This window comes from Dryobates pubescens, chromosome 3 (genome assembly GCF_014839835.1).
Source record: "Dryobates pubescens isolate bDryPub1 chromosome 3, bDryPub1.pri, whole genome shotgun sequence".
Lineage (NCBI taxonomy): Eukaryota > Metazoa > Chordata > Aves > Piciformes > Picidae > Dryobates > Dryobates pubescens.
In genome coordinates this window covers 2,003,999-2,249,382 of record NC_071614.1, presented here as the reverse complement: position 1 = coordinate 2,249,382, position 245,384 = coordinate 2,003,999, and the positions used below count along the sequence as shown (strand labels likewise).

The following is a 245,384-nucleotide window of genomic DNA, read 5'->3' as shown; positions in this document are numbered from 1 at the left end:
GGTCTTTCTGAGTGTCCTCTGGATCCTAAAGGTCTTTTCCAACCAGAATTATAGAATCAATAAGGCTGGAAAAGACCTCAGAGATCATCGAGTCCAACCTAGCACCCAGCACCTCTTGACAGCTAAGCCATGGCTCCAAGTGCCACATCCAATCCCCTCTTGAACACCTCCAGGGCTGGTGACTCCACCACCTCCCTGGGCAGCACATCCCAATGACCAATTACTCTTTCTGGGAGGAACTTTCTCTTCACCTCCAGCCTAAACCTCCCCTGGCACAGCTTGAGACTGTGACCTCTTGTTCTGGTGCTGGGTGCCTGTGAGAAGAGACCAACCCCCACCTGGCTACAACCTCCCTTCAGGTAGTTGTAGACAGCAATGAGGTCTCCCCTGAGCCTCCTCTTCTCCAGGCTAAGCAACCCCAGCTCCCTCAGCCTCTCCTCACAGGGCTGTGCTCCAGACCTCTCCCCAGCCTCATTGCCCTTCTCTGGACAAGAGTCTCAATGTCCTTCTTAAACTGAGGAGCCCAGAACTGGACACAGGACTCAAGGTGGTTCTGAGCTTCATGTACCTCTCCCCAGTCCTTCACAGAACAGGCAGAGGCAGATGAAGCATCACTTCCCTTCATGCACTATCATCTCCTTCCCTTATCAGCTCTTCTCAGATAGGAAGATAAGCAACTGATGCAGGATATCTGCAGTGAGCCAGGTGAAAAGAAAGCAGCTATAATATCACGATGCTGCATAAATAATGTCATGTTTGCAAACTTACCAGAAGGGAAGGAGCTGGAATATGAATTTTTTACCATGTTTTTAAACTTTGAAGAAGGCCTCACACGTGGTGACTGTCAAATACCACTCAGGAAGCAGAGGGAAGCTGCAGAGAAATGAGGCTGTCACCTCTGGGGCCAGGCACCTTGGTAGGAGGCAGGGCCAGAGGAGTGCTGCATGGGGCATCTCCTCACCTCTGACTGCAGGGGGCTTGAACTAGATGGCCTTTGGAGGTCCCTCCCAACCCAAACCACTCTATCACTCTGTGATAGCAATAAACTGGCACTGTTACAGCTCAGTGCTGCTACCAGCCACAAACATCCTCTGGGCTCCTGAAGTCTTCTCCATTCCCACAGCACTAGCAAAGTGCAGCCTGATTTGATGTTTCTTCTCTGCACCTGCTTATTTCCCTGACAGGCAGCAGGGGATAGGAGTGAGAAATGATCCTCCTTGCTGTTTGAGAGCAGAGTCCCCCAGCAAGAGAATTAGTTGCTAAACACTGGCACATTTACCTGAATGAGAAGCATTTTCCCCTCAGTTGCCAGTTTCAGAGCCTATAAACACTGAAATTTTCCCATCAAACGTGGGGCAATAACTATCACACAGCTCCTGCAGCCCCTCATGGCTTTCATTGCTCCCATCATCTACAGAAGGGGTTTTGTTACCTGCCTGAGAGAAAACAGTGACTCATGGCTCCAGATGTGTGTGAGAGGGAGAGGAAATGGAGCAAGCAAATAGCTGAAAAGAGAGGAATAAGGAATTGAGGCTTGTGAGAGAGATCATTTTCTTGAAACTGAGAATGGTTTACAGTGGGGAGAAGAGGACTGGCTGGGGGCAGACCTCACTCTCTGCATCTCCCTGAAAGGAGGCTGGAGCCAGCTGGGGGTTGGTCTCTTCTCCCTAGTGACAGGCTAAGAGAAAACAGCCTCAAGCTGCACCAGGGGAGGTTTAGGGTGGACATGAGGAACAATTTCTTCCCTGCAAGGGTTCTCAACCACTGGCTGCCCAGGGGGGTGGTTGAATCCCCATCCCTGGAGGTGTTGAAAAGATGCAGAGATGTGGTGCTGAGGGCCAGGGTTTAGAATGGTTGGGCTGGATGAAATGAAAGGTCTTTTCCCACCAAAATGAGCTAATTCTGCAGAGAATCTGCTGTGTCCATCTGCAGGTGAGCTACATCAAGACATTTTTGCCCAGCCCCTGAAAAATGAATCTTTGCCTTCACCTGCCTTGGGTCACTGCATGGATGTAACAGCAGCAGCCTTGCTCTCTGCTTTCATGCTGAGGAGCTGCTTGTTTTCATCAGGAAGGTTTCACTGCTGCTCAGTCTCTTCCCTCACACTGACTCAGTTGCTGCTGGAATGTGGCTTGGCAAATGTGAGCAGCTGTGAGCAGAAGGTTCCCCCCTTGCTTGTCCATGCAAGTGCTGACAAGTTTTAATGACATGTGTTTGTGTATCAGCTCTCATAGTGCTCCTCTGCTACATCCCTAGAGCCCCTTGGTGCCCCCTGATCAATCTTTGAGAGGGTTTAATGATTGCAGAGGGTAGAGTGTAGCAATGGCTGGAGCACACCATGGCCTGCGCTCAGCATTTCCAGGCTGGAACACCAAGGCTCTGCTTCTGCCTTCTTACAGGTCTAGAGCTCAGCAGTGAGGCTTTTCCCTGGCTCCCAGTGCAGGCTGCATGAGATCAGGAGGCTGCAGTGTGGATCAGGTAGGACAAAGCTCTAGGTGATGCAGCCAGTAAGCAGAAGATGAGCCTGGCTTTACCTGGGTGGGAGGGGAGCTCCAGAGCCTTGTCTCACAGACAGCATCCCTCAGCTGTCCTTGGAGAAGGAATTGTGATCAGTCTGGGGCACTGCCACAGTGTCCTCTGTGTCCACAGAGCAACAGCCTCCTCTTTCTTGTCTCAGCATTATCTTTTGCCTCTTTCTCATATACTTCATTGTCAGGCTTGTTTCTTCTATGAATTACTCCTGCCTTGCTCTTCCCAACTGCTGTCTCATTCACCTGCACCACATTCAGGTTCTGTCTCATGCAGGGACTTAGGATCCCAGATGTTGAGGCATTTATGGACAGAAAGAGCTCAGTTTAAAGTTAGTTCACAGATTCATAGAATGATTTTGGTTGGAAGGGACCTTAAAGATCATCCAGTTCCAATGCTCTGCCATGGGCAGGGATTCCTTCCAGTGGACCAAGCTGCTCAATGCCTCATCCAACCTGGCCTTGAACACCTGCAGGGAGAGGACATCAATGACCTCCCTGGGCAACCTGTGCCATCTCACCAAGCCTCACTGTAAAGAACTTCTTTCTCATCTCCAGTCTAAATCTGCTCTCCTCAAGCATCAGTCCCTTGCCTCTCATCCTATCACCACAAGCCCTTGTCTAAAGTCCCTTCCTGGCTCTCTCATAGCCCCCTTCAGGTGCTGGGAGGCTGCTCTAAGGTCGCTCTGGAGCCTTCTCTTCTCCAGGCTGCAGCTGAGCTTCCCTAGTTAAGGTCCCTCTCCCCAAAGCAATTCTGTATGAACAGCTAACAACGTGGCAGTGCTGACCCCCAAACACAGTGGAGAGAGAAGCCTGATGACCAACAGATCTCTTCTACCTCTAACTTCTGTTAATGAGCCCTCCCAGAAGGCACCACTCATTAAGTCTAAATGCTTAATGATGGTTTAGTGCCACTACCCAGAGGATGTGTGTGCTCCATCTGGGTTATCACAGGATGCAAGACAAAGGCTGCACAAATTCTGTGTTCAATTCACTCTCTTCTTCAGCACAATGCAGTGAAATTAAAAGCAATGATGGATTGTTTGAGGGAACATTATCATCAGGGCTGGATCCCCAAACAATGCACCAGATGAAGAGCTGCTTAATCACATCCTTTGCTCTCCCTGTCTGTCAGCTGAGCATCAGCCAATGAAATGCAATTTCTCTTATTCCATTTGTTCCCCGTTGACTTGTTCCTGCCACTTCAGGAGCCTTTGATTTTCCTGTGGAAGCCTCTCAGTTTAAGCCAATGGGCAAAAATATTTGAGACTGTTTGAGAAACATCTGGCACCTTGGCAAGGTTGTAGCAGTGGCTTAGCTGGGCTTAGTGCAGTGCAGAGCAGCTGGCTTCCTACAGCCCCAGGTCAGGGCAATCCTAGGTGTCAGTCCAGGCTTGGGGGTGATGTCCAGAGCAGCCCTGCAGAAAAGGACTCGGGGGTGCTGCTGGGTGAGAAGCTGGGCAGGAGCCAGCAGTGGGCACTTGTGGCCCAGAAGGCCTGTGGCAGCCTGGGCTGCATCCAGAGCAGCTTGGGCAGCATTTTCACCCCAAATTCTTTCTACTTATCATTTCCCAGTGCCCTTCCACAGCATTCTTTTCACATGCTTCTATTCCTTCAGCTCCTCTCCATCAGCTCCATGTCCCTCTTGTGCTGGGGGTCCCAGAGCAGGACACACTCCAGGTGAGGTCTCAGCAGAATCACCTCTCTCAACCTGCTGCCTCTGCTGCTTTTGATGCAGCCCAGGATGTGATTTGCCTTTGGGGCTGCCAGTGTGCCTTGCTGGCTCACATCCACCAGCACCCCCATGTCCTTTTCTGCAGGGCTGCTCTCGTCACCCCCCAGCCTGGTTACATCTTTGAGGTAATCAAGAGGTAGCAGTTTGGACCAATTTCAGACACTTCTCAGGTGCCCAGGTACAATAGAGAGCTGTGTGAGCAAAGGAGGCTGCAGAGTTCTCTTTCCTGAGTGCAGAATTTCCTTCTCAGGCTGGAAGAGGGGATGAGCAGAATTGGTGGTTTCCTCCTTGACTGCAGCAAGAGCACCTTGAACTCTCCCTGTGTCTCCTGAAGCCAGAGTCACCAGCAGCATGGGCAAAGACACAGAGGACACAACTCCTCATCAGTTCTTGTCAGCAAATTCCTGTGGGCAGGTGTGACAGTTCCCTAACAGGATTTTACAAGCACAGAGAATGCTGCTCAGCTCTGCCACGCTGCAGCCTGGTTGTCTGCAGGTCACAGCACTTAGCTGCCTGCAAGAGAGAGCCCCTGAATCCCACACCATGGTCACTGAGACAATGAGGTCACCTGCAGTAGGATTTCTCCCTCTTTCCCTAGTGCTGGTCACCTCCAGAAGCAGTGCAACAGGAAGAGCCACACAGCCAGCCAGGGCACCACTTGCTCAGAGCAGAAGTAGCCTGCAGGTCTCTGCACTCACTCCTGCCCTGTTTTTCTGGCCTTTTTAAAGGAGAGATCCAGGCTCAGGTTTGTGCCAACAAATAAGGCCCCCTGGGACAGTGAAGAGAGCCAGAGATCAGGGATGAGCTGCTACACTCCTGTTCCAGGCAGTGAGCCACGAGCTGCCAGGAGAGCAGTGGCACAGGCCCTGCTCTGACACTTCTCTGCAGTAATTGGCTCCCCCAGCTCCAGAGCTGCTTTGTGTCTGCTCACAGTGCTCCCCAGCTGCACCACTGAGCTGCCTTTGGCCTCCACAGCTCTTCACAAAAGCTGCTCTGCTGATGGCACTGCTGCTGCCTTTTAAACTCTCTATTTACTCCTCCAGCCCTCATTACCAGTGAACACTCCCACCACTGTCACAGTCTGGTTTTTCACTGCCTTGGCCAAGCCTCCTGCTCAGTGGAGCTTGAGCTGCTTTGGTGCTGTCAGCAGAGGCAGGAGTCAGCTTGGAAGAGCTTCACATGATTTTGTGACCTTAAAAAATTACTGAACATTCTTCCCTGGGTGAAGCCCCTGCAGATCACAGAGTGGAGGGCTTGTTGGAAGCCTCATGGCTTGGACCACCATGAGAGAGGGTGGGAAATAAACTGCAACAAAGGATGGAAATATTATTCCCCCTCCTGCCTGGTGAGCAGGTCTCTGGCACCCTCTTCTTGCCCCATGTAATGCATAACCAAGGTGAGGTTGGAGAGGGCTCTGTGCAGCCTGATCTAGTTAGGGATGTCCCTGATTAGTGCAGGGCACTGACCTTGAAAGGTCCCTTCCAACCAGTGAGCTCCAAGATGGGATGCTTTAACTGCTGCCAGAAAGAGCAGCCCTGCCCTTCCCCTGTCCCCAAGTGCTGCTGCTTGGCCCTCACTTGCTCCCTGCCTGCTGCCAGTGGAAGTATCCACATGGCCAAGCAATGAGGTTGGGCCCACTTCAGAGTTCACTTGAAAGAAGAAAGAGCCAGGATTAGTTTTAATCCAGATTAATTCAGGCTGCTTTGCTGCTCAGCAGTGAGAGTGCTTTTGGCAGCCTCAAGGAGAGGGCAGCTGGGTGGGCAGCAGTTTGTGTGCAGAGGCAGGTGAAGGGCAAGGCTGCCACTCTGGGGTTACACTGCTTGTAGAGATGTGGTGTAAGCATGATCCTGTTCTCAAATGCCCTTCAAATGACTCTGATGCTCTGTTCTTAGAACAGAATAGAATGGAATTAACCAGCTTGGAAGAGACCTTTGAGATCATTGTGTCCAACCTATCACCCAACACCATCTGAGTAACTAAACCAAGGCACCAAGTGCCTCATCCAGGCTCTTCCTAAACACCTCCAGGGATGGTGACTCCACCACCTCCCTGGGCAGCACATCCCAATGGCCAATAACTCTCTCTATGAAGAACTTCTTCCTAACATCCAGCCAGAACTTCTTCCTAACATCTTGCTGCTCCTTGTCTCAGTCCCCACTTGAAGGCTTGCTACAAGCATCCATCAAGGTGTTTTTTCTTAGCCCTTATCATCTAAGCTTAGCCTGGAGTACAAAGCTCCTTTCTTCCACAGAATCCCAGCATGGTGGGGTTGGAAGGGACCCCTGCAGATCCTCCAGTCCAACCCCCTGCCAAAGAGAGGCACCCACAGCAGCTTGCCCAGGATCCCAGTGCCCACGTGGGCTTGGAATCTCTGCAGCTTCTCTCTTACCACTTCCTTAATAACTCTGTTCCCTGCCAGAAAGGAGCTGATCCAGCCTGGTAGCACCTTTGCATAACAGCAAACATTTCATCTTGCATTAGAGGTTTCTGTCAGGTTTCAAGATCTGCTGTAACATTTGAGGCACAAGAGTTGCCTCACAGCCAAAACCCAGCAGAGCTGCACGTCACAAGCCCCTCTGCCTCCTCAGCCTGGCTCCTTTTGCCTCCCTGCTCCTTGGGGCTAACTCCACCCTGCACAGGCACAAAGCACTGAACCACAGGTAGGTCAAATTCATCTCCAGTAGTTCACTGCAGTTTCATTATGGTATTGGTGAGTTGCATGTTCTGCTGCAGAGGTGACATTTGCTACTGAATGGTGACATTTGAAAGCGGGAAAGGAACATTCCTGCCTTTCTTGTGAGAGATTTGATTCCCCCAACAAGTGACAGAGGTGGAGTGACAGAAGGGGAGATTGCTGCTTCCACTGGCTTGGCAGCAATGCTAGGCAAATTATTGCCTCCCAAGTTTTAAAGCTCTTTCTTGGCCTTCAAGCAGGTGGATACATAAGAAAAGCCGAGGTGTGAGCTGGGTACAGCACAACAGCTTTTCTGAAGTGTAGGGCTTTATGTTTAGCATGGAAACATTCTCTGAGGCATTAATTCTGAGCCAAACAGGGCTTACTTAGAGGATGTCATGGGTCAGGGCTGGGCTGCCACCAGAGGAGGGCCAGAGGCTCTCCAGGAACACTTCTGCCTTCCCAAAAGGAAGAGAAGGAGACAGAGGGAAAGAAACTAACCCAGCTGGGATGGAAAGAAGAACAATGCCATGGGATAGAGACACAAACCAATGTGGAGCCCAACCCCTGATGGCAGTGAGGGTTGCCACAGAGCGCAGCACAAGCTGTGGCAGTGTCCTTGGTGTGCCCAGGAGCAAGTCTGAGGCAGAGGCTTTGTGCAGCCCAGCCCTTGGCAGGAGCTGTCCCCATCAGCTTCTGCCTGCTAGCAGCAGCCCCTGGCTGAGCAGAGCTGCCCTGAACTTCATAGAGTGCCTCAGAGAGCAGAGGCTGAGCTGGGGAGGGACAGCAGTGAGCAGAATCAGTTTGGGTCTGGTTCACAGCAGGACAGCAGAGCAGTCTCTGCCATGCAGTTTTATACCAATACATCAAGGTTTATGTGAACATCTTGAGCCCTAACAGAAACCTTCCCTAAGGCTCAAAAGCAGACTCTGATAGTAGACCTGCAGACACAAACATGATTTCAAGCTCTGTATGAAAATGCTCCAGAAAAGGCCATTCTGGACACTGTCCCTCAGCAGTTGGACACTGTCACAGCCCCAGCAGTCACTGGGTCTCTGCACAGCTTTGTTAACCACGGCCTTAAACCCAAACTGGGGCTGCAGCTTGCAGTCACAGGGCTGGAAGTGTCTCGTGGTGCATTGGAGAATCTGGCCCAGCCTGTGTCACAGTTGTTTAATTCATCTGAGGTTGGCAGGGTCTCTTTTTCACTTCAATATATTCACACCCATGCAAGCTGTCAGGCTGGGATTACACTGCAGGGCTTAGGCCCAGCTGCAGCAGCCATGGGGGCAGGGAGAGGGGGGCTTGCTCCACTCCCTCCCCTGCTGCCTGCCACTAAAATGGATCTTGTCCCCAGCTTTGGCCTGCTCCTGTCTTCCCTGAGTGTTGATGAAAGGTCTGCTTGAGCAGGCTGTTGTCTGGACTTTACATTTCATGTCCTCATTTGTCACTTAGGGGCAAGGTTTCACATGGCAATGGGTAAGAAGCAGGTCTGGAAGAGAACCTTGCAGCTTTAAACACCCCAGATGCCATCTATCATCCCAGCCCTGTCCTGCCTGCTGCCAGAGCAAACTCTCTTCATTAGTGCTGGGAAGAGTAGTTGCAGCAGAGCATTTATTGAGGGAATTTAGCCTTTTACTTGGGTTTGGTGGTTTTTTTTCTCCTCTTTTCTCATGGTAATTTATCTGCAGTCTGATTTTTATGTGCTGGGCTATTACTCAGTGAGTTCTTTATGCAGCTGTATTACAGTTTATGCACTGCTCCTGAATTGCTCACTCTGGCCATTTCTCCTAAGCATGAGCCATAATTTCCTGTTTGTTCAGGGGAACACTCAAATAACTTTCCTAATGTTGCTTTATTTTCTTCTGAGCATCCTGGAGGACTGCATCCTTTGCTTAGAGGCCTCCATGTTCTCCACAGCCTTCCCAGTCACCCACACTCAGATGAAGCAGTTACTCATGAAATGGTTTGGGTTGGAAGGGACCTTCAAGATCATCCAGTTCCAACCCCCCTGCCATGGGCAGGGACACCTCCTACCAGCACAGCTTGCTCAAAGCTTCATCCAGCCTGGCCTTGAACACCTCCAGGGAGGAGGCAGCCACAGCCTCCCTGGGCAACCTGTGCCAGTGTCTCACCAACCTCACTGGCAAGAATTTCTTCCTAGTCCCCATTCTAAGTCTGCCCTCCTCAAACTTCAGCCCCTTCCCTCTCATCCTGTCACTCCCAACCCTTGCCAAAAGTCCCTCCTCAGCTGTCTTGTGGCCCACTTCAGGTACTGGAAGGCTGCTTTAAGGTCTCCCAGGCTGAACAGCCCCAACTCTCCCAGCCTGCCCAGAGGGGAGGCTCTCCAGCCCTCTGATCATCGTGGGTTAGATGTTTGGGTGGTGTTGGATTGGTTGATGGGTTGGACATGATGATCTTGAAGGTCTCTTCCAACCTGGTTTATTCTATGTATTCTATGGCCTCTTCTGAACCCTCTCCCTTCTTGTGCTGGGGGTACCAGAGCTGGAGGCAGTGCTGCAGGTGGGGGGTCTTAAAAAAAGAAAAGGCACCAAATTCAATAAAAGATTAGGAGCTTGAGTTCCCCACACTGAAAACAATAAAAACACCTTGATAGGGAGGAAAAAAGAATTCTCTGTGGTTCTCTGGGAGATTAGAGCAGAAAGTGCCTCTCCCCTTCCTCCTTCCCCCCAGCTCCTGGGGAAGGTTCATTTCACAACCAGCACCAGAACATGAGGACACAGTCTCAAGCTGTGCCAGGGGAGGTTTAGGTTGGAGGTGAGGAGAAAGTTCTTCCCAGAGAGAGTTGTTGAATGTGCTGCCCAGGGTGGGGTGGTGGAGTCACCATCCCTGGAGGTGTTCAAGAGGGGATTGGATGTGGCACTTGATGCCATGGTTTAGTTTGTCATGAGGTGTTGGGTGACAGCTTGGACTGGATGATCCATGAGGTCTCTTCCAACCTTATTGGTTCTATGAGATCAAAGTCTGCTCACACCACACAGGTAATCCACAAAGCCTACCCAAGGAGCCCCTGTGTAAGCCCCCAGGGCAGTGGAACACCCTCCTGTTGGTATGAGCTCAGAGGCTCAGTTGTGTCCCAGTGAACTCAGCCATGGCAATTGGCAAGTGCAAATGTATTTGTTTGGGAGTGACACCTCATTATGTACTTCTGGTTTGCCCTGTCTGCCTCAGACTCCTTTATGCAAATCTCATTTTCCAGGCTTCTCTGTCTGGAGCAGAATGAGATGAGCCCTTCAATAGCTGCTCCAATCTAATTATGGCATGATTGTGTGTGTGCAGAGCGTGGAGGCAAGATCCAGATGTTAATTAGTTAAATCAGGTTGACTTAGCAAACAGACATTTGTTTCAGCTGGAAATAAACAAGAGAATGAAAGCAGAGACAATTGCTTCCTAGAAAGCTGTTGTCAGGACCGTGAGCTCCTTGAAAGGGGAAAAGGGAAGGTGGCCTAAAGGCCTTCCAGAACAACAGAAGGCACCAATGAAGTCATCTAAGCAGGAATTCCTTGCTCCCAGGATCCAGTCTGCTGGCTTTGCATGGAAAGGCATCAGATGTTTGCCTTGTCTGTGGATGGAGTCATGATACAGCAGCTTCCTCTAGGCAGCCCTTCCACTTGTGTGCCACCTGACCAGTACTCAGCTGAGGGCAGATTGCATCACTGAGGCTGGAAAAGAACTTTAAGATCAAGTCCAACCATTAACCCAACACTACCAAGTCCATCACCAAACCCACATCCATCTCCACAGCTTTGAAACCCCTTCCAGGGATGAGAAATCAACTACTGCCCTGGGCAGCCTCCCACCACCCCCCTTTCATCTTCCCAAAGCAGCTCCTGCTCCCTCTGCCCCATCCTCCCCCTGCCTAAACAGCTTCTGCTCCACCACCACCATTCCTGCAGCCATCCCAGAGCCAGGGGCAAGACCCTCACCAGCCAAGACACCCCTCAGAGGAGCTCAGCCCCAGAGGAGCTCAGCCCCAGAGGAGCTCAGCCCCAGAGGAGCTCAGCCCCAGGCAGCAGCCCCAGGCAGCAGCCCCAGGCAGCACCCGTGGAGGGGATTGGAGGAGTCATCAATGTTAGCCCTAACAACCGGGGGGCCAGCAGGCCCCCCGGCCTTTGGAGTCACCACCACCAGCACCCAGTGTGCACCAGGGGCACTCACCAGGGATGAGAGGAGGATCCTCAGCCCAGATGGGCTCAGCTTGGGGCTGCTGCCCTTCCTGGGGCTGATTAAATAGGGGAGTGGGTGGGGAGGGCAAAGTGGCCACAGCTGGGGTGGGAGGAGACTGCAGCAGAGCCCAGGTGCCCTGGGTTTGAGGGGGGAAGGGGAAAATGGGGTGGAAAAGGGGCAGATAGGATGGGGAAGGGGAGGTGGTGATGATGATGATGATGATGAAAGAAGGGGGGTTCAAAATAACTTTGTTTTCCCCAAATCTTTCCTAGTGCACAACTGCAGTTCCTGGTCCCCCTGTAAAGGCTTCCTACCCTCAGGCAAATCAGCACCAACTTGCTGTCACCTGCAAGCACTAAGGGTGCCCTCAACTCCCTTGTCCCTATCATGGGTAAAGATACTAAGGAGAAGAGGCTCCAGTACTGAGCCCTGGGGAACACCCCTGGGCCATCAGGTGCAGATCCCATTCCTTAACCCTTCTTGTGAGCTGGCTCTAGAGGGTTCAATCTCCAGCTGAGCAGCGTGCAGGTCCCCCTGACCCACACCTCCCCCAGCACATCTCCTTGGGGGGATGCTGTTTGTGGGCTTCAGCCAAACTCCAGCCTGGCACTCTGGGGAAAGAAAGCTTGAGCTGAAACATTTCAGCTTTGTAGACATAACAAAAGAAGGCTGTTGGGTTGGGGGGGGTTAACTACAAATATAATAACTGTAATTTAGGTAAATTTTGTTATTTGCCATCAAGTGAAAAAGTCAGCCTTGCCTTTCTTTTGCAGAGCTGACATTTGATGCCTGAAAATGGCTGGGAGCTGAATGGGAATTACTCAGATGAAAATATTGCCTCTGCTAAAGCCTACCACAGAACTCCCCACCAGCTGCGTGGGACAAGCTGCCAGCTCGGCCCAGCAGCCCTCCTCAGGCCTGAGCAGTGTGGTCACTGCCTCCCAGCCATTCCTGCAGGAGCTCTGCACACATCCAGAGCAGGAGGCACTGCTCCCCTCCCAGCCTCCCAGCCATTCCTGCAGGAGCTCTGCACACATCCAGAGCAGGAGGCACTGCTCACCTCCCAGCCTCCCAGCCATTCCTGCAGGAGCTCTGCACACATCCAGAGCAGGAGGCACTGCTCCCCTCCCAGCCTCCCAGCCATTCCTGCAGGAGCTCTGCACACATCCAGAGCAGGAGGCACTGCTCACCTCCCAGCCTCCCAGCCATTCCTGCAGGAGCTCTGCACACATCCAGAGCAGGAGGCACTGCTCCCCTCCCAGCCTCCCAGCCATTCCTGCAGGAGCTCTGCACACATCCAGAGCAGGAGGCACTAGAGCAGGAGGCACTGCTCACCTCCCAGCCTCCCAGCCATTCCTGCAGGAGCTCTGCACACATCCAGAGCAGGAGGCACTGCTCCCCTCCCAGCCTCCCAGCCATTCCTGCAGGAGCTCTGCACACATCCAGAGCAGGAGGCACTGCTCACCTCCCAGCCTCCCAGCCATTCCTGCAGGAGCTCTGCACACATCCAGAGCAGGAGGCACTGCTCCCCTCCCAGCCTCCCAGCCATTCCTGCAGGAGCTCTGCACACATCCAGAGCAGGAGGCACTAGAGCAGGAGGCACTGCTCACCTCCCAGCCTCCCAGCCATTCCTGCAGGAGCTCTGCACACATCCAGAGCAGGAGGCACTGCTCACCTCACCTCTCTGTGGCACAGCCTGTGCTGTGGCCTCGGAGGGTTTCTCTCTGTCCCCCAGGGATCAGTGCTGGGCCCCATCCTCTTTAACATCTTCATTGATGATCTGGATGAGGGGGTTGAGTCAGTCATCAGCAAGTTTGCAGATGACACCAAGTTGGGAGCAGATGTTAGTCAGTTAGAGGGTAGAAAGGCTCTGCAGAGGGACCTTGACCGACTGGACAGATGGGCAGAGTCCAATGGGATGGCATTTAACAAGTCCAAGTGCCAGGGGCTGCACTTTGGCCACGGCAACCCCATGCAGAACTACAGGCTGGGGTCAGAGTGGCTGAGAGCTGCCAAACAGAGAGGGACCTGGGGGTGCTGATTGACAGCTGCCTAAACATGAGCCAGCAGTGTGCCCAGGTGGCCAAGAGGGCCAAGGGCATCCTGGCCTGCATCAGGAATAGTGTGGCCAGCAGGAGCAGGGAGGTCATTGTGCCCCTGCACTCTGCACTGGTTAGGCCACACCTAGAGTCCTGTGTCCAGTTCTGGGCCCCTCAGCTTAGGAAGGACATTGAGACACTTGAAGGAGAGTTGTTAGCCATTGGGATGTGCTGCCCAGGGAGGTGGTGGAGTCCCCATCCCTGGAGGTGTTCAAGAGGGGATTGGACGTGGCACTTGGTGCCATGGTTTAGTCATGAGGTCTGTGGTGACAGGTTGGACTCGATGATCCTCGAGGTCTCTTCCAACCTTGGTGATACTGTGAGACTGTGAGACTGTGATCCCCAGGTCCACAACGTCCTTCAGCAGGTCACAAAAGCTGGGCAGAGCCTGAGTGCAGTCTCACAGGAACATTTCAGACCATCCCAGCATCCAAGCCCTGCAGCTCTGAGCTGGTACCACCATGGATGATCTTTTCTGAGATGATGATCTTTCCAGGCCCCTTCCAACCCCTGATGTTCTGTGATCTTTAACACCAGAGCCTCCCCCTTTCACTGCCTGCTTGCAACCTGCTTTGTTTTCAACTCCTCCTTGTAAACTCCACTGTACTCAGGCTTCTCCATGTTAAAGCTGGGGATTGCAGCAATGTTTATGTACATGGAGTGGTTCAAAATGAATCACTTGCTGACCTGCAAACAAGAAGAAAGCTTCAATATTCATCAGCTCTTTGCTCCTGTAGTTAATATCAGAGTGCTGGCAGACCAGAATGAGTTATAGGGTACTTAAAGCACTCAGGTTTGCAAAGCTACTTTCATATTGTCAGGGGCCCAGGGGCACCAGCAGCCCTGCCTGTCCCTGCCTACCCCCTTGGGGCTCCCACCACCCTGCCCAGGTTTCTGGCTCAGGAACTCATTTCAGCTGGGGTGGAGCAGCACAGGCTGAGGGAGCTGGGGTTGTTCAGCCTGGAGAAGAGAAGGCTCCAGGGAGGCCTTAAAGCAGCCTTCCAGTGCCTGAAGAGGGCTCCAGGAAGGCTGCAGAGGGACTGTTTGCAAAGGCCTGCAGGGACAGGACAAGAGACAATGGTTTGAAAACAGAGGAGATTCAGATTGGCTGTGAGGAAGAAGTTCTGCACCAGGAGGCTGCTGGAACACTGCAACAGGTTGCCCAGGGAGGTGGTTGAGGCTCCATCCCTGGAGATACCAACGGTCAGGCTGGACAAGGCCCTGAGCAAGCTGCTCTAGGGGAGGATGTCCCTGCTGGCTGCAGGAGGCTTGGACTGCATGCCCTTTGGAGGTCCCTTCCAAGCCAAACCATTCCATGATCCATAGGCTGATGTCCTGTCCTGGCATCACCCTGTCCTGTGGGTCTGCCCAGCCACGGAGGGCTGTGCCTGATCCTGGTTCCCCACACTGAGCCAGGTCTCTTAAAGCTCTGCTTTTAAGATCAGGCCCATCATTCACACTGACCCACGGTGTCCCTTCCATCCTGCACTTCCACTGTCAGGAAGACTACAGTTTCCTAGCAGGAGGTGTTAATATCCAGATGAAGAATTGAGATCATTAGGTTGTGGATCTGCTTTCAGAAGGATAAATTGCAAATAGGCTCTACTGAAAACTCTGCTAATATCTTGAGGCCCTCGTTTGTCTTTAAAGGTAGATTACATTTCACAGGCTTTCTGCTTTGCCTGAGATATTTCAGGGCTGCTCAGGGAACACACAGTGCAGTGGTTTTCTAAGCTGTTCCAGCTGTGTGTCTGCCTGAAGTGTGACCTGTTGGTAGCTACATGGAGGTGTCTTTTGATCCCTGTATCCTCCCTCATGCTGGAAAAGCTGAAAAAGCAATCACAAAGCATTAAGTGCCCAAACTAAAGGTGACATCTGAGGCCAGGGGAATCTCCTCTTCTTAGGGTCTGGTTCTGCAGACCCTGAAGGTACTTCCAGCTCTGCCCTGAAGATGCCATCCATGGGCTGCAGTCCCTTGCTGGGCACTTGAGAGTTTCCTGTCCTGGCTGCTCCTCCCCACAGCTGCCACCTCTGCCTTGCTGCCCCCCAAGGTGTGGCACAAGCTGTGGCAGTGCCCTTGGTGTGCCCAGGAGCAAGTCTGAGGCAGAGGCTTTGTGCAGCCCAGCCCTTGGCAGGAGCTGTCCCCATCAGCTTCTGCCTGCTAGCAGCAGCCCCTGGCTGAGCAGAGCTGCCCTGAACTTCACAGAAACCTACAGAATCCAGTCCTTCCTTTTGGCTTTGTGCAGTGTATTATCCTTCCATGGCATTCAGTGATGTGTCCAATGCCTTCTCACAATCACACTTCATCTTTAACCTCCTCCTGATCCAGGTTCTCTCTCCTGTGCCTTGTGAAGAGCTTTGTTTATCTTCACCTACATCTTCAGACAGTTGTGCCTCGAAGAACATGAGTTAGTATCAGCTGCTGCCCTAGCACGGGAAGGTATCTGCTTTCTTGTAAGGATTTAGCTACTCCTCAGAAGAGAACTACCTCTGGGGAAAAATAGAGGGGAAAGAATTATGTCCTTCATCCCCCTGATGTACAAGCAGGGGCTGAATGTGGTGAGTGCAAGTAAAATCTCTTCAGCACTCTTGTCATTTCGTTTATCTGGCTCCTTACTCACCCTGCAAGTCCTATTATTAATCTCTGTGCTGTTGGGTTGAACTACAAAGCATCTGGAAGTGTATTAAATACCTCAGTGAGGTCCAGGCAGATGATGCCTGCTGTAAGCCCTCTGTACAGAAAACCAATTACCCATTAAATTCCCCAGCTCAGGCTGGCACAATGGATTTCTCCTGGGGGGGACATACAACTATCACCCTCTCAATTCACTCCCCTATCTTCAAGTATTCATCCTTCAGAGTAAATACCTTCTGAGGGCACATAACTTCAGTATGAAGCTTAGCCATAGGTAGAATTTTATCTGGAAAGCCATAGATGGAAATATGTTTCCTTGTGTATTGTGCGGGGTGGGTTATATCTGGCACTCCTCTCACACTTTCCTAGTCTGGCTGAGCAGAATCAGAGTCCTACAGGATGGCATTCAACAAGTCCAAGTGCTGGGTGCTGCACTTTGGCCACAACAACCCCATGCAGTGCCACAGGCTGGGGGCAGAGGGCCTGAGAGCGGCCAGGCAGAGAGAGACCTGGGGGTACTGGTTGATGGTAGGCTGAACATGAGCCAGCAGTGTGCAGGTGGCCAAGAAGGCCAAGGGCATCCTGGCCTGGATCAGGAAGAGTGTGGCCAGCAGGAGCAGGGAGGTCATTGTGCCCTGTGCTCAAGGCCACACCTTGAGTCCTGTGTCCAGTTCTGGGCTCCTCAGTTTAAGAAAGATGTTGAGATGCTGGAAGGTGTCCAGAGAAGGGCAACAAAGCTGGGGAGGGGTCTGGAGCACAGCCCTGGGAGGAGAGGCTGAGGGAGCTGGGGTTGCTTAGCCTGGAGAAGAGGAGGCTCAGGGGAGACCTTATTGCTGTCTACAACTACCTGAAGGGAGGCTGTAGCCAGGTGGGGGTTGGTCTCTTCTCCCAGCCAAGCAGCACCAGAACAAGAGGACACAGTCTCAAGCTGTGCCAGGGGAAATTTAGGCTGGAGGTGAGGAGAAAGTTCTTCACAGAGAGAGAGATTGGCCATTGGAATGTGCTGCCCAGGGAGGTGGTGGAGTCCCCATCCCTGGAGGTGTTCAAGAGGGGATTGGATGTGGCACTTGGTGCCATGGTTTAGTAGTCCTGAGGTGTTGGGCGACAGCTTGGACTTGATGATCTTTGAGGTCTCTTCCAACCTCATTGATTCTATGATTTCATATATATATATGTGTGTATATATAAACCTACCTTGATGCTTCCCTACTTGAAAGGGAAGTGGTAAGAGAAAGCAAACCCCAACAACCCACAAACAAAAAGCAGCTTTCCAACTCTAGCCTGAGCAGCTCTTTCTGCAGTAGTTTGGTAGTTCTTTGGCGATTGTAACTGCTCAGTTAGAAGTTGTATGCAGTTTGTATCCACACAACGCTGTGGATTTCACAGAGGCATTGATTAAATCTCTGGCTAAAAAGCCTTGCGGAAGGTAGGGTTGGTTTGGGGTTGGGATTTTGGGGGGGGTTTGTTTCTTTCTTTCCTCAGGGCAAGCTTCAGTGTTCCTCGGCAGAAGGCAGCGGATCAGGGAGCAGCAGCTGGTAACAGGCTGCAGGAAAGCAGTGTCTGGTGAGTGGAATGTGCCTTAATGCTTGCAAAAAACCCCTGATTTATCCATTCTCCTGTTGGAAAGAGAGAGAAATAAAGGTGGCTGACACTTCATCCACGTGTGGCAGTATTTGTGCGAGGGTGTGCGTGTCCGTTACTCCTCCCCACAGCGGTACACGTCTAGGGACAGAGGGCAGATGCAAGTGTGGGGACCACATTATCTCCCCCGATCCTGCGTCTCCCAGCTGCCCTCGGAGGAGTCCCTGCAGAGCTGTGGTCGTTCACCATTCTCCTCGCACACAGCAATTCCCTGCCGCTCTTGGAGCCCATTCACCTCTGCCAAGAGCGATTAGTGCCGGGGCCCTTCCCGGCTCACACCCGGCAGCTCTCTTGGCACCGTGACGTTGCCAGGGAGGGAAACTCTGCCAGCACCCAGGAGGGGATTAAACAACCCGGGCTCTGCCCGAGGAACAGGGACCCGGCTGCTTTCCCAGCGACCCTGAGACCTCCCTTGGCACAGCACAGGCGGCGAACAATGGCCCCCGGGCTGCCCCGGGGCCGCCCCCTCCTCAGCCGCCCCAAGTCCCTTCAACTTTCCCCCGGGCTCGCAACAAGCGAGCCGCACGGCTCCCTGCCCTCGGAGCCCCCCAGATCCCCACACCCCCCCCCACCCGCGGACCCTCCGCCGCTGTCCCCTTCACACCTCCCCGCAGCCCGCCCACCCGCGGCAGCCCCCCGCCTCTCCCCGCACACGTTCCCTCTGCCCACCCCCGCTCCGCACACGCCCATCGCCGGCCCCTGCCCCTTCCCCGCAGCCAGACCCGCTCGGCGCTGGGCTGAGCCCCGGCTGCTGCCGCCGCCGCCTCCAGCTGCTCTCGGCGGGGCTGCGCTGCCCTCCGCCGAGCAGAAACCCCCTGAACAAAGGCGGGGGAGCAGCGAGGCGGGGCACAGGCACACACCCGGCCCCGCCGAGCCCGGCCGCTCCGTCCGGATGCGGTGAGCCCCCCGCTTCGCCTCCGGGGGGCGGCGGCAGCGCGGGAGGGGGAGAAGCGGAGGAGGAAGCGGCGGCTCCCCGCCACCATGGGCTGCTGCTCGGGTCGCTGCACGCTGATCTTCCTCTGCTCGCTGCAGCTGGTGAGTGCCCGCTCGGCCGCCCCGGGCCACGCTGCGGCTCCGCGGGGGAAGGGGCGGGCAGGGGCGGGCGTGCTCCACACCCCCGCTCCCCATCACCGCGGCCCCGGGAGCTGTCCGCGCCGTCTTGCGAGTGCGAGCGGCCGGCCCGGCTCTGCCCGCTGCTCGCCCGCGAACCCCGGCTCCTAAGTTTGTCCGGACGCGGCGAGGAAGCTCCGTGGTGGGGAAGGGGGCAGGCGGCAGGGAGCGGGGGCTGCCCCAGGGAGCGCCGCCAGCCCCAGGGACAGCGGAGCGCCGGGGCCGGGCAAGGGGCTTCACCACTCTGTCCGAAGTAGAGGATGGAGAGAAGAAAGAGGACGGAGCCGCCGGGTCCCCGGGCCGGGCACTGCTGGGCGCTGCCGACCGCCCACCGCCCGTGTCAGCGCCGTGGGGAGGGGTGCGGGGAACAAACGCTCTCTCCCTGCTCTGTATTATCTTAACCTTTGGAAAAGCGGCGGCTCCGGTGACTTTTCTCGGGATCCCTTCCCTCCGAGCCGGTAATTCCTCAGCGGAGACAGCGGAACGCTGCATCTTCTCCTCTTTGTTTGCTGAACTTGACGTGCTTGTTGGGAAGAGAGGAGTTGTTGAGACAAAACCCCTGCCCAAGGACAAGAGCGATCCTCCCTGGGGCTCGTTAGCCGGGTGTTAGGATGGTGTTCTTCCCTTAGCAGCAGTCCCAGGTCCCAAGGGTGTTCTAAAAGATTTTTCTCTTCCCTAGTGACTCAGAGTCATCATTTTGCCACATGATCTCTCCGAAGATGAGTGCTCTGCCTTGTGTGTGTGTCTGGAAGGAGGAAAACTGGGATGCATTCAACTCTTGGCTTGGGTTTTTCCTGTAATCCTTCTCCCATCTCTCTCTACTTTTCTGTTGGAGCACTTTGAGAACGCTCAGTTTCAGGGGCAGTGCACTTAAACGCAACAGGGACGTTTCACTGGAGCATCCCCAAGCTTTGTGCCCCATTCACAGCCTGTGCAAACTGGTGTGCAGCTCCATTGTTCCCAGGGCCAGCCTGGACCTCAGTCAGACCTCCTTTGGTGGGAGGTAGAAATGCTTCAACGGCACAACCTTGCCAGAAGGCAGGGAAGATGTGTGATTTGTACTTCCACTGTGAGCAGAGCTTTGGTTGTACACTTCTGGCCTTTTTATCTTGGAGCCAGGCTCTGCTGGGTGGTGCCCAATGACAGGACAAGGGGCAGTGGGGGCAAGCTGAGGCATAGGAAGTTCCATGGAAACAGGAGGAAGATTTCACTGTGAGGGTGACGGAGCCCTGGAGCAGGCTGCCCAGGGGCGTTGTGGAGTCTCCCTCTCTGGAGATATCCAAGACCCAGCTGGCTGAGTTCCTGTGTGACCTGCCCTGGGTGATCCTGCTCTGGCAGGGGGGTTGGACTGGATGATCTCTTGAGGTCACTTCCAACCCCTACCATTCTGTAATTCAGTGGTTCTTTTGCATCAGTTTTGCAGGCACTGTCCTACTGGCTGCAGCAGAATCACTCCTGATTTACTCCAGTGCATGTGGGAGGGAAAACAACCTCTTTTTCCTTCAGCCCTATCTCTCTGCCAGTCGTGAAGGTTATAATAACTGTGTTTGCTATTCTCTGGAATTACTTGGAGGCTATAAAAACTGAAGCCAAGTGGGACTAGCCACCATAATCTACAGCAAAATGCATAGAAAGACTTGCAGGGAGAGATTTGTGTTTTATCAAAGACCTCTCAGATGATAGAAAGACTTTCAAAAATGCCTTTAAATCACTTTTCTTTGGTTCCCCCCCCTGCTGTAATTACCTGGTTTATAATAATGCTCCATTGCCAGACCCACATCTCTCATGCCTTGATCAATGGCTGGGGGGAAAAAAGCTTCCAGTTCAGTTTCATATTATCACAGAAAGGGTTTTGTTGGAAGAGAGAAAGGGACCTTAGAGATCATCCAGTTCCAACCCTCCTGCCATGGGCAGGGACACCTTCCACCAGCCCAGGTTGCTCAAGACCTCATCCAGCCTGGCCTTGAACACCTCCAGGCAGGAGGCAGCCATAACCTCCCTGGGCAACCTGTGCCAGTGTCTCCCCACCCTCACTGGAAAGAATTTCTTCCTAATCTCCAGTCTCAATCTGCCCTGTTCCAGCTCAAAGCCATTGCTCCTTGTCCTGTCACTCCAAGCCCTTTGAAAAAGTCCCTCCCCAACTTTCTGTAGGCTCCTTCAGGTACTGGGAGGCTGCTTTAAGGTCTCCCTGGAGCCTTCTCTTCTCCAGGCTGAACAACCCCAGCTCCCTCATCCTGTCCTCACAGCAGAGGGGTTCCATCATGTGTTACTGTGGGTGGTGGCAGTTCAGCAGTGATGTGGGGAGGTCGTCTCTTCCATGCAAAGATTTTCACCTCCTATTAATCTACTCTGTAAAGCTGGAGCTGATTTTGGTTCTGGGTGCTAGAACTGATAGGTGGCAGTTCCTCAGTCACCAGCTGGGTTAATGGTTGGACTCTGTGATCTGAAAGGTCTCTTCCAGCCTAAGCGATGGACTGAAGCAGTTTTCCCCTCCTCTCTCACCAGCAGTTTAATAGATACCTTCCTAAAAGGCATGCCAGCAGGTTTGGGATCATCCACTGCTCCACTTAGCAAGACCAGCAGTTCCTTGACAGCAGTGCCAGCAGCACTGTGACAGGTTTCAGCCTGCCAGGGGCTTTTCTGTCCCATGTGTGACCACTGAACTCTTCATAACCCAGCTGGGGAGCTGTGCCTTTGGTAGGTCTGCAAGAGCCAGTGCTAAGCTGGATTTAATCACTGCTCTCTGATCTCGGGGACATCCAAAGTGCCCAAGACCCTGGTAATAAAGAGGCAGTAAAAGATTTTATTGTGGTCCTTCTACTTTTTACTCCACTTCCTTATCTTGTCTGTCTTCAGCTGCTGCCATGGCTTGCATCTCAGCTCAGCTTGGATGGATTTTATGATGCTGTGGTGATGTGGGACTTGTTCTTACGAGCTGCTGAGTGCCCTCCAGCTCTCAGCAGAGCTGCTGAAAGTCACTGTTTTACATATAGGCTCTGGATGGTGATATGTTCAAGGTAAAGCAGCAGTGAAGCCTTTCCACCTCGAGAATGGCAGAACAGCAGCAAAAGGACAGGAAAAACAAGAAGTCTTCTACTTAGTGCAACAACCAATTGTTTGGCCAGGTGATCCTTTGTGGAAAGCAGCAGCATGAAGTCATGCTGGATACGAGTAGACACAAAAATCCTTCCCAGGTTTGTGCATCCCTACAAAAGAAAGGGAAAAAGAACCCCAAAAAACCCCAATTAAATGCAGATTTTTAAATGCATTGAAAGGAGTTCACAGGATGGCTACATGAGTTTTGGAAACAGGATTCTCTTCTGGGACAGTTGGGGCTGCTCAGCCTGGAGAAGAGAAGGCTTCAGGGACACCTTGGAGCAGCCTTCCAGTACCTGAAGGGGGCTGCAGGGGAGCTGGGGAGCTTCCAGTTGGAGACCTTAGAGCAGCTTTCCAGTACCTGAAGGGGGCTGCAGGGGAGCTGAGGAGCTTCCAGTTGCAGATCTTAGAGCAGCTTTCCAGTACCTGAAGGGGGCTGCAGGGGAGCTGAGGAGCTTCCAGTTGCAGACCTTAGAGCAGCTTTCCAGTACCTGAAGGGGGCTGCAGGGGAGCTGAGGAGCTTCCAGTTGCAGATCTTAGAGCAGCTTTCCAGTACCTGAAGGGGGCTGCAGGAGAGCTGGGGAGCTTCCAGTTAATTCAGGCTGGTTCCCTACTTGATGCTTCTTCATGATCCCTGCATACAGTCACCAGAGTTCCTGGCTTGTGCTGACCACTGTGAGCTCACATTCCCATTTCATGGTCAAGTTCTCTGTTTTCAGGGGGGCTCAGATGTGTGGAGGACACATCTCTGCTTCATTCTGTAGCCTTTGCAAAGTGGTTCAGAGCTGCTAAAATTCCTTATGAAGGCAGAAAGCTCTCTCTGTTTGAGGAGGGATGTGGTAACTCTGGCTTCTCTTTTGGAAGGATTATTTCCAGCTGTTGCTAGATTTGAGTTGATCCTGACAGGATTACATACATAGAATACATACATACATAGAATAAACCAGGTTGGAAGAGACCTTCAAGATCATCGTGTCCAACCCATCAACCAATCCAACACCACCCAAACAACTAACCCACGGCACCAAGCACCCCAGCAAGTCTCCTCCTGAACACCTCCAGTGATGGCAACTCCACCACCTCCCCAGGCAGCCCATTCCAATGTGCAATCACTCTTTCTGTATAGAACTTTTTCCTAACATCCAGCCTGAACCTCCCCTGGTGCAGCCTGAGACTGTGTCCTCTTGTTCTGGTACTGGCTGCCTGGGAGAAGAGACCAACATCCGTCTGTCTACAACCTCCCTTCAGGTAGTTGTAGAGAGTAATAAGGTCACCCCTGAGTCTCCTCTTCTCCAGGCTAAGCAACCCCAGCTCCCTCAGCCTCTCCTCGTAGGGCTTATGTTCCAAACCCCTCACCAACTTTGTTGCTCTTCTCTGGACTCGTTCCAGCAAGTCAACCTCCTTCCTAAACTGAGGGGCCCAGAACTGGACACAGGACTCGAGGTGTGGCCTAACCAGTGCAGTGTACAGGGGCAGAATGACCTCCCTGCTCCTGCTGGCCACACTGTTCCTGATGCAGGCCAGGATGCCATTGGCCCTCTTGGCTGCCTGGGTACACTGCAGGCTCATGTTCAGTCTACCGTCAACCAGCACCCCCAGGTCCCTCTCAGCCTGACTGCTCTCCAGCCACTCTGACCCCAGCCTGTAGCTCTGCATGGGGTTGCTGTGGCCAATGTGCAGAACCCGGCACTTGGATGTGTTCAATCTCATGCCCTTGGACTCTGCCCATCTGCCCAGCCTGTCGAGGTCCCTCTGCAGAGCCTCTTTACCCTCCAGCAGATCAACTCCTGCCCCCAGCTTGGTGTCGTCAGCAAATTTACTGATGATGGACTCGATGCCCTCGTCCAGATCATCAATAAAGATGTTAGCTCTCCTGTAGGATGAGACTTGCAAATACTGTCCTCAACATGAGGAGAAACCTCTTTGGTGTGAGGGTGATGGAGCTCTGGAGCAGGCTGCCCAGAGAGGTTGTGGAGTCTCCTTCTCTGGAGACTTTCAAGACTCATCTGGATGCCTTCCTGTGTGCCCTGCCCCAGGTGATCCTCCTTTGGCAGGGCCATTGGACTGGATGGTCTTTGCAGGTCCCTTCCAGCCTCCCCCATTCTATGCCTGATGAATACCTGCACTTGCACTGACTGCAGGCTCAGCTGGGGATGCCCCCTCCTGTTCTCACCCCTGGACACAGGCCCTTGGAGAAAGCAAAGGCTAGTCTGTTATGGCTGTTGTGGAGAATGGGAAGATGACCAAGTGTACCCCAAGTGACCATCTTCACCCAGGGGAGGGATGATTTCGAGTCAGGGAAGAGTTCTGTTTTCTTTCTGCTGAGAGAGGCACTGTTTGATTTCATTGTGCTGTTGCTTTGTCAATCCATTTGCTCAATTCTTGGCAGCTGGAGTTGGCTAAGAAGTGACAGAACAGTCACTGCAACAGGAAGAAGAACTCCTGATCTCTTGGGAGGAGGCAAACCTTAGATTTAGATTGGATTTTAGGGAAAAAGTCTTTCCTGCAAGAGTGGTCAGGGATTGGAGCAGGCTGCCCAGGGAGGTGCCCCATCCCTGGAGGGGTTCAAGAACCCTGTGGCCATGGCACCTGAGGCCATGGTGGTGTTGGGTTGCTGGTTGGACTGGGTGATCTTGAAGGTCTTTTCCAGCCAGAACAATTCTGTGATTCATTTCTGCCTGCTTCTTCCTGTGAATGACAGATGCACATCTGACAGTGAATCCCAACTAGGGAGGCAGAGTAATTTCCAAAGCAGCTAACCCTCACCCTCTAAAAGCAAAGCAGTAAATTCTGCTGGTGTTGCAGGGCTAGCCTGTGTGACTTTAGAGAACATCAACTACCAGAGGCATGCCAGTCTGACTGTGCCAAGTGCTGAGTACCTCCACGGGCATGGGGACCCTCATCTCCCACTGGGAACAGCGGGAGGTAGGGATGCTTGTGTCAAAGCTGCTCTGGCAGTTGGACTAGATGATCTCCAGAGGTCCCTTCCAACCCCTGCAATTCTGTGATCCTGTGGCCTTCCACCCAGGGACTGCGCCTGAGGCAGCTGTGGCCCTGGCTGGGCTCAGGAGTTGCAGGCACTCTTGGAAGGTGCCATTAGATGAAGTCATCGAACAATTAGGAAGGCTGCAGAAAGAAAGTGAGTCCCCTCTTGTCATCTGAAAACTGTTGTGGTTGAGAATATCCCCACTGGAGACCCTCAGGGGAAGGTTAGCTTCACACACAGTGACTCATTCACCAGCACAGGACTTAGCTCCCTGACACTCCACGGATCCCTGCTTCACACCCAGCAGCGCTGCCCATCTATTATTAATCTCCTCACAGCTTTTGCTGGACTAAAAGTATCTTTGTGTCCATTTTCCTGTGAAATCCTGCCATCCCTTTAAGATGCTTTCAAGGTCTGTTCTGCTCTCATTTTATTAGTTGGGAACAAAGGCTTTTATTTATTTTTTTCCCCCTCCTGAATGTCAGAAGCTAATAGATGCTGATCTCTGGAGAAGCAAGAAAGTACCTCAGGTTTTGAGGGCATTCCATGGCTTAATGATGCCTTTCAGTGTCAGGCAGTTGTTTGGGGGTTCTTTATTAAATCCTTTCATTTTCCCCTATTTGAATTCCTCCCTGTATGCAGCTCACAGGGTTTGCATTGCACATACTGGCTGCATGCAAGGGGAGAAGCTTTCTCCTGTCATCACCCCCAGGTGTTCTCTGGCACATCCAGAATTCAAGCAGCTCTGAAGTCAGAGAATCACAGAATTGGTTTGCTTGGAAAAGACCTCTAAGGTCAAGTCCAACCATCAACCCAGCACCTCCATGGCCATTAGACCACGTCCCCAAGTGCCACGGCCACACATTTCTGGAACACCTCCTGGGATGCCAGGAAGGGGTTGGTCTCTTCTCCCAGGCACCCAGCCCCAGAACAAGAGGACACGGTCTCAAGCTGCACCAGGGGAAGTTTAGGCTGGAGGTGAGGAGAAAGTTCTTCCCAGAGAGAGTTGTTAGCCATTGGGATGTGCTGCCCAGGGAGGTGGTGGAGTCACCATCCCTGGAGGTGTTCAAGAGGGGATTGGATGTGGCACTTGGTGCCATGGTTTAGTAGTCCTGAGGTGTTGGGTGACAGGTTGGACTTGATGAGCTCTGAGGTCTCTTCCAACCTCATTGATTCTATGGTGACTCCACCACCTCCCTGGGCAGCCTGTCCCTGACCACTCCTTCACTTTTTTTCCTCATCCTCACCCTAACCCTCCCCTGGCACAATTTCAGGCCCTTTGCTCCCATCCTAGCACCTGATACTAAGGAGAAGGGAGTTAACACTGTTTGCTTACACAGGTTGGAGGCAGTTGTGTGCTCATTTTGCTTCGAGGTGGCCAGGGGCAAGCCAGTTTGCAGCTGAGGTCCCTTCCAACCTGAGCCATTCTGTGATACTAAGGAATTCCCAGTTCTGACCCTCACCTGGTTTATCAGGCTTCAGACCCCCAGCCCCAAACCACTCCAGGCTTAACATTTACTTGTAGCTGCTCCTCACCCTGTCTCTGAGCACTGCTTGAAGAGCCTGGCCTCATCCTCTTGCCCCCCAGCCTTTAGCTCTTGCTGAGCCCCTCTGGGGCTGCCCTTCTCCAGGCTCAACAGCCCCAGGGCTCACAGAGACGCTCCATAAACTCAACACAATTAACCAAATACACTCCTAATGATTTTGCTGACGACTTTCTGATGCCTTTTGGACCTTCAGCTTTGCTTTCCCTGTTTTTCTTGTGGCACCAATCTGTATTTTCCCAGGAAGGGATCGGTGAGCAAACTGTGGATGCGACACAAGGGGCTAAACAGTAAAAACCACTCTGTACTTCATGTGCCAATCCCCTCATAAATTGTCTGGAATTGTCTGGTGTCTGCAGGGGGGAGAAAAAAAATGACAGGAGGCACCAAAGAAGCTGGCAACTGCAATTGGGGATTTATAGATGCAAATAAAAGCTAAGTAAGTGCTGGGACACTGTGTTGTGTGATAAATGCTGCTGGAGGCTTCCTCTCCTTGCTGCAAAGGGATTAATTTATAAGTGTATATATATATATATATGAAGGAAAAAAATAAAGGACCTTTTTTGTGGGGTGTGTTTGAGCTCATGAACAATTTGTCCTGCACCTCTTATTCCTTGATGTTTTCTTTAGGACTTGCAAGCTTTTGATTTTTCAGAGGTGTTGCAGCTTCTTCTCTCCTGTGCGTGGCTCATTTCCTCCTGCCTGCTGTTAAACGGCAGGTGGAAGGTCAGGCTCTCAGGTTGCAGCAGCAGCAGCAGCAGCAGCAGCAAGGGGCTGTGCTTCAGGCAGTGCTGGGGGGAGCTGCTGGCTGGGAGTCTGATTTAGTTTGCTTTCATCCATCCCCATGAAATAACTCCTGCCAGCTGTGTGCTCAACCCAGCCTCCCCTGCTCCCATAAACCTGCGACTTGGCTGTTTGCTCTCCCCTGAACAACGAACCTGGGTGAACTCTTGCTCAGAAGGTGTGCTCTAAACGTGGCAGGAGCATCTTCTCAGGGGTCAGCTGGCTCTAGGTGCTGTCCCTGCTGACAGATGGAGAAGGTATCTCTGCAGCTGTTGTCCTTCTTGGGACAGCACCAGTAGTGATATGCCTCATAGAATCATACAACTGTCAGGGCTGGAAGGGACCTTGAGGTTCATCCAGTTCCAACCCCCCTGCCGTGGGCAGGGACACCTCACACCACAGCAGGTTGCCCAGAGGCACGCCCAGCCTGGCTGCAAACACCTCCAGGGATGGTATGGTGCTGGTGTGAGATGTGCTGGCAGCAGCACATCCCCTCTCCCCTTCAAATCCACCCTGACCAAACCTTCTGCTTTTGCTGGGACAAACCTGAGCCACCCAGGGGCTGCAGGCCAGTAGCAGCTTGGAGTCAGGTAGGGCAGCTGCTTATAGCCCTGCTGTTGTCAGTCACATAACCACAGAATTGGTTTAGTTGGAAAGGACCTCAAAGACTGAGTCCAGCTGTTGCCCTGACACCAGCATGGCCAGTCAGCCAGATCCCAAAGGAACACCTCCAGGCATGGTGGAGTTCTGTAGTAACACCACCATAAACATGGCTCAGTTAGAATGGTGCTAGAGAGTCCTTGTGGAGCTGCTGGATCGAAAAGCACCAGAGAACAGGCTACAAATAGAGTATTTCAGTGCTTTGTACGTCATGGAACACCTCTCTGCACCATCTCTCTGACTTGGCAGTGTTGGCTTGCTGACTGGAGTCTGATCCTGAAGTCCTTTTCCAAGCTTTGTGGCTGGATCCTGCACATTGGTCAACTGGAAAGCGTGGAAATTCAGAGTCTTTATGGCCTGTAGGCTGGCTGGCCAAGCTTCAGGCTCTGCAGCAGCTGTCAGGACTGCTGGATTCACAGCTTGCTGGAGTTGGAAGTGCTTTGGGGTGAGCATCCCTCCAGGCATCGCCTGAAACCACAGAAGTACTGGTTCCTAGTCAAGAAGATGCCCCAATAAGATGGCAATGAATGAGAACTGTTGGCTTTTCTGAGGCTATTGTGTGTTTACATGCCCTGAATCTTCTGTGCTCCACCAATTACAGCTTTTTATTGCTTCCTATCAGCTTTGTATGACTTAGGCAGAAAGCAGTTGATGATGCATGAGAGAAAATGGTATCTGCTAGGCTGGTTTTTCCCCTCTCTTGGTGTGAACATGCTGCATATGGATGTCTGCAGTGTCCTGTTTTATGCATTTTTACTATCAGTGCAGAGGAGTGGAACAAATGTGAGCAAGAACAGATTCCATTTGCTATTCCACTGCCATTATCCTGTTAGTACTTTATTACCTACTGAAAACCTAGCTTGAAGTAATGGTGTGGTGCTGCTTAAGAGCAAAGATGTGATTAATGGCAAGGTTTTGATCTTTCTTCTGTTGTAATGGGGGGGTTGGAGTGGTGGTGGTGGTGGGGGGATGTGGACTTAAAGCAGAAGTTATATCATTTGCCTTACTCACTGGGAGTTTAATGTGAGCAGTGTGGAAGATGCCTGCTGTTTGCAGCAGAGCTGATGACATTGCTCATTAGCCAGCTTCCCTTCCAGTGGATGGAGGTAATTCTGCACGTGGAGAGCCCAGTTTTGACATCCAGGCATCGTTCAGGATCATCACAGAGTCACTAGGGTTGGAAAAGAGCTTTAGGATCATCACAGAGTCACTAGGGTTGGAAAAGAGCTTTAGGATCATCAAGTCCAACAATTACCTAGCTCTACCAGGGCCACTGCTGCACCATATCCCTGAGCACCTTGCCTAAATGTGTGATTGAGCATCTCTTGTGGATGCATTTCAGGCTCTTGGATGTCTGGAAACCACTCACAGAGGTTGTTCCAGGTGTCAGAGCTACATGATGGACCAGATGGAACAAAATAGATGGAACAAATGGAACAAAACTAGAAGTGGGGAGATTCAGATTGGATGTGAGGAAGAAATTCTTCCCCATGAGGGTGGTGAGAGCCTGGCACAGGTTGCCCAGGGAGGTGGTGGAAGCCTCCTGCCTGGAGGTGTTTGCAGCCAGGCTGGAGGTGGCTGTGAGCAACCTGCTGTGGTGTGAGGTGTCCCTGCCCATGGCAGGGGGGTTGGAACTGGATGAGCCTTGAGGTCCCTTCCAGCCCTGACAATTCTCTGATCTCTCTATGATTCTGTGATTGAGCTGCCTCAATGTGGCTTAATTCCTGCAGTTTATCTGATGATTTCCACTGATGCAGACCAAGGTTTATTGATCATTGTGCTGCTCTGAGGGAGTCATTACTGACTTTCCTGCAAGGTGCCTGTAACCTTTTGAGAACTGACCTCCAGTTAGATGAATTGCCACCTTTTTGATGTCTGAAGAGCCATGAGAGGATTAGAGGTGACAGGGACATGGTGCTTCTTTAATGAACAGCTTTGCTTGGAGCTGAAGTGCATGGGGATGTGCTTTTAATTATGCAAGGTAAACTTCAAAAATGCAGAAGTGAAAAAGGAAGGAGGGAACCTGAAGAAGCTACTGATGACCCAAAAGCAAAACCAAAACCAGAGCATGTGAAGGAGAAAAGAAGGGTTGGGGTCCCATACTACAAGAAGGACATTGAGGTGCTGAAAAGCACCCAGAGAAGAGGCACTTCCCACCTGCCCAGGTTGCTCAAGGTCTCATCCAGCCTGGCCTTGAACCCCACATTGGAATGTGCTGCCCAGGGAGGTGGTGTAGTGACCAGCACTGGAGATGTTTAAGAGGAGACTGGCTGAGGCACTTGGTGCCATGGTTTAGTTGATCAGATGGTGCTGGGTGAGAGGTTGGAATTGATGATCTCAAAGGTCTTTTCCAACCTGGTAAATTCTATCCTATTCCTATTCCTATTCCTATTCCTATTCCTATTCCTATTCCTATTCCTATTCCTATTCTAATTCTATTCTGTTCTATTCCATGGTGCCATGGGTTAGTTGTTTAGGTGGGTTGGACTGGTTGAGGGGTTGGACACGATGATCTTGAAGGTCTCTTCCAACCCAGTCTATTCTATTCTATTCTATTCTATTCTATTCTATTCTATTCTATCCATTCCACTCCATTCTATTCCATTCCATTCCACCTCCAGGGAGGGGACATCCACAAGCTCCCTGGGCAACCTGTTCCAGTCCCTCCCCACCCTCACTGTAGAGAATTTCTTCCTAATCTCCAGTCTGAATCTGCCCTCTTCCAGCTGAGCTTCTGTTGAACTATAGATCCTGAGAGAGAGCCACACTTTGGCAGCATTAAACACCACACAATCCCTGCAGCAAGAGGCTCACCTGGGTATTTTCATACAGAGTGAGCCCCTGAAATGTATTCCTTCCAGATGCTTTATTCTTTAATTTATGTTTTTTGGGTACAGAATACATTACAAAGACAAAAAAGCCCCAGGAGGAGGGGGCTGAGCTGGCTGGCAATGAGACCTGCACAAGCAGGCTGTATTTCAAGGCTCTGGTGATAACCTGAGCAAATTAGAAGGCAAAAGATCTACTCACATTAGCAAGTGTGTCCAGTTTTATTGTGCTGAGGCAGAGGTAATTCAGCACTTTTGCACATTTCATTTTAATTGTCACAGAATTAGTCATCAAAGGGCTGCAGTGGCTTCCAAAGGAAATGGTAAATCAACAACTGGGGAGGGGGCTGGGGGGGAAGGCATTTGAATACATTTCCCCAACAAATACTCATCACTTTTATTATGAAGCTGTAGCCTGGGGCATCCTGAAAATATGGCTACATGCAAATGAATCCCAGGATCCCAGCATGGCAGGGGTTGGAAAGGACCTCTGGAGATCATCCTGTACAACCCCTCTGCTAAAGCAGGGCACCCACAGCAGCTTGCCCAGCAGCACAATGGCCAGGGGGGGTTGGAAGCTCTCCAGAGAAGGAGACTCCACAACCTCTCTGGGCAGCCTGCTCCAGGGCTCCAGCACCCTCACAACAAAGTTTCTCCTCCTGTTCAGGTGGAACCTCCTGGGTTCCAGTTTGTGGTCATTGTCCCTTGTCCTGTCCCTGGGCACCACTGACAAGAGTCTGGCCCCAGCCTCTTGCTCCCCCATCCTTTATCTCTTGCTGAGCATTGCTCAGATGCCCTCTGGGGCTGCTCTTCTCCAGGCTCAACAGCCCCAGGGCTCTCAGCCTTTCCTCATCTCTCCCATCCCCTGATAATGTTGGCTTTGGGTTGGCTTTGGGCTCTTTGCTGTTACCAGAGGGCTGGATCCAGCGACCCATCAAGTCCCTTTTGGCTTCCTGTGCTGCTGCTTTAAATGCTGAGAGTGTTTTAACCCCAAAGTGAAGACAAAGCATTTGTGAATCCTTGTGGTCTTTAATACAGTGTTTTCCCAAGCAGTATTTTGAATGGATAACCTGCAGAGAGTGGGGGAACAGGAACACTTCTGATGCTTTCCTCATTCTTCCTTAACTCAGTCTTCCTGGAGAGAACTATCAAGTGATAATATTCAACTGATTCATTACTTTCCCTTCCCTTCCTGCTCATTCTTCACCCTCTTGCCTGGTAGAAAAATGCACATCCAGCTTTCAGGCTGCTTTGGAGGAGACTCTGCAGCTTGTACTTGAGAGACAGCAAGCTTCAGGGAGTGATCCATAAAAAACAAGAGGAGCATCCAGCTTTGGAATAATAGATGGAATGTTGCAGGCTGCTGCTGTTGCCTGGAGCTCAGTGTCTGTCTGTCTGTATTGATTGAACTCCTTTTGCATTCTGCCTCTGTTGCAATCCTGCAATTCTGAGGGAGAGAATATTCTAATCAAATTATTAGATATCTTTTTTAAGGGATTAATCATCTTTTTTTAAAGGGATCAATCAATTTCTTTGGAAGGGAATCATTTAACAATGCACAGATTGGTGTGGTTCCCTGGGACTGTGAGACTCCCAGCAAGCAAAGCACAGGGTGGTCTCTGTCACACAGCCCTGCTCAGACAGACTATCACACGGTGACTCAGAAGGTGACTCCTAAACAACAGAGACCAAACGAGCCCTAAGGGGTGGGTTAAGGAGATAGATTGCATTTGTGGCTGAGAAGGGCATTGAATCACAGCTCACAGGATGTGAGGAGTTGGAAGGGACCTCCAGAGGTCATTGAGTCCAACCCCCCCTGCCAGAGCAGGAGCACAGAGTCCACCACAGGTCACACAGGAATGCATCCAGATAGGGCTTGAAAGTCTCCAGAGAAGGAGACTCCACAACCTCCCTGGGCAGCCTGCTCCAGGGCTCTGTGAGCCTCACAGTGAAGAAGTTCCTCCTCGTGTTGAGGTGGAACCTCCTGTGCTGGAGTTTATATCCATTACCCTTTGTCCTATCCCAGGGTGCAAGTGTGATGCAAACAATGAAGGGAGAGAAAGAAACAAGCTGTGATTACAAACAAAAGAGGGAGAGAAACAAACAGGCTGTGATTACAAACAAGAGGAAGCAAAAGCATAACCCTCCCAGCTGGAAGGGAGGAGGGCACCAAAAGGGGTGAGAGGGGCACCGTGAGAAGAGGAAGTTATCATAGTATCAGTCAGGGTTGGAAGGGACCACAAGGATCATCTAGTTCCAAGCCCCCTGCCCTGGGCAGGGACAAGTTTGCAGCTCTGAGATCAGAGCAATCAGAAGAGAAGGTGAGGAAGAGGCTTTCCAGGATTATGGTTTTGCAAACCACCTCTCCCTTTTTGTTCAGAGGTGGAGAGGCTAAAAATGGGAAGTGGCATGGTGGAGTTGTTGGGGTTGGAAAAGTCCTCTAAGATCACTGAGTCCCACCAGCAACCCAACACCACCATGGCCATGAAACCAAGTGCCAAAGAGCCAGGGCAGCCTTCTGTAAGCTGAGTTGGAATCCTCTTTTCTTACTAAACACAGAGGCTCTGCTCTCAGTACCCAGAGCAGTCTGAGTGCCAGCAAGGAGCTGTCACTTGGAAGCAGTTGTATGAGGCAGAGATGTGCCTGGCTCTAAGCAGTCACCAATGCCACCTGCAGCTCTGGTGAGGCATTTTTCTGAGTTAGTCTGGCCAAATACAAGTAAAAGCCACAGACCTTCCTCCTAGGTCCAGACTGAAGGCAAATCACCAACCCCACCTCATTAGCCTTTCACCAGCAGTGCACAGCTTGCTTCCCCTGACACTGGACACAGCTGATGGCCGTTTACCACTGAGTTTCCCGGACCAGCAGCCTGCCAGGACCCCCAGGCTCATTATCCTGAGGAGCTGCAGCTGGGGGGCTCAGCCTCAGACACCCAGAACCTTCCCTGAGCTGAGCTCATTATCCTGAGGGGTTGCAGCTGGGGGGCTCAGCCTCAGACACCCAGAACCTTCTCTGAGCTGAGCCCTGTGGGCTTTGCTGAGCACTGTCTCCTGGATAGTCTGCAGCCAGGCCAGTGAGCTGAGGCACTTTTCTTCTTGTTCTTCTGTTTGGAGCTTCTGCATTTCAGCACCAAGGTAGGAACTCCTCTGTGAGAGCAGCAAAGCCTTGCCAAGTGTGGGGCTTGGGCTTAGCAGGGAAAGAGAGGGCTCACTTGTTCTGGTAACTCATCTGACTGCCTTGTGTTTAGGGTGCAGCAAAGAGAGTTGCACAAACGAGCTGTTTGTTACCTTTTAGTAATGTCTCTGGGATCCCATGGTGCTGTGTTACTGTCCAGGTACTACCCTGTGATCCAGCATCTTGTGCAAGGAGCAGCTCAGCTGCAGGGTTTTAGGGGTAAGCTCTGATCAGCGTAGTTTCACTGAGGAAATCTGCACTAACTTGAGTTCTATCAGCTGGGCAGCCTGTGGAGTTTCTAGAGGACCTTCTGTGTGTTTGTGGCCTTTATCCATGTGCCACAGGGAGATCCTGGTTCTAGCTTGCACTTCAGGTGAGGCTCAGGTCACTGACTCATCACATTTATGGGTCACAGAATCAACCAGGTTGGAAGAGAGTCGATGTGCAGCATCCTGTCTGAACCAAGCACACTTGCTGCTTGCTAAAGAAATAATACTGTGCCAGGGGAGTCTGAGGAGGCTTCAAAAGCCAGCAGGCAGGTGGTCAGGCAGAGCAGGTTGTGAGCCCTCCCGCAGTGTGTGTTCAGCGAGCACCAGAAGCTTTGCAGGGGAGCGGCAGGACGTGCAGCAGTGCCCTGCCGGTGAAGGTGCTGCTGGCTGCAGCGCAGCTCTGCCGGCTGTGGCTGGGGGTATTGGGCAGTGCCTGTGTCCTGAGCTGGCCCACAGGCACTGCAGCAGGAGCTAATTCCTCTTCTGCAGGCTGAGCTATCCTGCAAACAAATTGGAGCAGACGGTGGAAAAGGTTTCGTGTGGAAATATTTATTTGCAGGCAAGGGGGGTGTGGAAATACCGATCCCTGGACAGCCTCTCCCTGCCGTCTCCCCACGGAGGGTGCAGCAGGCAGTTCCTTGCTGTGCTGCCCTCGGTCAGAGGCAGTGCTCCGTGTGGCTCTGCAGCACGGCGCTAACGATCTCGTCACAAGCTGCATCTGACACCGGGGGCAGCTGGCTCTGCGCCGGCAAGGGTTTTGCTCCTCTTGCTGAGTGAGTTGTAGCAGTAACTCGGCTGAAATCGAGCAGGTAGCAGCCTGCAGGAAATGAGCTATCGGCTCAGAGCCTGGGGTCCCCGAATCCGCCACTTGCAAAACAATTAACTTAACAAAGACTTTTCCTACCGGTTCCATCCTGGATGTGGTAGCTGCTCGTCGCCTGTCCCTTCATGCCGGTTTATTCCAGTCTCCTGCTCGCCAGCTGCACCCCCGAGCCTGCATTCGCTGGAAGAGTTACATGGCATTGAATGCAGGTAGCTGGGGAAGAGCCAGTGGACAAACCTCTTACTAGCCTAATGCAATCTGTGGACTCACAGCATGAGTTTTAGCACATCCAAGTGCCAGGCTCTACACATTGGCCACAGCAACCCCATGCAGTGCCACAGGCTGGGGTCAGAGTGGCTGAGAGCAGCCAGGCAGAGAGGGACCTGGGGGTACTGACTGACAGCAGCTGAACATGAGCCTGCAGTGTGCCCAGGCAGCCAAGAAGGCCAAGAGCATCCTGGCCTGGATCAGGAACAGTGTGGCCAGCAGGAGCAGGGAGGTCATTGTGCCCTGTACTCAGCACTGGTTAGGGCACACCTTGAGTCCTGTGTCCAGTTCTGGGCCCCTCAGTTTAAGAAAGATGTTGAGCTGCTGGAAGGTGTCCAGAGAAGGGCAACAAAGCTGGGGAGGGGTCTGGAGCACAGCCCTGGGAGGAGAGGCTGAGGGAGCTGGGGTTGCTTAGCCTGGAGAAGAGGAGGCTCAGGGGAGACCTTCTTGCTCTCTACAACTCCCTGAAGGGAGGTTGTAGCCAGGAGGGGGTTGGGCTCTTCTCCCAGGCAAGCAGCACTAGAACAAGAGGACACAGTCTCAAGCTGTGCCAGGGGAAGTTTAGGCTGGATATTAGGAAGAAATTCTTCATGGAGAGATTTGCCATTGGAATGTGCTGCCCAGGGAGGAGGTGGAGTCCCCATCCCTGGAGGTGTTTAGGAGGAGATTGATGGGGTGCTTGGTGCCATGGTTTAGTTGATGAGATGGTGTTGAGTGATAGGTTGGACTGGATGATCTTGAAGGTCTCTTCCAACCTGGTTTATTCTATTCTAAGCTCAATGTTGTCTTCCATGGGATTCTCAAAGCCTGTGACAGGAGGTGCTGCTCAGTGGCTGCTGAACCTTCTACAGTCCTGGTCTGTTTGCTTCATGGACCCATGGCTTCAGACACTGTTTTGTTTCTACAGAAGCTTAGCTGTTTAAAATGGTCACAAACAAGCAGCAAATCTCCTTGGGAGCAGGAGGAGTTTTACAGTGACTCTATTAGCAGTGTCAGCTTAGCTCTTGTTGCTCTGAGCAAGGCAGCCATGCAGTCAGGCTCTGCTGCTGAGGACCAGCATAGCAGGCAGTCAGTAAGGTCCACTTGAGAGGTGGTAGGACCTCTCCTGAGTGTGAGCTGTCCATGCAACACCGATGCTCTTCCTTCACAACTGAGCTTTTCATTCTCTCTGTGTGTTCAGGGGAGTGGTTGAATCATCCTCCCTAGAGGGATTCACAAGATGGGTAGCTGTGGTGCTTAGTTTAGTTTAGTCTCTGCTTTAAAGCCATCACCCTTTGTCCTGTCCACCCCACAGCTTAGAATCATAGAATTGTCAGGGCTGGAAGGGCCCTCAAGGCTCAGCCAGCTCCAACCCCCTGCCATGGGCAGGGACACCTCACACTGCAGCAGGTTGCTCACAGCCACATCCAGCCTGGCTGCAAACACCTCCAGGGCTGAGGCTTCCACCACCTCCCTGGGCAACCTGTGCCAGGCTCTCACCACCCTCATGGGGAGGAACTTCTTCCTCCCATCCAATCTGAATCTCCCCATGTCTAGTTTTGCTCCATTCTTGTGGAACAGCCTTTCCTGATGAGCCTGAGCAGAAGGCTGAGCCCAAGGTGACCTCTAAGCTCAGCCAAAGCACAGCCCATCCTCCCATCTTCCTATCTTGCTGAACTTTCAGAAGTTGCAGTTCTGAAGCCTGTTGTTGGGACTAATTAATATGCTGCCTTATTTTTCCCTTCTGGATGCTCCAAAGGCCTGGAGCTGGTAGCTTGATAATTAGCCCATGGCTTGCATCTAGACACCAACTGGAGATGATTAGAAAAGCTGAGGAGCCATGCAGGTCAAGTGTGCACCATAATTTCAGCTGTTTAATGCTTTTTAATGGCAGCTGATAAGGTGCAAAGTGCTTTGTAATTGGGATGGAGAGAGGGCTGGGGTCTGTTGGGGCTTTTTTTCCCTCCATTAACTCTGTAGGCACAAATAGATTTATAATGTTCTTCTACTTCAGTGGAAAGAAACTGAAAGCCCTCATCTGCTGCTACAAGGATTTACTGACTTCTGCTGACAGCAACATCTCCTCCTGCCCAGGTGTGTCATGCTGTTGAGGAAGGAGTTGTCTTGTCCTGCTTTGTGCTGGGGTGGAAAAGAAAGGTGGTTTTGAGCCTTGCTGAATGGCTGTGCAGGAAGCTCAGCTTGTTAGCTTTCAGGGGCTTGAGTGGAGCTGCCTTCATCTGCTGCTGCCTGCCTTCTATGCCAGCTTCACTGGCTGCCAAGAGGCAGGCAGCCCTGTCAAGAAGAGCTTTGATGTGATGTCCTGTCCAATAGGAGCGAGAGGATGGACATGTTCTGAAGGAATGAGAGCAACAGGAACTTTGAAACCTATCAAGAAACATTTCAGAACAATTTGTGCTCTCTGCTCCAGACTTGGCTCTTTCAAGTTCTGGGCATTCATTCCTTGCTTTTCCCCCTCCTCCTCTTTGATGAAGCTCTGAGCCAGCACGGTGCCTTTGTGGCTAAGAAAGCAAATGGTCCCCTGGGGAGCATTAAGAAGAGTGTGGCCAGCAGGTCAAGGGAGGTTTTCTTCCCCTTCTACTCTGCCCTAGTGAGGCCACATCTGGAGTGCTGGGTCCAGTTCTCAAGACAGGGAACTACTGGAGAGAGTCCAGTGGAGGCTCCAAAGATGCTGAGGGGTCTGGAGCATGTCTGTGAGGAGCAAAGGTTGAGAGCCATGGGGCTGAGAGCCTGGAGAAGAGCAGCCCCAGAGGGGATCTGAGCAATGCTCAGCAAGAGATAAAGGGCTGGGGGACAAGAGGACACCCAGTGGCAGGGTAAAAGGTGCAAACTGGAACCCAGGAGGTTCCATCTGAACAGGAGGAGAAAATTCTTTGGTGTGAGGGTGCTGGAGGCCTGGAGCAGGCTGCCCAGAGAGGCTGTGGAGTCTCCTACTCTGGGGAGCTTCCAACCCCCCCTGGCCATTGTGCTGCTGGGCAAGCTGCTGTGGGTGCCCTGCTTTAGCAGAGGGTTGGACTGGATGATCTCCAGAGATCCTTTCCACCCTCACCCTGCTGGGATTCTGTAAGTCCCCTCTGTTTGGTGCTGTGTGGATTTTGTAGGTGGCTTGGGGCTGTGAAGGAGTCACTGTGACCCCCGGGGGGGCAGCTCTGACAGGTTGTTTTCCACCACTGCTGCCTCTCTCCTCCCTGCACGTACCAACTGAAGATGCTTTTCCTGTCTAAACAGAAAGAAACATCCCTGGAGTCAGGCATCCCTGGTGCATCCAGCCATGTGTTTAACCAGCTTCTCTCTTGCTGCTTTTCAGCCCAAGTGAGGCAGCAGAAAGCGTCCAGTGATGTAGCTCATGTGGAGCTGGTGCCTGCAGGGTGGGTGTCTCGCCATCCTCCTCAGGTTGAGAGGGGATTGTGTTGCCTTTCTGCCCTGCACACCTCTTCCTCTCACCTGGGCACACCCTCCTCGCCTAAGCCCAGGGCTGAGCACAGAAATGGGTTGGTGACCCCGAGATATGCTGTGCTTTATTCCCACAGGGTGAGGGCATTAAAACAAATTAGAGCATTACTTAATGTGGTGTAAAATTGTTACCATATGAGCAGTCAATTAACAAGATAAAATTTGCAGTTGTGCCTTAAAGGTGAAATCTGGGAGCTCTTCCTGACAAAAAGGAAAAGGACATTAAAATGGGAGGGGGAAGAAAAAAATCCTTCCTGGTCCTCAAATGATTATCAGAGTTTACAGACAAATAACCATGACAAGAACATTTTATTACAGCTGCCTTCAAGATCTTTCCCCTCCTTACAGCTTTATCAAGGCTTAATTGGGTGCCCATCCCTATGCAGAGCTGATAAAGCTTATGCAGGGAAGGCAGCTCCAAGGAAGGCAAACCCAGAGGAGAGCACCATGCCTGGGTGCAAAGCTTACCTCCCTTCTTTGGTCACCAGAAATGGTCTCCTTTTCCTTGTGCTGTATGCCCAGAGAGGTGGTGGAGAGATTCCAGATCCGCCTGGAGGTTCTCCTCCCCTTCTACGCTGCCCTAGTATTGTGTGCTGTTCTGGACCCCCCAGTTCAAGAGGGACAGGGAAGTACTAGAGAGTGCTGAAGGGACTGGAACTGTCTGTCTGATGAGGAGAGGCTGAGACCTGGGGCTGGTGAGCCTGGAGAAGAGCAGCCTGAGAGGAGATCTTAATCTGCACAAATATCTGAAGCTTGGGCATCAAGAAGGAAGGGGCCAGGCTCTTGCCACCGGTGCCCTGTGATAGGATGAGAGGCAGCAGGCACAAACTGGAACCCAGAAGGTTTCATCTGAACAGGAGGAGAAACTTCTTTGGTGGGAGGGTGCTGGAGCCCTGGAGCAGGCTGTGCAGAGAGCTTGTGGAGTCTCCTCTGGAGACTGATTGCAGAATCCAGCTCCTCAATCCAGTTTCCATCTGCCATGGAGTCCAGTCTGGGACTTGCCCAGTGCCTGCCCCAGCAGCAGTGGTGCCAGTGGTGCCCTCACTGCTATCAGGGGTTGGGTTCCACATTGGTTTGTGTCTCTGTGTCTCTGTTCCATGGCATTGTTCTTCTTTCCACCCCAGCTGGGTTAGTTTCTTTCCCACCCCATCAGTCTCTCTCCCTTCTTCCCTCTGGGAAGGCAGAGGGGTTCCTGGAGAGCCTCTGGCACTCCTCTAGTGGCCAGCCTACCCTTGCCCATGGACAAGCTGCTTCTGCCCAAGCCTCAGTGAAGGGAGAGGGTGAAGGTGTAGTGCTAGCAGCATGTGTGTGGTTGCAGGGATAACTGCAAAGAATCTGCTCCAAAACTGGACAGATTTCTCCTGGTATTGATGAGAATTGTCCCAGTACCTGGCACTGTGCCTTCCCTCTTGAGAGGGAGGCTGCAAATTAAAACTGCACCTCCCAGACTGACAAGCAAAGTGCATCCTGATCCTGAGACTCGCCACCAGTAGTGTGTGGCTGCTGTGCCACAGGCAATCAACAGGATCTGCCTGTGGAGGGGAAGGATCTGGAGCATGAGGCACATTTCTTTAGTTCATCTGTGGTGTTTTGAACCTCTCCCCTGCTGTGGCAGCGATGGGTGCAGCGCTGCCTGCCCCTAAGCCCATTTGCAGCTGTTATTGGAGGTGCTTTGTGGAATGCCTGGGCTGATGCAGCGTGCTGCTCCTCACAGGTGTCTCTGAAGGCTTTGATTGAGTGAGTTGTCATATCAGCAACCTCAGGAAGTCAATTTGTTACGCTGATATTCCTGTAAAACACACAGGGGCTGAGCCAGGAGCTGCTGCCTTCCGAGAGCTCTGTGAGCAGCCCTGCCTGATAAACGAGAGGGAATTGCATTCAGGAAGTGCTGGAGCTTGGATTTCCTTCCACTCTGCCTTGAGCTGAAGGCAGGGTTGTATGAACTCCCACCACAAACTGCACGGCTTGGGGGCTGAGAGAATGGAAAGCAAAGAGGCAGAGGAGGATTTGTCTGATCATGATCAGCTGTGCACCTTTTGCTCCTGTGCAGAGGGCATAAGGCTGAAGCCTCAAGACAACTGCCCCAGGAATATTAGGAGCAATTAGAATGTCCACAATCATCAGTAGAAACAGCAGTGCCAAGAGAAACATACCTTAATTTTTTGGTGGTCCTGATGCTGTGAGACTCCTACCCAGCTCTGCTTTGGGATGCAAAGATGATTGCACTGGGGAAACCTTTTGCCTTTCCAGCAAGCACAAGCTGCAAGAGAGCTGGGGAGGGGCTTCTTACAAGGGCTTGGAGTGAGAGGATGAGAGGGAATGGATTGAAGCTTGAGGAGGGCAGATTGGGACTGGAGATTAGGAAGAAAGTCTTTCCAGTGAGGGTGGGGAGACAGTGGCACAGGTTGCCCAGGGAGGCTGTGGATGCTCCCTCCCTGCTTCAGGGCCAGGCTGGATGAGGCCTTGAGTGACCTGGGCTGGTGGGAGGTTGGAACTGGATGATCTTTAAGGTTCCTTCCAGCCTAAACCATTCCCTGAATCTCTGCCAGGTGTTTAGCAGCAGTGATGTGGGGAGGCAGCCAGACCTTCCCTCTTCTTGCTTTCATTTCTGAATGGCTTTGGGAAGAATTCTGCTTGCTTGAACAAGATGAAGTTGACTGTTTCTGAAGTGTGTTGAAGGTATCTTCTCTGAGTGAGAGGCAAACAAAGATGTTCTCAGAGGGTGTTGAGCAAATGTAGACAGCTTGCTAATGTAGGCAGGCAGAATCCATTCCCTGTCAATGAAGCTAAGCCAGTCTGTGCCAGCTGAATTCCTGGTGTCAACATATTTGGTGTGTTTATCTCCATTTTCTCTTGATCATAGAAGGAATCAAATCATCAAGCCTGCATTTTTGATGCCACACAGGAGGGCCCAGCCCAGCTTTTCTCAGTGCATTTGTACCTTCCCTGCTGATTGCCCAAAGATCTTTGCAAGGCAAAGCAGTTTTGCCCTTCTGCAGCCATTCAGCCCAGGAGGATTTACAGCAAGGCTGCCAGGTGGGAATTAGAGGTTTTCTTTCTGTAAAGAATCAAGCAAACACCATTACCTCAGCACCAGATCATCAAACAGCTGCCATGGAGAAGGTACCCTGGGCTCTTACTGTCTTGTGTCACTGCACTTTAATGACCCAAAATGGTTTGTTTGCCTATAAAGCCACTCAGCATCTCCTCGTTGCTTTTCAGCTCTGCTGAATGAAATCATGGGCCATGTGGAGAGCTCATCTCTATTTGGAGCTCATCTCTGTTGACCAGGTAGCTGTCCCCAGGCAGCTGCTGTTCGTGAAACTGCAGTGAGATAAACGGGACCTGGGCTCAGAAGCCGCAGCCCCGGGGGTGCGGTGTGAGAGGTTTGTTGGCAGGATGTGCTGCTGCCTGGGTGGGCAGGTTGGCAGGAATCTGCAAGGGAATTGCCCTGGTTCCTTGGGCCAGCTACCCAGGCACCTGCACTGAAGAGGAAGTCTTCCTTAGGGATCATCCTTTAGATTGGAAACAGATCCAAAACCACTCGTGTGACAGAATGGTTGCTGGAGAGGCAGGAACAGAGCTGCTCCAGGGCAGCAAAGTCAGAGATGAATCACTTCAGTTGTGCCCAAGCCAGGGAGGGCAGTGAAGCTTTTGATTGAGCTTTCCCTGTGGAATTGCTGTTGAGTGAAGGTGCCTGAGCACAGCCAGGAGCTCATTTTCAGTGTCTTCTGGCTGTGCAGCGTTTGGAGGAGCTCAGAGGACACCACAGCTCCTTACACCGCAGGCTGTCCTTGGCATCCCTCACCTGCAGAGCCACAGTCCTCAAACAGCAATGGCAACAGGGCTGCAGGAGCTGTAGGTTCCTTCATTGCATGCAGGGTGGGATTCTAATTAGCACTCAGATCAGTCCCTGTGCTCTCACCCTTGGCATCATGAAGGGCTTGCTTACAAAGTGTATTTTCAGGGCAGTGCTAAGCTGGGGGTTGTCAATACAGCCCTGGAGGCTTGAATCCCTGCTTTGCATTTGCAGCCTTTGTTGCACAGTGCATTGGTTAGCAGCTTGTGAGGAAGTGGTGCTGTAGGATGAACCCTTTGGAGGCAGATACCATCCTTGAGAATCACCTCTCCCACAGTTTTAGACACAAGGGGAGAGCCTTCCAAAAGATGAGATGAAATTAATTAGCTCCAGCTCCGTAGCACTGCTCCCATCTCACTGAGCTGACAGCTGGAGTGAGAGGCAAGCTCAGGCTCCAAAGTGCTGTTAACATCATTCTGCACCTCTGGAAAGAGTCTCAAGGGTCAAAGAATATCTGCTGTCAAAGGAGGGTGGAAAAACCCACCCCAACAGGCAGAGCTTGCTGCTTTCTGAGAGGCCCTAAAGCCTTTTTGCACTTGGACCCAGGAAATGAGGATTACTGGCAGGCTGTGGAGGGATCCAGGCTTAGCTGTATTCCACTGCAGATTTAACATCATTGCTGCCCTCATGCAGCTAATAAGCAAAGCTGTGGGAATCAGGGCACTGTTGCAGCCAGCATCTTGCTAAGTGGCTTCTGCAGGCTGCTTCTGTCAGCTGAAATGGCCAGGTCCTGCCCGCCCACTCTGGTTTAATTGGTGTCTGCTGCCTTCAGGACTGGAGGGGGAGAAGTTGCCACTGCTTATAACAAGTTACAGGTTAAAAAGCTGTCTCAGCCAGGGCTCTGAATGCCATAGAATCATGGAATGGGTTGGGTTGGAAGGAACCTTAGAGATCATCTAGCTCCAACCCCCTTGCCATGGGCAGGAACATCTTGCACAGGTTGCTCAAAGCCACATCCAGCCCAGCCTTGAACACCTCCCAGGAGGAGGCAGCCACAGCCTCCCTGGGCAGCCTGTGCCAGCATCTCCCCACCCTCACTGTCAAGAGGTTCTTCCTACTCTCCAGTCTCAATCTGTACTAAAGAGTGAGCAGGGCTGTGACTGGGGATGGCTGTGTGAACTCAGTTCCAAGTCCAGCTGCTTTTGTCCCGTGGGAGTGATGCTGGCTGCCTGCTCAGTCAGCCTGGGCTTGTCCCTCCCCACGTGCTTCTGTTTGGTGTAGCTCTGTGTGTTCAGCTCCTTGGGGCTCAACTCCATCTTCTAGACCATTCTTTGTGCCACAGGGGCTGAAGTGGTTCCTTTTTGTTTTCCCTGTAGCAAAACAAACCAGAATTCTAATGAGAAAGTTAATGTGTTGGAAAATGAGCCCAAATGGAATAAAAATCACATTTTGCTAACTAATTGCATTTTATTTTTCATCCTTTAGCATAAGAAAATCAAACAACTTCCAGAACCCACTACTCCATTGCTCTCAAGGCCTTTGGGGCATGCCTTGGCATTCACTCTCTGTCTTACTTGCTCTCCATTCAAGATTGCCTCAAGGATCCTTGTAGAGCTTTTTCTTTTGCCTGGCTGCTTTGTGTTAAGGACTTTACCTGTCCTTTGCAGTCTGTGGCACTTGGTGACATGGTTTAATAGTCAGGAGGTCTGTGCTGACAGGTTGGACTTGATGATCTTTCAGGTCTCTTCCAACCTGATTGATTCTATGACTTCTTATTCCACTGTTAGATGATGTGAAATCAGTCAGCTGCTAAGCAGTTCATGTGAGTTTTCTCTGATCTGAAGGTTTTGTGTTGAGGGGGATCCAGAAGAGCCCAGCACTCCTGTTGCATGTATTACAGCTGACATTAGTTTGGGCTTCATCCTGTAGCTTTCTGCTTGGAGAAATAACATGGGATAAGAGGCCCATCAAGGGACTCAGGATTGCCTTCAGCCTATCACAGCATGGTGGGGGTTGGAAGGGATGGAAAGAACCTCTGGAGATAGCATAGAATTAACCAGGTTGGAAAAGACCTTTGAGATCATTGAGTCCAACCTATCACCCAACACCATCTCATCAACTAAACCATGGCACCAAGTGCCTCAGCCAGGCTCTTCCTAAACACCTCCAGGGATGATGACTCCACCACCTCCCTGGGCAGCACATCCCAATGGCCAATCTCTCTTGCTGGGAAGAATTTCTTCCTAACATCCAGCCTAAACTTCCCCTGGCACAGCTTGAGACTGTGTCCTCTTGTTCTGGTGCTGCTTGCCTGGGAGAAGAGACCAACCCCCACCTGGCTACAACCTCCCTTCAGGTAGTTGTAGACAGCAATAAGGTCTCCCCTGAGCCTCCTCTTCTCCAAGGTAAGCAGTCCAGTCATCATCCAGTGCAATCCCTGCAGGGCACCCACAGCAGCTTGCCCAGGGTCACAATGGCCTGGGGGGGGGTTGGAAGTTCTGCAGAGAAAGAGACTCCACAACCTCTCTGGGCAGCCTGCTCCAGGTGATGGTGGAGTTGAAATGAGCTGGCCCAGCACCCTGTCAAGCTGAGTCTTAAAACTGACCAGTGCAGGGGAATCCACTGCTTCCCCTGGGAGATGATTCCTTTACTCACTGCTTCTGGAATCAACATGCACCCCAGACTCAGGAAGTGTAAGACTAAAAGTAGCTGAAGTTACTTCCCTGGGAATCCTTTCATTCAGCTGCACTTCTGCGTGCTTGCTGTAACCACCTTCCCTTGCATGGAGTGAGCTGAAGGTCCTTATGGCAATGGACTGAATATTTGAAGCATTTTGTAGTATGTCTGGTTCCAGAGGACTGTGAAATAAGGGCCCAGAGTTCCTCCCATTTCACAGGCTCTCAGCTAATGGATTTATATTGCTCTGGGATCTGAGCTCCCAGCTCTGCTTGGTTCCCCACTGAGCCATCTCCTAACATCCAGCCAGTCACACTAAGCACCTAGCTGAGGAGCTTCAGCCAGGAAAGGCTAATCTTACCCTCAGTCAATGGATAATTAGGGACCTCTGTGTGGTACAATTTATTACACTTAAGGTGTGAGCTGCCTAAATGCAAATTAATGTTCTGTACTTACTGCCATTGATTGCAGAGGGAAGCTGTCCTCTTCCCTCAGATTTAGCCACGCCAAGCACCTGGATGGCCTCAGCAAGTAGTCCAAAAGCAGCCAGGAAGCTGGTGAGGAGCACAGGATGACAGCCAGCCATGGGCTAGAGCTATTAGTATGAGCCCTTTGCCCTTGTTTTCTGATACAGCTTTTGTGTGGTGTAAATATAAGGAGTCTCTAGACCAGCACTGCAAAACAGATCTGTCTGAAGAACCAGGGAAGAAATAAATCCCTCTGACCCCAACCTACTTCTCCAGGCTCCAGAGGCTCTTTGATTAAGTAAAACTGTCACCTAGCAGTGTTATCTCTTCACTTTCACTTTGCTCATTAATCTCCAGCACTGCTAACAATGAGATGTATTTAATGGCTACGTGGAGTCACTTGTAGCCCTTTATCTCTAGATTGTTGGCTCCCCTCCAGCTGCTATAAAAGTGATTAAAACATCTTATCTCCTGGCTGCTCACTAGCTCAGACAGTCCAAGTCCTCTGCCTGAATCATAGAATTGTCAGGGTTGGAAGGGACCTCAAGGATCAGCCAGTTCCTACCCCCCTGCCATGGGCAGGGACACCTCACACTACAGCAGGTTGCTCACAGCCACATCCAGCCTGGCTGCAAACACCTCCAGGGATGAGGCTTCCACCACCTCCCTGGGCAACCTGTGCCAGGCTCTCACCACCCTCATGGGGAAGAGCTTCCTAACATCCAGTCTGAATCTCCCCATGTCTAGTTTTGCTCCATTCCCCCACATCAGCTTGGCTCAGGACCCAATCCAGCAGAGTCTGGCTGCAGTATGGGATTGGGTCAATGATGCTGCATGCACCAAGCCCTGTCCCCATTTCTGCCCTGAGAGAAGCTCTTTGCTCTTCAAGGCTACCAGTCAAGGACTTTCTAAGACCTGAAGGATACTTAATGATGATTTTTTTTTGCCATTCATAGAATGGTTCAGGTTGGAAGGGACCTTGAAGATCATTCAGTTCCAACTCCCCTGCCATGGGTAGGAACTTCTTATGCTAGCCCAGGTTTGAAGTGGCCTTGAACACCTCCAGGGAGGAGACATCTGCAAACTCCCTGGGCAGCCTGTTCCAGTGTCTCCCCACCCTCACTGGAGAGAATTTCTCCCTAATCTCCAGTCTCAATCTCTCCTCCTCAAGCTTCAATCCATTTTCCTTCATCCTATCACTATAAGCCCCTGCAAAAAGTCCCATCCTGGCTTTCTTGTAGGCTCCCTTCAGGTGCTAGAAGGCTGCTCCAAGGTCTTCAGGGCATGAAGAGCTTTGAACCCTCTTGCTGCTGCTGAAATGCCAGAGATGTCTATTAGCTAGCACCACACTGTGCCACTGAGCCCTGATGGCCACCACCACCTCTGCTGAAGGGCTGATGGAGCACCTGCAGCTGGGCCTGCAGTGAAAGGATGATACTTTGCTGCAGGTTCTGATCCTCAGTGGTGGTTTGGAGTCCTGGCTCATTTGCCTTTCTCATTTCTAACAGCAGACAGCTTCCCTGTTATTTCTGTTTCACCTTCTTGGGGCTAAGCCTTCCACGTGCCATGTCAGGAGCTCTCTCCCTTCTGCATTGCAGGGGCTTCAATTATGTTCTGAGCAAGGCATATACCTTGAATTACAATGGAAGAGCATTGGGCAGGGACTGAATGTTTTTACAGCACGTTCTGAAGCTTGCACCAAACTGTAGAAAGCCTGACAGGGCTTAATCCTTCAGTAACCATCTCTGAGCTGCACTGAATTCAAAGGACAAGGCTGGATGCTCATCACAGTTTAAGCAGGTAGGAGTCTGAAATAACTCTTCTGCCAGTGGTGTGGTGGAGAACTGAATATGGATTTTGGACCTAAATCCCTTCACCTCTCACTTTAAATTTGAAAGCAATTTACCTGAGCCTTTTGCTCTCCCACTTCTTAAGTCTGGACAGCTCATGTTAAGTGCTTGATCCATTTGAGTGACAGCAGGCAGAAAGCCTGGCAACTAGAGAGTAAGTTTGCAGATGTGGTCTGTAGTAACTTAATTCATGGTGGAGCCTTCTCTGAACACACCTTGACTCCTCCTGACTCACCACAATATTCCTTCCCAGTACAGTGAACCACCTTCACTTTAGGTCGTTACCATTTTAGGTCACTTTGGGTCGTGCTCATCATCATTTTAGGTCACTTTAGGTCATTACCATTTTAGGTCACTTTGGGTCGTGCACATCATCATTTTGGGTCACATGCATCATCATTTTAGATCACTTTAGGTCATGTGAATCATCATTTTAGGTCATGGACATCATTTTAGATGTTGCCTTCCATAACAAACCACAGGCTGCTGGTTGTTAACAGGGTAGATGGTGATGCATTGATTATTGGTTTGACCTAATTAACTCCCTGGTGTTAAACAAGAGGCAGCAGTAGCACCAGCTCACCAGCATGTCTTTATTAAAGAGGGTCATTGATTTCAGATCCTGTAAAACTGGTGCTGTGCATTTGCCACTGCAGTCCTTGGGAACTTGTCCCAGTTCACCTTTGAACCTGAGGAGCTTCCTTGCACTGCTGGCATGAGGATAGACCTCTCTTGAGACACAAGCCCTAAAGTTTCCTCTTTGCCTTGTAACAGCAGAAATACTCTTCCAGCATCCAAGAGGACAGGCTGGGTGATGCTGTGAGGAGCAGAGCTGCTCCTGGCCTTGCCTCCTGCGTTGCATGCTGTGCCATGTCGCTGCAGGCGTACCGCAGACCCTGCAGCCGTGCAGGAGAGAGAAGAGAGGATTTGTTTGAGCAAACTCACCCCTCTCACTGAGCCAAGCACTTTGCTTCTGAGGAAGCAGGAAGACCTCAGTGTGGCTGTTGAGCTGCCTCAGCCCAGGCAAGCCTGGCAGGATGATTTTGTAAGCAAAGCAAGAAAGCTACTTGTGTAAAAGCACTTCGTGTTCAGGTGGAACCTCCTGGGTTCCAGGTTGTGCCCATTGCCCCTTGTCCTGTCCCTGGGCACCACTGGCAAGAGTCTGGCCCCAGCCTCTTGCTCCCTGCCCTTTAGCTCTTGCTGAGCCTTGCTCACAGCATGCTGCACAAGAGGTCAGGCAAGGAGCAGCTCTGCTCCTTACAGCATCGCTGTCCTCTTGGATGCTTTGTTACAAGGCAAAGAGAGAACTTTAGGGCTTGTGTCTCAAGAGAAGGCTATCCTCGTGCCTCTTGGCTCTGCCTCCCCCAGGCTTAACAGCCCCAGGGCTCTCAGCCTTTTCTGCCAGAGATGCTCCAGCCTCAGCATCTTCATAGCCTTCCCTGGGCCGTCTCTTACCTACAGCCTGTCTGAGTTCTTGTGGTGTTTATTTCCAGACAAGGTTTCACCTGCCTCTTCCTGCTTTCTTCCCCACCTTTAAGCCCTGTCTTCATAAATCATCTGGCAAGGGACAATGCCTTCACTTTATCACCTCGGCTCAGCTGAAATCCAATGTACTCTACCTGGGGACAAAAATCCATCAGAGCTGATCCTGTCAGGTACACATCACCCCTTCCCAGAACAGAGTTAATGAAGTAAGGGTTCATTAAGAAGTAGTAAGGCAATTAGGAAAAGAATTATCTGTGGCTCCTGAAGGAAGTTTCTGAGCTTTCTCCTTTGCTCTTTCCAGATTCAGGAGTGCTATAGAAATGAAATCATTTTCTGCCTGGGAACATGATGCTGCTTTCATTAATAAACATGTGCCTTCCATTGCTGCCCAAGCTGTGCTTTATTAAGGGTGGATAAAAAAGTAATCCTGCCTAATTGTCTACTTCATCTTGAGCAGAAGCCCCAGAATCATTTGCAGCAACGACTGTGTGTGGCGGAAAGTGAAGGGCAGGGGAGGTTAAAGACCTGAATTTTCCAGGCGTGGAGCACTCCACTTGAAGTCAGGGTAAGATGTGAGAGCTCAGCACCTCTGAAGCTTGCCCAAGCAGTCAGCCAGGCTGGGAGTGGGTGTCACAGGACAGACAAGGCAGGGGCACCAGAGCCAGCAGGCAGGGCCAGCCGTGGGGCTCCCCTGGGCTGATCTCCCGGTAGGTGCCGGTGCCGCAAGCGTCGACCACGTCCTGAAGCCAGAGGTGGACTTGTTGGGTTTGTGGTGTGCTGGGGGACCCTGACTGGTCTGCATCCTGTTCAGGGGGGATGGCACTGTGGACCCACTGTGCTCCTGCTCACAGAGAGGGGAGGAGGGTTAGAGAGCCTTCCTCTGAGCCCCAGGGGACAGCACAAAGCAGCCCTGCCCGGGAGCGTTCAGGACTGCTCCTGAGCAGCCGAGGACGCCAAGGCACCCAGGGCTGACCCCTGAGGGGGCCTGGCTCCTGTCCTGGACGGCTCCTGTCCACCTCCCCTCTGTCTCCAGCACAGCCTCTTGTGTGTGCTGAGTCCCTCAGACTGTGCCTACGTGCAGATCTATCTTTAATTACTAAGATAATTACAAATCCACACGGTAATTGGTTTTCATTCTCTTTGATGTGGATGGTGCAGAATGATGGGGAGGTGCCAAGTGCCTTGGGAGGTCAGGGATGGTCTCCTGGGGTGGTCACCATGGCAACACTGAGGGATGCAGAGTTTCCCAGCCATGGGTATACAAAGGAGAGGGGGAAAGAGGACTTGGTGTGTGTGATGCAGGGAATGCAGATGGCATGCTGCTGGAAGTTTCTAGGGAGAACTTCTTGAGCGTGGAAGTGTCAAATTCTTGACAGTTAGGGTGGTGAGACACTGGAATGGGCTGCCCAGGGAGGTCATGGATGCCCCCATGGATGCTCAAGACCTTGAGCAACCTGGTTTAGAAAGAAGTGTCTCTGTCCATGACAGGGAGCTTGCAACTAGATCTTTAAGGTTCCTTCCAACCCAACCCATTCTATGATTATTACATTGCACAGCATAAGAATGATGCCCTAAAAGCTATGGATGCTGAGCAAGTGGCCAAGTCTTCAAGTGGCCACTTAGGTCCTGCTGTGAAGCTTCACCCTTGTTTAGAGATGGACAGGAACTTCTGGGCAAAATCTTGGTCCTCAGAGGCAGCAGTGTATTGAAGCCCAATACTTACATGACTTAAAAGGGTCTCAGCAAAGCAGAAGCATGAGAACTCTCTGAGTTTTCCAGGAATTCTCCAGGTCAGTGATTTCAAGGCTTGCAGCCTGCTTCCTGTCAGCTGGGAAGTGGAAACCTGGGAGAGCCTGAGCTCCAGGAAGGAATTCTGTAGAGTCAGCTCTTGAATCTTCTGCATTCAGCAGGAAGCTCTAAATTCCTCCCCCCTGAGAGAGGTCTTGGGGCTCTCAGGTTACTGATGATGCAGCTCTGGAGCTGGAGGACTTGAGAAGCATCAGTAATGCTGCTTGGGGTGGGTCATAGTTCCCAGAGCTGCTGGGGTCCTGCTGGTTGATCAGGGAGCTGCAGAATCTGGCAGTTTCCCCTGTTATTTACATACTGTAGCTGGATTAAAATTAACCTGTTGGGGCTTTTTTCTCTTGGCTGGTTGTTTTGTGGTTTTCTTCTGCCCTGGGGAGTTCCCCAAAGTCCAGTTTCCCTTTGGTGTCAGGACAGATTGTGTGCACCCTGGTTAATTCTGTCTTCTATTCTGTGTCACAGCTCTGCATGCAGGTCTCCCATTTCCCTCCGAGCGAGAGGTCTTTGTTCTGCTTTCCATGCTGGGAGGGAAAGGGAGAGGAGGAAGGAAAGGAGGAGAGCAGTAGCTTCATCTTTAAGCAGGGAACTCCTGGATGGCACTGAGATGCAGCTCTAAAAGGGAGCAGAGCAGGGAAATAATGGGGAGCAGAGCAGGGAAATAATGGGGAGCAAAGCAAGGAAATAGGAAACCAAGGAAACGGGGAGAAAACCAAGCAAATGGGGAGGGTGGAAGGGGTTGGATTTGCAGTTTGTGTGTGCTGAAGTGCAAGCCCCAGCCACGAAGTGTAAGGACAAACTGACCCCAGGACGTGTGCTGAGCTTTCCCTTTCCTTATTTGCTCATTCCTTGCTAGGTGTAGCTCTTGTTACTGTAAATCTGAATGGTGCCCATAAGGTTTTCTTCCTTGGTTTCTTTTTGCTCCTCCTGCTTTTCGACTTCAGTGAGAACTGAATCTTTTAATCTCCAGCCAAAAACTGTTTATCTGAGCTCCCCTATGATAAGGCTAATGTGCAGTCTTAAAAGTGTGCTGTACTTAGAAATATTTGGGCCGGTGATTACCCACACATTAAAGTCGTAAAAGAGGAGAATTAAGGGAGGAACTCAGCAGGAGGTGTATAAATGGCTACTTAAAGGCTTAAAAAACGCTTCTCCCTGCTTTCATATTCATGTTTCTTAGCGCTCCATAACTTAACAGCTGGCCAAAGGGTTGTCACAGCATGTTTGGGCAAGAGTTAAACCCATCTGACCCTCTGACCAAGCCTCCTGAGCTAGTAATCATCCTGTCCTTAGCATAACAGGCAGGGGAAAGACTTTACTGGGGGTTTTGTGTTGGGTTTTGTTGGCCTCTGTGCACAGAGCTGTGGCTTCTGTTTGCCTTTCTGCCTGTCCTGTCTTCTCTGAAACTTAAATTTGTTCCATGACCTTTATATCAGTTATTGGTTTTGGTGGGAGCTTGGGGTACCACATCAGCCGAGTGCCCTAAGCCTGGGTCTAATCCGCTGTATCCCGCTGTGAGCTGGGATGTGAGTGCTGGAGGACAGGGTCGCTGTCGCCTCAGCTGCTTTGTGGAGGAGGCAAACTGTTGGTCTTGGAAATGGCTGCTACAGAGGCTTGGATATTGAACCCCAGATGAGTTTACAGAGTCATAAACAGGACAAGAAGGGATTGCTAAGGCTTCATCCACTCTGTCCTTTGGGTGTGATCCCAGACCAGGTGGGCTTACTCTGTTCTTGACAAGTATTTGCCTGGTGTGCTCTGGAGGCATCCCAGGGTGGTGATTGTGTGACACATTCATGCAGCCTGACCGTCCTTGCCGCTGGGAGGTTGTGTTTCCTCCTTAAGCCTGCTTGTCCCCTGCTGCTTCTTAAGCCATGACTTCCCTGTCCAACCTCGGGGTGGACAGGGAGGTTAAAATGTTAACCTTTCTTCTTACTGCTGCTTTGTGTATACATCTGGAGACCGTTCTCCTGCCTGAGCCGAGCCCTGCCTTCTCTCCATCTTTTGATCAGGTTTTCTAGATTTGATCACTCATGTTTGTTTGCTCCCTGGTAGCTTGGGGTAGGTCCACATCCTTCCTGACAACGCAGGGGTGAGCAGCGGATTGATCAGCTCCGAGCATCTCGCAGCTGCTGTTCCTCTTATGCACTCCAGGCAGTCTGAAGCTGTTGGCAGCAGGAGAAGGGAAAGAGGAGTTTCTAAAGGGCAAGTGCCTTCCACCTTCCCTGAAGGAATGGTCTATCAGACAGTGTTGGGCTAATCAGAGTAAGACATGGAGGAGTCTGACTTCAATAAATTCTATCACCTTGTGTCATCTCAGCGGTTTAAAATACATTGAGGGGAGCTTTAATGCCTTTTTTTCCCCCCTCTCTCTTTCCCCTATCTGATTTTGGTTTAATGCAGTTCCACATCTGGCTAAGTGGAGATAAGCAGGCTGCTTATTTCCAAGTTTCCAAAGTTGCTAGGTCAGTGTTTTGCAGCCAGGGCTTCCTAATAATCGTCACGGGGCTGTCACAAAGTGGAAGATGCAGCTGCAGTCCCCAGGGGGGGAGCTCTGCATTAGCATCTCTGCATTGCTAATTCCAACAATGGGAATGGACTTCCAGTTGATAAGGGTTTCATTAATGCAGCAAGGGCCCCTGTCCTAGTTTCACATTGCTTTAATATTAATGGCAACATGCCTGAGACTAGATCCCATTTAAATGTCAGTGGAATGGGTGGGTGGACCAGGAGGAGGATAAATTATTCATCTCCAAACAAGTGCATTAATGATTTTTAGTTGTGGGGTTGGCTTTGGGGGTTGTGTTGGGCTTTTTTTTTTTTGCTGTAAGACTCTTCACTTTTGGGGCTGGCACTTGTGGACCTGACAAGAAGCACTAAATACGTCTGGCAGCAGAGGAGTGCAGTGTGGCTGCTTTCTGCTGCCAGTCTGCAGGAGGAACAGATGTCTGCTCAGCTTCCTTTATGTAAAGGAATAATTTAAGTCTAACCTCAGCTCTGTAAATATCAAAGTTATTTTAAACAAGCCAGGCTGCTTTTTATAGATTTTTATATTCATTTTTCTCTTCTTCTTCTTTTTTTTTTGGTGTTATCATTTCAGGGAAAGGTCCCCAATAAATATTTCATTGGTTCAAATTCATTAATTCCAATTACACATAGATTGGATCTAATCCAATCACTTCTCCTCCCTCCACCCCCCACCCCACTCCCCTGCTTTCAGCTACAATTAAAATGGGCTGAAGCCACTCTGGGATATTCCAAGCCAACAATTACTAAAGTCTTGCTTCAAATGAGTTTGGCTTTGCAGTGTGGCTGTTTGCATGAAATGCATGGGAATTAATAAGGGCAGGTCAATTTAATTCCTGCTCAGCCTTGCTAGGCTTGTGAAGATGTCTTTGGCCTGAATATCAAATTTGCCTCAGTTTGTTCCCCTCCCCTCCACCCCTTCCCCCAGTTCTTTTGATGCCATGACACACTACACCCAAAGAGCAAAGCAAAAGAGGGCTGCAAAGATTTTTTCCCCTCTGCTGGAAGATGTAGCAGTGAAGCTGAAACTCAGCTGAAGAGCTGTGAATGAAAGACACGAGGGGTTGCTGTCTTGTACTCCTCCCTGCCCCCTCTAACTGTGGGGTGTTTTGTCTGAATGAGTTATTAGTTTCTCCCTGAGTTCCCTTCATCTGGCTGACACTCTGCATGTATAAGACAGCAGGGATGTGAAGCACAAAGTGTAGAATTAGCCTCTCAGAATCAGATGCCTCTGTTCAGTTGGGTGGGTTTGGGTTTGTTTGGGGGTTTTTTCCCCCCGCCTCCCATGTTCAGATTTCATGTTCAGATTTTCCTCAGCCTGGCTGTCAGGTGCAGCTGTCACTGAACTGTCACTTGCCACTGCCTGGATGAGCCTTTTCATTAACTCTCTGTGCCCAAGAAAGTGGAACTTTCACTTATTACCCCTTTGAGAGGGCCAGCCCTGGGCTGCAGATCCATCCCCAAGGGGCTCAGCTGGGGGGAAGGATTGAGCTAAGAGCTCAAACAAAGAGGATGTCTGTTTCCAAAGGTATAAAATACAAACCCTATTTTCTTCATGTGTGGCTCCCAACTGTACTGCAGAGCAGGTGGGGTTAGGAAAGCAGGATGGAAAAAGGCATTGCAGTCAGAGGATCACAGAATGGTTTGGGTTGGAAAGGACCTTTAAAGGTCATCCAGCCCAACTCCCTGCAGCCAGCAGGGCCATCTGCAACTAGAGCAGGTTGCCCACAGCCCCAGACAACCTGGCCTGGAATGGTTCCAGGGGCTGGGCAACCTGGGCCAGTGTCTCACCACCCCCAGTGTCAAACATTTCTTCTGTCTTTCCAGTCTGAACCTCCCTCTTTTAGTTTCAAACCACCACCACCCTTGTCCTGTCACAACAGGTCCTGCTCAAATGCCTGTCCCCAGCTTTCTTCTTGGCCCACTTTAAGCACTGAAAGGTCTCCCTGGAGCCCTCTCTTCTCCAGGCTGAACAAACCCAACCCTCTCAGCCTAGAATTGCAGCAGAGGGTTTCCAGCCCTCCAATCATTCTGTGGCCTCCTCTGGCCCCACTCCAACAGGTCCATGTCCTTGTGCTGACAGCTCCAGAGCTGGCCATGGTACTCCAAGTGAGGTCCCACCAGAGTGTGGTAGAGGGGCAGGATTCCCTTCTTTTATTGCCAAGCCCTGAGCTGTCAGTGTCTTCCTGTACTCCATGCCTTGGCTGCTACCTTCAGAGGAGCTTAAGAGGACACAGTCTCAAGCTGTGCCAGGGGAGGTTTAGGCTGGATGTTAGGAAGAAGTTCTTCCCAGCAAGAGAGATTGGCCATTGGGGTGTGCTGCCCAGGGAGGTGGTGGAGTCACCATCACTGGAGGTGTTTAGGAAGAGCCTGGCTGAGGCACTTAGTGCCATGGTTTAGTTGATCAGATGGTGTTGGGTGATAGCTTGGGCTTGATGATCTCCTAGGTCTTTTCCAACCTGGTTAGTTCTAATCTGCTCTGATCTGCTCCTATCCTATCCTATCCTATCCTATCCTATCCTATCCTATCCTACCCTATCCTAGAGAATGGTAGCAGCCTCAGGGCTCTCTTCTAGCTCAAGGTGCTGATCAGTCACCCATCACTGTAGGAAGACAGCCACAGGTGTGTGTGGTGGTTGTGACAATCTGGGGACAATTTCTCAGGAGAATGTTTGCTTTGTAGATATATTTCTTTTCATTTCAATTCTTTCCCAGTCTTTCTGAGTTGGATGAAGGCCCAGGAGTGATGCAAAGGAGAGGGGGAGGGGAAGGGAGAAAAAGAAAACAACCGCAAGTCAGTTCATCCACTTCAATACCTGAATATCAGCTTTGGGTTCAGCCAGCAAAGTGTAGAAAGTGAAGATGCAGGATGGTAGGAGAAGGAAATTAGATTGTAAAAAAAAATCAGGTTTCACATTTCAGAATGAGATTAGCCTAGGGAAGAAGGCTTTTAAACATGATTATGAAGGAGCTGCTCGTGTTCCTCACTTGATTTCTGGATGTTGAGAAGAGGAGAATGTGAGATCCATCTGCAGTATCACATAAGTGCTGGGGAGGGAGTGGAGGTAGTGATGGCACTATTGATTGTGCTGCAGAACGGAGCAACCTGGGCTTTAGCCAGCCTGAGAGGCTAAAAACCTGCTTGGCACAGCTTACAGCCCCTGCAATTCATTTGGTGAAGTAGTTGCATTAAAAGGAGGCTGAGCTGAGAGCCGCTCAGCCCTCAGCCTAAATGCAGCAGGAGCTGCTCCTCACAGCGGCGATTTGAGCAGCCCTGAAAGATTTCCCATTGGTGCTTTTATTGCTTTATTTATTTATTTTCAATTTAAACACTCCCTGCTGTAGTGGAAAAGATGCTGAGGTCTCTGTTGCATCCCTTGGGTCTGCAAGGCTGATGTCTACGCCGTGTGTTGGGCTACAAACGCAGCCCAGCAGGGTATTTGCCCTTAGTTCTGGAGGCAGCAGCGCTTCAGCTCGTTAGAACTGTTAATTGCTTCGGTTAGCAGCATAGATTTAAGACTAATTACTCTGGGCTGAAAACAAAATGATCCTAGCAGTGACCATAACAAGAAAATTCCATTCCCTTCAACGTGGAGGTGTTCAGGAGGGGTTTGGATGTGGCACTGGGTGCCATGGTTTAGGCATGAGGTTCTGTGGTGACAGGTTGGACTCGATGAGCTTTGAGGTCTCTTCCAACCTGGGGGATTCTGTGATGCTGTGGAGTTGTGGACACCAGCAAACCAAACCCAGTTCTCTTCCTAGGCTGACATTTGGTCAGAACATAGGATCACAGAATTGTCAGGGGTGGAAGGGACCTCAAGGCTCAGCCAGTTCCAGCCCCTCTGCCATGGGCAGGGACACCTCACACTGCAGCAGGTTGCTCACAGCCACATCCAGCCTGGCTGCAAACACCTCCAGGAATGAGGCTGCCACCACCTCCCTGGGCAGCCTGTGCCAGGCTCTCACCACCCTCATGGGGAAGAACTTCCTAATATCCCATCTGAATCTACTCCTAGTTTTGCTCCATCCCCCCCAGTCCTATCACTCCCTGACACCCTCAAAAGTCCCTGCCCAGCTTTCTTGTAGCCCCCTGCAGATACTGGAAGGCCACAGTTGCAGATAGAAGCTGCTCTGCTGGGGGACTCAGGTTGATTTTTAGGTGATGGTACAAACATCTGCTGACCAGTTAGGGAAAATCAGCAGCAGCACAGCAGTGGCAGTCTCCATGGTGATAGGAGAGCAGCTCTTTAAAAGGGAGAATGCTGCTTTTTGCTGCTTTTAAGAGCAATGAGTGTCTCTGTGACAGTTTGAAGAGTCTGGAATCTCTGTTGATTCACCTTTGGTGAACTAAGGCTGTGTGACAGCAGTACTCTTAGTTCTCTTTCTTTTTTTCCCCACCCCCTTTCCTACATCTCCTCCTCCTCTGTGGTTCTGTCTCCAGAGCCTGTCTGGCAGCCTGCTTGGTGCACTTGCAGAGCACAATTCACTGCTGGCTTTCAAACCAGCAATTAAAAGTCTTGAAGTGGTTTCTAATTTGAGGAGGAAGTTCTGTAGGAAAACTAAACCCCACCAAACACTTAGTGTGTAGTTGAATGCTTGTGGAGAAAGTGAGAGAGCTTGGAATCACAGAATCAGCCAGGTTGGAAAAGACCTCAGAGACCATCAAGTCCAACCCATGATCTAATACCCAACACCTCCTGACAACTAAACCATGGCTCCAAGTGCCACATCCAAGCCTGTTTTGAACACCTCCAGGGATGGGGACTCCAGCACCTCCCTGGGCAGCAGGGTGGCAAACTTGGAGGCTTAAAAATCACTGCTTAAATCCATCCTGAACCACATCAAGTATTAGAAAGTCTTTCTGTCATGGCCTAATGCCACACATCTGCCCAGGGGAAGTTTAGGCTTGAGGTGAGGAGAGAGTTCTTCACTGAGAGAGTTGTTAGCCATTGGGATGTGCTGCCCAGGGAGGTGGTGGAGTCCCCATCCCTGGAGGTGTTCAAGAGGGGATTGGATGTGGCACTTGGTGCCATGGTTTAGTAGTCATGAGGTGTTGGGTGACAGGTTGGACTTGATGATCTTTGAGGTCTTTTCCAACCTTATTGATCCTATGATTCTATGATGCTATGATTCTATGACATTTTCCACCTCTCTTTTGGAAGCCAGGCACACTGAGAGCAGCTTTCTGGTTAAACCCAGGAGCTCTTACTTAGCATCACATACCCTCTGCTGGAGTCCATGAGCTTGCTGTTGCTCCTGTGTAAGGGACAGGAACCCCAGCAGCTGGGATGCAGGAGCTCACATTCTTCTCTCAGAGGTATCAAAGAGGGGTTGTTTATTTTTGGAAGGTGTCTGATGTCTGCCTGTGTTCATCCCCTCCATGGTCTTGTATCTGAAATCATTATTTGCTTGTGTTGTATTGATCTGGGTTTGCTCTGGTTTGTTGTGTGCTTTTTTTTTCCTTGCTCAGCCACAATATTTTATGTATTCAGGTAAGCTGACACTAGAATCTCATCTGTTCTCAGCTAACTGTTGGTGGTGATTTGCTCTGAAGCCTGCCAGCAGCAGTGGCTTAGAGCTCTGCTTATCTTGGTTTTATTTGAAACAACTTTAATAAAACAGCCTGAATTAACTTCTTCTTTCCTCCCCCCCCTCCCCCTTCTTTTTTCCTTGCTGCAAAGCACAACCTTTCTGATTACAGTTGACAAGTAATTTACTTAGATAATACAGGAAGCTTCAATACTTCTGTGGAGCTCTAGGAACAAACAGAAGCAGATGAGCAAGTACAAATGGTTTTCTTAGTGACAAACACCATGTGGTGGGGAGATTTAATTCAACTCTCTGTGTCTTGCCTTGGAACAGAGAGACTTTGAGTGCTGTTGGGAGGGGGGGATTTAATCAGTTTTGGAAGACCCCAGACACTTCTCATGAGAAACCAAAGGCACAGCAGGTCCAGAGGCTAATCACAGTATGTTCTTTGGGCACAGAATTCTTTTGGTTGGGAAAGCCCTCAAGGATGACTGAGTCCAAGCTTCAACTCAGCCCCACCATGGCCACTAGACCCCCCATGCCCCCAGGTGCCGTGGCCACACGTTTCCCAACACCTCCAGGGATGGGGACTCCACCACCTCCCTGGGCAGCCTGCTCCAATCCCTGACCAATCTCCAACCTGAGCCTCCCCTGGCACAATTCCAGTCCATTCCCTCTCCTATCACCTGAGACTAGGGAGAAGAAACCAAGCCTCACCTCACTGCAACCTCCTTTCAGGGAGCTGTAGAGAGCTCTCTCCTCATCCTCTTCTTCCCCAGGCTAAACAACCTCAGTTCCCTCAGCTGTTCCTCACCAGCCCTGATCTCCAGCCCCTTCTCCAGCTTGGTTGTCCTTCTCTGGACACACTCCAGCAGCTGACCAGGATGTGTGAGGAGCTTAGGCATTCACAAAGAGTGTCCCTCAGCTCTCTGACAACCCAGTGTCCAGCTGAGAACATTCTTCTTGCTTTCAGCTGTGACTTTCCTTCTGAGAAGACCTTGCCTCTGTGTGAGTCTCTGCCCAAGCCAGCAGAACTTGAAGAGGACTTTTTCCAAGCATGTGTCTGACCAGGCTTTGCTTTCCTACATCTCCACACAGAGTTTTAATGAACTGCCTCTGTGTCAAAAAGGAGATGATGCCATGCCTTTTAATTTGGTGACCCAGAAAGCTCTGTGATGTTGATGTGACCCAGGGGCCTGTGCATTAAAATTAATCTGTGACAGACACTGCATATTAACATGGTACTTGATGCCTTGTCATGCCAGTGTTAGACTTCAGATTTGCCAGGCTGTCTCTGATCCTCTCTGGAGGGCAGAGTCCGTGGCTGGGAGCAGCACCCTTAAAGGCAATGCAAGTTGGCAGCAGGCTTGCTGCATGCCTAGAGAAAAAGGCTTTGATTTTCTGTGAGAGCTCCTGTTTGTGGTTGCTGCCATCACAGAATGTTCCATTCTAAAGGTGGAGGAGTGTCAGCTCCAGGTGACTGACTGTCTCCTGAAGCTTAGTGCTCAGTGGGACACAGCAGGATGCTGGCTGTCAAGCTGGAGCCTGGAGCAGGCTGCCCAGGGCAGTGGTGGAGAGCCCTATCCCTGGAGGTGTTTGAAAGCTAGGTAGATGTGGTGCTGAGGGATGTGGTTCAGTGGTGAGCTGGCAGTTCTAGGATGATGGCTGGGCTGGTTGAAGGTTTCCTCCCATCAAAACATCCTGTAGACCTATTTACTTTACATTGACCTTTGTTGCCAGCTGGACACGAGGAGGTAGCAGCTTAGGCTCCGGGGTCAAAGGCAGTGGTTGCAGCTCCTCTTGCACCCATGGCCCAGGGTTCAGATGCACAGCTGAAGCAGGTGAGGTGCAGCCTTCGCTGCTCCCCCCTTGGAGGCAAGCTGAGCGAGCAGCTGGAGGCACTGCCCCTGGGAGGGTGGTTGGTGTGTGGCCACTGTGCTCTAGCTCACAATCCACACCTCCAGGCTTTGCTTCTCAGCATTCTGTGAGCTTGTGAAGGTTGTGGCTCAGGTGCCTTACAGGCTGCTCTGTGATGCTGATCTTTGTGCAGCAAGGATCTCTCTCCACCTCTGTGACACCATCACCTGTCCCCTTTGCAGGCAAGTGAAATCCATTCTCATCATTTAACCTCTCAAGTCGTTGTTTCCATGATCCATTAGCACTGGGAACTGTAAATCTATAATGCATGGATGACATTGGCTTTTAAGGGGGGGGGGGGGGGGGGGGGAATAAACCAGCTTATTTTTGGAAGGCAGAGCCTAATAACTTAGAGAATTAAGGGAACAAATCAGGCCCTGGGAAGCTGAGATGGCAGCATCAAACAATCTAATGAACAGAGCAATCATTTGAGGAACAACAGAAGAAGAGATAAGAGTGAGGCTTAGCTTTGCCCTGAGGGGAGCACTGCCTGTTTTCACTGCTGAGGGGGGGGAAACCCAACCACATTGTCAGGGAAGGGAAGGGAAAGCTGGTTTTAGATTAAGCTTCCTGAGCCCCCCCTCCAAAAAATCACAAAATGTAGCTCAAGTTCAGCAGGAAGTGGATTTTTTTTTCCCCTTTTCTGTGCAGTCTTTATTTCTGTTAAAGTGCTGCTGACACTGAGCTTCAGCACCTCCAGGCAGGGAGCATCCACAGCCTCCCTGGGCACCCTGTGCCAGTGTCTCCCCACCCTCACTGCTGAGGATTTCTTCCTAATCCCCAGTCTCAGTCTCCCCTCCTCAAGCTTCAAGCCATTCCCTCTCATCCTATCACTCCAAGCCCTTCCCTTCCCTTCTCCCTTCCCCTGACTAGTAACACATTTGCTCACCTACCTGAGCCCTAGCACCACCAGCAAGCTACAGCAGGTATCTCACCAGCAGACCATGTCTAAACACCACAATTAAATCAACATTAAACAGCCAAACCGGCTCCTGAAAGTGCTCCTCTGGCTATGTTTCAACAATCATCATTCAGGAGAGTGGTTTCCTCTTAAGTTGTGTTTGATCTAATTTGCTTTCATTAATTATTGTGTAATTAGTACATGAAGAAATGTGAAGTTCCTGCCTCCAGCATCTCCCAGTCAAAAGGCTTGCCCAGTTCTCACTCAAGTGAGTGGAGAGGCTAATGCTGGGTTGTGATTAAATCTGCTGTAGGGTTTTAAGGCCCCGTTTCTGGGATGGCTGGAATGGATTGGTAGTGGAATGGAGGGCTTGGCAGGCTCCTCAGGCTTCTGAAGAGGCAAGAGGATGGCTGTGCCAAGAGCAAACAAATGGCAGGAGTGAGACAGGATTCTCCAGTGCCAGGCTGGGTGAGGCCTGGCATTTTTATCAGTGAGCTTCCTGATACTGATCCCACTGCTAACATTGTTTTCTTCCTTGGGCTTTGAAACATGCCCAGGCTGATAGGAGATAACTTCATCTGCTATCTCCCTACAAGATAACAGCAACCTTCACTGCATGCCTGCACAGAATTAGTTACAAGAAAAGCACATTTAACTCCCTCAAATGCTTCTCCTGGCTTTGTTTCCCTTCCTCTTGTCTGTGATTCTCAGCTGGGGCTGTGAACACCTCGGTGTTGAGATCCTCCTCTGATTTATCTCTCTGGACTCAGCACTGGTGAGGCTGCACCTCAAATACCGAGGGTGGTTTTGGGCCCCTCTCCCAAGAGGGACATTGGGTGGCTGGAGCAGGTCCACAGAAGGGCAACAAAGCTGGGGAAGGGTCTGGAGGACAGGGCTGGGGAGGAGCAGCTGAAGGAGCTGGGGGGTGGTTCAGTCTGGAGAAAAGGAGGTGGAGGGGAAGACCTTCTGGCTCTCTACAGTTCCCTGAGAGGAGGTTGGAGCCAGGTGGGGATAGGTCTCCTCTGCTTGCTAACAAGTGACAGGACAAGAGGAAACAGCCTCAAGTTGTGCCAGGAGAGGTTTAGGCTGGGCATCAGGAAAAATGCCTTCAGAGAAAGAGTGGTTACACCCTGGCCCAGGCTGCCCAGGGGTCCCCATCCCTGGAGGGGTCTCAAAGCTGTGTAGATGTGGTGCTGAGGGCCATGGGTTAGTGGTGACCTGGCAGTGCTGGGGTAAGGGTTGGACTTGATGATCTGAAAGGTCTCTTCCAACCAAAACGACTCTAAGTAGACTGAAATGGAGCCTGGCTTACATCTGTGCCTGCAGGCACTGCAGTAAGAGCTTGCTGCTTGAATCCCTGCCTTTACCCAGCGAGAGCTGAGGATGGGAACCACATCCAGGTGTTCTCCTTGGATATTTCTATACATGGAATGGATTTGACTAGTTTCTGTGAGTGTCCCAAGCCCACACTCAGTCAATGCTCATGAATTTTTGACTGGGTGAAGAGTCATTTGAATGGATTAAAATATTAATGAGCATTGACTAAGTTAACAAGGAAGCAGGAAGAACCTTTCATAAATGAAGAGACACTCATTTCTCTGTGGGCGCTCATTTGCCTGCCCAGGAGCTCCAGTGTGGATCACAGTGGCTGTGGGTGGTCATCTGGCTCTAAGCCTGCTCTGGATGTGGCTGGGAGAAGACCCTGTAAGGATAGGATAGGATAGGATAGGATAGGATAGGGTAGGGTAGGGTAGGATAGGATGGAATAGAATTAACCAGGCTGGAAAAGACCTTTGAGATCATCCAGTCCAACCTACCACCCAGCACCATCTAATCAACTAAACCGTGGCACCAAGTGCCTCATCCAGGCTCTTCCTAAACACCTCCAGGGATAGTGACTCCACCACCTCCCTGGGCAGCACATTCCCATGGCCAATCTCTCTTTCTATGAAGAACTTTCTCTTCACCTCCAGCCTAAATTTCCCCTAGCACAGCTTGAGACTGTGTCCTCTTGTTCTGGTGCTGGTTGCCTGGGAGAAGAGACCAACCCCTACCTGGCTACAACCTCCCTTCAGGTAGTTGTAGACAGCAATAAGGTCTGCCCCGAGCCTCCTTTTCTTCAGGCTAAACAATCCCAGCTCCCTCAGCCTCTCCTCCTAGGGAAGAGATCATCAAGTCCAGCCTGTCACAACACTTTTCCTAAGCTCCCTACAGCAATCCTAGCAAGCCCAGCTCCCTCAGCCTCTCCTCACAGGGCTGTGCTCCAGACCCCTCCCCAGAAAACTCAGTTTGTGTTTTTGCAGGGAGTTTCATTTTCATCAGCTTTAGCTGCTTCCTGGAAAAGTCTCTTCCTGAGACACCTTCCTCACCTCAAGCCCCTTGAATCCTGCAGGAGCTGAAATGGTCCTGCAAAGCAGGCTGGTGGATGCCCTAGCAGTAATAGATGGGCTTTTGTCTGAGGAGCGCTCTGCAGAGGTTTAGCAGGCGGTGGGATGTGACCCCAGCCAGTGACACCAACTCTAATTGCTTTGTGTTCCCTTTGTGCTGCCCCAAAGGTTTTGGGGAGGCCTCCATCAGCTGCTCCCCAAGCTGCAGCTGGGTTGTCACCACCTTGGGGCAGCGATCACCTTCTCCCCACGTGTGTGCTGTGCTGTACAGCAGAGGGCTAAGCAAGCCCCAGTGGTGGCTTCCACATGCATCATGAATAATTCAGCCCCAACAGGAGAAAGGATTTTCTGCTGGGGCCAGGAGGAGCCTGGTTGCAGCAGCACTGCAGGAGCTGTTCCTTTCCCCCCTCTCTCCAGTTCATTAGGAGCATGGCTCCTGTCTCAGATGTGCAAAGTGATTCAGTGACTTGCAGCTATTTATACAGTGAGCCAGGGAGAAAGCAGGAGAAGTCAAAAGTAGGTTCCTCTGTTCCCAGGGCAGCGCCTTTACACCACCTATCTGCCTCATCGCTGCCCTCCTCCGTGAGATGCTCTTCCCCTCACGCAGCTCAGCTCAGCCCAGCTGCCCTTTCCCCTCTGCTGTTTCACAGGGATGTGGCACCTCTTAAAACTGGAAAGGAGGCACAGCAATGTCTGAACTCCTCCTGTTTTGACCTCATGCTGCTGGTCATGGGATGTTTCAGAGGGAACAGACTGCTCTTTTGCCACCCCAAAGCTGCAGTGATTGCCTGGGCTTGAGGGTGGCTCACGTTGGAGAGTCAGAGTGGTCTACTACTCAAAGTGGCTTCTGACTCTCTCATTACAGTTTGATTGTCTCTCTCCTCCTCCATGCTTTGCTTTAGACCTTCTTAAAGCCCTGAGTTTATTTGGTGTTTTGCCCAGGTTTTGCTCTCATGGGAAAATAAGAAGAATATTTCTTCTTCTCTACTTTGAGCTGCTGCTGGAGCCTTGAGGTGGGTTTGGTCAAGAGATCAGTGCTGTTGGTAGTTAATATATCCATAACTTATCCATCCATGGATAAGTGGATTTGTCCACATCAAATGGTCATATATCCAGCTGGCCACTGCTTTGTGTGGTCAGAAAGGACAAGCCTACACTTTGCAGGTTGCTCAGGGAGGTGGCTGAGGCCCCATCTCTGGAGGTATTCAAGGTGAGGCTCAACAGAGCTCTGGGCAACCTGATCTAGTTGAGGATGCTCCTGCTGACTGCAGAGGGGGTGGGCTGGATGACCTTTAGAGATCCCTTCCAACCCAGACCATCCTGTGATTGTACAGATGCTCTTCAGTAGCCATGCTCATGACTAAAGCCCAGCTCTTCTCTAGAACTGACTTTAAGCAGGGCAGAGACCAAATTCTCTTCTGGCTTGTTGCAGCCTCTTTTCCCCCACAGCTCCATCTCAGGCCAGGCTGCTTAGATGCCAAGAGGGAGAGCTTGTAGGGCTGTGCACAGCAGTGCCCTGTGGGGAATGTCACCTACATCCTGGCTTCAGAGTTGTCATGAAACCAGGTTTTAAGTTCTTGGCTCACTTCTTTTCCAGAGCAGCTAAGCCTGGTTTGTGGTCCTGCTAACAGCTGCCTTCAAGATGTGGTGTTCATAGCAAACTGTTACCAGAAGTCAAATTAGTGAATACCTGAGCCAAAGTTTTTGCTGCTGTCACTCTTTGCCATGCTTCACTTGCAACCTTTGTGTCACAGGAGGGGTTTTTAGTATTCAGCAGGAGAGACAAGGACAAACAAGAGTTGGATCAAATGAGAATCTCTTCCTGCAGGGATTTGGTGTTTTATTTTACTAACCATGTGCAAAGTCAGCTCCTGTGGTGACAGCACAGCCAAGACATCTGACCCTGGGCTATTCTGGGACAAGGTTTTTCATGGCAGCAAGGCACAACTTCTCTTTAAGTAGCAGGAACTTCCAAAGAGTGACAAGAAGGCTTTGAGAGGTGGGAGAGTGTTTTGGAGCTTTTATGAGAGGTGATGCACCTGCAAACCAGATCCAGAGATGCCTCAAGGGAAGTGTAGCCAGGAGGTCAAGAGAGGTGATTCTCCCTCTCTGCACTGCTCTCATGAGACCTCACCTGGAGCACTGTGTCCAGGTCTGGAGCCTCTGTTACAGGAATGATCTGGAGGTGCTGGAAGGTGTCCAGAGAAGGGCCACAAGGATGAGCAGAGGGCTGGAGCTGCTCTGCTTTGAGGACAGACTGAGGGAGTTGGAATTCAGTCTGGAGAGGAGAAGGCTCCAAGGAGACCTTCTTGTGGTCTTCCAGTATCTGAAGGGGGCTACAAGAATGCTGGGGAGGGACTTTTGAGGGTGTCAGGGGATGATAGGACTGGGGAGGATGGAGCAAAACTAGAAGTGGGTAGATTCAGATTGGATGTGAGGAAGAAGTTGTTCCCCATGAGAGTGGTGAGAGACTGGCACAGGTTGCCCAGGGAGGTGGTGGAAGCCTCTTCCCTGGAGGTGTTTGCAGCCAGGCTGGAGGTGGCTGTGAGCAACCTGTAGTGTGAGGTGTCCCTGCCAATGGCAGGGGGGCTGGAACTGACTGAGCCTTGAGGTCCCTTCCAGCCCTGACCATGCTGTGATGCTGTGTTGATAGCCCAGAGTGCCAAGCCATGCTGCTTTGTTCTGAGAAGACAGGCTTGGTTTTGCTCTGGCACTAGGAATGAAAGCTGCAGATGAGATGCAGGCTGAGAGCTGGGTTTGTTTTACTGCTTGGTTGGGCTGGTTTGGTTGGGGTTTTTTTACATGAAAAGGAAAATTAAATTCTTAATACAATTTGCAGAGTGAGTAATAAAGTGACATGGGAAGCAGAGACCAAGGAACTGTCATGTGAAAGGAAATGTTATTTAGGCAGGCTGTGATCTAATTTTTGGTTGCATCTAATCAATAATGACAAAATCCCTGAGGACAGGCAAGAAGATGCAAATCTCCTTTGCTGTTGGGATTGTGACTGCCTGCAGGCACGGTGACTCCACTGGGCAGCCTGTTCCAGGGCTTAAGCAGTCTTGCACTCAAGAAATGCTTCCTAATATCCAACCTAAACCTCCCCTGGTGAAATCTGAGGCTTCTTCCTCTGATGCTAAGGAGGAATCCTGGATGTGTAACAGGAACTGGGGAAGTTACTGGAAGAACTTTGGATGGATGTGGGGTTTTTAAGTCTTGCTTTTGCCTTCACTGACAGACTCCCTTCAAATATCAAAGAATGACAGACCTGTCAGGGTTGGAAGGGACCTCAAGGCTCATCCAGTTCCAACCCCCCTGCCATGGGCAGGGACACCTCACACTACAGCAGGTTGCTCACAGCCACATCCAGCCTGGCTGCAAACACCTCCAGGGCTGAGGCTTCCACCACCTCTCTGGGCAACCTGTGCCAGGCTCTCACCACCCTCGTGGGCAACAACTTAGAATCATAGAATTGTTAGCAATCAATAGCAAAACAACTGTTTCTCAGCATCTCAGAGGAAAATGATTGCAATTTGTTCTGGACCTAGTCTAAATGGATAAGGAAATAGGCTTTGTGGCATTACCATTGCAAATCAAGTAGTTCAAGGACTCAGCTCTGTCAGACTCAGGAATCCTGCTGGAATTCAATACAGTGGATGTCAGGAACAAGTTCTTCACCATGAGGGTAGTGGAACACTGGAACAGGTCGCCCAGGGAGGTGGTTGGGGCTCCATCCTTGGAGATATTCAAGGTGAGGCTCAGCAGGGCTCTGGGCAACCTGACCTAGTGGAGGATGTCCTGCTGACTGCAGAGGGGGTTGGGCTGGATGAGCTTTGGAGGCCCCTTCCAACCCTTCTGTGATTCTATGAACTATATGCAGTTTGAGGCAGTGGAAATACTGAATGCAAAGCTGCAAAGGCATAAAGGAATCATCTGTATAAGCTGTCAGAGGAGGAATGCATGTGGTGCAAATGCTTTGCTGTTTGTCATGACTGAAGGAAAGCACAGAAGATGTCAAGGCAGCCTTCTGGAGATGTGGATGGTTTTTAAGGGCAGGATGCATGAGCTCTGACTCATGCAGTGGGTAGCAAAAAGAGGAGAATCTTTCACCTCAAAGCCCTTCATTCAAATCCCAGTCCAGGCTGCTGTAGATGCTATCACCTGGAGACTGCTGGGGATCTTTTCATCCTGGTGCTAAAGACCAGGGTGAGGTACTTAAAGCAGGGAGATAAGCACTGGGTAGATGCAGAGGCTTTGTGGCTTTCTGATGTCCTGCAGTAAGCTACAGCTCATTGAGCATCACACTGCTGCCTCTTTGATACATGGCCTGCTTGTCCAGCCTCTTTTATGCCTCGATTTCTACATCATCATCTTCAGCTCTGTCACCATGAGGCCAGAGGTCATCCATAACTGTGAGTTATTAGTGCCATGGGAGACAGACAGCTTCCACCCAGTGCAGGTCATCTGCAGCCAAACTCTTGCACAGACTTGCTGCTTTTCCTTTCCCTCCCACAAAGAAGATTGCCATGAGCAGAACTCAGGTTTCTTTTCTGCCATCCACGGATGGGTCTGAAGCTTCCCCAAAGTCCAGCTGAAGGAAGGAAGACCAAAACTCTCTTCATTGCTCTCCACAGCTCCCTGAAAGGAGGTTGCAGTGAGGTGGGGGTTGGGCTCTTCTCCCTGAGGAGATGGAAGGAGAGGAAATGGCCTGAAATTGTGCCAGGGGAGGCTTAGGTTGGAGATGAGGAACAATTTCTTTGCTGCAGGAGTGGTCAGGGATTGGCACAGGCTGCCCAGGGAGGTGGTGGAGTCCCCATGGCTGGAAGGGTTCAAGAAAGCTGTGGCCATAGCACTGTGGGACGTGGTTTGATGGCCATGGTGGTGGTGAGTTGCTGGTTGGACTGGATGAGCTTAGAGGGTTTCTCCAGCTGAAACAGTTCTGTGATTGATTTATTCCCCACCCAAAACTTGCAGTTTGCTGAGGATGCTTCTGTCCTCCTGAGCTGCTGCTTTAGTCAACATGCTGTAGTCTGGTCTCATTCCATGTTAGACCTGAAGCAGTAACAAATGGGGAGGGAGTGAAATATTGATAGGCTATAAGGCACTGCGAACATCAAAATGATCTATCCCACCCATGTGGCTCTACACTGTGCCTTTTAGGGCAGCATTTGCAGCTTGTTAGCTAGAGCCAGAGCTGTTGTTGTGTTGTATTTCACTGAAGTCAACATAAACTTTGGGATGTACTTTTCCCAGCCCCAGGCCTCCCTTACTTGCTTTTGGCTAGTGCAGGCTGGGTTCCAAAAGAGAGAGAGGGAGAGATTTACTGCATGGCCTAATGAGGGACTGGAAAGGATGGAACTGGAAAGCAAAGCTCTAAATCCCTCCACTCATTTGGCTCTCACTGTTTCTGTACCTTGCTGAGCCGTTTGTGCGAGCCGCAATGTTTTGATTGAACTGAAGAGGAGAGAGCAAGGCAGCCCCAGGTTAGAAAACTTCCGTTCGGCCCTGAAGGAAACTCATTAATGTCCCCAGCAGGTGGTCCTCTCACGCTAGGACTGCCACCTGTCAGCAGCTTAGCCTTGAAAGCTTTGACTACGAGACACGTGTGGGAGGCTCTGTGTATAAACTGCGGAATAAACCAGAGCGCTGCTGGCCCCAGGGAAGAAGTGGAGAATATCTGAATCCAAATGTGGGGTTTAAGGTTCCCCCTTCCCCCCTCCTCCCCCCAGTATCCACTTAAAGCATAGTTAGAATGTTGCAGCTTTTTATTTCCCTTCTCTGCAGTCTCTTCCTGTGCTCTGTCTTTGGACTAAAAGTTGCCTGGAGTTTAGAAAGCAGGGGAGGGGAAAAAAAAAGACAACAAACCAAAACCAGTGGCTTAAAGTGTGTAAGAATCTAATAATGAAGGCTGGAGAAGAATGAAAGAGGGCTGCAGTAAGCCCCAGCAAGCTGGGGAGCTCCCCTATTAATAAATCAGAAGAGCAAGGGATTTGATCAGTGCATCAAGCCCCACTTCCTGTGTCGTCTCTAATAAGACCCTGCTTGGAGGCAGGAGGTTTGCAGCAGGAGCTGTTGGTAATGAAGAAGGCTCTGTGTGGCCGCTGGGATATGGGTTTTTTTCCTTCTTAACAGTGGCTGGCACTGGATTTTCTGGGGAGTTTGCTCCATTCCTAACAAAGCAGCAGACTGAAGCTGCTGTGGGAACCTGCAGGCTCAGGTTTTGGCTGCTGTTGTGTTTGCAATTCCCCTCCTCAAAGCAAAAGGTCAAAGGATAAACATTTGACTTGAGTCGACCTCCTGTGGGTCCACAGTGGAAGCTGCAGCTTCTTACTGTCCCAGAAATGGCTCCAGGGAGCTCCTTCAGCGCTCCTGGAGCTGGCAGAATGCAGGTGTGGAGCTGCAGTAGGTGAGGAGGATGCTGTGGGTGTCTTGGAGTAGGAGTTTGCATGGGCAGGGTTCAGCTCCTAGGTCAGAAAGAGAGATTGGCCATGGGAATGTGCTGCCCAGGGTGGTGGTGGAGTCACCATCCCTGGAGGTGTTTAGGAAGAGCCTGGATGAGGCACTTGGTGCCATGGTTTAGTTGATGAAACGGTGTTGGGTGGTAGGTTGGACTTGATGATCTCAAAGGTCTTTTCCAGCCTGGTTAATTCTATCCTATCCTATCCTATCCTATCCTATCCTATCCTATCCTATCCTTACAGGGTCTTCTCCCAGCCATATCCAGAGCAGGCTTAGAGCCAGATGACTACCCACAGCCACTGTGATCCACACTGTGCCAGGGGAGGTTTAGACTGGATGTTAGGAAGAAATTCTTCATAGAGAGAGTGATTGGCCGTTGGAATGTGCTGCCCAGGGAGGTGGTGGAGTCACCAGCACTGGAGGTGTTTAGGAAGAGCCTGGCTGAGGCACTTGGTGCCATGGTTTAGTTGATTAGATGATGCTGGGTGATAGGTTGGACTTGATGATCTCAAAGGTCTTTTCCAACCTGGTTTATCCTGTCCTGTCCTACCTTGGCTCTTTCTGCTGGTGGCCTTCTCACTTCATTGTTACCTGAGGAGGTGTGAACTGATCAGACATGAGAACTGGAAGGAAGGCAGGCAGCCACAGTCAGTCCTTTTGTCTCTCACAAAGCCTCTCCTCAGGTTTTTACTTTTAATTCACTGGAAGTTTGGGGTTGGAAGGGTGAAAGAAAATAAAGGTTTAATTTAGATTGAAGAAAACAAAACAGACAGAAAACCAACACCAACAAAACCCCAACCAAACTGTGCACAACCATCAACACTGTGTGGAAAGGCAGCCCTGGCTCTCAGCCAGCTTTGTTCTGAGTAAATATTCCTCCTTTGTGGTACAATCATAGAATCAGTCAGGGTTGGAAGGGACCACAAGGATCAGCTAGTTCCAGCCCCCCTGCCATGGGCAGGGCCACCCCACACTAGATCAGCCTGGCCACAGCCTCATCCAGCCTGGGCTTAAACACCTCCAGGGATGGGGCCCCAACCACCTCCCTGGACAACCCATTCCAGGGCTTCACCACTCTCATGGGGAAGAACTTCCTCCTCACCTCCAGCCTGAATCTCCCCACCTCCAGCTTCATTCCATTCCCCCTAGTCCTATCACTCCCTGAGATCCTGAGAAGTCCCTCCCCAGCCTTCTTGTAGGACCCCTTCAGCCTCTCCCTAGTTTTGGGACGTTGCAGGTAAAATTCAATCCCTTAGCTGAGGTAAATGACTTGAGGGCTATCCCAGAAGGTCCAAATCAAAGCCTGTTGTGTCTGGTTGAGAGCCTCTTTCATTCCATTCATTCACTCCACTGAATCCTGCCCTTCAAGCAGGGGAAAAAAACCCAAATAAAGGATGGAGGAAGCTGCTGCTTTCCTTGTGCCTCCTTTGTTTTGGGGGGGATGGACTGGGCTCTAAATCTGTGGCACAGAACCATCTGAAGAAGGAGAAAAGATTGCTCAGACACTTCCTCTCCTTTTATTTTCTGGGTTTTTCCCTTTTGTTTTTCATTCCTGTTTGATTGTTGAGGTTTTGGTGCTTGTTTGTTTGTTTTCTTACAAGGAATTTTCCCCTTTCAGTCCCTTTTGTCCGACCTGGAAGGAGGAGCGTGGCAGTTGATTAACTTCATGGCATTTCTTGGCCTGGTTTATCAAATCTGAAGAGGAGAGATCTTTTTAATCATGTAATTTAGCTGCCATTACCTCCCAGATTTATCTGAGGATGAGGTGCAGTGTGCCTTCATATTTCAGCATCACATAACCAACAGCTCCCTCTGTGATGATTATTTAGGAACAGATTCTTCCATTAGGAGAAGATTCTTCTTCTTCACTCAGTTGGATGCTGCTGAACAGCAGCCCCATTCAGGGGAATATCTCATCCTGTTGAAAGGAATAAGATATTCTCCTTTTCTTCCTGAATCAATCTTATTCCCCTCATTAGGGGGATATTATTTAGGAGAAAAGGAATTTAGCTGCTTCTAACTGAGCTGGTCTGGCTAAAAGTTAATGCCTGGGGGGGGAAAACTTCAACCCACCACAGGAAGGTAACCCAAAGTAATTGTGGAGGGAGCCATTAAGGCCAGAGTCACAGCACTGCTGTGCCAGTAGCTTGTTAGGAAGATTTATTTGCCAGCACATAGATTCTGTGATTCTGTCTTGGTTGGAGGAGACCTCAAAGCTCATCCAGTCCAACCCTTGACCCAGCACTGCAGGGCCAGCAGTAAAACACAGTCCAACCCTTGACCCAGCACTGCAGGGCCAGCAATAAACCACGTCCCTAAGTACCAGGTCCACAGACTGCTTGAACACCCTCAGGGCTGGTGACTCCTCTGCTGCCCAGGGCAGCCCATTCCAGTGTTTGGGAACCCTGTCAGTGAAGAAATATTTCCTGACATCCAGCCTGTTCCTCCCCTGCTGCAGCTTGGAACCATTTGCTGTGAGGTTTGGCTGAGCTGGAGTTGGTTCTCCTCCCAGCAGCTTTCCTGGTGCTGTGTCTTGCAGTGATGTAGTCAATGCAGTTGGGTGTTCAACACCACGTGGAGCTGGCACTTAGGGACATGGTTTAGGGACACTGAAGAGTGCTGGGTCAGGGGTTGGACTTGGATGATCTTTGAGGTCTCTTCCAAACAGATGTGTTCTGTGATTCTGTAACACAGCCCTGTTTTGGCTGCTGCTGAGCACCAAGGCTGGTGCCCCTGTTGGGCACCACACTATGCTCCTGTCCCTCTTAACCTGGGGACCCCCAGAACTGGACACAGTACTCCAGATGTGGTCTCACTAGGGCTGAGTAGGGGGGATAGGAGAACCTTCTTGATCTGCTGGCCACACTCTTCTTAATGCCCCCCCCAGGAGGCTCTCTTGGCCACAAGGGCACATTGCTGTCCCATGGGTAACTTACTGTCCACCAGCACTCCAAGGCCTTTCTCCATGGAGCTGCTTTCCAGCAGCTGAACCCCTAACCTGCACTGGTGCAGGGGGTTGCTCCTTCACCAGATTTGCTTCCAGCAGCAAGCACAGACATCGCTTCTGAGCTGTGCCAGCAGCTTCCCCAAGTCCTGCTGAGCCCAGGGCCATGAGCACTGCATCCCAGGCTCTGGGGCTCGCAGCACTGGGAGGCTCTTTCCTCCCCACGTTCCGCTGTGCCAGCTGAATCCTGCACCAAGCCTCCCAGGTCTTGCACACCCACAACCCTTACCTTTGCCTTGATCAGGGAGTCGATGCCAAACTTGTTCTTTCCCCATGGCTGATTACCTCAAGAGCTTGTAAGGCATTAACCACGTGGAGCAGCCTATAAAACACCCTCCAGCCAATTAATCCTCATTTCAGCACTCCAAACCCCCTCGGCTGGCCACCTCTCTGAGATGTGTGTACCCTTACCTGTCAATACCATTTATTACTGCTGCTGTTTAATTCCTCTTTAGATTCCAATTAAATCCCTCCCAGCCATTCCAAACCCGAATGGATGTTGCCTCTCCCTGCGATTGCCACGGCAGTTAATTAGCTCTTGGCGTGCCTGAGTGTCTCAAGGAATGGGGGAGGGGGGAGGGCAATGATTGGTAATTGTTCTCTGAAGTACAAAAGGGGCACTTGAACATAAATCAAGGCCCATCAAGGCAGCGGGGCTGGGTGTGTATTTCAAGCTGATTTAGGTGAAAGTTTGGGGTGTTTGTTTTTTTTTATCAGCAAACAGCAACAAAAAAAAAGGTTTGAAGCTAATTTGTTTTCTATGCAAGCTCTGTGCTCCCCTCCTCTGCCTCTACCTGAGCTTGGGGAGGTTATAAAATGCAATAAAGAAAAGAGGGGGGAGAGGGAGTTTTATAGAAGCAAACTGCATTATGAAGGTTTTAAAGAGCTCCTCTGCCATCAAATTGATTCTTGGTGGTGGTTTCTGGACTGGAGGTGTTTGGGTATCATAGCAGCTGGGACCTTGAGAGCTGTGAAAGTCTAAGCTCCCTGACCACGCTTGCAGCACAGAGATTGTTTCTCACCTCCAGCCTAACCCTCCCCTGGCACAGTTTCAGGCCAGTGGCTCTCCTCCTCTCACCTGATGCTAGGGAGCTCAGCATGGACTCTTTCACCATTAAAGGGAATTTTCACCAAGGACAAGATGCCTTTAAATGGTCCCTGATGCATCCTGGGATTCTGTGACACTGACGCCTTACACAGCTTTTATTCCTGACCTTAATCCCTGCCCCCTATGCAAAGCCTTCAAACTCTGCAGCACCTTTGGCAGGCTGAAGGAACTTTGAGTCCAAAGCCCTCTCCCTTTAGCTGAGTCCACAGCTCTTCCAGAGCAGCTGGACACTGCTGTAAGTCCATCTGTACAACTCACTTCTGCCCAACTCGCTGCAGAATATCTGCTGGGCAGTTCCTGAGGTGGTTTATGGTACAAGGGAGAGCAGATGGTGACCACAGAGAGTCCACCAGCCCCTGTGCTCAGCACTGGTTAGGGCACACCTTGAGTCCTGTGTCCAGTTCTGGGCCCCTCAGGTTAGGAAAGATGTTGAGCTGCTGGAAGGTGTCCAGAGAAGGGCAACAAAGCTGGGGAGGGGTCTGGAGCACAGCCCTGGGAAGAGAGGCTGAGGGGGCTGGGGTTGCTTAGCCTGGAGAAGAGGAGGCTCAGGGCAGACCTCATTGCTCTCTACAACTCCCTGAAGGGAGGTTGTAGCCAGTGGGGGTTGGTCTCTTCTCCCAGGCAACCAGCACCAGAACAAGAGGACACAGTCTCAAGCTGTGCCAGGGAAGGTTTAGGTTGGAGGTGAAAGAGAGATTGGCCACTGGGATGTGCTGCCCAGGGAGGTGGTGGAGTCACCATCTCTGGAGGTATTCAAGAGGAGACTGGATGAGGCACTTGGTTTAGTTGATGAGATGGTGCTGGGTGATAGGTTGGGCTTGATGATCTCAAAGGTCTTTTCCAACCTGGTTAATTCTAATTCTATTCAAAAGAGGAATGCATGTTGAAAGGTCTGAGGCATCAGCAAAGGTTCATGAAGGACATTTGTGAAGAAGCAGAGGGATGAGCAGCGAGGGCTGCTGAAGCCTCTGTGTGTGTTTGCAGTAATCCAGAACTGTTAGAGTTGGCAGAGAGCCATGGAAATCAGAGGGTATAATCTTATAACTAGGAAATTAGGAACTATAAAATGCTTTAAGCACACACCAGGGAATAAACATGTGTAGTAAATTAGTGTTCAAATGAGGAGCACTGGCAAAGCAGCTCCCAAGCAAAGGAGCTGGCTCTCTGAGGAGGCAAGGCTGAGAGCCCTGGGGCTGTTGAGCCTGCAGAAGAGCAGCCCCAGAGGGGAGCTGAGCAATGCTCAGCAAGAGATAAAGGGCAGGGGGCAAGAGGCTGGGGCCAGACTCTTGTCAGTGGTGCCCAGGGATGGGACAAGGGGCACTGGGCACAAACTGGAACCCAGGAGGTTCCATCTGAGCAGGAGGAGAAACTTCTTTGGTGTGAGGCTGCTGGAGGCCTGGAGCAGGCTGCCCAGAGAGGTTGTGGAGTCTCCTCTGGAGAGCTTCCAACCCCCCCTGGCCACTGTGCACCTGGACAAGCTGCTGTGGGTGCCCTGCTTTAAGCAGGGGGTTGGACTGGGTGATCTCCAGAGGTCCCTTCCCACCCCCCCATGCTGGGATCCTGGGATTCCTGAGTTTGTCTGCATGTGTGCACCAGCAGAGTGTCAAAACCTGCCTAAACCCCAGCAGCCCAGACAGCATGAGAGCAGAAGGGGGGTTTTAAAGCTGCCAAAATGCATCTTTAACTCTATCCCAGTGCTTGATTTACTTTTTTATCCTCTGCATGTTTTTGCAACATGTTCTGGAACCATTTCTGTTCCTTGCAGTTTGGGTGGGGTTTTTTTTACTAGAAACATCTATCAAAGTCCCAGTTTGGCAGCAGATGCTTTGCCTTTGCACATGCCTTTCACAGAATCAACCAGGCTGGAAAACACCTCAGGGGTCATCAAGTCCAACCTATCACCTAAGAAGAAACCATTTGCTGCTGCCTTTAGTCCATCAGCTGCAGGAAGGCTTTTCCTCTTATTCCAAGGCATCTTTCTTTTTCTGGCAGCTCTTCCTGGGGGTCTTTCTGAGTGTCCTCTGGATCCTAAAGGTCTTTTCCAACCAGAATTATAGAATCAATAAGGTTGGAAAGGACCTCAGAGATCATCGAGTCCAACCTAGCACCCAGCACCTCCTGACAGCTGACCCATGGCTCCAAGTGTCACATCCAATCCCTTTTTGAACACCTCCAGGGCTGGTGACTCCACCACCTCCCTGGGCAGCACATTCCAATGACCAATCTCTCTTGCTGGGAAGAACTTTCTCCTCACCTCCAGCCTAAACCTCCCCTGGCACAGCTGGAGACTGTGTCCTCTTGTTCTGTTGGTGGTTGCCTGGGAGAAGAGACCAAGCCCCACCTGGCTACAGCCTCCCTTCAGGCAGTTGTAGAGAGCAAGAAGGTCTCCCGAGCCTCCTCTTCTCCAGGCTGAACACCCCCAGCTCCCTCAGCCTCTCCTCACAGGGCTTGTGTGGGGTTGAGAGTTGTTTGTTTGGCTTTAAAAAGGTTACTCAGGACAACTCTTCTCCAGACTTCAGAGTGTGTTGCTGTGTGACCTCTCTGATCCATCCCAGTAGAACTCAAGCCGTGAATAGCAAGCAGGGAGTGTGGGCTCACAACCTGGTTTGATCCACTTAGCCATGAAACAAAGCAAAAAGAAGAAAGGCATAACCACCCAATCCTGCACAGCTCTGAAAGCATGGAAATCCCCTGGCCTAGGTGCCACAGACAAAAGGCAGGTTAAGCTTCTCTAATAACTTAATCACTCTGAGCTATTTGCTGCAGCCTGCTCACTGTGTTCCTGCTGGGATTTTGGGTTGCCTGGAACATGCTCCCTCTTTAATGTGTTGTGGCAGTTGGCTTAGGTCTCTTGGAAGAAGTCAAACAAAAACCCCTACCCCATTGGTATTTATTTCTATCCTGGCTTCTAAACAGGCAGCAAGAAGCTGCCCAAAGCAGCTTTGCTCTCCTGTGAGGAACTGAAACCCTAATGAGGAGGGCAGCCAGTGCTGGCTTGGCTTTGCTCAGTTCAGTGGGACAGGGGAGTGGGGGAGTCAGAGTCCTGCTGGAGTGGTTTATGGATAAAGAAATGATGATTTCACAGGCTTGGGACCTCCCCAGAGAGGCAGGGGGCATTCTACAGGTGAACCAACTGAAGCTGCACACAGTGCAGGGTGAAGGGATGGAGCTTTGCTCTAGAAGAGGGGAAGCAGAGCGTTCTTGATGGGTTCTAACGCTCCAGCCAAAGGTCAGATATATAATCTCTGTCCAGTGTCAGAAGAGTTTTGAGCAGAAGATGCTCTAAGAGGTGCCAATGCAGAGCAGATGCATCACATAGCACCCAGAGAGGAGCTCAGAAGAGCTGCTCAGGGTCCCAAGGCGTGAAACCTTTGATTGATTGTGTTTGCTGGTGTTCATCACAGCTCAGCTTCGGGGGGAGCCAGGCAGAGCTGTCTGTGCTGAGTGGCTGCATCTGAGCTGTGAAGGGGAGAGAAAGATGAGGTTCTGTAGGGCAGGGGGGCAGAGTGAAATCTGATCTCCTTCACTGCAGTTAGGAAGTGGTGGCCAGTCCAAGGAATAATGACTAGCTACTGCACAGTAATTGCAATGAAGCAGTAGTGAGGCAGAAAGTAGCAGCTCGTGCTGATAGCAGGCAGCACTCCCAGAGGCTGGGAATCATAGCACCACAGACTGGTTCTGGCTGGAAGGGACCTCTCAAAGTCATCTAGACTGGCACCCCCAGCCAGCAGAGACATCTGCAACCAGGGCAGGTTGCTCAGAGCCCCGAAGAACCTGACCTGGAATGGTTCCAGGGATGTGGCATCCCCCACCTCTCTGGGGCTGGGTTTCACCACCCTCAGTGTAAAAGCTTTCTTCTTCTCTCCAGTCCAAATCAGTTTCTTCCAATTTAAACCATTACCCATTGTCCTGTCACTAGGGGCCCTGCTAGGAAGTCTGTCCCCAGCTTTCTGAGAGCCTCCAGCCTAGTAAGATGGATCAGCCTGGCCAGGGCTGGGATCAGCCTAATCAGCACCCACAGCCTCTGAACTATTTGTTTCCCTGGACGTTTATTTAAGCCTTACTCCTTTATTTGAACCTTAGTCCTAGGCAGCAGTGGCTCAGAGATCTCAGGGCTGCAGCACTGGTCCATGCTGCCTCTGTCCCCTGCAGGAGCCTGGCACTGCTCCCTGAATCCCCCTCCCCACCTTCCCCATGGCTCCCCCTTTCTTGCTGCCCATCCCTGGCAGCCAGCACAGCCTGCTCACATCTGGGGTGGAGCTGCAGCCCTTCCCCTCCTCAGCCTGCCGCAGCTGCTGCTTCTAAGTGGGAGCTGGCCAAGCAACTGCTCCTAATGATTCCCCTGACAGCTCTTTTCCACTCACTGCTCCAGCTTCCCCATTCACCACCTGCTTGAGTTCCCTTCCCCAAACACCCTGGCTGCCGCAACCCGCGCTCCGGATCCTTGGCTCCCAGCAGCCTGCTCCCTAAAGATGTGCTAATGCTCTTCTCTGGGCACCTCCAGCTCAGCAGCTACTGCTGCTAGCATCCTTGGGGATAGAATAGTAAACCAATGGAGGAAACATGAGTTCTCTTGCTCCCTGTTTCGCTGCATGTTGAGTCGGGTTGTATGCTGTCAAGGGTCAGGGCTGGGCTGGCCACCTGACGAGTGCCAGAGGCTCTCCATGGTGATAATTGATGTCTAGATCCAGAATAGAGTCCAGAGGAGGCCACAAAGATGAGCAGAGAGCTGGAGCACCTCTGCTGTGGCAACAGCCTGAGAGAGCTGGGCTTGTTCAACCTGGAGAAGAAAAGGCTCCAGGGAAACCTTAGAGCAACCTCCCAGTACTTGAAGTGCTACAGGAATGCTGGAGAGGGACTTTGACAGAGGCATGGAGTGACAGGACAAGGGCTGATGACTTCCAAGTGGAAGAAGCTGGCTTTAGATTGGACATTAGGGAGAAATTCTTCCCCATGAGGGTGGGGAGGCACTGCAACAAGTTGCCCAGGGAAGCTGGGAAGGTTCCAAGCCTGGAAGTGTTCAAAGGCCCCAGGTTGGATGTCACCTTGAGTAGTAGGAGACATCCCTGCCTGTGTCAGGATGGTCAGAACTAGATGATCTTTAAGCCCACTTCCAACCCTGTGATCCTGTGAACACACCAGGCTGAACCTGATAGCCTCCTACAGCCATCTGAGCAGTGCAGAAGGAGCTCCAGCACTGCTGGAGGGGTCAGTCCTTGGCTCAGAAGCTGTGGCAGAGGATGAAGTAGGGACACAGGCATTCTGTGCATGGAGAGTGTAGAGCAGGGGATACTCTGTGGAAAAATAGAGCAGGGGGGACCAGGATGGTTTTCTTTAAGGCAGCCTTTGTTGATGCTGTCACACATGACTCTCATGGGCAGAGCTAATCCTGACATCTCCTGCTTTGCAGTTCTGCTCCCTTCCTGTCATCTGGGGGGAGAAATTAGTTTCATAGCAGGGCAGGTTTCAATTTTCTTTCCCTCATTCCCACCAGCCTAATGATTCTTTGCCATCTTAATAAAGCACCATGAGCATGCTCCACTAATGGCCAGGGGCATTAGAGAGTAATGCCAGCTCTGAAAACTCTTAATACATCTCACAATTAAGAAGGCATCGATTCAAGGCCTTTTTTCAAATAGGAGACCCCCCCTTCTCCCCCCAGGTAATTTCCCTGGTGGCATTTCCAGCCCTGGGAGGAGTGGGTATTGTAGGAAAGGCTCTTTGATTTTCCTCCTGTGTTGGTTCATTTGGATAAATCAGCTTTGCCTGAGCCCAGATCCTGGCTGCAGTGCTCCTCTGCAAGAGGCAAAGGGCTGACCTGTGTCAGGATTTCATTCCACATGTTGGATTCCAACTCAAGATTAGAATAGAATACAGTGGAATGGAATGGAATAGGATGGGATAGGATAGGATAGGATAGGATAGGATAGGATAGGATAGGATAGGATAGGATAGGATAGGATAGGATTAACCAGGTTGGAAAAGACCTTTGAGATCATGAAGTCCAACCTATCCCCCAGCACCATCTAATCAACTAAACCATGGCTCCAAGTGCCTCATCCAGGCTCTTCCTAAACACCTCCAGTGATGGTGACTCCACCACCTCCCTGGGCAGCACATCCCAGTGGCCAATCTCTCTTGCTGGGAAGAACTTCTTCCTCACATCCAGCCTGAATTTCCCCTGGTGCAGTTTTAGGCTGTGTCCTCTCCTGTCACAGGTTGAGACTGTGTCTTCTTGTTCTGATGCTGGTTGCCTGGGAGAAGAGACCAACCCCCACTGGCTACAACCTCCCTTCAGGGAGTTGTAGAGAGCAAGAAGGTCTCCCCTGAGCCTCCTCTTCTCCAGGCTAAGCAACCCCAGCTCCCTCAGCCTCTCCTCACAGGGCTGTGCTCCAGACCCCTCCCCAGCTTTGTTGCCCTTCTCTGGACACCTTCCAGCAGCTCAACCTCTTTCCTAAACTGAGGGGCCCAGAACTGGACACAATAATAGTTAGATAATTAGAGGTGGAGGGGAAAAAACCCCAAGTGTAATTGGAAGTGCTTGTGCTTTCACACTTGTACCTGTGGGCTGCTGCCTGCATGAGCTGTGATCACAGCAGGCTCCATCCTCCTCTGCAAAACACAATCCCTGCAGGCTCTGTGCATGCTGTGCAGGCCTGGGCAATGCAGGAGATTGGTTCTCCAAGGTGTGGTGCAGGCACAGCATCCCCCACTGTGGCTAGCACAGAGGAAGAGTTTAATTAATCTCTCATTATTTCCTGTCATGGTTGAGGAGTGATAGCATCAGGAAGATGGATAACTTCTGATTTATGTGATGAGAAAGACCAACATTTACTAATGTGGGGCATCACTCACAGCACCAGACCATTTCCCTCTGTCAACAGCTGAGATAAAACCCAGCCAGCTGGAATACTCTTGGCCAACCCTCTTTAAGCTCATTAGCAAGGCAGGACCCAGTGCTGATGGCTTCCCCCTTCCCTTTTCCATGTGCTTTATGCTGACAGCGTGCAGTGGGTTAGGCTGTGCTGTACATGGCTGAGCTCCATTTGTGATGGGCTGGAATGAGAAGGGCACAAGACAGTTCTGCTTTCTTTTTTCATGGTTAGCAGGGATTAAATTCATTATTTACTGAGACTTCTAGAGAGTGAAGTGAATGGCTCATTACACACCAGAAAAAAAAAGAGCTTTCTTGCCAAAAGCTAACAAGAGAGTTGGGGAGAAGAGAAGGCTCTGGGGAGACTTTAGAGCAGCCTTTCAGTACCTGAAGGGGGCTGCAGGAGAGCTGGGGAGGGACTTTTGACAAGGGCTTGGAGTGGTAAATAGTTATCCATGCTGTGAGACTCCTACCCAGCTCTGCTTTGGGATGCAAAGATGATTGCACTGGGGAAACCTTTTGCCTTTCCAGCAAGCACAAGCTGCAAGAGAGCTGGGGAGGGGCTTCTTACAAGGGCTTGGAGTGAGAGGATGAGAGGGAATGGATTGAAGCTTGAGGAGGGCAGATTGGGACTGGAGATTAAGAAGAAAGTCTTTCCAGTGAGGGTGAGGACACAGTGGCACAGGTTGCCCAGGGAGGCTGTGGATCCATCCTCCTTGGAGGTGTTCAAGGCCAGGCTGGATGAGGCCTTGAGTGACCTGTGCTGGTGGGAGCTGTCCCTGCCCATGGCAGGAGGGCTGGAACTGGATGATCTTGAAGGTCCCTTCCAACCTAACCCATTCTATGCATCTATGAATAACTGCCTCATCTGAGCATGATTCAAGTCATGACTCTGAGAAGATTCAAGTTCTGATGAATGATTTTATGAAAGCAGTAAAAAGGAAAAAAAAAAAGAAAGATATATTCTCTAACTAAATAAAAATAAATGGGTTCAGGTGGGTAATTAATATAGCTTGGGAAGCACATTAATATGATTGAAGAGGAGAGTTAATACAGTTGAGGAAGACAATGGCCATTCCTCAAAGGGATATATTTGCAAAGGAATTGATTTATTGATGAATTAATTGAATGAAGTTCCTCTGTAAGAATTCCTTGTGGCTGCTGCTTGGGTTTGTTCAGTTGGTTTTGGGGTGAGTGCCACACTCAGCTTTTAGGGCTTCTGTCCTTTGGGAGCATAGAAGCATAGAATGGAATCATAGAATCATAGAATCAGTAAGGCTGGAAAAGACCTCAGAGTTCATCAAGTCCAACCTGTCACCCAGCACCTCAGGACTAGACCATGGCATCAAGTGCCACATCCAGTTCCCTCTTGAACACCCCCAGGGATGGTGACTCCACCACCCCCCTGGGCAGCACATTCCAGTGGCTAACAACTCTCTCTGTGAAGAACTTTCTCCTCACCTCCAGCCTGAACTTCCCCTGGCACAACTTGAGACTGTGTCCATGGACACATGGAGATGATGTTGTCCTTACCATGGTAGGATTGCTGTAGGGAGCTTAGGAAAAGTGTTGTGACAGGTTGGACTTGATGATCTCTTCCCTAGGAGGAGAGGATGAGGGAGCTGGGATTGTTTAGCCTGAAGAAGAGAAGGCTCAGGGGTGACCTCATTGCCCTCTACAGCTACCTGAAGGGAGGTTGTAGCCAGGAGGGGGTTGGTCTCTTCTCTCAAGCAACCAGCACCAGAACAAGAGGACACAGTCTCAAGCTGTGCCAGGGGAAGTTTAGGCTGGAGGTGAGGAGAAAGTTCTTCACTGAGAGAGTCATTCACCATTGGGATGTGCTGCCCAGGGAGGTGGTGGAGTCCCCATCCCTGGAGGTGTTCAAGAGGAGACTGGACGTGGCACTTGGTGCCATGGTTTAGTCATGAGGTCTGTGGTGACAGGTTGGACTTGATGATCTCTGAGGTCTCTTCTAACCTTGGTGATTCTGTGATCCCCATGAGCTCAGAGAGAGTGTGGTGAACCATGTTCAAGGTTGTGGGCATAGTACAGAGAGCTCGGAAAAAACTCCAGAGTGCTTGAGTTCAGGTTTAAGATCTCATCAGTGGGACCAATACTTCTTTTCCTGCTTGATGGACATCTCTGCTTTCTGGATTCCTTCTGCCTCCTTCCCTCCTGTTATATCATTTCTGGACTCTAATGTCCTCATTTAAACTCCTAACATTATTTTTTCCCCTCTTCTTTCCCACTCATTTCATCTACAGAGAGGGGAAAGATAAAAAGGAAAGTTTGTCCTGACTCCTTTAACTTGCTGCACTCCATCCTGGCTGCGCTCGCAGCTAAGACTTGGGGCCTTTTTGGGGGGCATAGTTTCAGGACTAAAATGAAGGGGGGGGGAAAAAAGGGAGGGGGGAGGGGAAATTGAGATCTGAGCTGCTGTGAACATGTGCAAAGGTCCTCTAACAGATGTGAAAGGCCTTCAGCTGCTGAGCTGATTCTGCAGCACAGCACGAGGCACTGCACGCCGTTAGAAGCGGCGGCGTAGCTCTGGTGATTTATTGTCTGGGGGTTCTCCCACGGCAAGGCACCTTCTATCAGCATGTAAGAGTGGAGCAGAAGTGCTCCAAACCCTCCTCTACAAGGCCAGTGACAAAACTGCTCAAAGGAGGCAGCAGATGCCTTGTCAAGATATCGGTGGTGAGCTTAATTGGTATGGATTGTAGGTATGGAAATGAACACGCTCCCAGGAAGCCCCCGGAGTGCTCAGCCCCTCTTAGAGACCTGTCACAGCAGGGTGTTGTTATCACTCCAGCACTTAGCCTGTGCTGGTGAGGCCTTTTGTGTCCCTCTGAAAGGTGGGCTGAATAAATTTGCCTCTCAGGTTATTCAGGGGTCCTGTAAAACAGCTCAGAGCTTCTAGCTAAGTGGGTTTTCATCCCCTTTTACACCTCGCGTTCCAGCCTTCCTCTGCCTCTAGATGAAATGATGTTGGTTCTTTAGGTGCTGTAAATAAACAACCTGTTCCATAAAGCTTGACATGAATGCCTTCCCCTCTTTGTCCCCAGCGAGGTTCTGGCTCTCAGAGTGCAGTTTGTGAGCTGGTTGCCTGCTGACCAGAGAGGAAGGAACGCTTTGATTTCTCCGAGTCCTTCCTGGCTGTCATGGCAAAGCAGCAGCTTGCAGGGATGCTCTTGCAGTCCCTCTTCCTAGAGTGAATCTGCTTGCAAGGTGCTGGGAATGCAGAAGGCAAAGCTTCCTGCATCATTGTGCTGCCCAGTGACAGGACAAGGGGCAATGGGCACAAACTGGAACCCAAGGGGGAGCAGTTTCTCTGCAGTGGGGGTGCTGGAGCCCTGGAGCAGGCTGCCCAGAGAGGGGTTAGGTTGGGTTGCAGATTCCAACCCTCGCCGGGCATTGTGCTCCTGGGCAAGCTGCCGTGGGTGCCCTGCTTTAAGCAGGGAGGGTGAGCTGGATGATCTCCAGAGGTCCCTTCCCATCCTACCTTTCTGTAGTTCTATAATACCAAGGAATGCTCCATGCTGAAAACCCTGGGGAGCTCTGCCAGCACTTGAGAGGAACTTTTTGCCGGGAGATGTATGCAGGGAGATGAAAGCTGCATCTGCAGCCTGCTCCAGAAGTGGAGGTGGCTTCTCTGTGTTGCTGAGCACAAGGAATGCATTGCACTTCATTGCCTTCTTTTGAAACAGCTCTGAAATTCCTGAGGTGGGAGAGCCAGATGGTGTGAGACCTCCGGTCAAGGCCACTTCTCTAATTTAGAGAAGTCTGCAAGAGCTCTCCCGTCCCAGGTGAATCCCCAGAGCTGGGCTGAGAGCCTCCCCGCGCAGTTTGCCCTCCCTGCTGCCGGGAGGACACATCGCATTGCCACTCTGACAAGGAAATCTTGGAGCAACCGGAGGCAAGTGGAGCTCCCTGGTGTCCAAGCTCTGTGCTCCCAGCGTTCAAGCTCACACAATTAACCTGTGGACAAGGACGTGCCCTTTGGCTGTGCTGATAAATATTTAGTTGTGCTCAGCAGGCCTAATTGGTCCCTGGTGGAGTTAGGCAGAAAGTGCTTTCCCTTCTACCAGGCAGGAATGGAGCAAACCAGGTTTTTTCCCCCCTCTTGCTTCATGCTGATCCAGGCTTTATTTTGGGGGGGAAAATGCTCTGAATCCTGTGCCTCTTCTTTCTCTCTGTGTGTGTTGATATATTCAGCTTTAGCTCAACTTCCATAGACACTTTGCTCACTCTTTCCCTAAGTTACATGAAGTCACCACTGAAGTCATGGTGTCCCTCAGACAGGAACAACAAAGCTGGAAGTGCTTTTATTCTGATTCTTGTGAGTGAGGAACTTCTGGAAGATATCATGGGGACAGGTCTTTGACTTTTTTTTGTCCTCCCTGGTGCTAAAGTGCTGCTGCTTCTCCCACAGATGGTTCAAATGAGAGCAGCTAAAAAGCCTGTTCGTGGTGAGATCTGTGAGGCAGCAGACATCTGACTTGAGGCAGCCCAGTGCCAGCAAGGGAGCAACAAGCCTCTAGGAAAGGCTCACAGAAAGGAAAAGGTGAGAGAGAGAGGATAGAAAGGACAGCCAGTGACACTTGGGGAGATGCTGGTGACCATCCCCCCTTGGCCTGTCTCTAGACACCCTCAGGAAAAATCCCTCTGCAGCCCTCCTGTAGGATCCCTTCAGGCAGGCAGCTCTGAAGTCCCCCTGGAGCCTTCTCCTCTCCAGGCTGAACACCCCCAGCTCCCTCAGCCTGTTATCAGTCTCAGGCTGCGCCAGGGGAGGTTCAGGCTGGATGTTAGGAAAAAGTTCTATACAGAAAGAGAGATTGCCCATTGGAATGGGCTGCCTGGGGAGGTGGTGGAGTCGCCATCACTGGAGGTGTTCAGGAGAAGACTTGACAGGGTGCTTGGTGCTGTGGGTTAGTTGCTTGGGCGGTGTTGGATTGGTTGATGGGTTGGACGCGGTGATCTTGAAGGTCTCTTCCAACCTGGTTTATTCTATGTATTCTATGTATCATGGCAGAGCTGCTCCAGCCCTTGGATCATCTTTGTGGCCTCCTCTGGACTCACTCCAGCAGCTCTGTGTCCTTCTGCTGCTGGGACACCAGAGCTGGAGGCAGGATTGGAGGTGAGGTCTGAGCAGAGCAGAGCCAAGAGGCAGAATCCCCTCTCCTGCCCTGCTGCCCACCCTGCTCTGGCAGGCAGCTGCCTGCTGGGCTGCAGGAGGGCACTGCTGGCTCCTGGAGAGCTGCCCAGCACCCAACACCCCTAAGCCTCTTCCTTCGGAGCTGCTCTCAATTCACTCTGCACCCAGCCTGGATTGGTGCCTGGGGTTAGCCTGACCCAGCTGCAGCACCCTGCACTCTGACTTGCTGAACCTCTTGCAGCTGGCCCTGTCCCACTTCTCGAGCCTGTCAATATCCTTCTGGATGCCATCCCTGCCCTCAAGTGAGCCCAGCCCACAGCTCGGTGTCACCAGCAGACTTGCCGGGGGTGCACTGGCTGCCGCTGCCCATGCCACTGCCAAAGGTGGTGTGTCAGCTGCGAGGAGAGCACCTTCCATCTGCTGCCAAATGAGCACTGAATAAACAACAACAAAGTGCAAACAGTGTTTAGGATGTGCTAAAAGCCTTCAAACAAAAGCCAGCGGGAGGGCAAACGTTGTGTCTCCTGCTCAATTTGTTGCTGTTGCCACCTTCTGTTTCTTTTTGAGGCGCTGAAGTCACACAAACACATTATCTCCCCATCAGCTCGCAGGGGTGATTGTGCAGCACCTGTTTGGATGGTGATGATGATGCACAGGAGAAAGCAGTTAGTGGGTTTAGAGCTGGGTCTAACCCAGACATCTTAGCCTCTCCAGAGTCTCCAACTTCCAGCAAGTAGCTGAGTCTGTTGAAAGTGGAATTTTAGTCCTGTGCTGGTGGCTTTGCTCTCAGCAAACAGAAGCCAGCAGTTCAAGTAAATAAAATGTCCATTTCTTCTCTGCTTTGCACATCGTAGAGGTCACTTTCCCCTGTTGTTGCAGTTAAATCTGGATCTTGACGTTCTTTTATTAGTGCCCAGGGAGGCTGTGGATGTCCCCTCCCTGGAGGTGTTCAAAGCCAGGCTGGGATGAAGCCTTGAGCAGCCTGGGCTGGTGGGAGGTGTCCCTGCCCATAGCAGGGGGCTTGGAACTGGATGATCTTCAAGGTCCCTTCCAAGTCAAACCATTCTGTGAATCTATAAATATATATAGTTCTTATCTGCGTTCTCAAACCAGCCTTGGCCATGCCTTATGGCCTTGCTGGCATGCAAGGGAGGGGTTCTTGGCAAGACAAAGCAGGTCCTGCAGGCAGGGAGAGTGACTGCTGCTCTGCTCCACCAGAATGAGTCCTCATCATCCCCTGCCACTCTGTGTGTGTTGGATCTTGATGCCACTGGCATAGTAATAGCAATGCTTAACTCAGAGCTCCTCACTCAAGTGTTTAAGATGGTTTCAGGAATAATTTTCTTGTCAGACTCCTCGCTGCAAACCTCTCTGATGTGTCTGTGCTGCTGGCTGTTGGTTTGCACAAAGTGTGTCCCATTCCTGGGTGGAAATGACCCAAATGGAGAGGCCTTAGGCATAAGCCTCACTGAAGATGCTCAAGCAAAACTTAAGAGCCATGAAGGTGTTCCCCCAATTTGCCCACTGCACTTGAAACAGCAGCAAGGATCTCTGCTGGGACTTCTGGGGCAGGTAGCTGGGATATGGCTACTTTATATTCTCTTGTGAGACACACACCCCCACACCCTCCCTCAAATACTGCATCCAGTTCTGGTGTCCCCAGCAGAAGGACACACAGCTGTTCAAGTGAGTCCAGAGGAGGCCACAAAGATGATCCAAGGGCAGGAGCAGCTCTGCCATGAGGACAGGCTGGGGGTGTTCAGCCTGGAGAAGAGAAGACTCCAGAGGACCTCAGAGCTGCCTGCCAGTACCTGAAGGGATCCTGCAGGAAGGCTGCAGAAGGACTTTTCCTGAGGGTGTCTAGAGACAGGACAAGGGGGAATGGTTTGCAGCTGGGGGAGAGCAGGGTTAGACTGGAGCTGAGGAAGAAGCTCTTCAGTACAAGGGTGGTGAGACTCTGGAACAGGTTGCCCAGGGAGGTTGTGGATGCCTCCTGCCTGGAGGCGTTCAAGGCCAGGTTGGATGAGCTCTTGAGCAGCCTGGGCTGGTGGAAGGTGTCCCTGCCCATGGCAGGAGGGTTGGACCTGGATGATGTTTAAGGTCCCTTCCAGCCCAAACCATTCTATGCTCCTCAGGCTCTTCTGCTCCCCAGCTGTGGGGACCAGGACAATCATTTTAACTGTTGTCATCCCTTGGCTTCTGCTCAAGCGTTTGCGGAAGAGTTGACAGGGAAATTTCAGCTGTCATCTAGCCAAGGTTCATGATCCAGCACACAGCAAACACAAAATGTTTGAAGGTCATGGAGTCAATGCTGCTCTTCAGATCCCTTCAGTAAATAACTGTTTCCCAATGGCTTTTATGGGAGACAACCCAATCAATCCTGTCCTTGTGCAACAGCCAGTGCTCCACGGAGCTCCTGCATGTGAATGATTTGCTTTGCTGAGGTTTTGTTGGTTCTCAGATTGAGACAAACATTTTGAACACCCCCCCTGGCTGCAGACATTCATTATTTACCAGGCAGATGTTTAAGGACATTATTCAGATAGAGTTTCCTTGACTTGGGGTTTAACATTCAAGACAGCCTATGAGATAACACCTTGGGAAGGAGACTGACTTGGGTGTGAATCCTAATGAGCTGCAGTGCTGAGCTCCTCAGCAGAGCTGGTGCTGAGGAGCTGCACTGTCAAAACCACTTCCAAGTGATGCCTCTGGAACTGAAAGCAAATCAGACATGCTGATAATAAAATAAACACAAAAGGAATAGAAATAAGTGGGGGTTTAACTCAGGTGTGGCTAATGCAAGCTCCATTGTGAGCCTCAGAAGAGGGAAAAAGATGATTTTTCTGGCAGGCTGGGAGTCTGTGCAGGCAGTCTGATTGCACTCAATGGGGTGAAGTGAAGGGAGCAGCCTCAGTGATGAAGGTTTGTGTGTTACAAAGAGTGAGACAATGAGAGTTTTGCTCACATTGTCTCCAGGAAGAGAGGAAGTAATTGGAGGAAATAATTAGAAAAATACACTGGATCTCTGAAGAGGTGAGGAGTGCAGTGGGGGCTGTGGGCAGCAGGAGGAACGAGGGCAGGCTGCGACTGGAGAGCAGGAGGAAATACTGCAGCAGGCTGCCCAGGGAGGCTGTGGATGCCTCCTCCCTGGGGGTGCTCACATTCAAGTTTCTTTGCTGCAAGAGTGGTCAGGGACTGGAACAGGCTGCTCAGGGAGGTGGTGGAGTCCCCAGCCCTGGAGGTGGTGAAGAAACCTGTGGCCATGGCACTTAGGGACACGGTTTAATGGCCCTGGCGGTGTCGGGTTGATGGTTGGACTGGAGGATCTTTCAGGCCTTTTCCAACCTAAACAACCCATGATTCAAACTCCTTTTGTCTCCCACTGACACTCCAAAACCAAACCCATTCCTTCAGCTGATGTTTCAGTTTGAAGGAAGGCACCCTCCTCTCTCACCAGCAAAGCTACAGGATGCCCCTGAGAGCAGCTAAGGAGCCAGGAGTGTTTGGTTTCAGAGCTGACCTCTCAGGCACACCAGCATTACCTTGGATAAACTCTGGGTCTTAAGCACAAGCTTGAGCAAACACTGCTATGGAAATTACATCAACCTAACAAACAGCTCTGGGAGGCTCTGTGCCTCCTACCACAATTCAGAATAATTGCCTGCTGGCTTCCTCTTGCTCTTGGGGGGCCAATAATCAGCTGCTTACCTCTGTCTGTAGCCAAACTGCTCAACAGCAGCGCTGAAAGCCCAGCACAAACCTACTCTGGCTCAGCTGCTTCTTAAAGCTTTCATATCACTCACTCCTGCATGCAAGCCCTCACTTGCTTTTGGACTCTTTATCTCCCAGAGCCACACCAAGATTTAATTTTTATCTCCTTGCAGGCACACAGAGCTGGAGCAAAACTGCAGCCTGTCATTGTCTGATCTATTTTTCTGTTTTGCCCCCCCCTCCCCTCCCCATCTGTGGCATGGAGAGATAGTAAAGCTTATTCACCCTTCCAAAACCCTTAAGAAGCAGCAGTTCTAAATGATGTGCAGTGTATAAAGTGTATTTACATCATGTTCCCGCTCTAATGGCATGCTGGTGTAAAGCATCCTCTGCCACAGATGAGAATCAATCCCAATATGAACAGCACTCGGTGAGTTTTCCTTATGAAAGGGATAGAACTGAACCACAGAATAGATTGGGGTTAGAAGGGACCTTAAAGACCATCTAATTTCAACCCCTCTGCCTGGGCAACCTGTTCCAGTGTCTCACCACCCTCACTGCCAAGAGTTTCTTCCTAATCTCCAGCCTAAATCTCCTCTATTCCAACTTCAGTCTGCTCCCTCTCATCCTTGCAAAAAGTCCCTTCCCAGCTTCCTTGCAGCCCCTGAACTTCAGAGAGTGAGTGCTGGCACTGAGCAGGGGCAGAGCTGAGAAGGGACAGCACTGCCCAGAATGAGGGCTGGGCTGGCTCACACCCAGGACACCTTTTGTTTCCCTTAAAACCCAGCAAATGAAGATCAGTTGCAAGGAACAACCCTTTGCACTTAGCTTTAGGTTGGCACAGATAACATTGAACCTAACCTGGCCAGAGCTCATGTTTAGATGTAGAGAGTGGAAAGGCAAATTGAAGTCCATCAGGACTACATCTAGATAAATATATATATAAAAGATGTATTCCAGTATCTATATAATGTGTTATATATATATATATATGATTTGTTTCAGTGTCTATATAGTTATATATGTATATAAAAGATGTGTTCCAGTATCTAGATAATTATATATATAGATAAAAGACCTGTTCCAGTATCTATAGAATTATATATCTCTCTATATAAAAGATTTATTCCAGTGTGTAGCAATATATATGCTTGAAGCTAGACCTAAAAAATCACCCAAAAGAGGGCAAGGAGCTAAAACTGTGGCAGTGGAAATGGAGCATGGAAATAAGTGTTAATGTGCTTGGAGTAAAAAGGAGGTTAACAATGATGTGAATCCCTTAAGCAGTGATGGAATTGTCCAGCTTAGAAATGCCAGCAGGGATCACTCATTTAGCCTCCTTCTTTGGGAAGGGTAAGAAACCAAACCCAGATGACTAAGCTGTAGAAGTGTTTGGAAAAATAATGATGGTGAAGTGGTTTGGGGCTACTGAAGGTGGCTCAGATGCCACAACATGAGCTAGGTGCTGGGGAGGGGTCTGGAGCACAGCCCTGGGAGGAGAGGCTGAGGGAGCTGGGGTTGCTTAGCCTGGAGAAGAGGAGGCTCAGGGGAGACCTTCTTGCTCTCTACAACCACCTGAAGGGAGGCTGTAGCCAGGAGGGGGTTGATCTCTTCTCCCAGGCAAGCAGCACCAGAACAAGAGGACACAGTCTCAAGCTGTGCCAGGGGAAGTTCAGGCTGGATATTAGGAAGAACAAGGCTGGGGAGGGGTCTGGAGCACAGCCCTGTGAGGAGATGCTGGGGGAGCTGGGGTTGCTTAGCCTGGAGAGGAGGAGGCTCAGAGGAGACCTTGTTGCTGTCTACAGCTACCTGAAGAGAGGTTATAGCCAGGTGGGGGTTGGTCTCTTCTCCCAGGCAACCAGAACAAGAGGACACAGTCTCAAGCTGTGCCAGGGGAGGTTTAGGCTGAAGGTGAGGAGAAAGTTCTTCCCAGAAAGAGTAATTGGCCACTGGAATGTGCTGCCCAGGGAGGTGCTGGAGTCCCTGCAGGTGTTAAGAGGGGATTGGATGTGGCACTTGAAGCCATGGTTTAATTAGTCCTGAGGTGTTGGGTGCTAGGTTGGACTTGATGATCTCTGAGATCTTTTCCAACCTTATTGGTTCTGTAACTCCAAGTTCTTCACAGAGAGATTTGCCATGGGAATGTGCTGCCCAGGGAGGTGGTGGAGTCACTGTCCCTGGGGGTGTTCAAGAAGAGCCTGGGTGAGGCACTCAGTGCCATGGTCTGGTTGATTGGATAGGGCTGGGTGGTAGGTTGGACTGGATGATCTTGGAGGTCTCTTCCAAGCTGGTTGCTTCTATGACACACAAACCTGGCACCCAGTAAAAACCACACTCAGTGTTCCCAGTAGACAGACTCAGCACCTTTCCCTGAGGTGCCACTGGTATTTTGGCTTTCTTGTGTAATCCTGTGCATGAAACAGGCATAAGCCCTTGCTGAAAGCAAGCTGGAGGATCTCTGTTCCCAGAGAAATGCTTAAAATGAGACAGAGACATAAGATGTGGAGGGAAAAAAATAGCAGAGAGAGAGGCACTGGTTCCTTGTGTGCTCCCAAAGCTTTCAATACAAAGTGACAGTTTTAATTTACAGTGGAGCTTGGAGAAATTGTTAGAGCTGTGAATTGAGTTCTTTTCTTTTCTTTTCAGTGGGTGATACAAAGAGCTTATCAGAAGCAGCACATTTTGGAAAGCACAAGGCACTTTAGGCTATACACTGTGAATGCAGAAGCAGGATCTTGAGTTTAACATTGAGAGAAAATGTAGCATAAGTTGGATCATTTGAGAGTCCAAATGGAGATTAAAGGCATACCTGAGGACATACATTTCTGTTACATTATCCATGCCCTATTATTCCTACCCATTCCTCACCTGAAGAAATGAATTTGCCTTGGCTGTAAAGAAAAAGGGAGAGAAGGAGGATTCTGGACCTGGCTACACAGCTGTGCACTGCAGAGCAGGACACAGCTAATCAGGGAATTGTTCTGCTGGGAAAGTCCTTTAAGATCACCCAATCCAACAGCAACCCAACCCCACCATGGCCATCAAACCATGGCCCCAAGTGCCAAGGCCCCTGGTTTCTGGAACACCTCCAGGGATGGGGACTCCACCACCTCCCTGGGCAGCCTGTGCCAAACCCCTGACCACTCCTGCAGCAAAGAAATTGTTCCTCATCTCCAACCTAAGCCTCCCCTGGCACAATTTTAGACCATTTCCTCTCCTTCCATCACCTGATACTAGGGGGAAGAGCCCAACCCCCACCTCACTGCAGCCTCCTTTCAGGGAGCTGTAGAGAGCAATGAGGTCTCCCCTCAGCCTCCTTCTCTTGGCTAATCACCCCAGGCTCCTTCAGCTGCTCCTCACCAGCTCTGTTCTCCAGACCCTTTGCCCTTCTCTGGACCTGCTCCAGCCCTTCAGTGTCTTTTCTGTAGGGAGGGGCCCAAACCTGACCCCAGTGTTTGAGGTGCAGCCTCACCAGTAGATGCCTTCATCTCCACTCTGCTGTGCTGGGTCTGTGTGGCAAGGTTTTGGTAGTTGGAGCTACAAGGGCTGGCTTCTGTGAGAAGCTGCTGCAAGCCTCCCCCATGTCTGGAGCCACTGGCTCCAAGGCTGAAGCCATCAGTGGTGGTGGGGACATGCCTGATGGAGAACTGGAGTAGTTTTCTTCTGTATCAGCTTCCTCCACACTGCTCCCATCTGTGAATTGCTGGGTTAAAGGAACTTCTCTTCTGACAGTGGATTTTCAGGAGCTCCTGCAAGATAAGGAACATTTCTCATTCCTTGCCACAGCATCAGATAAGGCAGCCTGGCCTTGTCTTTGTGCTTATTCCAGCAGTGATAAGAACAGAGATTACAGAATGACTTCCCTGGGCTCTGCAAACTCCCCTGGCACAGGCAGATTGCTTGGTCCTGCAGCAAACAGCTGTCTCTCACTGGGGGAGATGGAGCTGGAATAAGTAACCCTGCAGTGACTGCAACCCACTGGCTGCATCAGCCTGTGCCCCCCTGCTGTGGTTGCTGATATTCACAGGGATAGCTGGCATGAGATTTTTCTCTCCACAGTCTTCCCACTGTGAACCTGCTGGTGAAGTATTGAGGAGTGCCAGGTTTGGGCTGTATTTGTTCTCAGAAAAAAAACACTTTGGATTAGTTTTACAGAATACAGAATTACCCAGGTTGGAAAAGGCCTTTGAGATCATCCAGTCCAACCTACCACCCAACACCATCTGATCAACTAAACCATGGCACCGAGTGCCTCAGCCAGGCTGTTTTTAAACACCTCCAGGGATGGGGACTCCACCACCTCCCTGGGCAGCACATTCCCATGGCCAATCTCTCTTGCTGGGAAGAATTTCTTCCTAACATCCAGCCTAAACCTCTCCTGGCACAGCTTGAGACTGTGTCCTCTTGTTCTGGTGCTGCTTGCCTGGGAGAAGAGAAGAGACCAACCCCTACCTGGCTGCAACCTCCCTTCAGGGAGTTGGAGAGAGCAATAAGGTCTGCCCTGAGCCTCCTCTTCTCCAGGCGGAGCAACCCCAGCTCCCTCAGCCTCTCCTCACAGGGCTTTTGCTACAATCTGATGCCCCCTGCATGGTGTCTTCTGCAGTGGTTTGTGCTCTCCTCCTCCAATGAACTCATTCACCACAGCACTTAGCAGAAGGAAGGGAAAACCATTCCCAAGCTCTGAGCGATTTCCATAGGAGCTGAACATTTGAATGCCATTCACTGCTGAGAGGCAGCACAGAATCCCTGCAGAAGAGCCTTTTTCCTTACCTGCCCCTCTGTTCTGTGCTTCTATGCCTTGGCCTTCACTAACCTTGGCCACTTCTCTTTCACTGAGCTCTTTCAGTATATATATTTATTTATTTAGCATTATATTTTAGCCAGCCTTGCAGCTACTCAAGTGACAGCCAATTACCTCTTGATCTGACCAGCACTGCAAAGGCTCTTTTCATGTTAGATCATCTGGGATTTAGTTCTCTTTTTTTATTCCTCTCCCCCCTTTGACAATTTCTTGTCAGAAAGCAAAAGGTTTCTCTCTTGCTCCACACAGCTGAGCTCACTACCAGCATTTAGTGGTTTGTTCAGAGCCTTCCCCTGCAGCTCAGCAACCTTCATGCCACATAATCTTACAAATGTATTTATGGAGCTGTTAGACAATCACAGAATGGGTTTTGGTTGGAAGAGAGCTTTCAGGTCATTCCAGGGCTTAACCACTCTTGCCATGAAGAAGCCTTCTGGAAGACCACCATGGCCACTAAACCCTGTCCCCAGGTGCCATGGCCACAGCTTTCTTGAACAGCCTTCAGGGATGGGGACTCCACCACCTCCCTGGGCAGCCTGTGCCAGTCCCTGACCACTCCTGCAGCAAAGGAACTGTTCCTAATCTCCAACCCAACCCTCCCCTGACACGATTGTTTCTTGCCTCACCTTCAGTTTTCTGACAGGAGCTCTGGATTTCAGCATTTCTGAGTCAATGTTTTTCTCTCCAGCACTGAGGCTGTACCCAGCACTGAGGCTGTACCCAGCACTGAGGTTGTACCCAGCACTGAGGCTGTACCCAGCACTGAGGCTGTACCCAGCACTGAGGTTGTACCCAGCACTGAGGTTATACCCAGCACTGAGGCTGTACCCAGCACTGAGGCTGTACCCAGCACTGAGGTTGTACCCAGCACTGAGGCTGTACCCAGCACTGAGGCTGTAGCCAGCACTGAGGCTGTACCCAGCACTGAGGTTGTACCCAACACTGAGGCTGTACCCAGCACTGAGGCTGTACCCAGCACTGAGGTTGTACCCAGCACTGAGGCTGTACCCAGCACTGAGGTTGTACCCAGCACTGAGGTTGTACCCAGCACTGAGGCTGTACCCAGCACTGAGGTTGTACCCAGCACTGAGGTTATACCCAGCACTGAGGTTGTACCCAACACTGAGGCTGTACCCAGCACTGAGGCTGTACCCAGCACTGAGGCTGTACGCAGCACTGAGGCTGTACCCAGCACTGAGGCTGTAGCCAGCACTGAGGCTGTAGCCAGCACTGAGGCTGTACCCAGACTTCTTTGCCAGCTCTTTGTTATTTATAGGTTTTCTTTCCCCTTAAATTAGAAAGTGCATTTTCTCCAAAACAATGGGAAAAGCTGATGTGAGCACTGTGCCTTTGCCCCAAGGTTTTGCAAACCTGTGTTCTCAGTGGAACAGCTGTCAAGAAAAAAGGAAATAACATGGCTAAGAGTGCTGGGATGTGAAGAGAGGGTTGAAGTCAAGTGTGGCAGCTGCTCAAAATGACCTTGATCCAAGGTCTTCTCTACTCCAGCGGCATAACCACCCTGCAAGGGGGTGGTAGGAAAAGGGGCAGCAGGCAACAAAAGGCAACAAAGCTGGGGAAGGGTCTGGAGAGCAGGGCTGGTGAGGAGCAGCTGAGGGAAGTGGGGTTGCTTAGCCTGGAGAAGAGGAGGCTGAGGAGAGACCTCGTTGCCCTCTACAGCTCCCTGAAAGTTGGAGTGAGGTGGGGGTTGGTCTCTTTTCCCTAGTGTCAGGTGATAGAAGGAGGGGAAATGGCCTGAAATCCTGCCAGGGGAGGATTAGGTTGGAGATTAAGAAAGATTTCTTTGCTTCAGGAGTGGTCAGGGACTGGCACAGGCTGCCCAGGGAGGTGGTGGAGTCCCCATCCCTGGAGGGGTTCCAGAAAGCTGTGGCCGTGGCACTCGGGGACAGGGTGTAATGGCCATGGTGGGGTTGGACTGGATGATCTCAGAGGGCTTTTCCAACCCAAACAGTTCTATGATTCTGTGGAAGAGGGAAGAAGGGAGAGATATTTGCTGAGATATTTGCAGGTCTTGCTAACCTTCTGTTTTGTGGTTTTCTGTCTGTATCAAGCCACTTCCAGGTCTCCTCTGAAACGATCTGTTCCACTGGAAATCTCTTTGTTCTTGATGCAGAGACTCCTGCTGCTATGGACACAGATCAAGTTTATGCATCTCAAGGGAGTGTGTCACCTAGAAAAGCTTTTCCATTGAATATGAACCTGGCTGTTATCCATGGAGTTTCTGGCAGAAGAGCAAATTGAGTTCTTAGCACTCATTGTGGACAGTTGACTTTGGAACTCTGCTGTGGTCTCTCATCACTCAGAGAGCTTCTGGGAGGTGTTTTGAAGTGAGGCAGGACCTGAGCATTTACAGGGGGGGGTTTACTCCACAGGGGACGTGCTGGCCTGCAGCTCCCATGCTGACAAAGGCTGCACCCAAAGGAACCACAGTCTCAGAACTCTGCTGGGCTTTGTCTCCAGTGAAACCTGGTGGTGCAGAGAACGATCTGCCAAGTGCCCTCTCTCAGCTGTAAGTAAGAAGTGGCTGTTTCTGTGTTTTCTTGCAGCTGGCAGCGTTAGAGAGACAGATCTTTGACTTCCTGGGCTTCCAGTGGGCTCCTATCCTTGGCAACTTCCTACAAATAATAGTTGTCATCTTGGGTTTGTTTGGGACCATCCAGTTTAGACCTCGCTACATAGTCGTGGTAAGTCTCATTTGTTGTCTGCTCCTCTTCTTCTTCTTTTTCATGGTCAATATTGCAAAGCACAATTGTCTTGGCTTCACAACTCCAGATGGTATTCCTGTAGGGACTTTGGAATGGAATGGAATGGAATAGGAATAGGAATAGGAATAGGAATAGGAATAGAATGGAATAGGAATAGAAATAGGAATAGGAATGGAATGGAATGGAATGGAATGGAATAGGAATAGGAATAGAATGGAATAGGAATAGAAGTAGGAATAGGGATGGAATGGAATGGAATAGAAATAGGAATAGGAATAGAATGGAATAGAAATAGGAATAGGAATGGAATGGAATAGGAATAGAAATAGGGATGGAATGGAATGGAATAGAAATAGGAATAGGAATAGAATGGAATAGGAATAGGAATGGAATGGAATTGAATGGAATTGAATGGAATGGAATGGAATTGAATTGAATTGAATTGAATTGAATTGAATTGAATTGAATTGAATTGAATTGAATTGAATTTACCAGGTTGGAAAAGACCTTTGAGATCATCAAGTCCAACCTATCCCCCAGCACCATCTAATCAACTCAACCATGGCACCAAGTGCCTCAGCCAGGCTCTTCCTAAACACCTCCAGGGATGGTGACTCCACCACCCCCCTGGGCAGCACATCCCAATGGCCAATCTCTCTTGCTGGGAAGAATTTCTTCCTCACATCCAGCCTGAACCTCCCCTGGGGTCTCCATGTGTCTTTTGCAATTTAAGGACTGCTGGGATTATTGAATAGGTTGCCCAGGGAGGCTGTGGCTGCCTCCTCCATGGGGGTGTTCAAGACCAGGCTGGATGAAGCCTTGAGCAGCTGAGTCTAGCTGAGAAGCTTCCCTGCCCATGGTGGGAAGGTTGGAGTAGATCTCTGAGGTCCTTTCCAGCCCAAAGCATTCCATGACCTCTGAATACTGCAGTCACATACAAAACTGGCTCTGCAGGCACAGCTGAGCAGGCTTTTGGTGCGGGTATCCACAGCCAGGGAGGGCTGTGAGAGAAGCTGGGTGACACCAAAGCAGAGGGATGCTTCAACTCTCCCACTGTCATTGAGCCCAGGCTGGTTAGTTCATCTCTAGCACTTAATGACTGCCTAGGCTGCAGTCATCTCTCTGAGGGCAGCACAGGTTTGGCCATTGTAGATTAAAAGTCTGAATAAGAAATGAGGTTTGCATCATAGTCTGAGTGATCTAAAGTTTGATCTGAGAGCTTCCTACCAGAAAAATGCCCCAAGCTCTAGGAGCTGCCAGGCAGTGCCTGAGTCAGAAAGCTTCTCTGCTGAATCCAGTTGTCATTCCAAGTAGGTAAAGGTCATGGCTCATGTTCCCTGTCTGCACTCCTTCAGCCACAGGGCTGTAGTGATGGGGATTCTGAACTAAATCTGGAATTCCACTTGCTCAGAGGTAAAAATCCTCAGGAAACACAGAGAGAAGGGGGGAGCAACAGCATTCACCCCAAGTGTCCTAATTAGCTTAAGCACAACAATTATTTCTAATAGGTTTTGTATTCATTAGTAATTTGGATCCTTTTTTCCCCCCCTTTTTTGGGGGTGAACCATTTGTCCTGTCACTACACAGATGTGCTGTTTCCAGACCTTGAATATTTTCCTGGCTGAATTAAATCAGTGCAAAGTCCCCAGGGGGCATTAAAAAAGAGGGGGAGGGGGGAAGTGCAGAGCTGGTTTCTAATTTTCTCCTATTAGCTCATTTAAAACTTTGGCAAAGGAGGAAACTCAGCCAAGTGTCAGTCCTGCCTCCTCTGCAACACAGCCTCACCCAGCTCCACAGCTCTGCTCTGATCCATTTCCCCTTTCATGCTTTCCCTTTCTTAGCAGGACTTGCTCTCACCAGCAAGATTTCCAAGCTGCTAAAATCGATTAAAGATGATGAGAGGATTCTTGTTAAAGCTGAGGGGGTTCCCCTTCCTCCTGCTTCTTGATGCAGGACTTCAAAAGCCTTCTGAAGGATGAGTCATGGAGCTAGAACTGCACAAACCTGGCCCAAAGCCCAATGTAAATGTCTTAATGAACAGTGAGAGGTGAAAATAATGCCATTAAATAGAGGGAATAGAAAATGCTTTCCTTGCCTCAATTGATTCCAGTCCCTAATAGAGATGCAGGCACTGTGTGCAACCTGCTTGCTTGAACCCCAAAAGCAGAAGCAAGGCTCTGCAGAGTCCTTCACACATGATTCATGCATGTGTCATGCAGACACAAAACTCAAGCTGCCCCATGGGAAGTTTAGGTTGGACACTGGAACAAGCTTCTTCCCTGCAAGGGCTCTCAAAGGCTAGAACAGGCTGCCCAGGGAGGTGGTGGAACCCCCATCCCTGGAGGGGTTTAAAAGACATAGAGATGAGGTGCAGAAGGCCATGGTTTGCCCCCAGCCTTGGCAGAGTTAGAGAATGGTTGGACTTGATGATCTTAAAGGTCATTTCCAACCAAAGCAACGCTGTGGACAATAATTTACTAGACATGGCAGGGGGGGTGGAACTAGATGATCCTTGTGGTCCCTTCCAGCCCTGACTGATTCTATGATTCTATGCTTTAACCTCTAAGGTTTGGGATTACTCTCTCCACATAGAGTCACTGAATTATTAAGGTTGGAAATGACCTCTAAGATCATCAAGTCCAACGTTCACACCACCACCACCATGTCCTGAAGTGCCCTCCCAGGCACTTAATGTGATCCTTTCCTGTGTTTGCAGCTTTAACCTGCAGGGATGCAGTCCCAGCTGGCTCAGGGGCAGCTCAGCTACAGCAGAAGGGGCACACCTTGGGGGGTTCTGGTGACAGTGGCTGTGGAATAGAAACTTGGTTTGCAGGAGACAGAAGAGATGGGAAGAATGAGGCAGGTGGGAGTGAGAACAAAAGGATTTCTTCTGTTGTGAAGCCTGTGTCTGGGTTTTATCTCTGCTCTCAACCACCAAAACACTTCTTGACATGAAGCCACTTAACCCAAACTTCTCAGGTGCTTTGTTTTCCTCTTGCATTCTGAGTTCATGTCTTGACACCTCGTGGCCTGAGTTGCACAAGTGCTGGATCCTCAGCCACAGGGAGCTTATGAAGCACACCAAGTGCTCTGAAAACCCAAGCCTTAAGCACCTGGAGCTGGGTGCCTACAGTGTGTGAATAGCTCTGGGTGCACTCCCTGCCTGTATCAGAACATCATTTGCATTCTGCACCATTCCCTTATACCATAAAATAAATGAGGCAATGTTTGTGCAGCTCTCACACACTACAGCGAGGAGCATCTCACAAAACCCCAGGAGGAAATTAAGATTCTGTCCTCAGAGCTGGGCCTGAGTGACAAAGAGGAAGGAGGTATTGAGTTAGCTCTTCACAAAGTGTGCTGAGGGAGGTAGGGCCTCTTGAAATAAAAATAGAGCTGGGATGATTTCATGTTTGCAGTGTATTGCGCAGCCACAAAGTAGAGGGATGAGGATGCCACAAATCAGCAGAACTCAGGCACTGCCTAAGTTTGCTTCCTTGCTTTGGCTCTTTTAAAACCTTTCTTAGAATCATAGAATCAAGGTTGGAAAAGACCTCAAAGATCATCAAGTCCAACCTGTCACCCAACACCTCATGGCTACTAAACCATGGCACCAAGTGCCACAACCAATCCCCTCTTGAACACCTCCAGGGATGGTGACTCCACCACCTCCCTGGGCAGCACATTCCAATGGCTAACAGCTCTCTCTGGGAAGAACTTTCTCCTCACCTCCAACCTAAACTTCCCCTGGCACAGCTTGAGACTATGTCCTTTTGTTCTGGTGCTGGGTGCCTGGGAGAAGAGACCAATCCCCTTCTGGCCACAGCCTCCCTTCAGGTAGCTGTAGACAGCAATAAGGTCTTCCCTGAGCCTTCTGTCTCCAGCCTTTCTTAAATGCCTCTGACACTGTACTAGGGAGAAAAAAACCCCAAACAGCCCTGCAACCTGCTTGTCCAAAGAGCTGCTTTCCAATGGGGAGAGTAAATTTCTTACAGCTGAAAAATTATATAGAACTAATCAGTGAAGATGTAACCACATGGCCCCAAAAGTGCCCAGGACAGCCAAGCTGGTGGCAGCCATGCAATGGAAACAGGATCCAGAGCGTTGTAGCTTAGGGTGATGAGCTGTGCTGAGTATAGTAAAGCATCTGCCAAGGGTCAGGGCTGGGCTGGCCGCCAGAGGAGTGCCAGAGGCTCTCCAGGAACCCCTCTGCCTTCCCAAAGGGAAAAGAAAGGGAAGAAGGGAGAGAGGCTGCTGGGGTGGGAAAGAAACTAACCCAGCTGAGGTGGAAGGAACAATACTATGGAATAGAGACAGAGAGACACAAACCAGTGTGGAACCCCAGCCCTGGTGGCAACCAGGGCACCACTGGCAGCACTGCTGCAGGGGGCAGGCACTGAGCAAGTCCCAGCCTGGACTCCATGGCAGATGGGAACTGGATTGAGGAGCTGGATTCATGAACGCAGGGATCAGGATAGAAGGCAGAAGGGGCAGAGAGGAGATTCTGAGATGGATTGCTTGCAAAACCCAAACCCTCAGATGAGTAGCTCCTCTGGTTTGTTTGGTGGGGTTTACTTCTTCATACTATTCACACAATAAGCTCTTTGCTTATTTAGAGGACTGTGCTAATCTGGAACCTTCACTGATGGGGCTAAGCCAGAGTTTGAGTCAGTGCTTTGGACACTAGAGGCATCCACAGGACAGTCCCAAAGTGCAAGGGATGAATCTGTTTCATTAGGATGACTTCAGAGCAGCAGCAAACACTGAATTTTTCATTTCCTACCATTTCTTGGGGGGACTTCTGCAGGGAGATTTCCTTTGCTGAGCCCTCTGCAATTGTCTGCTCCCAGAAGAACAATGCTTGTTGGAGAGGGTTTCTATTATTGATCTGCTCAGCATAAAGCCTTTTCATCTTCACATTTGATTTTTCTTGTCTTTTTTTTCCCCCCTCTCCCTCCCCCCTCTGCTTTCTCCCTGCTCTGTGTTTAGTACACGGTGTGGACTGCCCTGTGGGTCACCTGGAATGTTTTCATTATCTGCTTCTATTTGGAAGTAGGAGGACTTTCTAAGGTAGGTCACTTCTCCTTCTTCAGGCTGAGGGGAGGGTGTTCTAACAGCAGGGCTCTCAGATTTTAGATGGCTGGAAGCACAAAGGGAGGATGGTGGTGTTTGAACACACAATTTGATCTTCAGAGCTCCCCTCCAATGGGGAACTGGAGGTTTTGAGCTTGTCTGACAGTCAACAGCCATGGGTTTGAAGCACCTAACTGCAATGAGCCTGAATTACAGCTGCCTTCTGAAGCACCATCTGGGGGGGTGGGAAGGGGGGAGGATGTTCAGTGGGAGAATTGAGGCTGGGGTTGGCAGCTGCAAAGCAGGCAGTGTTCATCTGGGGTTGGGTGCTTTTCAAGTGCATATTGAAACCTTCTCTGAATTTCTGAGTCTGCCTTCCAAGCAGCTCAGGAAAGTGACCAAGGAGGTTAATGTTGAGCAAATTGGGCTGATGGTGAGAATGTTCTTTCTTTATAAGCAAAAAAAAACCCCAACCAACCAAAACAACCCAGAAAGAATGCCAAAGAGTAACACTTTCATTTCCATGTAGGTCACCAATTCCTTCTTCAGAGCTCTGATTAGAGAGGAGATGTTGGCTGGAAGGGTTGAGACACGTGTCATGTGTGTGCACCAGGCAGCACTTGCAGGCTGTGTTTGGCATTGTGTCTGCAGTCAGTTCCACACAGCACCTGCTGGGGGTTATCCTCTTGTTAGACACAGAAGATATTGATCTCTCTTTGCCACAGTCATACTTCAGTGATTCCAGGCACAGAATGCCCACAGTAGGGTGGGCAGTGTGGAGAGGGTCTGGAAGAGGCCATGAAGATGATCACAGGGCTGGAGAACCTCCCCTGTGGGGATGGGCTGGGAGACCTTGGGCTGTTCAGGCTAGAGAAGGGAAGGGTCTGGGTGAGACCTTAGAGCAGCCTTCCAGTACCTGAAGGGGGCTCCAGGAAAGCTGGGGAGGGATTTTTGAGAAGGGCTTGGAGTGATGGGATGAAAGGGAATGGATTGAAGCTTGAGGAGAGGAGATTTAGACTGGAGATTAGGAAGAAGTTCTTCAGTACAAGGGTGGTGAGACACTGGCACAGGCTGCCCAGGGAGGCTGTGGATGCCTCCTCCCCGGAGGATCCCTTCATGTATTGGAAGGCAGCTCTAAGGTCTCCCTGGAGCCTCCTCTTCTCCAGGCTGAACAGCCCCAGCTCCCTCAGCCTGTCCTCATAGCAGAGCTGCTCCAGCCCCCTGATCATTTTCATGCTCTCCCCTGGATCCTCTCCATCAGGGCCATGTCCTTCCTGTGCTGATGGCTCCAGAGCTGGACGTGGTTCTCCAGGTGAGGTCTCACCAGAGCAAGGCAGAGGGCTGGAACCACCTCCCTCAAGCTCCTGGGCACAGTGCTTTGGATACAGCCCGGGGTGTGACTGGGGCTGGGCTGCAAGGAGTTCTTGGATTTGTTGTTTTGGAAGAGATTTTTCCTTTTCAGGGGGAGAACAACCTCAGCTCTCCCCTGCTCCCCACCAGCCCTGTTCTCTAGGCTATCCACCAGCTTCCTTGCCCTTCCCCAGACCCTCTCCTGCCCTTCTCTGGACCCTCTCCTGCCCTTCCCCAGACCCTCTCCTGCCCTTCCCCAGACCCTCTCCTGCCCCTCTCCAGCCCTTCTCTGGACCCTCTCCTGCCTCTCCCCAGATCCTCTGCTGCCCTTCTCCAGACCCTCTCCGGACCCTCTGCTGCCCTTCTCTGGACCCTCTCCTGCCCTTCTCTGGACCCTCTGCTACCATTCTCCAGACCCTCTGCTGCCCCTCTCCAGACCCTCTCCTGCCCTTCTCTGGACCCTCTGCTGCCCCTCTCCGGATCCTCTGCTGCCCTTCTCCAGACCCTCTCCTCCCCCTCTCCAGACCCTCTCTTGCTTCTCTCCAGACCCTCTCCAGACCCTTTCCTACCCTTCTCTGGACCCTCTGCTGCCCCTCTCCAGATCCTCTGCTGCCCTTCTCCAGACCCTCTCCTGCCCCTCTCCTGCCCCACTCTGGACCCTCTCCCGCAACTCAGTCTCTTGACAGGAGCCATCTCACCTTGTCTATCTTGTGGGGGTTTTATTCCTTTCCCCATTCCTAAGACATTCCTAAGTGCTGCTTCTTTTTGCCACTTCAAAGGCAGGCTGTTGGATAAAAGACTGCATTCAGCAAGGGGAAGGGAAAAAACCCCAACCCATGCACATGTCCAGCTGTGAAGAAACCTATTTGCACCAGATCTGTATCTCCAATACACTTGTACAGCGTTTGACTTCAGAGTGATTCCTGCTGTTTGGGGACTGGTTTCATCTGCTTCCTGTCTGCCCTGAGTTGCAGCTGTGCTTTGCTTCAGGGTATCTTCCTTCTGTCTTTGCACAGGAGCTGGCTGTTAGATCTCGTAGGCATGGAGGCACTGTTTACATACCCTGCAAGCACTGGCACAGCCAGGCTTAAAGAGTTCTTCTGGGGAAAAGCCAAACTTCCTAACAAGCCCTTTTTAGTTTGTGCTCCTTGGTAGTTTTTGTCTGGTTTAGGTCTGCCCCCTGTGTGTTTTGGGAATGAGCTGGTGATGAGCTGCAAAGATCCTTCACATATGAAAGTATCCTACAAGTAGATGATGATGAGGGGACCAAAACATTGCTCTTGTGAGGAAAGACTGAGAGAATTGGGGCTTTTTAGTCCAGGAAAGGGAATAATGGGGGGGGGGGGTGTTTAGAAGGGATTGTGGTGATGGGAGGAGGGGCAATGGTTTGAAACTGGAGCAGGGCAGCTCTAGGCTGGACAGCAGGAGGAAGTTCTGCACAGTGAGGGTGGTGAGACTCTGGCACAGGCTGCCCAGGGAGGTGGTTAAAGCCTCGTCCCTGGAGACAAAGTCAGACTTGATGTGTCCCTGGGCAGCCTGCTCTAGCTGGAGATGTCCCTGCTGAGTGCAGGGGGCTCGCCCAAGACGACCTTTGAGTGTCCCTTCCAACCCAATGCACTCTGTGTGACTGAGACTGCACAATGTGTTTCCTTTTAGCATCTGTAACCTGGCAAGGAATAATTCATTGCAGTTTGTCCTGCTCCATCACATCACCAAGCCCACGAGTGGTGTCATAAATAATCTTTCTGGCATGCTTTGTCTTTTAATTTAGTACTTGTGTTGTGAGTCCCTTCATTAGTGTGGAAACAGAAATGTGCTCCTGTACTGAAGTGTTTTGCCAAGAGTGAAACAAATTGGTGTGTCAAATGAGTGTGATTTAACAGCTGACAGGGTTGTGTTCTGCCTTTCCAACAGGATTATCACTCCCTTCTCCTTCTCTTTCCACTTGCCTTAATGCATTATTTTGGCAATTCATTGAGTGGTTGCTTGAGTCAGGTTTGACTGGAGGTGAAAAGGAACCCAGGAGCTTCTGAGGGGCACTGAGAGAAGATATTGCTTAACCACCACACATTGCACTGAGGCTGAACCAGAGCATTCCAGCTTTCAGTACCTACAGGTTTTCCAGCTGCTCCTGTCTGGGCTGTTGGTGTAAAAAACATTTATAGGAGGGGGGGGGAAAGACAACTAACAAACAAGGATTTCATTTGGGGGAAATGTTGTTTATGTTTCAAAGTTCTTGGCTTTGTGCTGCTGGTTTTTGTCTTCCAGGCAGCTCTAGGTGTTACAGCACTGCCTGGAACGTCTAAGGGCAGCCATCTCCTGCAGCAAACCATCCCTGTGGAATGAATTTCATGGACTCACAGATTGGGTTGGGTTGGAAGGGACCTTCAAAGGTCTTCTAATCCAACCCTCCTGCAGTCAGCAGGGACATCAGCTAGAGCAGGTTGCTCAGAGCTCCAGACAACCTGACCTGGGATAGTTCCAAGGATGGGGCATCCCCCACCTCTCTGGGCAACCTGGGCCAGGGTCTCACCACCCTCACTGTGAAACATTCTCCCTTCTCTCCAGTCTGAATTCCCTCTTTAGGTTTCAGACCCTCACCCCTTGTCCTGTCACAACAGGCCCTGCTAAAAAGTCATCTGAAAAAAAGCCTTCAAGCACTGAAAGGCCCCCAGAGGGTCCCCCTGGAGCCTCCTCCAGGCCAAAAAAAAGCCCCAAATCTTTAATCTCTTCTGAGAAGGGCAATGAGGCTGGGGAGAGGTCTGGAGCACAGCCCTATGAGGAGAGGCTGAGGGAGCTGGGGTTGTTTAGCCTGGAGAAGAGGAGGCTCAGGGGAGACCTTTTTGCTCTCTACAACTACCTGAAGGGTGGTTGTAGCCAGGTGGGGGTTGGTCTCTTTTCCCAGGCACCCAGCACCTGAACAAGAGGACACAGTCTCAAGCTGTGCCAGGGGAGGTTTAGGCTGGAGGTGAGGAAGAAATTCTTCATAGAGAGAGAGATTGGCCACTGGAATGTGCTGCCCAGGGAGGTGGTGGAGTCACCATCCCTGGAGGTGTTCATGAAGAGATTGGATGTGGCACTTGGAGCCATGGTTTAGCTGTCATGAGGTGTTGGGTGATAGGTTGGACTGGATGATCTCTGAGGTCTTTTCCAACTTGGTTGATTCTAGGATCAGGAGCCCTGAGCTACCTGCAGTACCAGGCAGCCTGACAGCATTGTTTTCATCTGGTGCTTGAAGGAAAGCCTGCTCACTTATGTGCTTGATGATTGAGTCCTAAAATGTGCTATAGATCTTTGGGACCAGGCTGGACTCCCAGCCTTACATTCGTGAAGCAGAAGCTTTAAGATTTATATTTATCTAGTGAAAAGGGGGGAAAAAAAAGGAGGGGGAAAAAAAAGGCAGACTACAGGTTCCTGAAATCAATGGCTCTCAAAATTGCCCAAACATTGAATGATAAGCATGAATAATTTAAGTCTGCTTTGTTAAACGTGCAGAAGTCAACTTCTCCTTGCAGCCAGCCTCAGCTGTAAATCGCCGGCAATTTGCTGTGCTTCTGGAAACCACAGGCAGCAATTTGCAGACAAGATGAGACCTGGGTTCCTCTCCACATCTGACATTTGCTTGATTTAAACTGTCATTCTGAAAAGCTGTTAACTGACAGCCAGAGTTTGGAATGAGGTTATAAAGTTTCCTGAAGGGCTCCTGGGCGCTGAGGCTGAGCCGCGTTGCTGCTGGGCTAACGGGAGGGCACCGCAGGCATCCCACCGCCGGTGGGGGCTGGAGGGGAGCGTGCAAATGAGTGCTTGCCAGGGAAATTAGAGGTGATCTTTAGAGCCATTCCTGTGCTGCACTTGTTTCACTTGCTGCCCAGGGAGGTGGTGGAGTCACCATCCCTGGAGGTGTTTAGGAAGAGCCTGGATGAGGCCCTTGGTGCCATGGTTCGGTTGATCAGATGGTGCTGGGTGATAGGTTGGACTTGATCTCAAAGGTCTTTTCCAACCTGGTTAATTCTATTCTATTCCAGTTCTATTCCAATTCTCATTCTATTCTGTTCCAATTCTATTCTGGTGCACAGGGCTCTGCTGACACTTTGCATCTCAGAAACACAGCAACATGTTTCCAAAATCACACAGAATCAGCCAGGTTGGAAGAGACCTCCAAGATCATCAAGTCCAACCTATCACCCAACCCTAACTGATCAACCAGACCATGGCACTAAGTGCCTCATCCAGTCCCTTCTTAAACACCTCCAGGGATGCTGGCCCCACACCCCTGGGCAGCCCATTCCAATGGGCAGTCTCTCTATCTCTGTACAACTTCTTTCTAAGATCAAGCCTAAACTTTTCCCTGCACAGCTTGAGGCTGTGTCCTCTCCTTCCACCTCTGATTGCCTTGGAGAAGAGACCAGCCTCCACCTGGCTACAACCTCCCTTCAAGATCACAGAAACATTCAGGCTGGAACAGACCCCCAGGATCACCAACTCCAACCCAGATCCCTACTCTACAGGGTTCACCCCTAAACCATATCCCCAAGCACCACATCCAAACCACCTTTAAACACATCCAAGGTTGGTGACTCCACCACCTCCCTGGGCAGCACATTCCAATCCCTGACCACTCTTGATGGGAAAAATTGTTTCCTACTGTCCAGTCTAAACCTACCCAGTGGCAGCTTGAGGCCATTCCCTCTTGTTCTGTCACTAATCCCCTGTGAGAAAAGACCAGCAGCAGCCTCTCCACAACCTCCTTTCAGGGAGCTGTGGACAGCCAGGAGGTCTCTCCTCAGCCTCCTCTTTTTCACACTCACCATCCCCAGCTCCTTCAGTTGTTCTTCATCAGATTTATTCTCCAGGCCCTTCACAGCTTCCTTGCCCTCCTCTGCCCTGGCTTCAGCACCTCCACATCTCTCTTGTAGTGAGGTGCCTCAAACTGGACACAGCACTGGAGGCGAGTGCCAGGGGACAGTCACCTTCTTCCTTCAGAGCTATGGCAGATATTCAGAGTCACAGGTTGCATCACGTCGGAAGGGACCCTCAAAGGTCGTCTTGGCCAACCCCCACCCTGCACTCAGCAGCCCTGCTACTGCCAGGACTGGGAAAAGAGTGGGGAAAAAATGTCCTTTTCATTTCCCCATCCATCTCAGAACCATTCTGCAGCAGTCAAGCTCCTGACACACCTCCCGCTACCCAACGCCTGGCTGCACGAAGCAGCGCTCCTGGAGAGGCTGACATTTACATACTGGTTTTAGCTCAATGATTAAAGTAATGAAAGGTGCAGGTTCTCCATGTGAGAAGCACGAGATCCATTTACCTGAAAGGTCAGGCAGAGGAAGGGGCTGAGAGCTGGGAGGCTGGGCATTAATTCCAGCGGGTCCCTCGGCATCGATCGCGGCCATCGGCAGCCCTCATTTGTAGGCTGGGCAGCAGATAACAGCTCCTTGCAGCCCATTTGTCTCCTTTTGTTTCTTGATTAACATCACAGATTGGAAAAACCTGTGCTAATGAAATTGGCCTGTTGATTAGATCAGTCCTCAGCAGTAAGGTTTGGATATCTGGGGTTGGTTTTGGTGGTGGTTGGTTTCCCCAGCCCAGCCCAGCCCAGCCCAGTCCCTGGCAGCCTTGTTAGGAATTCTGCTGCTTTGCTTTTTGCAGTGTGGCCTGGAATTGAAGGGGCTTTAATGTATTCATGTAAGGAATATTTATCTGGGTGTGTATATAGATATGAACCTATATATGGCAGGAGGGATAAACACCTCCTCTGCTTGTTAGCCTCGTTTAGTGTAAGGTTGCAGAGGAACAAAACCCTGGATGTTGCCTGGATGTCTTTCCCCATGAGGGTGGTGAGACACTGGACCAGGTTGCCCAGGGAGGTGGTGGTAGAAGCTTCATTCTTGGAGGGTTTTAAGGCCAGGCTGGATGTGGCTGTGAGCAACCTGCTGTAGTGTGAGGTGTCCCTGCCCATGGCAGGGGGGTTGGAACTGGCTGAGCCTTGAGGTCCCTTCCAACCCTGACAATTCTATGATTTTCCTTAACATCTTATATGGGGAAAAAAGGTATTTTTTATTGTTGTTGTTGCTATTATTGTTGTTGTTATCATCATCATAATTATCATCATCATCATTATCACCATCATCATCATCATTATCACCATCATCATCATCATTATCACCATCATCATCACCATCACCATCATCATAATCATTGTTAATTTTAAACCTAGAATCGTGGAATGGCTTAGGGTGGATTGCACCTCAGAGATCATCTCCTCCAATCCCTCCCCCTGCCATGGGCAGGGACACCTCTCACAGCCAAAAGAAATGAGGGAAGAGAGGACACTGGTGAAATATGGACTGAGAGTTCTCAGGGAGTGTTTGGTGGGGAAGATATTTCTGTGAGGTGGAAATTAATTGTGTGGTTTAATGTTCATAGGATCACAGAATGTTAGGAGCTTGGGAGGGACCTTGAAAGCTCATCCAGTCCAACATCCCTGCCAGAGCAGGACCAGCCAGGGCAGGCCACACAGGAACACATCCAGGTGGATTTTGGAAGTCTCCAGAAAAAGAGACTCCACAACCTCCCTGGGCAGCCTGCTGCAGGGCTCCAGCAGCCTCACACCAAAGAAGTTTGTCCTCCTGTTCAGATGGAACCTCCTGGGTTCCAATTTGTGCTCATTGCCCCTTGTCCTGCCACAGGGCAGATAAGAATCTGGCCCCAGCCTCTTGACCTCTATTGATCAGCATTGATCAGATCCAGGCTAAACATCCCCAGGTCCCTCAGCCTGTACTCCAGAAGAATATCTTTTTGTTCATTGTTGAGCTCTGGAGAAGTTTTACTAGACATCAGTTATGAAATCCCACCTAGGCTGACCTCTCATCCTGTGTGCAGCCCCTGTGCTTCACAGCCTCAGTCCCATAGCCTCCTTCCATTTACATCCTTGAGGTGACTAAAACAAGAGGAGCTTTATTTTAGCACACCTCCCTTTTGGGGTGTGTGTGTGTGAATTCTGTTCCTAGCAGGTAGCTGAGAAGTGTAAGTCAGAAACCAGGAGTGGATTTATTAGCAGGGGTGGGGGAAGTGATCCCTCTCTCGTGCTAAGGTCAGCAAATGTTTTCAGATGATGAAATGTTATTGCCCGTTGTGGATGTCCCCTGGGACAGATGGATGTAGGCAGGTGCTGCAGGCATCACTGTTCACACACACTGAGGACAAATGAGCACTTAAATTGTCCCATTTTCCACCCCCCCCCCTCCTTTGTGAGCTATTGTGATCTTCCTGCTGGAGATACCCAGGCTGCTGTGTTATTTTAAGGTAACTTGGAAGGGGGAGAAAATATTGTTGGGCCCTGAAGGTCTTCTAAATGCACTGCTCAGAGTAAAGGCAGCTGTTGGCAAATGCTTTAGTGCAGTCTGTGGATAACCTTGCACAGCCTCTGACCTCAGCTGTACTCGAAGCTAAACATTACACCTATCAGCTGCAGTGATGAAATGAGCTGCTGACTCTTGTTCTGAACAGCTAAAGAATGGCTTGCTCTGCTTTGCTTCCATTTCCTGAGCAACAGAGATTCATGGACTGGTTTAGGTTGGAAGGGGTCTTAAAGAGCATCTTGTTCCAACCCACTTCCTCCATGGGCAGGCACAACTTCCACTAGCCCAGGCTGCTCAAGGTCCCAGCCGACCTTGGAGCCTCCACAGCCTCCCTGAGCAACCTGTTCCAGTGTCTCCTCCTGGGGAAGAATTTCTTCCTCATAGGTGTCTCAGGTGGGAATGATTCCTTACTAACCAGGGAAGAATCCAAATCCACTCAAGGGCTCTCCTCATCCTCACAACCAAAACCAACCAGCAGAAATCTTGGGGGGGAGATTTTGGTTTCCCACCCCTGTCCCCAGAAACCTGTCAGGTTCCAGTGTAAAAATCTTCTCTCCTTGGTTTATGTGCACAAAAGGCTTTTGCTTCACAGCAGAGCTAGATATGGGCTGCAGGTGCTACCACACAGCAGCGTCCTCAACCCATCCAAACCTTCCCCACAGCTTCTGGGACGTGTTAGGAGGGTCTGGAAGCGACTTGGCTCTCCCAAGCCTTGCTGCCCACCCTTCCATCCTTCATCTCTGGAGCGGGGAGATCTATTGCTGTCCCATCTTGACACCATCAAGCCCCATCTTGACACCACCAGGATGAGGAAAGGACTCCCAGAACACCAAGAAGGTCATGATGAAGAAGGATTGAAAGCATCACCTCCCTCAAAGCTGAGATTTAAATAGCTTTGTAGCTGCCATAGCAGATGCTGCACAGTGGTTTGATCTGGAATGATTTCCACCTCTCTGCTGTACATTTCACATCACTTCTCTTTTTTTGCCCATGCATTTAAAGCAAACATTAGGACTCAGAAAACTTTAATAGCATCTCCTGCTTGGCTCCCAAAATAACTTTGCTAATTGAAAGCTTCGTCTCAGTGGCATTTCTCCTGCCATCTTTAATAAATCTTGACAGATTTCACAGTTCCTGTCTTTCCTCCACTATTTTCCCACCCCCCTCAGGGTTCTCTGTGGAGTTTTCTGCTTTTCAAGCACACTGCAACATAACAAGGCTGTAGGATAAATCACACAACGCTGTGAGTTGGAAGGGACCTCCAAAGGCCATCTAGACCAACCCAGCTGCAGTCAGCAGGGATGTCCTCCACTACAGTAGCTTGCTGAGAGCCTTGGTGAGCCTCACCTTGAATGCCTCCAAGGATGGAGCCTCAGTGATGTCCCTGTTCCTTTACCCTCATGGTAAAGACTCTGACAACTCAATCAGTCGTGGCCCCCACCACAAGAGGTGCACCCAGCTGGTATTTCCTTAGCCAGCCAAATGAAGCAAATAGCTCACAGCAGGACCACAAAACACCCAGGAACAAATCCTGTTAAGGACAAGTCCCTTTTCTGAGCTAACAGGTAAAAAAGGGCTGGATTAAGGAAAGTGGGCATGAAAGCCTTTTTGCCTTTGTCCTGAGGAGCTGAAGGTTGAAGAAGAGGGACTGGCAGCGCTAAAAGTGCTCTGGGTGATGTTCTTGTGTTCTCCCTCCCGTCCCTCCATCTTGCTTTTAGATCTTGGACATGGGAGCCGTCTATCAAATGTAATACCTCCAATGCTGGAGGTTAAGATTTTCCCTCCAAATGATCCATCCTGGCTCCCAGTTTGAGCTTGTCCAGGTAGAAAACTATGAGAGCCTTTCAAAGTTCTGACAGGGTTGTCCTAAGACCCAGCACTGCAGAGCCCTGAGCAACTCGTTCTGATCTCATAGCTGGCCCTGCAAGGAGCAGGAGGTTGGAACAGAGGACACTTAAGGTCCCTTTCAACCTGAGGTGTAGCCTATGAGCCCATAGCTCATCTGGCACTGCAGTTTCTGCTCCTTGCAGTCTGCTTAATAAACTCTGTGTGTGGTGCCTCAGTGGCTCTTCACATTGCCTCTTGCCTCTTCAGCTGTTTGGAGCAAGAGCCCAACGTTAATGACCGTGTTTGGGAGGATGCCTCCTGGTGTTTGGTACCAGCTGGGCTTCCTGCAGACTCTGTTGTGCACATTTCTCTACATCATGGAGGAGCAGATCCATCTGTGCTTTTAGCTTTCTGCTGCTCAGCTCTAAATGCTCCCAGGAGAAAGAAAAATAATAGTAAAAGAAGCAAAAGCAGAGCCTGGCTGAGGCCAGCAAGATTTCCCTTGCAGCAAGCTGAGATGATAGGAGAATCCTGTCCCCAGTGGCACAGACACATCTAGGGGAAGCTGCTTCTCATTTCTTTTGATTAAAGCTTCAAATCGATTCCTTGGTTTGTGGCTTGGTTTGTCTCTCAGCGCTGGAGTGCAGTGTTTTGCTCAGTCTCTCATTAAGCCAGCTCCCACACAATGGGCAGAGCCCAGCTGCTGTGTCTGGACAGGATGATGTGCAAAAAGGTGCACTGCCTGCAGCCACCAGCCAGTATCCAGCAGCTCTTCTTGGGCACAGCTACTGCAGTGCTTCTAGGGGGATAAAAAGAGAAGAGATTGTTCTGAGGGTGCTGGCAGACCTCCTTGCTCCTCACAGCCCAGCTGCCCCATTTAGCAAGGCCACCTTCACAGCTGGATGCCAAGAGCTGCTCATGAGTCAGAGCATGGCAGGCTGCTTGTGTCTGCTCCTCAGCACAAGGTGAAGCAGCTGCTCATAACCCTCGGTCTGAACGGCCACAACTTGTCCTTAAAAAACACAAAGCCTCAGTAAGGGCTTTCACCCCCAAACCTGGCTTCTTAATGGGTTTCTCCATCAAGAAGCCCAGAGATGATTGAGCTAGTGCTGCCCCGCTGCTGACTCTTTGGTGTGAGGCTGCTGGAGCCCTGGAGCAGGCTGCCCACAGAGGTGGTGGAGTCTCCTTCTCTGGACATGGTGATCCTGGACAAGCTGCTGTGGGTGATCCTCCTTTAGCAGGGATGTTGGACTGGATGATCTGCAGAAGTCTTCTCCAGCCCCCAGCATTCTGTGTTCTGCAGAGAACAGTGAAAGAGTGCTCAGGGATTGGAGCAGGCTGCCCAGGGAGGTTCTGGAGTCACCATCCCTGGAAATGTGTGGCCGTGGCACTTTGGGACGTGGTTTAATGCCCGAGGTGGTGTTAGGCTGACTGTTCTCAGAGTCAGAGAATGGCCTGGGTTGGAAAGGGCCTTAAAGATCTTCCAATTCCAGCTCTCCTGCCATGGGCAGCAACACCTTCCATTAGCCCAGGACACTCCAGAGCTCATCCAGCCTGGCCTTGGAGCTGATGATTCTTGGAGGTCTTTCCCAACCCAAACAATTCTCTGACTCAGTGAGTCTGTAAGTTCAGTTGCTGGCTGGTGGAAGTCAGAAGGAGCTGGTGTCCTCAAAACCAAACAAATAAAGCCCAAGTAAATAACAGACACTGCTATTTTGGAGGCTTCTGAAGCATTAATGAGGTTTGCAGGAGCGATTGTTGCTCCACAGAAACCACAGCAATTTATTGTTGCTAATTAGTCTCTTGGCACCACACGCATTTGAGATTAATTGGAGTGTCTGTACTCAGTAAGGAGGTCCCAGGTAGATTACACTGAGTGACAACAGCTTTTCCTTTGTCTGGAAGATTACCCCTGGAAAACTTGTCAACAGGGGCAGGAGCTCTTGGCAGTCAAACCTTGGGAAGTTTGACTCGAGGCAGTGGCTACCAAGTTGCCATAAAAAGATCAGAGAGCTCCAGCGGTGAACAGCAGCAATAAACCAACCACAGGAACCCTGCCAGGGAGGTAGGACGTGCACAGAAATGGATGTTGGGGCTCCTATGTGATGTGGCCTTCCAGTGTCTGCAGGGGGGTACAAGAAAGCTGGGGAGGGACTTTTGAGGGTGTCAGGGAGTGAGAGGACTGGGGGGAATGGAGCAAAACTGGAAGTGAGTAGATTCAGATTGGCTGTTAGGAAGAAGTTGTTGCCCATGAGGGTGGTGAGAGCCTGGCACAGGTTGCCCAGGGAGGTGGTGGAAGCCTCAACCCTGGAGGTATCACAGTATCACAGTATAACCAAGGTTGGAAGAGACCCCAAGGATCATCAAGTCCAACCTGTCCCAACAGACCCCACAACTAGACCAGATCATCAATGAGGATGTTAAAGAGGATGGGGCCCAGCACTGATCCCTGGGGCACACCACTGGTGCCTGGCTGCCAGCTGGCTGTGGCACCATTCACCACCACTCTCTGGGCTCAGCCTCCAGCCAGTTCCTAACCCAGCTCAGAGTGTTGCTGTCCAAGCCACGAGCTGACAGCTTAGCCAGCAGTTTACTGTGGGGGACGGTGTCAAAGGCCTTGCTGAAGTCCAGGCAGACCACATCCACAGCCTGCCCACATCCACCAGGCAGTCACCTGATCATAGAAGGAGATCAGGTTGGAGAGGCAGGACCTGCCCTTCCTAAATCCATGTTGGCTGGACCTGAGCCCTTGGCCATCCTTCAGGTGTTTGCAGCCAGGCTGGATGTGGCTGTGAGCAACCTGCTGTAGTGTGAGGTGTCCCTGGCCATGGCAGGGGGGTTGGGACTGGCTGTGCCTTGAGGTCCCTTCCAGCCTAAACAATTCTATGATCCTATGCAAGCAGAGCCCTGGTTTCTCAGTGTGGTGCAACACCACCAATCAAACCTGCAGCAGTCCTACCAGCATTTATTTTGATCACTATTTTGCTACTGTAAACTCAGTCATGGTAGGATGGATGCTGGAAGGAGCAATCCTTTCATTCCATCTTGGAAAGCTGTGAAGAAACAATAGGAGGTGTGGGAGACAGAGAGGATTCTGTGGGGGTGTGCTGCAAGAGTTTCTCAGAGATGCTTTGGTTTTGTGTCTCCTGTGCCCAGGTTTCTACACTAAAAGACTCCCCTGGCAGCTGGCCTGGCTCTGTAGTTCACTTCAAAATGAGAGCTTTGTGTCATTCTGTCTTGGCTGCATTTATTAAGTGGGGCTGATAAAGGACCACATATTGCAGACAAAAGGGCCAATGGCATTTCAACTCCACCATCACCTAGAAAGGTTGAACCAGATGATCCCTGGGGTCCCTTCCAACCTGGCATTCCATCTGGGACATGGTTTAATGGGCACAGTGGTGTTGGCTTGACTGTTGGACTTGATGAAATTTTTAGAGGCCTTTTCCCAGGGTTTGTGATTCTCTGCTTCTCTGTTGTTGTTTTCAGCAGTCATTTTCTCTCCCAGGATGAGCTCTTACTCCTCCTGGCACTGAGAGGTTTCTATGTGAGAGCACAGACAGTGCAGCCTGGAGGTCACTGCATTTGATCAGGTCTATTGCTTCACTCCTTCTGCTCCAGCACAAGTGGCAATTAGCACATCCTATTGTTCCACCGGGGTGAGAGGCCTCCCAGGCATGAAGTACAGCTGAGCACAGCCAGTTTGCATTAAAATTAGGGTCTGAGCAATTAAAACTTACCTTATCTTCCCTCCCTCCTTGGAAACACTCTAGGAGTGCCGCTGGAGTGGATGAAACCAATGCTTTGAAGTGGCTCCAAGTGTCTCTGCTCTGGGATAGTTTTACTGTTCACAGGCACCCTTGGGGGTCCCTTCCAGCCTGGCATTCTGTGATACCAGATAGTCTCCCTGAAGAAAGCAAGCAATCCTTTTGGAGAGCCACCAATGTTTGTAGTCACTTGGTGCCACAATTTAATGAGTGGCAGGTTTGCAGGACACATAGACTGGGATCTTGGACGTGGAATGTGTGTGTCCACAGCCTGCTGGCAACTGTTCCTCTGTTTGTTTGCTCATCCCTTCTGGAAGAGTGTTGGAAAACAGAGATTTCTGTGGCTCAGCTACACAGATGGCATTGCTTGCCTTTAAATTAACAATCTTTGCTCTCCATGGGAAGAAAAGGTCTCTGCTTTGGCAGGGACTCGATCTCCAGAGGTCCTTTCCAACCCCTATGACTCCAGCAGAAGAGCCTCATAGATTCATAGACTGGTTTGAGTTGGAAGGGACCTTCAAGATCATCCAGTTCCAGCCCCCGTGCCGTGGGCAGGGACACCTCCACCAGCCCAGCTTGCTCAAGGCCTCATCCAAAATGACCCCTCCAGGGAGGAGGCAGCCACAACCTCCTCCAACAACCTGTTCCAGTGTCTCCCCACCCTCACCCTCAAGAATTCCTTCCTAATCTCCAGTCTCAATCTGCCCTCCTCGAGCTTAAAGCCTCATCTCATTGTCTTAATTGAGCCTTGGAGCCAGCAGTCAGCAAAAGCTCACAGCACCCAATCAGATGGATATTTTGCCATTCATCTCCATTTGAATACCTTCCCTGATTTCCCAGCAGCACCTGCTGAAGAAAAGGGAATTAAAGGAGGGGGGAAAAAAAAACCAAAAAGGGAAAAGTGTTTGAAAAGAAAGGGAATATATTTGCAAGTTTAATTTCCCTGGGGAGAAGAGAGCTTTTCAGAGCACCTTTGATATGTTTCTCTCTTCTTTGTGTAACCTGTGAGTTTAATTTTTGTCCGTGGTGTTGGTGGGGTGTTTCTCTCTTTTTATTGCGTGCTCATTTGCATGACAGAGGAAGTTCCACTTCTCCTTTCCAGATCCTTCCAGAAAAGTCAAAAAAAAAAAAGGATCCCAGGCAGAAAATGAACATTTAGAAACTGCCTCCCCTTTGCAGTAGTTTGGGGATAGAATCCACTGCGATTTCCAAGGCTGTTAGTGATCTGAGCAGACAGCTCTCGTGTTTTCAGCGGGCTGTATGAGATATCCCTACCTCCAGGGTGATTCCCGAAGTGGAGCCTGCATTTGTCATGGAAAGAATCAGCCCAGAGAAGAAGTTTTTGTTCCTCCACGTGGAAGAGATGTATTCAACACATTCTCTCCAAACCCAAGCAGATGTTTGTGCTGCTCAGCAGCTCTTCTGAAAGGGTTTTTTGTCCTGCCTCTTGCAGCTGAGGTGATTGTGAAGCTGGGAGTGAAGGGACTTAGAAAAGTTAGACTCAGCTGCTGAAGGCTTCATCTAACCTGGCCTTGAACACCCCTGGGGTCCACAACCTCCCTGGACAACCTGTTCCAGAGTCATAGAATCATAGAATCAATAAGGTTGGAAAAGACCTCAGAGATCATCAAGTCCAACCTATTACCTACTAACTAACACCTCCTGACAACTAAACCGTGGCTTCAAGTGCCGCATCCAAGCCTTTTCTGACCAGCTCCAGGGATGGTGACTCCACTGCCTCCCTGGGCAACACATTCCAATGGCTGATTACTCTTCCTGTGAAGAACTTTCTCCTCACTTCCAGCCTAAACTTCCCCTGGCACAGCTTAAGACTGTGTCCTCTGTGTCTCACCACCCTTATCCTAAAGAACTTCTTCCCAAGCTCCAGTCCTGCTCTCCCTCAGCTTCCAACCATTCCCTCTTGTCCTGCCTCTAGACACCCTCAGGAAAAATCTCTCTGCAGCCTTCCTGCAGTTTCCCTTCAGGTCCTGGCAGGCAGCTCCAAGGTCCTCCCTGGAGTCTTCTCCTCTCCAGGCTGAACACCCCCAGCTCCCTCAGCCTGTGCTCACAGCAGAGCTGCTCCAGCCCTTGGATCATCTTTGTGGCCTCCTCTGGACTCGCTCCAACAGCTCTGAGTCCTTCTCATGAGGAGGACACACAGTAAAAGTAGCAAGTACCATAGTGACCTTCCCAATAGCAAACATTTCTCCCTGGGCACGTTTATCTGTTACTTTGAGTGTTATTATACTCAGAAACACATCCCACTGCCCTCAGAAACAACAGGAAAGAGACAAAACCCTCCAAAGGAAATCCAGTTCTTCTGTTCCAGTTCATTTTGAGCAAGGACTTGTCCTGGGCTGTGCTCAATGTGCTGAGACCTTAGGAGCCAAGTGCCTGACTTGGCTCTGAAAGGACTGAAAGTTGACTGATGAGGTGAAGGAACTGCTGGCATCATGCAGCCATTCCCTGCCGCTGGTGTGCAGAGGCCCTTGCTGAGAATGAGGTTTTCCTTCATTTTGCTCACTTCCCAGGTGGATGATTGGGTTAATTTGACTTAATGATGCATGGCAGCACAGATTCCTTTTCCATGCAGCAGCAAACAGCTTCCCCATGCGAAAGGGAGGTTGAGGTATGGTCTGCTGGAGAAAATGAGCAGCACTGGGAGGAACATGCCCCTCCCCGAGCCATCACACACCACTGGCTCAGAGCTTGGCACCTTCTGAGCAGGGTTTAATGGTGCATTTGATCAGGGAGAAGGTAGAATCTTTCTGGTTGAGTAAGTGGGAGTTGTTTATGCTTAGATGAGCACAGGACCCATTGAGCGATGCCAGCACCAGCAAAAACCTCTCCTGAGTCCACAGGGTGTGATTGGGAAATGTCAGCTGAAGGCAGCAAGGGGCTGATGCCTAAGTTAACATTTGGCTAAGGCCTTTGAAATGGCTGCAAATAGCAGCTCTGTGACAGCATGGAAATGTGGTCCTGATAATTGGTTCTAAGGTGTTGGATCATTCTCCTCCACCCTGGGAAAGCAAGTGGTTAGTCCCACTGGAGGGCAGTTTATTGCATCTGACACTCTGCTGTTCACAGCTGGTGCAAATAAAAGTGCTCCTTTATTTCTTACCTATTTTTTCCCTACAGCTATTTGTGGTGAAGGTTTCCAAGCCCTGATACAGGGAAAAAAGTAATCTGAAATAGGAACCTGGGCACAGAATGTGTCCAGAGAAGGGCAGCAGAGCTGGGGAGGGGTCTGGAGAACAGGGCTGGGGAGGAGCAGCTGAAGGAGCTGGGGGTGTTCAGCCTGGAGAAGAGGAGGCTGAGGGGAGACCTCATTGATCTCTGCAACTCCCTGAAAGGAGGCTGGTGTGAGGTGGGAGTTGGTCTCAGGTGATAGGAGGAGGAGAGGAAATGGCCTGAAATTGTTCCAGGGGAGGGTTAGGTTGGAGATGAGGAACAATTTCTTTGCTGCAAGAGTGGTCAGGGTTGGCAGAGGCTGCCCAGGGAGGTGGTGGAGTCCCCATCCCTGGAGGTGTTCCAGAAAGTTGTGGCCATGGCACCTGGGGCCATGGTGTAGTGGCCCTGGTGGGGTTGGGTTGCTGGTTGGACTGGGTGATCTTAGAGGGCTTCTCCTCTGTGATTCTGAGAAAGGAGCTCTGTAACCACTACTCCTCCAAACACACAGTAAAGATATTACTTGGCCTGAAATTGTTGTTTATTACTCCTGAAACCCTTAGTTTAAGAGAGCCTCTTATTTCCCCTGGATCCAATTCATCTCTGCTCTCTGAATAAGAAACAAGAGCTGGGTCTCTGAAACAATTGCTGTTGTGGCAGCCTCAAATTGCACCGTGGTGCTGCTAATTCCTTGTGGAGCAGGATGTGCTTGCAGCCTGCTTGGCTTTATTGATTGTCTCTGCTGCTCTGGGCTGAGCACTGCAACACAGCTCAAGGAGTTCCAATAGGATTTCTAGCAGAATAATAATAGCAATAATAATAATAATAATAGCAATAATAATAATAATAGCAATAATAATAATAATAGCAATAATAATAGTAATAATAATAACAGCAATAATAATAATAGCAATAATAACAATAACAATCATTCTGTTGTTATTATAATTAACATTCTATTATTATTATTTATTATTAATGGTACTTACATTCTCTTTGTTTCTTTTCACCTCTGACCTCTAAAGCTGCAGCATTGCCAGAAGAAGGAACTGAAGCGATTCAGTTCTCCCTCTGTGGGTAATGATCTGCTTGCTTCAATCTCCTCAGCCAATGGACCTGATGGAGCAGGTCCAGAGGAGGCCACAAAGATGGTCAACACAGGCTGAGGGAGCTGGGCTTGTTTAGCATGAAGAAGAGAAGGCTCCGGTCCGTTAGGAGGGGAGCCTAATTAAGTTCAACAAGGGCAAGTGTTGGGTCCTGCATCTAAGGAGGAACAACCACCTGCACCAGGACAGGTGAGGGGTGACCTGCTGGGAAGCAAGCTCTGTGGAAAAGGACTGGGAGTGCAGGTGGACAGCACCATGAGCCAGGGTCACCATGAGCCAGGGTCACCATGAGCCAGCAATGTGCCCTTGTGGCCAAGACTGCCAATGGTCTGGGATGCATAAGGAAGAGTGTGGTCAGCAGGTCATGGGAGGTTCTCTTTCTCCTCTACTCTGTCCCCTGTGAGTATTGTGTCCAGTTCTGGGCTCCCCAGTTTGTTGTGAGGGTGCTGGAGGCCTGGAGCAGGCTGCCCAGAGACCTCGAGTCCTGTGTCCAGTTCTGGGCCCCTCAGTTTAGGAAGGAGGTTGACTTGCTGGAACGAGTCCAGAGAAGGGCAACAAAGTTGGTGAGGGGTTTGGAACATAAGCCCTACGAGGAGAGGCTGAGGGAGCTGGGGTTGCTTAGCCTGGAGAAGAGGAGGCTCAGGGGTGACCTTATTACTCTCTACAACTACCTGAAGGGAGGTTGTAGACAGACGGATGTTGGTCTCTTCTCCCAGGCAAGCAGTACCAGAACAAGAGGACACAGTCTCAGGCTGCGCCAGGGGAGGTTCAGGCTGGATGTTAGGAAAAAGTTCTATACAGAAAGAGTGATTGCACATTGGAATGGGCTGCCTGGGGAGGTGGTGGAGTCACCATCACTGGAGGTGTTCAGGAGCAGACTTGATGGGGTGCTTGGTGCCGTGGGTTAGTTGTTTGGGTGGTGTTGGATTGGTTGATGGGTTGGACGCGATGATCTTGAAGGTCTCTTCCAACCTGGTTTATTCTATGTATGTATTCTATGTATGTATTGTAGAGTCTCCTTCTCTGGAGAGCTTCCAACCCCTCCCTGGCCATTGTGCTCCTGGGCAAGCTGCTGTGGGTGCCCTGCTGGAGCAGGGGTTGGACTGGATGATCCATTCCATTCCATTCCATTCCATTCCATTCCATTCCATTCCATTCCATTCCATTCCCTCTCCAGAGGTCAGTTCCAACCCCCACCCTGCTGGGATTTGGTGATTCTGTTCCTGATGGAAACAATGCTGAGATCCACAGGTGTCTGCTTAAGGTGGAGAAACAAGTTCAGATCAACAATACCTGAGTGGCTCCAAGACAGGAGCATAAATAATCTCCTCCTCTGCTGCAGCAAGCAAAGGCTGATGCTTCAGGAGTGGTGCTTCAGGAGTGGTGCTTCAGGAGTGGTGCTTCAGGAGTGGTGTTTCAGGAGTGGTGTTGCAGGAGTGGTCAGAGCCATCAGGACAAGTGTGTGACCATGACATTTGGCAGGTATAAATATACATGAATGAGCTAAGGCTCAGATGTCCCAAATCTTTCCCAGCTGAGGTTTACTCTGTCAGCCTGCCAGGAGCCCAGCTGGAAGGTTGTAATATACACAATAAAAGCAAACAGATTGCTCTTGGCTTTGCAATTCTTCATCCTCAAATGGACTCTGAGACCTCAGCTCTGTTTCAGAGGTGAGAAGCACGACAGGGACCATAGCTCTGGTGGTTCCTTTGCTGGTGTGAGCCCAGAGTCAAACAGTTTCCCCCAGAGAAGCACAAGAAAAGAAAACTGAACAAAGTGTATTGGGGAGGAATGTTCTGTGTCAGCTCTTGCACCGTGGCAGATCCCTCAAGCCAGTCACACAATCACAGAATGGTTTGGGATGGAAGAGACCTTCAAGATCACCTAGTTCCAACCTCCCACCATGGACAGCGACACCTCCCACCAGCCCAGGTTGCTCCAGGGCTTGAACACCTCCAGGGAGGAGGCATCCACAACCTGCCTGGGCAATGTGTTCCAGTGCCTCCCCACCCTCACTGGAAAGAATTTCTTCCTAGACTAGGGGATTCGAGACACTTGAATGTGTCCAGAGAAGGGCAACAAGGCTGGGGAGAGGCCTTGAGCACAGCCCTGTGAGGAGAGGCTGAGGGAGCTGGGGTTGCTTAGCCTGGAGAAGAGGAGGCTCAGGGGAGACCTCATTGCTCTCTACAACTACCTGAAGGGAGGTTGTAGCCAGGAGGGGGTTGGTCTCTTCTCTCAGGCAACCAGCACCAGAACAAGAGGACACAGTCTCAGGCTGCACCAGGGGAGGTTTAGACTCGAGGTGAGGAGAAAGTTCTTCACCGAGCGAGTCGTTCGTCATTGGAATGTGCTGCCCAGGGAGGTGGTGGAGTCCCCATCCCTGGAGGTGTTCAAGAGGGCATTGGACATGGCACTTGGTGCCATGGTCTAGTCGTGAGGTCTGTGGTGACAGGCTGGACTGGATGATCCTCAAGGTCTCTTCCAACCTTAGTGATGCTGTGATGCTGTGATTTCTAAGGTCTCTTCCAACCCAAACCATCCTGTGAATGAACCTAGGAGTCCCTGGTTCCAAATGGGGCTGCCAAGGGTTCTGCAGCCCCAGTGAATTGCCCAGGGTGCAAAAACAAAGTGTTGCCCGTGGAATTATTAACCATTGGGGGTTTTGGGTCATATTTATAGATGCATTGAGAAATAAAATGGGGAAGGGATAATTCCCTCAAGTGCTTTCATTGAAAAAGCTCTCATTTCTCTGAAATTTGGGTCTGCAGTTACTTACTGCAATAGCCATTTAGGGAGCTCATTTGCATAAATCTCATCTTTGCCACTGTTGATTAGATAAAAATGCTGCTGGTGACTTCAAAGTGTAGCTGATTGCTTGCAGATGACATCTCCATCGTTCTGTATTTATGGATCTGAGAACTTCAGGCTGCTGGCAGAGCCTTACAGGAGGTGTAGGCATCCACACAGAGAGATTCAGTCACAGATTGCACAGGGTTGGAAGGGACACTCAAAGGTCATCTTGGCCAACTCCCCTGCACTCAGCAGGGACATCTCCAACTAGAGCAGGCTGCCCAGGGCCACATCAAGTCTGATTTTGAATGTCTTCAGGGATGGGACCTCAACCACCTCCCTGGGCAGCCTGTGCCAGCGTCTCACCACCCTCACTGTGCAGAACTTCCTCCTGCTGTCCAGCCTAGAGCTGCCCTGCTCCAGCTTCAAACCATTGCCCCTCATCCTATCACTCCAAGCCCTTCTGGACAGTCTCTCCCCAGCCTTCCTTAGATCCTCTTCAGCTACTGAAGTGTAGTCACTTACATGGAGTTCTCTGATGTCAGAGCTGCTTTTCCATTTTCCCTTCCCTGCTGGCAGCACCAAAGTAATTTGTTGCAGATGGCTCTTTTGTCCTTAAGTTACAGATGGGCTCCTCCCAGCCTCGGGGAGAGACATCCTCCAGAGGCCTCTCACTCCTCTTTCAAATGCCCATTTGGAGGAACTGAAGAGGCTCCTCTCTCTTTGCAGGAGGGGCAGGCAGTGTGGTGAAACAAAGTGCTTCACTTTTAGACCTACTGCAGCTAGGTGAGATTGATCTGTCCTCCTGAGAGTGTCGTCATTAGCTTCCTTTTGATAGCCTCTACAAGAAGCCCTGGTGCCTGCCACTGAGATGATGAATGGGCTGCCTGGCTCTACAAATTAGATCCACCTAATGAGTAGTAAGAACTGGTGAAATTAAATGTAAGCTTTAACTAATTAACTGATAAAGAGAGACAAGATTCTCTTTTTATCTCTCCTGCCTCTCAGATGCCCAAGATTCTTCCTTTTGCCTCTCTCCTCGCTGTTAATTGCCTCAGGAATTGTTAGCCTCCATTAAAAGAAATAAACCTCTCTCCATTCTCTTTATCTAAAGAAAATGCTGATTCCCCAGGGGAGACAGTGGCAGCCTCTCTCACTGCACCCTTCCATTTAAATATTCCTTTAGACCTTTGCAAAAGGCTGCTTGTTTGAGGGGCAGTAATTGGGCAGCCTGAGTTTCAGCAGAGTGGGACCATTCCAGACTAACTCTGGGTATCACTTGCCTGGTGTCCCTCAATTGGCTACCCTGGGGAGAGCTTCTAATTGGAGAAGACAAAGCTATCAGACCAGCTGATTATTTTGGTGACAAATTCTATTAGCAGCCATCCATGCCTGACTCCCAGGTCGCTGCCTCAAGTATCTCTTCCTGTTCTACTCAGTTTCACTCGTTCCTGATGCAGCTGGAGGTGTCCCTGCTGGCTGCAGGGGCCTTGGACAAGCCAACCTCATGAAGTTCAGCAAGGTTCTGCACCTGGGTCAGGGCAATCCCAAGCACAAAGGCAGGGTGAGGAGTGGCTCAAGATCAGTGCTGGGGATGTCATCTCTCTTGAGCCTCCTCTTCTCCACACTAAACACCCCCAGCTCCCTCAGCTGCTCCTCCCCAGCCCTGTTCTCCAGACCCTTCCTCAGCTTTGTTGCCCTTCTCTGGACCTGCTCCTTCGTGGAGTGAGGAACCCACAACTGAATTCAAGATGTGAGGGGTGGCCTCACCAGTGCCCAGTACAGAGAGACAATCACTAATGAAGGGAAAGGGAAAGGGAAAGGGAAAGGGAAAGGGAAAGGGAAAGGGAAAGGAAAAGGAAAAGGAAAGAAAAATAAAAGGAAAAAATAAAAGAAAAATAGGGAAAGAGAGAGAAGAGAAGAGAAGAGAAGAGAAGAGAAGAGAAGAGAAGAGAAGAGAAGAGAAGAGAAGAGAAGAGAAGAGAAGAGAAGAGAAGAGAAGAGAAGAGAAGAGAAGAGAAGAGAAAGATAATGAGAAAAAAAAAGGCAGGACAAGAGACTTCTCTGAACATGACAGGGACTGAATATTAACAAGGTAATATTAGCATCACTCTGTGCCTTTCCAGTCAGGCAGCTGGAATTATTCATGGCAATAGAAAATGCTGTAAAAGATGATGGTGGTGGTTGTTGCTTGACTGTAAGTCTAAATGTGCAACAGTAAACCTCAGCCTCAGGAGAATTTCAAACTTCCAGTAATTACTCTATGGCTATAAATGATTATGGCATTAATGCTTACATTGCTGCTGCTGCTGCTGCTGCTGCAGGGACTAATTACCCAGGTGATGCTGTCAGCACTTGCAACTGCTGCTGTTCCTTCTTCTCTTGCTGTTGGCTTCTCCAAGGTTAAGATGCTGAGGGGCCTGGAACACATCTGTGAGGAGGGAAGGCTGAGAACCCTGAGGCTGAGAGCCTGGAGAAGAGCAGCTCCAGAGGGAAGCTGAGCAATGCTCAGCAAGAGATGAAGTGAATCCCCATCCTTCATACAGAATTAACCAGGTTGGAAAAGACCTTGGAGATCCTCCAGTCCAACCTATCACCCAGCACCATCTGATCAACTTAACCAAGGCACCAAGTGCCTCAGCCAGGCTCTTCCTAAACACCTCCAGTGATGGTGACTCCACCACCTCCCTGGGCAGCACATTCCCATGGCCAATCTCTCTTGCTGGGAAGAATTTCTTCCAGCCTGAACCTCCCCTGGCACAGCTTGAGACTGTGTCCTCTTGTTCTGGTGCTGCTTGCCTGGGAGAAGAGACCAACCCCCACCTGGCTACAAGGATGAGGGGCAAGAGGCTGGGGCCAGACTCTGCTCAGTGGTGCCCAGGGACAGCACAAGGGGCAGAGGGCACAAACTGGAACCCAGGAGGTTCCATCTGGATAGGAAGAGAAACTTCTTTGGTGTGAGGCTGCTGGAGCCCTGGAGCAGGCTGCCCAGAGAGGTTGTGGAGTCTCCTTCTCTGGAGAGATTCCAACCCCTCCTGGCCACTGTGCTCCTGGGCAAGCTGCTGTGGGTGCCCTGCTGGAGCAGGGGGGTTGGACTGGGTGATCTCCAGAGGTCCCTTCCAACCCCTGCCATGCTGGGATCCTGGGCTAGCTTTTCAAAAGAGGCAGGTGCTGCAGGTTCCCTGCTGCCTCAGCCTCCTCTCCTGCTCTGGAGCAGTAAAATTCCCAGCCCTGTGGCTGTTGTTTGTGTTGTGCCACGGCAGGAAATAAAATCCTCTGCTTTATTTACAGCAGGCCATTTTTAAAACACTGCCAGTCCTGGCAGAGAAGAGAGGCTTTAATTTATCCTTGGTTACTTCTTGAGGCAGTAAAAATGTACAGGGGGAAAGAGAAAAAAGAAGCAGCTAGGCTTTGGCAAAATTTAAAGGCCCAAAGAATGTGTTAGGAATTGCAATGCAGAGTGGTGGCTGAGCTGAGGGAGGGTAGGGTCTGGATGGTAGGGACACAGTTCAACATAGGATGTGGAAACTGCACCTAAGGAGGAAGTTCTTTACAGTGAGGGCAGTGAAATACTGGAACAGGTTGCCCAGAGAGGTGCTGGAGGCCTCATCCCTGGAGACATTTAAGGTCAAACTTGATGGAGCTCTAAGCAACCTGCTCCTAGGTAAAGATGTCCCTGCTGACTGCAGGGGCTGGGACAAGATGACCCTCAAGGGACCCTTCCAAACCCATGCTGGGGTTGCTCAGCCTGGAGAAGAGGAGGCTCAGGGGAGACCTTATTGCTCTCTACAACTACCTCAAGGGAGGTTGTAGCCAGGTGGGGGCTGGTCTCAGGCAACCAGCACAAGAGGACACAGTCTCAAGCTGCGCCAGGGGAAGTTCGGGCTGGATGTTAGGAAGAAGTTCTTCTCAGAAAGAGAGATTGGCCCTTGGGATGTGCTGCCCAGGGAGGTGGTGGAGTCACCATCACTGAAGGTGTTTAAGAGGAGACTGGATGAGGCACTTGGTGCCATGGTTTAGTTGATCAGATGGTGTTGGGTGATAGGTTGGACTGGATGATCCCAAAGGTCTTTTCCAACCTGGTTAATTCTATTCTATTCTATTCTATTCTATTCCATTCTATTCTATTCTATTCTATTCTATTCTATTCTATTCTATTCTATTCTATTCTATTCTATTCTATCCTATCCTATCCTATCCTATCCTATTCCATTCCATTCCATTCCATTCTATTCTATCCTGTTCTATCCCATCCTATCCCATCCCATCCCATCCTATCCTATCCTCTCCTCTCTGTGATTCTCAATTCATGCAGGGACAGAGGGGAAGGAGCTGCAGCTGGAGCGAAAGTTGAGCTGCAGTGGCAGCAGCAGAGAAGCAGATGTTGGTTTCAGGGGCTGGGCAGCTCAGCAGACGTGATTCATCTCATGTTTGCAGCTGCTTTCTGTGCACATCAAAGTAAGCAGAATGGATTACATTATAAAAATAGAGCAGTCAGGAATAAATGATTCCTGTCTGCTGAAGTAACAGCCAGAACAAGACATCAATCAGGGAAAATATCGTGGCACACGAGCCCCAGATGGTTCCTTTAGGGTAATACATGGTGCCTTAAGTAGATATAATGGTGAGGAATGGAAAGGAATGGCACTGAGGGTGAGTATTGGAAGGGATTGCTGAGTTACTCTGGAAACTGCCTTCTGATGGCTTCCCTGATTCATAACAGCTGCTCTTCAATAGCTGCAGGGGACCTCCAGGAAGGCTGGGGAGGGACTGTCCAGAAGGGCTTGGAGTGATAGGATGAGGGGCAATGGTTTGAAGCTGGAGCAGGGCAGCTCTAGGCTGGACAGCAGGAGGAAGTTCTGCACAGTGAGGGTGGCGAGACGCTGGCACAGGCTGCCCAGGGAGGTGGTTGAGGCCTCATCCCTGGAGACATTCAAAGTCAGACTTGATGTGGCCCTGGTCAGCCTGCTCTAGCTGGAGATGTCCCTGCTGAGTGCAGGGGGGTTGCCCAAGATGACCTTTGAGTGTCCCTTCCAACCCAATGCAATCTGAATAATGGCAGGGCAGGAAGCTTGCTGTGGTGTAGAGCTCAGCAAGGTCAGTTGAAGGGCTTCCATTTCCTTGCATTCTTCCTCTCTTTCCTCACTCAGCAGTTCCTTCTGGCTGTGACAGACCAGAAATCAATTACCCAACACCTCATGACTACTAAACCATGGCACCAAGTGCCACATCCAATCCCTTTTTGAACAGCTCCAGGGATGGTGACTCCACCACCTCCCTGGGCAGCACATCCCAATGGCCAATCTCTCTTTCTGGGAAGAACTTTCTCCTCACCTCCAGCCTAAACCTCCCCTGGCACAGCTTGAGACTGTGTCCTCTTGTTCTGGTGCTGCTTGCCTGGGAGAAGAGACCAACCCCCACCTGGCTACAACCTCCCTTCAGGGAGTTGTAGAGAGCAATAAGATCTCCCCTGAGCCTCCTCTTCCCCAGGCTAAGCAACCCCAGCTCCCTCAGCCTCTCCTCACAGGGCTGTGCTCCAGACCCCTCCCCAGCTTTGTTGCCTTTCTCTGGACACATTGGTGGAGACTTCTTCCAGACTTTGTCTCACACCTCCCCAGCCTGCAGTTTCTGGTTTTAATCCTGCTAGGAAACTTTTTTCCCACCTCCTCCTCTTAAGTTACTCCCTCGTGAGGAAGCCAACCCTTGGCTGCAGCCCCACCAGGTCCTTGTTCTGCTCTCTGTCTCTCTGTTTCATCTCAGCTTCAGCAGTGAAATGAAAGCATCATTTCCATTCTCAACAGGTTCTCATCTCTGCAGCAATCTCATTTGGTTCTTATTTATTAGGGCAGGAGGTATTAAAAATTGCATGATGAAGGATTACAGCCAGGCCCAGGATGGTAAAAGAGTGAAGGGCTCATTAGGCTGCTCTGTGGCTTTGTTCATCTCCTGAAGTCACCAGATTTATATAACACCTATTAACAGGACCATTAAGTGATCCACCTAGACTTGAAGTTCTTAACAGAGCCTTTTATAGCTCCCTCCTGACTTCATAAAAGTGAATTTTTCTGGGGAACATATTCAGCCCCATTGATTGGAGGGGACTTCTGTGAGAAAGCTCCTCAGAATGGAGGCAGGATAAATAACTAACTCACTCACTCTGAGCAGCCTGAGCAGCTCATTGATTTCCTTTGCTGTGGTGAAGATGAAATCACCCACGAGGCAGTGGCCACCATCAGATCCTGCCAGCTGATCTCATCAAAAGTGCTTGAGAAGTTTGATTGTGAGGAGTGCATGGCAGAGAATACAAAACAAAATCAAAGGGCTGCTGGTTCCTGGCAGAGGAAACGACTGGAGAGGACTAAAGGGAAGCTCTCTGTGGTCTGAATGTTTGTGGGAGGTTTGGAGGTGGATTGGTCTGCAAATGGAATGAAGCTGGTTAAGGCCAGGGTGCCATCCACTGCTGAAGGAATAGAGAATACAGAATTGACCAGGCTGGAAAAGACCTTGGAGAGCATCCAGTCCAACCTATCACCCAACACCATCTGATCAACTAAACCATGGCACCAAGTGCCTCAGCCAGGCTCTTCCTAAATACCTCCAGGGATGGGGACTCCACCACCTCCCTGGGCAGCACATTCCCATGGCCAATCTCTCTGTAAAGAATTTCTTCCTCACCTCCAGCCTAAACCTCCCCTGGCACAGCTTGAGACTGTGCCCTCTTGTTCTGGTGCTCCTTGCCTAGGAGAAGAGACCAACCCCCACCTGGCTACAGCCTCCCTTCAGGGAGTTACAGACAGCTGGTTAGTGCTGCCTTCTTTGGCCACGGCTGGTGGTTGACCTCAGGAGAGCTCAGCTGAGTCATTGATTTGTGCAGCTGGATATAAATAGAGAGATAATTAGTTTGTTTCTGTGAAATATATCCCTGTGTGCACACTGTGTGCACAGGCAGGAGGAGCACAGTGGGCACAGATTTAGCTGTTCACAGAAATACATTAAAGTGTTTCAAGGAACCTCAAATGTGGACCAATGCCTATGGTCAGCCTGAAATGAATAAGGAACTAAGTCATATTAATCCCAAGCATCAATCCAGGCTGGGTGGGGAGTGGCTGAAGAGCAGCCCTGAGGAGAAGGCTTTGGGGGTGTCAGGTGGTGACAAGCTCCCCAGGAGCCAGCAAGGGTCCCTGGCAGCCCACAGCCGGCCCTGTGCTGAGCTGCAGCCAGAGCAGGGAGAGAGCAGCACAGGGAGGGGATTCTGCCCCTCTGCTCTGCTCTGCTCAGCCCCCACCTGCAGCACTGCCTCCAGCTCTGGGGCCCCCAGCACAAGAAGGACCTGGAGCTGCTGGAGAGGCTCCAGAGGAGGCCACAGAGATGCTCAGAGGGCTGCAGAACCTCCCAAGTGGGGACAGGCTGAGAGAGTTGGGGTTGTTCAGCCTGGAGAAGAGAAGCTCCAGGCAGACCTTAGAGCAGCCTGCCAGTACCTGGTGGGGGCTCCAGGAGAGCTGGGGAGGGACTCTTTGTAAGGGCTTGTAGACCTGAACTGGTGATGTAGATGCTGCCCCTCGAGATTCCAGCGTTAGGAACAGCACCATAGAAAGAATCCTAGAATCACAGGCTGCCTTGGGTTGGAAGGGACCCTCAAAGGTCATCTTGTCCAAGCCCCCAGCAGTGAGCAGGCTCAGCTTTACCTGGCTCACAGCAGCACACCACTCCGGCTGCAGCACAGAGCCTGGCGGGGAGCGAGGCTCACGAGTCTGGAAGCTTTTCCTCTGCAGCTCATTTTCTTGTCACAAGCCCAAACCTCCTCTCTGTGCTCTGCTGTCCCTGGGAGCAGAGGCTTTAGCAGAAGTGCTGAACACCACCAGAGCTGCCATAAAACAAGGAGAGCTGGCAATACTGTGAGCAATTGCATTGCTGTGAGCCAGCAGAGCAGGGAACACGACAGCAGTTGCTTAAACTGGACTGTTAATCTCTGGAAGTGTTCCTGGGTGCAGGTGGGAACTGCTGAGGCTCAGCACAGGGAGGCACTGTTCTTGTCAGGAATTCAGCTTTCAGGGAGTTTTCAGATGGTTTTTTAATGGCTTTGGAGTCAGGTACAGAACCTTACATCTAGGACCTGTTCTCTTGTGTGTTTATCCCCAGTGTGCCATTTCTCTCCTTACCATAGAGTCATTAGGACTGGAAAGAGCCTCTGAGATCCTCAAGTCCACTTGTCAACCCACCACCACCCTGGCCACTACACCATGTCCCCAAGTGCCATGGCCACAGGCTTCTTGGACACCTCCAGGGGTGGTGACTCCACCACTTCCCTGGGCAGCCTGTGCCAATCCCTGGCCACTCTTGCAGCCTGTTCCAATGCTTCACCAAGCTGTGCAACCCCAACTCTCTCAGCCTGTCCACACAGGGGAGGTTCTCCAGCCCTCTGAGCACCTTCATGGCCTCCCCTGGACCTATTCCAGCTGTTCCATGTCCCTCTTATGCTGGGGACACCAGAACTGAACCAGCGCTCCAGGTGGGGTCTCAGGAGAGCAGAGTCCTTCCTTAAGCACTTGTTGGACCTTCCTTACCCACTTGTTGGATGCTCAGAGGCTGTATCCAGCAGTGGGGTACTCAGGCAGATGAGTCTAAATCCTTCTGCTTCAGGAATCAATGAATAAACCATTACCAAACAGCGTGGGAAGAGCTTCCTGTAGGTGCTTGAGGTGTCACATTTTGATCCTGTGGTGGTTCAGCTGTACACAGAACTCCCTCAGGATCTCAGCAGTTAGGCTTAAAGACATCACTTACAAAAACAAAGTTAAAAACCAAAGCTATTTTGAAAGGTTCTTGCTGAGCCTTGCAATCCTCCTTTCTCTGGCAAACTCCTTTCCCAGGTGTTCACAGTTTCACCAGCTGCTTGGACAGAATACTTTCATGGCCCACAGTCAGAACTTTCCTCCTCACTGGTAAAAGCAGGAGCTGGGCAGCAAGTCAGAACTGGAGCATCCTTGCTGCTCTTGGGAAGCAGGAAGAACTTAACTGCTGTTCATTTATAATAAGCATGACATCACTGTGAGGGTGAGGAGACACTGGCACAGGCTGCCCAGGGAGGCTGTGGATGCCTCCTCCCTGGAAGTGTCCAAGGCCAGGCTGGATGAAGCCTTGAAGCAGCCTGGGCTGGTGGGAGGTGTCCCTGCCCATGGCAGGAGGGTTGGAACTGGATGATCCTGAAGGTCCAACCCAACCCAACCCATTCTGTGATTCTATGCATCACTAAACCAAGAAGTGTCAGGAAGGGTGAGGTGTGGGATGGTATTACCTGATAAATGTATCTGGATTCACCACCTGAAAACAGCAGCACAGAATGGGTTGGATCAGAAGGGGTCCTCAAAGGTCATCTGGACCAACCCCCTAGCCGTGGGCAGGGACATGTTCCACTGGATCAGGTTGCTCCATCCAGCAGAGAACATCCACTTGAAACCAAATGTAGAATTGAAGCAGATGTAATGAAATTAAACCTTCCCTCTAAGCACTTAGAAAACATTCTTATTGGGACTTAAAGGGATTACACCTCACCTAAAAGCAAGCATCTGCCAGAGCAATGATTTCCAATAGTGATCAGAATGAATCCTTGGGCTGGCAGCCAGCACACAGCCTCTGCATTGTTTGAAGGCTTAAAAAGCCTCTGACAGTTCAGTGGGATCCTGCATCAGGAGAAAGGTGATCACAGGGCCTGAGGGGTGGAATTAACATCAAGAGAGAGGTTAGGAGTTTGAAGCACAGAAGAGCCTCATTGATGAGGCCACCCCTCAAGTACTGGGCTCAGTTTTGGGCTCCTCACTGCATGAAAGACATTGAGGGACTGGAGGGTGTCCAGAGAAGGGCAATGAAGGTGATCAAGGGTCTGGAGAACAGGGCTGGTGAGGAGCAGCTGAGGAAGCTGGAGTTGTTCAGCCTGGAGAAGAGGAGGCTGAGGGGAGACCTCATTGCTCTCTGCAGCTCCCTGAGGTTGCAGGGAGGTGAGGGTTGGGCTCTTCTCACATGGAACAAGTGATAGGAAAAGAGAAAACAGCCTCAAGTTGTGCCAGGGGAGGGTTAGGCTGGAGATTAGGAGAAATTTCTTCGCTGCAAGAGTGGTCAAGGGTTGGCACAGGCTGCCCAGGGAGGTGGGGGAGTCAGCACCCCTGGAGGTGTTCCAGGAACCTGTGCCCATGGCTCTTGGGGCTATGGTTTAGTGGCCATGGTGGGGTTGGGTTGCTGGTTGGACTGGATGATCTCAGAGAGCTCTTCCAACCCAACCAATTCTATGCTTCTGCAAAGTTCACTGAAATTTCAAACCTCTAGAGCCAGGCAAAGATTCTTTTAATCTCCTAAACCTCTGTAAATGAGGACAAAGGCAAGGGGTTAGACTTTAATGCCTGGCACACTCAATCACTCCATGGACTGAGAGCCTCCAAGAAGTTTGGGAGGGCTGTGCTCCAGCAGCTGAAAGCAAAGAAAACAAATTGATTTTTGCCAGGCTTGCTTTTATTGATTGGCAGCTTAACATTTATCAGCTCAAACAGCTTACATCTGCCATTTTGTGGGGTGATATTTTAGAGGTCAAGCTGAGGGGGCAGGAGGTTCTGTTTGCGTTTCTGCCAGCGCTCTTTGCTGGGCCATCATTACCTGCTTGGAGAGCTCAGGACATAGACACAGGGAGGAGTGATTAGGAAAAGCTCTTCTCCCAGCCTCTCTCTGTAATCTCTGAACAAGAGTTTAACTTTTTCAAGCATCCCTTTGGGTTTTAATTGATGAATTTGAACTGTTTCTAACTGATTTCCTTCTCTCCCTGCACCACCAGCAGCCTCCACACAGGAACATCTGGCTCCTCTATGAGCATCAAGTGAGGACCATCAAGCCAAACAGTGTTTCTTTAATCACTGCAACAGCCAAACAGAGAGGAAAGAGTTTATTTCTGAGGTGTTTGTACTGACCACATCCTAAGCTGAAAATTCTACCCCTTTTGGCTTGTTTGCCTTGGGCTGTGAAGCAGCCAAGCACAAACAGCAAAGCAGGGAACGATGATCAAAGCTTGAAGACACAAAACAAACAAATAAAGGAGGGAAACCAGTTCTGGAGGGCAAAGCAAGCTGTGACACCCATGCTACAGCCAGCACATTTGATTCCCAGAGGTGTGATAGCCACCTCCCAGTGCCTGCTGCTCACCAACCCACACACAACATCCCAATTCCTACTCAAGAAAGAGTTTCTGAAAGAGAATCATTAAGGTTGGAAAAGACTTCTAAGCTCATCCAGTCCAGCCACCAACCCAGCACCACCATGCCCACTAAACCATGTCCTCAAGTGCCATGCCCACATGGTTTTTGAACTCCTCCAGGGATGCTGACTCCACCACACATCCACACTCCAGCATGCACAAGGAGAAATCATGGATGCCTCATCCCAGGAAGAGTTTAAGAGCAGGAAGCTGTGTGCAGCTTGGTCTAGTGGGAGGTGTCTCTGAATGTGGCAGCGGGGTTGGAACTAGATGACCTTCAAGGTCCCTTCCAACTGAAGCCATTCTAGGATAGCACAGAGAGAGAGGGCAGCAGATGACCCTCAAGGTCCCTTCCAACTGAAGCCATTCTAGGATAGCACAGAGAGAGAGGGCAGCAGATGACCCTCAAGGTCCCTTCCAACTGAAGCCATTCTAGGATAGCACAGAGAGAGAGGGCAGCAGATGACCCTCAAGGTCCCTTCCAACTGAAGCCATTCTAGGATATCACAGAGAAAGAGGGCAAGAGATGACCTTCAAGGTCCCTTCCAACTGAAGCCATTCTAGGATATCAGGGAGAGGGCAACAGATGACCCTCAAGGTCCCTTCCAACAGAAGCCATTCTAGGATATCACAGAGAGAGAGGGCAAGAGATGACCTTCAAGGTCCCTTCCAACTGAAGCCATTCTAGGCTATCAGGGAGAGGGCAACAGATGATCTTCAGGGTCCCTTCTACCTGAAGCCATTCTATCACATTGTGATGGGTTGAAATTCCACACACTCCCCAACATTAACTTTGCCAGACCAGCTCAGTTGGAAGCAAATGAAAGCATAGCCTAAAACTACCACAGATATCACAGAGAGAGAGGGCATCAGATGCCCTTCAAGGTCCCATCTACCTGAAGCCATTATCACAGAGAGAGAGGGCAACAGATGCCCCTCAAGGTCCCTTCTACCTGAAGCCATTATCACAGAGAGAGAGGGCAACAGATGCCCCTCAAGGTCCCATCTACCTGAAGCCATTATCACAGAGAGAGAGGGCAACAGATGCCCCTCAAGGTCCCTTCTACCTGAAGCCATTATCACAGAGAGAGAGGGCAACAGATGCCCCTCAAGGTCCCTTCCAACTGAAGCCATTATCACAAAGAGAGAGGGCAACAGATGCCCTTCAAGGTCCCTTCTACCTGAAGCCATTCTAGGATATCACAAAGAGAGAGGGCAGCAGATGCCCTTCAAGGTCCCTTTTACCTGAAGCCATTATCACAGAGAGGGCAAGAGATGCCCTTCAAGATCCCTTCCAACCCAAGGCATTCTGTGAATCCATGCCAACACTTCTCTTGTGAGCACCTGAGTTGGTTTCCCTTCCACCTCCAACCCTTCCACATTTCTATGACTCTGTGTTCCTACGATTAAATTTCCTCTGCTTTACCTTAAATAACACCAAAGCAGGTGGGTTGGTGTTTTGGAGGGGGTTTCTCACACTTTCCCCCCCTCCCTGCCTCCTAGGAGACCGACCTGATGACCTTCAACATCTCGATGCACCGCTCGTGGTGGCGGGAGCACGGGCCGGGCTGCGTCCGCAGGGTGCTGCGTCCCTCCGCCCCTGGCGTCCTGGAGGACTACTCCTACGTCTCTGTCACAGGCTGCATCATCGACTTCCAGTACCTGGAGGTCATCCACAGTGCCATCCAAATACTCCTCTCTGTAAGTTCCCCTTTCTCTTTTTGTTCTTGGCTTCTGTGCTGGGTTGAAATTCATAGAATCATAGAACCAGCCAGGTTGGAAAAGCCCTCAGAGGTCATCCAGTCCAACCGGTTACCTGATACCTAACACCTCCTGGCAACTAAAGCATGGCTCCAAGTGCCTCAGCCAAGCCTCCAGGGATGGTGACTCCACCACCTCCCTGGGCAGCACATCCCAATGGCAAATTACTCCTTCTGGGAAGAACTTTCTCTTCACCTCCAGCCTAAACTTCCCCTGGCACAGCTTGAGACTGTGTCCTCTTGTTCTGGTGCTGCTTGCCTGGGAGAAGAGACCAACCCCCACCTGGCTGCAACCTCCTTTCAGGTAGTTGTAGAGAGCAATAAGGTCTCCCCTGAGCCTCCTCTTCTCCAGGCTGAACACCCCAGAAATTAACCTCCCCCCAAGCCTCAAACTGCCAGAGCAGCTCAGTTGGAAAGCAAATGAAGCTCTGTTTACAAGCAAAACCTCCAGTCTCAAACAGGGCATGCAAGGAATGTGTGCAAAAAAATATGATATTGATATATCTTTACCATTTACAAGCAGCACATAAACCCCCCCTGGACAAGACCAGGGGGTTACCAACATACCAACAGCTTCCCCCTCCCTGCTCCCTTCTCCCCTTTCCCCTTTTTCCCCCCTTCCCTTTTCCCTTTCCTTTCCTTCTTTTCCTAGTAGCTAGTCCTAAAAGTAGCCAGCTCCTTTCTGGACCTTACAAGCTCCTTGATTTCCATTCCCTTGGCTCTTTTTCTGTGGAGCAGTAGTAGCCTAACAAAGCATTTCACAGCCTAACAGAAACTTTATTGGCATAACAAACCATCTCCTCGTGCTAACCTTTGTCCAAAGGAGCACAAGGGGAGAGCTTCCATTTGGTAGGGACTCAGAGCCTCCATCAGGAGAAATCCCTCCAGGGGTACATATTGGATACCTGTCTAGATCTATTACACCCTGGCAGCAGCAGCTCCCTGCTTTGGAGAGGTGACTTTTGATTGAAATCTTCTCCTTTTTCTTGCTGCTGTGTGTCACAAAAATGGTTTTATATGCAGCTGTGACTCCTCCAGAGCCTGCTGCAGGGAGCAGACTCTCGAGGGTGGTTTAATTGGAGCTGAGTGAGGCTCTTTGCCTGCTTGTTGTACAGTTGCCCCCCTACAAAAATAACACAAAGAATAATAATGATAAAACAATCCTTTTTTTTTTTCATGGGGGAAACAATAACTGTGGGTCTGAAGGGACACAATAAATCCTTCATCCTGAGTCTGAAGGGATTGGGGGGGTTGAAGGGTTTATTTAAGTTGGGGGGAAATCAAGAGAAATGTGATGGCATGGGGGGAAATGAATGCTCCAGGTGTGTGATGTCTGTTTGAAATCTCCACTTGGCTGATGCTGGGAGCCCTGGGGCTGCTGAGCAGCCCCAGAAGGAATCTTCTCAGTGCTGACCAACACCTAAAGGGTGGAGGCAAGAGGATGGGGCCAGACTCTTTCCAGTGGTGCCCAGAGACAGGGCAAAGGGCAAAATCTGGAGCCCAGGAGGTTCCACCTGGACAGGAGGAGAAACTTTGTTGGTGTGAGGCTGCTGGAGGCCTGGAGCAGGCTGCCCTGAGAGGTTGTGGAGTCTCTTTCTCTGGAGAGCTTCCAACCCTCCCCAGGCCATTGTGCTCCTGGGCAAGCTGCTGGAGGTGTCCTGCTTTGCACTGGATGCTCTCCAGAGGTCCTTTCCAACCCCTCCCTGCTGGGATTCTCTGGGCATACAGATGAGGAAACCTCTCACAGAAGAACCACCTGGGCTGCACTGCAGTGTGGGGCCAGGCAAAGATGTGGTGTAGGAAGATGAAGGATATTGAATCCTTTCCACATGGGGAGGGGGTTAAAAGCAGTGACCCTGCCTGCCTCGGGTGAAGCCAGACACGGATCAATGGGGAATGGCTTTGAACATGACCAAGCACAAAGCATGGCCAGAAACAGGTCTCACTTTTTCTAGACTGCAAAGAAGTTTTCAGACCAGAAGTAGAAGCAAAAAAAACCCAAACCACTGAAAACTCTGCTGGCAAGCTGGGAGCTGCATGCTGTGCTCACTGTGAGTCTGTGCCCTGCAAGACTGACAGCCTGGGTCTGCACACAGCAGTTAAGTGTGCCAAGGAAACTGGGTGCTGGGGCCAGCTGGCTCAGGACAGCTCACATCTCCACTCAGCCTCTCAGCCTCCAGCACAGGCTGGTGTGCTCAGGTCACCCACGGGATTGTTCTCCTGGCCAAGCCGTGCGTGGGAACCGTGTGGGGAGAGTGCTGGCTGGAGCAGGTTGAAGTCCTGCCCGTGCAGCAGCAGGAGTGATGGGGTGAGGGTGCCAGGAACGCTCCCAGCACTGTGGGAATTCCCTCCTCTTTGTGCAGCCATGGTGGGCAAATGGCCAGCTGCAACTTGTGCTGCAGGACAGAGCAAAGCAGGAGGTGGCAGGAAGGATCTGTTCAGCTGGAGGGGTGCTCAAGTCAATCATAGAATTGTCAGGGCTGGAAGGGACCTCAAGGCTCAGCCAGTCCCAACCCCCCTGCCATGGGCAGGGACACCTCACACTGCAGCAGGTTGCTCACAGCCACATCCAGCCTGGCTGCAAACACCTCCAGGCAGGAGGCTTCCACCACCTCCCTGGGCAGCCTGTGCCAGGCTCTCACCACCCTCATGGGGAACAACTTCTTCCTCGCATCCAATCTGATTCTCTCCATTTCTAGGTTTGCTCCATCCCCCCCAGTCCTACCACTCCCTGACACCCTCAAAAGTCCCTCCCCAGCTTTCTTGCAGCCCCTTTCAGATACTGGAAGGCCAGGAGCAGGTCTCCTGGGAGCCTTCTCCTCTCCAGCCTGCAGGCTGGGTTATCCCAACACTGCATTTTATAAACCTTTGCCAGAGAAACTTCTCCTCTGCCTTTCTGGCACGGTAGGGGATGAGATGTTCTCACTTCACCCCTAAGGGTTAGCATGCCATGAAAGGACAATACAGTGTCAGGGGTTGCTCAGCCTGCAGAAGAGAAGGCTCCAGGGAGACCTTCTGCTGGCCTTCCAGGACTTAAAGGGGCCAGGAAGCTGGGGGGGAACGTTTTAGCAGGAGCTGGTGTGATAGTTTGAGCTGAAAGAAGATTCAGACTGGAGAGAAGGAAGAAAATTCTTACCTTGATGGTGGTGAGAGCCAGGCCCAGGCTGCCCAAAGAGGTGGGAGATGTCCCATCCCTGGAACCATTGCAGGTCAGGTTGCTGGTTGCAGATTCTCCATCAGAGCTGGCTAAAGGTGAGGGGGTGGGGGACAGCAATGTAAGCCCTGGCAATGTAGTTGTACCTTCCCCTTGTCAACTAATCAATAAGAGGACTGAATTGTTGTAGACATTTTGCAGTCCCTGGTATTGATTTGTTTTCCATTTCCCATGGCAGCTCTTCAATATTGCACACACAACCCCCCCCAGCTAACTCCATGCAATTGGCTGTGGGTATCCAGAAATGGTTTTATACACAGGACTAATATTTAGAGTAAAGGGAAAAGGGGGGGGGAAAAAAAGTCAATTCCTATTTTAATTTCTTGGAGTTTCTTAATATTAAACAAACAAACAAAGTCTGCAGGAAGATTGGAGATAAATGGAAGACAGGGAAAATGTCTCTCCTCTCTCTCTCTCTCTTTTCAATATTTGCCCCAAATTAACTCCCCCCTGGCAATGGGGGGAGGAGGGGGGATGACAATGGATTGAAATTTGAGGGGCAATGGTTTGAAATGAGAGCAGAGCAGATTGAGATTGGATGTGAGGAGCAGGTTCTGCACCAGGAGGCTGCTGGAACACTGCAACAGGTTGCTCACTGGAGATATTGAAGGTCAGGCTGGACAAGGCTCTGAGCAAGCTGCTCTAGCCCCCTCAAACCCAGGGCACCTGGGCTCTGCTGCAGTCTCCTCCCCCCCCAGCTGTGGCCACTTTGCCCTCCCCACCCACTCCCCTATTTAATCAGCCCCAGGAAGGGCAGCAGCCCCAAGCTGAGCCCATCTGGGCTGAGTATCCTCCTCTCATCCCTGGTGAGTGCCCCTGGTGCACGCTGGGTGCTGGTGGTGGTGACTCCAAAGGCCGGGGGGCCTGCTGGCCCCCCGGTTGTTAGGGCTAACATTGATGACTCCTCCAATCCCCCCCACGGGTGCTGCCTGGGGCTGCTGCCTGGGGCTGAGCTCCTCTGGGAGCAGCTCTTGGCTGGTGAGGGTCTTGCCCCCGGCTCTGGGCTGGCTGCAGGAGTGGTGGTGGTGGAGCAGGAGCTGTTCAGCCAGATGATATGATGCTAATGACACTGATGTTACCTGGTGGCCCCTGGAGTCTGCTCTCCTCATCCAATAAATCTCTGTTTTGTGCCTCATTTGCAGACCATTTTTCCCCCTCACTGCTTCCTTTCAGAAATAAGGAAAGGAGGTAAAAAAGAAGGCAATAAAGCAGGTCTGGAAAATGCATTCACTTATCAATCAGCTCTGAAGAGGAGCAGCTTGGGAAGTGAGAGTCTCTTGTTGTGAGTCACAAGACAAGTGTCATGAAGGACAGACAGGACAAGGCTGCATCTTCCCCATGGTGGCAAATGCAGAGGGAAAAGCAGCTCCAGCTGCCTTGGAAATCTCAGTCACACTTCTCTACAGAAAGCATCACTGACAAAGGGACATTGTGAGAAGTGAATGCCCAACCCTCCTACAGACAGCCTGGTCCTGAGCCTTCTAGAGGTCTTCCTTGAAGTAGGAGCAGCCCTCCTGGACCCCTTGGTTTTTAAGGGCTGTTTCCCAAGCTAAGGTTCTTTAAGTAATCTGAAGTCTGCCCTCTGCAAGTCCAGAGTGGAGGTTTTGTTGCTGCCCCTCTTAGCTTGAGTGCATCTTGAACACTCAATTATCTCATGGTCACTGCACCCCAGGCAGCCTCCAAGCACCACATCCCCACCAGCCCTTCTCTGCTTGTAAAAAGGTCAAGCAGAGCCTTCCCCTGGCAGGCTCACCCAGCAGCTGGGATAAGAAGCTGTCCTCCATGCACTCTAAGCACCTCCTAGACTGCCTCCTCTCTGCCGTGTTGAGTTCCCAGCAGGTATCTGGCAGGTTAAAATTGCCCATAAGAACGTGGTCTGGTGATCCTGAGGCAGCCTCCAGCTGCCTACAGAACAGCTCATCAACCTCTTCACCCTGGTTGGGTGGTCTGTAGCAGAGTAAATCACACAGCCAGGCAGGTTTTGAAAGCCTCCAGAGCAGGAGACTCCACAGCCTCCCTGGGCAGCCTGCTCCAGGGCTCTGCCACCCTCACAGTGAAGAATGTTTTCCTTTATGCTCATTCTGCTCCAGTCTTTGAGAAGCCTTTCAGTGAAGACATTTCTTCTGATGGCCAACCTAAACCTCTCCTGGTGCAACCTGAGGCCATTTCTTCTTATCCTATCGCTTCTTACTGGGAAGAGGAGACCCAGCTGGCTCCAACCTCCTTCCAGGGAGCTGTGGAGGGACAGAAGGTCTCCCCTCAGCCTCCTGTCCTCCAGGCTGAAGAACCTCAGCTCATTCCTAGCAAGGTGGAACTTTCCTCACCTTGGCTTCCCGTTGCCTCCTGGGTGAACTCCTGCTGACAATCACTGTGAATGACAGCAGAAAGTGGCAGCTGATTTAATAGCCTCTTCAAAGGACATGATCACTTCCATTTTTGCTGGTGATTGGCTTCATTTATTTTTATCTTGTTGATTAACTTCTAATGCACCTGATGCCTTCACACAGGTGAGGTGGCTCAGAGCAGGCAGCCTGGGTGTTTCTTCAAGGAGGTTTTCTGCAGTCCTGCGTGGGTGGTGGCTGAAACACCTTCTCCATCTCCTCCAGGCTGCTCTTAAACATTCATTCTTGGTCACACTCCTCACTAAGGGGGTTGCACGTGGGGCTGTTGGTGGATGAGAAGCTGGACATGCAGCCCAGAAGGCCAAAGCTCTGAACACCCTGCTCTGGTGGAGGATGCTGACTGCAGGGGGGTTGGACTGGATGCTCTTTGGAGGTCCCTTCCAACCCAAACCATTCCATGCTAATGGCCAAGAATTGCCCACTTCACACTCCCCAAATCTTCTCCCAAGGAAGAAGCAAAAGAAGAGATGGCCTCAGGCTGCACCTAGGGAAATGAGGAGCAAATTCTGCCCCCAAAGGTTTGTCAAGCCTTGGAGCAGGCTGCCCAGAGAGGCTGTGGAGTTTCCTTGCCTGGAGAGCTTCCAGACCCATCTGGGAATTATGGTCCTGGGCAAGCTGCTGTGAGTGCCCTGCTGGAGCAGGGGGGCTGGATTGGGTGATCTCCAAAGGTCCCTTCCAGTCCCTGGGATCCTGGGGTTCTGGCATTGATTTCCATTACACATCAAATCAACTGAGGGAATAAAGTCCCTGGAAGAAGGCTTTCCTCAAAGCTCTCCTGACTGACATTCAGTTCTGTGTTTGAAATGCTTTGAGGAGAAATGACATTGAGAAGCACTTGATCCATAATCCCTTCCAAGCCAGCTGCTTCACTTTCATCTTCATACTCTCAACCCATCCCTGGGGGTGGGTTTCAAAGCTGTGTAGGTGTGGTGCTGAGGGCCATGCTTTAGTGGTGACCTGGCAGGGATGGGTTAAAGGTTGGACTTCATCTGAAAGGTCTTTTTCAGGCCCAAATGATCCTGTGGTTCCATAACATCCTTGTGCCAATCCTGCCTTAGGAGAGGAGAGTCTCTCAGCACTAAACACCACCAGAACTGGGGCTGTATGTTCTGGGCTTGCCTTCAGAGCCTGAGAAGATATTCAGGGGCTGCAAAATGGGCATGGAGAGAAGTGGCAGATGAAGAGGGACCAGGCTGCTCACCTGGAAAAGTTCTGCCAGTGAATGAAGGAACTTTTGCTGCCGTTCCTCCCCTCCTCTGAGCAAGCCACAAGCAGCCCCTGGAGCCTGCAGCTGGGTGCTGAGGAAGCTGGGGACACGCTGCCTGCTCCCAGGGATGTTTTGTTTCAGGCTCAGGGACCAGGACAGACAAAACCTGCTCCTGCAGAGAGGAGTCTGACCTTGCTTCTGTTGCCACCTGCATCTCAGGCTCAGTGACAAGGACTGTCACATGCATCAGAAACAATCACAGCCAGCACCAGCACCTGCTCCACAGCTTAGGGGCCCTGCAGCTACAGAGGGGGGAAAATCCTGTGGGCATGGTGGAGATTGATGACTTCCATCCAGTGAGAAATTGAAGCACTTCATCATACAAAACAACACAAACACTCAGAGAGCAAATAGAAATATCCTCCAGTGGGTCTGGAAGGGGGTGACTAACCCTGGTGCAGGCAAGCTGGGCCTTAGAGGAAGGCTGTGGAGAAGCTGTTCAGGGAATAAAGCCTGAGCAGAACTGAAGATGCAGGCAGAGTGTGTGTGTGTGTGTGTGTGTGTGCATGTGTGGGGGGAGGATTATCTGTGGGGCTTTGAAGTGGCAGTTGGAGTGCAGCCATTCTTCTGCTCCAACATATTCCAAACAATAAAGATAAAAGTCATGCTCTACATGGAGCATCAGCTGTGCCTTTAGCATATGCAAAGGCCTTGCCTTGAAAAGTTTTGCACATTTCCATGGTGAATTAAATCCCTTTCTCTTTGGGGGTGGTGGAATTCCTTTCACTGGAGGAAACAGAGGCTCTTGAGAATGAAAGTGCATCTGCACAGCACAGATTCACTTCCCCACTCCTTTCATCTCTTATTCTTTTCTCAGTTCCTAATTTGTGGCTGAAATCAGCATTTCACTCCCTGGCTCAGATTGTGGTTTTGTGATAAAAGAGGCCTTGCAGCAGCAAATAAACTGAATGGTGGGGAACAACCAGAACAGATACAAGGAGACAGCAGTCATTTAGGGCTGAGTCTGTTTCCACCTGTCAGGAACAGCAAACCTTGCCCCAGTCATGAGGACCTTAAATTGACCTTTCTCCAGGCTGAGAAGGCTCCAGGGAGACCTTAGAGCAGCCTTCCAGTGCCTGAGGGAGGCTACAGGAAAGCTGGGGAGGGACTTTTGAGAAGGGCTTGGAGTGATAGGATGAGAGGCAATGGATTGAAGCTTGAGGAGAGCAGATTGAGACTGGAAATTAGGAAGAAATCCTTTCCAGTGAGGGTGGGGAGACACTGGCACAGGTTGCTCAGGGAGGCTGGGGCTGCCTCTTCCCAGGAGGTGTTCAAGGCCAGGCTGGATGAGACCTTGAGCAGCCTGGGCTGGTGGGAGGTGTCCCTGCCCATGGCAGGGGGTTGGAACTGGATGAGCTTTAAGTTCCCTTCCAACCTAAACCATTCTATGAATGAATGAATGAGATTCACAGCCTGCACCTGAGCCATCTTCATCTGGAATATAAAATGGAGTCATAAAAATATTCTTTGTTATCTATAGAGTTAAGTTGGTTTGGGGGCTGGCTTTACTTGGTGATGGAATTCCCTAGCAGGAGCCAAAACAGAGGATGTGTGATAGAATGGTTTGGCTTGGAAGGGACCTCCAAAGGGCATCCAGTCCAACCCCCTGCAGTCAGCAGGGACATCCTCCACTAGAGCAGCTTGCTCAGAGCCCTGTCCAGCCTGACCTTCAATATCTCCAGGGATGGAGCCCAACCACCTCCCTGAGCAACCTGTTGCAGTGTTCCAGCAGCCTCCTGGTGCAGAACTTGTTCCTCACACCCAATCTCAATCTGCTCTGCTCTCATTTCAAACCATTGCCCCTGGTCCTGTTCCTGCAGCCCTTTGCAAACAGTCCCTCTGCAGCCTTCTTGTAGCCCCTGCAAGTGCTGGAAGGTTGCTCTAAGGTCTCCCTGGAGCCTTCAAGAGAAGGCTCCAGGCTGAACACCCCCAGCTCCCTCAGCAGAGCTTCTCCAGCCCCCTGGTCATTTCCATGGCCTCCTCTGGACCCTCTCCCTCATGTCCAGGTCCTTCCTGTTCTGAGGGCTCCAGAGCTGAATGCAGGTGAGGTCTGAGCAGAGTAGAGTGGCAGGATCCCCTCTCTCCTTGTCCTTACAGCACACACGTCTGTGTTTGCAAGCTCTGCAGCCTGCATCTTTGTCCCTGAGGATGTGTGCACTTCTGACCTGTGAGCTGCCAGGTCCCAGGACAGCTGCAGTTCTGTACTGCTGAGCTCCAGCTCCTGGTGCTTGGAGGAGCTCAGGTAGGGATTTAGACAAGGAAGCTTTGTTTTGTGATTGTGTTGTGTCAGAGAGACTCCATCAGCACAGGAGCAGGCTGGCTTAGGTCAGAATGCATTTGGTTGTTCACCACACAATGGACTGAATAATCCTATCAATATTTATGAGGCAACCACAGAGGATTTACTCCTTCTGCCAGCATGGGGAGGTTTTATCCTGCACACCATGCCAGCTCAAAGGAAAACCCCCTGATGGTTTGGGTACTGCTTCACACAGCTAACAGCCTGGCTCTGGAGCACAGATGCCTGCTCTCTAGACTCACAGGCACTGTTTTGGGGGACATCATTCAGGAGGAAGTAGTCTGTGAGCAGCTAATTCTCAAAGCCAATGCATGCAGCATCTGTTGGGGTTGGAGAGGATGTAAGGTAGGAGCTGCTCTGCTCTTTGACCCGAGGCAGCATCAGCTGGGCTCTGGGGATTAGCAGTTTTTAAATGAGTGGTTCTGACTGAGCAATAATCCTGGTGGAAAGGAATGGAGACAAATAAAAACCAAGCCCCAGGAGAATCAAATCAGACTTTATTGGTTGGATTTTGACAGGTACAATGGCTTCAAGGATGCCAGCTGCCAGCTGGCTGAGCCTTCTGGTCTGCAGAGCTGCCCTGGTCCTGAAGTGGGGAATTGGTTTGATTTCTGGGGGTCTCACTCAGTGCTCACTTCAGGTTTCATGTCAATGTCTTCCATCTGAGAGTTATGTCCCTGCTGCCCTCATCTGCCTCTGCCATGATTTAACAATTTCCTGGTTGGACTCAATGATCCTCAAGGTCTTTTCCAACCAAAATGATTCTATGGTTAACCTTTAGTCATAAACCAGATTGAAATCTTCTTTCTTTGGGGAGCAAGGAATTTGCTCCCTTCCCATTTCTCTCTCACCTCTCAGCTTCAGGACTGGGTTTCTCTTTTGGCAGTTGTTCTAAACTGAGGGCTGAGACATTTGTGTTCCTGGTTTGACTTCTTTCTCTGCTGCTGATCAATCAGATTAGGGTAACAAAGCTGGTGAGGGGTTTGGAGAGCAGGTCTCATGAGGAGAGGCTGAGGGAGCTGGGATTGGTGAGCCTGAAGAAGGGGAGGCTGAGAGGAGACCTCATGGCTGTCTACAGCTTCCAGAAAGGATGTTGGAGTGAGGCAGGTGTTGGCCTCTTCTCCCAAGTAACTGGTGACAGGACAAGAGGAAATGGCCTTAAGCTGCACCAGGGGAGGTTTAGGTTGGGGATTAGGAAGAACTTCTTCACTGCAAGAATGGTCAGGGACTGGCACAGGCTGCCCAGGGAGGTGGTGGAGTCCCCATCCCTGGAGGTGTGCAAGAAATGAGTAGATGTGGCACTCTGGGACATGGTCTAGTGGTCATGGAGGTGCTGGGTAGAAAGTTGAGCTTAATGATCTTCAAGGTCTTTCCCAACCTTAATGATTCTCTGATGTGTTCCACCCTGAAGAGTGGATGCAGGCAAATGTCCCTGCCCATGGCAGGCAGGTTGGAACTAGCTGATCATTAAAGTCCCTTCCAACCCAAACCACTCTGATTCCATGACTCTAAGCAGTCCATTCACATTCTGGAGGAGAGCCCAGATAGAAGATGCTTCTTGCTCACATCCTGCCCAGTCAGTGCTGAGCTCCTTTCCACGTCAGTACCTGCACTGCTGTGCACACCTAATCCAGCCTGACAGTTCTGGGCTACCAGTTTGCTGCAGTTAGTGTGTCTCCACTCAAGTGAAAGAGCATTGCTAATTAAGAACCCACTCTGGAACACTCCCACCCTCCTGACTTTACTCCTCTGTGCATCTATGGAGACAGTAATTGGCACAGGGCCACTTCAGACCTGCTCATGTTAGGGCTAATTGCTCTTTGCTCTTCTTTTTTTTCCTTCTTTGCAAGCAAAAAGAGGCTGCAGAGTTCCCCCCCCCCAGCTGCTTGTTGCTGCTCAGGTGATGTGCTGTAAAATCTGGGGCAAACTGATGCTATCTTTATCATCCTTTCTGGTGTTTTTTGCCTTTGTAGTGTCTTGAGTGACTTTTCTCTCATCTCTCTGATGAACATCTTCAACCTGAGGATCTTCAGAGGGTGATGAGCACCTCCTGGATCAGGCTCTTTGATGTTAGTGTATTGGCTGAGTGATTCTGTTTGTACCTCTCCACACGGTGCTGGTGCTTAGCAGAGAGAAACATCATCACCTGCCACAGTCAGGCAGCTCTGCAAGGAGAGTGCTCCACGTGGCAGTGGTCAGAGCCCTTCTGCACAGCACAAGGCATCGTGAGGTGGCTCTTCCCACTCTTCCTTCTCCCCAGATGCCTCATGTAGAGTTTTCCCCCACTGTGTGGTGAGTTCAGCTGAGAGCTGAGCCTCACTCACACCTCCTTCCTTCTTGGCTTGCTTCTGCTCTCATCACCCCAGGGCCTCCCTAAGTCTGGTCCAGTCCAAGCTTGGCTGACGTTTGTCTGCTGGCCCCTGTGAGGCTCTTCCCCAGCCCTCCACAAAGCCTGTCCAGTGCTCAGGCAGCAGAAACCAGACCAATGCTTGTAGCTGCTAAGAGCAAGCAAGGTTCCAGGTGTGTGAGTCCTGCTTCATGTCTGAAAGCTGATCTGATAACAGATATTATCTTGCCTCATGATGTTATTTTGCTGCTGAGGGAATGACTAGAAGTCACTTTCACCATTCAGAGGCTCCTTAACAAGAAGGGAGCACTGTGCAGCACTCCCAGCAAATGCCATTTGCCCATATTCTGCAGAGCAGCCAGAGGCAAATCCATTTCCCAATTACTTCTGCTGCAAATGAAATATGCAGGAGGTAGAGATTCCCTCTTAGGGAGCTCAGCATGGGAACAGTTGTGAGGCTGTAGGAGAGATGCAGAGATGTCAGTGCTACTACTGTACTTATCCTCTGCTACTGCCTTAGTTACCCTGTAGTAAATGTTTGTGTGCAGAGCATGCTGCAGCACTCTAATGTAGCCTGAAATCACACTGTGGGTTACAGCCAGAGGATGGCTATGGCTGGAAGAGACCTTCCCAATCTGCCTGCCTGTGTCTGCTGCAGCCCTGGGGGCAGACAGGCTGGAAGGTGCTTGGGGAAACTGGAGAAGTGAGAAGAGCCTGGGCCGGCTGTGCCCTCCTGCTCTCTGTCTGTCATTGCTCTGTTTTCTTCCAAGGGAAGGTAAAAATTAACAAACCATTGAAATCACAGAGGCTAAAATAACAGCTCCTGTGCTCAGCAGCCAGATGGGCTCAGAGGAGTCTGCTTCAAAGCCTTCTGAATGAGGGGTCTGCAGTTTCCTCTCTGACATGAAAAGGCTGAGAGCCCTGGGGCTGTTGAGCCTGCAGGAGAGCAGCCCCAGAGTGGCTCTGAGCAATGCTCAGCAGGAGCTAAGAGGCAGGGGGCAAAGCCAGGCTCTTGTCAGTGGTGCCCAGGGACAGGGCAATGGGCACAAACTGGAACCCAGGAGGTTCCATCTGAGCAGGAGGAGAAACTTCTTCGGTGTGAGGCTGCTGGAGGCCTGGAGCAGGCTGCCCAGAGAGGTTGTGGAGTCTCCTTCTCTGCAGAGCTTCCAACCCCACCCTGGGCACTGTGCTCCTGGGCAAGCTGCTGTGGGTGCCCTGCTTTAGCAGGGGGTGGGCTGGAGGAGCAACCTGGGCTAGTGGGAGGTGTCCCTGCCCATGGTAGGGGTTTGGACCTGGATGACCTTTAAGGTCCCTTCCAACCCAAACCCATTCTGTGATTCTCTGAATCTATGAGGCTGGATCTGTCCATCAGCACAGGAAAGATGCAGATGACTCATCTGCTGGCCTGGCTGATTGAGACAATCCTCTGCTGCCTGTTGGAGAGTCCTGCTGGTAGAGGTCACTGCTGTCCCCATCCCTACAGTGCCTTTGATTGTGTTTCTCTCGGGGGAGAAGCTCAATAGCTCCATTTTCTAGCTCTGAGACTCTCCATACATTGGCAGCCTCGTGAAGAACACAGCTGCCATTCTCTCTTCCTTTTTTTTATTGAAGTTGGGCAATTTTGAGCTTTCTGATATTTGCTATTAACAACAGGGAAATATGTAAATGACTGGAGGAATAAAGTGAGGTCGATTTAGAAAGCTGAGATACAAAGGGGCTGATGGAAAATGTCTTTTATCTGGTGTAATGCAGCACTTCTGAAACAAATTGAGCCTTTTAGTCACCATATGGCACTTTTAGAGCTCCATTATTGTCCCCATATCCTAGACCTCTGCTCTACCCAACCAAATTTCCCCTCTTATTTACTTTATGTGCCATTCACAGCTTCCATTTGACCACTGGTGCTGACTGGAAGGAGGAAAATGATTCCTCTCATAAGGATGTGCGTGGAGACAGCAGCAATAAAACCAAGCAGCTGTTTCCTGCTCCTGTTTTGTTGTTTGGGTTTTTATGGGCAAGAAAAATCCAAACTGCTTTTATGCAGCAGATAAAAACTATGAGGCAAAGTCTGCTTCTTGCAGAGAGGGACAGCTTCCCTCCCCAGCACACAGCACCTGAGGTACTGAAAGGTTGGGGCTTAACCTCGGTAAGCTGAATTCAAAGCAGTCAGAAGAGGTATTGCGGTGTGAGTGCACTGCAAGTACAGTAAGACATCGAGGGGCTGGTGTCCAGAGGAGGGCAATGCAGCTGGGGAAGGCTCTGGAGAACAGGGCTGGAGCAGCTGAGGGAGCTGGGGGTGTTTAGTGTGGAGAAGAGGAGGCTGAGGGGAGACCTCATGGCTCTCCACAGCTCCCTGAAAGAGGCTGGAGCCAGGTGGGGTTGGTCTCTTCTCCCTAGCATCAGGTGACAGAAGGAGAGGAAATGGCCTGGAATTGTGCCAGGGAAGAATTTCTTTGCTGCAAGAGTGGTCAGGGACTGGAAGAGGCTGCCCAGGGAGGTGGTGGAGTCCCCATGCCTGGAGGTGTGCAAGAAAGGTGAGGCTCAGGGGAGACCTTGTTGCTGTCTACAACTCCCTGAAGGGAAGCTGTAGCCAGGTGGGGGTTGGTCTCTTCTCCCAGGCAAGCAGCACCAGAACAAGAGGACACAGTCTCAAGCTGTGCCAGGGGAGGTTTAGACTCGAGGTGAGGAGAAAGCTCTTCCCAGAGAGAGTTGTTAGCCATTGGAATGTGCTGCCCAGGGAGGTGGTGGAGTCCCCATCCCTGGAGGTGTTCCAGAGGGGATTGCACGTGGCACTTGGTGCCATGGTTTAGTAGCCAGGAGGTGTTGGGTGCCAGGTTGGACTTGATAATCTCTGAGGTCTTTTCCAACCTTATTGATTCTATGATTTAAGGGCCATGGTGGCCTTAGGCTGATGGCTGGACTCAGTCTTTTCCAGCAGTAACCATTCTGTGCTTCCACAAACACAGAGCTAGAGAGTGGGAAGAAGATGGGAGGACAAAGAATGGCTGATCTGTGGAACTCTGAAATGAATGTGGCTGTTTCCTTCTGCTTGCAAAGAGACTCTCCATCAACTCTCCCCAGACATGACTGATGAAAACGTTTTCATTATCTGAGTATCTGCTGGAAAATGAAGAGAGTCATTTATTTCCTGGGAAAGTTTCACACTCCTTCAAAGTCATGATGAAAGAGCAGCAGAGGAAAATGTGATTTTGATCCATATTTTAATAAATAGAAAGAGAGAGGGGAGTGGAGGGGGAGGAAGCTTGAAGGCTGAGGAGTGCTTGAGATCAGAGGTCATCTATTTGAAAGGAAAGCTCTATTAAGAGAGTTCAAAGAATAATAAACCCTTTGCAGAAGGAGTTCCAGAGGTTCTGTGTCTCTTCTGCAGGTTATTGATTCAAAGTAAAGGTACTCAGGGTTCTATATCCCACAGATTAACTTGTCAGCAGAGGAATAATGGATGTGAAAAGAAATAGGAGAGACAATGGTTGTGTTCCATCACAGGGGGGTGCTTGGTGCCATGGCTTAGTTGAGGAGATGGTGTTGGATGATGGGTCTCGAAGGTCTCTTCCAACCTGGTCTGGTCTGGTCTATTCCTATTCTATTCCTATTTCTATTCCTATTCTATTTCTCTTCTACTCCTATTTCTATTCTACTCCTATTTCTTTTCCATTCCATTCCATTCCATTCCATTCCATTCCATTCCATTCCATTCCATTCCATTCCATTCCATTCCATTCCATTCTAAATATGGTTTGGATTTGACCAGAATGATGAGAAAAAGAATCAAGCATCAAAACCTACCAGAAGCTTCTATTCAGTACCAACAGGAGACACCAAGGAGGACTCAGAGAATCACAAAGGCTGGAAGAGCCCTCTGGCTCTGGGCAGACCTTAGAGCAGCCTTCCAGTACCTGAAGGGGGCTACAAGAAGGCTGCAGAGGGACTGTTTGCAAAGGGCTGCAGGGACAGGACAAGAGGCAATGGTTTGAAATGAGAGCAGAGCAGATTGAGATTGGCTGTGAGGAACAAGTTCTGCACCAGGAGGCTGCTGGAACACTGCAACAGGTTGCCCAGGGAGGTGGTTGAGGCTCCATCCCTGGAGATATTGAAGGTCAGGCTGGACAGGGCTCTGGGCAACCTGACCTAGTGGAGGATGTCCCTGCTGACTGCAGGGGGTTGGACTGGATGAGCTTTGGATGTCCCTTCCAACCCAAACCATTCTATGTCTGGGGTCCTTAGGGGAGCACAACTGCTCTCACTGGACTGCCCCAGGGACTGATTCATTCACAGAAGAACAGCTGACCAAAAAAACCCTGTCTTGATGTGCAGGAAAAACTTTCCTATTCCTGAAAATAAGCTCAGCAGAGGGTTTACAAGGCCCTAAACCAACTGTTGGAGCTCTTATTTTTATAGTGTGCTTTTAGGGAAGTGCTCAATACAAACATGACACTTCCACTGTCCACAGTGGATAGTTAAAGCTGCTGAGATAAATCTCCACAAACTCTGCAATAACCTCCCTAGGTGTTGCAGCTGAGAGAGGAGTCATTTCTTCCTGAGTAAAAGCTGCTCCTGGGCTGGCATTTATTGGCTTCTAAACGTGGCAGCATTCAGAGCTGGCTTCATTGAAACATCATTTTAATACTGTTTAAGATGAAGTGATTCCAGATGGTTAATCTGGAATCCCCACAGCTAGGCTTGTCAGAGATACTGAAGGTTTAATCAGACTTTTAACACACCAATGGGCTTTGAACAGCCTGGATCCTCAGGAAAAAAAGCAAACCCAAAACAACAACCCAGACTTCCTTAGGAGCAATGATGAAGAGATTGATGAAGACATCTGAACAGGCAGCAGCAGTTAGGAACAGCAAGAGGATGCTCAAGTGCACTGGGTTTGGGCAGCAGGGCACAGGAAAGCACAGCAGCTGCAGCCAGGAATGATCATAGAATGGGTTGGGTTGGAAGGGACCTTCAAGATCACCCAGTTCCAACCCCCTGCCATGGACACAGACACCTCCCACCAGCACAGGCTGCTCAAGGCCTCATCCAGCCTGGCTTTGAACACCTCCAGGGAGGAGGCAGCCACAGCCTCCCTGGGCAACCTGTGCCACTGTCTCCCCAGCCTCACTGGAAAGAATTTCTTCCCAATCTCCAGCCTCAATCTCTCCTCTTCAAGCTTCAATCCATTTCCTCTCATCCTGTCACACCAAGCCTTTGTCAAAAGTCCCTCCCCAGCTCTCCTGGAGCCCTCTTCAGGTACTGGAAGGCTGTGCTAAGGTCTCCCTGGAGCCTTCTCTTCTCCAGGCTGAACAGCCTCAAGTCTCTCAGCCTGTCCCCACAGAGGAGGTTCTGCAGCCCTCTGATCATCTTGGTGGCCTCCTCTGGACCCACTCCAGCAGCTCCATGTCCCTCCTACTCCTGTCACAGTCACTGAGCCTTGCCCACATAGTAGCCAGCACAGAGTCTGAAGCGACCTGCTGCTGCTTTGCATCTCCTCCACTCCAGTCAGAGCTGGCAGACAAAGTTATGCCCTGTCTGGATTCATAACAACTTTCATCATGGTTTCTTGTTTTTTCTCTCCATATATTGGCTCACAAAGGGGAAAAAAAAATAAGGGGGGGGGGGGGGAAGGCAGTTCAGCTGCCTGCAGATTTGTGCCTTGCAAGGGGGACTCCAGCAGAAGCAGGACTCAGTATTGGCACACCGCAAACAATCTGTCACGCTGCTGTACAGCCCTAATGAGAAGCCCCTCGAGCCCTTTGGTACTCGTGGTGGTTTCATCTTGTAATTGAATTTGAAAAGCTCTGTTAAGATTTTGATCCTCTGACAGGAACTTATTATTTCTGCAATCAAATTGTGTGATGAGTGGTTGGGATGGCAGCAGGAGGGAAAGAGCCCTTCGCGCTTCCAGCTCTCGCCACCAGCAACATCTCAACCGGTCTCAGGCTCAGCCAGGGGAGGGTCAGGCTGGATGTGAGGAAGTTCTTCACAGAAAGAGAGATTGGCCACTGGCATGTGCTGCCCAGGGAGGTGGTGGAGTCACCATCTCTGGAGGTGTTTAGGAAGAGCCTGGATGAGGCACTTGGTGCCATGGTTTAGCTGATCAGATGGTGCTGGGTGAGAGGTCGGATTTGATGAGCTCAAAGGTCTTTTTCAACCTGGTCTAGTCTATTCTAATCCCATTCTATCCTAATCCCATTCTGTCCTAATCCCATTCTGTCCTAATCCCATTCTGTCCTAATCCCATTCTGTTCTAATTCCATTCTATCCTAATCCCATTCTATTCTAATCTCATTCTAATTCCATTCTATTCTAATCCCATTCTATTCTAATTCCATTCCATTCTAATTCCATTCCATTCTATTCTATTCTAATCTAAATGTGAGCTCCCAGATGCAGGGTGTGGGACAAGAGGTTTGCTGTCACCCTGACACCAGCCACGTCCTTAGGCTGGTTTGGTAGTGACAGTGGGAGGCAAAGGCCCCTCTAGCATGGCCCCAGTGCAGCTTGTGTGGTTGCAGGCTGAGTTTAGGCTCCCTCCCAGACAAGGGTTTGTTGCCCATCTCTGGACAGGCTCCTGCCCCTCAGTGTCCTTCTGGGAGTGAGGAGCCCAAAACTGACCCCAGGATCTGCGGTGCAGCCTCAGCAGTGTGGAGCAGGGGGGCATGAAGGCAGGGTGTGGAGGTCAGTTGTCTTCTCCTTTTGGTTGGAGGAATCCTCCAAATCTGTTTTACCTGTGGTGTCTGCCTGGGGAGGTTGTGGAGTCTCCATCTCTGGAGGCATTCCAACCCACCTGGATGTGGTCTGGGGTGGTTTACTCGAGGGCACCCTGCTCCAGCAGGGATGTTGGACTGGATGATCTGCAGAGGTCCCTTCCAGCCATGCTGGGGTTCTGTGTTACCTCCTCTGGCAGCCAGGGCTGTTGAAGGTTCATTTAGTTACTTTGGATGTTCCTGTGCTGCTGTCTGCAAAACTCTGGGTAGTAGCTCAGCAGTGGTAAGTGTCCTGCTGCACCTGATCTTGGAGATGGACCTGGCAGCCTTGGGTGCTGCTTCCTGTGACCTTACACAGCCAGGGCACATTCACTGTGCAGTGGCAGGAAAGCAGTCCCAGGCTGTGAGGGTGTGTTTGGAAGTCACAAGGTGATGGTGACAAGGCCAAGCAGCAAGAACCACATCAAAATGACCTAAATCATCCCACTGGATCAGAAACACTTCCAGCCTGCAGACAGCAGCCTCCATGGCAGTGATCCCTTCCCACTTTCTCTTGCACTTGTCCTTGTTTTCCTGAGGACAGGTTAATCCACATGAAGTGGCAAGTATAAAAAGCCATTAATTTGTGAGGCACTGCACATCTGAGACCGAGTTTGGTCCCTGGTTTTCTTAGGCTCTCTTGCAGCATTGTTCATTTGGTAAAGCAATTCTCCCTCACACATTTGCTCAGCTGATTGGGGGCTTTAATTTCCTCCATGTTTTCAGAGCTTCCCACAGCTTAATGATGGACACTGATATAATCTAATTTCACTTCTCTTCAGCCAGGCATTTATATTTCATGCAGATGTCCATAGCTTAAGCCTAGAGGTTTTAGTTGGACTAAAGTGTTCAGAGGCTCCAGGGACCTCTCTGGCTGTGCAGGAGGGGGAAAGAAAAGAAAGCTACCAGAGGCTGCTGCCTGATTTCTACCTGAGGCTATCAGCAGAACATAAATTATGCATCAAAAGCCTTGATAACAGCATCATGGGAGTGTATCCATGTGCCACTAATCAGAGAGGCCTTGGTGCACTCCTCACTGCACTCTCTGCCAGCTTAGCCTAGGTGACAGCTGATGGTCTCCAGAGGTCCCTTCCAGCCCTGTGACACTTGCCTCCCATCCCCTGAGCCTGCTCATTGCTGTGACCTGGAGAAGCTGAGCCAGGTTTGTCAGCAACTCACTGAAGGACTAAGGGGTTTGGTGCTTCTCAGAACACTGGGTGGCCACCACCAAGAGTTGTGGCTCAGTGTCCAGATGGAAAGCAGCAATCAGTGGTGTCCCCATGCAGGGATACATAGAATGGGTTGGCTTGGAAGGGACCTTAAAGATCATCCAGTTCCAGACCCCTTCTGTTCCAAACCATTCTGTGCCTTTATGACTCTGTTTTCAGGTGGTGAATCCAGACACAAGTATCAGGTAATGCCATCCCACCCCTCACCCTGCCTAACACTTTTTGGTTTTAGTGATGCACAGACTCACAGAATGGTTTGGTTTGGATTGGAAGGGACCTTGAAGATCATCCAGTTCCAAGCCCTCTGCCATGGGCAGGGACACCTCCCACCAGCCCAGGTTGCTTAGGTTCCCATCCAGCCTGGCCCTCAACACCCCCACAACCTCCCTGAGCTCTGCAGAGAAGCAAGGCAGTCCCCTGTACAGCACAGGGATTCCAGGATTCCATGCCTTGAAACTCAACATGGTCAAGGCAAGCCCAGTTTGGCATCTAAATGGCTTTGGATCAAGCCAGAGGCTCCCATGTAGAGTTTCAGGTGCTAGAGACACTTGATGCCTTGGCCATCCTGCTGTAACCACCCCACTGGCCCCTTGGAATGACTCCTGGAAGCCAAGCTGAGCAAGTGAAGAGCTGCCAAGCTGGGTTTTCTGTGGTCACCAGGGGACACACCCTGAAGGCTGCCACTTGGTGCCAAGAACATTCCCAACATCAGGAATCCAGGCAGTGGCCATCAGTCAGCTCACTGCAGACTAGCAGTTAAGGTGATGGCTGGGTGGGTTCATGTGACCACAGTGTTATTAATTAACCAGCAGCTGGGTTAATCAAGACAGCAAAAGTAATTTGTTGGAATAAATATTTGATCAGTGTGTCCATCAGTAAAAGCCAAAGAGGAGGCTTCAGTCACTCCAGCCAGGAACCTGGGGGGAGGGAGAGAGGGATGGAACTCTCTTGAAGGATCTGGAAAGGTCTCACCTGTGGAAGACTCTCTCCCCACTTTACAGTTGTGCTGTAGGTGTCACAGAGGCACAGAATGGCTTCAGGTGGAAGGGACCTTGGAGATCACCTAGTTCCAACCCCCCTGCCACAGAGCCCCACCACGGCTCGAGGTCCCATCCAGCTGCAGACACCGCTGGGCACAGTGGGGCTTGGTAGCTCAGGACAGCTTGGTGCCAGCCACCTCCAGCCTCATCCAGAGCTGGTTTGTGTTTAGCTGGCTCAGAGCAGCAGGGCCACAAAGTGGTGTCCAGCTGCTAGGGGCTGTGGCAATGTCTGGGTGTGATGAACTCAAAGGTCTGTTGCAACCTGGACAGTTCTGATTCTGTGAACAGCACCCCAGGAAACTGGACCCCAGGAAAAGCCAAGGGAGCTGGGGATGCTGCAGCCTGCTCAGAGAGAGAGAGAGAGAGGAAAGTTGGATGACAACCACACTCCTGAAACACCAGAGAGGTGAAAGCCTTGGAGAGGGAGCTCCAGCTGGACTGTGCTGCAGCGTGGTGACAGCTCCCATTCACCACTGACTCAGCTTTAGCCTCCTGCAGCTTCATTCTCCGTGGGGAATATTAATCCCTTGGAGGAGGATTAAGCTGCAGTGAACCAGGGGCCACTTTCTTCCTGAATGGGCAAGGCCACACAGGGATTTAATGCACTTTATCTTACCTGCATTGATTTCACAGCTTCACTTAATTCACCTCAGCTCCCCCAAACTCCCTTCTGTGGCCGAGCTTTCCATCTGCAGAGCAGCTCCTGGAGCTGCCTGTGAAGCTCCTCCTGCACACCCAGCCAGAAAGCAGGCTGGGGAATGATCTGTGTGGCTCTGAAGGAGCTTAGACCTGTCTAGATACGATTAAATTACCTCCTCCTCAGCTGACTGATCCGTGGCACCCTCAGAAGAGCTGCTTTAATTAGATCTCTTGAATGGAGCAGAGAGAAAGGAGTTTTCTTAGCACTAATCTCCAGGCTATTTCAGGAACCTCTCCTGGGCAGGCTTAGCAGGGCTCTCAGGTAGCACCAGCTGTGTCCAGCTGCACAGACAATCATTTCTCAAGCAGGGATGTGCCTGGGCAGTGCAGCTGAAGAGGTTTCCTTGCCCACTGAGGTGATCTTCTTCGTTGGGGGTGGCCAGAAGAAAGCACTGGGTCCATATGGCAAGCACAGGAGCAGGGTTTCCATCCCCTGATCCTAAAGAGCTGAATCCCTTCCCCTCACTGGCACAAGAGACACAAACCCAGGCTGAGGAGGAGGTGTTTGTGGAAGCTGCTGTGGGAATCATGGAATGGCTCAGGTTGGAAGGGACCTCAGAGATCATCTACTCCAACCTCCCTGCTAGGGGCACCACTGAAAAGAGTCTGGCCCCATCCTCTTGCCCTCCACTCCCCTGTGAGGCTGCTCTTCTCCAGGCTCCTCAGCACCTTCAGAGCCTCCACTGGACTCTCTCCAGTAGTTCTCTCTCTTGAACCAGGGAGCCCAGGACTGCACACAGCACTCCAGATGTTGCCTCACCAGGGCAGAGTAGAGGAGGAGAACCTCCCTTGACCTGCTGGCCACACTTTGCTTAATCCACCCTAGGAGACCATTGGCCTCCTTGGCCACAGGGGCACACTGCTGGCTCATGCTGTGCTTGTTGCTCCAGTCCTCCTTGGGGCTGCTTCCCAGCGGGCCACCCCTCCCCTGTGCTGGTGCAGGACCCTACACCTGCCCTTGTGGAACTTCATTCAGCATTGTGCTAAACCTTCCTGAGTGTTTGCTGTGTCCTGACTCCTGCCTCTCCTCTCCTCTCTTGCAGCTGGTGGGGTTTGTCTATGCCTGCTACGTGATCAGCATCTTCATGGAGGAGGAGGACAGCTGTAAGTACTGCCACCCACAGCTCCTGGGGTGAGACTTGGTCTGGCACTCACTGCCCAACCCAGGAGCAAAGCCTGACAGAGGGCAGAAGCTGGCATTTGAGCACAGGGCAGCTGTGCTCAACGATGGACTGACTCAGGTGCTACCACCTGGTCTAGGTGTCAGGATGGTACTTGGTAAACTGGAACAGGGTGCCCAGGCAGGTTGTGGATGTCCCCTTCCTGGAGGTGTTGAAGCCCAGGTGGGATGAGGCCTTGAGCAATGTGATCTAGTGGGAGGTGTCCCTGCCCGTGGTAGGGGGGTTGGAACTGGATGATCTCTAAGGTCCCTTCCACCCCAAACCACTCCATGACTCTCTGAACCCCTTCCATGAGCCACGTGTTGCATGGGTACTTAACTCCTGCTGTATCCACAGTTACATTTACATCCCTGAGCCTGCTGCTCCCAGCCAGCAGTGAAGTGGAGACAAACCAAACCATCTGCCAGGTGCAGTACCAAGGCTCAGATACTTACAAGGAGCTAAGGGCCATCTAAAATGCTCAGCCCTTCTCCTCAAGCTGCCTGTAGCCATCGAAAGCTCAGGCACAGATCCAGAGGGCCCAGTCAGGACAGTGTCACTTTGGATGGACAGAAGTGTTGGTCAGAAGGCATGGAATGGAAACCTAGCATCATGGAATCATGGAATGGAATCATAGAATGATAGAATCATGGAGTCATTGAGTCCTGGAATCAGGGAGGCAGGGAGTCATGACATCAGGGAATCATGGAGTCAGGGAACCACTGAGTCATGGAATCAGGGTATCATGGAGTGAGAATCATGGAATCAGGGAATCATGGAGTCATGGAATCATGCAATCAGGGAGCCATTGAGTCATGGAATCAGGGAATCAGGGAGTCATTGAGTCAGGGAATCAGGGAGTCATTGAGTCATGGAATCAGGGAATCAGGGAATCATGGAGTCATAGAATCATGGAATCAGGGAATCATGGAGTCACTGAGTCATGGAATCATGGAGTCATTAAGTCATAGAATCAGGGAATCATGGAGTCATTAAGTCAGGGAATCATGGAATCATGGAGTCACTGAGTCATGGAATCATGGAATCATTGAATCAGGGAATCATGGAGTCACTGAGTCATGGAATCAGGGAATCATTGAATCAGGGAATCAGGGAATCATGGAGTCACTGAGTCATGGAATCATGGAGTCATTAAGTCATGGAATCAGGGAATCATGGAATCAGGGAATCATGGAGTCATAGAATCATGGAATCAGGGAAACATGGAGTCACTGAGTCATGGAATCATGGAGTCATTAAGTCAGGGAATCAGGGAATCATGGAGTCATTGAGTCATGGGATCAGGGAATCATGGAGTCATAGAATCATTGACTCATGGAATCATAGGATCAGAGAATCATGGAATCAATGGATGGTATGGGTTGGAAGGGGCCTCTAGAGCTAAAAGCCCAAGAAACTGCAAGCACAGGGCAATTCTGTGCATTTCACCATGGTGCAGCAGCTGCTTTTCCCTGGTAGCTGCCCCTACTTTACCCTCTATTTGCAGGGAATAAATCCTCAACCACCTCAGAGGCAAAGCCTCCCTAATGAAATGCACTCTGCAATATTCAGTGCATAAGTTAACCCCACTCCTTGCTCTGAAACCCACCAGGCAGACTTAAAAATTACTGATAGCTGCCTGGTTAGCCTCTGTGCAGTGCTTCAGTGGCTTTGGAGCCTGGCATTTCAGCTGATGGACACTTCAGAACAGTGAGAGTGCTTGGGGAAACCTTTCTTTCCAGCTCTGGCTCACCTTCCCTGGGCTTCAGACTGCAGTTAACTTTTCCTTGGGAGGAAGAAGAGAGCAGGTCAGGAGGAATGAGCAAGCAGACATGCAAAAGGCACGCTGCTGGAGGGAGGTTAATCCTTGCCATCGTTCAGCCTAATGAAAAACTCTATTTATATCTCTTCCCTTCATACTGGCATTTCTTCCCCTCTGGGTCTATCAAGCTCTCTAAGCCCTTTTCCAAAAGGACAGACTATGTGGAATCTGTAATCATAAAACCCTCTCACTGTCCTGCTTGGGAATCATTTCCTCCCCCCAGAAAGGAGCCCAGCAGCTTGGAGCAGCTTTGTTGGAGCTGCTGAATGGGTTTGAGAAAGCAGGGTCTGGAGGGCAGGCAAACCAGCCTTGGTAAAATCAGCATCAAGCTGCTGAATAGCTTCTGGGCTGTCTGGAGAAAGAGTTGATGGCAACATTGCTGCTTGATAAATAGAGCATTGACCTGTGTCAGAAGTGATAGCTCTCTCCTGCACCTCAGTCTGTGCAGTGGGAGCTGAGCTGCACACAAACTGCACGAGGAAAAGGAGAGATTCTGCCATGAAACCACAACATTTAGAGGGAAAGCAAGACTGAAACACCAAAAGGTGACAGGATCCCAGCAGGGTGGGGTTGGAAGGGACCTCTGGAGAGCATACAGTCCAACTCTCCTGCTCCAGCAGGGCACCCACAGCAGCTTCCCCAGGAGCACAATGGCTGGGGTGGGTTGGAAGCTCTCCAGAGAAGGAGACTCCACAACCTCCCTGGGCAGCCTGCTCCAGGCCTCCAGCAGCCTCACACCAAAGAAGTTTCTCCTCCTGTCCAGGTGGAACCTCCTGGGCTCCAGTTTGTGCCCAGAGAGATGGCATTTAGTTACTTGTAGGCATCTAACTCTCGGTCCTTACTGTAGGGATCAGACCTTCCTTTATTTCTTGACTACTGTCACAATCAACACCCTAATCAAACTGGAATCAAGAAGTCAGATTAGAGGGGACAGATTTTTTCATTGAGAGTTCCTTGGCATCTCCTGGCTCCATGCACTGCTTTCCCCCTCCCAAATATTCACTGTGCCCTTTCTTCCTTTTTCTTCTCAACAGCTGATTTGATTCAAGCTTCTCCTTAGCTAATTTAATATTGATTCTGGTTTAGTCTCCACCTTTCACCTCCTTGGCCTTTCCCTTTTAATTAAATCTGCTTCTAAGTGGATGCTGCCCCAGCCCCCAGCAGCTCAGCCTTTTCACTGCAGTTGCAGCTATTGTTAGATCAATCTCACTCCAGCATCCAGCATCCCTCTCCTGAGCTTTCCACTTGACATCACCTCCAGAGCCACAGGCAGGTAGGCTTGGAAGGGACCTCTGGAGATCATCTACAGCCCTAAGTGGTGCCCATTGCTGTCCCTTCCTTCCACCCAGCTCCTCCATTCAAGTGAAACCTCTTTACAAACCCATTTTCCACTTCTAGTACCAATCTCCTTGCTCCTCCACTTCCACACAGCAACAGCTCTGTGTCACTTCTAATTTGTGGAGCTGGAAGAGAAACTTCTCAGGCTCCTGCTCTGCTGTGTAAATGCCACCTCCCCTAGCCCCCAGCTTACAGCCAGATGAGTTCTGCCAGTGCCTCAGCTCAGGGGATATCCATTGCATTGCTGCTGTTGCTTGAGTGATGATCTCCCAGCTTGCACATCACACCCCAGAGCTCTGCCTTGTAATAAGAGCTGCTGGTGGGCTGGGGAGAGTGAGCCTGCAGTGAGTGTGGTGAGCCAGGGAGGGATCAGTCAGGCTCTGCACTGGGGGTGAATTCACAGAGTCTCAGCATGGATGGGACCTCAGTTGGATCTCAGTTGGAAGGGACCTCTGGAGCTCATCCAGTCCAACCCCCTGCTCCAGCAGGGCACCCACAGCAGCTTGCCCAGGAGCACAATGGCCAGGGGGGGTTGGAAGCTCTCCAGAGAAGGAGACTCCACAACCTCTCTGGGCAGCCTGCTCCAGGCCTCCAGCACCCTCACACCAAGGAGGTTTCTCCTCCTGGGCTCCAGTTTGTGCCCTCTGCCCCTTGTCCTACCCCTGGGCACCACTGACAAGACTCTGGCCCCATCCTCTTGCCCCCTGCCCTTAGGTTCTTGCTGGGCATTGCTCTGATCCCCTCTGGGTCTGCTCTTTAACTTCAGCCCTGGGACAGGATGTCTGTAGGCAGCTTTCAGAGACATGGCACAGGGAACATTCTGGAAAGGCACTTTCATATTGGATGATTTGGGGATCTGGGATGAGAAGACCTGAGCCACTGTCTAACAACTTTGATCCTCCCCATGCTGTTTTTCATCACACTGGACAGCCATGCCCTTGGAAAATCCTGTCTCTTGAATGTCTGATGTTAAAGTCTCAGATGTTACAACAGTGAGAGAGTTAAAGAGCAGAAGGGAGGTAAAATTTCTGCAGCAGGGCCCTTTTGAAGGCAGCTGGGCAGAGGAGGGTTCCTTCAGCTCGGCCTTGCAGAGCAGTGTGGTGCTCAGGAGCCAGGGCAGCTTTTAATGCCACCATCTGTCTCAATGGATGAAGACTAGGATGAAAAACCTTAATAATTACTGTGGAACCCTAAGTATTCCCCTTCTAGCTTCTAGTAATGAAAGCTTAAGTAAAAGGTTGTCTCTCAGTAATTTTCTCCCACTTCATCCTGTTTTAACCTGATTACCATCTGCTAGGACTTGATAGAGACAGAGCAGCAGTCCCAGTGCCACACCACTGCTGCTGGCTCTGCTTCTCCTTTGGCTTCTTTCGTCCTCAGCATAAAGGAGAAGCTGCTGCTGGGATGCTGCAAAGACCTGGCAGTGACAGGACCTCCCTTTTGGGGAAGAAATTGTTCCTCATGTCCAACCTAAACATCCACTGGCACAGCTTGAGGCCATTTCCTCTTGTTCTGTCACTTGTTCCTTGGGAGCCTGATCCCTACCTCAGTGCAGCCTCCTCTCAGGGAGCTGTAGAGGGCAATGAGGTCTCTCCTCAGCCTCTTTTTCTCCAGGCTAGACAACCCCAGTCCCCTCAGCTGCTCCTTCCTCCCCAGCCCTGTTCTCCAGACCCTTCCCCAGCTTCATGTAATGGATTGAAAGGATGTGGTGCTGAGGGTCATGGCTTAGAGGTGCCCTGGCAGTGCTGGCTTAATGTTGGAGTCTGTGATCTTAAAGGTCTCTTCCAGCCAAACCAATTCTATCAAAGACAACTCTGAATGCCACCTGGGCAGAAGAGAGGAGCCCTGCAGATGGCTCTCTGCAGCCAGCAGCCTCTTGCCCTGCTCCCAGTCAGGCAGCATCCCTGACAGGGGCCAGGAGTGAATGCACATCCCTGGAAGGGACCCCCTCAGAGCACAGCTTTGCACTTCCACACCCTGCAGGCAGTGAACTCCACAGGAGCAGCTCACCCCGGCCAGGCAGCCTCTGGCAAGAGCACACAAGGAGGTGAGACCAGGAGAGAGCAGCTCCCTGGGCCTGTGGCAGCCAGCTGCAGCCAACAGAAGCGCTGCTGCAGCCTGCTGCTGTCTGTGGGCTGCTCAAAAATCCTCTCCTTGGGACTCTCTCAGTGCCTGGCTGTAGTTAAGGCCAGGGCTCCATGGGGGGCTCCATGTTTGGTGGCTGAGGATCCCTTTTGCTAACAAGCTGTGGCTTGGGTTTTTGGCTGCCTTTGTTTCAAATGTGTAGAGTTAGAAAACTCTACAGAGAATGCCCTGGGCTTTGCTTGCCTTTTTTTTTGGCCTCCTTTTTTTCCCCTCCCTTAATTCATTTTTTTTTTCCCCCCAAGGCTTCTCCAACTTTCTGAAGTTCATTAATGTAGCCTGGCAGAAATTATCCACAACCCATTAACCAAGCCAGAAATAAACACAATCAATTAATTGAGATCATCCTTAAACTGATGCTTCCCCCCTCCTGCCCCCCTTGGGAAACCTCTGCAAGTGTTGCTGCTGTTTCCTTTGGGCTGGTTGAGCTAAGGGGATGCATGCTGCAACAACAAGGCTGAGCTTAAAGCATTGGAGCAAAGGTGGGTGCCTGAGATGTCTGCAGGGGAATGGAATGAAAAAGCACAGCTCTGACTCCTAGGTTTGGTGGCCATTGGTGGCTGTAGTGCTGGGCAGTTTATGAGGTGCTGAAAAGCTCAGGTAAAAGCAGGGGGAGGTTTTCTTCCAAGGCAAAAGGAAGCCATAACTCATAACAGCTGCTGCTGAATCCTCACATCAAAGAGCTATCAGCCACACCGTGGAGTGGAGGGTGAAAAATGGCACATCCCATCCTCCCCTCGGGTGCCAGAGCAGCTTCTTGCCCCGAGAATTAGCTTCAGATCAATGTGAAGCTGGACTCAACCAAGCTGGGGAGGGGTCTGGAGCACAGCCCTGGGAGGAGAGGCTGAGGGAGCTGGGGTTGCTTAGCCTGCAGAAGAGGAGGCTCAGGGGAGAGACCTTATGGCTCTCTACAACTCCCTGAAGGGAGGCTGTAGACAGGTGGGGGTTGGGCTCTTCTGCCAGGCACCCAGTGCCAGAACAAGGGGACACAGTCTCAAGCTGTGCCAGGGGAGGTTTAGGCTGGAGGTGAGGAAGAAATTCTTCATAGAGAGATTGGCCATTGGGATGTGCTGCCCAGGGAGGTGGTGGAGTCACCATCCCTGGAGGTGTTTAAGAGGAGCCTGGATGAGGCACTTGGTGCCATGGTTTAGTTGATCAGATGGTGTTGGGTGACAGGTTGGACTTGGTGATCTCTGAGGTATTTTCCAGCCTTGTTAATTCTATTCCATTCTATTCCATTCTATTCTATTCTATTCTATTTCCTATTCCTATTCCTATTCTTATTCTTATTCTTATTCCTATTCTATTCTATTCTATTCTATTCTATTCTATTCTATTCTATTCTATTCTATTCTATTCTATTCTATTCCCTATTCTATTCCTATTCTATTCCCTATTCTCTTCAGCACTGTGCAACAGGCTGGGGAGAAAGCCTGAGCTGAACAGGTCTGAGCAGCTCCCCTCACATCTTGGATGGTGCTGGCAAACCTGTTGGCTCTGTCAGCCCAAGCCAGGCCAGGGTGGGCAGCACAGAAGCTTTGGTGGTAGGAGGAGCACTTCCTTCAGACTCTCCTTGCTCACAGTGGTGCTTGTGGCTGCTGAGGGGTGGTGCTGAAGTGGTGCATGATCTCCCAGCCATGCTTTGTAACCCCTCCCAGCACATCCCCAGCAGAAGAACAGCATTAAAAACACCTCTTTAAAAAGCTTTCTGAGAGAGCAGGGCAAAGTGCAGCAAATGTCAACCAGGATGGAAGGAATCTGTTCTCTGATTGAAGTGCATCAAGTTCAGTCTTTAGCCAGGCTGCCCCTGCCCTGGACTCAAGAGGAGAGCAACTACAATCAGCAGGAGCATCTCCACAGCTTTCAGAGGGTGTTTCATCAGCCCTTCAGTCTAGGAGCCTCACTCCCCACCTCCTCAGCCCTGATGAGCACTCTCTTTGTCTGCCTAATCCATACCTGGCCTGGGAAGGGGCTGGTGGTGCTCATTAGCTGCTCATATGGCAATGAACACAATGAGGATCTCAGCTCTCCGTGGGGCTGTTGCCTGTCTGCCCATATAGGCACAGATGGAGGAGGCTGCTTTCACCTGACCAACAAATCCAGCACAAATGCACCCCAAGAATAACAGAGCATGGAGCCTTCTCTAAGAGTTCCCACAGCAGCTTCACCTGCTCTCAGGGGTTAGGGCTGGGGGCAATGATGGCACCTTTGGCACCACTGATGCTGGGGACAGAGTCCAGACTGGGCTCCATGGCAGATGGGAAATGGATTCAGGCACACAGGCATCAGGATGGAAGGCAGAAGGGACAGAGTCCTCCTGGGACATCAGCCAGGGAAGCAGAGGCTTGGCCCTGGTGATCCCTCAGCCCTCTCCTGAAGATGCCATCCATGGGCTGCAGTCCCTTGGTGGACAGTTGAGGGTCTCCTGCCCTGGCTGCTCCTCCCCACAGCTGCCACCTCTGCCTTGCTGCCCCCCAAGGTGTGGCACAAGCTGTGGCAGTGCCCTTGGTGTGCCCAGGAGCAAGTCTGAGGCAGAGGTTTTGTGCAGCCCAGCCCTTGGCAGGAGCTGTCCCCATCAGCTTCTGCCTGCTAGCAGCAGCCCCTGGCTGAGCAAAGCTGCCCTGAACTTCATGGAGTGCCTCAGTGAGCAGAGGCTGAGCTGGGAAGGGACAGCAGTGAGCAGAGGCTGAGCTGGGAAGGGACAGCAGTGAGCAGAGGCTGAGCTGGGAAGGGACAGCAGTGAGCAGGACCAGGGCTGGGAAGGGGCAGCAGTGAGCAGAGGCTGAGCTGGGAAGGGACAGCAGTGAGCAGAGGCTGAGCTGGGAAGGGGCAGCAGTGAGCAGGACCAGGGCTGGGAAGGGACAGAAGTGAGCAGGACCAGGGCTGGGAAGGGACAGCAGTGAGCAGGACCAGGGCTGGGAAGGGACAGCAGTGAGCAGGACCAGGGCTGGGAAGGGGCAGCAGTGAGCAGGACCAGGGCTGGGAAGGGACAGCAGTGAGCAGAGGCTGAGCTGGGAAGGGACAGCAGTGAGCAGGACCAGGGCTGGGAAGGGGCAGCAGTGAGCAGAGGCTGAGCTGGGAAGGGACAGCAGTGAGCAGAGGCTGAGCTGGGAAGGGGCAGCAGTGAGCAGGACCAGGGCTGGGAAGGGACAGAAGTGAGCAGGACCAGGGCTGGGAAGGGGCAGCAGTGAGCAGGACCAGGGCTGGGAAGGGACAGCAGTGAGCAGGACCAGGGCTGGGAAGGGACAGCAGTGAGCAGGACCAGGGCTGGGAAGGGACAGCAGTGAGCAGGACCAGGGCTGGGAAGGGACAGCAGTGAGCAGGACCAGGGCTGGGAAGGGACAGCAGTGAGCAGGACCAGGGCTGGGAAGGGGCAGCAGTGAGCAGGACCAGGGCTGGGAAGGGACAGCAGTGAGCAGGACCAGGGCTGGGAAGGGACAGCAGTGAGCAGGACCAGGGCTGGGAAGGGACAGCAGTGAGCAGAGGCTGAGCTGGGAAGGGACAGCAGTGAGCAGGACCAGGGCTGGGAAGGGGCAGCAGTGAGCAGGACCAGGGCTGGGAAGGGACAGCAGTGAGCAGGACCAGGGCTGGGAAGGGACAGCAGTGAGCAGGACCAGGGCTGGGAAGGGACAGCAGTGAGCAGAGGCTGAGCTGGGAAGGGACAGCAGTGAGCAGGACCAGGGCTGGGAAGGGGCAGCAGTGAGCAGGACCAGGGCTGGGAAGGGACAGCAGTGAGCAGGACCAGGGCTGGGAAGGGACAGCAGTGAGCAGGACCAGGGCTGGGAAGGGACAGCAGTGAGCAGGACCAGGGCTGGGAAGGGACAGCAGTGAGCAGGACCAGGGCTGGGAAGGGACAGCAGTGAGCAGGACCAGGGCTGGGAAGGGACAGCAGTGAGCAGGACCAGGGCTGGGAAGGGACAGCAGTGAGCAGGACCAGGGCTGGGCTGGCTCCCAGCTCAGTTTATTTCCTGTGTGTGCATTGCCTTTCTTTTTTAACACAATGTGTCCACATCTCTTTCAGTTGACCTCTTCTCATTCCCACTTGCTCATTGCTGGCACTCTTGTTGTATTTGCAGTTGATTTCATAGGTGGACTTGAGTCATACTCCTACCGCCAGCCCCCCCAGGAACATGTTGAGTTAAAGCCTGTAAAGCCTGTAGGTAAGGTTCAGGTCCTGTGGACCACATTAATCCTTCTAACTGGACTGCAAGCTAACCTTCTCCTGCACCAATCTGGGCATCAGGTTACTAATAACTTAATTACCTTTCCATCAGCACTCAATTAAAACCGAATCCACCTGGACCACGTGAGTGAGGGCCCTTTGGCATCGATGAGCCAGCTGCCAAAGCAGGGATTAGGAGATCTCACCCTGCCTGCCTCCAGCAGAGGCTCTCAGTGCAGGATGGCATTGGTTCCCTGCTGGTTCTTCAGGGAGAAAAGAGCTGGGTTTGGGCTGCTGCTCTGCTGCTGCATACACCTTAGTGAGATGAACCCCTTGGTGGCAAAGCAGAAGATGGCTTTTGGGTAAGGAGGTGGTGGATTTTCCATCAGTTGCTTAAAATCCACCCGCAGAGCTTCACTACAAGTTCATCATCCCTTGGTCACCACTTAGCTGGCCCCCAGACTTCTCCTGCTCTATAACCTAGCAAGTAAGTTTGGATGCATCTCCACTCTTTTGGTTTGGAATCAGTTGAGGGTTGGACTCAAGGACCTTTGAAGGTCCCTTCCAACCCAAACCACTCTATGATTTGATGATCCTGGAGGTCTTTCCCAACCTAACCAAATCTCTGATGGCACTGAGCTGTGGAGAGACAGGAGCAGTAGCTGCAGAGGCCCAGGCACATTCAGACAGATACCATTCCAAAGGCTTATTGGGAAAACAGAAAGATCACAGCATCCCCAAGCTTGGAAGAGACCTCAAAGCTCATCGAGTCCAACATGTCACCACAGACCTCATGACTAAACCATGGCACCAAGTGCCTGGCAACTGTCCAGGCTGCTCCCTCCCTGGAGGTGCTCAAGGCCAGGTTGGATGAGGCCTTGAGCAGTCTGATCCAGTGGGAGGTGTCCTTGCCCATGGCAGGGCACTGGGACTGGATGATCTCTAAGGTCTCTTCCAACCCAAACCTTGCTGTGAACCTATGAAACCCTTCTTAGATACCTGGCAGTGGCTGCTGCCCTGATGCTGCCTTTCAATGTCCATTTGAAAGCCTTAGTGGTAAAGCAGGAGATGCTCACTTGGAAACTCTGCTTGGATGCTAGGAAGTGGCTGCCCTGCTGCTTTCTTACCCTCAGGCCTTCCCTGCACCTCCAAAGCAACATGAAACCCACCCCTCAAACTGATTTAATGACCTCACTGCACTTTACTCCCCCAGCAGCAGAACCAAAATGGGTCTGAAGGTTGGGTTTTTTCCCTGGTGTATTTAGTGAAATCCAATCCAGTTTGGGCAGTTTGAATTGGAAGTGGACAAGTGCCCACCAAATACATCCAGCTGGCCCTTGGCACCTCAGCTTCCCTTCTGACTTCATCCTCTTTTCTTTTTTTCCCATGGTTTCAAGTCTGTTTTACTCATGCTGCAGCTTTCAGTTGGCAGAGATGACAACAGGCATGTTACTCAGATTCAGTGAAGGATGTGGTAGGATTATGAAGGCTCAAAGGGAGAGGGGAAAATCCCTTCCTCAGTGTCTTAGAGCAGGAGGAAATACCACATCAAGGCAACAAAATGAAGCAAGGAACATTCTGACCCTGCACTCAGGCCACCCTCTGCCTGGGAATCTGTCACCAAGAGCTCATGAAATGCCTGCTCTGTGGCATGTTCTGAGGGGAAGGTGACAGCAAAAGGGGGGGTGACCACTCTGAATTAGCTGTTAGAGTTAGGGGGAAAGAAATTGGTATCAAACTGGTCTCCAGGAGGAAGAAAGCCACAGCTACAACATTCAAACCTCTCCATTTTAATCTTTTCACCTGCACTGGGGTGTAAAATATTGGGTGAATAAAGGGGCGGGGGGAAGGCATTTTCACAACAGACTTACAAATATGCTGATTGCTTTGCAGTAGGAAAGTCACAGACCCTGAGAGTTTGTTCTCTGACAGCAGATTCTGGTTCAGCAGCCCAAAGGCTGTTGAGGTTGTTGGTGAGCCTGCAGTGCTGGAGGATACATGGCATCTTCCCCTTTGCCCTCTGCCCTGCTGAGGCCACATCTGGAATGCTGTGCCCAGCTCTGGGCCCCTCAGCTCAAGAAGGATCTCAGGGAACTGCTTGAAAGAGTCCAGCAGAGAGCCACAGAACTGCTGCAGGCAGTGGAACATCTCCTGTGAGCACAGGCTGAGGGAGCTCTGGGGCTTGGAGCTTGGAGCAGAGGAACCTCAGGGCTGCCCTCATTGCTGTTGGTAAAGATGTGCAGGGCTGGAGCCAGGCTCTGCTCAGGGATGCCCAAGGACAACACAAGGGGCAGAGGGGACAAGCTGGAGCAGAGGAGGCTCCATGGGAACAGAAGGGAAAACTTTGTCCCTGTGAGGGTGCTGAGCCCTGGAGCAGGCTGCCCAGAGAGGTTGTGGAGTCTCCTGCTCTGGAGGCTTTCCAAACCCACCTGGATGTGTTCCTGTGTGACCTCCCTGGGTGCCCCTGCTCTGGCAGGGGGGTTGGACTGGATGATCTCTGGAGGTGCCTTCCAACCCCTGACACTCTGTGATGACTTCTGTGATTTCCTTGTGCAGCTGGGAGGAGCCTCTGTGGCCTCTTTCTTACTGCCAGGAGTCTAAAACTGGGAGAAAAATGAGACAGAGAGAGAGAGATCTTTACCTAAGCAGGGAGGAACAATACTCTCAGTGCTCCAAGTCTGAATTAGAAGTCAAAATTGGTAGCAACACTTGGTCACTGGATTGTGCCACAGCCTGGCAGGTGCTTCTCTCTCTGCAGCCTTCTTGACTTCCTTTGCTAAGTTAGTTGCTGTTTGTAGCAGTTACACACAGTCTGAGAGTCCCTTTTATCCCTTCTGGTGGCCAGGCTGTGCAAACCTCTCATTTCTGTGCTCCAGGACTGCAGATGAAGCAGGTCTGTTCAAACACATCCCAAGCCTTAGTCGAGGTTACAGCTCTGCCCACACTTTCATCCTGGGGCCAATGAGCAGGGTGCTTTGACAGATGACAGCTTGGCTGCACCTCCCTTCTCCTCAGCCCCTCTGAGTGCCCTTATTTAGTTCATAAATTAACTAAACACAGTTCTGTGGCCTCACCCAAGCTGTGCAGAAGACAATCTGGTGCTATCAAGTACTCCTCTTACCTCTGCTTAGTGCTGCCATCATCATCAATGAGTAGCAAGTCTAAGCTTGGCTTTCCCTTTCCAGCCCTCAGCAGAGGCTCAATTTGAACCTGCTCTCAGGGGGACTGTTTTCAAATGCAGATATGAATGATCCTAGCTGCTCTGTTTGCTCTTCTTTCCTGCAACTCCATTAGGGGACTGGACAAGGAGAAGCAGGATCTGTGCCCTGGAGCAGGCAGTTTGAGAGGTGTAAGGCAGGAGCTAAGAATGGGAGTGGGAAAACAATCATCATCCTCTCTTTGAGACTGAAGCACCTGGACTCAGGTTGAGAGAGGAGATTCTGCCACTCTGCTCTACTCTGGTGAGACCTCACCTGCACTGCTGGGGACAGCCCTCAAGACAGGAAGGACAGGGACCTGATGGAGAGGGTCCAGAGGAGACCACAAAGAAGACTGGAAAAATGGAGCACTTCAGCTATGGGACAGGCTGAGGGAGTTGAGGCTGTTCAGCCTGGAGAAGGCTCCAGGGAGACCTTAGACCTAGAGGGGCTGTTTAGTCTGCAGAAAAGGAGGCTGAGGGGAGACCTCATTGCTCTCTACAGCTCCTGAAAGGAGGCTGGAGCCAGGTGGGGGCTGGGCTCTGCTCCCTAGGAACAAGTGACAGGACAAGAAGAAACAGCCTGAGGTTGTGCTGGGGGGAGTTAGTTTGGGTATCAGGAGACCTTTCTTCCCTGAAAGGGTTGTCACTGATCTCTGACCTTTCATCTGGGTCTTCCAGCTGAGGACATTGGTGAGCAGAGGTGATTTACCCAGTGGTCCCTTAGTCAGCAGCCTGCCAGGGGTGTGAATTTCCACCTCAGAGCTCAGCAGCTTTCCCTTTGCCAACTCCTTCCCCTGTTCTGCTTTTCAGGTCGGAGCAAATGACGAGCAGGGAGCCCAGACCTCTGCTGCTGCAGCTGAAGAAACACCTTGGAGAGGACAAGGCCAGCCTTGGGACTCACCCTTCTGGAGGGAACCCAGCAGCTGTCTCTCACTGGCTGCTTCTTCCCAGCAGCTCAGTGTCATCCATCAGCCTTGGTTTATGTCCTAGCTCCGTGTAGGGCTGCTCTTGGGAGGTTGGGAATGATTTGCTTCCATGGACAGCTGTAAACTGTACACTGGGGGGTTTTCTAGTTTGAGGTCAGTATTTTTACAACATGTAGTGGGGAAGGCATGAAAACCAAAACCAGCTGTGGGAGCTGGGCAGGAGGGCCAGCCCCTCCCCCAGCCAGGCAGGGGTTTTGGCGACTGATAGAATCATCCTGTGCCCGGTTGAGATTGTGTCAGTAAAGAGTCAGTCTGGCTCCAGGAGCCAAGCCCTGGAGGTGTGCAAAGGATCATTTCAGTGTTTAGGATTCAGAGTGTCCTCTCCCAGCCTTGGGGGCCCTGCTGTGGCTCTCCTCACCCAGCTGCTGCAGCACCTGATGCGCTCAGCTAGTTCCTGTGATTCATGCTTGGCTCCTTCTCCTCAGCTCTCCTTCCCTGAGCCCAGCAGCTGCCTGGGAGATGAAGAGGAGCAGGACAGCTGCTCTGTGGCTCTCCAGGAGCCCTTCTACCACCCAGGGCTCTTTCCATGTCTGTGATTTGCACATTATTTTCCAAGCCTCTTCCTCCCTTCTTCCCAGGAAGAAGCCAAGCATGAGAGTGCAGTGCAAGGCACCAGCTGAAGCCTTAGAAGCCTCTGGGGACTGATTTAGTTCTTGATTTCCCAGTAAACCTGCAAAGATGTGTGTAAAAATTTGTAAAGCTCTCTGTAAATACTTCTGGAGAAAGAAGATGCAGTGTGCCTGTGGTGCTTTGTTTGCTGTCCTGTCACCACCAGCAGCAAGTGCCAGCCAGAGCTCTCGGCTCTGGGGACCCAAAAGGAGGCCTGGCAGCCTTCTCAACAGAGCTTTTCCTTTCTTCCCTCTTAATTACCCTGCCAAGTGCTGTGCACAGCTGGGACACCCAGCTGGGGCTCTTCACAGTGCCCCCCACCTGCCCCAGCCTTCAGCAGCACTGGGGGCTCCTCCTGCTTCTGTGCTTTCTGATTCTCTGGTGAGACTGTCAGGAAGGACCTCCCTGCTGATCTGTGCACCTCTCCCCCTCTGCTCTGCCCTGCTCAGGCCACATCTGGAGTGTTGTGTCCAGTTCTGGGCTCCCCAGTGCAAGAGAGAGCCCAGTGCACCTGGGGGAGGGCTCTATTTTACATCACCATAATCTGAATGGAAAAATCAAGCCTGGAGAGACTAAACCTGTGAAGGAAGAGAGACTTGGGACAGGAAGGAAACCAGGCTTAAGCCAAAAAGGACACCACAATAAAAGCAAAACTAAATGGCAGAAAGCCAAGGGAGAAGGGAGAAAAAGGGAAAGAATTGTGCTGTTCCTTTCACATCCTGTAGTGGTGAGCTGCTGGAGTGAGAGCAGCACAACATGCAGGTGAGTATTGGTCTTTGCTTCTAAAAAGCTCAAGCAGTTTGCCAGCCTGGCTTTCACCCTTACCATGGACCTTGCCGAGAAACAGGAGGTAGCAAGGAGCCTGAAAGCCAAGGGTGGCTGCTGCTGTGCTGTGCCTGTTCTGCCACCTCATGGTTAGTGGCAGAAATGCCAGCACACAGCTGGGCAGCAGAGGAGAAAGAGCAACATGGACCTGTGTGCTCCAGAGGAAGCCACAAAGACGATCAGGGGGCTGGAGGGGAGAGCTGGGGCTGTTCAGCCTGGAGAAGAGAAGGCTCCAAGGAGACCTTAGAGCAGCCTGCCAGTACCTGAAGGGGGCTGCAGGAGAGCTGGAGAGGAGCTTCTGACAAGGGCTGGGAGTGACAGGATGAGAGGCAATGTTTAAAACCATTACATGGTCCAGGTGGGTTTGGAATCTCTCCAGAGGAGGAGACTGTGCAACCTCTCTGGGCAGCCTGCTCCAGGGCTCCAGCACCCTCAGAGGAACTGAGGCTCTCCTGAGAGTGATGGAGCCAAGCTGGCCAGCTGGGATGGTCACCCAGCTGAGTCTCTCCCAGGGCTGCCTGACATCCACATCCTGCACATGGCTTCCTCCTCCAGCTGGAACTGCTCACACACTGTCACCTTCTGCCACAGCACAATCTAGGTCCCAGCCTCCTCCACAGTCCTCCAGCTGAGCAAGAGCTGCAGCTGGGAGACTTCTGCAACATGCTGAAGAAATGAGGAGGTTAAGTAGCCCAAACCTGTTGAGGAGGCCCCAGCCTGGCTGCTGCCACTTGCTCAGAGCCATTTATCACAGCAGAGCAGGCTGCAGCTCAGTTGCAGTGAGCAGAAGAGTGCTGGTGTGGAAGGAAAGGAGCCTGGGCCCTGCTCAGAGATGTCTAGAAAGCAGCAGCTTCTTCTGCTGGAAATCTTCCTGAGCAGACTTCCACAGTGAGGGGCATCAAATGGAAATGCTCTGCAAATGCCTCAGCCAGCAAGGCTCAGTGAATAGGAGGCCAGCAGATGGCTTCTATACATCTGAGGAGCTTTGAAATACTAAACAAAGCCATGAAGACTGCAGAGGAGTGTCACTCATGCATCTTGGTGGCTGTTTAATCAGGCAGCTGAGCCACCCCATCTTTTAATTGCCTCTGTTTTTGCAGTGCTCCAGTCTCATTTCACTTTGCATAAAGGAAGCTCTTCAGTTGTTTCTTCTCTGGTTTGAAGTGTTGCTATCTAGATTTGAATTTATCAGTGAGGATCTGCAGGACAAAGAGAACAAGACAACTTGCCCCACACCCTGCTGCTCATCAAAGCATGAGATCATGTTTCTCTGTAATTGCTTCTCATCTAATCCATCACCCATCTGCATTCTGTGCCTCAGCACTACAGCCACCAGCTAGGAAAGTGCAAGGAACTCATGGGAAGCTCAAGTGGAGAGAAGAGCTGCTGAAGGAATGGAAATGATGGGTGAGAGTGAGCTAGAGGCTGCAGCAAACACCACTTTGCCTCTTCATGGACCCTTTTGTCTTTGTCCTGCTGGGAGCCAGCCCAGCCCTGGTCCTGCTCACTGCTGTCCCTCCCCAGCTCAGCCTCTGCTCACTGAGGCACTCCATGAAGTTCAGGGCAGCTTTGCTCAGCCAGGGGCTGCTGCTAGCAGGCAGAAGCTGATGGGGACAGCTCCTGCCAAGGGCTGGGCTGCACAAAGCCTCTGCCTGAGCCTGGCTCCTCTGCACACCAAGGACACTGCCACAGCTTGTGCCCCACCTTGGGGGGCAGCAAGGCAGAGGTGGCAGCTGTGGGGTGACCAGAGAGCACAGACTTCACTCACCACAAAGCTGCAGCAGATCCTGCTTCTTGTTGGCCACCTGGTGGCAAAGGCAGAATGGTGCAGAGAGACCTCTGCAGATTTGTCCTTCTGGAAGAGGATTTCCCATCACCTGCAAGACACCGAGGGTCACACCTTGCTATCAGTCTTCCCACACAGCAGCAGACAAGATGGTTAGGCTCATGAGCCATCCTCAGAGGAGGAGAGTATGGCCACAGGCTGCTTTACTCTCTCCAGTATTAACCCTAAGAACTCAGATAGAAGGTTTGCCTGAGAAGCATCCAACTCAGAGCAGGAAGCAGCTCTACTGCAATGTCTGCAAGGCCTCTGCTGGGTCAGTGCTGGCCAGGTCTGGCTGGAGAACTTGATGGAAGACGTCAGCAAGAGCCAGAAGTTCTCATGGCACTGAACACTACAGCTCTGAGAGCCCCACCAGCACCCACCAGCTCTGCAACCCCTGCCCACCCTCACAGGGGGCTGGCAGCTGTGTGCAAGCTCTGGCTGTGTCCATGGCACCACCTGCTGGGAACAGGGAGAGCTGTGGGCAGCCTTGCTGGAAGCTTCTGCCCTGTGGCCCAGCAGCCACATTTGGCTGCATCTGGGCACAGGTCCCTGCCTGAGCTGTGCTGTGGCCACGGCTCTCACCCTGACTTGCTGCCAAGGCCACGCCAGTGGGCACAGGTTAGAGCAGCCTCCTGACCTGTGCCAGTCACAGATGGCAAACCAGAAGAGACCAGCTCACACTGCTGCCTGAATCAAAGTTTATTTCATGTATCATAGGAAGATCATGGCACACCATCACATGAGGCTTGACAAGATCACAGGTACAAAGGAAAGACACAAATCTGCCATAAATACTCTGCCCTCAGCATGCCACACACCACAACAGTTACACACCTAGGAGCTACCCACTGCCACTGCCCTCACCACACATTCCACTCACAAGGTGGATTTTTAAGCCCTGCCCTCCTTAGGCAAACTCTTTAAGAGCCATTGCAAAGAACTCAGCCTGAACAAGAGGCAGAAGACAGGACTCAGTCTGCAGAGATCTCAGCAGCTCCACTGATGTGCAGCTGTGCAGTGTAAGCCTCTGTTAGGCTTGGCTCTACTCAGGAGTCAGCTAATGAATAAAACCTGAGTTGTGTTTACTGACTGGGGCTGCTCTGACAGATGGAGAAAGAGTCTGCAGCATCCCCATGACCTGGCAGTGTGTCTCTGGTACTCACAGTACTGATCTCACAGTCTCTTCTGCAGCTGTTTCATGAGGAAGAACAAGTCAGAGGCTCTTGGCTGGAAATCCCTGAGAAATGGACCAGCTTTGTTCAGAGGAGGTACCTGAGAGGGTGAAGTACTGCCAGAGGGCTGAGGCATGCACCTGGAACCTTCCCAACCCCCAGATCCCTACTGATGCAGGGCTGTGGGGTTTAGGCCAAAATGGCTCTCTGCCTCCATTTGGGTCCATCTGTCAAATGACAACACAGTCCCTGCCCAGAGCCTGGCTCCACTCACACCCTGATGACAAACTCAAGAGTCTCACTTGTGGAATCCTGTGGGGAGGGCAGGATTTTACTCAGCAATGCACCTAAGCCCCCAGGCAATCAAAGGCCACAGTGTTTAACAGAGACAGCTCTCAGAGCTTAAATACATTAAAACAGTGGTGTTCCTTCCCCTAAATGTGATCACTTCTGAGGCTAGCAGCAGGATCAAAGCTTCTTCTCTGAAGAAAAATGCTGCTTTTGTGTTGCTTGCCTCAAACTGGGATCATTTTGTGGCCAAGAGGGCAACAGCAACCTGGCCAGGATCAGCAAGAGTGTGACCAGCAGGACCAAGGAGGTGAGTGTCCCCCTGCATTCTGCACTGGTGAGGGCACACCTTGAGTGCTGCCTTCAGGTCTGGGGCTCCTTTCTCCCAGAAGGACACTGAGGGGCTGGAGCAGTTCCAGAGAAAGGCAACAAGGCTGGTGAAGGATCTGGAGAGCAGGGCTGGGGAGGAGCAGCTGAGGGAGCTGGGGGTGCTCAGCCTGGAAAACAGGAGGCTGAGGGGAGAGCTCATTGCTCTCTGCAGCTCCCTGAGAGGAGGCTGGAGCCAAGTGGGAGCTGGGCTCTTCTCCCTAGTAACAAGTGGCAGGACTAGAGGAAACAGCCTCCAGTTGCAGCAGGGGAGGCTTACATTGGAGATTAAAAGAAACTTCTTCACTGAAAGGGTTCTCAAAGCCTGGCACAGGCTGCCCAGGGAAGTGGTTGAATCCCCACCCCTGGAGAGGTTTAAAATAGAACAGGATAGAAATAACCAGGTTGGAGAAGACCTTTGAGATCATCCAGTCCAACCTATCACCCAACACCATCTGATCAGCTAAACCAAGGCACCAAGTGCCTCATCCAGTCTCCTCTTAAACACCCCCAGTGCTGGTGACTCCACCACCTCCCTGGGCAGCACATCCCAATGGCCAAAAGACACAGAGAGGTGGTGCTGAGGGACAGGGTTTAGCACCAGCACCAACCAGACTGGTTGGACTAGCTCTAAGAGACAAGCTCCAAACAAGACAGTTCTGTGATTGTATGACCCAAGCAGATGATGCTACTGAGTGTCAGTTTTCCTCCTAGTGGTCGAGCAGTGCAGGATGAAGAGAGGACAAATGATGGCAAAGGAAGGGATCTTGGGGCACGTGCAGTGCACAACATCAGCCTTCAGCACACAACACTGGCAAACAATTCCACTTGTAAACAGCCAGAGAGCAGCTGGCACAGGGCATTCAATCAAAAAAGTAGATCTGCTGGAAGGAAGAGAAGGTTCCTGTATAAATGGGAGTGTAATTATAGATGAGTGCTTTAGTCTCCTCCTCTTCGCTGGGGAAGCGGTGCAGGCTCTTCCGGGCTGCAAGAGATGGGAGAAGGACAAATCACTGCACTGCTCTCTGCCCTGCAGGTGCCTTCCCTGGCAAAGCTCTCCTGTGGGACACAACACTGACTGCAGGCACAGGGGCTGCTGAGTGAGGAAGTGGGGTATGGAAAGGAGAGCTCAGTCGAGTGGCTTAAAGTGGTCACAGATGAGCTCTGCTGCCACCTCCGCTCCCAGAGCGAGCTCCTGCCAACCACCTCTGCCTACCCCTACCCCCTAGACCACATCTGACTCATCCTGCACTGTCTCCCACTCTGTGCTGATCAACAGCTAAAGGTCAGACTCTTGTCAGTGGTGCCCAACAACAGGCACAAACTGGGACCCAGGAGGTTCCATCTGAACAGGAGAAAGTCCTCTGGTGTGAGGCTGCTGGAGGCCTGGAGCAGGCTGCCCAGAGAGGTTGTGGAGTCTCCTGCTCTGGAGAGCTTCCAACCCCCCCCTGGCCACTGTGCTCCTGGGCAAGCTGCTGTGGGTGCCCTGCTTTAGCAGGGGGGGGTTGATCTCCAGAGCTCCCTTCCAAGCCCACCCTGCTGGGATTCCAGGCCCTGTTTGGTTTCATTCTCCTCATGCAAGGCAGGTTAAAATGTCACAGTGAGCACTGGAAATGGTCAGAAGTCCACAGCAGAAAATGCATTGGAGCCACTCTGCTTAGAAGAGCTGGTGGAATGCCTGGCCTCCTGATGTCACTGTTACTAAGCCACTCTATTTGGAGCACCCCTTGGGCTTTTTTTTCCCCCCTAAGCCTATAAAGCTTGCAGAGTAATCCCCTCAGGAAGCAGCAAGAGGTACTCAGCTCTGGCATCTGCAAAAGAGCTCTGCCACCTTCAGAGATCTTCACTAATGCTTCACTTTAAGAAAGGATCTTTATGGATAATAGCCTTTTACCTTCATTAATGAAGAAGTCAGCTATATAATAAGCTGCTCTGACAGCTGATGGGGAATGTGGAATGCCTGGAGAATTCTTCCACTCAAAAGGGTTTTTCTCTGGATGCCACTGGACCCCATAAATTGGGTATTTGTATGCTGCAACAAACACAAAGCACCTAAGCAAGGTCTGTGCCTTAGTTATGTGCTGAAGTCTTACTGCAAGGTGGTTGCTCTGAAAGAAGGCCTCAGTCCACAGCACAAGCTTTGTGCATCACTTCTGCAAACAACCCAGGTTTGGGGCTGAAGGACATTGAGGAGCAGGAGCAGGTCCAGAGAAGAGCAATGAAGCTGGGGAAGGGTGTGGAGAACAGGGCTGGGGAGGAGCAGCTGAGGGAGCTGGGGGTGTTCAGCCTGGAGAAAAGGAGGCTGAGAGACCTCCTGGCTCTCTACAGCTCCCTGAAAGGACACTGGAGTGAGATGGGGGTTGGGCTCTTCTCCTAAGGAACAAGTGACAGGACAAGAGGAAACCAGGGGAGGTTTAGGGTGGACATGGTGAACATTTTCTTTTCTTAAAGGGTTGTCAAGGTCTGGCCCAGGCTGCCCAGGGCAGAAGCAGAGACAGAAATGAGGTGACACAGGGGTGTGGTGCTCTGCACACCTCACACCACAGCACTCCAGTGCTGAAGTGTGACCTCCTATCTGGAAGGGAATCAGCAGGTGAGGGAAGGACTCAGAAGCTAAAATACCTTGGCAAACTGAGTCTGTCCCTGCCTGCCAGAGCACCAAGAGTGCTGATGCTCCCTCCGCTACTCTAACTGCAGGCTTGGAGCACTTCATTTGTACCACCTCTGAAGAACTAGCTTGTTGCAAACAGGTCACCACAGAAACTCCTGTCCTCACCTTCCATGGTAGATATGAACTCCACTTCACCATCCCTGTTGGTGGTCAGAACCTTATAGAAATCATGAAGTTTCTCATTCTTGGTGAAATTCTGTGACAAGGAGAAGGGGGAACATGAGAGCTGTCAACTCCTCCCTGGCTTCCAGTGACCAGAGCAAATGGGGCTGTGTTGAGGAAATCAATCACCAAATACCTCCATGGAGAGGCTCCACATGTGAAAGTTTGATGTCAGTGGCTCAGTAGCAAATGCATGTAGGACATCAGCAGGGAAGCTCTTGAATAATCTGCTGTCTTTGGCAGCTGTTGCAAAGGAAAGAGGAAATTGGGGATTGTCCATTAGCCAAGCTGCTGGCAGGGGGACAGTGCTGCACAGGACATCATTTGACAAACCCTTCTCTAGTAACCTCTGTGATTTCAAAGCATGCTGCAAGGAAAATCACTGACATCATGCCAACATGTTTCAAACTTGCTTGCACCATGGCCCTACAGTCCTGACCAAACTTGAGCTGGGTCTTGAGGAGTCTTGACCTCCAGTGGGTGCTAGGATGAAATGAGCCAGAGAGCCACACCTGTGGGTTTTGCTGAGAGCTGGTGGTTCCAGATGGGTTGTGCTCACAGCACTTGGTCACTGCTTCAGCAGTGGTAAGAGCTGCACTGACTTGGTGAAAACAGTCCCAGCAGCTTAATGCAAAAGGCTTGACCAAGGCAGTCTTCAGAAACCTCCCAAATGTTCATCCCTCTGCATTCCTCAGAAAGAAAGCTCTCAGCAAAACTCAAGACATGAGAAGTGATGGATTGCTCACCTGGAGTGAAGTTCAGAGGGAGTGCAGCACCTTCTGTCTTGGTGTTAGTGAGCAAAACTTCCCCACTTGTGAGGTAAGTGAGCTCTTCGTGTCCCAGACACGTTCCCCACACTGGGAAATAATCTCCTTTATCATTTGCCTTCAAAACAAGAAAGGGACAGCTTGAGGAGCAAGCACTGAAGAGTTACAGAAAGAAGACTGACGAGAACTTCCTGTTCTGCTCACTTTCTCCTGGGTAGATGAGAAGCGAAACTGCTGCAGGAGTACCAACAGCTAGCAGAGGAATTGTGACAGCTCGCCCACAACTGGCATAACCACAGGCTCTCAAGCTTTGCTCCCAAAAGATGAGGGCCAGGGGATATACACAGGGCTGCTGGAGCAGAGCAGGGGGATTGGAGTAGATGATTTCTGAGGTCCTTTCTAACCTAAGCCATTCAAACTGGGCCTGATGCTGCTACTCCTTGGACTGCTCTGCTCTACGAGTTAAGTAAAGCAGAGCAGCTTAAACAGGAGCCACAGAGCAGCAAGCCCTCTCTAAAAAGGGACACAAAGCAGTCTGTTGCCATTCTGAGGGAAAGCCTAGTCCTTACAATCCACATTTGTGTATGCAACACACTGGGATCACACAGCAAGAGCCCTCTGCAATGTCCATGTGTCTGTCCCCACCCATCTGAAGCGAGAAACCCTAAAGGCTCACAGGGCTGTGGGCAACCTGAGCTAGCTGAGGATGTCCCTGCTGAATGCAGAGGGGGGTGGACTGGATGGCCTTTGGAGGTCCCTTCCAACCCAGACCATTGTATGAAATCCTGGCACCAGCACAGCCATGGGCTGAAGTGGCATCCTCAGGTGCTTCACTGGTGTCACAGAACCCTGGGATCTGTGTGGCTCTGTGTGCCAGAAAGATGAACTCTGAGCTTAAGCACCATAAACCAAGGGACAGCTGGTGTCAAACTCATCAGCACTAGCAGCTAAGTGCAAACAGCAAAAGAGAAGAAAGCAGAAAGGAGGAAAAGCAAGCCAAGAGAGAACAGCACCAGCTGCCTGCCACTGAGCACACTGCACACACAGAGTGGCAGTTGGCATTTCTGATGTGTTTGGCCCTGATCAGAAGCAAGTTGGAGCCTGAGGGCTTTCAGAACTCCTGCTTTTGTGAAATCTGAACAGCCTTTCTTGCTTTAAAACCTTTCTGTTATGCACCCTCCCCCCACCAAGAGCTGCTGCTCAAAAAGCCCCTTCTGAGAAAGGAGGAGTTGCAGGCTAAGAGTGAAAGGTTACCCCAAAGCACTGCTGCAGGCTGCTAATACAGGCCCTGGGCAGATGTGCAGCAAGAAAGCTGCAGTCTTCATGGCCACTGGGCATGCAGGGCTGGGCACAGACCATGCAACTCTGAGGGTGGAGGTCCTCTGCTGTGAGGCCAGGCTGAGAGAGTTGGGGTTGATCAGCCTGGAGAAGGCTCCAGGGAGACCTTCTGGTGGCCTTTCAGTGCTTAAAGGGCAGAGACTTTTAGCAGGGCTTTTAGGGACAGGAGAAGGGAGACACTTTGAAACTGAAGTAGGCAGATTTAGACCAGATGTAAAGAATTGTTTTACAGTGAGGCTAGTGAAGCTCTGGCCCAGGTTGCAGAGAGAGGTGGGAAATGCCCCATTCCTGGAACCACTGCAGGCCAGCTTGCTTGTGGCTCTGAGCAACCTGCTCTAGTTGCAATGTCCCTGCTGACTGCAGGGGGGGTGGACTAGGTGAGCTTTGAAGGCCCTTTCCAACATATGGTGTAAAGATTTCATAACCCCACTGGAAGCCACAAGAAACCCTTGTCCCAACAGCAGGGCACAGCCTGCACTCCACACAAGGAAGGGTTTCCAAGACACTCAAAAGGAGACAGACTTGGCAAGATTGGGGGTTAAGGTGACAGCCAAACAATCACCAGGAATAAAGACAGACAAGAGAAGAACAATGTTGGTGCTGTGGGAACTAAGATTAGAGAGCTTCAGGGAACAGAGTTAACCAGGTTGGAAAAGACCTTTGAGATCATCAAGTGCAATCTACCACCCAACACCATCTGACCAGCTAACCCATGGCACTAAGTGCCCCATCCAGTCTTGAACACTTCCAGGGAACAGAATTTCTCACTGGTAGTGCTGTGAATGCCACCACCTGTGCTGCCCTGCCTGCTGCAGAGCTGCCAGTGAGGGGGGAAGAGGAGTTCCTTTTCCTCACTGCCAAAGAATGCTTCTGCCATGGTAACAGCTTCAGCACTGCTGCTAACTGCCTCTGGAACTGGGCAAAGCTTTCCAGAGAATGACTTCTGTGACCATTTTACATCAGTGTTAGCTGAGAATGAGGAAAAAAGGGAAGACACAGTTCACCTTTTCATTCAAGGTGAATGCAGATCCTTTAACAAACCACAAGAACAGGCTGCCCAGGGAGCTGGTGGAGCCCCCATCCCTGGAGGTGTTCAGGAAACCTGTGGCCATGGCACTGGGGACAGGGTTTGATGGCCATGGTGGTGTTGGGTTGATGGTTGGACTCTGTGACCTTGGAGGTCTTTCCAAGCCAAGCAGTATCTGACTCTATGGACTGTACCTAAAGCTCAGTGAATCCCCACACCTGCACATTTTACTTTAAAATGTGATTATCATCTAAAAAAAGCCAACCAAAAACCTCTCTACTTCTGCTCCAAGAGAACTGAATCTACAATAAAGGACTCAGAGCTTTGTTGGTGCTCTTTGAACACAACAGCTTCCTCAGAAATGCCATCTTAATAAAGCTAATGAGCATGTAAATATTCAGAAGTAATTAACAGAGCCTTTCAAGTGTTCTTTCCACCTTTTTGTTGTGTCCTCTATCAAGGCAGTGTTTACTTACAGAGTATTTACAGTTACCAAAGCAGAGGAACAGCTAAAATGGGTTCCTGTGCTCAGGCTGATCCCTCATTTGCACCTCCAAAGATAAAGCTGCTTGAAGGTAAGTGAGAATAAAGGTGTTTCACAGGCTGCAGCAACAGGCAAGGGGAGGCCTTCCTGTGGGATTATTGTAAATTGCTTTATGAGAGTCTCTAGAATCCCTTCCAAGTCTAAGGGTTACCTTTAAGACTTCTGCAGGTGATTACATCTGGGTGTGTCTTTGGTCAATAGTATGGCCCCAGATACTCTGTGCCTTGGGAACATGTCATGCCTTCAGCACAAGTCCCACAGAGCCACAAAGCCTCAGGCAGAAGGAATAAGTGAGTGTTTTCACCTGGAGAGCTCGGTGCTTTCAGACCATGACACAACAGGTAACAGGACAAGGTGTCAGGAATCCAAATCTCAAGCTGTGAAATGAGGTCTGGATGCAGGAGCCAGCAATGAGCTCCTCACTGTGGGGCTGAGAGTCAGCACACTGGGTGCCAACACCAAATGAGCCTCCCTGTGGTTTTGCTCTCTGAGCAGTGACAGTAACAAGAACAGACTGTTCCTTAGTCATTACCTCTAATGCCTTGTGGTAAAATATCTTAGCAACCCTGGAATATTCTGAAGTCTTAAGATCCACACCACCTCCTGGAAAAAGTACCCTGCAAGGCAACATCCAAGAATCTGATTAGCAAGCTGATCAGACTAACAGCTGGACAATGCACACAGAGAGAGGCTGAGAGTGCTTCTGGGGGCAGCATTCAGGGCTAGCTTAGGACACCTTTCAGAAATCCAGAGAGAGAGATCTAAGCCTCCACTACAGACAGCAGGGATCTAGTCAGAGAAGTCACTGGAGACTCAAAGACGTTTTCTGGAGCAGGGATCTAACTCATGGGGAGGTTGGAGAGCCCTGTGAGGCTCCACTGGCTGTACTGGCCAGCACCTCATTAATTAGGTGAGTTTAGGAAGCTGGTGCACATGCAGACAGCTCAGCTTAGGTGTCTTAGTCATTAACTGAATCATATCCTAAGAGTTAGTGCTCTTCTGCTGAAGAATGGCTGCTAACAAAGCAGTGACTGAGCCTAGTAGTGACTAGCCTGGAACATAATGGTTGGACTCAATCTCAAAAGTCTTCTCCAGCCCAAACAATTCTGTAAGGAAGAGAAGAGTCAACAGACAATACCTAAACCACAGATTTCAGCTGGTCTGTGTGCCATGATTCTATCAAACCCTGTCCTGACTCTTAGCTGGCTCTCTCCACCACTTAAAAATCCTCACCCCAAGCTTAATTCATCCTCCTCACTATCAGTACAGAGTAATTGTGGCCCTAGCAGAGTGACCTTCTGATTGTGGACAACACAAAGCAGAAAGTTCCTAGGAAAGGGAAAACCAAAGGATGTTTGGCTGTAACCTTGGGTCACACAGGATCTAACACAGCTGCAGATAACAAAGCAAGCTCAGAGACAATTGCAAAGAAGTAGTGCACAATCATTTTCCACCACAAAAAAGTACCAGGCACATTAAGTGAGCAGTGGCAATTCCCTGGGCAGCTCCCCAAACACCACAGAAGAAAAAGGCTCAGTACAGCCTAGCAGAGACTTTGCATGATGACATGGAAAGTCATGCAGTCCCAGCAGGGACAGAGGCATGCATTAAAGGGAGTCTCCAGCTTAAAACATTCCATGATTCCACAGTTCTTCTGGCTGGAATTGGAACATTAGCCACAGAAGTGGAAGGGTGAGCCCCCCTAACCCACTGCACTGGAGCCCCAAACAGATTTACTCAAATCACAGCCAGGAGCTGCTGATTTTTCACCCAAATGGCTGCAGGATTTGCTCTGTGCTCTGGAAATGCCAACCTCTCTCAGTGAAACACTAACAAGCAGCTACGATCTCACATGATGCCAAGCATCTGGAGAGCAGGCCTGAGTTTAAACCCTCAGGACCAGGTTTATTTTCAGGTGAACAATGCACAGGATTGTGCAAAGTCCACCCAGTTTTTGGTGAAGTAGAGCAGCCCTCCTACGGGCAGAAAGCAGATGACCAGGTGATCCTTAGCTGGAAGGGGGAGAAAGTTCACTTCACCTGTTCCCATTTGTTCAACCCCCAAACTGGCCACTACTGACTAGGGAAAACATCAACTGTCATTTCTGCCAATGCAGAAAGGAAGTAACCCATTAAGCAGCAATGATTATGGCTTGATGCTGTCACAAACACAATGACCAGCAGCTACCTGTGCTCCAGTGCCTCTTACTGCTCAGAGCTGCTGATGTTCACTGTGAATTTCAAAGGCTCTCAGGAGCAGGTTGCTATATTCATACAATTCTCTCTCTACTGCTGCAGAGGTGGCACTGAACAAGTTCCAACTGCTGACTTGGGGCTGTTCAGCCTGCAGAAAAGAAGGCTTCAGGGAGACCTTAGAACAGCCTTCCAGCACCTGAAGGGGGCAACAAGAAAGCTGGGGAGAGGCTTTTGACAAGGGCTTGTAGCAGCAGGACATGGGGCAATGGACTGAAGCTTGAGGAGGGCAGATTTAGACTGGAGATTAGGAAGAAAATCAATGGGGATGGTGAGGCACTGGAACAGGTTGCCCAGGCAGGTTGTGGAAGCTGTTGGCTGAGAGTGGAGTGCAATATGAGGAATCAGAAATCACCCTCACTCACCTGCATAGCACAAACCCAACTGCCAGCCACAGGAGGATAAGGGAACTGGATCTACCTGCCTAACACCCTCCTCCTGCACTGAGGCAGGAAGAACACAAGACCTCAGTGGTGAAAGTCCTTCTGACAACCAGAAGAGGATGGCAGCCATCAGAAAGGGAGGAAATGATGCATTTTGTCACCAGCACTAGTAGCCACAGGGAAGAAAGTGTCACCATTTAACACCTGCTTATACCACAAGCAGACAAAGGAAAAAGGGCAGAAGAGACTGGAAAGCAGGAACTTTATGACAGGGGAGATCTGGAGAGGGAAGAAAGGCTAGAACAGGGATGAAACATCCAGCTATTGAATGCCAGAATGAAGGTGAGCAAGAGAGGAGGAAGACAGTGCTCTAGAGAACATGGCACAGCTCAAAGCCAGAGCAGAGAGTCAGTGCTCCCAACTTACCCATTAATTGAGTGGAATATTCTGTCATATTCTTCATCTGAAAGGTTTAATCTGAAACACCAAAGAAAATGGTTACAGAACACACATGACATACACAACATTCAACCATAAAAATATCACTGGTGTTGACCAGGAAGATGAGGCACAAAATCAGGCAGACAGCAGGTTTCAAACAGAATAAACCAGTCACAGTTCAAAGGAAATCCTTCACTTGAAACACATCAATAGAGACTGAGAATTCACAAGATGGGAAATCACAGAATCATAGAATCAGTCAGGGTTGGCAGGGACCACAAGAATCAGCTAGTTCCAACCCCTCTGCCATGGGCAGGGACACTTCACACTAGATCAGGCTAGCCAGAGCCTCATCCAGCCTGCTCTTAATAGAGGCCTTTCAGATAGAGCTCAGCATGAGGTACCCCAGAGCCCTTTGCAGACACTGGTTGAACTGCACCCTTAGAGGCATGGGGATCACTTCCTGCAGGGATGCCCAGAGCCCTGTGCTGGCTGCAGTGCAGGCTCAGAGGCAGGCCATGGGGATCATTTCCTGCAGGGATGCCCAGAGCCCTGTGCTGGCTGCAGTGCAGGCTCAGAGGCAGGCCATGGGGATCACTTCCTGCAGGGATGCCCAGAGCCCTGTGCTGGCTGCAGTGCAGGCTCAGAGGCAGGCCATGGGGATCATTTCCTGCAGGGACCTCCAGAGCCCTGTGCTGGCTGCAGTGCAGGCTCAGAGGCAGGCCATGGGGATCACTTCCTGCAGGGATGCACAGAGCCCTGTGCTGGCTGCAGTGCAGGCTCAGAGGCAGGCCATGGGGATCATTTCCTGCAGGGATGCACAGAGCCCTGTGCTGGCTGCAGTGCAGGCTCAGAGGCAGGCCATGGGGATCACTTCCTGCAGGGACCTCCAGAGCCCTGTGCTGGCTGCAGTGCAGGCTCAGAGGCAGGCCATGGGGATCACTTCCTGCAGGGACCTCCAGAGCCCTGTGCTGGCTGCAGTGCAGGCTCAGAGGCAGGCCATGGGTATCATTTCCTGCAGGGACCTCCAGAGCCCTGGGGTGGCTGCAGTGCAGGCTCAGAGGCAGGCCATGGGGATCACTTCCTGCAGGGATGCACAGAGCCCTGGGGTGGCTGCAGTGCAGGCTCAGAGGCAGGCCATGGGGATCACTTCCTGCAGGGATGCACAGAGCCCTGTGCTGGCTGCAGTGCAGGCTCAGAGGCAGGCCATGGGGATCACTTCCTGCAGGGATGCCCAGAGCCCTGGGGTGGCTGCAGTGCAGGCTCAGAGGCAGGCCATGGGGATCACTTCCTGCAGGGATGCCCAGAGCCCTGTGCTGGCTGCAGTGCAGGCTCAGAGGCAGGCCATGGGGATCACTTCCTGCAGGGATGCACAGAGCCCTGTGCTGGCTGCAGTGCAGGCTCAGAGGCAGGCCATGGGGATCATTTCCTGCAGGGACCTCCAGAGCCCTGTGCTGGCTGCAGTGCAGGCTCAGAGGCAGGCCATGGGGATCACTTCCTGCAGGGATGCCCAGAGCCCTGTGCTGGCTGCAGTGCAGGCTCAGAGGCAGGCCATGGGGATCACTTCCTGCAGGGATGCACAGAGCCCTGGGGTGGCTGCAGTGCAGGCTCAGAGGCAGGCCATGGGGATCACTTCCTGCAGGGATGCACAGAGCCCTGGGGTGGCTGCACTGCAGTCTCAGAGGCAGGCCATGGGGATCATTTCCTGCAGGGATGCCCAGAGCCCTGTGCTGGCTGCAGTGCAGGCTCAGAGGCAGGCCATGGGGATCACTTCCTGCAGGGATGCACAGAGCCCTGTGCTGGCTGCAGTGCAGGCTCAGAGGCAGGCCATGGGGATCACTTCCTGCAGGGATGCACAGAGCCCTGGGGTGGCTGCAGTGCAGGCTCAGAGGCAGGCCATGGGGATCACTTCCTGCAGGGATGCACAGAGCCCTGTGCTGGCTGCAGTGCAGGCTCAGAGGCAGGCCATGGGGATCATTTCCTGCAGGGACCTCCAGAGCCCTGTGCTGGCTGCAGTGCAGGCTCAGAGGCAGGCCATGGGGATCACTTCCTGCAGGGATGCACAGAGCCCTGGGGTGGCTGCAGTGCAGGCTCAGAGGCAGGCCATGGGGATCACTTCCTGCAGAGCAGCAGCTCTGGTTTCAGAGGGATGCTGAGCAGGGCAGAGCTGCAAGCACTGGGTGACACCCTTCTCCAGAAAAGATCAAGCTGAGAGCTGGAAGGTTAAGGCAGACCTCAGCACCAGCAGAACACCAGCTAACCAGTGTGGCAGCTGCACTTGTACAGCAGTGGCAATGTCACAGGTCAAACCCCCCAGTATTTCTTCACAGAAAGGCTACCATCACAAGAAGGAAGAGCAAACATTGGATGCTTTGCTCTGCTTCTGTTCCTAGTTTCTAAAGCACCTTGTGGCATCCTCAGTCTCTGAGGAGCTCCAGGCACTCAGAAGAGCTGCACCACTGCTTTCTGTGCCTTTAAGACGGTGCTGTTGCAATAAACCATAGCTGCCCACGCTGCAAGGCCACAGAAACCTACCTCACTGGCACAACTCTGGCACCTGCAGACTCCAGAAACTTCACATAGGAAGCTGCAATGTAGGAGCTGCCAAATTTGTGGAACTTGTCGTAGTGACATTCCTGTGACAGTATCCCTGCAGGATGCAAGGCAGAAAATCAGCACTACCCAAGCAGCAAATGCTACAGAGAGAGACAAAAAGTCAACTGCAGTTTCCTATAGGCTGTCAGGGAGTGCTGGGGCCAGGGGGAATGGAGCAAAACTAGAAATGGATAAATTCAGACTGGATGTGAGGAAGAAGTTGTTCCCCATGAGGGTGGTGAGAGTCTGGCACAGGCTGCCCAGGGAGGTGGTGGAAGCCTCATCCCTGGAGGTTTTGAAGGCCAGGCTGGATGTGGCTGTGAGCAACCTGCTGTAGTATGAGGGATCCCTGCCCATGGCCGGGGTTGGAACTGGCTGATCCTTGAGGTCCCTTCCAGCCCTGACAATTCTATGATTCTATGATTTTATATGCCACCCTGCAGTGTTTTATTTACCTCCTGAAAGAATTACAAACACTAAGACAATGGGGCTTTAATTACCATGCCTAATGACAAGGTACCAAATAAACACAAATTATCTGACTAAGCCTCTCAGCTTTGGGCTCATTGCTACAAGAAGGACACTGATGAACTGGAGCAGTTCCAGAGAAGGGCAACAAAACTGGGGAAAGGTCTGGAGAGAAGGGCTGGGGAGGAGCAGTTGTGGGAGCTGAGGGTGTTCAGCCTGGAAAAAAGGAGGCTGAGGAGAGACCTCATTGCTCTCTGCAACTCCCTGAACGGAGGTTGGAGCCAGGCTGGGGTCGATCTTTTCTCCCAAGGAACAAGGGACAGGACACGAGGGAACAGCCTCAAGTTGCAGCAGGAGATTTAGGCTGGACGTGAGGCACAATTTCTTTCCCCAAAGGGTTGTCAAGCCCTGGAAGAGGCTGCGCAGGGCAGTGGTGGAGTCCCCATCCCTGGAAGGGTTTGAGAGCCGCGGAGATGTGGTGCTGAAGGACGGGGGTTAGTGGTGCCCTGGCAGTGCTGGGCTAACGGTTGATGCCAAAGATCTCTTCCAAACGAAACGAACCTAGGATTTTACTCTGTGATTCACTACTACAACTTCTCTTAATCAACCTGCTTTAGGGCACAGCCCTATTTATAAACACCTTTACCCAAACCCACGCTCCGGGAGACCCTTCCTCCACAGGCAAACCGGCGGGTTTCACGCCGCTTGCAGGAGCTGAGAGCTAACCCCGAGCCATGACTTCAGCCTGGGCCGATCGGTGTGATCCCCGGGACGCCGAGGACCCCCTCCCGCGGCCCCTTACCTATGATGGGTCTCTCGTTGCCGTCCAACCGGCGGCCGCGCTGCAGAATGGAGGCGGCGGCGGCGGAGCCGAGCAGGAGGAGGAGGCTGGTGGCCACGGCGGGAGGAAGCGCGGCGAGGAACGCCATGGTCCCTTCAGAACCACAGGCTCCGGCCGGCCAGCGGGGCCGCGGGGCGCGCCGGGAACTGCGGCGCCCGGGCCTGCGTCACGCTGCGCACGGCCCGCCCGCGCCGCGGGGCACGCCGGGACAGCAGCGGGGGCGGCCGGATTGGACGTGAGGGAGCAGTTCGTCCTCGTGAGGCGGTGAGACGCTGGCACAGGTTGCCCAGGGAGGTGGTGGAAGCCTCATCCCTGGAGGGTTTTGCGGCCAGGCTGTGAGCAACCTGCTGTAGCGTGGTGTCCCTGCCCGTGGCAGGGGGGTTGGCACTGGCTGATCCTTGGGGTCCCTTCCAGCCCTGACAATCCTCCGGTTCCCGGCCCCACGCCACTCAACGTCACTGTACGTCGCGCGGCGCACGGCCCGCCCGCGCCGCGGGGCACGCTGGGAATCGGCGGCCGAGGCTGCCTGCGGCTTGTACCCGCGGGGAGGGAATGGGCTCCGTCCTGCTGAGGACGTTTAACGTCGGAGAGATGTTTTTAACTCCTATTATGTACTAGTCTGAAAGCAGGCTAACAGCACTGAAGGCCACTAAGACTAACGGCCGAATGACCTAGGCACAAGCCCTATGAGGAGAGGCTGGGGGAGCTGGGGATGCTTAGCCTGGAGAAGAGGAGGCTCAGGGTAAACCTTATTGCTGTCTATAGCTACCTGAAGGGAGGTTGTAGCCAGGTGGGGGTTGGTCTCTTCTCCCAAGCAGCCAGCACCAGAACAAGAGGACACAGTCTCAAGCTGTGCCAGGGCATGTTTAGGCTGGAGGTGAGGAGAAAGTTCTTCCCAGAGAGAGTAATTTGCCATTAGAATGTGCTGCCGAGGGAGGTGGTGGAGTCACCATCCCTGGAGGTGTCCAAGAAAGGCTTGGATGTGGCACTTGGAGCCGTGCTTTAGCTGTCATGAGGTGCTGGGTGACAGGTTGGACTTGATGATCTCTCAGGTCTTTTCCAACCTTATTGATTCTATGACCTCGAAGGTTCAAACAGAACAAACCACAGCCATTAAGAGCAGTACCTACACGGAACAAAACCCTGTCAGCTTCGCAGGCACCGCCTCATTATGTCTTCTTCACATAAAACAGAGGCAGATTTTGGCACGGGTCAAAAGAAGAGGTGTCCCCTACATAACCTGTGGCCATTTAGATAGTAAAAAGCCTAACTCTAGGAGGAAAATTTAAATTTGGGGCCACCTTACTGTAATGAATTAGGCAATAGTGCAATGAATGAGGTAAATGGTGGAGCACGTGTACAAAGGTTTTATGTAATGCAAAATCCTGTAACCCATCCTATGCAGTTTCTTTCTTATTTGTACTGTATATACTTAAGCTAACAGGGATGAATTTATGATGTATCACCCAGCACCTGCAGCACCTGCTACTGCAAAGCTCAAATCAAGCACATTATCTTGATTCTGTGGTGCCTGGCTTTGCACACTCGGTAAATGATTCTTTTTTTGGACTACACCTTCTCACTGCTGCAAGAAAATTCCACTTCTAGCACTGAAAGAAATACAAATGAGGCTAATTCAGGGAGAAAATGTTTATTGGCAGAAAATTCCACTTCTAGCACTGAAAAAAAGGATACAAACAAGGCTAGTTCAAGTAGAAAATGTTTTATTAATGTACCAATTTACTACATAAAAAATTTAAAAACCATTGTGCATTATTGTTGTGCTCATTGTCAGTAGTAAATCCTCTTTGCATCATCACTTAACAGCAACTTTGAGGCACTCCTGATGCTCTTAAATGCACTAAGAAATGTTTGGTTTGTTGACTCTGCAGCTCAGTGCTGCCACGCCACCACTCCTCCTACCAATGCTTCTTCCACTCATTATGCAAATGTCCTAATTATCTTCTGTCCCTATTAGCAGCAACCACAATTGTCCCTTCCATGGAGTTCCTGCCTTCCACATAATTACTTTTTAATGTTCAGACATTAACAGTTCATGGAAAACTAACTGCACTCAGTGCTCTGACTGTTGTTAGGTGTACAGGTTACCATTTAATAACACAGTCAGGGTATTTTGAAGGCATTTAGGGCTCTAAATCCATAGAGGTGGTGTAGTTCAACTGAGGATTTCAAACAACAGCATCTCTGCATGCTGTCAAACAAAATCTCTGCTACCAAACCCAGCCAAGGATTAGATTGGATTCATAGGAGAACTCTTGAACTTTCCTGTTCACTGGCATGCAGCTCATGCCTTCCTGCACTTGACAGTCAAGGATTAAAACTGCAGAGGGGGGAAACTAAGACTTCAGGGGGGTAAAACAAAAAATCAGGAACTTCATTTCAACTTCAGAAATTATTTGGAACTTGAGGAACTGCCAGATGCCTGACTACTTGGGGTTTATTTTCTTATAAAGAAGAATTAGCACTTCACTGAACTCCTCTGTGTAAGGAGCTTTCATATCACACAATAGCTTAATGTGAGAAAAAATGAATTCTGAGATGTATGAAGATAGGACAATGGAGCTGCAAAGTGGTGCCTTCAATTTAGGCTCCAGATCAAAGTGACCCTGAAAGAATGAGAAATGCACTTGAGGAAAATTTTAATGAAAACAATGATAACAAAGGGAAAAAAATAAAAGCCCTTAGGATTTTGTACCTGGTATTGAACTTGGCAGAGCAGGAGAAACCACAGCCATCTTCTGGGCCTCTCACAGTGCTCATGATAATCTAAAAGAAGCCATTTCTGAGTTTAAAAGGATAATCTCATTTCTATCCACTAAGCATACTTCCTAATGTCCTCAAGGTTCCAAACTACCTATAGTTAGCTTTCCAGCTACCTGAGAAACAAAGAATTTTATGGATTCATTGAGAGGATTGCTTAAGTACACAGTGCTTCTGCAAAGAGCCCCTGGTGGAGCACAGAGCAGAGTTACAGACTGGGTTAAGTGATCTCTAACAGCTGGTGTGCTAACAGAGATTTGAACCAAAAGCTGAGATAGTTAAAAACTGGGAAATCCAGGCTGGGACTGCCATGCAAAGTGAGAGCCTCTGCACATGCAGTGTTCATACCTGAATAACATCCCTTAAAGAATCTGTTTGCACTAAATGTAGACAGTATTTTTTTCCACTACCTCTGAAGAAATAAAGAAGAGAGCTGAACAGGAATTAAAAATCATTTCTTCCAGTGCCCAAGAAAAGACACAGACTTTATGTTCTGAGTAATGGAATGGAAGATACCCAGCATCTCCTACGCCACGGTCCACAGTCACCTACAAGCCCCCTTAAACCACAGAGCTGATGTTTCTGAAGGTCAGATCCACAAGATCCACAGATCATCTGCTTCACCTTCCAGAACAGATACTGTAAAGGTGTAAGAGCTCTCAGCCTCTGCAGTGCTCTACAGGAGGAATTAAAGTTGAACATCATCTGAGCTGCTTAAGAGCTTGTCCATAGACAGTATTGCTGGGAAGAAAATCAGCATGTTAAGGTTTTGACTCTCCTTCCAGCTCCTCCTCCTGATGCATACTGTCCTTTGAAGCACAAGTACATGGCGTTTTCCCAGTCTTCCTCTATCAGAATACTGTTAATTAGCACAAGAAGGGAAGCTGCATAAGCAGCAGGAAGATTAACACCAATGGCTCACTACTGCTGAATCATTTGCAGTTTGCCACAAACTCACCAAACAGCCTTTTTTTTCCCTGAGAATCAATCCAAAAAGCAGCCTCCTTTCACTCCTTGTGAATTAGCCCTGCAGTCACACTTCCAGTACAAACCAGTCTACCCTGTTCAGCTTTTTGTGCATCCTATTATCATGACAAGACACAAGAGCTAAGGCTCTGGACTGCAGTGACAGATGAGCTGTCTCCACAGACTCAACAGGAGCAGTATTAGTCTCTGATAGCCAACACAATTTTTGGCACCCAAGTTAATTACAAACCATAATACAGATATGTGGAATTAATCAACCTCCTCATCTGGACTCCAGTTAGGATAGAAGTGCAGTCACTGTACTACCCAGTGCTCTGCAGAGACTTATTGGTTTCAAGGTTATATTCAAGGATTGACAGAACACTCTGAGAAGGTTATTTCTGGGCAACCAGAGAAATGCTCTGCAGATAATCTGCAGAGCCCATTATAAAGTCAGTCCATTCCTTGGCCAGCTCTTCCATGGAGACTTCCTCCCCACCATATTCCTGTGGGAGCATGCTGACTGGGAAGTGCTCACTCAGGGTCTGTGTGTAGTTACTTCCATGCATATGCACCTACAAGAGAATGGGAGAAGCATTTCCTTGGGTATGAAAGCTTAGACTGCTGAGTGGGAACTCACTGCAAGAGCTGAAGCCACCAGCTTGGTTTGACTAAACAAGCTCATGGAATCATAGAATGCATGGGATTGGAAGAGACCTTTGAAAGTCATCTTGGTCAACCCCCCACTGCAGTCAGCAGGGACATCTTTAACTAGAGCAGGTTGCTCAGGGCCCCATCAAGTTTGACCTTGATTTTGTCCAGGGATAGGGCCTCTACCACCTCTCTGGGCAACCTGTTCCAGTGTCTCACCACCCTCATACTGTTCCAGTATTTCACTACCTTAAATGAAGAAGGAAGTACCACACAAGTGACTAACCCATGGGTGCTCAAACTCTGTCTTGTTCAGCTTGGTGAAGCTTGGACTACAACTTGAGACCTGCATTTTTGGCAGCTGCCAGCACTGGAGCCAAAACTTACTGCATGCTTTTTGCAGAATGGGTTAGTGACACTGGTGAGGGTACATGGACAGCTGAAGTGATGCAAGCCATGGGAAGACCTGAGTTTGGCTTTGTCATCAGAGACACCAAAACCTTGCTTTGCAGTCATTTCCAGGACAAGAACAGTGTTTGGCCCCTGGCCTTTAGCTTGGAGCAAGGTGGGGGTGGCTCTCTACTCCCAAGGAACAAGTGCAGGACAAGAGGAACTGGCTTCAAGTTTGCACCAAGGGAGGTTTGGGCTGGACATAAGGAACAATTTCTTCACTGAAAGTGTGGTTAAATCCTGGAACAGGCTGCCCAGGGCAGTGGTGGAATAACCATCCCTGGAAGTGTTCAAACATCCTGTAGACGTGGTGCTGAGCAACATGGTTGAGTTGTGCCCTGGCATTGCTGGGTTAAGGGTTGGACTTGAGGGTCTTGGTCTCTTCCAACCAAAACAATTCTGTGATTCTAGGATTCTGTGCTGAGACAAGGAGGCTTCAGAATGTGGCTAACAAGAGGCAAGGCTACTTATTTTGTTCCTTAGTCCTGCTGTTAACACATCACAGCACTCGCTTTTGTGGCAGCTGAAGCCTCCTGCATTTTTCCTATGCTACAACAAACCAGAGCCCTGGACATACTTTTGCATCCAAACACAAAGAAGGTTATCAAATTGAGAACTGCAAAACAATTTTAAACACCTCCAGAGCTATTTGGAAAGAAACTTTGAACTTAATGCTGATGCCTCTGCAGGTCTTTTAGAACTTAAAGTTGTCTCTAATTCTGCACAACCTGGAGCATAATATCACTGTTCAGAACAATTTCTCACTGTTGTTCATAGGCAGAGTGTTGGCAGAGCCAGGATTTCTTCCTAGTTGTGCAGAAGAATTGCTTTGTGACCTCAGACAAATTATTTCACCTCTGTGTGTCACAGTGGTTTTTATCTCCAGAGCGGTGATAACAGCAACCGCTTGCAACTCTCACACCGCTGATAACTGCAAACGCTTCACAATCAGATTCTGCAGGCTTGTGTGGCACCAGCACCTCAATGATTTATGCTCCTGAGTGCTCAGGAATAGCAGGTCCTAAGGGAAGTGCTGGAGATTGTCATGGAAGGGCTTTGGTGCAGAAAGAAATATCTGTGTGCACTCACCCGTGCCTTTATTTTCTCAGTGAGAAAAGGCTTAATTAGAGCGAAAACCGGGTGGAAGAATAAAGGCTCATTGATCAAGTGGATACCTCGGACTTTCAGTGGAAAGGAATCCTGTCCAAAAGAAAACAGCACATGACAAAACAAAGAAAAACATTATTGAAAAGATTCTGCTGTTAAAGACAAGCCTAGTCCAAAGCTTGAGAGTATTCCTCCCTCTCCCTTGCTGCGCTCGGGAGCGTTCTCCATTTACACTGCTCCAACACTTAGGAAAATCACCTCTTCCTCCTCCCATTTGAAGCAAAGAAAAAAAGTCAAATCAGTATGAGAACTGACTGCTAAAAACCAACTAAATAACCAACCTGACAAAAAGCAAACAGAGAAGAAAGCCTTTACCAAACTGTGCACAAGCAATGTACACAAAGCTTGTACTCAGCCTTTCCTCGGGGGTGCGAGGCTCTGAAAGCTCCTAGCCCTGTGCTTCCCCTGGCAATTCACAGCTTGAAGGATAATTGTAAATAAACATAAATCACTGAAGCCATTGCCTGGCTCTCTTAGCATGTGCTATTTCTCATCTTCTGAGTCTTAGGGGAAAAAAAAGCTTTGAATGCTGACTTGATGCAGGAAAGAATGGAAGAGGGGAGATGAAACAGGAGAATGAACGCAGGTCCTTACAGAATTGGCCTTCATCTACCCTCCTGCTTGAGAAATTCTTGTGTTGGAAGGGGTTGGTCTTCAAAAACATCAGAGGTTAAAACTTACTGCTCTACAAGAACATACTTTAAGTTGAATCAAGCACAACTTCTGTTTTTGAATGGGCTGATGATTTTGTTCTTTAAAGCTGCATAAGCTGTCAGGTCTAAGGAGGGGAAAATTAGCTTAGAAGAGATGAAACACAGGGAGTCAGAGCAAAGAAGCAGCATAAAGCAGTGTGTCATGCTTACTGTGAGCACAGCAGCAATTTTCTTGGCCACTGCTGGACTGATTTGAAATGCATGAGCAATTCTCCAGCCTTGAAGATCAAAGATAGCCTTGACTCCATTCCGCTGAGTCTCAATCTCCTTGACAATGAGCTCGGATGTGATGAGACTTACACGGAACACGTCGTAGGCTGTAAACAACTTGGGGTCCCATTGTGCTGAAGAGTAAATACATTACACTGCATTACCACCAGAACACCACCATCACCTCTGCTGCTGCTTCTGCTGTGCTCCTCAGGAACCAGAAGCTGTCAGCAGCATCAAAGGTCCTGGACTAAAGCCATCTGCCAGTGCAGAGGTGATTTGGTGTGCTCTGTTACTCACCTTTTACACTTCTTGTAGCTGCTACCACCTAACGGTAGATGGCTGTAGGTGCCACCTAATGTAGCACCTTCCACCTCTGGCTGTAGCCTCCAGTTTTGGGAGCAACAGCTCAATTCTGGGACAGTCATGCTAGCAGAAACTACAGACCATCAACCCAAACAATCCAGGTGCAGCAATTCTGCCAAGATCCAGTGAACTTCACTTGTTCTTTTGAGGCCTGAGCAAAGAATTGCATGGAATGAACCTTAACCCCAGATGAAAGCTCTCTGATGAGAGCACAGCTTTCTACTAGATGAGCTGATAATAAATCTTTGAAACTGGGCAGAAATAATCTCTCTGTCCAAAACAAGCACAGAGAAATATGGTAACATGATCATTCAAAGACATCTTTCTTTCAAAGACTTTGGGAGTGCATCAAACAAAGCAAGGATCTCCGGTGCCAAAGCCAGGTGCAAGAACAGGCCCAAACCATTTTGTCACTCACCAATTCTGTAGATTAGAACTTTGCTTCCATGAGGGTCCCTCTGTCTCAGGACTCCATGATAGCCAGCTTGCAAAAGACCAAGAATAGAAGCTGGGTTTAAGTCTGCACTTATTTCTGGGCATTCAATTCTCCACTTCTGATAATTCTTCAGTAACTGGAGAAAATAATAAAAAGACAGAAAAGTGGATATCAGATCAGCATCAGGTATTGTATGAAGAGCACAGTTAGAAATGCTGCTCTGCCCTGCTGAGGCCACATTTGGAGTACTGGGTCCAGTTCTGGGCTTCCCAGTTCAAGAGAGACAAGAAACTGCTGGAGAGAGTCCAGCAGAGGCTACAAAGCTGCTGAGGGCCCTGGAGCATCTCTGTGAGGAGGAAAGGCTGAGAGCCCTGGGGCTGTTGAGCCTGCAGAAGAGCAGCCCCAGAGGGGATCTGAGCAATGCTCAGCAAGAGCTAAAGGGTTACTGAGGATGGGGCCAGAGTCTTACCAGTGGTGCCCAGAGACAAGAGAAAGGGCACAAAGTAGAACCCAGGAGGTTCTACTTGAACACAAGAAAAAATGTCTTCCCTTTGAGGGTGCTGGAGCACCCTGTTGACCTCTCTCTTAGTGCCTGACTCTACAAAGGGCACTGCTTGAGCAATCCCAACTGCTTTGTGCCAGCCAGACACCACTGTCAACACAGTGTCCTTGGCCTGAAACAGCAGCAAGACACAAACACATTCTCAAAACAACTATTTGCATCTTTCTATTTTCTCCTTTTTCTTCCAAAGATCTGTGGGACCACAACTTAATGAACATAATTAACAAGCACAGAAATATTTTAACCATCTCTTTGAAGAGCTGCTGGCCAAAACCAACATGAGAATAAAACATGATACACTCATTCCATACCCTAATCAATCCTATCGTGTCAGTGCAGTTACTGCCCTTTTTCTTCATGAGTATTTACATTTCCCAAGATGGAAACAAGTTCAGGGCACTGGGATAAAGAGATTGGTATTCAGGTATGGACACAGGAAAGCAGCCCAGTGTCAGGAAAACCAGGAGCATTTATTATCATGTACAACAAATGGCTCATGTCCTTGCAACTCAAGGAAAACATCTCAGTGTATAATTATCTGTGTTTGCGAACTGAGTAACCTACTTAGCATCTGCTCAGCATCTGAAAGTAGATGGAAGATGAACTGATAAATGGGGAGAGCTGGATGAAAAACTCCAGTTTCTGGAGTTCAGCATTAATTAAGAGGATTCTTCCTGAGGTCTTCTGGGGATAGGTTCAGCATTCTGAACATCAGAGGTTATGAAGTTACTGATTAATCCAAGATTCATGTGCTGCAAATCAAAAAAGTGAACTTAGTACTTTACTTAGAATGAAAAGATTTAGAAAACCGTGTGCTTGCTGGGAAAAACAATGCATTTGTGTATGTAAATTCATTTTCTCTTGATTAGATTATTTTTTCTGGATTAGATGATCTCCAGAGGTCACTTCCAACACCTACAATTCTGTGCTTAATAAATATTTACTCCAAGTAACAAGGATGCTTGAACGAATAAGACCTCTCATGGCAGCAGTTATACGAAGTCGCCACGAAACCATGGTGCTCAGCACCACATCTACACATCTCAGAAACCCCTCCAGGGATAGGGACTCCACCACTGGCCTGGGCAGCCAGGGCCAGGGCTTGACAGCCCTTTTGGGGAAGAAGCTGTTCCTAATATTCATCCTACGTCTCCTGGAGCAACTTGATGCCTACCTACACAACACATCACAATCACAAGGTGCAGAAGCTTGTGGACCAAATTCTGAAGGGCCACTGTCCCATCTGCAGGATTGTCAACAACAATCAACTGCAATGCAATTAGCAGTGGGTATTTAGAAGTGTATTGGAACCAAGGTTTGGGGATCACAGCTACGATATAAACCATCTCATGACCTTTGAGAAGCAAGAGACATAAATATCCCATGGAATCTAACTGGACTTGAGTTCTGCTGAGGAGGAGAGATTTCAAGCTATGCTGCAAATCTCAAGAGCCAGGTAAAGAACACAGTATATTTTTTAAACCTATCTATTAGGGGCTTCATTCCATTTCTCACATTATTTTTTAACTGCCTTGATCCTTCAGTATTTCCATTTGCAAACAATCTTCTCTTATGCTGACTAAACTTGGAGTTTCTGAGAGGTCAGAAACTGTAAGATGAGGTCTGTTGAGCAATGCTATGTGGGAAGACTTGGAAACAGTTCCTGTTCAGAAGGGTTACTTGTTGTGCATCTTTCTCTGAAATAGAAACAATAACAACTGTACCTTCGGGTATTAAGAACAGGTACACAATGTCTGTATGGCAAAGAGCCACACAAATGGCAGGGAAAGCACCAGAACTTACCAAAACCTGAAGGGAGTGTTGTCAATTACTGAACTCCATGAGAAATTAAGTTTTTACCCATAGTTAGAGCACTCATAAATCTGTAGTGGAACTAGTAGCGCTACTCAACAAGGAACCCGAGCCTGGTCAGCACAAGGATGTCCTTTAAAGGATCCTGTTTCCTGTCAGCGCTGTCACCTTACCACATTTAACCTCTGCACTCTGTGCCTGTAGCAGTTACTGTACATAACCTTTGCGTTACCTCATCGAGGCTGCACAAAGCCAGCCGCAGCACCGCACCTTTCCATGCCACCGCGCAGCGGAAGAGCCTGACGGGCAATTAGGTACACCCTGTAACGCCCTGCTTGGCCTTGCTCGACCCAAACAGCGCTGCCTCCATCCAGCCCTCTCCTGCTTCTCGATCCCCGAACCCACCCACCCACCACCCCATGCCTGGGCATCATCCACCCAACTCTGCTTCGCCTGGACCTGAGGCGCTGTCCCTTGTGGAGGGTGCGAGGCTCCATGGACGCCCCGGGACACCCACGGGACGGATCCGGCTGGCTGACAGCGCACTGTCCACAGCGAGGAAGAGGCCAGAGCCCCCTCCTCACCCTTAGCTGACGGCCGGAGCCCCTCAGCTCCTCAGCACGCAGCCCTCAAACCCCGAAGCCCCCCAGCCGCGCAGGAAACCACCGGCGGCTCCCGAGCCCCTCGTCCCTCCTCACCCTCCAGGCCAGGTCCAGGTGGAAATCTCTGGCGCGCAGGAACCTCAGCAGGAAGGAGTCTTCGAGGGGCTGCGGCCAGCGCTGGTCGGGCTCAGCCTCCGCCCGCCGCCGCAGCTCGGCCACGGCGCTGCGCACCAGCGGCGAGTGGTCGGGCAGGGCGTTGAGCTGCCCCGCGCCCGCCGGCCCCTGCCACATCCCCACCGCCGGCCGGCTCCCCGGCACAGCCGCGCTCGGCACAGCCGCGCTCGGCCCCGCCGCCCCGCCTGGCCCTTTGCAAACCGGGTCGCGCCGGGCTGCCCCCGCCCCGCGCCGGGGTTAACCCCTCAGCAGCCTCCCAGGCCCGAGGCGAAAAGGGGAGGAGAGAGGAGCGCGAGTGCCCGGCCGGCCTCCCTCCGAGAGGGGAACCTGATCCCGCTAAAGGTGTTAGACGGCGAGAAGCTGCAGCTGGCAGCTGCTGTGCAAAGAGGAGATGGGTGCTGGTGGGAGCACCGAGTATAGGCTCACGGGATGTTAGGGGTTGGAAGGGACCTCCGAAGATCATCCGGTCCAACCCCGCTGCCAGAGCAGGACCATAGAATCCAGCACAGGTCACACAGGAACACATCCAGATGGGGCTTGAAAGTCTCCAGAGAAGGAGACTCCACAACCTCCCTGGGCAGCCTGTTCCAGCGCTCTGTGACCCGCACAGTGAAGAATTTCCTTCTCATGTTGAGATGGAACCTCTTGTGCTGCAGTTAATATCCATTGCCCCTTGAGTCACTAACGTGAAGAACCAGGAGTCAGAAATCACAGGACTGTTTTGGCAGAAACAGCTTTCAGATCAAGTCCAACCCTTAATCCAACCCTGCCAGATGACCACTAACCCATGTGCCACAGCATCCCATCTCCACAGCTTTGAAACCCCTCCAGGGATGGGGACTCCACCACTGCTCTGGGCAGCCTACGCCAGGGCTGTCAACCCTTTGGGGGAAGAATTTTTTCCCTTGTGTTCAACCTAAACCTCCCCTGGTGCAACTTGAGGTCATTCCCTCTTGTTCCTTGGAAGAAGAGACTGACCTCCACCTGGCTCCAACCTCCTTTCAGGGAGTTGCAGAGAACCAGATCTCTGAGCCTCCTTTTCTCCAGGCTGAACAACCCCAGTTCCCTCAGGTTGTGATTCTGGCTTCGTGTTTGACCAGCGTTAGTTTTATGAGTGTTCTCAGACATTTCCCTCATGACTGTGGGACTGTGTGTTCCAAAAATACCTGTAAATTTAGGATTTCTGTTAAAAACTTCACAAGTGAGACTGCATTTGTAACACCGAGAGCTCCTCCCTCTGAGTGATGTGATACCATCAAGGCTTTGCACAGAGGAGCCAACATGTCGGATACCTGACCCTTCACCAGAGCAATTAAGACCTGATGCAAGATGAGGCTTGTAGGTAACGTTTTTGTTTTGCTGAATTACATCTGGAAAAGAGCTCAAGTGCCTGAAAGCTCTGTCTAAATAAAGCATGTCTGTCAACTTTGCCTTCTTTGTGTCCTTGGCCCACGCCTACCTACAACAAAGACCCGAAATTGGGGCATTTTGGTGTGTTCCTGTGACAGACTGGCTGCACCCAGTCAGCTGGAGTTTGCACTCCTACAGCAGCAGCTTCACATCATGTGAAATCCACGTGGTGCTTCAACAGGGCTTCTGTGGCCTCTTGAGTTCTGTAGGCAGCTATCTTTGACTGCAAAATGTGCACGTTCCTGTGCTCCTTTCTTTTTCAGGCCATAAAAGGCTTTTGAGCAGCAGCCATAGAGTAGTAGTTGTATGTTCTTTCTGTGAGTGGTGTGGATCAATGAAAGGACCTTTAAAGTGCTTCGTAGCTGTTGCCTTTATCTGAATCAACACCGTAGGGACACCACAGCAGAACAGTGCTGAAGGTAGCAGCCTTCCAATGCAACTCCCAGCTTTGGTTGTTGCAGTGAAGTCCTTCTGATTGCATTCTGAATTGCTCCATGACCCCTCCTCACTCCTGTCACCTTACAGGGGCTGATAGCATTGATCATAACTCTAGCAAACCTTTTCCTGTTGTCCTAGACCTACAAGCTTATGATACAGTGCCTAGCAGGGTTGGTGACTCAGCAGCTTAGCAATAGCCTTTAGAAGTCTGACTCTATGATATAATGCAGCAATCTCAGCAGACAGCTGATGGTAAGTACATGGCAGAGAGTTTGTGCTTCACTTTACAGCTCAATAGATTATTTCAAAACCACCTTGGTATAAAAATAAAATCTAAAGAGGAAAGGGGTAGCCTAAGCACAGCCCAAGCTTCTACTTAAATGAGATGGAGTTTATCTTGCCTTGTAAGACACTGCAATCTGTGGTGTGTGAAGAGGTGATGAAAAGCATTTGTGATCAGGAACTGGCAGGGTAACTCAAGGACTGAGTGTGTGATGAAGGGGAAAGCCTTTGATCCTGATGTCTTGCTGTGGCAAGAGAATGAATCATCTGCACCAAACCATTTGCAGAAGTCAGGGTGTATTTACTGGCAGATTTACAGACATCCCCTGAACTCTGGGCATGTTATGGAAGCAAAAAGGGTTAGATAGACCCAGCCCTGCTATATGGCTGGGAGAACATACCAGATGAGTTTAAAGAGAGGGAAGACTTGCTTGGGGCCCATCTTCTTTCAGTGGTGTCCACTGATAGGACAAGGAGCATTGGGCACAAAATAGAAACAAGAAGTTCCACCTAAACATGAGGAGTTCTGTGAGGGTGCTGGGCCCTGGAGCAGGCTGCCCAGAGGGGTTGTGGAGTCTCCTTCTCTGGAGAGATTCCAAACCCACCTGCACATTGCAGCTATGAGTGGGCTTCACAAGCCAAGGTTGCTTGTGAAGAAGTGATAGGGTGAGAGGGAATGGACTGAAGCTTAAGGAGGACAAATTCTGACTGGAGATGAGGAAGAAATTCTTTAGGCTGAGGGTGGTGAGACACTGGAACAGATTGCCCAGGGATGTCTGGGAGGTGTCCCTGGCAATGCTGGGGGCTTGGACCTAGATGATCTTCAAGGTTCCTTCCAACCCAAACCATTCTATGAATCTATAAATCCATGTCCTGGGCAAGCTGCTGTAGGTGCTCTCCTTTAGCAGGAGGTTTGGACTGGTTGATCTCCAGAAGTCCTTTCCAACCCCCACCATGCTGGCATTCTGTGATTCTGTAGGTGCTCTCTTTGGGTTATGATTTACTTTACCTTTCATTCCAAGTACTCAGAGTGTGTTGTTTCAGTCACAGAATGGTTTGAATCCAAGGATGGTTCCAAGTCTCCCCTGCCAGAGAGACCTTCCACTAGACCAGGTTGCTGAACACCTCCAGGGAGGAGGCATCCACACCTTCCCTGGGCAACTTGTTCCAGTGTCTCACCAGCTTCACTGTAAAGAATTTCTTCCTAATATCCATTCAAGGTGTGGTTCTTTGAGCTGAACAGGATTGCACTCTGCAACTACTTATCCTGTCCTGCCCACTTTTCAGTCTTGTTTATGTACCTCATCTCAACTCAGATAAAAGGAGAATTAGGTACCTAAGTAACATTAAAAGTCTAACCTAAATGACTCTAATAGGATTTGCTGTATCACTTGAGGAGGCTTAATCTCACTTGCTGTATTTAAAATAGTAGAGGATAGGAGTTTTGGCACTGCTTTAAAAGAGTCTCTTATGCTATGAAGCTTACAGAAGAACAATGATAATTGGGCTCTCAACCACTGGAACAGGCTCTCCAGGGAGGTGGTTGAATCCCCATCCCTGGAGGTGTTTAAAGAGGCAGAGAAGTGGTGCTAAAGGGAACATGGGTTAGCACCAGCATTGGTAGCATTAGAAAATGATTGGACTCAATGATTTTAAAGGTCTTTTATGATTCTAGGGCTGTAAATAATCTCTCCAGAGACATCCAGTGACTGCATTCCGAGGCTAAGAAACCTACTTTTAATTTTACATTGTAAACCCCCAAACCTATGAGAGCATCCTGTGGCAAAACATTTGGATTTGGGTAGAAAATGTCAGATGTATATTTAGATACTGCATTTGCAGGGTGAAGAGAATCAACGGGGGGGGGGGGGGAGAGAAATCAATCCAGATTGGTAGATCACTGTGAAAGCTTTGAGTTTAAATGAAGAACATCTCCAAACAAATGGTTCTGAGCAGTTTCCCTGCAAAACCTCAAGGAATGGCTTGATCTTCCAAAGTGCTTTAACTGGCACAAAGTACCAGAGGGGGATAGAAAGGACTTCTGAAAATGATAATGTTTATTGAGAAGCTTATCTCTAGGTACTCAGAAGAAGTTGGGCAGAGACTAAGCTGTGCAAATAGTCTGACCCAGTCGAATGCTAAGCATTAGGGCATTATTTGCCCATCTCTCAAAGCAAAAAGCTAATAAATAACCACATTGCATCACCATTCCTTGCTACCTTCAGAGGATTCCTGTTTATTTAGATCCTTGCTTGCCAAGTGAAACAATATTTGAGGTCTTGAATGGCATATAAAGTTTAATCCAGGCTGGCAGTCACTGGGTATTCACTGACTCAGCAAAATTAATTAATTAATTAGATATTTTTAGTCTTGATTTACCAATACTTCAGTGAATTCAACTGAAAAGAATGATGCTGCTGCCTGTAAAGCCTATACTAATCACATTCACAATCTCTGTAGCAGCACCACCAAAGGAAGCACACCAGAGGCATTTCCATCTTCTGTCAACATTTCCCTGTCTCTGGGTGCATGAAGGGAGCCAGAAGGCACAATGTGATGTTCTATTAGCTCTCCAGGCAGGGGAACTTGGTATGGTATTGTTGAAGTGAAATGAAATGAAAGGTATGAGCACAGAATCCCAGGATCCCAGCATGGCAGGGGTTGGAAGGGACCTCTGGAGATCACCCAGTCCAATCCCCCTGCTAAAGCAGGGCACCCACAGCAGCTTGCCCAGGAGCACAATGGCCAGGGGGGGTTGGAATCTCTCCAGAGAAGGAGACTCCACAACCTCTCTGGGCAGCCTGCTCCAGGCCTCCAGCACCCTCACACCAATGAATTTTCTCCTCCTGTCAAGGTGGAACCTCCTGGGTTCCAGGTTGTGCCTGTTACTCCTTGTCCTCTCCCTGGGCACCACTGACAGGAGTCTGGCTCCAGCCTCTTGCTCCCCACCCTTTATCTCTTGCTGAGCATTGATCAGATCCCCTCTGGCGCTGCTCTTCTCCAGGCTCAACAGCCCCAAGGCTCTCAGCCCCTCCTCCTAACAGCCATGCTCCATCATTTCTTACTGGAAGCTAAACTTCTATCAGGGCTGATGAAGCACTCAGGCATTGCCAAACTTCATCTTTACTTAATATATTTAAAGAATTAGATCATGAAAATGATCTATTTTGAAAGCAGCAGAGGTGAAGGACCTGCTGTTTGTAGAGGAGAGCAGAACATCTCCAGCACGGGGAACACCTCGTACTCCTGCAGCACCAAACTCCATTTGGGAGAAGGAGGAAACCAAGCACTTGGACTGTCCCCTCACTGCTGCTGCCAAGAACGCTCCTGCTGGAGGTCTGACTGAAAAATCGCAGCCTAACATCTCACAGGCACAAGATTTTCCAGCTGCCCCCTCGTTTCTTGGCCAGCCCTGGGAGAGTCACCCCGGGGTGGCTTATTTCAAGCACGATCTAGTGGCTCCGTTTCAAAGATACCAAAAAAAACCCCCAAAAGATCAAAACTGCCCAAGTAAAGCAACATTAACTTGTGCTTTTCATTGAGAACTATGGAAGACTGAAATGTCATGATCTTTATCATGGCAAGTAACAAAGCAAAGAAATGAAATGCTTCTGATCTTGTTCATTGGCAATGGAAATGTGGAAATATAGATTATTTTTTTTTATACATTCTTGTTGCCTACCTATTGCTGTTGCACCCCGAGGTCAGGCACAAGATGTAGCAGTGCCCTTGAGCTGCACAGGAGGAAGTCTAAGCAAGTCAAAGGCAGAGCAGACAGAGTCCTCCTGAGACACAGGCCAGGGAAGCAGAGGCTTGGCCCTGGTGATCCCTCAGCTCTCTCCTGAAGATGCCATCCAGGGGCTGCAGTCCCTTGCTGGGCACTTGAGGGTCTCCTGTCCTGGCTGCCCCTCCCCAGAGCTGCCACCTCTGCCTTGCTGCCCCCCAAGGTGTGGCACAAGCTGTGGCAGTGCCCTTGGTGTGCCCAGGAGCAAGTCTGAGGCAGAGGCTTTGTGCAGCCCAGCCCTTGGCAGGAGCTGTCCCCATCAGCTTCTGCCTGCTAGCAGCAGCCCCTGGCTGAGCAGAGCTGCCCTGGACTTCATAGAGTGCCTCAGTGAGCAGAGGCTGAGCTGGGGAGGGACAGCAGTGAGCAGAATTAGGTCTGTTCCAACCTGACCCAAGGCAGAATTGCATCTATATTTTGAAATGCCCTAAGTCATTTTGGTGTGGATATAGTGTCTTACATGAGATCTCTGCTTTAAAGCAGAAATTAGGTTGCACCCTTCCTATAAATACCAGTAAGTGAATCCTACTTTGGTGGCTGCTCATGGTGTTCTGCTGTAAATACCTGAATATTCAAAGTATATAAATATTTATTTTGTGCCTAGTTACATAAACACTTTTATACTGGGGATGCTGAGAGGCAGTGCTGCCAAGGTAGGCGCCAGGCTTAGGTTAGGTAGTACAACAAACCCCAAACTTTCTCCTTCTTCAGCTTTGTGACGCAGACACCAAATATCAGCTGTTGTGATTCATAGGTCTGCTGCTCCCACATACTGTGGTCGAGGAAAGAGACAGGCAGAGACAGGCTGGTTCACTAAATTCCATCAGCCTTTGGTGATTAATGCCTTTTGTGATCATTTGGATAGAAGGGTGGGTGGCTGGATTTTGTGCCTGCAGAGGTAAATTGTTAATGGCAGCTTCACAGTGCCGACCTAACACAAAATATAGATCACCAAGCTGCCTTCTGCAGCTTCTTTAGGTTTGAGGGTCGGATCCAGCCTGCTGGCAGCAGGCACAACCCCACTGCTGTTGTCCCAGAGCTGAATTTCTTGCACTTCTGGAGCAGGCTGCCCAGAGAGGTTGTGGAGACTTCATCTCTGGAGGGATTCTAAACCCATCTGGATGCATTCCTGTGGGGCCTGTCCTAGGTGACCCTGCTCTGGCAGAGAGGTTGGACTTAGTGATCTCTGGAGGTCCCTTCCAACCCCTAACATTCTGTGCTTCTGTGATTCCATGAATGGATGTGTCTTTTCCCTGGCTTGATTTTTGCACAGGGAGAGACCACGGCACTGGATGTCCAGTCTTGGGCTCCTCACTCCAAGCTGGACAATGAGGCACTGGAGCAGGTCCAGAGAGAAGGGCAATAAAGCTGGAAGGGTCTGGAGAGCAGGGCTGATGATGAGCAGCTGAGGGAACTGGGGTTGTTCAGCCTGGAAAAAAGGAGGGTCAGAGGTGACCTTCTTGCTCTCTACAACTCCCTGGAAGGAGGGTGGAGCCAGGCAGGGGTCAGGCAGGTAACAAGTGACAGAACAAGAGGAAATGGCCTCAGGTTGCACCAGGGAAGGCTGATGTTGAACACGAGGACCAAACTTCTTCACGGAAAAGTCTGTCAAGGCCTCGACATGGTCGAGCCTCTATCCCTGGAGAGGTTTCAAGGCAGTGCAAATCTGGTGCTGAGGGACATGGCGCAGCGGCGACCTGGCCGTGCCGGGTTGGATGAGAGGGATCTTAAAAGGTCTCTGTCAACCGAAACCATTCTGATTCAGGCTGGGACAACACAACACCCTTGCGCAGCGGAACCGAGGCAGAGAACGTTATCTGCCGCCCTGCCGAGCGTTCTTTGAACGCGGTAAGGAGCGGTCTCTGCCTGCCGGCCATTAGGCGCCCGGCGCCGCGCAGCCAACTCCTCAGGCAGCAGCTACTTCCGCTTGGCGCCTCCCGCCGTGCGTGCGTGCGCGCTCCCGCCGTGCGTCCCCCGCCACGTGACATGGAGGCGGGAACGCGGAAGGGAAAGGTCAGCGGCGACGACGCCGGCGGAGGGGGAGCGGAAGGTCAGGGAGCCGCGGAGCGGAAGTGGGAGCCGGAGCTTCGTCCGCCATTGTGGGGAAGCGGAGCCTTGGAGCAAAAGAGACGGGGGGGGGGGTTTGAAAATAAGCGGTGCTGCAGTCCGGCCGGCCGGCTCCTTCGCAACGGGAATCTGATCGGTGGCGGAACTAAAGCGAGCCCAGGTAGCGGCGACGACAATCAGGCGGCGGGGAGGAGGAGGAGGAGGAGGAGGGAGGAGGCTAGCGGCCCCGGCGTGCGGAATCACTCGAGGCCCAGGCGGAGCGAGGGGATCGCGGCTCCCCGTGAAGAATGTCAGCCACCAGCGTCGACCAGGTACAAACTGCGGGGTGGAGGGGTGCGACCGCCCGCTCCATGCCCTTTCCTCTTCTGGCCTGCCGAGGAGCGGGGTGGGGGTGGGGGGATGGGGGCGGCGGCCGGGCGGCCACCTGCACCTTCCCTTGCCGCCGGGGCGGCGCGGTTCGCGGCCTCCTCCCTCCTTTCCTCCTTCCCGCCGCCATGGGCAGCGGCGATCAATCGGAGCCGGCGGCGCCCGGGATGGCGGGGCCCCTTTGCCAGCCCGCCAGCCCCTATTTATAACCGGTGATCCGCGCCAGAGCCGCTCCGCCTCCCCGCCCGCAGGGCCCGCCGGCGCTCGGCCCCGCGCCTCCCGGACCGCCGGCTCGGCCCTTTTGTGTGCTCCCCACCCGCAAGCGAGCCCTGCCCGCCCGAGCCCCTCCGGGCTCTTGTTTCCTCTTTCCGCCCCGGGAGCGCCTCAGCGCCGGGCTCCCCGCAGCGCCGAGCTCCGTCTCCTCTTCCCTACGCACCCCGAATTCTCCCTGGCTCCTGCTTGCCGCATCCTTTCCCTTCGTGCCTTTCTCTCTCCTCACCCACCTCCTCTCCCTTCGGGCCTCTGATTTCTGCTCCTTCCCCGGCGGCCTCCGCTTTCCCAGCTGTTCTCTGCTTTTCTCCACGCGTTGTGCTGCACTTTTTTTAGTTAGCTCTTCGCTAAGCTTAAGAGTTCGGTATTTTTTTTTTTATCTTTGCCCTTTCTTTCCGGCTTGGAAGCTATTTTATCTTGTTCTGCGCTTCCTCCACGGGCCTCTGCCCCTCTCCGAAAGTTCTGGCCCTGCAGTCCCCTCTCCCCTTTCATTTTCTCGCTGTACATTTAACGCTTTCTGTCATTTTGCCTCGCTGCGTGCTCTCCGGTTGCCTTTTAGGCACTTATTTTTAGCTCACAGGCCTCTTAGCTTTTTATTGCTCGGCCTTCCAGGAAGCCTCCTTCCCAACTTTCGCAGTTCCACATCTCTTGTTGATCTCTGCATGCCTTTGTGTCTGGGTTAGTTTCATCCCAAAAGAGGAGTTGAGGTTTTTAAGTTTACAGAGGTTTTTTTTTTTCCCCCTCTGGTTTGGGGAGTGGGAGGTGAGTAACCAGAGCAGCTTTAGATGGAGCAGTGTTGAAGAGTCTTCTGATAGCTGTGAGGCTGATGCACATAGAAGCAAGATGGAGGGGATTTCCTCCTAAACTTTCAAACCCTTGAACACTGAGGTTTGTTTGGGATTAAAAATTGTTAGAGTGGTAGAGCCTGGAGACCCACTCAAAGCTTAGTTGTACACGTGTGAGATGACTTGGATTTTCATGGGCTAGTATTTGTTTTTCTAAGCTATTTTGTTTTGCTGTAGAAGAATTAAGGATCCTGTAACCCATACTGGTGAGTGAGACTTAGTGCATGACAGATTAACAGTGTTTTGCAATGACTAATCCTAAAAAAAAACCCCAACACACAAACCCAAAACCTCCTTAAGGTTTTATTTCCTTGGGTGAAAGCTTCACACAGACAGTAGCATTTTCTCAGTTTAATTGCCTAGACCAGGAATTCACAGCTCATTGTTCAGCCTGAGATATCACTGCAAATTCCTTTGGTGATCTAAAAGGTATTGGCAGTGTAGGTTATCCCCTAATAAGTGCCCATCAGTCACCTTAAAAGAGGACATCTGATGGTGGAGTTCTAGTACTGGCAGTAATCTGAAGGTACTTTCTTTGTCCTTCTATTCCCTGCTTTATTTGTTGCTTCTGTTTCTCAGAGAGGGCTGTCAAAACCCAGTTATTTTCAACACCACTGAAGCTTCATGTGCTGTAAAAGGCCAGATTGTTTCAGTGGGGTTTGGTGAAGTTCTTTCAGTTTAGAAATGATTTTGTTGGTTGTTTCACTGGTGTAATTTTCATAATCACAGAATGCCAGGTGGGAAGGGGCCCCCAAGGATCATCTGGGCCAGGATCTCCCTGGAGGTGTTCATGGCCAGGTTGGGTGAGGCCTTGAGCAACCTGGGCTCTAGTGGAAGGTGTCCCTGGCCATGGCAGTGGGGTTGGAACTGGATGATCTTTAAGGTCCCTTCCAAACCAAACTATTCTGTGACTCTATGGTCCAACCTTTGATTGTATAAAATAGCACCATACTTTCATGGCAGTGTGCTTTTAATACTGGTATTTCAGTTGAAAAGAGTAAAATTGTGAAATACATGGAATTACCCTGAGAGGATTCTAACTGAACTTGTTTTACTTTCCCCCCCTCCCCTGCTTTTCTATATACAGAGACCTAAAGGACAGGGAAATAAAGGTAAGTTGACTCCTTGTATTGCTGTATAATTTTCTAATGCTGTTGTTAATGGAGGTTAATGTGTCACAGGCACTCGGGGGAAGAGAATGTGCCTGTAGGATGTCTTATTTCAGAGGGAGATGCCAGGAAATTGTGTGCCAGGATGTTATTTCCCAGTGTTTTTCCTCTGCCACAGTTCAGCATGTTTCATTTTGCAAATCAGAAGTGGGATGATCACACAACTGTTTCTTTGAAGCTGACTTGGTGATGTGCTTGTGTAATCTCTTTTTACCAGTACACCTTGGGCCTTGCTGTGTGGTGAGTACTAGAAACATCAGGAAGAGGCTTCGGACCGGCTTCCTTAGCTTGTGAGACCACAGCCACGTGGCTTTAGTTACTCATATCTGTGAGCAGAGCACATCATCTTCCTGCTTCTCCAAACTGTTGTGGCCTTTTCTCTTCAGTGTCAGTAGAGAAGATTCTCTTGGTGTTTGCAAGCTGCCTGCTTTTCTCCTTTTGTCATCTTTCTGTCAAAGGCTTAGTTTTTAAATACCATGCTCAGTGGGGTTTCTTCTCTCCCACAGAAACAAGGAACTAGCTCTTAATAGTCTGCTCTCTGAAATTCTTGGCAATCTGTCTCAAACAGCATCTCAGATGGTATCTTGCCATTTATTTCTGGTCTGGAATTTGTTACCTTTGATATCAAAACTAATACTCTGTCCAGGAATGGTTTTGCCTGATCAGTACACTTGTGTCTGGTTTAATCCTTAGGTGCTATAAAGCAACATGTGCACAGCCACCTTCGTGTGTTGTTGTGCTTACCACTTCATGCACTTAAACTTTTTGAGCTCATGTAATCTTTGCCCTTCTCTGTTTGTTATCTGAACTAATCTAATTGCTTTCTGTGAAGTCTCATTTAATGTTACCTGCAGTGTACTCACTGTGGTTTTCTGTGTCCAGATTAGCTGGTACATGGTTCCTGAATCTCACTGAATTTAGCTTGTTCCTTTTAGTTTCTCTGCATTCAGCTCAAAATGAAGTTGTGTTATCTCCTCAGACCTTCTCAATTTGATCATCCTTGAAAGCTTGCCCTCTCATTCTCATATTTCTACCTTTTTTTTGACCTAAACTGAAGCTTTTAACTGTGTCTTTGAAAACTCCAGTGAAACAAAAGCAATAATCTCCTGCTTTCTGTTAAATTATTTGGTGTAACATCAGTTTAGTGAAACTGAGTTAGGATTAAGCAGTAAAGGGCTGGGAGACTGAGTATGGCAGCAGAGTGTGGCACGAGGAGCTGGCTTTGGGTTAGAGACCTTTTTCAAGAGGATAAATGAAGTCAGTATCAGCAACCCTTACTGACCACATGTTAGCAGACAGTAATCTTTTCCATGTGTCATGACGGGTCCCGGCTTAAAGGAGCTTCAAGGGAAGATGTGATACAGAGCTACCAACCTAATCTGAAATTATTTGTCAGCATGAGAGTAGTAGCATTAAGGAGGGTGTTTAAAAGGTGACTGTCCAGATTAGCTGGCACATGGTTCCTGAATCTCACTGAATTTAGCTTGTTCCTTTTAATTTCTCTGCATTCAGCTCAAAATGAAGTTTGTGTTGCCTTCTCAGTTTGATCATCCTTGAAAACTTGCCCTCTCATTCTGATATTTCTCCCTTGTTTGGACCTAAACTGAAGCAGGAGAAGGGCTGCATGGAAATCGAGTATTTTCCATTGTGAAACACAAAATGTCAGTGGGAGATAGCTGTAGTAGTATTGTCTAGTGAGCTGCTTTGGATGCTTGCTTCTAGCTGCTGGTGAGTTGTTCTGTGCTGTTCCCCTTGACCAGCATTTGTGGGATTGAAGTTCCAGTGTGTAAAACAGCTATCCATCTGTTGTGTCAGATATTAATGTTGGCATTTCAGAGGCTTGAATGAGTAAATTATCACGAGTTGGAAGTTTCCCTCTTCTCATTGTCAGCTACTCTACAGTTGGCATAAAACATGAGGACTGGCATCATTCCAGTGGTGTCTTACAGTGGGGTGCTGGTGGGGAGGAATTGGAGTTCTTAGAGTTGTGGTTTTCCCCTCCTACCTGTGTCAGGAAAGTGCTGACTGTTTTTTGTATATCACTTTTGGATGTGTGATAGGCATAAATGGCAGCAGTAGGTTTAAAACAAGAATAAAATGTTTGTGTGTGTGTTTATTCTCCAGATTAATTAAAGTGCAATGGCTTCTTCTAATGAAAATTTAATTCTTAAGCCTTTGGCCATCATTTGTCCATTATGCAGGTGGTTATTCAAAGGACAGCAGCAGTTAAAAGCATATCAACTTAAAGTTCCTTTACTTGAGGAGTTTCTTCCCAACATCTGATGACTTTGTGTGTTTTCAGTGTTTGCAGAAGTATTTGGTGTTTGCAGGGTTGGATTGACACAGATATTTTTAGCAACTCTAGATTAGTTTCAATTAGTATTCTTCATCACTGCCCTGTTCAGTTGGAACACTTAATGTGGAATTTTGGGGAATGAGGCATGCATCTTAATCTGTTTGCTCTTGTTAAACCTGTGTGTGGGCTACATCCTTCATTATAAATACATTATGGAAAGTTGGGAGTGAAAAGCCAAAGCAGCACACTTCTGGTAAGGCTGTTTCCCTGGGAAGGGATTCCATTTGCTAGGAAAGATGTCCACACAGAACTGTTTCGTGTCACTGACTTCAGAGCTCAATAGAAAATAAATAAAGTCACACTTCCAAGACTATTCTCAGTTGGCTGTAATGGCAGTCCAAAAATACTTCTGTCTCAAGTGACCTTTAGATACTTCTGAAACAATAAACACAGCAGATGCACATTGTATGAAGATTAGTTGTCAGGATGAGGAGATTAATTTTGATAGGATTCTAGTCTTGACATGCAGCTGTTTATTCCTTTCTTTGTGGTTGCATGCCTTTAAGAAACTTGTATCCCTTCGTGGATGGTTCTCATTAGAACAGAATTGTAGTTGAGAATTGTGCTCTCCAGACTATTTCATTAAGCCTGAGCAGTGGGCATGGCATGGACAAAAGATCTTGAGGCTCAACCCGTGTGTGGCTGTGCCAAAGAGAAAAAGGAATAAAGTGTTCCAGCTCATTAACATGTTACCATTGTGCGTAAATTCAGGATGATTAATGACCTTAACTGAAACTATTTGGGGGTGGGGGGAACCCAAACCTAAACCCCTAACAACCCAACCATGTAATTTCAGTTTAAATTTGGGGTTTCACTTCAAGACACTGTTTTCCTGAGTTCTAAAACTCACCATTGCTTGTCATGCTTGGCTCTACAGTACCAACTTGCAGTGACTGAAGTGTCAAGTGTTCTGACTTCTAAAACTCCAGCAAGACATTCAAACCATGAGTTGCTTTCTTCCTTCCCAGATATTTGCTTTGGAAACCTCCTCATCTGTTGTTCTTTGTTAAAAGGATAGATTTTCAGCTTTTTTTTCCACAGCTGTCTGAAACAAATATTTTTTTCCCCCAGAGTTTTTGTTATTCCTTGTAATTATTCCTTTGTCCTTTTTCAGCTAGTTTCATTCCCTGAAGGCAGTTTGGTTCAGAGGTGTTAAAGTCAGACATGATAAAAATGGAAGTGACTTGGTCCAGGCACCACTTAGTTTGCAGTGTGAACTCTGGGTTGCAAAAAGAGCCCTCAGTGAAGCAAAAGAAAACCCCTTTCCTCTTAAACAGTATCTCCAGAAAGCTGAAGGTTTAGTTCCACTGCTCAGCAGCTTTTATTTAGAGAGAGAAACCCCAGAGGCAGCTCCTAACTCAGTGTCTCCTGTCAGAAAATGGGGGGTGGTGTTGTAACTTCTGCTGCTGTGGTTTTTCAGTGCACCCTAACTGATCCCTCTAAAAATTGTTCATTTTTGGTTTGAGACTTTTGCACTGCATCTATTTGATGAATGACCAATAAAGGGTGTTCTGGAAAGCAGTGATTTTTATCTTCTTCATGTTGTGTAATTGCAAATTGCTGGGTTGAAGTCGCTGTTCTGCTATGCACCATGGGGAAACAATGGAACTTAGGGAAAATGTGTGCAATTTGACTTTAAATAGTAGCCTGGGGGAGGGTGGAGAGACACTACAAGTGATTTGGGCAGCTGGAAAATACCAGGTAGGTGTAATGCCTGAGATGAAATGGAAGGTAATAGGAGGCCAAGGAGAGCAGGTAGGAAGAGATTCCATCATACGGTGCTAGATGGGTTGGGAAAGGATTGTAATCACCTTTGAGGACTTTAGCTCTTGTTTCTGTCTTTATTTGTGCTCTCTGAACTTCAGAGATGCAACTAATGCAGTAGAGGGTAATATTTATGTAGGAAATAGAGAGTTAAGTAGCTGGATAGTGATGCCCTTCATGGTTTTCTTGGTGGGTAACTGGCTTTCCTCCTGGCAGGATAAAGCTGTGTGTTGCAACTTTGCCTGAACCTATTGAGTGTGTCTGATCTGGTTGGTCTGCCCATTTGCACTTGGGCTGGTACTTCTGGAAACGCTGGATTTACTGCCTGTGCAAATAAGGTGTGCCTAGAGCTTTTCCTCTGTGGAGCTCAGGAAGGAACAGTCTGGATCAATCTGCTCTTGGTTGCCATCTTTCCAGACCTCTCCTGAGACCGATGGTCAACAGAATGGAACAGTTTCCCTTTTAAATTTGACAAAGGGATGTTTACTAATAATATAGCCAGTCTCAAGTGTAGAAGGGTTTCATCAAAAGCAGAAGTCTTTCCAGGTGTAGGCAGCAAAGAAGTGTTACTTAGATTAAAAGTGGAGCACAGCCCTTTCAGAGTGTGCCTAATACAGCTTTACTTTTAGTTTCAGTACAAAACGGTTCGATTCATCAAAAGGATGCAGTAAATGATGATGATTTTGAGCCATATCTAAGTAGTCAGACAAATCAGGTAAGTGAGCATTGTTTACTATCTTGGAGTTGATTTTTGGAGTTCAACTGACTTCCAAACTGATTTTTTTTTCTGATGATGTTTTGCCTGAATATCCACTGAAGTACAGTTTTAGATTGTATCTTAATGTGATGCATTAAACAGGTAAAGTCTTCTGAATTCTGGAAAAGCTTCAGTTAAAGCCCACTCTCATGTCTCCTGCTCTTGTGCTTTGACAACAGAAGGATGCAGTTACAAGAAGCTTGGGGGGGGGGAAACAAACAAAAAAAAACCCCAACCAATGCTAAAAAAAAATCCCCCAACCCTCAGAACAAACCCAACCCCCAAAACAAACTCCCACACCCTGACTTTACAGAGAAATCATCATATACTGGATGCAGTTCAAAACAAGTTTCATTGCCTCTGAGAAAATATGAACTCCTTGGACAGGAGTTCCTTGTGCACTGGTAGAAGTAGCTCACAGCTGATGGCATAATAGGTTGAAGCTTAATGTTACTACAGCTTGGAATCACTCCTTTGCCTGGGAGTAAGTGACTTATTTTCAGAGCTGTGAGTTGTCTCTAGTCAAAAGTTAGTATTTATGGAGCTCAGCTTCTCAGTTGTGCTCTTGAGAGAGGGAGAAAGTGCAGGTTATTAAAAGGCTTTCAGAATTTCCCTTGGCTTTGTTTGTTTAAATACTGCAGCATTAAGGAAGCATCATCTAGAGGATGGTAAATGTGCAGTTTTCCCTTCAAAACATCAGGAGTCAGATGGGGGTAGTCCTTCAAGTGTCTGGGAGCTTTCTCTTCTCGAGAAGGAAATGCTGTGATTTCCCATGAGTCTTGGGAAGTGGAATTTAGCAGGCCAAGTTTGTTCACAGCTTGTACTTTCTGCCCATTCTCAATAGGGTGGTAATGTTACACTTTGATTGCTGTTCCTCCTCAAACATCCTTGCATCCTTTTCACTAAAGTGTTCTGCCAGGTGCCTCCAATTAGAAGTGAGAAATCTGACCAAAAAGCTAAGAATACCAAAACTTTAAATCATAATTGTAGCTCTTTTTCTGTGTTTAGGAAACTGCAGTTGTTATGACATGTTCTATAGAGTGCTTTTTTATATCTTGGTGCTGCTGACACTGAGGCATTTTAAACCTGAAAATAAAGATAATGGTACAAAAAGTAGGGGGTTTTTAGTGCTTGGAAAAGGCCTCTTGAGGAAGTAATGGCCACATCATACAATGGCTTAGAGATCATCTCCAATCTCCCTGCCATGAGCAGGGATGCCTCTCAGCTGGACTTTGTTGCTCAAGGTCTCATCCAGCCTGGCCTTGAACAGCCTCAGGGAGGAGGCAGCCACAACCTCCCTATTCCAGTGTCTCACCGCCCTCGTACTGGTGCACTCCTTCCTAAGATCCAGTCTAAACCTACTCTCCCTCAGCTTAAAACCATTCCCCCTTGTCCTGTTGCTAAATGCCCTCATAAAAGGTCGTTCTCCAGCCTTCCTGTAGGATCCCTTCAGGTACTGGAAGGCAGCTCTAAGGTCCACCCAGAGTCTTCTCCAAGCTGACCAAGCCCAGCTCCCTCAGCTTATCCTCGTAGCAGCGGTGCTGCAGCCCTTGGATCATCCTTGTAGCCCACCTCTGGCCCCCCCAGCAGCTCCCATCTTCTGCACTGGGGGGCTGTGGTAGTTGCAAACACATCCATGCAACCCTTAGAAATGATTTCCGGCTGTATTGCGTTTTTCTTTTCCCTGAGCACCGTCATCTGCGTTGCTGATGTTTGGTTCTATTTCCTTGCAGAGTAACAGCTATCCACCAATGTCAGACCCATACATGCCTAGTTACTATGCTCCATCCATCGGATTTCCATACTCGTTAGGGGAAGCAGCATGGTCAACTGCAGGAGACCCTCCTATGCCATACTTGACAACCTATGGACAGATGAGTAACGGTGAACACCATTACATCCCTGATGGTGTCTTCAGCCAGCCTGGGGCATTAGGGAATACCCCTCCCTTTCTGGGGCAGCATGGATTTAATTTTTTTCCTGGGAATGCAGACTTCTCTACATGGGGGACAAGTGGATCTCAGGGACAATCAACGCAGAGCTCTGCCTACAGCAGCAGCTATGGCTACCCACCCAGTTCTCTGGGGAGAGCCATAGCAGATGGACAGGCTGGATTTGGCAGCGATACTCTGAGCAAGGTGCCTGGGATTAGCAGCATCGAGCAAGGGATGACCGGGCTGAAAATCGGCGGAGATATGACGGCCGCCGTCACCAAAACCGTCGGCTCCGCTCTGAGCAGTACAGGTATGACGAGCATCGCGGCCAACAGCGTGCCCCCGGTGAGCAGCTCGGCGCCTAAACCCACCTCCTGGGCTGCCATCGCGAGGAAGCCTGCTAAACCTCAGCCCAAACTCAAGCCTAAAGGTAACGTGGGCATCGGGGGCCCCGCTGTACCGCCACCACCTATAAAACACAACATGAATATTGGAACTTGGGATGACAAAGGGTCGGTGGTAAAAGCACCCCCAGCCCAGCCAGTACTGCCTCCTCAAACTATAATCCAGCAGCCTCAGCCATTAATTCAACCGCCGCCACTGGTGCAAAGCCAACTGCCTCAACAGCAGCCTCAGCCACAGCAACCGCAGCAGCAACAAGGACCTCAGCAGCAGGCCCAGCCTCACCAGTTGCAGCAGCAGCAGCTGCAGAACCGCTGGGTAGCTCCTCGTAACAGGGGCGTGGGCTTCAGCCAGAACAACGGAGCTGGCAGCGAGAACTTTGGTTTAGGTGTTGTATCCGTTAGCTCCTCCCCTTCTGGGGTGGAAGTGCACCCAGTGCTGGAGAAACTAAAGGCCATAAACAACTACAATCCCAAAGACTTCGATTGGAACCTGAAGAACGGACGTGTGTTTATAATCAAAAGCTATTCAGAGGACGATATCCATCGCTCCATTAAGTACTCCATCTGGTGTAGTACTGAGCATGGCAATAAGCGCTTGGACGCCGCTTACCGGTCCCTGAATGGCAAAGGCCCACTCTATTTGCTCTTCAGCGTGAATGGCAGTGGACACTTTTGTGGGGTGGCTGAGATGAAGTCTGTTGTGGACTACAATGCCTATGCTGGCGTCTGGTCTCAGGATAAGTGGAAGGGGAAGTTCGACGTCAAATGGATCTTTGTCAAAGACGTTCCCAATAACCAACTGCGGCACATCCGCTTGGAAAACAACGACAACAAACCCGTTACCAACTCGAGGGACACTCAAGAGGTACCCCTAGAAAAAGCCAAGCAAGTGCTTAAAATAATTGCAACTTTCAAGCATACCACCTCAATCTTTGATGACTTTGCACATTATGAGAAGCGTCAAGAGGAGGAGGAAGCCATGCGTAGGGTAAGGAATCAGGGTGGCTCTAGTGGCTCTCGCGGGTTTTCTGGGCTTGGAAACCTTGGGTTTCATGCAGCTGGAATTCCTGTGTGCAGGTGGTGAAGCAGGAGGTGGTGGGGGTTTGAGATGTCTCTACTGGTAAATTGTTTCGTTAAGAAGCAGTTCTGAGTTCTTGTAGCTTGTTTTGTTAACCGCTTGCATTGTGGGGAGCCAGGCCAGCACGAGCCGGCCCCGGCCTCTTTCACCCTTCAAAGTAAACCCTGAGCTGAGTGTGTTGCCATACCCCAAGTCATCTAGTTTAGGTATTTATGGCCTCACAGAAAGGAGCTGACACTGCAGGAGAAGCTTTCTTTCACATAACTTTTCAAGTCCAATTCTGCCTTAACACAAAGCTAACCACGACTGCTGTGAAAAGCAGCTCCTCACCTCGACTCAATGTGTCTGCTGTGCAGTTGTGAAACACAGAAGTGACGACTTGTACAGGTTCAGGATCATTTTGGGGGGTTCTGATAGTTCATTCCCTTTAAAGAAAGCAACACCTAGTTCATTTCTGCAAAGAAAAGCATCCTTAGGATAATACTGCAGAGAAACCTTGAGGTTTGGAGGCATTCCAGAAATCAGGCAAGAGAAGACCTTTAGTTCAGGCTGGTTTGTAGTACTTGTCTGTCTTGTGTGTGCTCCCTGCTAATAACACCTTCACCACTGGGCACAATATTTACTTTTGCTGTATTTATTTTCTTCCCAGGCTCGCTGGTAAGTGTAAACAGCTGATTTGTGTCGTGGTTAGCAGTGTTTCAGGGACTGCTGTGCCAGTTAGGTGATGTGCAGGCACTCAAATAGGAGCTTGCATCAGTACAGCGAGGTGGAAGTGCTCTGTGTTCATCCTGTCCCACCACTTACTGAATTAAAACCCCCCAAAACAACAAATTCCAGGCTCATTAGGGGCCTCATGGGATGTGAAGCCCTGAATTTATTCACTTCTTGAGGCTGCCACAATTCTGGCTGTGTTAAGAATTTCACCTTCACAGCCTCCTTTCTTTTGGTTTTCTGGTGCTGCAGTGCTTCCATGCCTCTTGCACATCCCTCAGTGCACACACACGTTTGTATCTCCTGCAGAGCAGTGTCATGCATACCCAAAAGCAATTTGGTACTTCTGTTGCTCAGCTCTGCAATAAATCCTCATGCTGGAAGTTTTTTATTGTTTGGAGGCAAAATGAGTGTCCCAGTTGGGAGGGGTAATGCCTTTGGATTTTAGGTTTCTTTTTTAGTTTCTTAATACTGAATATGCCCTAAATCAGTGCTGTGCCTCCCTTGCTGATAGGAGGACAGGCCTCAGTTTCAGCTAACACAAGTGTAAGGGAGAAAACTTTTTGAGGCTTTAGTACCACTTGTGATTTTGGTAGTGTTCTGGGACTCAGTTGATAACATTTCTCTGTAAGCCTTCAGTATTTTCTTAATTGTGGGTATTTGAAGGCATTTCACAAATTGTTTGCTTCAAAATTGTCTACTTCTTGTGAAAAACCTTAACCAAAGGAGTCATAATTCAGCCTTGCTCTGGCAGCTCAGGAAGATAATGGGGTTTATTTCTGGGTTTGTTCCCTCAGCAGTGGAGGAAAGCTCTGAAATGTAATAGGAGGAGCATAGCTTATTGGTAGTTTTTCTCTTCATGTTAAACTTGATCCCAAGTACCCCACTCAGCCCTTAGTAGGTCTCTTATGAGGTGGCTGTGGTGAAGCATGTTTGTGTAATGAAGTAATGTTGCTGTTTCCTTTAATATCTTCAAGGAAACTGTGTGTGTGTGACTCAGGTACCGAGCTCTGCATTACTCTCTTGTTACTACTGAGAGAAAACATCCTTGTCAAGATCCTTCTATAGCAGGAGCTGCATAGCTAGTTGTGAGGTTTTTCCCTGTTGATGGATTGGAGATGTGCCTTAAGCAAATGAGCTACTTGGGATGCAGGAAGTCCAAATTAAACTAATGACAGCTACCCAGAGATCATCTTTAGCCTTCTCTTGAGTGGTGGTTTTAAACCTTTAGGCTGCTTCTTCTATCATACAAGCTGTCTTTAAATTGTGACCATAAGAGTTGTTAACTCCTCTGCTTGAAGAATGGGTTGGAAATGCAACAGTTAAGTTCTGGTTTATGGTGAATTGAGTAATCTTTTATTGCCTAATGCCAGCGAGGCTTTTATGGAGCTCTATTTAAATTCATGCACTCTCTACTGCCAGTGGAACTGTGTAAATTTAAGTTCATGCCCATTTTCTGTGGCAGCTGTGGCAATCACTTTGCTTCCAATGTTTCAGTCATGAAAAATGTGCTTATTGCTGTTAATAAAATATTAAATGCATCAAGCAGCAGTAGTCTTGTACATGTTCCTTCAAGTTCAGTGCCTGCTCCGTTGTTGCTTAGGTGGTAGCAACCCTTCCTGCAGCCAGTGATCTAAACACAGTAAACAGCAGATGAGTTATGGATTTAATTTACTCCAGAAGTGTTCATCATTCCAGCTAACTTATCTGAAAATAATTGGTTGTAAAAGTTTAATCTTAACAACTTGGAGGGATCAATAATTAATTTCCAATATGACCCAGCAGGATGTTTTATTAAAGCCATGGCAGCACCCTTCTGAAAGAGCAGTGAGGAGTCTGTGATTAACATGAAACTTCAGGAGCTTTGTTATTTGATAAAGGTCATGTGCAAATGACTATGAATAGTCTCCTTAAGTGTAAATATAACTTATATAAATGTAAGCTTATATAACTCCAGTGCCTAACTCTCTGTGATGTGACCCTGCTGTGGGTAAGTTAGCTACCGCTGGGCTTGGAAACTCATTTGTGCAGTAATCACAGAATGGTTTGGCTTGGAAGGGACCTTAAAGATCATCCAGTTCCAACCCCTCTGCTGTGGGCAGGGACACCTCCCCCTAGACCTGGTTGCTCAAGGCTTCATCCAGCCTGGGGGCTTTGAACACTTCCAGGCTTGGAGCCTCCCCAGCTTCTGTGGGAAAGCTGTCGCAGTGCCTCACTCACCCCCCTGGAGAAGAATTTCCTCCTAATGTCTGATCTAAATCAAGCTTCTTCCAGTCTGAAGCCAGCACCCCTTGTCCTGTCACTCCATGCCTTTGTCAAAAGCATTCATTCATTCATTGTGTGAAGCTCTGAATGTCCATCCTACCATGGTGGCTGTGCTTACCATATCCGTCTTTGCTTTTGCATCTTCAGTCTTGGAGACACTTCAGTGATGTGCAAGCTCCCTAGTTACAGGCACAAGGATTTCAAGTGTGTCAGTTTTGTGTGTGCTTGGGAGATTGGTAGGGTTTAGAGTTTATTGCAGGATGGGTAGAGTGTGGAGAGGTGTGGATGTTGAAATCTGGTATCCTCTAGAGTGGGTGTGTAAGAGTTTGAGTGGTGATGTGGCTGCCTTTCTCTAGCAAGGGACAGGGGGATCTTGGACTGCTGAGTGACAGAGCTGGAATGGGATTAAACTCACAGGGGGTCTCAGCTGATAGTGACACTTGTGTGGATCTTGAACACATTCCAATAAGTCTCCTGAGTCCTTTTTGCAGAGTGGATTTAAATTCTCTGACTCTGGAACCTGGCAGGCCAATTTCTCCTGTAAAATAGGGACCTCTGTTGGGAAATCTGGGAATATCAACCATTCTTGCTGGAGAGACCAGTCCTCTTGGGAACCTGATTCCTCTGTGCTCCTAAGGGTAGCTGCCTAAGATGAGATTTCAAACCTGAACTGAGATGGATGTGTGACAGATCAGCCTTTCCTAAATGCTTTAAGTTAAGGAGCCTTTGCCTTTAAAGCAAAGGAGCCATTCTAAACCTCTTCTTCCAGAGCAAAAGCAGAGCTTTGAGTGTACCTGAAGTGCTGCTGAAGTTCATGCAGCAGCCTTCTGCTTCCTGCAGCAGCCCCTCAGAGTGCACTGCTCCTTTAAGAACAAACTGAGCAGAACTCTGGTGCTTCTCCTGCAGTTTGCAGGGAAGAAATGTGGCTGCATATTGCAAGGAGATGGCAGCCTCTGTGACTGGCCACACAGTGCTGCTGCCTTGCTTCACAGATTCATCCCCCAGCTGGGCTGGTTAGCAGAAACTCCAGTGGTGGAAAAGATGGCACTTAAAACCCCACACAGATCTGGCAAGTCTAGTGAAGCTGTTCATGTAGAATAGAATCAGTCAGGGGTGGAAGGGACCACAAGGATCATCTAGTTCCAACCCCCCTGCCATGGGCAGGGAATTGTAGATGCAGTTCATCTGGGATTGTTGTAGTTTTGTGTCAAAAATCAATTGCCTTTCACCTTCAGATTCATCTAGAAGTGATAGATTGCAAGAATTTATATCAGATGGTAAGCTGAGCTGAGTTCTTTGTGAGCATCTTTTCCAGAGGCCTGGTTCTGTGCCTGGTATTGGCAGGGAATTACAATTATTGTTCTGCTTCTGTAGCAGGGGTTAGAGTCAGTGGTGAGAAAAAGTCCCACACTCCATTGCACTCTCATGTGAAAGGTGACCAGCCAAGGTAAAACAAGTTCCATATCTCCTGATGGCAGGCTGGAATTGGAGTTACACACATACAAACATCATGAGTGGTGAGGCTTGAAGGAAAACAGTCTGAGAAATTCTTCTCTGGTGTGTTTTTTAGGCCCTGCATGTAGATATCATTTCACTTCCAAGCCTACTCTAGATCCCTTAGCACAGCAATTAACTCAGATCATCTTTTTGTTGCTTGTGAGCACCAGAGGAAGCTAAACAAAGGTGTCAGAGTCATCTTCCTGCTCCTCTTGCTGGCACAGTGATCACTGAATGCAGTCTCCATAGACAGAAGCATTCTGCTGTGAGTCTTCAAAATGAAAATCTAGAAGCTTGCTTATGTTTATTTTGGGGTTGTTTTAGTGGTGTTTTTCCACCCCCCCCCCCCCCCACATTTTAATGAACTTGGTGAAATGGCTGTCTTGGAGCTCATTCACATCTGCTCTGTCGCTGTGTGACGACCTGCAGCACTGTCAGGAAGCACTGGCTGCTTGCAGTGACAATTGGCCAATTCATCACTGCAACTATCCACCTGGGAAAACAAGCCTGGAAGGGCTTTCTTCTGGCTCAGGGAGTTCAAGCTTGGTTTCTGCACAGCTCTTCCTCATGGTGTGTTGTCATACCTCTAAAGGAGTCTGCTTTCCCTCCCCACCTCTGAACGCTTGTACCCTGTCTCCTGTGCTGGGGGATTTGAGATGTGTATTAAGTGCCTGCTGCCTTTATTATTACCACAATAAAAGAATAAGTTCTGTCCATGCTGCACTCACAATGCCTGTCTCTGCTCAAATCTAGATGTGATTCCCTTTTCACTGGGCTTTGTTCACATTCTTGCTGTTGCCAGGCAAATTTCAGATGCTGAAGCGAGTAAAATGCCATCCAAACTAACAGGGAGAGTAAACAAACTGGAAGTCCAGGCCTTGTAGCTTTTCAGACTCCCTTAATATTCTTGTGCCTGAAAGGGTTAGTTACTGTCTGGAGTTCAAATGGTCTGCAGAAGCACAGTCTCAGATGAGTATTAATTCATAAGGAGAAGGAACTGCTCTGGAGTTGTAAAACCTCCTTTGACTCCCTCTGACTTCTTGATTATTTTTAGTTTGTGCCTTGAAGTTTTCATGTTGGGATGAGGAACAGGAGCAGAGGAGTTTAGGGAGGGGGTGGCATCTCCACAGGAAACATTTGTAGGTCCATGTAAGGCTTCTAAAAGATCCTTCATGCCTGATTGTTCCTTCCCATTGAGCCAGAGGTCCCACAAGTACTTCTCAGAAAAATGCAGTGGAGTATTTTTCTCTGGTCTGGAGAGAATGCCTCAGGAGATTTACCCTCTTCAGTCTGGAATCCATAGAATGGCTTGGGTTGGAAAAGACCTTAAAGATCATGGGCAGGGGCACCTCCTGCTAGACCAGCTTGCTCAAGGCCACATCCATTCTGGCCTTGAACAATTTCAGGCTTGGAGCCTCCATGTTTTTTCTGGGCAACCTTTTCCAGTGCTTCACCACCCTCATGGAGAAGAATGTCTTCATCATGGCTAATCTAAGTGCAGCTTCTTATAGTTTGAAGCCATCACCACTCATCCTGTCACTCCATGCCTTTCCAAAAGCCCCTTTTTTAGATCTCCTGTAGGCCCCAGCTAAGCCCCCTGCAAGGCTGCTGTAAGGTCTCTCTTTGGAGCCTTCCCCAAGCTGAACAACCCCAACTGTCAGCCCGTGTTTGTAGCAGGGGTGCTCCAGCCCTCTGATCGTGGCCCTTCTCTGAACCCACTCCAACAGCTCCATCTCCTCCTCATGTGGGGAGCTCCAGAGCAGAGTGAGAAGTTGAATTCTTCTGGTTTTCACCATGCTGAAGTTCCAGTAGAGCAGTTTGAAGTCAGCAGCCGGTGAGATTGTGCCCATGAAGAGTAAACTCTTTCTAGCAGTTTCCACCTTTCAGGGTGGCTCTCTGAGGTCACTCTTGATGCCGTCACAGCTCTAAGTGCTGCTCTGGGCTGCCATAAACTGCAGGTTGTGGCTGATGCCATTAGTAGCTGAGATGGCAGGAGCTTAGCTGTGGTTCTTCTCCGCTCCTCTCCAGCTGTCTGGGTTGCAGCCCCCCCAGCGGAGCTGGCAGAGGATGCTGCCGGGAGCGCGGGCTGCCGTGCCTGCGCTGCGGAGCAGCAGGGCTCTGAGCTTCAGCCCTCAATCACAGTTTGCAGGGAAGCAGCTGAGATGTGCTACACCTTCCCTCCTGAAGCTGCTGGGAGAATGCTGCCCCTTGGGAGGTGAAGCAGCCAGCTCCAGCTATGAGCATTTTAAACACTGCAGTCAGATGCAGAATTTGAGGTTGTTTGGAGTTTGGGGTTGTTTTTGCCAGTGTAGCTGGTTTGGAGGTCAGCAGGGGTGTGTGGCTGGGGGCAACTGCAATTGGCCTGGGCAAGTTTGCAATCCTGGATGGCCTTCCAAGTGGACACCTTGAGGTGCTGGAGATTGCAACTACTCTACAGAAGCAGAAGCCATAGAATCATAGAATTGTTTTGGTTGGAAGAGACCTCTGAGATCATCCAGTTCAAGCTTCAACCTAACACCACCCCAGTGCCATTAAACCATGTCCCAAGTGCCATGTCCACACCTTTCTGGAACACCTCCAGGGATGGAGACTCCACCACCTCCCTGTGCTAGTCCCTGACCACTCTTGCAGCAAAGAAATGTTTCTTAATCTCCAACCTAAACCTCCCCTGGTACAATTTCAGGCCATTTCCTCTCCTCCTGTCACCTGATACTGGGGAGGAAAGTCTGACCCTAAACTCAGTAAAAGTCTTTCAGCAGTACCTAAAGCTTCAGTTTTTGGATCTTGGGGAAGCAGGCACTGCAGAAGACAGCAGTAGCTTGTTGGCAGGCTGCCACTGACATTGTTGCTCCTTAAAGGGGGAAGGGGATTTTTACAGGGGCTTGGGCTGATAGGATGAGAGGGAATAGATTGAAGCTTGAGGAGAGCACATTTAGACTGGAGATGAGGAAGAAATTCTTTGCAATGAGGGTGGTGAGACACTGGCACAGGCTGCCCAGGGAGGTTGTGGCTGCCTCCTCCCTGGAGGTGTTCAAGGCCAGGCTGGATGAGGCCTTGAGCAAGCTGGGCTGGTGGGAGGTGCCCCTGGCCATGGCAGGGGGTTGGAACTGGATGATCTTGAAGGTCCCATTCTATGAATCTATGAAAATGAGGCTGTTTCATTTACCTTTTGACACACATGCCAGAAGAGGAGTCACTTGTTGAGAGAAAAAGGCAATTCTAGCAGGTGTCACCTGCCACAGAGCTGTGAGGGAGGTCAGTTTGCTTTGGAGGGTAATGCTGCCTGAGGTTGGAATAACTGAGGTTTGCTCTCTGCCCGTGTTGCTGTACAGAGTGCCAAATGTCACCCTTATCTGTGGAACATTCTGGTCACTTGTGTGGAAAAATGTCAGCTTTGTCTGTCTGCCTTAAGTATTTCAGTATCATCTCATTCTCCTCTGCTCTAGTGGGGACACATCTGGAATATTTGGTCCAGTTCTGGGCTCCCCAGCTCATGGGAGACAGGGAAGTACTGGAGAAGCTTTGATGGTGCTAAGTGGTCCCTGTGAGGAGAGGCTGAGCCCCCTGGGGCTGTTTTGCCTGGAGAAGAGCAGCCTGAGAGGGGATCTGATCAATGCTGATCAACAGCTACAAGTTAGGGGCAAGAGCATGGGCAAAGACTCCTGTCAGTGGTGCCCAGTGACCAGGCAAGGGGCAGTAGACACAAACTGGAACCCAGGAGGTTCTGCTTAAACATAAGGAGAAACTTCTTTCCTGGGAAGATGCTGGAAGCCTGGAGCAGGCTGCTCAGAGAGGTTGTGGAGTCTCCTCTGGAGAGCTTCTAACCCTACCTGGCCGTTGTGCTCCTGGGCAGGCTGCTGTGGATGTCCCTGATGTAGCAGGGGGGGTTGGGCTGGATGATCTCCAGAGGTCCCTTCCAACCTCCACCGCTCCTGATTCTCTACCTTTGAGACTACATGAAAGCTGAGCTGGTGTTTTTGAAGCCTTTTTCCTCTATAGAACTCAAAATGGACTTGAAGTGTGTAACTCCTCCTTTATTTCATCCACTGGAAGCAGGCAGTCAGGACTTCATTCCCTTGCTGCTTGGGGTTTCTGTGAATTTAGAGGTACTTTGGGTTGCACAGAGCACAAGGCCAGGCAGCAGTGCAGCAGTTTGAGATGCAGAGAGGCTTTCCAGCCAGCTTGGCTGTGGGGTTGTGTGTGTGTGATACCTGTCTGGGCAGGAGCCCATGATTCTATTTGCATGTAGGTACTCCCTGAAACTGGTAGAACTGCTGTTTCATTCCTGACCATCACAGCTTCTTGGGCTGTACTTACTGCCATGGCATTTTCAGGACTGTTAGCAGTTCTTGCAGCTGAAGTCTGCCAATAGCAGAGGAATCATCTGAGCTGTGCAGGAGCAGGCTATTTTTGCATGCCTTACATGCAGGGTGAGGCACGAGGCCAGTGGTCATCTGTTCTCAGCCCTAGACATGCTCCCTTAGCATTCCAGTTTGGATTAATGGCTGATAGTGTCAGCCTCACCTTTGGAACCTGCTGTCTTACAGTGAAGTGAGTTGGGTCTCTTTTGAACCAGCTAAAAATGATTTCTAGGAGAATAAGGCAAATGTCTCTCTTGCTCTGTACTGAAATTGTGCCCTAGAGAATGTCCAGCCTTAGATGCACAGCTGGGACCACAAGCTGCTGCTTGTCAGCAAGAACTGTGCAAGCTTGGCTTTGGTGTTCATCTGGAAGCAGCTTGGAGGTTCTGCCTTGGAGAAGGCTACAACATCAAGCTGGAGGAGGGCAGATTTAGACTGGAGATGAGGAAGAATTTTCTTTCCAGTGAGGGTGGGGAGACCCTGGAAGAGGTTGCCCAGGGAGGTTGTGGATGCCTCCTCCATAGGGGTGTTCAAGGCCAGGTTGGATGAGGCCTTGAGCAAGCTGGGCTGGTGGGAGGTCTCCCTGCCTATGGCAGGGGGTTGGAGCAGATGATCTTTAAGGACCCTTCCAACCTAAATGTTTCTATCTATGAAATCCTCTGCTTAATTTGACCAAGAATGCTGTGTGTGAAGGTTCTGGGTGAGAGGGGTTCTAGTTGAGAGAGGTTCTTAACTACTCTAGTTTCCTTCAAAAAACTGAAAGGTCTCATTCCCAACTGTCTCATTTACAATCAAATCATAGAATCACAGAATCAAGCAGGTTGGAAAAGACCTCAGAGATCATCAGGTCCAACCTATGACCTAATACCCAGCACCTCCTGACAACTAAACCATGGCTCCAAGTGCCACATCCAATCCCCTCTTGAACACCCTCAGGGATGGTGACTCCACCACCTCCCTGGGCAGCACATCCCAATGACCAATTACTCTTTCTGGGAAGAACTTTCTCCTCCCCTCCAGCCTACACTTCCCCTGTTTCAATATGCTTCAGATCAAAAGGTGAAGAAGCCAGGTGCCCGGTACCCACACACTGCTCAAATGGCCAGAAGGTGTTGGAGCAAAGAATAATCTATGTATAAAACAGATAGAAAAGCCTTGCTTTTGGATGGCTGGGGTTTTGTGGAACACTTTTGCCCCTTAGTTTGACACACTTCTGTGTTTCTTTGGTGGCTTGAAGTAGCTATTTCCTGCTCCTGGGGATAAAACCAAAGCAGAAGTGCAGCCTGCCGTAGAGAAGTGGCAGCGCCGCAGGGGCCGCGAGGGGAGGCGAGCAGCTGGTGTTGAACTCTGTATTAATGTGACTTTTCCCTTTTGTGTTTCTCTTCTTCTTGTTTCTTCCAGGAGAGAAATAGAAACAAACAATAACTCTATGGAGCTGTCCTGCTAGAATTACAACACTAATGATGTAGACTCTGGAAATGCCTAATATGTCTAAGAAGACCTTATTAAAGCTTTTGGGGTTGTTTTTTTTGTTGGGGTTTTTTGTTTTCCCCTTCTTGGTTTTTTTTTTTTCCTCCTCCTCCTGCTTAAGGTGACATCTTTGAACACTTTAACACAAAATTGACTCTTCTTGTAATGGTTCTCATCAGTGCATCTGCCCTTATACTCTCTCACCAAACACACTTGAGAACTGTACCTTCGTCAAGCACTTTCTGTCCTGAAGCTTTTCCCAGTATCTGCTGTCTTTTGTATTTATGCATCCTAGCTAAGGCACAGGAGAAGGAACCAATGAAAGGATTCATTTAACTCTTGGAATTTGTTAAATACTAACCTTTAACCATGTAGAAGTGGTTCAATGATGTGAGATTTCACATGGCTTCAGTTTGATTATTCTCTCTTCTCTGTTTTTTCTTTTGCTGTTGTTGTTGTTGTAGTTTGGTTTCGTTTGGGTTCATTTGCATCGTTGGGTTTTCAGCCGTTCCACAGCTTCCAAACAAACCAACCAAAAAGCCCAAACCATGCCAGATTTAGTCCTGGAGTAAAACTCTCAAAAAGCCTAAATGTTGATGTGAAAGTTATTGTAGTAATCTTGGGGTGGGGTTGTTTTTTTTTTCCTCTCCTGATTTTATAACATGGCAAAGCAACTTTGAGCTGCAGTTGAGCCAAACAAAAAGCTAACAGAGAATTCTCTTGGAATGGCATTTTCCCCCCCCCTCCCCTCCCTCCTTCTTTCCAAACTCTTTGGTGTAAGAGGATATTCATTGATCTGCAGCTTGGTGGCCACCACCACCACTTAATGCACATTTCTTTATGATGATGATTATTATTATTTTTCCTCCTGTAAGATGTACAATGAAAAGAAAACCACAACCCAACCTAAGGGAAAGTGCATTTGTCTGAGGAACTGTTTTGTTTGCTCCCGCTCAAGGAAGTCTCAGTTTGGAGTCGCTGTACCTCAGTCTAAATCAAGACTTTTTATGACCTTTATAACTACATTTAAAATAATCTTTTAATTCCTGTTGCTGGGTGTTTGCAAGCCTGACAAGATTGCTATCATGAAAGTGAAACAAAAATTTGCTCCTCTAGGTGATTCACTAGCTAAATAAACATACTTCTTGTTTAGCAAGCATACGCTCTTGTTTCTCAGCTCTTTGTTTTGTCCCAACATCCAGGTGGGTTGCCCTCCCCCCCCCTCTTTTGAGATGGAGATGGCCCAGGTTAAGGTGATCTGTTTTAATGATTTTTCTCCTTTTCCTTAGAGCCACGCAGCAGGGATGTTAGGATCCATATTCAGCTGGGTGACTGCCTAGGTTTTTCACTCCCAGGAATGCTCTCTTTTTGTTTGAGGTGATCTGCTAGCAACATTCTGGCTGCTGGAAAGAGCACATTAAAAAATGTGAAGCGGGTGTACAAAATCCTGAACAGCCTGTACCAAACTCCAGGGATAGCTTTCTCTTTTTAGAACAGCAATGCAGAAGGCAGATATGTTAGAGCTTAAAATAGCAATGCCACATATTATTTGAGCATGTTTCATGTCTTTACTGTCCAACACAGATGTTTATATTGTGTTTCAAAGGCCTTCATGTACAGATTGATATGTATATGACTTTTTTCTTTGGCAGTCAGAAGGTCTGGAGTGTGAGTGGCAAAGGTTTGCTTTAATGACAGACTGCTTTATTTTCTCTCCTCTTAAACCCCTTGCACTCTTCTAACCCTGCAGCCACAAACAGTTCAGCACACATTTATTTCCTGCTTGTGATCTAAAATCCTGCTAGAGGCTGCTGAGGAGCAGTTACCCACCTTAATTTTTACTGCCAGTTTTCTGGAAGCCACTCCTGTACTGGGGAGAAAAGAAGTGCTCTCCCTTGAAAACAGAGGAGTAACCATTGGCAGCAGGGATGAGGCAGGAGTGGGCAAGGTGCGTACTGTGAGAGGAGACCAGGAGATCAGGTTTGGGCTTCAAACCTTTAGGGAATTTGGCTTGAGCCCCAAAAGCTGCTGCTTCCTTGCATATCTGTCTCTTGCTAACAGGTTTGATCACTACTCACTTCCCTCTGTTGGCTGATTCATGGATTGTTGCCTGTTATTCCAACCGCCACTGACCAGCTGAGGCGGCACAGGTCAGTGCTGTTCGTCCAAAGAGTGTAGTCCTTCTGCTGAGCCTTCAAGGGACCAGCATCTCTCTGCTTCTCCATTACAAACATCCCTTACAAAAATGCACAGGAGTTTCCAGCTCAGAGCAAGCTACTGTCAGGCAGGCATCCAGGAGCTGATTGCATGTGCAACCTTAGTTTGCTTCCACCGCAGTATCCATATTTTTGCAGGCTTTGCTTAGTGTTTCCTGCTCTAACCCCTTGCCTCTTCTATTCTAACAGCATGAGCGTTGCTCTTGGATGGAATCAGGTTTGGTATCCAGTGGGTTCCTTGCTCCCTGGCAGACTTGGAAAGCCTGGAAAATGAGGCAGGATTGTGTGAGAAGGAGGTGATCAGAGGTAGAGAGCTGTGACAGTCCTTGCACCGTTCTGGGGTTGTCAGCAAAGCTCCAAAGAGAAGAGATTCATTGCTGATGGTGTTAGTCATGTTGCAACTGATTTGCTGACTGCTGAGAGTTTAGTTGTGTGCAGCTGAAATGAAAAAGGAAATTTATGTGCATATAAAGTACTGTAAAAATTAGTATCTACCATTGTAAAACCAGCTCTGGAGTGCTGTACTAGTTAATGGACATGTGAACCTTCAAGCCTTCAGCTTCCTTCTGCACGAGTTCTTTTCCTCCAGAAAGAAAAGGAATGGTGCTTTAATAGCTCAAATAAATGTAGAAATACATTTATTATTTTTTATTTTGGGTCTTGATTTTTTTTTCAGTGACAGTGGAGTAGTTGTCATGGCTGCTTGCTGAGGGGAGAGGCAGCAGAGTCCCTGTTGCTGAGGCCTCCTCTGATCCACACCGACTCGGTTCCAGATGTTTTGTGCCGGTTCAGCGCTTTGGGCACTTCTCTGAGGTTAGATGTTTAGAAGGGAGATGGTGGGAGGGGAAGAAAGGAGAATTGTCCTTTCAGAAGCTTGTAGCCACTGCTGAGTTAAGCTGAGCTGCACCACACCTCCACACCCGTGGGTTTGGCGAGCCAGAGGTGCAGCAGCAGGTTTAAAACTGGGACAGCCTTCTGAAGATTAAAAAACCCGTCAGTTGTGTTCAGTGTAAGATTTGCTTAGGGTACAGGGAGGTAGGATCTTAGCACACACATCTGAGGGGGGATTTTCCCTCCCAGGATAAAAATCTGTCTCCATTTTGACTGCTTTTTCCACTTGGAAGCGACCTAAGAACCCACGGAGTGAAGTTGCTGCTTGTCCTGCCAGCACCAGTGGGACACGCTGGAGCTGTCTGAGCTTTGCTAACCTCTGAGTGCCTCTTGACTTTGTAGCATCAGCATCTTTACCACAGAGCTTGGGGAGATGTGCTCAGGAATAACTCCTGTCAGTTGAATGCTCAGGTTGCTGGCTGAAGGCAACCATGGTCACTGCTTTGCTTTGAGGGACTTGGCTTGGGAGAAACTCCCACAGCAATTAGTTGAACTTCGCTGCTTTATGGCTTTTGCTGGCCAGGCTTCATTTGTCAAATACTTTTCTTCTCTACATCCCCCTGCTCAGGTTGCTTTTTGGGTACCCTGGCAGTTTCATACTGCACTGTCTGCAAAATGTAGATGCAAAAGTTCCCCTTGCCAAAACGATTCTCATCCCAGGCACATCTGAGGCACCCAACAAAAGGTAAAATGTTGAACTCTTACCAAGTGCAAGTAGCAGTGTCCAGGAGGAGACATCTTAACTGGTTTTGCCTGTTCAGTCAAAGGTCTGTTTTGAAAGAGAAGGATTCATACACTTTAAAACTTCCTTTTTTTTTGTCTGGAATAGATTTCAATTCATATAGATTCATAGAGTGGTTTGGGTTGGAAGGCACCTTAAAAATCACTTCCAACCCCCCACCTTCCACTGGCCCAGGTTGCTCAAGGCCTCATTCAGCCTGGCCTTCAGCACTTCCAGTAATGAACTCTTTTGGTGCAGAGGTGTCAGTGCATCTTTCCTAGCTGAAACTGAATTGAAGCAGCAATCTTTTGATTCTGGAAGCAGCAGTTTCCTGAAGTTCTCAAAGGTATTGGTGGTGGTTTTTTTTCTCACCAGCAGGATGTTTATCTGCTGCAGCTGATTCTGGTGCAGTTGGAAATCCAGTGTGTTCAGTCTCTATATTTTCTGCAGCACCGATTAGTTTCCCCCCCCCCCCAGGCATTCAGATAGAAATCACCCTTTAGGAATGGGGTTTGTTCTTTACAGAGCCATTGGAATTCATTTTTCCTCCCATTTTGGTAAGGAAAGGGAGCTCTCAGTGTCTTCTGCCAGGTGGAGGTGTGTGTAATCCATAGATAAATGCAGAGACCAATTCTTTGCCATTCAGTTGCAAAAGCTTTAGTTTCAGTTTGAGGGGATGTTTGGTGTCTGTGTGCATTAGGATATGATAACTTGGATGAGGATTCTTTGGCATGAGAATTGACCATTTAATCTTACTTAATCTGTTTGACCAGTAACCTCCTCACATCCTTCTTTGTTCTGTTTTCAGCCTGCCACATCCACCCTAGTGTAGCATTGGAGAGGAAAGACTTTCTCTGGGGATCATAGGAATGTAAAGTTTGGCCTCATAGCACATGAAAATGTTAAGTGTACAGCTGGCATGTTCTCCTCAAAACATCTGTTCTCTGCTGTCTGTTCTGCTTTCTATATTTTAATAAAGTGCATTTTAATATGATGAATATGGACCTCTGAGTTCACCAAGGTAACCTGGGCTCCAGTCCAGCCTCTGGACCCTCTTCCTCTTCCCTTCAGGACCCCGAAGTGTTCTTCGTGATGGTACTTGCAGTGTCCACAGATCTTGAAGCCAAATAGTAATAATAAAACTTGCTGTTGATGAGTGTGAGGGGATGCTTAATGCTTGTGTTACCTCTTCTGACCCTCTCCTTCCCCACAAGTGGAAAGCCAACCAGCAGAAGGCAAAGAGCAGTTGGGACATCTCCTCCAATCAATTTCCCTGTGTGTTTTGCCACACTGCAAGCAGAGTGCAGATTGGGTGAGTCTTCAAGTGTCCTCCTCCAGAAGCCTGTTGTTGGTCAGGCACTCAAGAGGCAGTGGATTTCTCCCTCCCATCTGAGTAACCAGAGTGGTTCCATGATCAGCTCTGTGAGCAGCCCTGTAAAGCAGGATGAAAGGACTTGGAGAGATCCCGCCTTGCAGCGACACAAGGGTTGTTAAATCGTTTCAGATCCAGATGTTTGTGCTGTCTGACTGGAGTCCACTGGCTGGTAAATCTTACCCTTCTAGTCCTCTGGAAGACATTACTGCTCCATTCTTACCCTTGTTCTGGGCTTTTCTCTGTGTTTTCCTTCAACTTGAGTTGTCTGCCGGTTGGTTTGGAGCTGCTTCACTGCTGTGCAGCTTAGTCCTCATGAGATGCTCCACTGGGTCTTGTGAGCGTGGTGCTTCATCACAAAAACGTGTGCAACTGTGTTTCATTTCTTCAAGGTAATGTGTTTGCTCCTCAGCTGCAGCTGTGTCTATCCCATGCAGCTTCAGGGTTTGCTCTCCTCAGTTGTGTTGACCTTTTCGGTTCAAGAGCGCCAGGACGCGAAACGGTTCGGAGCAGTTTTGGGTTTCCTGCAGTTGGATGCTTCTTTTAAATGTCAATAAATAACTGTGGTGTCTGCTCTTTGGGGTGCTGGTGAGTATTGGTGGCTCCTGATGAAAGTCAGAAATCCAGAGGTGGAGCCAGGAAAGGCCTGGGGAGCTGGTGAAGTGCTGCAACACCCAGGAGAACTGAAGAGCTGGATGAGACAAAGGATGCTGAAGCTGCCAGGCTGCTGCTTCACTCACACTCCAGGGCAGCTGCTCAGGTGCTGGAAGAATCTATTTTGAGCAGAGCTGAGCCCAGCTGATCTGATTTGGGCTTTTTTGGGGGTGGTTTGCTGGGCTTTTAAAATCTACCCATCTCTTCATGTGGTTTTGCTCTTGGCCTTACCCCAGTGTACAGTCTTGGAGTTGTGCTCCAGGATAAGCTTCGCTGCTTCATGTGTTCTTTGTTTTGAAGATCTTTCCCAAGGCTTTGAAGGTGAGTTGTGCTCAGAGCCCAGCCATTCTCCTGCCCCAGGTGATTGTTGCTGTTCACTGGGCTTGCCCAGCTGGTTTCCTGGTCAGTGAGTTTCCTAATCTTGCTTATTTGCAGTTGCTTCTCTGCAGCAGTTACTCAGTTGCTAGCTTGGGAAGGTTTGCTGCTTGGAGCAGGCTGTACTGATGAGTTGCATCAGCTTTTTGGGTTGGGTTTTTTCACCCTGGTGCTGGCTGAAATGACAAGATAATGAAATACCATTAAGCAAGTTCAACATCAGGTTCAAAACAAAAATGCTGAAGGTTTCCCACACAAGCTGTGCTTTAACACTTTGCTTAACTGGCTTCAAGTTTGCTTTCTCTGTGCCAGCTGAGGCCTGCAGGAAGGCTGCAGAGGGACTCTTTGCAAAGGGCTGCAGGGACAGGACAAGAGGCAGTGGTTTGAAGTGAGAGCAGAGCAGATTGAGATTGGATGTGAGGAACAAGTTCTGGTTGGACTGGGTGCCCTTTGGAGGTCCCTTCCAACCCAACCCACTCTCTGATTTTGTGAACTCTCTTCATGGTGTTGAAGGCTTCTTAGGCAGACTGAAAAGGTCTCTGCTTAAACCCAGCTTTTCTGCAGTGCTGCAGCATGGTGGAGTTTCTCAGTGTCTTTCTTTAGATATAAGATTAAAATGGTGAGTGGAGAGTAGCTTGAATGCCTTCAGTGAGCCTTTCTCAGCAGCAGTAAACTCACTTGAAAGAACACTTAGACTTTCTACCTACTTGTTCTTTTGATGTTTTTCCCCTGTTCCTTGCAGTCACATGAATCATACCTATGGCATGTGAAAATAGAACAATGAGCTGTTGGTTTGTTCAGTTGGAACAAATGGGAGGGGTGATGGGAAGTCCTTCAAGAAAATGAGAACCAGGTGCAATTGTCCCCACCTGCAGGGAGCCAGCACACCCACAGAGCCTGGGGAACAAGGACATGGGGGAAATGCTGTCCAGGTGTGCTCTGCTCTGCTGGCTGTTGAGCATGGCTGTGTCCTGAACTGAAGAGTTGGGTGGTCTGAAATCTACAGTTCCAGTAGCTGCAAAGAGTGAAAAGGGGGGTTCAGTCAGGAGAATTTCAGGTTTGTAGTTGGAAGGTACTGCTCAGACCTCCCCTCCTCCTCCATCCTCTGGTCCCCTCCTCCTCCCTCCTCTGATCCCCTCTGTCTCCAAATCTCTTCCTCCATCCTCAAATCCCCCCAAAGATTGCAAGTAGCACAGGAAGATGTTTGTGTGAGGCAAACATTTGAACAAATTAGCCTGGAGCTTTGGGAGCTCAGAGGCAACCTGCCAGCCCATGAAGGGCTGTGGATAGAGAAATATGGTTACCTGGGTGTCCCTGGAGACTACTGCAGCTGACTCTTCACCATGAGTGTGTGGAAAGAGGCTTGAAACAGAGGTTAGACCCAAAGAAGATCTTAGCTTTAAACCATCCCCCCTTGTCCTGTCTCTGGACACCCTGATGAAAAGTCCCTCTGCAGCCTTCCTCTAGGATCCTTTCAGCTATTGGAAGGCAGCTCTAAGGTTCCCCCCAGAGTCTTCTCTTCTCCAGGCTGAACACCCCCAGCTCCCTGTCCTCACAGCAGAGCTGCTCCAGCCCTTGGATCATCTCTGGACTCACTCCAGCAGCTCTGTGTTTTTCTTCTGCTGGGGTCTCCAGAACTGGACACAGCATTTGAGGTGGGTACAGACTGGGCACTGATGATTTTATGCAGCAGTGGGTAACAGAGATGAACAGGAGAGCTCCTCATCATGCTGTGCTTGCAAGTCATGGAGTGTGGTAAGTTCTTCAAGAAGCTGACTCATCCTTCTTCAGTCCTGGGATGAAAATGCTGCTGGGGACAGAGAAGTTGTTCATGGAGCAGTCAAAAGGTGGCTGTGAACCTGAGAGGTAAAAGTGGTTTGTGGAAACATGTCTGCAAAGGTGTCTTCCTCTTTCTGCAGAAGCAGCTCTTTGGCTGCAAGGCACAAAGGTGATGCACTAATGCCTGCCTCTAGTCAGGCAGCAGCAGGCATCAGCTCATCTTTACTGAACTCCTCAGGGAATAATCCTCCTGGAATCACATTTTCTGCAGGAGACCTGAAGGGCACACAAAGGGTGAGATTCATACAATGGGTTGGGTTGGAAGGGACCTTCAAGATCATCCAGTTCCAACCCCCTGCCATGGGCAGGGACACCTCCCACCAGCCCAGCTTGCTCAAGGCCTCATCCAGCCTGGCCTTGAACACCTCCAGGGAGGAGGCAGCCACAGCCTCCCTGGGCAGCCTGTGCCACTGTCTCCCCACCCTCACTGGTAAGAATTTCTTCCTAATTTCCAGTCTCAATCTGCCCTCAAGATTCAACCCATTCCCTCTCATCACACCACTCCAGGCCCTGGTAAAAAGTCCCTTCCTGGCTTGCTTGTAGGCACCTTTCAAGTACTGGAAGGCTGCTCTAAGCTCTCCCTGGGGCCATGATTCTAAATTAAGCAGCTTCTGTCATGTCCAGGAAGAGACACAACCCTTCCCTGCTGGGTTTCCTCATCAGATGCCTTGGTGCCCAGGCTCAACCATCCTTACATGTACACAACTAGCCATGGACATCTTGAACCCCAAGGGGTTGTTAGGCCCTGGCCCAGGCTGCCCAGGGCAGTGGTGCAGTCCCCATCCCTGGAGGGGTTTCAGAGCTGTGGAGATGTGGTGCTGAGGGATGTGGTTTAGTGGTGCCCTGGCAGTGCTGGGTTAAGGGTTGGACTTGATCTGAAAGGAGTCTCCCAAGCAAAACAATGCAGTGATTTGCAGCACAGCTCTCATTTTCCAAGGTAAATCTCCTGCCTGTAGACCCACATGCCATTGATCAGCTGGATGGATTGTCTGTGTGGCTGAAGTTTCTTGTTAGCAGGGAAAATCCATGCTCAACTCAGTCCTTTAGAGAGAGTTCTCGGTGGACTCTTTTGTTCCTGGCTGTCAAGTGAGTCATGTTGCTGCTGCAGATAGATTAATAATTTACAGAATTGATGCTTTGCTGTAGAGTTTTCCTCCTCTCCAAGGTTTGCTGAGTCTATTTCAGTTGCATTGAGCTATTTATATGTCAGAAATCATAAAGCAGCTGAACCAATTCATTGAAGTCCAAATCCAGGCAGGGTCCTGATTTAGCACGTCCCAGCTTGCTGGAGAGGACACTGGAGGCAGCTTCTGCTCTCCTGAAGGGAGAGGGATGTTCCAGCCTTGCTCAGCAGGCCTTTAGTCACACTGGGAGGGTTTATCTTTCACATCAAGGTGTCTCTGACTCTGCAGAGCTGGAGGTGTGTGAGAAGGGCAGGTATTGACTGACTGGGGCAGGGAGAAAAGTGCTTGAACGGTGTGGGGGTGGGAGGAACCTCTGGAGATCATCCAGTCCAGAGCAGGACCACCCAGGGCAGGTCACACAGGAACACATCCAGGTGGGTGCTGAAAGTCTCCAAAGAAGGAGACTCCACAACCTCTGTGGGCAGCCTCCAGCAGCGCTGCAGCACTCTCACAGTGGAAGTTTTTCCTCCTGTTGAGGTGGAAGCTCCTAAGAGACGACAGCAGAGGGAGCCTTTGAGATTCGGTTCCTTTGCTTCTCTCCAGGAGCGAAAAAAAGGAACTTCCAAGCTGCAGAATGCTTCTTGCCTTGGCATGTGAGTGATGAGAGAGATGAGAATCTGGGGGGCAAAATACAGATTCATTCAGTACCCTTTGCAACTGTGGCACCTGCACTATTGAGATGCTCCAGGGATGTGATGTTAGGAATGCTCTGGGCTTACTGATCTCCTGATGATCTTGGAGGCCTTTTCCACCCCAAGTAATTCTATGGCTCTATGCTCTTTCCTCCTGCTGTTCTGGTTGTGCTGCAGGCTGGGTGTTCCCCTCTGCACAGAGAGGGTGTTAACAGAAGGGTCCAGGAGCTGGACATGCACAAAATGTGTCCCCATGTTAAAGAAACCTCAGCTTATTACCTGGCAGACTGCAGCAAGTGGATGAGAAAAAGGGGGTTCCATTCTTACTAGTGACTGCAGCATCTCTGTGACACCCTAAGAACTGCCTCCCCAGCTTTCCTGTAGCCCACTTCAGATACTGGAAGCCCACCAGAAGGTCTCCTTGGAGCCTTCTCCAGACTGAACAGCCCCAACTCTCTCAGGCTGTCTCCAGAGCAGAGCAGCTCCAGCCCTCTGCTCCTCCTCCTGGCCCTGCTCTGGACACCTTCCAGCACCTCCAGATCCTTCCTGGCACAGAGGCCCCAGAACTGGCCCCAGAGCTCCAGCTGTGGTCTCAGCAGAGTGGAGCAGAGGGGCAGAATCCCCTCCCTGGCCCTGCTGGCCACACTTCTCTTGCTGCAGCCCAGGCTCTGCTTGGCTCTCTGGGCTGCAAGTGCTCCCTGCTGGCTCCTGCTGAGCTTCTCCTCCCCCAGCACTCCCAAGGCCTTTTCTTCAGGGCTGCTCTCCAGCCAGTCCCTGCCCAGCAGCAGAATTTACCTTTCTTTTCCCCTCAGCAGTGCTCTGGAGTTCATCCTGGGTTTTTTTTCCCCTGCAAACTAATCATGCCATCCTTAATTCCTCTGCAGTGCAGCAGACAGAAGCTGGAGCTCTCTGGCATGGCTTGTCCACTGTAATTACTTCCTTAAGATTGTTTGGTTGGGCTGTTTGCTGGTGACAGGTTGACCTTGTTGGGTTCCAGCTGTCATGTAGTGATCTACACAGCAACTTAACCACTGTCCACTGCCACAACCCTCAGCAGCCCATATGCAATTGTCCTTCCTCATCCCCTCTCACATGTCGAGGGAGCTCTCGGCGCCAGCTGCTACCATGAGGAAGTTGATGCTGAAACTCTGTCACTTCTTGCAAATGTGATGCCTGACCTTCATGGCTGTGCTCTGCCATGGGGGCCCAGAGATAAACAACTCATCTCCTTGGCAGTTTTATTCCTGTGGGCAGATGTAAGCTCATGAGATCATCAGGTTGGAAGTCACTCGATGAACTTTGACAACTTAGCTCTTTATTAGCTGAGTATTTAGAAGGGAAAGCAAAGCCAAGGAACTGAACAGACCAGCTTGGGGCTGCCTGCAAAAGAACATTGGGTATTTTGAAAGGGGCCTGCAAGAGAGCTGGGGAGGGACTTCTGACAAGGGCTTGGAGTGATGGGATGAGAGGGCTGCAGCACCTCCTCTATGGGGACAGGCTGGGAGACTTGAGGCTGTTCAGCCTGGAGAAGAGAAGGCTCCAGGGAGACCTTTGCACAGCCTTCCAGTACCTGAAGAGGGCTCCAGGAGAGCTGGGGAGGGACTTTTGACAAGGGCTTGGTGTGACAGGATGAGAGGAAATGGATTGAAGCGTGAAGAGGGCAGATTGAGGCTGGAGATTAGGAAGAAATTCTTTCCAGTGAGGCTGGGGAGACACTGGCACAGGTTGCCCAGGGAGGCTGTGGTTGCCTCCTCCCTGGAGGTGTTCAAGGCCAGGCTGGATGAGGCCTTGAGCAAGCTGGGCTGGTGGGAATAGGAAAAGGAAATTACTTAATGTGAGAATGGAATGGAATGGAATGGAATGGAATGGAATGGAATGGAATGGACCAGGTTGGAAGAGCCCTTCAAGATCATGGTGTCCAACCTATTATCCAACACCACCTAATCAACTAAACCATGCAACCAAGCACCCTCTCAAGCCTCCTCCTGAACACCTCCACTGATGGTGACTGACATTTGGAGCATTTATTGCACTCTGCAGACAGAGGCTGTAGTTTTGCTCTTGGTTTCCTGTTGGGCTCACTGCTTGGGAGGGTACCAGTGACCAACAAGTGAGACTCAGTGTTTTCCTTTACCTCCAGACCAGTGTCCCCAGGGTGTATGATGAAAAACAGAGTGCACAAAGGAGGGGAAAAACCCCAAGCCCACCCCTGTGCTCTGACTTCTTCAGGTTTAGGGTAATTGGAATCTGGAAGATTATTTCTGAGTTCCAAGGCATGTTGTGTACCACAGTCAAATTGGAGCTCATGGGAGCTTCAGAGGATGCACAGCTTAAGAGAGCATTAAAAAGGAAGTGTATTAACCCCCCCAAAAAACCCCAACCCCTACAAGATGAAAAGTCAGTGAGAAGTTCTCAGCAACCCAAGGCTCTCCCCCACAGCAGCAGCTCTTTAAATAATTAACAGCACTCATGTTTGATCTTGACACTTCCTTCAAATTCAGGGTAGACTCCAGACCCAAGCTGAGAGAAAATGTTGATATTTTTTGCCTCCCTCATTTGCAAGATCTCTGCTCAATGCCAAGTTGTTTGTCTGCTGCTCTGTGCCGCTCCATTTGTCGAGTTGTGTTCCACAGCACACGTGCTTTAATATTTGATCGTGGAGCCCAGGCTCCTGGGCCAAGAGAAGGCTCCATCCCTTGGGGCTGCCAAAAAAATGAGCCAAAGGTCTGCTTTCCTCTGGCTGGAGTGGGAAGTGATAGCCAGCAGTGTGCTCAGGTGGCCAAGAAACCAACAGCATGCTGGCCTGGGTCCAGCGACGGTGTGGCCAGCAGGAGCAGGGCAGGGATCTCCCCCCTGGACTGGGCACTGGGGAGGCCACACCTTGAGTCCTGGGTTCAGTTTTGGCCTCCTCACTCCAAGAAGGAGATTGAGGGGCTGGAGCAGGTCCAGAGTAGGGCAACAAAGCTGGGGAAGGGTCTGGAAAACAGGGCTGGTGAGGAGCAGCTGAGGGAATTGGGATTGTTTAGATTGGAGAAGAGAAGGCTGAGGGAAGACCACCTGGCTCTCTACAAGCCCCTGGAAGGACGTTGGAGCGAGGTGGGGCTTGGTGTCTTCTCCCTAGGATCAGGTGGCCTGAGGTTGTGCCAGGGGAGGGTTAGGTTGGCCAAGAGGAACAATTTCTGTCCTGCAAGAGTGGTCAGGTTGAGGAAGGAACATTTCAGACCTGATTTTTCTTGTTGCAAGACTGCTTTTAAAGATCCTTCCCAGTGCTGCTGCTGGAAGGGGATGTTCCTCCCAAGCTTAGGGGTGTCTGCAACGATGTGGCGCCGTGCTGCAGCCCCGGCACTTGCTCTTGCCTTGCTTCCAGCTCTTGCAGCCTCCTAGCTCCTGGGTCAAACGTCGGGAGGCTCTCGCTCGGCGGTGACTGCAGCGCTGCGTGCTGCCAGCAGGTGGCAGCAGCGCCGGTGGCCGCGCACCGCCCAGCCCTGCCGCTGCTCGGCTGGCGGCAGCCTGCTGCTTGCTCTGCCTCTTCCCCGCTGCCAGCGCACTGCCAGCGCACTGCCAGCGCACTGCCAGCGCGGTTCTCCTTGCTCTGCAGAAGCTGCCTCGTCTCCTCAGCACTCTCTGAGCAATTGATAACCCTTTTGG

The 245,384-nt window shown here is 50.3% G+C and overlaps 4 protein-coding genes across 5 annotated transcripts; 2 read left to right on the top strand and 2 right to left on the bottom strand.

Annotated features, from left to right (window-relative positions):
* Positions 1 to 18,258: 18,258 nt before the first annotated feature.
* Positions 18,259 to 173,158, top strand: NKAIN3 (sodium/potassium transporting ATPase interacting 3). Of its 2 annotated transcripts, XM_054180190.1 has the most exons (7): positions 18,259 to 18,534; positions 97,503 to 97,640; positions 102,651 to 102,731; positions 136,846 to 137,043; positions 159,395 to 159,455; positions 168,890 to 168,973; positions 172,985 to 173,158. In XM_054180190.1, the coding sequence occupies exons 1-7, from the start codon at positions 18,481 to 18,483 to the stop codon at positions 172,996 to 172,998; spliced, it is 630 nt and encodes a 209-aa protein (XP_054036165.1). In that variant the 5' UTR covers positions 18,259 to 18,480; the 3' UTR covers positions 172,999 to 173,158. The 2 variants fall into 2 exon arrangements, with proteins under 2 accessions (XP_054036165.1, XP_054036167.1); XM_054180192.1 differs by lacking the exon at positions 168,890 to 168,973.
* Positions 173,159 to 178,021: 4,863 nt separating this feature from the next.
* On the bottom strand, positions 178,022 to 191,828 carry GGH (gamma-glutamyl hydrolase). The gene is made up of 9 exons (XM_009904142.2): positions 191,699 to 191,828; positions 190,369 to 190,483; positions 187,819 to 187,869; positions 185,290 to 185,374; positions 181,828 to 181,966; positions 181,218 to 181,324; positions 181,025 to 181,115; positions 180,143 to 180,280; positions 178,022 to 179,233 (listed from the first exon to the last, which is right to left on the bottom strand). The coding sequence occupies exons 1-9, from the start codon at positions 191,823 to 191,825 to the stop codon at positions 179,112 to 179,114; spliced, it is 975 nt and encodes a 324-aa protein (XP_009902444.1). The 5' UTR covers positions 191,826 to 191,828; the 3' UTR covers positions 178,022 to 179,111.
* A 3,314-nt stretch (positions 191,829 to 195,142) lies between these two features.
* TTPA (alpha tocopherol transfer protein) lies at positions 195,143 to 202,763 on the bottom strand. The gene is made up of 5 exons (XM_054179208.1): positions 202,550 to 202,763; positions 199,460 to 199,613; positions 198,616 to 198,809; positions 197,675 to 197,785; positions 195,143 to 196,059 (listed from the first exon to the last, which is right to left on the bottom strand). The coding sequence occupies exons 1-5, from the start codon at positions 202,742 to 202,744 to the stop codon at positions 195,880 to 195,882; spliced, it is 834 nt and encodes a 277-aa protein (XP_054035183.1). The 5' UTR covers positions 202,745 to 202,763; the 3' UTR covers positions 195,143 to 195,879.
* Positions 202,764 to 210,582: 7,819 nt separating this feature from the next.
* Positions 210,583 to 231,914, top strand: YTHDF3 (YTH N6-methyladenosine RNA binding protein F3). Its single transcript, XM_054179197.1, has 5 exons — positions 210,583 to 210,916; positions 213,174 to 213,198; positions 218,005 to 218,090; positions 219,866 to 221,458; positions 231,784 to 231,914. The coding sequence occupies exons 1-5, from the start codon at positions 210,893 to 210,895 to the stop codon at positions 231,805 to 231,807; spliced, it is 1,752 nt and encodes a 583-aa protein (XP_054035172.1). The 5' UTR covers positions 210,583 to 210,892; the 3' UTR covers positions 231,808 to 231,914.
* Positions 231,915 to 245,384: the final 13,470 nt, after the last annotated feature.

What these genes read in the sequence shown, in the direction of transcription:
- NKAIN3 (XM_054180190.1), top strand. Translation starts at nt 18,481, where the DNA reads ATGGGCTGCTGCTCGGGTCGCTGCACGCTGATCTTCCTCTGCTCGCTG. An exon ending in GACCTCGCTACATAGTCGTG is followed by an intron (nt 97,641 to 102,650) that starts GTAAGTCTCATT and finishes CTCTGTGTTTAG; the next exon opens with TACACGGTGTGGACTGCCCT. An exon ending in AAGTAGGAGGACTTTCTAAG is followed by an intron (nt 102,732 to 136,845) that starts GTAGGTCACTTC and finishes CCTGCCTCCTAG; the next exon opens with GAGACCGACCTGATGACCTT.
- GGH (XM_009904142.2), bottom strand. Translation starts at nt 191,825, where the DNA reads ATGGCGTTCCTCGCCGCGCTTCCTCCCGCCGTGGCCACCAGCCTCCTC. An exon ending in TTTACCACAAGGCATTAGAG is followed by an intron (nt 181,967 to 185,289) that starts GTAATGACTAAG and finishes CTTGTTTTGAAG; the next exon opens with GCAAATGATAAAGGAGATTA. An exon ending in CCCTCTGAACTTCACTCCAG is followed by an intron (nt 181,325 to 181,827) that starts GTGAGCAATCCA and finishes CCTTTGCAACAG; the next exon opens with CTGCCAAAGACAGCAGATTA.
- TTPA (XM_054179208.1), bottom strand. Translation starts at nt 202,744, where the DNA reads ATGTGGCAGGGGCCGGCGGGCGCGGGGCAGCTCAACGCCCTGCCCGAC. An exon ending in AGTTCTAATCTACAGAATTG is followed by an intron (nt 198,810 to 199,459) that starts GTGAGTGACAAA and finishes TTTACTCTTCAG; the next exon opens with CACAATGGGACCCCAAGTTG. An exon ending in CTGAGAAAATAAAGGCACGG is followed by an intron (nt 196,060 to 197,674) that starts GTGAGTGCACAC and finishes ATTCTCTTGTAG; the next exon opens with GTGCATATGCATGGAAGTAA.
- YTHDF3 (XM_054179197.1), top strand. Translation starts at nt 210,893, where the DNA reads ATGTCAGCCACCAGCGTCGACCAG. An exon ending in TAAAGGACAGGGAAATAAAG is followed by an intron (nt 213,199 to 218,004) that starts GTAAGTTGACTC and finishes CTTTACTTTTAG; the next exon opens with TTTCAGTACAAAACGGTTCG. An exon ending in AGGAGGAAGCCATGCGTAGG is followed by an intron (nt 221,459 to 231,783) that starts GTAAGGAATCAG and finishes TGTTTCTTCCAG; the next exon opens with GAGAGAAATAGAAACAAACA.